Source organism: Artemia sp. Qi Xiang Cuo, chromosome 5 (genome assembly GCF_049724085.1).
Source record: "Artemia sp. Qi Xiang Cuo chromosome 5, ASM4972408v1, whole genome shotgun sequence".
NCBI classification, from domain to species: domain Eukaryota; kingdom Metazoa; phylum Arthropoda; class Branchiopoda; order Anostraca; family Artemiidae; genus Artemia; species Artemia sp. Qi Xiang Cuo.
The window spans coordinates 73,132,335-73,397,959 of record NC_142798.1 but is presented as its reverse complement, the minus strand read 5'-3'; the positions used below and the strand labels follow the sequence as shown (position 1 = coordinate 73,397,959).

Sequence of the window (265,625 nt, the reverse complement as noted above, 5' to 3'; positions counted from 1 at the left end):
ATATATATATATATATATATATATATATATATATATATATATATATATATATATATATATATATATATATATATATATATATATATATATATATATATATATATATATATATATATATATATATATATATATATATATATATATATATATATATATATATATATATATATCAGCAGTATATATATATATATATATATAAGCATATACGGTTATAAGCATATGAAAATTTACCTACTTAATAACAAAAATAAAAAAAAACAAAAAACGTATATAATGTATTCCAATGCGGTTTTTATAGAAAGTTTTGTCGTAACAACTTCTAAAAGGGCTCATTCGATTGGAAATTCAGAGAGCTATTGCCCTTTTTAATAGTCAAAAGTAATCGGAGGAAGAATCACCTCCCCCCACGCCCATCATTCCCCCAAACACTTCGATCAAAATTTTGATATGGCCATTTTGTTCAACGTAGTTGAAAGGTCTGGAAATTATGTCTTTGAGGATGACAACCCTCTCCCCATAGCCCTAGCGTAGGAGGAGGCTTAGTTGCCCTCCATTTTGTGGTCACTTAAAAAGGGCACTAGGGCACCATATATATATATATATATATATAGCTATATAGCTATATATATATATATATATATATATATATATATATATATATATATATATATATATATATATATATATATATATATAAATATATATATATATATATATATATATATATATATATATATATATATATATATATATATATATATATATATATATATATATATATATATATATATATATATATATATATATATATATATATATATATATATATATATATATATATATATATATATATATATATATATATACATATATATACATATATATATAAATTTATATCGGCGCGTACAAACAGCTCCTCTCATTTGATCTGCCATCAGCGGTTCAATTACCCTGGAACACGTATTTTGGCAGAAACTTTCACAAAATGCCTTTGAAACCAACTTGAGACTTCGAAACCTATTTTTAATTCCTAAAAACATCTAATAATAACATTACGCTACTAACTACCGATTTTCATGTATGTATTGGAATAAATTAATTTAAAATTAGTTTCTTCAAAATTAGTGTTCCAACGTTGAAGCCAAGTTTCGCGTCCAAGAGAAATCTGACTTTTCTACCCGTGAAAAGATCTGATGCCGCTTATGTTTATATCTGCAAAAACGTTCTCTGGAGCACTCGCACCCCGGTCCGGGTTTTTATAATGGGTGAGATAGGGAATGATCATACTGCTAATTCTATAAACTGTGGTTGTAAGTTATGCCCTTGGGGCATATAGGGTTTTTATAGAAAGTTTTGTCGTAACAACTTCTAAAAGGGCTCATTCGATTGGAAATTCAGAGAGCTATTGCCCTTTTTAATAGTCCAAAGTAATCGGAGGAAGAATCACCTCCCCCCCACGCCCATCATTACCCCAAACACTTCGATCAAAATTTTAATATGGCCATTTTGTTCAACGTAGTTGAAAGGTCTGGAAATTATGTCTTTGAGGATGACAACCCTCTCCCCATAGCCCTAGCGTAGGAGGAGGCTTAGTTGCCCTCCATTTTGTGGTCACTTAAAAAGGGCACTAGAGCTTATAATTTCCGTTCTAATGAGCCCTCTCAAGATGTTCTAGGACCACTGAATTGATACGATCACCCTTGAAAAAAAACGCAAAACAAATAAGCACGCATCCGTGATCTTTCTTCTGGCAAAAAAATACAAAATTCCACATTTTGCATATAGGAGCTTGAAACTTCTGCAATTGGGTTCTCAGATAAGCTGAAACTTATGGTGTGATTTTCATTAAAACTCTATGACTGTTAGGGTGGTTTCCCCTTTTCTAAAAATTAGTCAAATTTTTTCAGGCTCGTAACTTTTGATGGGTAACACTAAAGTTGATAAAAATTATGTATTTTGAAATCAGCATAGAAACACAATTCTTTTTATGTATTTATTGGTATCAAAATCCCCTTTTTAGAGTTTCGGTTCGTTCCTTACTTACAGTTCGTTACCACGAACTGTTTAATAGAATGTACAAAACTATGACTAAAAAAAAAAAAAAAAAAAAAAAAAAAAAAAAAAAAAAAAAAAAACACCCAATGCCGATACGCCCGATGCTGATACACTCAATTCTGATAGGCACGATACCGCATATAACACCATCTCCAGAGGCAATGGAGGGTCATATCATGACCAAAAGCAGGGCTATTGGGCTTTTTACTTATGCTGAGCAAAATGGCTATCACAAAATTTTGACAAAACGCCTTGGGGGGTGAAAAATTGGGGAGGGGGATAGCTGGCCTCCAGTCTTTTTTGGACATTTAAAAAGGACACTATAACTTTTAATTTCCGTTCTAATTCTAATGAGTCATCTGCTCATTTTTTAGCACCATTAGTTCGATATGATCAACCTTGGGCAAAAAAAAAAAAAAAAAAAAATGTGTATCCGTGATGTTTCTTCTGGGGAAAAAAATTACAAAATTCCATATTTCTGTAGATAGAAGCTTGAGACCTTTGCAGTAGGTTTCTCTGATACACTGAATCTTATGGTGTGATTTTCAGTAAGATATCGCGCGACTTTTAGGGAGGTCCCCCTTTTTTAAAAATCAGGTATATTTTGTCAGACTCGCATATTTTGATGGTTAAGACTAAACTTAATGAATTTTATATAATACCTTTAATCAGCATAGTAAGTCAATTCTTTTGACAACTATTGATATTATTAGGTTTTTTATAGTTCCGGTTACTATTAAACCGTATTGCTCCTTACTTACAAATCAAACTGCCTGTGGTAATGAACTGTGTGAGCAAAGAGATAGCGATACTAGTAGCAAACGAAACTCTAGAAAGAAAATTTTGATGACAATCTATGCACATGAAATGTACTTTTACTAGTAATTCCAAATAAATAAAATTAATTAATTTCTAAGTCGTACATAAAAATCAACATATTGGTTTCAATTAAAAATTATAAAAGTATTTATGAATCAGGAAATTTTAAAGCTTTAGAAAAAAGGCGTAAAGCGTGTTTTATTTGTTTTTAGTTTTTATTTTTAAATGGGTGACTGTCAAAGCAGTGGCCGTAATGCATCAGGAGAGGCCTCAACAAAACTGAAATTTGAAGATCTACTGCTCTCAATGTACACTAACAGAGCACCAGTCTATACCATTTTGGCACGAAACAAAGTTATTGGCCAAAATGTGCGAAGAGGCCAAATTGCGATCGAGCAAACACTTTCAGATTGCGAATCGGTTTAAAGTTATGAAAAGATAACATAAATATCCTCCCAGTTTCAAAAGCCATGGCATCCCGCACTGGCACATAATTGCCTCGAAATATATATACCGTTCACACAAAATACGTAAGTGGTTGTTACTAAACACATACACAGTATTACTAACAAAGTATTACTTGGCAAACGGGGGTGGTGGGTAAATCAGTATTTAAGGAAATGGTGTGTTTGAAGCCTCGAAAAGTTTATCTGAAGCGCCAAGCTTGTTCAACTCTTTGAAAGAGGTTCATTTAGATCAGTAGGTAAAGTTAAAGATCACATTTGCGTGGTTACTCTCACAAAGATAGAAGGGGCTAACGGCATTTCCCAGGAACTATATTTCTCTCGATTTTCAAAATTGGCCATCACAACCTTGAGATTACTCTTTGGAATTCTAAATCCGTCCCCCGTAAAAACATTAATTAAAGTGCAAACTTTCATGGGGTTGTTTCTATTTCAAACGACATGAAATATACAGAATAATCTATGTGTGTTATAAGTTCTAAAGTCATTCTTTGCTTTCAATACCTTATCAAAATCTTTAAAGAAAATTTTCAAATAAAAATAAAGACCTATATTAAAATCTCAAATGAACAGAAATAAATTTGTATAATAAGTTATAACGAACAGAAAATATTATAAATGAAGACACCTAAAATACCAAACCTAAAACAAACAGAAATTAGAATCAATAACCACATCTAACTTGAAAATAGCAGATATTGCTGTGGATGAACGTACAGAACCTGAAACGAACATACATTAAAATGAATGGTGAAGTCAAACTTAAAACGAACATAAATTACCACAAATAAAAGTAGGAGTACTGCCCCCCCCCCAAAAAAAAAACTGTAGAGGTCAGAGCATTATTTGCGCATTACTAGAAACAAAATATATTTTATACAGATTTTCTTTCATTATCAGGTTAAAAAATCAAAAATTGTCAAGACTTTCAGGAGTTAATATCATTGTATTTTTAGCATTCAGTCTGGTTTCATTGGTCTGATATTAAGTACAATTTGACTCCAAACTTCTTTCCTTATATTTCTTGACATTTTTATCAGTATTCCTTATCCTTTCTTGTATTTTTATCTTTGTCAATGTTCGTTTTAAAAGTTTTACTTAGACCTTAATTTTCTGTACAGTGGAATAAAATATAATCAAAAGAAAGAGTTTTCACAAAAAACATTGTTTGTTCTTCTTTATCCAGGTATGATCGAGTCTAATGGACATAGCTAATAGACCTTATAGATGTAGAATATCTTCAAAGTGCTCATTCGAACAAAAACTTAAAGTTTCGGCGCCCCTCTTAAGTAGCACACATATTTTCATTATATTTTGGTATATTTCAATAGGATTAACCTAACATCACTTCTCGGGTTTGTTCTGGATAATATATAAGTACCTCCGTTTTATTATTTTTTGGTCAGGTGCCAGCATTCCTGGTTAGGGTGCACTGGGGGGGGGAGGAGGGGCCATCCTTCCTGAGCTTTTGCATACCCTTCCTGCTTACCTTCCCCAGATTTCTCCGGGTGCCCATTTAGAGCTAGGTCGGCTCCGGCAGAGCTTACAGAGTCACGCCACTGATCCCCCTTTCAAACCAAATAACCAGTGACGTCAAAACTCGGACCCCTGTCTTCATGGACAAAGGGTTTAAAGTCTAGCATGCTAACCATTCGGCTCGGACGGCATTTCAGAGCAGAAGCAGAAACTTTTAGCAAATGAAAATTCGAAGAACTTTAGAAAAAAGGGTTAAATTCTCACAAAATGGGGTTCAATCTTAATCGAACTTATGCAATAAAATTTGGCATAAATACCGATCCTAAAACCTCAATCTACGAAATATTAAGTCTCTTGTTTTTACCAAGAATGATGGGCACTCATACTTTTTTCCTGGGGGTGATTTCATCGAACTAGTTGTAATGATTTTTTGGAAGATGGTTCATTTGAATGGAAATTTAAGAATCTGTTGCTTTTAAAGCAACAGAGCAGGCTACACCCCGAGAAAGTGCTAAATTATAGCAGTTTTATTCGTAAACAGTAATTTTGGCCCAGGCATGGCCCGAATTTTATCGAGCAAAGATTTTGATGGGAAGGGGTGCGTATGGCATTAAAACCGTTTTATCCCAAATTTTCCAATTTGGCCAGAAAGTTACCTGAAATATATTTAATGAATGTTCACACGATTGCAGGTTTAAACTCTGACCCCTCTTCATTAGGAACAAAAATATGAGTGGATGAATAAAGGATGAAACATGTGGTATGGGGACAAAAGTTTCCCTTTTACTGCAGAGACAATCTCGAAATTTTCTGCAAATGGTGAATTTTAATGTAAAGAGAGGGATTTAATAGTGTGATAGCCCTTTTTATACCGAGGTTAACTTTAGTTTGGTACTAAAAACAAACCGAATTTTAACAAAAATACTACTGTTCTTCAAATGAAAGCGAAGACTGACAAAAATTCTTACCTCGAACAAAAATAATTCCGTATGTGAACAGGGTTATCCCCTCCTCACCCACTCTCTTTACCCCGAAGTTTCATTTTCTCCTTCCCACTAATGATTTAAAGGAATACACAAACGCAAGGGCAATTACAATGGGATAAAAATTACTTTTCACAATGTCTCAAGAATGGAAGAATTCAATGACGGGCATTTGCTTTAACCACTAAATTTTGTGTATGAAAGTTTTGAACGGTAATTTGCAAAAAAATAATAGCAATTACCTAATAAACACAATTGTTGGACTCTTACATACTTTCAGTAAAGAAGCTTTCAAATTTTATAGCAGAGAGCAGGAATTGAGAAGGGGACAAACGCCTCGCATAAGGAGTAATTTATGCTTGTTTTAGGCTTTGCTGTCGGTCTTTACTTTCATTTGAAAAAAACTTGTTTTCTTTTTTGATGTAATATTCAAAGGAACCAGAAGCTTACATACTGTTTTAATTATTTAAAATAATTGGTTATCTTACAATTTTCAGACGATTATATTTTGGCTAAATTTCGGCCACCCTAATGTTTAAGACCTCTGGTATGTTAAGATTACATCAAAAACCCCTTCCATCCCGTAAAAAGACACGTATCTGTAGCTATCCTTCTCCAAGAAAATCATAATTCTGTATCTTCATATATGAATAGATAAAACCCACAATCTGGACGTCTCAAACATGTTGAAACTAGAAAAGAATTTTCCATAGATGGTAACCTATTTTATGATTGTTTTTTTTTATTTTTGTTATTAAGTAGGTAAATTTTCATATGCTTATAACTTTTGATAATTGACCCTAAACCTAACTAATGTTGAACATTTGGAATCCTCATAAAAATAGATAATGCTCATTATGCACGTATGATTTTATGTAGTTTTTTAACCACAATATTTATGGGTTTTACTTTTTGCACAAGAGGGTTACGTTTTACTTATCATTAATTATCATAAAAGATTTCATTAGTAATAGCATTGTAATGTAGATTAGCTAGTCGTTAGAAAACCTGCAAACATATTTGCTAATGTGATTGCAAACATTTTGTTAGTAATTTGTTTGGGTTTGTATTAAGTAATTCAAAACAATTAATGGTAATTTCAGAGCGGAGGAAAAACTGGATAGATAAAAGAAAATGCAACATATTGTCACCTCTCCATGTTTGAATTACCTGGCTTACAGCTAGATTACCTAATGTATATGGCAAAAATGCAAACAGATTTGCTGATGTGATCACACAAAGAGGACATAACGATTCCCTTACATTCTATGATAACTCGGCCAAAGGTCCCTGCTTAATCTGCTCAGGGTTTCTCCAAATATGTTTATAAGCTTGCTTGTTCTCGTTCTGAACTTGGAGTTATAATTTAAGTTTATTTGTTACGCTGTTAATATTATACTTTATCTCCTGAAACTATTGACAGTTCAAAATTACAAAAAAGTTAAGCTGCTTTGATTTCATTAAGACTGTATCTGCGAAAGTAGATACTGTTAGACGGTGTTGCCCATGGAAATAAAGTTTTGGTAATTGGGTACTGCAACAGTACCCAAAATGCCTTCAGAAGGCACGTTCTATCTACTCATCAAAATAGGTTTCCGAGTATTTTATTTCCCAATATGTAACGGCTTTGGTCACTTCCGTGGAGACAATTGAAATGCACGTGGGTGAAAGATTTACTATTTTGATTTGCCATGGGTTTTGATTTACTATTTTGATATATATATATATATATATATATATATATATATATATATATATATATATATATATATATATATATATATATATATATATATATATATATATATATATATATATATATATATATATATATATATATATATATATATATATATATATACCCTTGTCTTATAGCCGCAGACAATTTGAGACAAAGTATTTTTCATAATGTCTTAAGAATGGAAAAGATTCTTTTTTTTTGGTTTGTTTGATTATCCCTCCTCCATATTATGCTGTGGCATTTGGAGGAGATATGTTTATGTCAAGTTCTTTGTTTAAACTTCTTATGCAAACTTTTGAACGGCAAATAGTTAATAAGAAAAAAGAAACTAGTGATTACGCAATGAAAACATTTGTTGGACTCACACATGCTTTCAGTAAAACGCTATTTTGTAGCAGAGAGTAGGGGTTGGGGAGGGGACAAATACCTTATATAAAGAATAATTTTCACTTGTTTTAAGCTTTGCTGTCGGTCTTTACTTTTATTTGAAAAAACTTTTTTTTTCTCTCTCAATGCAATATTCACAGTGACCGGAAGCTTACATAGCTACTTTTATAATGGTTTAAAGTAATTAGTGATCCCTTAATTGTCATACAATATAATTTAGGCCCAATTTTTGGCCAGAAGTGTTTGAGAAGAGCTCTCACACTTAAAATTTTCCTTCAAAAGAGACTCTCCCAATGTTTGCAACCTGTGAAAAAATAAAATTAGATAAAAACCCATCCCGCCTCGTAAAAAGACTCGTATCTGCAGCTATCCTTCTCAGAGAAGAATCAAAAGCTCATGCTTTCATATATGAGTAGATAAAACCAACGCTCTAGGGCTCTCTGACATGATGGAACTAGGAAAGAGTTTTCCAATAGATCGTACCATATTTTGGGATTGTTCTTTTTTTTTAATATGTACATTTTCTCATGCTAATAACTTTTGACAATTAACTCTAGACCTTACTAAATTTAAATATTTGGAACCAGCATAAAATCTATTCATGTTTATTATGCACCTATGGTTACATATGGTTTTGGACTTCCATATTTTAGGGTTTCGCTTTTTACAGACGATCGTCGCTTTTTACTACTTAAATAAAAAACAAACAAGTTTTTTTTTAGCTGAAAGTAAGGAGGGACATTAAGACTTAAAACGAACGGAATTTTTCAGTATACGAAAGGGGCTGTCCCCTCCTCAATGCCTTGCTCTTTGTGCTAAAGTTTTTTATTGTTTTAAAAAATAAAGTTTTGAGACATAGTCAAACTTTAGCGTAAAGAGCGAGGCGTTGAGGAGGGGGTAGTCTCTTTCATATACGGAATAATTTCTGTTCGTTTTAATTTTTAATGTTGCTCCCTATTTACAGTTTAAAAAAACTTGTTTTTCTTATTCAATTTTTAAACGTTTTTGAATTTATGCAGCTTTGATCATGCCCTCCATTTTTTTGGTCATTTAAAAAAGGCACTAGAACTTTTAATCTCCGTTCGAATGAGCCCTCCCGCGATATTATAGAACCACTGGGTCGATACGATCACCCATGGAAAAACAAAACAAAAAAAAAGAAACAAATAAACACGCATCCGTGATCTTTCTTCTGACAAAAAATACAAAATTCCATATTTTTGCATATAGGAGCTTGAAACTTTTATAATAGGGTTCTCTGGTACGCTAAATCTGATGGTGTGATTTTCATTAAAGTTCTGTGACTTTTATGGGGCTTTCCCCCCTTTTTCGAAAATAAGGCAAATTTTCTCAGGCAGGTAACTTCTGATGGGTAAAATTAAACTTGATGCAATTTATATATTTAAAATCAGCATAAAAATATGATTCTTTTGATGTATCTATTGGTATCAAAATTCTTTTTTTTTAGAGTTTCGGTTACTATTGAGCCGGGTTGCTCCTTACTCATAGTTCGCTACCACAAACTGTTTGATCATTTAATTCTCAGGAAAGATTTTATTAATAATATCATTGTAAAGTGGATTAGGTTGTCGTCAGGCATATTAAAAATATATTTGCTAATGTGATTGCAGAAATTTTGCTAGTAGTTTATTTGAGCTTGTATTAAGTAATTCAAAACAATTAATCAAACAGTTTGTGGTAACGAACTGTAAGTAAGGAGCGACCCGGCTCAATAGTAACAGAAACTCTAAAAAATGGAACTTTGATACCAACAGATACATCAAAAGAATTATATTTTTATGCTGATTTCAAATATATAAGTTTAATCAAGTTTAATCTTACCCATCAAAAGTTACGAGTCTAAAAAATTTGCCTTATTTTCTAAAAAAGGGGGGAACACGCCTTAAAAATGACAGAGTATTAATGAAAATTACACCATCAGATTCAGCGTATCAGAAAACCCTATTGTAGAGGTTTCAAGCCGCTATCTGCAAAAATATGGAATTTTTGATTTTTGCCAGAAGAAAGATCACGGGCCCCCTCCCACGCTCATTTTTCCCCAAAATCGTGCGATCAAAATTTTGAGATAGCTATTTTGTTCAGTATAGTCGAAAATTTAATAACTATGTCTTTGAAGATGACTTAATCCCCCACAGCCCTGGGGGAGGGGCTGCAAGTTAGGAGGGATTTTTTCAGGCGTTTTCAGGAGGAGAGGTGTTTTCAGGAGGGATTTTTTCTAGTGGGGGGAGGGTAGGGGATTACTTGGAAGGATCTTTCCATGGCGGACGTTTTCATGGGGGATGGGATATTTCTATGAAGGGAGCGTCGGATTTCAAAGCATTGAAAACGATCAGAAAATAAATAAAAAAAATACGTTCTTTCAACTGAAAGTAAGGAGCAACATCAAAACTTAAAACGAAAAGAAATTATTTCGTATAAGGGAGCTTTCCCCCTAGTCAATGCCTCGCTCTTTACGCTAAACTTTTTTTAGTTCTTTCAAAAGACCAATCTTTTCTAATTAAACGGCTTTTGTGTTTCAAGGGTCATTCTTAAAGAATTGGAACAAAATTCGAACTTTAGCGTAAAGAGCGAGGTATTGACAAGGGGGCAAACCCCCTCATATACGTAATAATTTCTGTTCGTTTTATCTCTCCTTACTTTCAGTTGAAAAAACTTGTTTTTTTTTATTTACTAATAACTTAAGAGCGGAAGATAAAACGAATAGATAAAAAAGATCGCAACATAGTGGCACCTTTCCATGTTTGAATTAGCTGGCTTACAGGTGGATTACCTAATATATTTGGTAATAATGCAAATAGATTGGCTGACGTGATCAGTAAGAAGGGCATAGCGATTCCCTTATATTCAATGCTAACTCGGCCAGAGGTCCCTGCTTGATCCACTCAGGGTTTCTCCAAATGATTTTTTAAGCTTACTTATTCTAATTATGAACTTGGAATTATAATTTAAGTTTATTTATTAAGCTATTGATATTATATTCTGTCTCCTGACACTGTTGATAGTATGAAATTATACAAAGTTCTATTGCTTTGATTTTATTGTACTATTTCTGCAAATGTTTGACAGTGCTTCCCATGGAGAGAAATTTTGATTGGGTACTGTGATAGTACCCAAAATGCCTTAAGAAGGCAACTTATATGTACCCATCAAAAGAAGTTTCCAAAAGTTTTATCACCCAATATGTAACGACTGTGGCCTTTCCTGTGGAGACAATTGAAATGCAAGAGGGTGAAATATTCAATCAAACAGTTCGTGGTAACGAACTGTAGGTAAGGAACAACCCGGCTCAATAGTAACCGAAACTATTAGAAATGGATTTTTATACCCATAACTATATCAAAAGAATTGGATTTTTGTGCTGATTCAAAACATTTAAGTTTCATTAAGTTTTCTCTTACCCATCAAAGGTTACAAGCCTGAGAAAATTATCCTGATTTTCAAAAAAAGGAAATTCTCCTGATTTCGACACGCCCTTAATCAATCTTCATAGAATCTGAATGAAAATCACACCATCAGATTCAGTGTATCAGAGAACCCTACTGTAGAGGTTTCAAGCTCTTATCTGTAAAAATGTGGAATTTTGTATTTTATGCCAGAAGAAAGATCACGGATGCGTGTTTGTTTGTTTCTTCGTTTGTTGTTTTTTTTTTCCAGGGGTGATCATATCGACCCAGTGATCATATCGACATCGGGAGAAGGCTCATTCTTAAAATTTCTAGTGCCCTTTTTAAGTGACATAAAAAATGGAGGGCAACTAGGCCCCCTCCCACTCTACTTTTTTTTACCAACATCATCCGGCCAAAATTTTGAGATAGCCATTTTGTTCACCATAGCTCAAAGGTCCAAGAACTATGTCTTTGGAGATAACATGACCCCCCACAGCACCTGGGGAAACGTCTTTAAGTTATAAAATTTGCCTATTGTTTACGTATAGTATTTGTTTTTGGGAAGTATGCATGCTTTTTTCAGGTGGGGAGGAGAAGACCAAATTTCTGTTGGGGGGATTGTGCACGGGGAGAATTTACTAGGGGGTTGGATGTTTCCAGGGGGTGAACTTTTCAGGGGAAGTTTTATAGTGGGGTATTCGCCAGAATTCTTATGCGAAAATTTATACCGAATTTTAAATTTTTTTCAAATTCTTTAAAAACGACTCCTGAACGACAAGGGTCGTTCAATTAGAACAATAAGTAACTTTTTTTTTAATTTAGCATCAATAGCGAGGCGTTGAGGAATGGGACCCCCTCCCTCCTATACGTAATAATTGCTTTCTCTTTACCGACTTAAATTTACGCGTGGATATGTTAAGGGTAATTGTCCGGGGTAAATTTTTACCAGCATTGAAATGTTCAAATAATATTTTCCCCATCCCTCCTCAACGCCTTTCTCTTTACGCTGAAGTTTAATTTTTTCACAATTTCTACAAAAACGACTCCAGAACGACAAGGGTCGTTCAATTAGAACAATAAGTAACTTCTTTTTGAATTTAGCCTAAATAGCGAGGCGTTGAGGAATGGGACCCCCCTCCTATACGTAATAATTTCTATTCGTTTTAGAATTTAATATTGCTCCTTACTTTGAGCTGAAAAACTTTTTTTTTATTATTATTCAATTTCAACTTAAGCGAGCAAAAATTACTTCAAACAAGAGTCTGGATGCCGTTCACCCTCCATCTGTTAAAGCTCTGAAGTGTTTTGCGTCATATGCGCTTTACTGAAAAACAATATTTTATAAACATTTTTCTTTATAAATTTATAATAATGAAAATCTGGGATTGCTGAGATTTATGGAAAATAAAATCATTATGTAACGAACATTCAGTTTGTTTTTATTAGTGCTTTCCAGTCATCTTGATTAATATAGCTATTTATTTTTTTGTTTTCGTCGATTTTTTGTTTTGAAAAATTAAAGTACACTATTGAAAATACATATAGTTTTCAATAAAGAACAAAGGATACAATAGGCTTTAGAGTTTTCACGGTGGGAGAAGAGGGCAGTAGCCAAAATGATGTTTGTAGCAATTTTTGTTTGTTATAAGTTTGAATTTTTTTTTCTTGTATGACTCTCTTGTAACCAGCTACATTCGTCTATATTAGCACAACGAAAAAAGTCGTTATAAGTAGCAATCAGTAATAGGTTGTGAGGGTGGGTGAAACTTTGAAAAGAATAGGATGTAGTAAAAGTGCGGTCACTTGTGTTGAACTCCGGTGGATTGAGACTAATCGTTTTCTCCGGTTTACTCGGCTCTCTATGGCCCTGCTAGTAACTCTGTTGAATGGCCATCAGCCATCTCTGTGACACATACATGATAAGAATACCGATTGCCATTATCAGTTCCATGATAGGATGATGGGCTGCCAAAATCCATGCATTTGTGCGATCCACCTAGGACCAAATGTAGCACGTCCTAGAGTTGGGTAGAAAGAGGTGGTAAAAAGAGATTTAAATGGAGTAGAAATGTTACAGACTGAAGTGAAACTCTGAAAAGAATAGGATGTAGAAAAAGTGTGTTGAATTGTGTTGGGTTCCGGTGGATTGAGACTAAAATACACTGACGGGGGTACAAGGTTGCCACCTGTAGCACAGAAGTGCTAAATGTAGCACTATTTTATCATTTGTAATGGTGCACCATGTAGTACATTGAACGTCGCAATTTTTCTGTTACTTAAATGACGAAACTGTAGCTCTTTCTTGCTATGCACTGGTTGATCAAATTGAATCGTCACTGAGTTAAACAAGATTACGATTTTGATCTCTACCTTTTGAAAGATGTTAGGTAGTTAGAGCATTAAGTTGAAACTTTCAGGTCATAATGAAGAGGAAGTTGAACTAATCAAATCGCGCTTTCTACGTCCCACTTTCAAAAGCTCGGTATTTATGCCTCATGAAAACGGAGCTTCTGTTCGCTGCAAGCCCCATAAATGAGGGGAAAAAAAGTTAAGACACAAAAAGCAAGAGAAACTGCAGCTAATCCTTGCTATAGCATTTGGCTCTTACCTACTATTCACACAGAGCACGGATCTGCGGAAAACCGCTGTGGATTGTGTTTTGCGGAGGAACGCATGCATCTCTTGCCGCTTATCCTTCCGGTTTTCCACAAGACACATGCTTTAAAAAAATCCATAGCATGCGGTCAAAAAGCCAGCGGATTCTGGAAGAAAAGGTCTATTTAATTCAGAAGGCTTGGGAAGAAATATCGAGAGAAACGAATTTGCCTGATAGGATGTGGTGAACAGTATACTGAACTGTTTTAACAGCAGAATGTGATCAAAGCTCACAATACACAAATAGGAATGTCGGAGATATTTGTTTTGCTATTCTGTGTTCCCACCCTTTTTTGACAGATACAAAATTTGATTTAAGAATTTTGCTCTAATAGCTTAGCCTAGGCTATGTAGATCTAGACTGTGAATTGTGCCTGGGCCACAGTCTTGGGAAAGATGCAATATCCTATGTCAGGTATCATGCAGGGCAATGTTGTTTGAAAAATGGACTTTATTGACTCAGATACAGGAAAAAAAAAAGCAAACTGCAAACGTCCTAGTAAATTTGGAACATAGGGTCATAATGCGATAGCTAAGAAATGGAACTTTTGATGTGAACAGAGTCATTGGTTTCACCACTGCGGTGATGCGGTGCAGAAAACGCGCCGCATTGCGTTTTCCGCAATGCACCTGTCTGTGTGAAAAGTAGGTTACTCCAGAAACTATAAAACTGAGTTTTATATTATTGCACGTCCAGACTATCTGCTTTCTGGAAAAATGGGACAGAATACTGGGAACTGAGACCACTACTTCCATTTCATCTTTCTATTTTCTGGCCTGGAAAAGCAGTGGGTCAGAAAAAATGAAAAAAATAGAACATTAAATGGTAGTATGGACTGCTTTTTAGGAAAAATTGCTAGAAGGAGACGATGAGAGACGATAAGAGATAAAGAAAATATTTTTTAACGTTGTTTAGAACAGAAAAGGGGAAAGTGACTAGCTGAGGCTCTAAACAGATTTGACGGAATAGCTCAGGGGTATATCCTGGGGGGGGGGTGGTAGGGGGTTTGAGCTGCCATTGAAATTTTCACCCGACTCGTAAAAATGTAATAAAAGTGTATATGAACAAATGTTTCATGCGGTAAAAAAAAAATACGACGTTTGTATTTTTTGTCCAAGACCAACCTGCTTTTTCTATGGCAAAACAATTAAGACTTCCAAATAGAGATCTCTTATAGGGAACCCTGAAGTGATTTTTTTTAGTATAAATATAGTTTGTTTAAATTTTGATACGCTATTAACTCTACTGATGATGATGGCCGACTGTGTCATCGAAATATTTAGAGCCTTTTTATAAATTTTTGTTTCGCTGTCTAATAAAAGCACCTGCTTCTATTTGGAACCCTTATTTGTTTCGTTTGAAAACGAATTGTAGACCTCCCTCACTCCCGAAAATATCCTGGGTGCCACCCTAGGATGGCTGATGAACTTGTTCAGACATGAAAAAAAAAAAAAAACAAAAAAAAAAAAACAAACAAACATCAAGTCTAGACATCTTTTTCTGCTTCCAGTTTTCCGTCCCCTTTTATCCAGAAAACGAAAAGTTTGGATGTGCTATAGACATATAAAATGCAATCAGATGATCTGTCTCACATCAAAATACATGTTTCAATATTTGTTATGCATGACAATAATCTAAAAGCACTTAAATACTAGCTGTACACTTTCGCTGTCCCATTCAGTGCTCTCGTCAGCTCAGGATACATTTTTTATTCATTTATATTAAAAATGCTGAAAATTGACATAAAACAAATTTAAGTACACTTAAACGAACCGTGTGTGTGTCGTATCGAAAGCCGCGCTGCTTTTTTTTTTTACCAAATCACTGTTTAGCACGCAAATTTGGGCAATTGTAGCACTCAAGCAACTCTCCGTGTTGGCAAAATTGCGGGGGTATAATAGTAGTAATAGTTAACAACTCACTTCATTATTAAGCTGCCTGAAGCTGACCCATCTGCGAACCCCATCCTCCGCCTTGATCTATCGGCAGTTTAATTTTTTAACCCCTCCCAGGAAGTGCTAATTTCCTTTAAATCCTTCCGTATGAGCTCCTCCCATCCCGTTTGGGGATGACCTGTGTTTCGTGTGGCCCCACATAGATTGCCAAAAAGAATACTCTTAGGCAATATGTCGTCGCTCATCCGTAAAACTTGTCCTAGCCATGTCAACTTTTCTTTCATTAGAGGCTTAGAAAGTGCGATAAAACCACTGAAACAACGAACTGTACAAGCTGATCGTATTGCTTATTGTTTGACATACGATCAGTCGAACGGGTACCTAAAACTATCCATAGATAACTCCTCTGGAAAACATTCCAAATACCCATCTGCCTTCTGAAGGGCCCAAATTTCAGAGCTTTACCTAACTACTGTCATTGTCATAGCTTCTAATATTCTAATCTCTGTTCGCAGACTTATTTTCCAATTGTCCCTATTGTTTTAAAGAGTATAGAAAAACCCTGGGCCTTGGCTATTCTAGTTTTTAGATCCTCGCTGCATCCACCATCTTTACTAATCGTATTGGTAAAAATGGTAATTACTAATGGCCATGAAGGAGGAGAGGCAGCGAATAGGAGCAAATTTATTTTCTGGGCCAAGTTCAGACTCTCAAGTTTTGTAAGAGATTTTAGTGATCTTGACACCGTATCTGAGGAATTCTAAATACCGTACAATCATTATTCATTATATGGATTCAAAACAGTTTTACAACTCAGTTCTAACTGCCACAGTGACCATATCCCACGCTTAATGTTACTACTGCGCAAAGATTACCACTACCCAAATCTAAAGGTTACCACTACCCAAAAAGCTGGTCAAACAAAATCCAGTTTTTCAAATTATTGATTACCCAGAAAACAATCACATTGCGTTTAAAGTAAATCTTTGACCAGGCCTTGGGCTGTGTTGGATCTGCAATTCAATTCAAGGTACTACGAAATAAACGTAAATTAAGGTTTTTTTTTTACGATCCGTCTATTCGTCACTGTCCGTTGTAGGTTGTACATTTTTTTCTCTAAAAGGCTGCTTTGGAAGACCAAACAGACATGAAACTTTCCTCCTTTCATTTATAGGGCCCTCCTCCCTGGGCGTTCAAATAATGAGAATAAGGTACCTAATGTTTAGATTCATAGAGGCTGAAAACGATATTAAAATACTTTTCAATTGTTGATATGGATCAACAGAGCATTGGGTATTAAGAAAATTCTGAAAGTATTCAGTCTTGCATATTCTCGTGAATTAGAAATTGGCGTTCGCTTATATTTTATCCAAAACTTTTGGACTTTAAAATGTCCCTGGACAAAATATATTATCAGATTTCTAGTTTTTCATCTGAAAGCAAGGTGTAACATTAAAGCTGAAAACGAACAGAAATTGTTCCGTATGTGAGGGGGGGGGGCTACCCCCTCATCAAATCTTGCTCTTTACCCTAAAGCTTGACTTTTTGTCACAATTCTTTAAGAAAGACTGTTCAAACACAAGGGATGTTGAATTTTGATCAAAAGTATTTTAAAGAGCTTTAAGACTTCAACGTAAAGAGAGAGGGTTGAGGAAGAGACAGCCTCCTTCATATGCAGAAGAATTTCCGTTCGTTTTAAGTTTTGATGTTGCTAATTACTTTTAGTTGAAAAAACTAATTTTTTTTTACTTAATCAAACTTAAGACCAGTAGAAATAAAGCTCGCGTTCTCAGCTCGTAGTAGGTATCACTGAAAGGTAGAAGTCAAAAGAAAGAACGAAAGAAACCAAGACAAATTCACGGGCTCTTCAGCAATTATATCTTTTGGTTATACACTGAATCGCAGGGATATCTTAAGTTGTTATTGGCCGTAGATCTACAAATTTACCGAACAATTTAGTTTGAGGAAGCCTTATAAAAACATCAAAACATTTGCCATAAAAAAAAGTAACAGTGACCCATAGGTTTCTATAATGGGATCCACATTCTTAGTAATATTTGGTCAGAATAGCAAAGGCTAATAAGACTGTATGAAACGTGCGGGAAAAATTCCTGCCCGCCTAGTCGCAACCATGTGTTGCGATTTATGTGTTAGAATTGTGTTATATTTTACAAGTAAATAAAAAGAGTTTATAAGAAAACCTGGAATTAAAAAAAAAAATTGACAATAGAGTAAAGAAGAATAAAACTAAACTTGTAGCACAGACTTCCGCATAAAAAAAAATGTCTTCAAAGAGCCCTTTTTAAGTAAATCGAAACTCAGTTCTAGCCAAATAGAAATCCAATTTAAATCTAGTATCAGCATACCGAAAATCAGTGATGTACCAACTACTTGCAAAAACGCAATTTAAATCCAAAAAACTCAAAGACAGATGACTGGTAGGAGTATTAATATTAATAGATTCTAAAATATTCTTCAAATAAATATCCTAGCCAGAAACAAGATTCAATTTTTTTCCCTGGGGTCCTCAGCTCCGTTCACAGTAAATATGGTGATCGTTTTCAAAAATACAAATTATGAATGGAGGTATGCCATCAGGACTTGACAAAGCCCTTGACGTTTGTTATATTGACTTTCAGTTGCTCTGCAATTTTATTTTAGGTATATATTTCGTCTTGCTTTTCTTAGCAATAACAAAAGACATTCAAGTAATTTCTTTAAATTACATCAAAACCCATGCCTTACGTTTCTCGTTCTTTAAACTATAATATTTTCTCAGAGTTTAATTAAACTTCTTTGCTACATCATTTCTGAATTTAATTAAACTTTATATGGCAACAATGATAGGGGGACTCCTCTATGTTATTAGAATTCCAGAAGTTTCTTTATTGGATTTAATCTATCGGAATATATGAGCGTATTCATGTTGAAGATTTCGAAGGGGTGAAGGGAAGAAACGATGATACCTTGTGATAAATCCGGGCTGAACTCCTTGGGTTGGTCTTAGCAGTAGTAGTAGTAGCAGTGGTAGTAGTTGAAGTAGTGGTTGTAGTAGTAGTAGTAGTAGCAGTAATAGTAGTAGTAAAAGTAGTATTAGTAATAGTGATAGTAGTAGCAGTAGTAGTAGCAGTAATAGTAGTAGTAAAAGTAGTATTAGTAATAGTGATAGTAGTAGTAGTGCTAGTAGTAGTACTAGTAGTGGTAGTAGTAGTAGTAGCAGTAGTAGTAATAGTAGTAGTAGAAGTAGTAGTAGTAGTAGTAGTAGTAGTAGTAGTAGCAGCAGTAGTAGAAGTACTAGAAGTAGTAGTAATAGAAGTAGTAGTAATAGCAGTAGTAGTAGTAGTAGTAGTAGCAGTAGTAGCAGTAATAGTAGTAGTAGTAGTGGTAGTGGTAGTAGTAGTCGTAGAAGTAGTAGTAGTAGTAGAAGTAGTAGTAGTATTAGTAGTATTAGTAGTAGTAGTAGTAGTAGAAGCAGTAGTAGTAGTAGTAATAGAAGTAGTAGTAATAGCAGTAGTAGCAGTAGTAGTAGTAGTAGCAGCAGTAATAGTAGTAGTAGTAGTGGTAGTAGTAGTAGTAGTCGTAGAAGTAGTAGTAGTAGTAGCAGTAGTAGTAGTAGTAGCAACAGAAATAGTAGTAGTAGTAGTAGTAGTAATAGTAGTAGTAGTAGTAGTAGTAATAGTAGAAGCAGTACTAGTAGTAGTAGAAGAAGTAGCACGAGTAGTAGTAATAGTACTAGTAGTAGTAGTACCAGTAGTAGTAGTAGTAGTAGTAGTAGTAGTAGTAGTAGTAGTAGTAGTACCAGTAATAGTAGTAGTAGTAGTAGTAGTAATAGTAGTAGTAGTAGAAGTAGTAGTACTAGCAGTAGTAGTAATGGTAGCAGTAGTAGTAGAAGTAGTAGTAGTAGTAGTATTAGTAGTATTAGAGGTAGTAGTAGTAGTAATAGCAGTAGTAGTAGTAGTAGTAGTAGTAGCAACAATAGTAGTAGTAGTAGTAGTAGTAGTAGTAGTAGTAGTAGTAGTAGTAGTAGTAGTAGTACTAGTAGAAGTAGTAGTAGTAGTAGTAGTAGTAGAAGTAGTAGTAGTAGTAGTAGTAGTAGTAGTAGTAGTAGTAGTAGTAGTAGAAGTAGTAGTAGAAGTAGTAGTAGTAGTAGTAGCAGTAGTAGTAGTAGTAGTGGTAACAGTAGTAGTAAAACTAGCAGTAGCAGTTGTAGCAGCCGTCATAGTAGCAGTAAGTGTGGAATCAGATCAATTTATGAAAATTAGCTTGAAGAGGAATCTTTTAGTAGGAAATTTAAAAAAGAAAGTTGTCACTAAAATCCATTCTTTGGTACCCAGGCTGGTGCTCTTTGGGATCTAAAACTGGGGTAGTAGTTTGCTAATTTGTACACCCAGTTTTTGCGAGTAGAACTTCTGTCAGTACCCATCACAATTACTCTCTCACTACCTATTTTACTTTATTGACTTTCCTGGGCACCGAAATTAGAAATTGGCATACCCAATTCTAGACAGCTAATATCTTGGGTACTGAAATTAGCAAGCTATTACCATGACGTTAGATTTGTAGAGAGCCGACCGGGGTACCAAAGCCCTGACCTTAGTTTTGTTGACATTCAGAAGCTGATGGTTATTGTTGTTCTCTTCTTTTATGCTAAGCACTTTCTAGTCTGACAAAAAAAGGGAAAAAAAAGATCCTAGTTAATCCTTTTTTCTATCCAATCTTAATTTTCATTCTATTTTTTTTTTTTGTCTCTGGGTGCTGTTTTTTCCCTGTTGGTGTACTTAATACTTTATATGGATGAAAAGAGCAGGCAGAGTCAAGTCAAAAATATTTTCCCCGTCTTGACCCTATTTTGTACTAATTTTTATCTTTAAGGGCACAGAAGAACCAGGATAGACCCTGTCTTCGGGATGTTTGCATGATGTAACTTCTTCTTAAAAGGGTGTCTGTTTCACTTTTCAATTTCAGTTTTTTCCATCAACCAGCTTTATATAATTTTTAAGAATTCAAGAAATTTGGGGGGGGGGAATGTGGTGACTGATTGATATATCCTTTTCTATGTTTAAGATGTTTTAGAAACCTATTTGTATTCCCTATGTTTCCTTATAGGACCACGAATAAATTGTTCTGGCGTGGGGAAAATAAGTTTTCAAAAAAACTTTTTTTTTCCAAAAGGGGGAAATATTTTGTTTCAATGCAACACATTCCTTTTGAGTTGAGGGAGTCCCAGTCCAGCTCACTTATAGACACCCTTCCTTTTGTGTTGGAAGGTAGATGTGGTCAATTAAAAAAAAAAGTTTAAAGATAGATAGTAAATGGACATGCTTTGAAATTTAATATCCATATTTCGGAAATGAAGCGAAAATTTAATTTCCTTCAATCAAAACCCTTTTATATTACGAATTGATGAAAATGATACAAAATACAATTACACATTTCCCCCAGGCGTGTTGGACGTCCCTATTGTGGTGGGAAAATCAATTATTTGAATTCCTTGTGATTCACAGCCTTATCTTGGTCGAAAGAGAATGTTTATGGAAGACTGAAAGGGGTGTAATACTTCGACGGCGGGAAAAGCATTGATCTATTCATATAAATACATGCAACCAGGATTGCCACTATTGAAAATTAATTTATAAGGTTTTGGTGAGAAAACTACTAAATTGAATAATTGCTTCTTGGTGAATGTGCTTCCTAATAGAATATACATTTAAATCAGACACCTATTAAGAAGCTTTTTCTGGGGGCAGATACTTTTCAGTGGGTAACACTGGAAGAAAGAACACAAAAATGGGTGATCTACCACAGGGGCAGCCCAGCGTTAGCCTGAAAAATGACATTGATTGGGAGTCAGAAAAAAGTGAATAGAAGTGTTTTTAAGCAGAGACAGCGCATTTTGAGACTGGCCTTTCTATATATCAATAATAATCAATAGTGAAGAAACAAAACCAAAGTGTTCTTCGCGTAAAACACTTTTGCTTTCAAAACTGACGAAATATTGCTGTGCTGCAGCATTTGACGTTGTCCAGGAAACTTGAACCGAATTAGTGAACTTAATCTACAAATAAACTTAATCTACAATTGGTGGGGAAGGATATAGTTTTGTAACTTCTACCATTAAATGCAACTCTTGTAATTTAGTATGTGTCATGAGTGCCTTGTCCTTGTCGGGCAATCGTCTAGAGCCAAAGGAAAAGCAGAACACCCCCGAATGGGGTGGGAATATATCGTAAGGAAAGATTTAAGAGAAACGAGAACATCTTTTGAGGTTGTAAAGAGGGGGCTTTAGTATAGACTGGGATTGCTAAGGAGCGTGCGAAACTGTGTTGGCCTCAGGCGGCTTGGTGCTGCAGTGAGTTGTTATTAGTAGCAGTAGTAGTATTAGTAGCATTAGTAGTAGTAGTAATAGTAGTAGTAGTAGTAGTAGTATTAGTAGCAGTAGCTGTAATAGTGGTAGTAGCAGTAGCAATAGTAGCAATAATAGTATTAATTGTACAAGTAGTATTAGTAGTAGTAGTAGTAGTAGTAGTAAAAGTAGTAGTAGTAGTAGTAGTAGTAGTAGTAGTAGTAATAATAATGGGTGAGTTGAAAACCAGATGCAAGATTAAACAACTAAGCAAGGCTGATAGGGGATGACTCCCGGCATGGCCAAGCATTTTTTTGGAAAAACTTTTTGTTGGGGAGTAATATTTGGCAAGGCCTTTATCGATCAAGGACTGCGTCTCATGACATTTTTTTGGCAGAGAAATTTGAAGCCGAAATGTTATAATTATCAAGGAATATTTGCCTCGCGTAAGTATCTTGAAAGCTAAGTAATTTCCAAGAAAACTGACCATATAAAAGTGCGCTCGTCTAAGGAAGGTGGGCTGCAGATTTTAAATTGTCAGAGTACATAAGCTGACGTCGTTTCAATTATCATGGCCGAAAAAGCAATTAAGTAACGAAAAATGTTAGACTAAATTAACAAAATAACCAAAGAATGTCCAAACCAAGAAAGATAATAATCATATTTCAAATATAGGAAGAATGTACAAATGACAATAATGTAGTAATTGACAGCGTTGGTAACGTTATAGAAAACTCACCAGAACATTTTTATTTGTGTAACTTAAATCATCATGGTTATAAAAGCAAATATCGAGCACGGCTGCCTCATACAGCACATCAATGAACTTTTGATCTTGAGAAATGGATTTAACTTCGATATTAGGTTTCTTTTAGAAAATATTGGGCATTGGATAAAAGTTGGATATTGTGGAGGAAAAAAAAGGATTATTGTACAGTTAGTGAAATATTTACTTATATCATTCCTAAAAGCGTTTTGCTTTACTTTATCCTTCCCCCTCCCCATATATGCAAGCATATAGCCCAAATTATATATTTTCCCTGCATCTTTCTGCTTCTTGATTTCGTCGGCGTTAGTTCTTTGCCGTTAAATCGATTTCAAGAGAAGAGAGACGAAAGGCAAAGTCCATGGAATGTTTATTTGCATATTAGGGATGGGTGGGGGTAAAGTAAAGCAAAGCACTTAAAATAATGACATTAATAAGTATTTTAGGACTTTTAAAAAGTTATTTTCTGAATTTCATAGTGTTTCTTTTTGAGTAGGCCTAACTATAGCCTAATACCAAAGACGATAACCGACTGTCTAATGCTTGCTCATGGATAAAGAGTTTGGCTAAAATGGACGGGGGATGTATTTACTTTCTAAATAAGATTTTCTAGTTTCTTAGTTAGGGTAGGTTTAACCACGTTCGCCTCATACCTGGAGAATTAAGATGAAACTTTCAATGAAGGTTTTCCACGGCAGGAAAGGGGAGTTGGCGAAGTAACTTCAAATTTTGTGTGTGCGTCGGGGGGTGGGGAGTATAATAAAATGGTTCGATCCTCGTAAATGGCTATATGTTACGAATTGTTTTTATTTTTGATGCTGCAGTTTGTAAATACCAAATATTTAACAATCATAGAATTCTGTATATGGATTCTAGCAAATTCTCCGAGTGTGAAATTTCTCCCCGGAAACTTCCCTCCCCATAGAAAATTCTCCCTGATGAAAATACCCCTAGCAGAAAATTTACCCCTCCCCCATCCAAAAAAATTATGCATATTTCCTTATAACAGATACAATACGTAAAAAATGGGCAAATTTTATAACCTTTCCCAGGGGTATCATGTTATCTCCAAAGGCATAGTTATTGGGCATTTCAGCTATTTTGAACAAAATGGCTATCTAAAAATTTTGATCAGAAAAATCTAGGAAAAAGAGGTGTGGTAGGGGGCCTAGCTGCCCTCCAATCTTTTTGTTCACTTAAAAAGTGAACTAGAACTTTCAATTTACGCTTTAATCAGCTCTCTCCCAGTATTTTGGGACCATTGGCTCGATACTATCACCCCTGAAAAAAAAAACAAAAAACAAACAAACAAACACGCATCCATGATTTTTCTTTTGGTAAAAAATATAAATTCTACATTTTTCAGAAAAGAGCTTGAAACATCTACAGTAGGGCTCTCTGACGGTGTAATTTTCATTAAGATTCTTTGACTTTAAGGGGGTGTTTCCTCTCTTTTTCGAAAATCAGTCAAATTTTCTCAGGTTTTTGCCCTTTGATGGGTAGCACTAGATTGAATGAATTTGATATATTTAGAATCAGCATAATAAACTGGTTCGTTTGATATATCTTTTTGTATCCAAGTTCTGTTCTTTGGAGTTTCGGTTACTAGTAAGCCCCATCGCTCCTTACTTACAGTTCGTTACCACGAACTGTTTGATTAGTACAAACATAAAAAATGGACATATACATAATAATAGTACAAAACAAATCAAACATGACAAAATCAGGACAGAAATGCGTTTAAGTTCCTTCTTCTTTCTGGCGTTGTTTTCTTTGTCTCCAAAGCTTGGAATTGAACCAGATTGATGTCCTTCATTGTCCTATGGACAGATGTGGTAACTGTACTTGGTAAACAAATTAAGTCAATAAATCCTCCGGTTTTATTGCGCTATTATCCTGAACAATAATTAGGCTTATAAGTGTTTTTCTAGTTCATTAGGCCCACTTGTCAAATAGCCGTATTTAGTTATTGACAAATTAGAGACTAGAATAGGGGAAATACAGAACACTATCTATAAAATTGGGCGTTTGTGGTGAAAAAGCTTTTGATCTAAACTTTTAAGCTGTGGTTCTATTGTACGAACGTGAGACTTTATTGAAAGAAGATTTAATTTCGTGGGTTCTTTGCTCAGTTTCTTATGCTGAAAAGGAAAACTGAATTGATGAATTTACTGAATTTGTTACCTTTACTGAATTTATTAACTGATCATGTTCCCAACCCGGAAATGCAGTAAACATCGAGTTACTAATCATAATGCGTTCAGTTCCTTTTATTCTGTGACTTCAAGCTTTGTCAAGTGATTCAAAGCTCATTGTAAAATGTTTTTTTTTTTGTATTTTCACCGAAAAAATGGAAAAATAACAGAATTGTAGGATTAAAAAAATGCATTTTGCCCCTCCCCCTCTCCTAATAGAATCTGAGTTATGCATTATCCCCTCACCCCTATATTTCCGTGATTTAACGCTACTGTAAACAGGTAAACGGCCACTAGTCTTTTAATAATTAATGATGGCAATAAAGAAGCAGACTTAAAAGTGCCAAGGATAGTGAAAATGAGAAAATTAGACTGTTTAACTTGGTTCAATATATATATATATATATATACTGAACCAAGTCAAACAGTCTAATATATATATTATATATATATATATATATATATATATATATATATATATATATATATATATATATATATATATATATATATATATATATATATATATATATATATATATATATATATATATATATATATATATATATATATATATATACATAAATCTTAAGAAACTAGGAAAAATTAAAAATTCAATTTTTAGTAAAAAGAAAAAGACCTCTATGTAATGCTATGCACTTTTTGGTATCAGGGCAAGCCAACTAATTTTTTCTTAATCAGCAAAAAACAGGTTAAAATCATATGGCACTAAAATCTAAAGAAGGTGTTGCTTTCCTTGAAGACATAGTTGTCTTAGGAATCCGCAGCTTGTTAATGATTGAATTTTTATACACGAAAAGGGTTGCCAAATTACTTAAGTTTTCTTATCTACTTAACTGCTTAAGTTTGCTTATTTGTTTCGCACTGTTTAACATGGTAACACTGACAAAAATTTGGCACTACCCTAAATATTATTACTTTGAAACAAACCAAGCTGAATCCTAGAATACCGCCGTTTTGGAGGTTACAAGAAATGCTTTTATTTGATCTCCTAGGTATTTTGATTAACGATTTAGTCTTCTTCAGACACATTTGTGCTCGGTAATAAGCACAAATTTACTGATGGTATGAAAAAAAGTGTGAGTAGCTTACCAAAACACACCGTGTTTGTTGTCTAATATAAATCAAAACGTCAATGGTGGTTTCTCACTGGGCTTCCTGGTAAAAAATGTTTGTTAAAGTTAGCTATCAAACCCAGCAAATAGTTAGGCAGGTGCCTTTGCCTCCACTAGTTCTAGCTGATTTATTTCAGAACAAAAGAAATAGGAATATATATATATATATATATATATATATATATATATATATATATATATATATATATATATATATATATATATATATATATATATATATATATATATATATATATATATATATATATATATATATATATATATATATATATACATTGTAAAATAAAATGATAATTAAGAAATAAACAATAATGAGTTTTTATGGCTTTTAGATTTGTTACCCTGGTCAAAAAATGGTGCAGAAGAAACAAAGATGTTTTTGGATCAAGTAATGAATATTCTTTACGAATTTATGCACAGGTCAAATGATAGGTCGTCGAAAATCCTTGATTTTCACCATCCTGATCAGCTTATGGAGGTATTGGACCTTAGTATTCCGGACCAGCCTCAGAATTTGGATCAAATTTTGGTTGATTGTAAAGATACCCTCAAGTATCAGGTCAAAACAGGTAGGCCCATACCCTGTTTGTTCCTAATTTTTCAAATCTTCGGAGGGACAAGACCTATTCATGTCTAATTTAAGAAAGGCTAAAACCCCTAAAAATAGATATCACGACTTCTATAGAGCTATTCTAAACTCACTGGGGGGGGGGGGCTGTCAGCCTCGTAAGTAGTATTTTGAGGTTATCTTGTGTTCCTAAGCCCCCTTCAACTCAAAAGGTCTGTGCCCAAAATCTCTGATCCTTTATTGTAGTAACAAATTGAGTTATATCTATCTTAATTTTCACTCTTGTGTTCTGCTATTCCTATATTTAGATTTTTGCATTATACATTTGTTTTACAGTTCTTATCAATTCGAATTGATTTGTGACAAACTATCTTTTTATACTTCTCATAGAAGATAAACATTGCTTAGATTCTTATTTTTCTCTTTTCGGAAATTCTTCCAATATCTTAGTTTGTAGGAATCCATAAACATTTTCTTAGTCACAGCTTGAAGTGACAGATATGGAACTAATATGTAAACAAATGGCCCCTTAGCCGTCCCTTATTTCAACACCATCTGCTTGTTTAATTTTGAGACTCATGTCAGTACCAGATGGGGTTGTTGGCTGTGAAATGAATAATGCCTTTGTTGATGCTCCGTTGTTGGAATGAAGTGGAGGCGAAGAAGAAGACGAAAAATAAGAATAAGAGAAATTTCATTCAAAAGTGTTTACGTAGTAGCTTGGCTTTAAGAAATCAAAGATATTTGATATGAACAATGCGTATTAACAACATAGTAAGCTGAGAGGTTTGGTGGGGGGTAACGTATTTTGCGTAAATGTTGTATTTTAATATGTTAAAAAGTCGAAAATGAAATCACTAGGAATTTCATTGAGACACAAATAGGAAGAGACAAAAAATGGGGGAAGTCATTTATTTTTACATGGCTACTCCATGTTTACTGTACTTTTGATTTTCAAGGTTGCAAGTTTTGTATTTCACCATGGGATTACCATCGTGCTTTCATATAAAATATTATATGACAATGGAGTTCCGTGACTTTGCACAACTTCTGTGCTCTGGTTATTTGTCTTTTGAGCGCCCCTCTTTCAAATACAATGTGGTTTTTCATATTTACCACCGTCAGATTTGAAAAATACATTTTTAGAGGTATTTTCATTGAAAAATAGTATTTTACATACTCATTGAAAAAATCGAAAAACGAAAAGCTGTTTTTACCATAGTATTCAATCTCTCCATAGAATTTGAAAAACAGGTTCCACCCTCTCTCCTCCCCCTAAATTCCCATGAATTGATACCACTGCAAGTCGGTAAACACCCACCAAACATTTAAAAATCAATGATAGCAGTAGAGAGACAGGTTTAAAGCATCAAGACAATGAAAATGAGAACTGCTTGTTTCAACTGGTCAAGAGAAAACTTACATAGCAGAGCATATCAGACAAACAGAAACGTTTAGAAAAAAATTACCAACAAAATATGCGAAAATTATATTACAATTTGAATGTCGAATTCTTCGAACTGGGCTTATTAGGGGTTATAGAAACGCATATTCCAGGGGTAGGAAACATGAAATTAGGTGAAATAGAATTTATTTACTCAGGCAGGAAGGATGGGGTACATAGGCAGGGAGCAGAGCTCTTGATGAATGAGGAAGCTGCAAAGTCTTGTTTAGGTTGGGAATGTATTAGTAATAGAACGGTTGTCACCCTTAGTAACTAAAAAGTGCAGGTTATCAGTCATAGTAGTATATACCCCTGTGGAACCGACTTAGGGAGATAGTAGTGACTCAGGTAAATTTTACTTACAGCTACAGGAACAAATAGGCTTGGTCCAGGGAGAAATATGGCATTTTTTCTGTTTATTAGCAGTTTATTTTTATTAGCATTGAAGTATTAAAAGTAGAATAGCTATGGCCCAAGGTGTTTTTCCACAGTTGAAAAAAGATTAGAAGAAGAAGAAGATAAGTCTTCAAATCATAATTATAATATTGGAAGCTATAGTTATGACACTGGTATATATATATATGGTATATATATATATATATATATATATATATATATATATATATATATATATATATATATATATATATATATATATATATATATATATATATATATATATATATATATATATATATATATATATATATATATATATATATATAACGTTTATAAATATCTAAAAACCCTAATGAGCCTCTTAGTCTTAAAATCTTGTCTTTGCGGAATAATACCGGCAGCCGAATTCACATTAAAAACATTTTTATCCAAGGGTGTATCCAGGGGAGGGGGGGGGGGCTAGGGGGTTGGAGCCTTCCCCAAGAAATATTTGTCTGAATCGTAAAGACGTAACAAAATGAATATAAACAAATTTTGATGTGTTTTTCAAAGTTTTTTTGTAACTCCCGACCCCCAAGAAAAAAAAAACTTCCCAAACAAAGATCCTGAATACAGCCTGGTTTTCATTCAAGTCACTAAATGTACTTACGAATCCATTCATTTCTATTTATGCTAGGGCGTAGCTACAGTATTTTTATTGGGGGAGGGGGCAAGAGGGAGTGATATTAAAGTAGGCGCTATTCAAGCAGTAGCGAAGAAAAGTAATTATCGAATAAACACGCTACTTGGCGATATAAAAAAAAACCCTTACGCAATACATATCAACAATAAACACACATTAAACAATCATAAAAATAAGTGCTCGTAATGCTGCAGTACACATCCCCCTCCACTTCCCCCAACCCCCACGCCCAGCACAGGATGCTCAATCTCATAACTGAACCAAGCTCTATTTTAATAGCCCCGGTAATCGCGCCATTCATTTGCTCGTAATTTTGAATAGACTTTGACTCTATAATATTTAATTTGTTGTACTAAACTTCTAATATAGGTGATCTATTAAATGCCATTTATAATTTTTTATTAGTTTGGTTTGTTTGTGGTTTCGCCAATTTGTATCAATAAATAGCATTGATATTATCGGGACAAATAAAACCGAAACAAAAATCATAGGCAACGCAATAGCGCTGTCTAAGTAAAAATACAGGATAAGTCAAAGTTTTGCCACAGACTGTGTACCATTATGTTGTGACATATTCCCCGCATTTGAATAGTGACCGTATTCTAAATTTGAAAGTATTCGAAAAATAAAGCTAGAATTATTAACTTGTCCGTTGGGCATTGTTTGACAAAGAATATCCAGAAAATCTTATTCTTGGCATCAATATGGCAAAAACGTTAAATTAATTAAAAATTGCCAGGGATGCCAATTGGAAGGGAAAATTGATTCCTCGTTTGAAAACTTCCTTCCCCTTTGTATCTTTGTTAAAAAAAACGAATTCTATAAAAATTACACAAAAGTTTTTCTTGTTTGAATCAAGGTATGGGGGTATATACTTCTGGAGGGGGGGTACACTGAATATCGTTATTATGTCTATAATTACCTTCACAAGCAAAGCTCGGTCTCCTAGTGTCGCAGGATAAAACTGATAACAAAATAAAAAGAGAATGGGTTTATGCTGCTTATACGTGCACAAAAAAATGTTAAATTATGAGAAAAATATGCATATTTTGTTTAAATCCACTTTATTCTATTCTATTTCGTACAGCATGCTGATGCAGAGATAAATGTCCCGCAAATAGCACTGACTTTTTGTGAAATGTGACTAATTTCTGTCATAATTCTTAGCACATTTACGTCTTTTTGGACCTGGTTAAAAGAAATATCTAGAATATCGACAATAGCAAGAAGTCAGCATGGTATTGTACATAGAGGCAGTTCTAAAATTTACGGGCTACTATGTGAATCCGAAAAGTAATGCATAGGACGTTATCAGTGCTTATTAGGCATCATGGTTGCAGCGGCAGCTGCAACCTAGTAAAGAGCGAACCAAGGTCCATAGTAACCAAAAGTTAAAAAACAAGTTTAGAAAAAAACTGCATAGTTAAAAAAATTTCCATCTAACACTGATTCAGGAATAGTAATTATCGTTTCAGTTCGTAGTAGAAAGGCCTCATGAACTCGTGTCACGCACCCCTGCTGCCATCTACAATTTAGTCTAACTCTGTCAGTATATCAAATAAGGACATGAAGTCTCTAGGGAGAACACGTGGTTAATGGGGTCAATGATGGAACACCTGTGATGTCAGTCATTAATCAAATTGTTTCCGGGCAAAGTTTAATAATGTCTGACAGGTACTGCTCAAGGAATAGATCCAAGTCATTAATGTCTTTGCCTCGGAAACAATTCTACTGGTCGAACTCCAAAAGATATTCACAACCAAACGCCATTGAAACAATTCTCCAAGAAACTTCTTAGCGATGATTAGCTTTAGCGCGGGAATGAGGTTTCTTAGTAATTTGAAATGTGACAGTGCAGAGATGCCGAAAAACAAAAGGAAGACGCTGAAATTACGTTTAGGGGTTATTTGGGCCAAACCGTATTAGACATTTTATGGAATAATTTCGGCAAAACAGTTAGAGACATTTTAAAAGATGATTTAAAAGAGTATTTTAGAAGAAGATTTGAGGGTGAAACTCTGTGGTCGTTATAATACACAAGTTGTATTTGAACAGTGTCGTGAGGTCCCCTAACACAAACCCAAATGGCTCCGATCCCCCCCACCCCAACCCCGAACGAAGCCCCCGGTCCACAAAGGTCCCCCCGGCTCCCAAAGGGCCCCAGGCGCCCCAAAGGACCCAGAGCCCCCATTTTAATACTATTTTGAGGCTTTATTATATCTTTTCAGAACAAATTATTTTCTCAATATCCATCCTAAGCCCATTCTACAAGTTGAAGTACCCATCCTTTTCACCCACAACTTTACTATAAGGCTTTTTTGAATACTCCAACACCAAGCAATAATTTTCAATGACATTTCAGAACCAGTTCTTTTCTTAATGTCCATCCTAAACCCATTTTACAAATTGAAGTACCCATCCTTTACACCCACAACTCTACATTACAGCTTTTTGAATGCTCCAACACCAAGCAATACCTTTTAAAGGGCATTTCAGAGCAAGTTCCTTTCTTAATGTCCTTCCTAAACCCATTTTGCAAGATGCAGTACCAATCCTTTTCACACATAACTTTACTATACTATCTTTTTGAATACGCAACACCAGGAAAAACTTTTAAAAGGCATTTCAGAACCAGTTCTTTTCTTAATCTCCTTCCTAAACCCATTCTAAAAATTGAAGTACCCGTCCTTTTCACCCACAACTTTACTTTACAGCTTTTTGAATGCTCCAACACCAAGCAACAAATTTAAAAATGCATTTTAAAACAAGTTCTTTTCTTAATGGCCTTCCTAAACCCATTTTACAAGTTGAAGTATCCCATCCTTTACACCCACAACTTTACTTTACAGCTTTTGGATACCTCAACACCAAGCAATACTTTCAAAAGGCATTTCAGAACAAGTTCTTTTCTTAATGTCCTTCCTAAACCCATTTTATAACTTGAAATACCCATCCTTTTCACCCACAACTTTACTTTACAGCTTTTTGAATGCTCCAACACCAAGCAATACCTTTCAAAGGGCATTTCAGAGCAACTTATTTTCTTAATGTAACTTCTAAACCCATTTCACACTTTGAAGTATCCATCCTTTTCACCCACAACTTTACTTTACAGCTTTTTTGAATGCTCCAACACCAAGCAATACTTTTCAAAAGACATTTCAGAACAAGTTCCTTTCTTAATGTCCCTTCTAAACCCATTTTACAAGTTGAAGCATCCATCCTTTTCACTCAAAACTTTACAGCTTTTGGATACCTCAACACCAAGAAATACTTTTCAAAAGACATTTCAGAGCAACTTCTTTTCTTAATGTCACTTCTAAACCCATTTTCCAACTTGAAGTACTCATCCTTTTCACTCACAACTTTACTTTACAGCTTTTGGATACCTCAACACCAAGAAATACTTTTCAAAAGGCATTTCAGAATAAGTTTCTTTCTTAATGTCCCTCCTAAACCAATTTTACAAGTTGAAGCATCCATCCTTTTCACCCGCAACTTTACTTTACTGCTTTTTGGATACCTCAACACCAAGCAATGCCTTTCAAAAGGCATTTCAGTGCAACTTCTTTTCTTAATGTCCCTTCTAAACCCATTTTCCAACTTGAAGGACCCATCCTTTTCACCCACAACTTTACTTTACTGCTTTTTGAATGCCTCAACACCAAGCAATACTTTTCAAAAGGCATTTCAGAGCATTATCTTTTCTTAATGTCCTTCCTAAACCAATTTTACAAGTTGAAGCATCTATCCTTTTCACCCACATCTTTACTTTACAGCTTTTTGAATGCCCAACACCAAGCAATACTTTTCAAAAGGCATTTCAGAGCAACATCTTTTCTTAATGTCCCTCCTAAACCCATTTTACAAATTAAAGTACCCATCCTTTTCACACACAACTTTACTTTACAACTTTTTGAATGCTCAAACACCAAGGAATACTTTTCAAAGGCATTTGAGAACAATTTATTTTCTTTATGTCATTCCTAAACCCATTTTACAAGTTGAAGCATCCATCCTTTTCACTCACAACTTTACTTTACAGCTTTTTGGTTCTTTTGAATGCACCAATACCATGCAATACTTTTCAAAGACATTTCATAACAAGTTCTTTTCATAATGTCCATCCTAAACCCATTTTCCAACTTGAAGTACCCATCCTTTTCACCCACAACTTTACATTACAGCTTTTTGAATACCTCAACATCAAGCAATACTTTTCAAAGACATTTCAGAACATTTCAGAACATTTCAGAGCAAGTTCCTTTCTTAATGTCACTTCTAAACCCACTTTCCAACTTGAAGTACCAATCCTTTTCACCCACAACTTTACTTTACAGCTTTTTGGATACCTCAACACCAAGAAATACATTTCAAAAGTCATTTCAGAGGAAGTTCCTTTCTTATTGTCACTACTAAATCCATTTTACAAATTTAACGACCAATCTTATTCACCCATAACTTTACTTTACAGCTTTTTGATTACTTCAACACCCAGCAATGCCTTTCAAAGGGCATTTCAGAGCATTTTCTTTTCTGAAGGTCCCTTCTAAACCAATTTTACAAGTTGAAGCATCCTTCCTTTTCACCCACATCTTTACTTTACAGCTTTTTGAATCCCCAACACCAAGCAATACTTTCCAAAAGGCATTTCAGAGCAACTTCTTTTCTTAATGTCCCTTCTAAACCCATTTTCCAACTTGAAGTACCCATCCTTTTCACCCACAACTTTCATTTACAGCTTTTTGAATGCTCCAACACCAAGCAATACTTTTCAAAGGCATTTCAGAACCAGTTATTTTCTTAATGTCATTCCTAAACCCATTTTATAAGTTGAAGCATCCATCCTTTTCACTCAAAACTTTACATTACAGCTTTTTGAATACCTCAACATCAAATAATACTTTTCAAAGACATTTCAGAACATTTCAGAGCAAGTTCCTTTCTTAATGTCCCTTCTAAACCCACTTTCCAACTTGAAGTACCAATCCTTTTCACCCAAAACTTTACTTTACAGCTTTTTGGATACCTCAACACCAAGAAATACCTTTCAAAAGGCATTTCAGAGCAAGTTCCTTTCTTAATGTCCCTTCTAAACCCATTTTCCAACTTGAAGTACCAATCCTTTTCACCCACAACTTTACTTTACAGCTTTTTGAATGCTCCAACACCAAGCAATACCTTACAAAAGGCATTTCAGAGCAAGTTCCTTTCTTAATATCACTTCTAAACCCATTTTGCAACTTGAAGTACCCATCCTTTTCACCCACAACTTTACTTTACATCTTTTTGAATGCTCCAACACCAAGAAATACCTTTCAAAAGGCATTTCAGAGCAACATCCTTTCTTAATATCCATTCTAAACCCATTTTCCAACTTGAAGTACCCATCCTTTTCACTCACAACTTTACTTTACAGTTTTTACCTCAACACCAAGAAATACTTTTCAAAAGGCATTTCAGAGCAAGTTCCTTTCTTTATGTCCCTCCTAAACCCATTTTACAAGTTCCATAGTTTTCAAGCATCCATACTTTTCACTCACAACTTTACTTTACAGCTTTTTGGATATCTCAAAACCAAGAAATACCTTTCAAAAGGCATTACAGAGCAACTTCTTTTCATAATGTCACTTCTAAACCCATTTTCCAACTTGAAGTACTCATCCTTTTCACTCACAACTTTACTTTACAGCTTTTGGATACCTCAACACCAAGAAATACTTTTCAAAAGGCATTTCAGAGCAAGTTCCTTTCTTAATGTTCCTCCTAAACCAATTTTACAAGTTGAAGCATCCATCCTTTTCACCCACAACTTTTCTTTACAGCTTTTTCGATGACAAAATGACGTAAAATACATTTTAATAGAGAATTTGGAGCCACATACTGTATTTGTTTGCCTTCTCAAACCAATTTCCATCTTGAAGTCCTCATCTCTTTCACCCACAACTTTACATTAAAGCTTTGTTGATGTATCAACACAAAGCACTACTTCTCAAAAGGCTTTTCAGAACAAGTTCTTTTCTTAATGTTCATTCTAAACCCATTTTACAAATTGAAGTAGCCATCCTTTTCACCCACAACTTTACTTTACAACTTTTTGGTTACCTCAACACTAAGCAATTTTTTTCAAAGGCATTTCAGAGCAAGTTCCTTTCTTAAAGTCCATCCTAAACCCATTTTACAAGTTGAAGTACCCATCCTTTTCATCCACAACTTTACTTTACAGCTTTTTGAATGCTCCAACATCAAGCAATACTTTTCAAAGACATTTCAGAACAAGTTCCTTTCTTAGTGACCTTCTTAAACCCATTTTACAAATTGAAGTACCCATGCTTTGAGTCCACAACTTTACTTTACAGCTTTTTGAATGCTCCAACATCAAGCAATACTTTTCAAAGACATTTCAGAACAAGTTCTTTTCATAATGTCCATCCTAAACCCATTTTACAAATTGAAGTACCCATGCTTTGAGTCCACAACTTTACTTTACAGCTTTTTGAATGCTCCAACATCAAGCAATACTTTTCAATGACATTTCAGAACAAGTTCTTTTCTTAGTGACCGTCCTAAACCCATTTTAAAAATTGAAGTACACATCCTTTTCACCCACAACTTTACTTTACAGCTTTTTGAATGCTCCAACACCAAGCAATACTTTTCAAAGGGCATTTCAGAACAAGCTCTTTTCTTAATGTCCTTCCTAAACCCATTTTACAAGTTGAAGTACCCATCCTTTACAACCAACACCAAGCAATACTTTTCAAAAGGCATTTCACAACAGGTTCCTTTCTTAAAGTCCCTCCTAAACCCATTTTACAAGTTGAAGTACTCATCCTTTTCACCATAACTTTACTTTACAACTTTTTTTCTTAGAGTCCCTCCTAAACCCATTTTACAACTTGTAGTACCCATCCTTTACACCCACAACTTTACTTTACAGCTTTTTGAATGCTCCAACACCAAGCAATACTTTTCAATGGGCATTTGAAGTAGCTGATCAATAACTTATTTCATTTTCATTGAGAAAATTCAGAATCGAAGTTGAACTTTTCTTCTTCCTGGAAAATAGTTGGAACAGAACTTTAAATTTTTTCATCTCTTTGAGAAAAGTCGGAATTGAATTTAAGAAAATTTAGAATTAAAGTGAAACTTTTTATCTTCATAGAAAATAATCACAATCATAGTATAACTTTTCCTATCTTCTACGGAAAAATTTAGAAGTGAACTTTAAATTTTTTATGTCTTGGTGAACTTAATACTGAAGTGGAAGCTTTTTATTTTCTCTGGTGAAATTAGAATTGAATTGTGTTCTTTGGTAAAATTCAGAAGAGAACTTGAACTTTTCTATCTTCTAAGAAAAATTTGGAACAATATTTTAAATTTTTTCATCTCTTTGAGAAAAATCTGAATTGAAGTGGAAAATTTTATATTAGGGAGGGAAAATTGAAGGGAAAATAGAATTGATCAATAACTTATTTCATTTTCATTGAGAAAATTCAGAATTGAAGTTGAACTTTTCTTCTTCCGGGGAAATATTTGGAACAGAACTTAAAATTTTTTCATCTCTTTGAGAAAGGTCGGAACTGAATTTAAGAAAATTTAGACTTAAAGTGAAACTTTTTATCTTCATAGAAAATAATCACAATCATAGTATAAGTTATCTGTTTGAGAAAAATCTGAACTGAAGTGGGAAATTTTTATATTATTTCAGGAAAATAGAAATGATCAATAACTTATTTCATTTTCATTGAGAAAATTCAGAATCGAAGTTGAACTTTTCTTCTTCCGAGAAAATATTTGGAACAGAACTTTAAATTTGAGTCTTTGAGAAAGGTCGGAATTGAATTTAAGAAAATTTAGAATTAAAGTGAAACTTTTTATCTTCATAGAAAATAATCACAATCATAGAATAACATTTCATATTTCATATGGAAAAATTTAACTTTTCTTCCACTTTTATTTTCTCTGGTGAAATAAGAAATGAATTGTGTTCTTTGGTAAAATTCAGAAGAGATCTTGAACTTTTCTATCTTCTATGAAAAATTGAGCCTGCTTGTAGTATCTTTATCTCTAAAAATTCTTTTTCTTACATCTCTGACCTTTTTAATAGATATTCTGAACGTTTGACGTTCTAGCATACCCTAAAAATAATGATTACTTAACAAAATAATGCATAAGATATTTTTAATGAAATAACGACATGTAGAATATTAATATAAGAATACGTTAAATACATTATTATAAATTATTAGTAGACTTGCGCTTCACTTTCCGTCAATTCATCTTTATATTCATTGATGATATTGTCTGCTAATGTCCTTTTTATTCTGCTTGCGATTTCACTGTCTATTGCCACATTATTTTTACATAGATAGCAGTTTTGGCATATTGATAAGATATGATTAATGACTTTATTGCAGGAGTATGCTTGTCTTCTTCTTTTTCTCTTTAAAATGCTAATACCGGAAATATGATGATAGGATGTATCAACAGGTAATGTGTTACCAGCAACAGTAGCAAGGAGTTGTCCCCGATCATCGACAATTATTTTTAAGTTTGAATTCTCATTGAGCACTAATTTCTCTGGTAATGTTACCCTCGCATATCCACCGTTTACACGATTGAAATTCTTGGGTACTCCAAAGAAATCTAACTTCTCGCTGTCATGACAACCCATACATACATTTCCAATAGTGTTACCACTTGCACTCGTTTCATAGTTCAGATATTTCTCCTTGTCAGCATTCAACACGACAATGATTTTTTCATGTGCACATACTTTCGTCGAATAATACATCTTCACTTTTTTACAGATATGAATTATGTGTTTATCCTACCACTGCATAAAAATTACTGATTTAATGCACGCAATAAACTAGGTAGTGTCGATAACCTGCCATAGAGTACCAGTGGGAAAGCCGCGTCGTGTCTATGAACAAGCACAGAGTACGATCGGTAGAGCTCTAAGCATATTTCATGTCATTTTAAGATACGTAAAAAAGTTTAAAAAATACCATGTTAAAAAAATTCAAAACTATTTTTAAAATCGAGGGAAGGGGCCCCGGTGGTCTTTTGGGGCTCGAGGGGCATTAGGGGGACCAGGGGCCTTTGGTGTTGGGGTAGTGGGGACCTCACGACACTTTTCAAATGGAACTTGTGTGTGAATATTCTTCATGAAGATATGGAGCTCCACTTTAATTCTGAGTTTTCTCGAAGAAGTGCAAAATGTAAAAGTTCTCTTCTGAATTTTACCAAAGAACACAATTCAATTCTAATTTCACCAGAGAAAATAAAAAGCTTCCACTTCAGTTTTAAGTTCACCAAGATATAAAAAATTTAAAGTTCAGTTTTAAATTTTTCCGTAGAAGATAGAAAAAGTTATACTATGATTTTGATTATTTTCTATGAAGATAGAAAGTTTCACTTTAATTCTAAGTTTTCTTACATTCAATTCTAACTTTTCTCAAAGAGATGAAAAAATTTAAAGTTCTGCTCCAAATATTTTCCAGGAAGAAGAAAAGTTCAACTTCGATTCTGAATTTTCTCAATGAAAATGAAATAAGTTATTGATCAGCTACTTCAAATGCCCATTGAAAAGTATTGCTTGGTGTTGGAGCCTTCAAAAAGCTGCAAAGTAAAGTTGTGGGTGTAAAGAATGGGTACTACAACTTTTAAAATGGGTTTAGGAGGGACTCTAAGAAAAAAAGTTATTGCTTGGTGTTGGAGCATTCAAAAAGCTGTAAAGTAAAGTTTTGGGTGAAAAGGATGGGTACTTCAATTTGTAAAATGGGTTTAGGACGGTCACTAAGAAAAGAACTTGTTCTGAAATGTCTTTGAAAAGTATTGCTTGATGTTGGAGCATTCAAAAAGCTGTAAAGTAAAGTTGTGGATTCAAAGCATGGATACTTCAATTTGTAAAATGGGTTTAGGATGGACATTATGAAAAGAACTTGTTCTGAAATGTCTTTGAAAAGTATTGCTTGATGTTGGAGCATTCAAAAAGCTGTAAAGTAAAGTTGTGGGTGAAAAGGATGGGTACTTCAACTTGTAAAATGGGTCTAGGAGGGACTTTAAGAAAGGAACTTGCTCTGAAATGCCTTTGAAAAGTATTTCTTGGTGTTGAGGTAACCAAAAAGTTGTAAAGTAAAGTTGTGGGTGAAAAGGATGGCTACTTCAAGTTGTAAAATGGGTTTAGAATGAACATTAAGAAAAGAAGTTGCTCTGAAATGTCTTTTGAAAAGTATTGCTTGGTGTTGAGGCATCCAAAAAGTTGTAAAGTAAAGTTGTGGGTGAAAAGGATGGGTACTTCAAGTTGCAAAATGGGCTTAGAAGAGACATTAAGAAAAGAAGTTGCTCTGAAATTACTTTTGAATGCTATTTCTTGGTGTTGAGGCGTCCAAAAAGCTGTAAAGAAAAGTTGCGAGTGAAAAGGATGGATGCTTCAACATGTAAAATTAGTTTAGGAGGGACATTAAGAAAGGAACTTGCTCTGAAATGTCTTTTGAAAAGTATTTCTTGGTGTTGAGGTATCCAAAAGCTGTAAAGTAAAGTTGTGAGTGAAAAGGATGAGTACTTCAAGTTGGAAAATGGGTTTAGAAGTGACATTAAGAAAAGAAGTTGCTCTGTAAGGCCTTTTGAAAGGTATTTCTTGGTGTTGAGGTATCCAAAAGCTGTAAAGTAAAGTTGTGAGTGAAAAGGATGGATGCTTCAACTTGTAAAATTGGTTTAGGAGGAACATTAAGAAAGGAACTTGCTCTGAAATACCTTTTGAAAAGTATTTCTTGGTGTTGAGATATGCAAAAAGCTGTAAAGTAAAGTTGTGAGTGAAAAGGATGGGTACTTCAAGTTGGAAAATGGGTTTAGAAGTGACATTAAGAAAAGAAGTTGCTCTGAAATACCTTTTGAAAGGTATTGCTTGGTGTTGGAGCATTCAAAAAGCTGTAAAGTAAAGTTGTGGTGAAAAGGATTGGTACTTTAAGTAGGAAAATGGGTTTAGAAGGGACATTAAGAAAAGAAGTTGCTCTGAAATGCCTTTTGAAAGGTATTGCTTGGTGTTGGAGCATTCAAAAAGCTGTAAAGTAAAATTGTGGTGAAAAGGATTTTGGAAAATGGGTTTAGAAGGGACATTAAGAAAGGAACTTGCTCTGAAATGCCTTTTGAAAGGTATTTCTTGGTGTTGAGGTATCCAAAAAGCTGTAAAGTAAAGTTGTGGGTGAAAAGGATTGGTACTTCAAGTTGGAAAGTGGGTTTAGAAGGGACATTAAGAAAGGAACTTGCTCTGAAATGTTCTGAAATGTCTTTGAAAAGTATTGCTTGTTGTTGAGGTATTCAAAAAGCTGTAATGTAAAGTTGTGGGTGAAAAGGATGGGTACTTCAAGTTGGAAAATGGGTTTAGGATGGACATTATGAAAAGAACTTGTTATGAAATGTCTTTGAAAAGTATTGCATGGTATTGGTGCATTCAAAACAACCAAAAAGCTGTAAAGTAAAGTTGTGAGTAAAAAGGATGGATGCCTAAACTTGTAAAATGGGTTTAGGAATGACATTAAGAAAATAACTGGTTCTGAAATACCTTTTGAAAGGTATTGCTTGGTGTTGGAGCATTCAAAAAGCTGTAAAGTAAAGTTGTGGTGAAAAGGATTGGTACTTTAAGTAGGAAAATGGGTTTAGAAGGGACATTAAGAAAAGAAGTTGCTCTGAAATGCCTTTTGAAAGGTATTGCTTGGTGTTGGAGCATTCAAAAAGCTGTAAAGTAAAATTGTGGTGAAAAGGATTTTGGAAAATGGGTTTAGAAGGGACAATAAGAAAGGAACTTGCTCTGAAATGCCTTTTGAAAGGTATTTCTTGGTGTTGAGGTATCCAAAAAGCTGTAAAGTAAAGTTTTGGGTGAAAAGGATTGGTACTTCAAGTTGGAAAGTGGGTTTAGAAGTGACATTAAGAAAGGAACTTGCTCTGAAATGTTCTGAAATGTCTTTGAAAAGTATTGCTTGATGTTGAGGTATTCAAAAAGCTGTAATGTAAAGTTGTGGGTGAAAAGGATGGGTACTTCAAGTTGGAAAATGGGTTTAGGATGGACATTATGAAAAGAACTTGTTATGAAATGTCTTTGAAAAGTATTGCATGGTATTGGTGCATTCAAAACAACCAAAAAGCTGTAAAGTAAAGTTGTGAGTAAAAAGGATGGATGCCTAAACTTGTAAAATGGGTTTAGGAATGACATTAAGAAAATAACTGGTTCTGAAAGGCCTTTGAAAAGTATTGCTTGGTGTTGGAGCATTCAAAAAGCTGTAAAGGAAAGTTGTGGGTGAAAAGGATGGGTACTTCAAGTTGGAAAATGGGTTTAGAAGGGACATTAAGAAAAGATGTTGCTCTGAAATGCCTTTTGAAAAGTTTTGCTTGGTGTTGGAGCATTCAAAAAAAAGCTGTAAAGTAAAGTTGTGTGTGAAAAGGATAGATGCTTCAACTTGTAAAATGGGTTTAGGAAGGACATTAAGAAAAGATAATGTTCTGAAATGCCTTTTGAAAAGTATTTCTTGATGTTGAGGTATCCAAAAAGCTGTAAAGTAAAGTTATGGGATAAAAGGATGGGTACTTCAAGTTGGAAAATGGGTCTAGAAGGGACATAAAGAAAGGAACTTGCTCTGAAATGCCTTTTGAAAGGTATTTCTTGGTGTTGAGGTATCTAAAAAGCTGTAAAGTAAAGTTGTGGGTGAAATGGATTGGTACTTCAAGTTGGAAAGTGGGTTTAGATGGGACATTAAGAAAGGAACTTGCTCTGAAATGCTCTGAAATGTCTTTGAACTTGTTATGAAATGTCTTTGAAAAGTATTGCATGGTATTGGTGCATTCAAAAGAACCAAAAAGCTGTAAAGTAAAGTTGTGAGTGAAAAGGATGGATGCTTCAACTTGTAAAATGGGTTTAGGAATGAAATTAAGAAAATAACTGGTTCTCAAATGCCTTTGAAAAGTATTCCTTGGTGTTGGAGCATCCAAAAAGCTGTAAAGTAAAGTTGTGGGTGAAAAGGATGGGTACTTCAAGTTGGAAAATGGGTTTAGAATGAACTTTAAGAAAAGATGTTGCTCTGCAATGCCTTTTGAAAAGTATTGCTTGGTGTTGGAGCATTCAAAAAAAAGCTGTAAAGTAAAGTTGTGGGTGAAAAGGATGGATGCTTCAACTTGTAAAATTGGTTTAGGAAGAACATTAAGAAAGGAACTTGCTCTGAAATGCCTTTTGAAAAGTATTTCTTGGTGTTGAGGTATCCAAAAAGCTGTAAAGTAAAGTTGTGAGTGAAAAGGACGGGTACTTCAAGTTGGAAAATGGGTTTATAACGGACATTAAGAAAAGATCTTGTTATAAAATGCCTTTTGAAAGATATTGCTTGGTATTGGAGGCATCCAAAAAACTGTAAAGAAAAGTTGTGAGTGAAAAGTATGGGTACTTCAACTTGTAAAATAGGTTTAGAAGGAATATTAAGAAAGGAACTTACTCTGAAATGACATTTGAAAGGTATTTCTTTGTGTTGAGGTATCCAAAAAGCCGTAAAGTAAAGTTGTGAGTGAAAAGGATGAGTACTTCAAGTTGGAAAATTGGTTTAGTAGTGACATTAAGAAAAGAAGTTGCTCTGAAATGTCTTTTGAAAAGTATTTCTTGGTGTTGAGGTATCCAAAAGCTGTAAAGTAAAGTTGTGAGTGAAAAGGATGGATGCTTCAACTTGTAAAATGGGTTTAGAAGGGACATTAAGAAAGGAACTTGTTCTGAAATGTCTTTTGAAAAGTATTGCTTGGTGTTGGAGCATTCAAAAGCTGTAAAGTAAAGTTGTGGGTGAAAAGTATGGGTACTTCAACTTGTAATATTGGTTTAGAAGTGACATTAAGAAAAGAAGTTGCTCTGAAATGTCCTTTGAAAAGTTTTACTTAGTACTGGGGAATTCAAAATGATGTAAAGTAAAGTTGTGGATGAATATGATTGGTACTTAAACTTGTAAAATGGGTTAAGTAAGGACATTTAGAAAAGAAATTGTTCTGAAATGACTTTCGAAAAGTATTGCTTGGTGTTGGAGCATTCAAAAAAGCTGTAAAGTAAAGTTATGGGTGTAAAGGATGGGATACTTCAACTTGTAAAATGGGTTTAGGAAGGACATTAAGAAAAGAACTGGTTGTAAAATGCCTTTGAAACGTATTGTTTGGTGTTAGAGCATTCAAAAAGCTGTAAAGTAAAGTTGTGTGTGAAAAGGATGGGTACTTCAACTTTTAAAATGGGTTTAGGACTGAGATTAAGAAAACAACTTGTTTTGAAATGCCTTTGAAAAGTATTGCTTGGTGTTGGGCATTCAAAAAGCTAGTAAAGTAAAGTTATGTGTGAAAAGGATGGGTACTTCAACTTGTAAAATGGGTTTAGGAAGGACATTAAGAAAGGAACTTGCTCTGAAATGCCCTTTGAAAGGTATTGCTTGGTGTTGGAGCATTCAAAAAGCTGTAAAGTAAAGTTGTGGGTGTAAAGGATGGGTACTTCAATTTGTAAAATGGGTTTAGGAGGGACATTAAGAAAAGAACTGGTTCTGAAATGTCATTGAAAAGTATTGCTTGGTGTTGGAGCATTCAAAAAAGCCTTATAGTAAAGTTGTGGGTGAAAAGGATGGGTACTTCAACTTGTAAAATGGGTTTAGGATGGACATTAAGAAAATAATTTGTTCTGAAAAGATATAATAAAGCCTTAAAAAAGAATTAAAATGGGGGTTCAGGGGCCTTTGGGGCGCCGGGGGTCCTTTGGGAGCCCGGGGGACCTTTGAGGACCGGGGGCTTCCTTCGGGGTTGGGGTGGGGGGATCGAAGCCCTTTGGGGTTGGGGTAGGGAACCTCACGACACCGTTCAAATACAACTTGTGTATTATAACGACCACAGAGTTTCACCCTCAAATCCTCTTCTAAAATCATCTTTTAAAATCATCTTTTAAAATGTCTCTAACTGTTTCGCCGAAATAATTCCATAAAATGTCTAAAACGGTTTCGCCCAAATAACCCCTAAACGTAATTTCAGCGTGTTCCTTTTGTTTTTTGGCATCTCTGCGCTGTCACATTTCAAATTACTAAGAAACCTGATTCCCGCGCTAAATCTATTCATCGCTAAGATGTTTCTTGGAGAATTGTTTCCATGGCGTTTGGTTATTAATATCTTTTGGAGTTCGACCAGTAGAATTGTTTCCGAGGCAAAGACATTAATGACTTGGATCTATTCCTTGAGCAGTACCTGTCAGACATTATTAAACTTTGCCCGGAAACAATTTGATTAATGACTGACAGCACAGGTGTTCCAATTCCCCAATCGCTTTGATTAACCACGTGTTCTCCCTAGGGACTCCATGTCCTTATTTGGTGTACTGAAAGAGTTAGACTAAATTGTAGATGGCAGCAGGGGTGCGTGACACGAGTTCATGAGGCCTTTCTACTGTTCGTATTAAAAATAAAAGTTTATTGGGAAAAGAAATTTATGGTTATTTCGGAAAAAAGCCTGAAACCCCATGAAAATGGCGTCAGATCAAAATGAAAAATGTACCATTGAAATCATCATAGTCGAAAACCTAATTCAAGGAAATTACAGTCACCAACCTTGAAAAACAAGAAAAATCACTTTTTTGTATGGGTAGCACTGATCTGTCTCCCTTTTCTTTCCTTTTTTTCCAGGGCTAGCGGTTTACCAGAATATCATAGATAGATGTTTAATGGCTCATTAGAAAGCTGTTTCTCACATCTACGTGCTTTTTATAAATTCCGCCATCTGCAAGTACCAAATGGCATAAAAATGGCACATTATGGGCCATTTCTCAAGGGGTGGGGCTAGCGGGCTTCAAGAATATCTTAGACAGATGTTTAATAGTTCACATTAAAGCTATTTCTCATATCTACGTTTTATTTATAAAGTCAATCAACTTCAAGTGCCAAATGGCACTAAAAATGGCACTATTGATGCCATGTCCCAAGTGGAAAAGCTAGGGGCTAGTGGATTGCCAGAGCTTCTTAGAGAGATGTTTAATGGCTGATTTGAAAGCTATTGCTCATATATATGTGATTTAAATCAGTTTTGCCATTCATAACTTCCAAATAGCACAAAAAACGGCACCTTTTGTTCCACTTCTTAAGTTGACAAGCTTTGAAGTATAAAACGGTACCATTATAATATTAATGGTCCAAAACCCTTGAATGGAGATTTACAATAGACCCTTCCCGTATACTCTCCCTACCAGCCCCATTAGTAAGTCTCATTAGTCCGTTGGGGGAATCTACAATCAACTCTTTCACACGGTCAGAATCAAAAGTCATAAATAATTTTTAGGGAAAAAGTGCCTAGTTGAAACGAATTGCCATCTGACACTGATTGACGAATGGTGACAATTATTTTGGTTCGTCTTATAAGTAAAAGCTTGTGATGATTTAAAAAAAAGCCTGAAATCCCTCAAAAATGGCGTCAGATCAAAATGGAAAGTGTACCATTGGAATCACCATGGTCGAAATCCTTTCACCGAGCAATTACAGTCCCCCGCCTTGAACAACAAAGAAAATTACTTTTTCCTTGTTATAACACTGATACGTCTCCTGTTTTTTTTCCTTTTTTTTTCTTTTTTCTACCAGGGCTAGGGGGTGACCAGAACATGACAGAGAGATGTATAATTGCTCATTCGAACGGAAATTAAATTTTCTAGTGTCCTTTTCAAGTGACCAAAAATACTGGAGGGCAACTAGCCCGCCCCCTGAAGATCCCCTCCCCCCAAAGTCATCCAATCATAATTTTGAGATAGTCATTTTGTTTAAAATAGTTCAAAGGTCAAATATCTTTGGTTTTGGTGATGATACGACCTTCCATACTCCCTGGAAAAACGGCTGCACATTGTATGGGTATCGGGCGTATTTATATCACGCGTATTGTTATTGGGCTTATTGGTATCGCATGTGTCTAGACAGATGTTTAATTGCTCATATAACATATATTGCTCATATCTACGTGAGTGGCGTAATTTCGTCAAAAATCCTGAGGTGTGGGGGGGCAAAGTTGGATCCAATTTTTCCAAATCAAGTGAAAATGATAGTGAAAATGGAAAAATGTGGCATATATTACCGTAGAGGCAAAGATATAGTAAAGAAAACTGACCTGTCTCTCTGGATGCTTGAATTATGAAGGCTTATCTTAGCCTTTTCAGGAACGAAATTTCAGCCGGGGGGGATGAGGTCTGGGGGCAAACTTGGGTCTGAAGGGGGCAGTTGCCTCCCCCTGTCCCATATCAAATTACGCCCTTCCTATAAATTCCACCATCAGCGATTAACTTAAAAACACACCGAAAATTGGTAGCATTAGTCTATGCCCTCTTGAAAGAAAAATTACTGGTACTTATGTATTATACAAACACACTTAAGAAGGGCTGTTAGGTTAATCATAATGAACGATGCCATAACATGATGAAAATATAATACTATAGTTTATACAATAATATAATTTGGGTTAAATTATTGCACATTAAGGGGGGGGGGGTAGAATAAATCTCAGAAAGGGGTTAAAACCCTAATTCAACCTAACCTTACCCCCAACCCCCTAATGTGCAAATATATAGCCTAAACTATACAAGTCCAATGCATTCTGTCGCCCGTCATTTATCCTTGTGACTATGAAATCGGTTTGCTCGGATCGTACATTCAGCAAACTTCTCGACTCTTTGGTATAATTATTGCAACTGTATACACAACCTAGTATAGGGCGAATCAAAGCCCATAATGACTAAAAGCTAAAAAACCTTAAAACAGTCTTTTTTCTTCTTTTTTTTCCAGCCTTAGCGGATTACTAGAACATTATACGAGAGACGCTTAAGAGCTTCTTCAAAAGCTATTTGTCATATGTACGTGGTTTATATAAATTCTACGATCTGCAAGTGCCATATGGCACAAAAAAGGGCACCTTATGCCATTTCTCAAGAGGTGGGGCTAGCGGGCAACCAAAACATCGAATATAGATTTTTTATAGTTCATATAAAAAATATTGGTCCTATTTGCGTTCTTCCTACGAATTCCACCATCTACAAGTTTAAAATGACATTAAAAATGGTACTTTTTGTGCAGTGTCTCAAGTGGAAAAGCTGGAGCTAGTGGCTACCAGAACTTCTTAGAGTGATGTTCAGTGCCTCATTTGAAAATTGTTGCTCATACCTACGGGCTTTTATCAATTCTACAATTCGTAAGTGAGATATAGCACAGAAAACAACACTTTTGGTGCCTCTTCTTAAGTGGAAAATCTTGAAAGTATAAAACGGCATCATGGCAATAATTATGGTCCGGAATCCCAAGCTGGAGGTTTGCATGAGCACCTCCCACAGGATCCTCCTCTAGGCCCCCAGAACAAGATATACAGTTCGAGTCAAAAAAAGGTCAGAAAACTGAATTATATGATTAGGGATTCGGGTCTCTTAGTATAGCGCTGGACTTTAAATTAGATTATCATGCGTTTGATTCCTCCTTTGAATTGTTTTTCAATCATGGTTTGTCCCTTCTTACCATTACTTTTTAGGTAATCCACTATTTTTGCAAATGCGATGCACTCATTTTCTCAACCATATCCCGGAGAGACTCATATCAGAGCTATTACTCACATCCATGTACTTTTTATCAATTCTACCTTCTATAGGTGTCATATAGCACTAAAAAAGGCACTTTTGGTACCATTTCTTAAGTGGAAGAGTTTGAAAGTATAAGAAGGTACCATTGCAACAATTATGGTCCAAAGCCCTTAACTGGAGTTTTTTAAGAACCCCTCACAAACACTCTCCTTCCGAAGCTCCTGTGTAAGTTTCATAAATCTTCTACTCATCTTAAAAGTAAAAGATTATTGCGAAAACAAATTAACTAAAACTAAAAACTTTTCAACTAAAAATCTACCAAAAATTAAGCTTGAATGATCAACACTTTTGAACTAAACCTTCAAACTTCACTCTGCGATGAAGCCTGTGTGCTAGTTCTAAAGGTAGTAATCGAGGGGAAGGGACGTCCTTGCCCCCTTATTTTTTGCTCCTGCCTAGGTTTTGAAAAACAGCTTTTTTTGGTTATTCCATTCCATTTTAAACAGCTTCATAAGTTTTCAACTGAAACTAAGGAATAACATTAAAACTTAAAACGAACAGAAATCATTCCGTATAAATAAGAAATATCATGGCAGGGTTGTTTCTACATTAAATTTGAAACAAAACGAGCAAAGATTAATCTAAAAAAACAAAGTTTTTCCAAGGAAAGTAAAGAGCGAAGTTGAAACTTAAAACGGACAAAAACTATTACTTCACAGCCTATATAATATATATCAATAAAACTAGTACAAAAAAAACAATAATTATGTTTCCCTGTGTTTCTAGGATTTTAGAAAACTAGCGCTTTACTGAAAACACAAAATAATATAGAAGTTTTGGTACAGTAAAAACAAACCAATTAAGGACACTTTTTAAAGAATAAAACTATTATCAATCCCTTTTAGGATCAATCCCTTTTAAGATAAATAACAACTCATTTTAGGATTGTTGCTTTATTATTTTTTTTTCTCGTTTAATTCTGTATCACTTCTGCACGATGGCTCATTTCAATGCCTAGCTGTCGTATTGGTTTCAAACAGTTCGTGATAACGAACTGTAAGTAAGGAGCGACCCGGCTCAATGGTAACCGAAACTCTAGAATATATATATATATATATATATATATATATATATATATATATATATATATATATATATATATATATATATATATATATATATATATATATATATATATATATATATATATATATATATATATATATATATATATATATATATATATATATATATATATATATATATAAGATTACCAGAAGTCAAACTTAAGGTTACCAGAAATTACTACGAACCCCAAAACAAAGAAAATTAGCAAGAATACTTAGGTTTCAAGTATTCCATTGAAATTCCTAAAAGAAATTACTTACTGAAATTGCTAAAGTTTGACTCTGTGTCACAACTTTATTTTTTAAAACAATAAAAAATTTTAGCGTAAAGAGCGAGGCGTTGAGGAGGGGACAGTCCCTTTCATATACGGAATAATTTCTGTTCGTTTTAAGTTTTAATGTCGCTCCTTACTTTCAGTTTAAAAAACTTGTTTTTTTTAATTTAATTTGTATCACGAATCAGTTTGAAGCTTGGGCTTGGCTACTTTTCACATTGATTCAGGACAGGTGGGCAGCTGAAAAGAAAAGTAGCGTTTATATGCAGCCTGTGTATGTGTATGAATAACTTTCCGCAAAAAGTTTTAGAGAATATATGCTGTTGGATGACAGCTGGTTTATTTAAAGAGGATATTCACCTCTGAGGTTTCGTATTCTCCAGCGAGAAGACTTTGGAGGTTTTTCATTTTGGATATAAAGAGGGAATTTCACTTGGTCCATGGAGGTATTGATTTCATGCATCATCTCTAAACTGGAGATCCGTAAACGCTTGTTTTTGGCATTCAATTAGTCATAGCAAATGGGCGAAAAGAGAGAGGGGGTCAAGTCAAACCGACATAATCAAAGGCTAATATCTAAGGGCAGACACAAAGGAGTGTAATTTTGAGGTTCAATTTGGTGGAAAGATGGGATTTTAGGAGGGCATGTAAAGATGTTATCCTTGAGGGAACAATTTTGTCCTTCTAGATATATGAAACCAGCCAATAAAAATGCAATTCAGATAATATTTCCTTTACACCTTGCGGAAGTGCATACGGAACGATGGCTCAGAAAACGCTATGTTTTAATGCAAAGTTTTCAAATAAATGCATCAGCGTGTATGAAGACAAAGTTTTAAAAGAAGATTATTGGCTAATTGGACTCTCGCTTTAATGCTTATACTGCGACGGAGCCATGGAAGACAAAAACATAAAGCAATTCAGTCTGAAACAACAAAGATTTTGGTGTTCCATTGTCAAGTTTTATTCATTCAAAAACCTTGTCAAGAATCAGTCCTGATTTGACGAAATTGTTGCGGAAAGCTAGAGAGTTTTTTCAAGAAAGAAAACGGACGGAATCTCCGCACAGATTTCTAAATCCGGACGAATTTCCGCAATGTGTAAATGAACGATAAGTAAGTAAATACGAAAGCGTTTTAGATTGCTTGCTAAAAGTTTATTTTCCCTGTAAAAATTTTTGGTGTGTTATTTTTCTGCTCTGCTATGGTTTCAATATCAGAGGCAACGCTATAGCATTGTCTATAGTAAAGGCCATACGGCTCCAATGTTATTTTATTATTATTATTTAATTTTTTTACAGAGGCACTTCATATGGAAGGGGTCGTCGCATAAACTTCAGGGGGGCTCATTCAATGGGAAATCGGGAGTTCTAGTGCCCTTTTTAAGAGTCAAAAATGATCTGAAGGTAATTAGCCCCCCAAGCCCTTTTTTCCAAAATACATCTGATAAAAATTTCGAGATTGCCATTTTGTTAAAAATAGTTCAAACATTATATAACGAGAACTCCAGTGTCAACACAACCCCCCAGGGCCCGGGGGCAGGTGTTGTAAGTTATGCCCTGGGTTTATATTTGGTTCTTATGGAAGAAATGGTCGTATACACTTCAGAGAGGGCTCATTTGATTGGAAATTGAAAGTTCTAGTTCACATTTTAAGAGTCAAAAGAGATTGGGGGGTAACACCCTTTATTTCCCCCCCCCCTCCCACGCCCTTTTTTCCCAAATGTGTCCGATAAAAACTTTGAAATAGCCATTTTGTTAAAAATAGTTCAAAGATCATATAACAAAAACTTCGGTGTTTACACAACTCCCAAGGGCCCGGATGGCTGGGTGTTGTAAGTTATGCCCTGGGGGAATATATATGGCTCTAATGGAAGGGATGCTTGTATAAACTTTAAAGAGGGCTCATTTGATTGGAAATTGAAAGTTCCCGCCCCTCCACGCCCTTTTTTCCTCAAACCTATCCGACCAAAATTTTGAGATAGTCATTTTTTAAAAACATAGTTCAAAGATCATATAACGAAGACTTCAAGGTTGACACAACCCCCCCCCCCAGGGCCCGAGAGTAGGCGTTGTAAGTTATGCCCTGGGGGTACATATGGTTCTTATAGAAGGGATACTCGTAAAAACTTCGGAGAGGGCTCATTTGATTAGAAATTGAAAGTTCTACTTCAGGTTTTGAGAGTCGAAAGAGATTGGAGGGCGACTAGCTCCTCACGCCCCTTTTTCCCCAATTACATCCGATAAAAATTTTGAGACAGCCATTTTGTTAAAGATAGTTGAAAAGTCAGATAAGAAAAACTCAGGTGTCAACACAACCCCCCAGGGCCGTGGGGCAGGCGTTGTAAGTTATGTCCTGGGGCCATATATGATTCTTATGAAAGGGATGCTCGCGTAAACTTCAGAGAGGGCTCATTTGATTGGAAATTGAAAGTTCGAGTTCAGTTTTTATAGGAGGCAGCGCTATAGCGTTGCCTATAGTAAAGGCCATACGACTCCAATGTTTTATTATTTATTTACTTATTATTAATTTTTTTTCCCAGAGGCACTTCATATGGAAGGGGTCGTCGTATAAACTTCAAGGAGGAATCATTCGATTGGAGATCGAGAGTTCTAGTGCTCTTTTTAAGAGTCAAAAGTGATCAGAGGGTAACTAGTCCCCCATGCCATTTTCCCCCCAAATACATCCAATAAAAATTTTAAGGTAGCCATTTTATTAAAAATAGTTCAAAGATCATGCAACAAAAACTCTGGAGTCAACACAAGCCCCCAGGGTAAGTTATGCCCTGGGGGCAAATATGTTTCTTATAGAAGGCATACTCGTAAAAACTTCAGAGAGGGATAAATTGATTGGAAATTAAAACTTCAGAGTCAAAAGAGACTGGATGCCAGCTAGCCCCTCCCCCCTCACGCCCTTCCCCCCCCCCCAATTGCATCAGATAATAGTTTTGAGATAGCCATTTTATAAAAAATAGTTCAAAGGTCAGATAACAAAACTCTGATGTCAACACAACCCCCCAGGGCCCTGGGGCAGGCATTGTAAGTTATGCCCTGGGGGCATATAACGTTCTTATGAAAGGGATGCTCGTATAAACGTTCAAAGAGGGGTCATTTGATTGGAAATTGAAAGTTCTAGTTCACTTTTATAAGTTAAAAGTAATCGGAGGATAGCTAGCCCCCCCCCCGCCCTTTTCCTCCAATTGTATCGGATGAAAAATATTGAGATAGACATTTTGTTAAAAATAGTTGAAAGATCAGATAATAAACTCATGTGTTGACAAAGCCCCACAGGGCCCGGGGGCAGGCGTTTTAAGTTATGCCTTGGGGGTATAAGGTTTTTGTGTAAGGGATGCTCGTATAAACTTGATAGAGTGCTCATTTGATTGGAAACTGAAAGTTGTAGTTCACTTTTTAAGAGTTAAAAGTAATCGGAGGACAGCTAGTCCCCCCACGTCCTTTTCCCCCAAATGCATCAGATACAAATTTGACATAGTCATTTTGTTAATAATAGTTCAAGGGTTAGATAACAAAAATTTTTTGTGTCGACACAACTCTCCAGGGCCCGGGGACAGGCGTTGTAAGTTATGCCCTGGGGGTATATATGGTTCTTATGGAAGGGATGCTCGTATAAACTTCAGAGAGGGCTCATTTGTTTGGAAAGTGAAAGTTCTAGTTCACTTTTTAAGAGTCAAAAGAGATCGAAGGCCAACTAGTCCCCTCTTTCCTCCAAGTCCTTTTTTCTCCAAATGCACCAAATAAAAATCTTAAGATAGCCATTTTGTTAAAAACAGTTAAAAGGTTAGATAACATAAACTTATGGTGTCGACAAAACCCCCCAGGGCCCGTGGACAGGCGTTGTAAGGTATACCCTGGGGGCATATATGGTTTCTCTGGAAGGGATGTTTGTATATACCTCAGAGACGGATAATTTGTTTGAAAATTGATAGATCTTGTTCACTATTTAAGAGTCAAAAGAGAAGGGAGGGCAACTAGCCCCCCCCTTCATTCCTTTTTTCCAAAATGTATCATGTATAAATTTTGAGGTAGCTATTTTGTTAAAAATAGTTAAAAGGTCAGATCACAAGAACTCTGGTGTCGACACAACCCCCCAGGGCCCAGGGGCAGTCGTTGTAAGTTATGCCCTGGGGGTATATATGGCTCTTATGGAAGGAATGTTTGTATAAACTTCAGAGAGGGCTCATTTGATTGCAAATTGAAATTTCTAGTTCACTTTTTATAAATTAAAGAGATCCAAGGGTAAAAGCCCGCCCCCAATCCCTTTTCCCCCAAACTCATCGGATAAAAATTTTCAGATAGCTATTATTTTTAAAATAGGTTAAATATCAGATAACAAAAACTCCAGTGTCGACACAAACCCCAGGGCCCGGGACAGGCGTTGTAAGTTATGCCCTGGGGGCCTATATGGTTCTTATGAAACGGATGCTCGTATAAACTTCAGAGAGGCCTCATTTGATTTCAAATTTAAAGTTTTAGTTCACTTTCCAGTCAAAAGTGATCGGAGGGCAGATAGCCTCCCCCCACGTCTTTTCCCCCAAATGCATCAGATAAACATTTTGAGATAACCATTTTCTTGAAAATAGTTCAAGGGTCAAATGAAAAAATTCTGTGTCGACACATCCCCCCAGGGCCTAGGGACAGGCGTTGTAAGTCATGCCCTGGGGGTGTATATGGTTCTTATGGAAGGGATACTCGAATAAACTTCAGAGAGGGCTCATTTGATTGGTATGTGAAAATTCTAGTTAACTTTTTAAAAGTCAAAAGAGATTTGACGGAAGCTAGCCCCCCCTCCTCCACCCCTTTTCCCCAAATGCATCAAATAAATTTTTTTCGATGGCAATTTTGTTAAAAATAGTTCAAAGGTTAGATAACAAAAACTCGGGTGTCGACACAACCCCCCAGGGACTAGGGCAGGCGTTATAAGTTATGCCCTGGGGGTATATATGGTTCTTATTTAAGGGATGCCCGTACATACTTCAGACAAGCCCAATTTGTGTGAAAGTTCTTGCTCACTTTTTAAGAGTCAAAAGAGATCGGAGGGCAACCAGCCTCCCCCCCCCCCTTCACACTCTTTTTTTTCCCAAATGCATCAGGTAAAAATTTTGAGATTGCTATTTTGTTAAAAATAGTTAAAAGGTCAGATCACAAAAACTTTGGTGTCGACACAACCCCCCAGGGCCCGGGGGAAGTCGTTATAAGTTATGCCCTGGGGGTATATATGGCTCTTCTGGAATGGATGCTCGTATAAACTTCAGAGAGGGATCATTTAATTGGAAATTCAAAGTTCTAGTTCACTTTTTAAGAATCAAAAGAGATCCAAGGGCAACTTCACACCCTCCCCCCCCCCGTCCACTACGATTTTTTCCCCAAACCCATCCGATAAAACCTTGAGATAGCCATTTTTTTAAAATAGTTCAAACATCTGATAACGAAAACTCCGGTTTCGACACAAACCCCAAGGACTCGGGAGCAGACGTTGTAAGTTATGCGCTGGAGGCATATATGGTTCTTATGGAGGGGATACTCGTATAAACTTCAGAGAGTGCTCATTTGATCGGAAGTTGAAGTTCTAATTCACCTTTTAAGAGTCAAAGGTGATCGGAGGGCTGTTAGCCTTCTCCCCCACGCCCTTTTCCCCCAAATGCATCAGACTGTTACAGACCAGAAATTACTCTTAAAGAATAAACGAAACCCAAATGAACAGAAATCAAAATGAACTATCTTACAAACATAAAAATAACAGGTGCAAAGATAATTTAGCTTCAATACTTTTCATTATTCCCCCCCCCCCCAGAGGTGCTTTATATGCAAGGGGTGGTATTATAGACTTCGGAGGGGCTCATTAAACTGGAAATAATAATTTTTATTGCCCTTTTTAAGAGTCAAATTTAATCGGAGGGCACCAAGCCCCCCCCCCCTTTTCATGCCCTCTTTTCCCCAAATGCAGCCAATCAAAATCTTGAGATGGCCATTATGTCAAAAATAGTCAAAAGGTGAAGTAAATAAAATTATTATGCCTCGGGGTTTGACAAAACCTCCCACTTCCCCCAGGGCATGCCTATAAGTTATGCAAGCTGTCCATTGTTCATATATAAGGTTTTTATCAAAGAGGTAATCGTATAGACTTTGGAAAAGGCTCATTAGACTACAATCAAAAGCTCTAGCTTCGTTTTCAGAAATCAATAATAATCGGACAGTAATTACCCCCCCCCCCCACACCATTTGTTTTAAATGCTTCCGATCAAAATTTGGAGTTAGCCATTTTGTTCAAGATCGTCCAAATATCAAACAGCTACGGATCAGGGTTTGAATCCCCCCAGCCCTGGGGAAAAGGGCTGTAAGTTATACTAGCAGCCCATCGTTAACATATAACGCTTCTATGGAAAGCGTGGTCGTATATACTTTGGAAGAAGTTCATTCAACCGGAAATAAAAATTTATTATGCCCCTTTTCAGAATCGAAAGTGATAAGTAACAAGCCTCCCCCCCCCCTTGTGCCTTTTTCCCCAAATGCATCGTATCAAAATTTTAAAATAGCCGTTTTGTTCAAAATAGTCCAAAATTCCAATTACTATAACTTAGGGGTTGAGAGATCCTTCATAGCCCCTGGGGCAAGAATTGCAACATATGTAAGTTGCCTATTATTAGAATATAAGGTTTTTTTTGGAAGGGGTGGTCGTATTAACTTTGGAGGGGGCTAAGTTGATTGGACATTGATACTCATAGTTCTTTTCTAGGAGTCAAAAGCGATCAATAGAAAATTAGCCCACGCCCCACTTCTTCAAAGGGCATCCGGTCAAAATTTTGAGATTGCCATTTTTTTCAAAAAGGTTCAAAGGCCAAATAACTATGCTTCCGGGGTTGAACATCTTGAACTGATGGATCTTTCAACAATTAATATCATAGTATATCTAATATTCAATTTGATTTTGTTTATACTTTCCGAGACTGTTCAAGACACATAGTTTATAGTAAAGCGCCAATGACGTAGTAGGTTTTAGACTTTTGCAGTGAGAGAAGGAGGCATTGCCCAAACTCTTGTTTGTAGTTATTTTTGTTCGATTCAAACTTGATTTGCATATTCAAATTAATTTTCACTCGTTATTCTCGTTAAGATTTATTTATTCTGTTATATTAGTATCTCTTGTATGTTTGTTTGCATTGATTGTTTATTTAGTTTCTGTTCGTTTTGGGTTTCATTTATACTTCTGTAGCAATTTTCTTTATATTAAATATAGAATTGTGCACAATTCTCTGAAATCTGAGCCCCACAAAAAATCTTAGAAAAGAAATAAGGAATTATAAAATTTTTAATTGAAGCTCCTCCAAAAATGGAAACTTTGGGCCCATGATATGGCTGCTACTATTACTACTATTAGCTCACTGTAGCACCAAGCCACCTGAGGCCAACACAGTTATGCACGCTTACCTTTATCCCAATATATTCAAAGCCTCTCTCTTTACACCCTCTAAGGAATTTTTCATTTCCCTTGAATCCTTCCTTACAGCAACCTCCCAGCCTAGCCTGGAACGACCTGCTTTTTGTTTAGCCCTAGATGGTTAGCCGAAAAGGATTTATAGTCCCGTTTTGACTGTTAAAAAGGGTGTTAGAGATTGTATTTTTCAATCGAATGAGTCCCTTCTGAATTTTTTTACGAGCATTCCTTCTATATAAAGGGGCTTTGATGGAAAAAAGTAACACATTGAAGCCTTGTGGTTCTTTACTACAAGTAACGCTAGATAAAACAAAAAATCGCAAAGAAGAGAGAAATGAGGACAATATCAGCCAGTGAAAAACAGACGAAAAAAACTATGTAAATATTTCGGCTGAGATCTCCGCTCAACCGTTCTCAGTGCAGAATAATAATAATAAAAAAATACGGATAATAGTCTAAAGGACAATATAAAGAGCAAAGCTCAAATTAACGCAGAAACTAAAATAAACCTTGATTGTCATGATTAGCCAGTGTGGTCTCAGAAATTGGTAACACTAGAGCATTGTCTCAAACAGTTCGTGGTAACGAACTGTAAGTAAGGAGCGACCCGGCCCAATAGTAACCAAAGCCCTAAAAAACGGAATTTATATACCCATAGATATATCAAAAGAATCGGACTATTGTGCTGATTTCAAATATACAAATTCCGTTAAGTTCAATTTCAACCATCAAAGGCTACAAGCCTGAGAATGTTTTCCTAATTTTCGAAGAAAGAAGAAAACACCCTCTAAAAATCATAGAGTCCAAATAAAAATCACACCTTCACATTCAGCATATTAGAGAACCCTACTGTAGAGGTCTCAAGCTCCTATCTTCAAAAATACGCAATTTCATATTTTTTGCCAGAAGAAAGATCACGGCTGCGTGTTTATCCCCCCCCCCAGGGAAGTATGCATATACATTGAGAAGTATGCATACATTTTTTGGGGGTGGGGGGGCTTGGGGATGAATTTTTTGCTGTTTTTTTTCACTAGGGAAGTTTCTAGGGGCTGAGCTTGTCAAGAAAATTATAAACTGTGACAATTTACCAGAATTCCTATACAAAATTATTTTTATATGTCTTGCTTTCTCTTTTCCTTCTCAATCTACAAGTGGAGATGTTAAGGGTAATTATCGGATGTAGATTTTCACCAAGATTAAATTGCCTAGAGGATATTTCCGCGGGGAGGGGATTTCTCTGTGGAGGTGGGGTCATATTTCCTGGGATTATTTAAAAAATGATCAGAAATTAAATAAAACAAACAAGTTTGTCCAACTCAAAGTAAGAAGCAACATTAAAACTTAAAACGACCAGAAATTATTACGTATATGAAGGAGATTGCCCCCTCCTCAAAACCCCGCTCTTTACAATAAAGTTTGTATTTTGTTCCAATTTTTTCAGAATCAGTCCTGAAACACAAGGGTCGTTTAATTAGAACAATAAGAAGCTTTATTAAAAGTACTAAAACACTTTAGCGTAAAGAGCAGGTCTTTGAGGAGGGGGCAATCTCCTTTTAAGTTTTAATGTTGCTTCTTACTTTCAGTTGAAAAAAAACTTGTTTTTTTATTTAATTTCTCATGGTAAGAATAACAAACAAATGTATTTCTTCTATCAACCAGTTCGTGGCTACAAACTGTCTTAAAGACTTCGTTCTTATAGATGAGTGTAGCCCATGTAAAATGTTCATGTAAAATGTTCATGTAAAATATGTTCTTTTCTTTTCTATGAAAAGAACAAATATGAATCCAGAGGAGAAAAAATGTTTTATTCCACCCCCCCCCCCAGTAATTTGGAGAGACAATCATCGTTTAGCCCATACCCCTTGACTATCCGGATATGGACCCCTCTTATAAATGATTAAATCCTAACAGTTAAGCAACACAATTATTTTTGAGCTTCTTTCAACTGAATTTATTCATTTGAGACTTCGTTGAATTCAGGTGAAGTGACTTGTAGTTGGGCCTCATGCATTGGAGAGGAGAACTAAATGATCATTCAGTCCTTTTTTTTTGGGGGGGGGGGGTACCTGAAGCATCAAAAATATAGTTTTAGGCCAAAATCCTAACTTTCGGCGCGTCTTCAGACAAAAAAATGGAGGGGAAAGGGCGGGTAGTATCTCCCTTCATTCTTTTAATCGTTTTTGTGAAACCTTTTATAATTTTGTTCGCAACCAACATATAAGGTCTATTCTTGCGTAAAAATCCATTCTTGTAATCACGAGAATATATCTTGAAAATATTTAACATTAATAGACTCAACCTAAGTTTTTTTGCTATACCCTTTGTTTTTTTTTTTGTTTTTTTTTCTTTTTTTTTGCTGCGCCACAGTTTAAATACCCTTTTTCTTCCAAGGCATATACTGGTTGTGGTCTTGAAAAAGTTACGGATTAAAGAGAATTACGGACTTAATCACTAGCATTAATTCTCTTCCCCCTTTTGAAACAAGAAATTTTTTCATGCTAAATCCTAATAAAATACCTAGTTGGATAATAATATTGTGAGACGCTTAAATGATTATGATGATGACGCTCCTTATCAAAATTACAAGTCTCATTGAAGGGGGATTTTACACGGATAAGAGAATTTATTGCAAAGATATACTAATGATGATGAGAGTATGCTAATGCCGACAGTCAATATGTCTTTTATTATTTTTTTTTTCTTTTTATCTGAGCTTACCTAATTCTGCGTAAGGAGGGAGAGTCTCATTTTGTGTCTAATAAAAAAAAATATGAAGGATAGTTTTGATGTGATAAAACTGTCTAGGACATAAAATAAAAATTTTGTTTGCTTATATTGAAATTTCTACGTCGAAAAATCATACTGAAATTCATCTCTACTATTCCTCTATCCTTTTTGTCACCTCTATATTTGTGTCATCATTTTCTTCTATCCTTTTGTCGCCATTCTAAAACAGAAGACAAACCCGTATGCAAATGACTTTGTCTGACTTATTAAATCCATTTTTTCTCTATCCTTTTTTCCTCTATCCCTTTTGTCACCTCTATCCTTGTGTCGCGATTTTCCTCTATCCTTTTGTCGCCATTCTAAAACAGAAGACAATCCCGTAGGCAAATGACTTTGTCTGACTTATTAAATCCTTTTTTTTCCTCTATCCTTTTTGTCACCTTTATCCTTGTGTCACCATTTTCCTCTATCCTTTTGTCGCCATTCTAAAAAAGAAACAAGGCCCGTATGCAAATGACTTTGTCGGACTTATTAAACAAGGAAGTGCATAGGGAAAAAGATATAGGCAAATGCCTGAGCTGCTACCAATAGCAAGCGAAGCCAGTGGATGGAGCTGAAGAATAGCCAGTGAAGTCTATTTTCTGTTTGGCAAAATCTTTTCTGTTGCAGTGGAAGCCGCCAGGGTTCAATGTTAAATATGTGTTTAGTCAGGGTAATAGGTGCCCCCTTATGGCTTTTGTCGAACCAGGAAAAGATTTAGAGAAAACTTCAGCTTGCTCATTCCAAATTTTATTCAACTTCTTAAACCTCCAAAGTTTTGCGGAAACTTCTATATGTAATTCCTTCTAAGGAGTTTTATCTCCTTTTGTCACCTTTATTAAGCCATAAATATCAGCATCATGGCACAAAAATTACTTTGTTTTCCTAAAGGAGAAAACACATAGCATAGAGGGACATAAGCTACGGACGAGGGCACAAGGCCCGAGCTGTAAACGCTAGTAAGTGAAGCCGTCAAAGAAAAGCAAAGTGCCGGTAAAACCAACTTTGTTACTAGTAGATCGTCATATATTGTAGCGGAAGTCACAAATTGGCTCAATCTTGGTTTTCTCAGTGTTTCGTCAGGATTTTATGTAGCCTGCTTGGGATTTTCCCTAACTAGGGAGAGGTCTGGGGAAAATTTTCAGCTTAATGGTAATTAACTCTCTTTAATGTCTAATTAAACTGAAATTTCTACGGGCAATTCTGTCTCGAAGCTTTTTCTCTTTCTGCTCCCTTTTTTGTCGAGCAGACAAGCATGTAGGTACACAAATTGCTTGAATCCTCTGAAGGAGGAAATCTATTAAAAGGGGGGCTATTGGATGGAAACAAGGGCTATTTAGGATAGCCCAGGGCCATAGCACCAAATTCGAGCCGGTCGAGGTAACTTGCCAAGATTGACAAAGAGTCGGTAAAGCCAGGTGAACAGTAAATCTGACGTTAAAGTCTACTATTATCATATCTACGCAGTTTCTTCCAGCAGTTTTTTTTTCTTTTTTTTTTAATCCCACCTCCTATCCTTTCGGTGACCTGCAAAATTTCTTTAAAAATATTTCATAATTTATACAATGTCACCTACTATTTTCTTAATAAAAAAAAAATTCTTCAAAAAATTCAATTTATTAATATTATATAAAAATTGAGCATTCCAAAATATACCAGGGTATAAAAATAGAGGTATACTACACTCCAAATTTCTAATACCCGGAGTCATAAGTAGGAATTTCCATGATAGCTCAAGCATTGGGACATTTTCATTACAAAAGACAATTACTAAAGGGGATTCGCAAGACCCTCCCATCCAAAACTTTCTCCAATGAATGCTGCAATATTTGTACTTTTTTTTCCTTTAATCAAAATAGTAAGTGATTAGAACATGTATATTATTTGTTGGAAATCTAGAATAAATACCGATACGTAAATAAAATTAACGGTAGCCCTCAAGCACAAGAAGCAAAAAACGATTAAATTGTTTTAAAATTAGATACAAAGGTATGGTAAATTACGGGGTAAATACAAAGGTGGTAAAAACAAATAATAGGTATGGTAAATACAAAGGTATGGTAAAATTAAACGCAAAGGTATGATAATTACGTCTAAGTGAACGTCTATATTTCGCAGAACCCATAGAAAAGAGCAATATTCTTCTGTTAAGTTTCATAAAAAAAGAACATTATTCAGTCTTGGCGGAAGAACTACCCCCATAACCAAGTTAACAGGGAATCAAGGAGGGTCGTGACCATATAAAGGGGTTACTATCTTTAAAAGAGAACTATATACCTATCTGCTAAAGAAAAGCTTTTTTTATTAATCGATAAATTTATCAATTTTTGGAAAGTTGATAAATTATACAAGGATTCGTTGTAAAAAATTTTAGGGGAAAAATTTTCCCCTAAATTGATATGAACATTAAAAAGTCAATTCGGTAAATTTACTCGCTTTCTTTATAGATTTACTCAATTTGCTGTACATCTATTTTGCTTAGGTTGCATTATTATATATATTGTTAGTAAATTTACAAGAAATTAGAGTCCCTGGTGACAATAAATTCTTGTCATAAAACTGCAAAAAAAAGAAGTATATAATTCATATCATGTGCAACTTCAATAGAATTCTTTATATTCTATTCAACTTTTTAAATGGATATACTTTCTTTAAGCTTTTATTCAATGGATACAACTGGTAGTGCATACAGATACAATCACTGCATCCATTTCTTTGATTAACTTACCAGAACAAAAAAAAATAATAAAATAAAAAAAATAAAAAAATGGAAAACTGTAAACGATAAACACGCACTTTTCTACTATCTTTATTAAGACGTATACCGGTTATATATATATATATATATATATATATATATATATATATATATATATATATATATATATATATATATATATATATATATATATATATATATATATATATATATATATATATATATATATATATATATATATATATATGTATATATCTTTAGACCTTAGATCCTCCAGAGCCAGGAATGGCTCATAGGGCGTCTACGAAGCCTCACCAGACATCTCAGAACTGAGCTGCAGCCGTGACATCCTCCCACTGTGGTTGAAGAGACAGCTCCGCACTTCTCAGGTCCCGGTCGTAATTCCGTCGTAGGGTGTGTCTTTGTTGACCTCTTTTCCGCCTCCCCTTGAGGCGCCACTCATATATTGTTTTTGGGGGTCGATCCTCTGGCATACGAAGGACGTGACCAAGATATGTCCATCTCCTACGCATCAAGAGGTCAGTAACTAATGGCTGACCGGTTCACCGACGGACTTGTTTGTGACCAACGACGGACTATGTTGGTGACCTTTTCCTGCCACGATATGTTCAGGATCCTTCTAAGGCACTTGTTCTCAAAAGCTAGGACACGTTCCTACAGTTGGACGTTTAATTTCCAGCATTCGCTAGCACAGAGGAGGATGGACATCACATTGCTATTTAGGAGTCTGAGTTTTAAGCGCAGAGAGTATTTACTACTGTGCCAAACTGGTTTCAATTTATTAAAAGCCGATGTCGCCTGTCCAATTCTCCTCTTAATTTCATTAGCTATTTCACCATCATATTCAATCCAGCTCCCAAGATACTTAAATTCTTTGACCTGGTCAATTACTTTACCTTTACATTTTAGTACATGCTCTTTGTCTTACTGAAATTCACCGCAAGTCCCACTTTCTCAGCCTTTTCATCTATGGCGTCGAGTAGCAGCTGCAGTCGTTGTTTCGCTTCTTCGAGAAGAACAACGTGATCTGCGAAGTCCAAATCCGAGACCTGCCGGCATTACACTGACAAACAGGAGCGGGGATAGGACAGAACCTTGTTTGATTCCAGACATTATCTTGAAGAAACGCGTGTCCCCATTTTCTGTACAAACGCGGCATTCACTATCTTCATAAAGTGCCATTATCAGTTTGAGTATTTAATCAGGTACTCCATAATAATTTGGAATCTTCCATAAAGTATCTTGGTCGATAGAATCAAACGCCTTATCAAAATCAATTAAGAGCAGGGACATCTTTTTGTTCCATTCTCTTGACTCTTCCATCATCAGCCTTAGAATGAATATAAGGTCAGAGCAAGACCTACCAGGTCGGAACCCGTGTTGATCTTCTCTGAGGTGTGAATCTAGGGCTACTCTTAGGCGTTCTAGTATGACTGTGGCTAGTATTTTGCTAGGCACAGACGTTAGGTTAGTGCCCTTCCAGTTGTTAGGTTGGTGCCCCTCCAGACTAGCACATCGCCTTTCTTGAAGAGTTTTACTAGTAGACCTTTGGTCCAGTTTTTTGGAACTTTTTCCCTATTCCAGATGGCCACTAGGAGAGCAGTCCAAACAGTTATGCAGGCTTGAAGGGATGTCTTCAGCCTCTCTACCGTGATACCATCTACTCCAGGTGCCCGTCCATTTTTCAGCTTTTTCACAGCTGTCGTCACTTATTCAGTTCTTGGGGGGTCAGCACTTAAGTCAATTTGTAAAAACGGTTTGTCAGGTACTACTTCTGGATCGTCAGGTCTGGGTCTATTTAAGACTTTCTCGAAATGCGAGGCCCATCTCTCGTCGGCTTTCTGTGGATCCGAGATTACGTCCTCAATTTCATCTTTTACAAGGGATTTCGGTTTGTTTGTTTTCTTCCCGACTATCTTATTCGTTAGTCGATACTCCATTTTCGAGTCTTCTTTCTTAGCAGCTTCTTCTGCAAGTGCTGCTTTTTCCTCGATAACGTTTCTTTTGTCTTTCCTTGTACTTGTTCTAACCGCCTTATTCTCTTCTTTGTAACGGAGCTGTAACTGGGCTTTTTGTTCAGGGCTCAACGTGTTTAGAATAAGCGTCCGGGTCTCCTTGCGTTTACTGATACATTTCCAGGTGTCGTCCGATATCCATTTTTCTTTCTTTCTTTTCTTGAAACCAAGGCTGGCCTTCGCGACGTAATCGTATGCGCTTTTCACTGAGGTCCATGTGTTTTCAACACTAGAGTCTTCAGCTTCATCGAGCAGGTTTAACGCTTCAAATGTGTTATGCAGTGATATGCAGAACCTTCTGCGGATATCACGATCTTTCAGCTTATCAGTGATATATTCTCTGAGGCCAACCTGACTCTTGTACATGATAATGGTAATAAGCTTACCTAAGCTATGGATGTCAGGTATTGTGTTATCTTGGAACGATAATTTCGACAGGACCTGGACCTGGACCTGTGATATCTGAGATATGACTCTTATAACCACCCAATAATTAAAAATTCTGTAGTCTTTTCGCTGGTTGATAGAGTGTTTGTAGTGTGTTCCTCTGATTTTGAGCTGAAGGCTGAATTTGATCATATAAAAGATCGTCTTATAGGCAATGGCTAGCCCCAACAAGTCATTGAAAAGGTTATCTCCAGGAGAAAGATTAGCACAAAAACCAAGAGCTCCCCTAAGAGTGAAGAAGATAAACCGTTTTTGTCATTACATTATATTAAGGGGATTACTGACGTTTTAAGCTCCAAACTCACTAAGCTAGGCTTTAAGGTGTTTTTTCCTTCTAGAATGACCGTCTCCTCCTTCTTAAACAAAGGTAAAGATAAGATCACTTCAGATCCACCAGGAGTATATGAGATTCCTTGCAGTTGTGGTGATACCAATATAGGTCGTACCATGAGATCTCTACATCACCGATTAAAAGAACATGCTGATTCCATTGATGCCTGCCTTAAAAAGACAAAGCTTAAGGAGGAAGATACTTTTTCTGCACTGGCCCATCATATTTTTGAAAACCCTTCTCACTCTGTTGATTTTGACCAGGCTCAACTTATTGCTATTGTTCCACAACTCTTAAAGCAGAAAATCAGAGAAGCTCTGGAAATGGCTAAAACCAATCCAGCCATCAATAAAGACAATGGAGAGTTCCGCATCAGTGAAATTTGGGAACCCATTACACATAGGCTAAGAACTCGCAAAAAACTCCACCATCCTTCTAAAGACCCAACCTTTTTGAGATCTACTAGGATAGCGGCCATCAATGCCTCTACCAAAATCCGAGCCATATTACAACAATAATTCCAGGTTCGACTTATTATTAGTGTTGTTCAGTGATTTTAGTTTTATTTTATTTAGTGATTTTATATTCTGGCAAGAGTTTTGAATTTGAACCTGATGATGACTGGCACAGGTCCTGTCGAAATTATCGTTCCAAGATAACACAATACCTGACATCCATAGCTTAGGTAAGCTTATTACCATTATCATGTCAAGCTTATCAGTGTCGAGCTGTTTGTGTGTTGTGGCGTTGATTTTCGGTTTCTGAGCTTTCAGTTTAATTCTTACTCCGGCTATCATCAAGATGTGATCTGAAGTCTCGTCCGCTCCTCGAAAACCCCTCACGTCGAGCAGGCTACTTCTCCAGCGTCTTGATATGAGGAAATGATCGATGTGGTTTTTTGTCCGGCTGTCGGGGGACACCCACGTGTACTTGTGAATCGTTTTATGTTCGAACATACTGCCACCTATCACCAAGTCGTTGCTTAGGTCATAGTCAATTAGGAATGTGCACCGTTTCGCCAACAACACAGATTATATCGTGCCTGGGAACGTCTTTGGTGACCGATTGTAGCATGTTGTAGAAACCATCTTTTTCCTCATCATCCGCTTCGTTGGTCGGAGTATAGCAGGCGATGTTGGTCACTTTTGTATGATTCGATACGAAACGAGCTGTCAATATACGTTCGCTAACTGGTGTCCAGTTCGCCATTACTTTGAATGCAAGTGGTGACATCATAATTCCTAAACCATCGCGGTGGACGGAAGAGTGACCGCTAAACGCCATAGCATACCCATCATCAAATTTCTCTAATTCATTTCCAGTCCACCTTATTTCAGTAAGAACGAGTATATCGATGAGGTATTGTCTCATCTCTTTAATAACTTGTTCTGTTTTGGATATCTGTTTCATCGTTCTCACATTCCAAAAACCCATCTTTAGGTGTTGTTTCACAGTCAAAAATTGGTTCCGGGGGCATGTGGGGGTCGTTATCTGGGAAGGGATGATGCATCCGAGGCTGTTGTAGGCGTTTCACTTGCAGGTGGTTTTCCCCTGAGGGTTGCCCCTCAGGGTCTCGGGCGTGGGTTGCAAACCCACAGCCCAACCCTTCATATATATATATATATATATATATATATATATATATATATATATATATATATATATATATATATAAACAGTAATTTTTGACAATACAATAAAGACAATATATATATATATATATATATATATATATATATATATATATATATATATATATATATATATATATATATATATATATATATATATATATATATATATGTATTGTTTCTATATTTAGAAGATATCTTTGAGCACATAAATATGTTCTCTTTATATACAGCTGTAATTAATAATAACAGTTGTTGTTTGTTGCAGTAGTCGCAGTGTTGGCTCTGGCCTCTTTTGCGCTAGAGGTAAAATCTTGCTTAGCACCCCCTTCTGTCTCCCAAAATTTTCCGGTCAAATTTTAATCAAATTTTCATTTATTAAATAGGTTTTTCATTTATTTAAATCTTACTTTTCTTATGGGAAAAACTTCGATAAAATGGAAATTTTGGATTCAATTTGCTTATACTTACTGCAAACTGTGTCCTCTACTTTATTTTAAGATAAATTTCAAAAATTACAAAAAGATCATAAATAATAAATTTGCCCCCGGTGCAAGTGCCCCTTCTGCCCCTCCCCCCCCCCCCCGCCTAAAACCACCTCAGAGTAATCAACAAAAGGGTTCGGCAACTTTACTTGCAGTGCATATGCATAGCGGTTCTCTGGGCGCCACTACCTTTCAGAAAATAAGTTGAGTCATATGATGTAATTTTGTCTCTAAGGAATGGGCTAACCATCCATGCCCCTGGTAATATCTAATTACCGAGAACAGTAACTTATGATTAAGTTTCCGACGATGCTATGAATCTTACTATAAAAAAGTGACAAAAGCTACAATGTTCGTACTTTTGCCATTGGATGGCTTTTTGGCACTGGTAGTTTGGTACATGAAAATGGCACAGAAACAGCACTCAATAATTAAGCATTTTGATTGATTATGGACTTCTACTGATCTGATTCCTTTTTAGGAGACTAATTGACAGGCTAATTTAATTAGCTTAAACCGTTTCTGACGTAACGTAATTGTACTTAAGTTTTTTTTTTACAAAAAGACGTGAAACCTTACACAATGAAACTGATCGGAATATTTGAAGAGAGTCAGTTTGAACAAAGTAAAAAAAATACAAGCATATTTTGATACAAAGAAGAAAAGAGTGAATGAGGGAGAGAGTGAGTAAATCCAGATTAGAAAGTCTTGTTTTCCTAAAGGCGTCCAAATGGTTGCTTTCTCATGACCGGCCCCAATATGACAACTTCTAATGGAAAATTAGAGAGCTTTCCAATGAGAAAATCAGTCACCCTTACAAAGGGATTACCAAAGGACAAGCAGAACAAGATGCGAGTTTTGAAAGCTTTTTCAACTACTCAGAGAGGATTAAGCGAATATTCTTTTATTTTCGGCTTTTTGCACAATTTTATAACTGTGGCTTTAAAAAGAAGACAACTTTTATTTTTTAATAAAGAAAGACAAGCAACTCAATCAAGAAAGGTCCTTTGCCTCTATTGCCTTCGTTTGCTCAATTTTTTATTATTACTACCAAGTGACACTGCCAGATTGCAGTGATCATTAGGAATGACGGTGGCAGAATGTCGAGGAACCACACCGGGTCAAAATCTTGGGAGAAGAGAGAGGTCTCAGGGGTAAGCATTCGTCATTTGTATTATGTATTATTGATCATTGATCATAGCTTAAGCCAGCGTTAGTATTTTCAATTGTATTATCTTTGTTCGGTAGCCTTTTAAAAGTGTCATCATCTAATATTACAATGTTTCAATAATCATTGTATTTGAAGTTGATAGCCCGATGGAAAAGTAAATGGGCAGGGAACTTAGGAATGAGGAAGGGATAAGGCTATGAAAAGACCGTATATAAATAACCGTGTATGTATACTTCAGTATTTTTGGTCTCTTGCTTTTTATAATGCTATCATCTGACAGCGCTAGGTACCTGATCGTCGAAACCCAAGAGTCGAAGAAAAAAAATTATTTGGAAAAAAAAAACAAAGACGAAAAAGTATAGCATACTAAAAAAAAAACAACCGTGAATCTAGTATCCGAAGATGAGGTGAAACTGATAAGAGAAAAACTTTAAATTCTTCAACGAGAAAGAAAACAATACCATGTAGTCCTACGCAGCAAAATAGTAAAGCTAATTAGAAAAAGCTATTGGATAATAAATTAGCAAACAAATATTATATTTGGTAATTTTTTTTAAATTAAACATGAAAAGACTAAATATTCACTATAAATTATGGCAATACAACGGAAAAAGGAACGCTTTTATTTTATACAGAGTGTATGGAAAACTTAAAAGAGAGGAAATTCATGTGTTTCTATGAAAATGTCATTTAGTGTTCTCCAATAGAATCCACAAGTTAATTATAAAAACTGTAATTATAGTATTTTGTTAACTTTGCCTTTACTTTTATTTATGTATTTTTTGTACTTTACACATGAGTATGGGAAACCCTGTGATAGCACAATGGACTGGTGATCTGCTTGGCAGCAAAGGGTACCAGGGTTTGACACCGGCTCCTGCAGTGTTGGGTGACTGGCTTGTTAGCTGTCCCTGTAGAAAAAAGATCCAGCAACTAAAATGCCAGTTCGAGGCCGTACGCAACATTAACGGCTTAGGTGAATCGTTGCCCTTTTTCAAACTCTTCTCTCTGACAGAACAACACTTGTCATCGAATGTTGCCAAGCAAAATCATAAAGCAAAGCACAGAGGCTGTAATTACTAGAAATGGCAGTCGTTTTTCCACTGGCAGAAGATCAAAGAATCAATAAAGAAGATAGCACATTTTAGCAATCACTACAAATGGCAGAAGCTGCAGAGAATGAGTTGATTTTAGTAGAAGGGGGGGTCCGACTCCCACGATTCACCCCTGCTGCCACCTACAACTTTTTTTAACACCATATATGGGCATAGAACCACGTGGTTTATGGTTTTGTCAATGAGAATGAAAAAACAGTATTTATCTCACTTGGAAAACCATGAACTTTCTCACATTTATGTCTGTTTTCATGGACGGTTATGTGTGTTGATCGATTTATTTGATGTTTTTATGGTCTTTGTCAGTGAGAATGAAAAAACAGAAACTTTCTCACTTTCATGGATTATTGAGTCTAATGGGGGCAGGTCAATGACACTTCCTTCTTGTAAGTGCACGCTCTCAGCGAATGTTATGAGTTTCCAGAAATAGAAAACAGCATTTGTTGTTGTTTTGGACATGTACATGCTCGAGGCGAATGTCACGGTGTCCAGAAATAGGAAACAGCATTTGTTGTTGTTGTTGTTTTGGGCAAATGTTATGAGTTATGCCGTCCAGGAATTTGGAACACCTGTGCTGTCGACCTCAATTCACCTATCGTGAATCAATAATTCCCCTTAGAAACAACAAATTAATACCCCATTCTTGACAGATCAATCAACCAATGACATCATCTGTCAGACTTTAAAAATTTTCGCCTAGAAACGATTCTCTAGGAATAGATCCAAGTCATTAATGTCTTTGCCTTGGAAACAACTCTTTTGGTCGAACTCCAAAAGATATTAATAACCAAACGCCATGGAAACAATTCTCCAAGAAACATCTTAGCGATGAATTGTTTTAGCGCGGGACTCAGGTTTCTCATTAATTTGAAATGCATTAGCGCAGAGATGCCCAAAACAAAAGGAACACGCTGAATTACATTTAGGGACTATTTGGGTGAAACCGTTTTAGACAGGTTATGGAATTATTTCGGCGAAACAGATAGAGACATTTTAAGAGAAGATTTTAGGAAAGGTTTTAGAAGAGAATTTGAGGGTCAAACTCTGTGGTCGTTATAATACACAAGTTTCATTTGAACAGTGTTGTGAGGTCCACTACCCCAACCCCGAAGGAAGCCACCGGTCCTCAAAGGTCCACTGGGCTCCCAAAGGACCCCCCGGCCCTTAAGGTTCCCCCAGACCCCCCCGGGGCCTAAAGGGCCCCTCCCCCCTTTGGCCCCCCAAAGGGGCCCCTCTCCCTCCATCTCCTCCCTCCTCCTCCCCTTCCCCTCCACTTATTCCCCTCCCCTCCCCTCCTCCCCCTCCCCTCCCCTCCTCCCCTCCTCCTCCTCCTCCTCCTCCTCCTCACCTCCCCTTCCCTCCCCCATTTTTTATACTTTTTTTTGTGCATTGAGACACAGAACGACCCCCTCCGCCGGTCCCCCCCCTCCCAAGGTCGGATTTTTCAAAGTTCAGTTTGAATTTACTTAGTTGAAATGCAAGAGGTGGAAGTTTTCAGTATTGTTTGGTTGTGGTTTACCTTGTCACACTTACATTTTCTTGATTTTTAAAATTTCATTTTGTATTTCGTTCGTTGAAATGCAAGAGTTGGAATATTTCAGTAGTGTTTGGTTGTGGTTTACCTTGTCACAGTTACATTTTCTTGATTTTTCAAAGTTCATTTTGAATTTCTTTCGTTGAAATGCAAGAGTTGGAATATTTCAGTAGTGTGTGGTTTACCTTGTCACAGTTACATTTTCTTGATTTTTCAAAGTTCACTTTGAATTTCTTTCGTTGAAATGCAAGAGTTGGAATATTTCAGTAGTGTTTGGTTGTGGTTTACCTTGTCACTGTTACATTTTCTTGATTTTTCAAAGTTTATTTTGAATTTATTTTGTTGAAAAGAAAGAGTTGGAATATTTTAGTTGTTTGTGGTTGTAGTTTACATTGTCACAGTTACATTTTCTTTCTTTTTCAAATTTCATTTTGAATTTCTTTTTTTGAAATTCAAGAGTTGGAATATTTCAGTAGTGTTTGGTTGTGGTTTACCTTATCACAGTTACATTTTTTTAATTTTTCAAAGTTCATTTTGAATTTCGTTCGTTGAAATGCAAGAGTTGGAGTATTTCAGTAGTGTTTCGTTGTGGTTTACCTAGTCACAGTTACATTTTCTTGATTTTTCAAAGTTCATTTCAAATTTCTTTCGTCTAAATGCAAGAGTATGAATATTTCAGTAGTGTGATGTTGTAGTTTACCTTGTCACAGTTACATTTTCTTGATTTTTCAAAGTTCATTTTGAATTTCTTTCGTTGAAATGCACGAGTTGGAATATTTCAGTAGTGTTTGGTTGTGGTTTACCTTGTCACAGTTACATTTTCTTGATATTTTAAGCTTCACTTTGAATTTCTTTCGTTGAAATGCAAGAGTTGGAATATTTCAGTAATGTTTGTTTGTGGTTTACCTTGTCACAGTTACATTTTCTTGATTTTTTAAGGTTCATTTTGAATTTCCTTCGTTGAAATGAAAGAGTTGGAATATTTCAGTAGTGTTTGGTTGTGGTTTACCTTGTCACAGTTACATTTTCTTGATTTTTCAAAGTTCATTTTGAATTTCTTTCGATGAAAAGCAAGAGTTGGAATATATAAGTAGTGTTTGGTTGTGGTTTACCTTGTCACAGATACATTTTATTGATTTTTAAAACCTAATTTTGAATTTATTTAGTTGAAATGCAAGAGTTGGAATATTTCAGTAGTGTTTGGTTGTGGTTTACCTTGTCACAGTTACATTTTTCTTGATTTTTCAAAGTTCATTTTGAATTTCTTTCGTTGAAATGCAAGAGTTAGAATATTTCAGTAGTGTTTGGTTGTGGTTTAACTTGTCACAATTAAATTTTCTTGATTTTTCAAAGTTCATTTTGAATTTTTTTCGTTGAAATTCAAGAGTTTTACTATTTCATGAGATTTGTCCTTTGTTTTCAATTTTAAATTTTTATTTATACATATTTTTAAATTAAAAGTTTGAATTTCCTTATTATTAAATAAGTTTTTTGACTATAAAAGTATTGGGTTGTTTTTTTGTTAAGAGTCAAAGATAAATTATATTGATTTTTAAATGTTAATTTTGAATTTCTCTTGTTGAAATGCAAGAGTTGGAATATTTCAGTAGTGTTTGGTTGTGGTTTACCTTGTCACAGTTACATTTTTTTGATTTTTCAAAGTTCATTTTGAATTTCTTTCGTTGAAAAGCAACAGTTGGAATATTTCAGTAGTGTTTGGTTGTGGTTTACCTTGTCACAGTTACATTTTCTTGATTTTTCAAAGTTCATTTTGAATTTCTTTCGTTGAAATGCAAGAGTTGGAATTTCAGTAGTGTTTGATTGTGGTTTACCTTGTCACAGTTACATTTTCTTGATTTTTCAAATTCATTTTGAATTTCTTTCGTTGAAATGCAAGAGTTGGAGTATTTCAGTAGTGTTTGGTTGTGGTTTACCTTGTCACAGTTATATTTTCTTGATTTTTCAAAGTTCATTTTGAATTTCTTTCGTTGAAATGCAAGAGTTGGAATATTTCAGTAGTGTTTGGTGTGTATTACCATTTCACTTTAAATTGTTCCTGTTTTATCAATGTTCATTTTGAATTTCTTTCGCTGAACTGCAAGAGTTGGAATATTTCAGTAGTGTTTGTTTGTGGTTTACCTTGTCACAGTTACATTCTCTTGATTTTTCAATGTTCATTTTGAATTTCTTTCGTTGAAATGCAAGAGTTGGAATATTTCAGTAGTGTTTGGTTGTGGTTTACCTTGTCACAGTTACATTTTCTTGATTTTTCAAAGTTCATTTTGAATTTCTTTCGTTGAAATGCAAGAGTTGGAATATTTCAGTAGTGTTTGGTTGTGGTTTACCTTGTCACAGTTACATTTTCTTGATTTTTCAAAGTTCATTTTGAATTTCTTTCGTTGAAATGCAAGAGTTGGAATATTTCACTAGTATTTCTTTGTGGGTTACCATGTCAGAGTTACATTTTCATGATTTTTCAAAGTTTATATTGAATTTCTTTCGTTGAATGCACGAGTTAGAATATTTCAGTAGTGTTTGGTTATGTTTTACCATGCCACAGTTACATTTTCTTGATTTTTCAAAGTTCATTTTGAATTTTTTTCATTGAAATGCAAGATTTGGAATATTTCAGTAGTGTTTGCTTATGGTTTACCTTGTCACAGTTACATTTTCTTGATTTTTCTAAGTTCATTTTGAATTTCTTTCGTTGAAATGCAAGAGTTGGAATATTTCAGTAGTGTTTGGTTGTGGTTTACCTTGTCACAGACACATTTTCATGATTTTTCAAAGTTCATTTTGAATTTCTTTCGTTGAAATGAAAGAGTTGGAATATTTCAGTAGTGTTTGGTTGTGGTTTATCTTGTCACAGTTACATTTTCTTGATTTTTCAAAGTTCATTTTGAATTTTTTTCATTGAAATGCAAGATTTGGAATATTTCAGTGGTGTTTGCTTATGGTTTACCTTGTCACAGTTACATTTTCTTGATTTTTCAAAGTTCATTTTGAATTTATTTCGTTGAAATGCAAGAGTTGGAATATTTCAGTAGTGTTTGGTTGTGGTTTACCTTTTCACAGATACATTTTCTTGATTTTTCAAAGTTCATTTTGAATTTCTTTCGTTGAAATGAAAGAGTTGGAATATTTCAGTAGTGTTTGATTGTGGTTTACCTTGTCACAGTTACATTTTATTGATTTTTTAGAGTTCATATTGATTTTCTTTCGTTGAAATGCAAGAGTTGGAATATTTCAGTAGTGTTTGGTTGTGGTTTAACTTGACACAGTTACATTTTCTTGATTTTTCAAAGTTCATTTGGAATTTCTTTCATTGAAATATGTTTGGTCGTGCTTTACATTGACACAGTTAAATTTCTTGATTTTTCTTAGGTTAGGTTAGGTTAGGCTAGATCAAGTTAGATTAGGTTAAGTTAGGTTAGACTAGGTTAGCCTACGTAGGCGCGCGTTCGTAGGCTAACCTAACCGAACCTAACTTAACCTAATCTAACTTGATCTAGCCTAACCTAACCTAACAAAAATCAAGAAATTTAACTGTGTCAAGGTAAGGCACGACCAAACATATTTCTACAAAAGAAATTCAAAATGAACATTGAAAAATCAAGAAAATGTAACTGTGCCAAGTTAAACCACAACCAAACACTACTGAAATATTCCAACTCTTGCATTTCAACGAACAAAATTCAAAATGAACTTTGAAGAATCAAGAAAATGTAACTTTGACAATGTAAACCACAACCAGACACTTGTGAAATATTCCAACTCTTGAATTTCAAATAAATAAAATAAAAAATTAACTTTGAAAAATCAAGAAAATGTAACTGTGATAAGTTAAACCACAACCAAACACTACTGAAATATTCCAACTCTTGCATTTCAACGAAAAAAATTCAAAATGAACTTTGAAAAATCAAGAAAATGCAACTGTGACAAGGTAAACCACAACCAAACACTACTGAAATATTCCAACTCTTGCATTTCAATGTCAGAAATTCGAAATGAACTTTGAAAAATCAAGAAATGTAACTTTGGTAAGGTAAACCCCAAGCAAACACTACTGAAATATTGAAACTCTTGCTTTTCAAAGACAGAAAATCAAAATGAACTTTGTGAAATAAAGAAAATGTAACTTTAACAAGGTAAATCACAACCAAACACTACAGAAATATTCCAACTCTTGCATTTCAACGAATGAAATTCAAAATGAACTTTGAACAATCAAGAAAATGTAACTGTGACAAGGTAAACCACAACCAAACATTACCGAAATATTCCAACTCTTGCATTTCAACGAAAGAAATTCAAATGAACTTTGAAAAATCAAGAAAATGTAACTGTGACAAGGTAAACCACGACCACACACTAGTGACATAGTACAACTCTTGCATTTCAACGAGAGAAATTCAGAATGAACTTTGAATAATGAAGAAAATGTAACTTTGACAATTTAAAAACCAAAAAAACACTACTGAAATATTCCAACTCTAGCATTTCAATGAAAGAAATTCAAAATGGACTTTGAAAAATCAAGAAATTGTAACTGTGACAAGGTAAAACACAACCAAACACTACTAAAATTTTCCAACTCCTGAATTTCAACGAATTAAATTCAAAATTAACTTTGAAAAATTAAGAAAATGTAACTTTGACAAGGTAAACCACAACCAAACACTACTGAAATTTTCCAACTCCTGCATTTCAACGAAAGAAATTCAAAATTAACTTTGAAAAATCAAGAAAATGTAACTGTGACAAGGTAAACCACAACCAAACACTACTGAAATATTCCAACTCTTGCATTTCAAAGAAAGAAATTCAAAATGAACTTTGAACAATCAAGAAAATGTAACTGTGACATGGTAAACCACAACCAGCCACAACTGAAATATTACAACTCTTGCATTACAACGAAAGAAATACAAAAGAACATTGAAAAAACAAAAAAATGTAACTGTGACAAGGTAAAACACAACCAAACACAAATGAAATATTCCAACTCTTGCATTTCAAAGAAAGAAATTCACAATGAACTTTGAAAAATCAAGAAAATGAAACTGTGACAAGGTAAACCACAACCAAACACTAGTGAAATATTCTAACTCTTACATTTCAAGGACAGAAATACAAAATGAACATAGAAAAATCAAGAAATTTTAACTGAGACAATTTAAACCACAACCAAACAATACTGAAATATTCCAACTCGTACATTTCAACTAACGAAATTCACGGTTAACATATAAAAAACAATAAAAATAACAAGATACAATTTAAACCACAAACAAACACAACTGAAATATACAAACTCTTTCATTTCAACGAAATAAATTCAGAATGAACTTTGAAAAATCAATAAAATGTAAATGTGACAAGTTGAACCACAACCAAACAATACTGAAATATTCCAAATCTTGGATTTCAACGAAAGAAATTCAAAATGAACTGTGAAAAATCAAGAAACTTTAACTGTGACAAGGTAAACCACAAACAAACGCTACTGAAATATTCCAACTCTTGCATTTCAACGAAAGAAATTCAAAATAAACTTTGAAAAATCAAGAAAATGTAACTGTGACAAGGTAAACCACAACCAAACACTACTGAAATATTCCAACTCTTGCATTTCAGCTATATAAATTCAATATAAACTTTTAAAAATCAAGAAAATGTAACTGTGACAAGGTAAACCACAACCAAACACTACTGAAATATTACAACTCTTGCATTTCAACTAAAGAAATTCAAAATGAACTTTGAAAAATCAAGAAAATGTAACTGTGACAAGGTAAACCACAACCAAACACTACTGAAATATTCCAACTCTTGCATTTCAACGAAAGAAATTCAAAATGAACTTTGAAAAATCAAGAAAATGTAACTGTGACAAGGTAAACCACAACCAAACACTACTGAAATATTCCAACTCTTGCATTTCAACGAAATAAATTAAAAATGAACTTTGAAAAATCAAGAAAATGTAACTGTGACTAGGTAAACCACACCCAAACACTACTGAAATATTTCAACTCTTACATTTCAATGAAACAAACTCAAAATGAACTTTGAAAAATCAAGAAAATGAAACTGTTACAAGATAAACCAAAATAAAACACTACTGAAAGATTACAACTCTTTAATTTCAACGACTGACATACTAAATTAACTTTGAAAACTCAAGAAAATGTAACTGTGATGAGGTAAACCACAACCAAACACTACTTAAATATTACATCTATTTATTTTCAAGGTGAGAATTTAAAAATTAAATTTTAAAAATCAATAAAATGTAACTGTGACAAGGTAAACCACATTCTAACACGTATTAAATATTCCAACTATTTCATTTCAACGAAAAAAATTAAAGCTAAACTTTGAAAAGTCAAAAAAATGTAACTGTGACAAGGTAGACCACAACCAAACACTACTGAAATATTCCAACTCTTGCATTTCAACGATAAAAATTCAAATGAATCTTGAAAAATCAATAAAATGTAACTGTGACAAGGTAAACCACAACCAAACACTACTGAAATATTCCTACTATTGCATTTCAACGAAAGAAATTCAAAATGAACTTTGAAAAATCAAGAAAATGTATCTGTGACAAGGTAAACCACAACCAAACACTACTGAAATATTCCAACTCTTGCATTTCAACGAAAAAAATTCAAAATGAACTTCGAAAAATCAAGAAAATGTAACTGTGACAAGGTAAACCATAAGCAAACACCACTGAAATATTCCAACTCTTGCATTTCAATGAAAGAAATTCAAAATGAACTTTGAAAAATCAAGAAAATGTAACTGTGGCATGGTAAAACATAACCAAAGACTACTGAAATATTCTAACTCTTGCATTCAAAGAAAGAAATTCAATATGAACTTTTAAAAATCAAGAAAATGTAACTTTGACAAGTTAAAACATAACGAAATACTACTGAAATATTCCAAATCTTTCATCTCAACGATAGAAATTCAAAATGAACTTTGAAAAATCATGAAAATGTAACTGTGACAAGGTAAACCACAAGCAAACACTACTTAAATATTACAACTCTTTCATGACAACTAAAGAAATAATTAAGGACCATAGAAAAATAAAAAACATTTCCCTTAGAAACTGAAAACAATACAAAACCCAGCGTGAAATCGTCCAACTAGGGAAGTTCAACTAACGACGAACAAAAAGTACAGTTATATTACTAGTGATTGTACCTGTGACAAGGTAAACCATAACCAAACACTAATGAAATATTCCAACTCTTGCATTTCAGCGAAATAAATTCAAAATGAACTTTGAAAAATCAAGATAATTTAACTGTGACAAGGTAAACAACACCAAACACTACTGAAATATTCCAACTCTTGCATTTCAACGAAAGAAATTCAAAATGAACTTTGAAAAATCAAGAAAATTTAACTGTGACAAGGTAAACCACAACAAAACACTACTTAAATATTCCAACTCTTGCATTTCAACTAAATAAATTAAAAATGAATTTGAAAAATCAAGAAAATGTAACTGTGACAAGGTAAACCACAATCAAACACTACTGAAATTCCAACTCTTGCATTTCAACGAAAGAAATTCAAAATGAATTTGAAAAATCAAGAAAATGTAACTGTGACAAGGTAAACCAAAACCAAACAATACTGAAATATTCCAACTCTTGCATTTCAACGAGAGAAATTCAAAATGAACTTTGAAAAATCAAGAAAATGTAACTGTGACAAGGTAAACCACAACCAAACACTACTGAAATATTCCAACTCTTGCATTTCAACGATAGAAATTCAAAATGAACTTTGAAAAATCAAGAAAATGTAACTGTTACAAGGTAAACCACAACCAAACAGTACTGAAATATTCCAACTCTTGCATTTCAACGAAAGAAATTCAAAATGAACTTTGAAAAATCAAGAAAATGTAACTGTGACAAGGTAAACCACAACCAAACACTACTGAAATATTCCAACTCTTGCATTTCAACGAAAGAAATTCAAAATGAACTTTGAAAAATCAAGAAAATTTAACTGTGATAAGGTAAACCATAGAAAAACACTACTGAAATATTCCAAATCTTGAATTTCAACGAAAGAAATTCAATATGAACAATGTAAAAAAAAAAAAAAGTACAATTGACAAGGTAAACCACAAAAAACCAATAATTAAAGATTCCAAATATTGGATTTCAACGAAAGAAATTCAAAATGAACAATGAAAAATCAATAGAATGTAACCGTGACAAGGTAAACCACAACAAAACACTACTGAAATAGTCCAACTCTTGCATTTCAACGAAAGAAATTCAAAATGAACTTTGAAAAATCTAGAAAATGTAAATGTGACAAGTAAAACCACAACAAATCTCTACTGAACTTGTCCTAATCGTGGTTTTCATCGATAGAAATTCTCTATGTACTTTGATATATCAAGAAAATGTAACTGTGACAAGGTAAACCATAACCAAACACTGCTGAAATATTCCAACTCTTGCATTTCAACGAAAGAAATTCAAAATGAACTTTGAAAAATCAAGAAAATGTAACTGTGACAAGGTAAACCACAACCAAACACTACTGAAATATTCCAACTCTTACATTTCAACGGAAGAAATTCAAAATGAACTTTGAAAAATCAAGAAAATGTAACTGTGACAAGGTAAACCACAACCAAACACTACTGAAATATTCCAACTCTTGCATTTCAACGAAAGAAATTCAAAATGAACTTTGAAAAATCAAGAAAATGTAACTGTGACAAGGTAAACCACAACCAAACACTACTTAAATATTTCAACTCTTACATTTCAATGAAACAAACTAAAAATGAACTTTGAAAAATTAAGAAAATGTAACTTTTACAAGATAAACCACAATTAAACACTACTAACCAAACACTACAGAAATATTCCAACTCTTTCATTTCAATGACTGAAATTCTAAATGAACTTTGAAAAATCAAGAAAGTGTAACTGTGATGAGGCAAAACAAAACCAAACACTACTGAAATATTCCAACTCTTGCTTTTCAAGGAAAGAAATTCTAAATAAACTTTGAAAAATCCAGAAAATGTAACTGTGACAAGGTAAAACACAACCGAACACTACTGAAATATTCCTACTCTTGCATTTCAACGAAAGAAATTCAAAATGAACTTTGAAAAATCAAGAAAATGTAACTGTGAGAAGGTAAACCACAACCAAACACTACTGAAATATTCCAACTCTTGCATTTCAATGATATAAATTCAAAATTAACATTGAAAAATCAAGAAAAATTAACTGTGACAATGTAAACCACTATCAAAAACTAATGTAATATTACAACTCTTGAATTTCAACTAAATAAATTCAAAATTAACTTTTAAAAATCAAGAAAATGTAGCTGTGACAAGGTAAACCACAAGCAAACACTACTGAAATATTCCAACTCTTGCATTTCAACGAAAAAAATTCAAAATCAACTTTGAAAAATCAAGAAAATGTAACTGTGACAAGGTAAACCATAAGCAAACACCACTGAAATATTCCAACTCTTGCATTTCAACGAAAGAAATTCAAAATGAACTTTGAAAAATCAAGAAAATGTAACTGTGTCATGGTAAAACATAACCAAAGACTACTGAAATATTCTAACTCTTGCATTCAACGAAATAAATTCAATATGAACTTTGAAAAATCAAGAAAATGTAACTGTGACATGGTAACCCACAACCAAACACTACTGAAATAGTCCAACTCGAGCATCTCAGAGAAAGAAAAACAAACTGAACATTTAAAAATCAAGAAAATGTAACTGTGACAAGGTAAACCACAACCAAACACTACTGAAATATTCCAACTCTTTCATTTCAACGAAAGAAATTAAAAATGAAGTTTGAAAAATCAAGAGAATGTAAATGTGACAAGGTAAACCACAACCAAACACTACTGAAATATTCCAACTCTTGCATTTCAACGAAAGAAATTCAAAATGAACTTTGAAAAATCAAGAAAATATAACTGTGACAAGGTAAACCACAACCAAACACTACTGAAATATTCCAACTCTTGCATTTCAGCGAAATAAATTCAAAATGAAATTTGAAAAATCAAGAAAATGTAACTGTGACAAGGTAAACCACACCAAACACTACTGAAATATTCCAACTCTTGCATTTCAACGAAAGAAATTAAAAATTAACTTTGAAAAATCAAGAAAATGTAACTGTGACAAGGTAAACCACAACCAAACACTACTGAAATATTCCAACTCTTGCATTTCAACGAAAGAAATTCAAAATGAATTTGAAAAATCAAGAAAATGTAACTGTGACAAGGTAAACCACAATCAAACACTACTGAAATTCCAACTCTTGCATTTCAACGAAAGAAATTCAAAATGAATTTGAAAAATCAAGAAAATGTAACTGCGACAAGGTAAACCACAACAAAACAATACTGAAATATTCCAACTCTTGCATTTCAACGAGAGAAATTCAAAATGAACTTTGAAAAATTAAGAGAATGTAACTGCGACATGGTAAACCGCGACCAAACGCTACTGAAATATTCCAACTCTTGCATTTCAACGAGAGAAATTCAAAATGAACTTTGAAAAATCAAGAAAATGTAACTGTTACAAGGTAAACCACAACCAAACAGTACTGAAATATTCCAACTCTTGCATTTCAACGAAAGAAATTCAAAATGAACTTTGAAAAATCAAGAAAATGTAACTGTGACAAGGTAAACCACAACCAAACACTACTGAAATATTCCAACTCTTGCATTTCAACGAAAGAAATTCAAAATGAACTTTGAAAAATCAAGAAAATGTAACTGTGACAAGGTAAACCACAACCAAACACTACTGAAATATTCCAACTCTTGCATTTCAACGAAAGAAATTCAAAATGAACTTTGAAAAATCAAGAAAAAAGTAACTGTGACAAGGTAAACCACAACCAAACACTACTGAAATATTCCAACTCTTGCAATTCAACGAAAGAAATTCAAAATGAGCTTTGAAAAATCAAGAAAATGTAACTGTGACAAGGTAAACTACAACAACACACTACTGAAATATTCCAACTCTTTAATTTCGACGAAAGAAATTCAAAAAGAACTTTGAAAAATCAAGAAAATGTATTTGTGACAAGGTAAACTACAACAACACACTACTGATATATTCCAACTCTTGCATTTCAACGAAAGAAATTCAAAATGAACTTTGAAAAATCATGAAATGTAACTGTGACAAGGTAAACCACAGCCAAAAACTACTGAAATATTCCAACTCTTGCATTTCAACGAAAGAAATTCAAAATGAACTTTGAAAAATCAAGAAAATGTAACTGTGACAAGGTAAACCACAAACACTCCTAAAATAATCCAACTCTTGCATTTCAACGACAGAAATTCAAAATGAACTTTGGAAAATCAAGAAAATGTAACTGTGATAAGGTAAACTACAATCAAACACTACTGAAATATTCCAACTCTTGCATTTCAACGAAAGAAATTCAAAATGAACTTTGAAAAATCAAGAAAATGTAACTGTGACAAGGTAAACCACAACGAAACACTACTGAAATATTCCAACTCTTTCATTTCAACAAAAGAAATTGAAAATGAACTTTGAAAAAATTAAGAAAATGTAACAGTGACAAGCTAAACCACAACCAAAAACTACTGAAATATTCCAACTCTTACATTTCAACAAAACAAATTCAAAATGAACTTTAAAAAATCAAGAAAATTTAACAGTGACAAGGTAAACTACAACAACACACTACTGAAATATTCCAACTCTTGCCTTTCAACAAAAGAAATTCAAAATGAACTTTGAAAAATCAAGAAAATGTAACAGCGACAAGGTAAACCACAACCAAACACTACTGAAATATTCCAACTCTTGCATTTCAATGAAAGAAATTCAAAATGAACTTTGAAAAATCAAGAAAATGTAACTGTGAAAACGTAAACCAAACACTACTAAAATATTCCAACTCTTGCATTTCAATGAAAGAAATTCAAAATGAACTTTGAAAAATCAAGAAAATGTAACTATGACAAGGTAAACCACAACCAAACACTACTGAAATATTCCAACTCTTGCATTTCAACGAAAGAAATTCAAAATGAACTTTGTAAAATCAAGAAAATGTAACTGTGACAAGGTAAACCAAAACCAAACACTACTGAAACATTCCAACTCTTGCATTTCAACGAAGGAAATTCAAAATGAACTTTGAAAAATCAGACCTTTGGAGGGGGGGGGACCAGGGGAGGGGGTCGTTCTGTGTCTCAATGCACAAAAAAAAAGTATAAAAAATGGGGGAGGGAAGGGGAGGGGAGGGGGGAGGAGGAGGGAGGAGGAGGGAGGAGGAGGAGGAGGAGGGGAGGGGAGGGGGAGGAGGGGAGGGGAGGGGGAGGAGGGGAGGGGAAGGGGAGGAGGAGGGAGGAGATGGAGGGAGAGGGGCCCCTTTGGGGGGCCAAAGGGGGAGGGGCCCTTTGGGCCCCGGGGGGTCTGGGGGAACCTTGAGGGCCGGGGGGTCCTTTGGGAGCCCAGTGGACCTTTGAGGACCGGTGGCTTCCTTCGGGGTTGGGGTAGAGGACCTCACAACACTGTTCAAATGAAACTTGTGTATTATAACGACCACAGAGTTTGACCCTCAAATTCTCTTCTAAAACCTTTCCTAAAATCTTCTTTTAAAATGTCTCTATCTGTTTCGCCGAAATAATCCCATAACCTGTCTAAAACAGTTTCGCCCAAATAATTCCTAAACATAATTCAGCGTGTTCCTTTTGTTTTTGGCATCTCTGCGCTAATGCATTTCAAATTAATTAGAAACCTGATTCCCGCGCTAAAACAATTCATCGCTAAGATGTTTCTTGGAGAATTGTTTCCATGGCGTTTGGTTATTAATATCCTTTGGAGTTTGACCAAAAGAGTTGTTTCCGAGGCAAAGACATTAATGACTTGGATCTATTCCTGGAGAATCGTTTCTAGGCGAAAATTTTTAAAGTCTGACAGATGATGTCATTGGTTGATTGATCTGTCAAGAATGGGGAATTAATTTGTTGTTTCTAAGGGGAATTATTGATTCACGATAGGTGAATTGAGGTCGACAGCACAGGTGTTCCAAATTCCTGGACGGCATAACTCATAACATTTGCCCAAAACAACAACAACAACAAATGCTGTTTCCTATTTCTGGACACCATGACATTCGCCTCGAGCATGTACATGTCCAAAACAACAACAAATGCTGTTTTCTATTTCTGGAAACTCATAAGATTCGCTGAGAGCGTGCACTTACAAGAAGGAAGTGTCATTGACCTGCCCCCATTAGACTCAATAATCCATGAAAGTGAGAAAGTTTCTGTTTTTCCATTCTCACTGACAAAGACCATAAAAACATCAAATAAATCGATCAACACACATAACCGACCATGAAAACAGACATAAATGTGAGAAAATTCATGTTTTTCCAAGTGAGAAAATTCCTGTTTTTTCATTCTCAGTGAGAAAACCATAAACCACGTGGTTCTATGCCCATATATGGTGTTAAAAAAAGTTGTAGGTGGCAGCAGGGGTGAATCGTGGGAGTCGGACCCCCCTTCTACTGATTTTGTGCTTTCGAGGGGAGTAGCTCATTGACTGGATAGCTATCAATGGAGCCGATTCATCTAAATGTAAAAGGGAATGGGAGTAATTTGTATTTTCAAGATCAATGAGGGGTCAATATTGTTTTTTTATTGTTATGTAATAGCACATTTTTATTTTTTTAATGAAAATACAAAAAGAAAGGTTTTTTCAGCTTTAGGCTTGCTGCCAAACCATATGTTTCACACTAGTCCAGTAAAAGTACGGAGAAAAGTGGGTCGACCCCGACAAAATTGCAACAAAAGGTTTTTTTTACACCAAAATGTTCAGATTGTTCAAAATGTTACGGATGAGGCAACATATCAAGTCTATCAAGTCTACTTACTCATAATAATGTGTCTGCCAAACTAGCTGATACAACAGTCAGGTACTTTTGAAGATAGATGGCGATCCTGTTGTGTGCGCTGTGCAGCCTGTGTTTTCGAAACCTAGCTGTACCTAGTCTTTAATGAGCCGTATAGACTAGAATATTCAAGTTTCTATGCGTCTATGCTTATACCAGGTTCCCGACGTTAACCAGGTTCCCGACGACTAGCGAAGCAAAAAAGAGTGAGGTACTTCTCTGCTCCTTTAAGTTCTATATTTTCCTCTATTGCTTTTCGCAGGCTGTTTGAAGTATTTCAGGCGTCCATTGATCTGATCTTTCTGTAAAAATTCGGAAGAAAAGCTACTTCCTTTATTTTGGCAATGGAATTATTAAAATCTTATTTTTTGTAGTTTATTATAAGTTAGAGAAGTGTTACAATAAAAGTGACATCATTTTCGGTTTCAGCGAGTTGATTTATGCCAGAATCGAGTCTCCGAACGTACCGAAGTAATAAAATCGAAAAAAGGATTTTTCCCCCCTTTCACCCCCTTTAAGCAGCCCCAGAAGGTTTTCCCGGTGGGCAATTTTAGCAGATTTTGGATATGTTGTTCAGCAATTTTTTCTGAACATTTTAGTGTAAAAAAGCGTCCTAAATGTCAAAAATGTAAATACCTAATTTTTCGCCCCCTTCCACCCCCTTTAAGCAGCCCCAGAAGGTTTTTCCGGCGTTTGATTTTTGCAGATTTTAGATATATTGTTCAGAAATTTTTTATGAACATTTTAGTGTAAAAAACGCTTCCTAAATGTCAAAAATGGAAAAACCTAATTTTTTGCCCCCTCCAACTCTTTTTAAGCAGCCCCAGAGGGTTTATCCGGGAGGCGATTTTAGCAGATTTTGGATATGTTGTTCAGCGATTTTTTTTGAACATTTTGGTGTAAAAAAACCTTTTGTTGCAATTTTGTCCGGGTCAAACCGTACTTTTACTGGCCTACACAGAACATAAGCCTTAAGGTGTCAATAACAGTGAAAAGTAAGACAAATTGGGAACTCAGTTTTTAATAATAAGAAGATGTCCAAGTGCATTTTTGTAGTTTTTAGTAGTAGAGGGGCGAACATTAAAAAAAATGTAGCTGAGAAATCGGCGAAAAGTAAGCTAAGACATGTGGCACCGAACAACTTAAGGAGATATAGCATTTCCTTGGAGGTATAGTTGTCTTTGGGAATCAGCACATCGTTGATTTTGAATTTTTATGAACAAAAAGCGTTGTCAAAGTCAAATAACTAGCTCTTGTTTATTATCACGATTTGACGTGGCAACACTGACAAAAATCTGTTACCGCCCTAAAACTTCCTAATTTTGAAAGAACCGAATGAATATTTTAAGAGACTTGCAGTTTCAGGTATAAAAAGACACAAGTGGGCCCAGGGGGCAATAATATACTTAAAGTAATCAAGTTCTTAACCAAGTTCTCAAGAATCATATCTTTCGGAGATTAAACATATTTTGGAATTTTAAAATTAATACCCAAGGAAAGAGGTGTACAAAAGAGGTGTGGGGGGCTCATGGTCCACCCTGAAAACTAAATCCTGAAAAAAAAGAATTGATGTTTTCATTATTATTTGAAACACATAAAAAAATCCTGCTTATGTACTTTGCTAACGACCAAATCTGCATTTAATTTATCAATGGATCAGTAATGTCTGAATATTGATTTCTTTTATTTTTCTTTGTTAATTTTTCTCTTTCGTCAATTCTACTATCCAGGCCTGTTATAGATACTTTTAGATTGCAATACATCTTAGTAGCTGTCACCTTTTGATCCCTGGATTTGGAATGAAATACTATTATAAGGGATTTGAGGAGACATTCCATTTGCTAAGGGATTTTTGCTAATTATTTACGGATTTCTATTTAAAAGAAGCTGATGTAGTGGAATTGATCCTTTCAGGGGTTACGTAAAATTGGGGATCAAGGAAAAGAGAAACGTAATGTGTGAGGGATCGATGATACGGTATAAAACAAGAATAGAAAAGGCGTTAGAGAATGGAAACACTTATCAAACATGATAAAAGAACAGTGAAAAAAATAAGTACATCAAGGAGGCACACTTGTGCCTCTATAAAGAGGCGAACCACCACAATGTTCAGCGATTTCCGGTCCTAACGGTCGCAGAGAGACAGCGGTAATCGCATTTTGTAGCCCAAGCTCAAACTAAGAAACGTGCAAAATTTCACCCCCTCCGACTTTATCTTCATGGGTAAAAGTGGGCCGGAAGTTTCGACCGTCCGACCACAGCCCCCGTTTAATGTTGTCCGATTGGGTTGAAATTTAGAGGTTAAGCTTTCCTAGGGCCCGGGAGCTTATCCTCGAAATTTCAGCTCAATCCTTCCCTGTTTTCCAAAAACCAAATATAGCCACTTAAAGTTAAAAAAATTTTTTTTCTTCTTAGCCACGCCTAAAGGCCACAGTTGGCAACTGATCCGGGTGAATGAGGACTCATTCGAAGCAGAATTCGACCTTTTAGGGCCTTTTGATATTTTCAGACCGAAAAAATTATCCCCCGAATTTACATTTACGAAAAACCTCGTTTTCCTATAAGAACCCGCTATAAGCGGGCTCTTATCGTTTTCCTATAAGAGCCCGCAATCCCGCAAGCTGTCACATCAGCTAACAGTTAGTCAAGCAATAATAAGTAATAAACTGTACAAAAACGTGCAGAAATTATTTGAAAAAAACTACGTTTTCTAAAGAGTTAAAGAGGCTGAGTTACAAGGTCGAACCTTAAAACGTACAGGGATTAGGAGGCACAGTTGGGGGGCTACCGCCCCCAAACCCCCGCTTTCACAGCCTTTAAATAAAAAAAAGGGTTTTAAACTGAAAGTAAGGAGCGACATTAAATCTTAAAACGAACAGAAATTATTCCGTATATGAAAGGGGCTGTGCCCTCCTCAACGGCTCGCTCTTTACGCTAAAGTTTGACTTTCTCACAACTCTTTTTTTAAACAATAAAAACTTTAGCGTAAAGAGCGAGGCGTTGAGGAGGGCACAGCCCCTTTCATATACAGAATAATTTCTGTTCGTTTTAAGATTTAATGTCGCTCCTTACTTTCAGTTTAAAACACTTTTTTTATTTAAAGGCTGCGAAAGCGGGAGGTTGGGGGGCGGCAGCCCCCATCTGTGCCTCCTAATCCCTGTACGTTTTAAGGTTCGACCTTGTAACTCAGCCTCTTTAACTCTTTAGAAAACGTAGTTTTTTAAAATAATTTTTAAGTACATTCATTCAGTTTTATTGTTAGAAATGATGCAATTAAATAGATAACAATGTTTTTATCACTACATCGAAACAGAAAAGTTACGTCGTAATGTCGACATTGTTATAGACTGCACGATCTTAATACTAAAAATTTTCTTTTCCATTTTTCAAAAGAAATTTTCTAAGCCTTTCAATGTAGTAAACACCGTCTGATTATCAAAAAAGCTCCTTGAAAGCACTGAATTTTAGAATTTAAACACTAATGACACCAATCAATCTTTTCACAACACTGCCTTTTATATACAGTTTATATACAGTTCATACAAATATATATATATATATATATATATATATATATATATATATATATATATATATATATATATATATATATATATATATATATATATATATATATATATATATATATATATATATATATATATATATATATATATATATATATATATATATATATATATATATATATATATATATATATATATATATATATATATATATATATATATATATATATATATATATATATATATATATATATATATATATATATATATATATATATATATATATATATATATATATATATATATATATATATATATATATATATATATATATATATATATATATGTATATGTATATGTATATATATATATATATATATATATATATATATATATATATATATATATATATATATATATATATATATATATATATATATATATATATATATATATATATATATATATATATATATATATATATATATATAACGGTCAAATTCTTAAAAAGACAGAGAAAAATTAAAAAAGCTGTTCAGCACAAAATTAATAATAAATTTCTGAAAATTCCAGCTTCGCATCTGGAAGCCTTTATCAGTGGAAAAAAAGAAAATTAAAAAAAAAAACTAAAAAAAAATATAAGGAAAAACAACAATAAAACGCCATACAAAAACGGAACAAGAAAACAAAAGGAAGAAACACATTTAAACAAAATCCAAAATTGATTTTTGTTTAAATTATTAATGACCCCTTAATCTCATGGCCCTGGGTGCTCAGTAAAGACAAAATAAAAATAACTTTAGAAGCGGAAATGAAAGAAACAGATTCTGCTAATAAAAATCTTCATTAGGTGTCAACTTTGGCAAGGGCGTATCTACGATGCCAAAACAAAGACTGAAAACTAGAACTTTTGTGCATGGAAGGTGAAAAATTCTTCAAATACTATTTTTTAAAATTCTGCATTTTTGAAACATGGCAAAAACACTTAGCCAACATTTTGATACATTTTTCAAACCCTTGACAAAGGCTCCTCTGTATCTTGTAGTACTTAAAAGGGAACAGAAGCAAAAAACGTCTAGCACTCAGATATTATTGACGATAGCGACATCGTAGTTGCATAGTGACTGACATTCAGAAATTTGAACGGTAGTGACATCCTTAGCCAATAGCCCTAGACCTAAAGTAAAGAAAACACAAAGAAGTATTTTCCAAGCAACAATAAAAGGAGTCATGATTGTCAGCAAAAAAAAATCTTCATTTGGTCCAATTGAAGCCTTAAATGAAATTCTGCATGCTTCAAGTTTTAGTTCTGCTGTTTTTTACCAGGGAAATACATATATGTTCACGTGTCGGTATTTGCTGCAAGTTAATATTCGATCATGTTGTAACAGTCTTGTCAATAGGGTACACATGTTGGAAACAGCCTTGTTACTGTTTTAAGGTTTGGATCACTTGATACAAAATCTTGGAAGCAGACTCTAATTAACTGATATTGATCTAAATAAAGAATCTAAGTAAAGAATAGAACTTCTGAATATATAAAACGAAATTCGCATATTAATTTTCCTTCTTTTGGCTAAATGGCTTTCTCGAAATTTTGTTCTGACGTAATTTACAAATTAACTTATGTAACGAATTTCTATATTCGTATGTTTTATTGCTATATTAGAGAGTTCGCCCCCTAGTCAATACCTCGCTCTTTACACTAAAGTTCGAATTTTGTTCGAATCACAAACCTCTGAATAACAAAGACCGGTTAATTAGAATAGATAGCTCTTTTTAAATTAATAAAAAAAACTTTAGCGCAAAGAGCGAGGTATTGACTAGGGGGTGAACCCCCTCATATAAGTAATAGTTTCTGTTCGTTTAAACTTGCCTGTCATAAGGCACTCGAGGAGTGACGACTACCCTCAAGGTAAATATAGTCAAGAAACTAGCATAGCTTTGTGCTGCTATGTTGGTATCAGCCACTTTGCGCTTTGATCAGCTGTTAGTGCTTCCACTTTTAAAATATTTTACGGAGGACTACTTTACTCTGGACATTTTTTCTCCCGAATTTTTAGACTTTATTCAATACTTTATTTCTAGTTTAAATTTGGAGTCTCTATTCTTTTTTTTTTCAGAGGTTAGGGATTTTTGGTAAGGAAATAGGGATTATCGATGCAACGGCGGGAATCCATGCGAAATTTGAAACAAAATAGCCAACATGGAACGACATGCCAACGTGGAAGAAATGCACAAGTTATCGGATTTGTGTTTTTCATTTACTTTGAAAAGCAATCCAAACCGAGCAATAACTTCTCTGAACCAGTTATTAGAACTTGTCTTAGTAGAGAGCGCCAAGTTAAATTCCACGGTATCTATACCCACAAAGAGAGATCTTGTTCTTGCCATTGACATTCTGGCCTTTCTTGGTTGGACTTTTGATGGCCTGTTCCATAATCTTGACAAATACTTAAAATTACTAAGAGGCATCAGTGTCAATTTTAGAAGCTGCTTAGGTGCCAATGGACTATATACAATGATGGGAATAAACAGTATGGCGATGCAAATACAATTCAAATATGATTTGGACATAGCTATCAAATGCTCATGCCATTTGAGTCATCTCTGTTTTCAATATGCTTCAAATATGCTATCGAAAAGTTTGGAAGAGCTTAGTAATATCGTGAAGAATCACTTTCAAACCATCCCAAAAAGAATGGACAAGCTCCATAAGCTTGGAAGGGTTGCTGAAGAACAAGAGATGATATTTATAGTCCCAGCTCAAACTGACAAATTTTCTCCCAACAAACTGTTGTAAAGCACACTTAAAAATATCAAATACCCTAGATATTTGTTTAAAAAAATAATAATAAATAAAAAGAAAAAAAATGGCTGACCAAGACCCAGCTGATGCAAGTGACCAGCCGCTACTGACCAATATGACAATGAAGAATCCATGCAAAAGGGTTTCTTTTAAACTCGTCAAAAATACTTTAGGCATATTCAGTTACCTCAATATAGCGTGGCAAACAGAGGCGTAATCATTTTAGTTGTTGAAAAAGAAATGCTAGAAGTATGAAGAATCTCTGCCCCCGTTTCATAGTAAATTACTATTTGAAACAAGATGAAGCTTAAAAGAAAAAAATTCTTCCTACTGACCTCTAAAGTTTAATTGGGACAAAAAGCGACCACCCGTCCATTTTCTTCCATTTTCTTCCTACAGTTCACTGATGCTTGCAAGAACATCTAAGATGTCATTCGGAAAGCATTTCCAACTGGTTGAAAAAGATTTGTGAGCATTGATGTTGCTTAATCTGTATGATAGTTTGAGGGAGTAACTTTATGCTTCGACGATTTCCGTCAAGCATGAGACCAATAGTAAAAGTCGCCAACCCTCTGTGATGTCCGTGAAATCTAATGTAACTGGGTATAAATGCATTGCTGTATTAAGAATAAGGAAAACGTTAGGATAACTAATTCTTTGACACAAAAAGAATGGTTCCAAAGCCTTTAAAAAAGTACTAGTGCCCTAAAGTAATTTTAGTCACAGATGACTATGAGTCATAGATATAAATGTTATAGTCGTAAAAATAAATAGTCATAAATGACTATTTGTACCATCTTGTTTTCTGTTTTTTTAAACACATACCCGAAGCTCAAGTTATTGCCACCTCCCACTTCTTGATAGTCTTCAAGCCTTGGGTAGACATTTAGTTAGTTATCGTCCCTAGAACTTTTACTTTATTTATACTATTTCCGAATTGTATCCTACCATTATTCAACTGTTTTTCGGCATACTTTAATCCCACATTAGTAGAGAGGAATCCATGTTATTTACTGTTACATTATAATTTAATCTGACATAGACGGACAAATTAGTAGGGCAACTTAAGTACTATACAAGGCCTCGTCTGGTTTTAATATGCTAGTGTCATTTTTATGCTTCTTTGGCTAAATGTTCGAGCTTTGCTCTCCTTTTGTTAATTTGCATTGCTCGATATTGAAATGCACACCATAAAACATTCTATTATATGTCTAATTATAGTAACTGGATAAATTTTTTTCTCCCTAGGCTATAATAAATGCAAATCAGTGTCAGGTGGTAACCAGAAGGCTGTGTAAAAATGAAGTTAGTATACGTAATAAAAAATTCAGGCTATTTAACTTCAGGGAAATTTCCGATGGAGGTCACATAGGAAATTCGAAATGGATACGCAGGGATAAGAATAAGGGAGAGAAGAAGTAGAAAAAACATAAGTTTTATGATATTAATATTATCTAAGGAATTAAGTTGGAAAATAAGAACAGTATTAGCAAAAATGGGGCAATGTTAGGATGAAATTTTAATAATTTAATAATAATTTTTTCGCCCGAAATTTTGCAAGTGGCCCATACAATAAACAATTTATAATATGATAAGAGGCAACTACCAGGTTAACCACTCCCGTTACCAATCCCGTTATACCAAGGGTGGTAGTCTGTTTTACATTGAACTAGTTTGATACACAAAGCAAATACATGTGAAATATAACCATTTTAGAGGGCATTTAACAGTCTCTTCGGAGCTAGACTTCTTTCTTTAAGGAATGAAGAATCAATTCAATTCAACTATCTTTTGTTATATTACAAGCAAAACGTCGGTAAGCCTTAAAACCAGTGAGGTAATTTCGTCAGAGTCCTCGGGGAGCGGAGGAGGGGGGGGGGGTGTAAGCGAAGCCAATTTTCCCAAGTCAAGTGGAAATAGCAGTAAAAAATTAAAAATAAACTATATAGAAATATAAAAGCAAATGTGTACTAAAGAAAACTGCACTATTTCTGTGGATGCTTGAATTATGTATGCATATCTTAGTTTTGACAAGATTTCTGAAGATGCTAAATTTCGGCCTGGGGGGGGGGCTTGTGTCTGGGGGGAGAGCAACAAGGGTCTGGTGAGCTTTTGCTCTCCTGCCCTATAGCAAATTACGGCCCTGCTTATAACCTCGCGGAAAGTACTTTGGGCGTTTATGTAATGGGAAATTACCAGGAGTATAAGATGTTTTACGAAACATATTTGAATTGCTTCTCAACAATTCTTCGAAAATTAGCTGTGGAACATTTTCTATGGGGTCATTGGTGGCTCATTTTTGAATGCTATGGTATTTTGTATTATGCACTTTATGCTAGCACTTACAAACAATGAAATTGCTGGAGTGTGTTATCTTTGGAGTAAAACTGTACTAAGAACTTAGAATATTAATATACGTTTGCTTATTATGTTTTCTTACATTATATTTTATCACATAAAGCTATTTATGCTTTAAAACTATGCGCATTTTGAAGTTTTGATACTATTACATTATATGAATGTTGACACTTTCAAAATGATACACTCCATGCGGAAAAGATTTCGCTCAAAATCTTGAAAAAAAGAAAAAATAAATAACGTGTGAACTCACAAGGTTTGGCATGTGTGATAGAATTTATTGTTAATTTTAGGGCCTAAACGACACCCCTTGCGTCCACAGGACCAAGAGGCTTGATTAGCATCAGGTTCATGAAGTTCTTCCCTTAGCTGATCTTTCAGGGAGACATAAAATCGTTTGGATCTGATTCACACATGCGAGAAAACCGAGATGTTTTATTTTTCTCAAAAACTCTGAAACCTTAAGTTTCAGAACAAATCTATTCTGAAAAGTTTAGCTGACCCCTGATTTGCATGTGTTTTAAAGTTTTAAAGCTATTTATGCTTTAAAACTATGCGCATTTTGAAGTTTTGATACTATTATATTATATGAATGTTGACACTTTCAAAATGATACACTCCATGCGGAAAAGTTTTCGCTCAAAATCTTGAAAAAAAAAAATAAATAACGTGTGAACTCACAAGGTTTGGCATGTGTGATAGAATTTATTGTTAATTTTAGGGCCTAAACGACACCCCTTGCGTCCACAGGACCAAGAGGCTTGATTAGCATCAGGTTCATGAAGTTCTTCCCTTAGCTGATCTTTCAGGGAGACATAAAATCGTTTGGATCTGATTCTCACATGCGAGAAAACCGAGATGTTTTATTTTTCTCAAAAACTCTGAAACCTTAAGTTTCAGAACAAATCTATTCTGAAAAGTTTAGCTGACCCCTGATTTCGAAATTATGAATTTTCAGTAAAAAAAAAGTTCTTATCATAAGAATTAAATAGCTTGTTTTATAATTAACATAATTTATTATCTTATTAAAAGTTATTATAAAATCGATTATTCTGAAACTTTGTTTCAGAAAACCTATACTGAAAAGTTTAGCTGACCCCTGAGCTAGAGATTGTGAATTTTCTGTAGTAAATTATTATTTTCAATTCAGTTGTACTTTGATTCCATTTTATCTTCCATGGTACGATATTGCTGGAGCCCCTGAAAGGTTTTCTGAATTTTATCGACAAAATTATCAAAAACATATGACAGCGTTTTCCCTTTTGAGAATTCTTTCTGCACAATGATCTTTTGATGGGGCTATTTAACTACTGTCATCTTTTTGAGATCGAAATATTGACTCCACCGTTTCTTCCCAATTTCTATTCCAATCTTTATGAACAAAAGGATATACTCTCCCTATGTAGAAAATAATAATGGAAACGGCTTTGTTTCAGCTTCCCTTTGTTCCTCCCCTTCTTTCTATCTTTTGCTTCCTTACTACTAAAAATAAAGAACAACAATTATCTTCTTAAGGTCACTGATAGCTATGTAACTGGAAAAACAAAATTAAATACCAATAATTCTGTTTAAATCCTATATGCCACCCAATGCCTTGAACGCTATTAATACATAAAATAACTAGAAATTATAATTAAATAATGGTCTTTCTTATATGGTAAACAAATAATTATCAATAAAATTTGTCAATATTTAATTATTATTTCAGGTTATTTGATTTGTTAGGAGTGTAATGTCTGCAAAAAAACAAAAAATAACTGAAAAGATCGCCAGTTGTGCCTGTTGGTCCAGGGTTAGAAGTACCGACTAGTAACTAGGGAATTTTGGGTTGAAGTCCCAAGCCAGTGGAAGTTTTTCACAGTGGCCAGTGGCAATAATTTTCCAAAATTTTTAAAGCAATGTAATGGGCCTACTTGGTCTATGAGAAACCACCGCTTAAAGGAAGTGAAAACCTAGTCGTTGACTAAGAACTTTGGCACATTTAGAAGTTTTTTCTTATATTTTAGATAAAAAGTTTAACCTAAACTATTTTCTAGATCACTCCGCGTTTTTCATTTATAAGTAAAATGAAAATTAAGAAACACTTGGTTGAATTTTTAATTAAGACATTAAATAAATTGAAAGTTTAATCTGAACGATTTTGGCTTTTTTTGCATTCTTTAAAAACCCTTGTTGATATATTATATTAGTGTGTTATTCCCCGAACTCCAAAATAAAAAAATAGATTGTCTTTCCCATGAGGTGGCTCTACGAAAATTATTTCTTGCCCTTGTAAATAAATAAATTTCTTGTCTTTTCTTGTCCTTTCAAGGACAATTTTTTGCCGTTGCATTTGTAAACAAAATGAATTTCTATTTATGATAAAATTACCTTCACTGTGTAAATTAAGTTTTAATTAGGAAAATGAAAATGCTACTCTCATTACAATTTGATCAATTATTTATATATTTTTGTTTAATTTTTTATTTATAAGGGCTAAACAGGAGAGTTGGAAAACCGAATTACCTAGGCATACTCATACTTAGAAAGGAACAAAACCAAATGTTTGGACGAAAACATGTAAATTTCTCGGTAAACGATTTTTTCATTGGTTAAGTTTTCTTTTTTTCAGAATGTTTTTCTCAATTTTTCTTTCTCAGGTTTCTCAAATAACATAAGCTTTAAGTGTACGTTTGTGTCAGCGCTTTGAAAAATTCTAACAAAAGGGTAACGAACGTTAATAAGTCACTGGTAATTTACAGAAGTAGCAATAAAGACGAAGGGTGGAAATAAGACTTACATATCAGATTGATAAACATTTTTTGACTAAAATATTCAAGAAATATTATCTCTTTTGAGAAATAAAGTATAGGACACGACGTTGTTGTACGCAAATTTTTTTTTTTCCTTCTAATAGCGTGGTTTCAATCCTCAAAAAATCTCCACCTAACAGATAAAAAATCAATGAAATTACCACCAATTTATATACAACTTGGTAAATCTTCTATGTATTCCTATTTATCATCTCTGGAAGGAAGTGATAAATTTTCCACTGGGGATTCCCTTAGAAAAAGATGTTTTCCATCGAGAATTTCTATTGTTTTCTTGACGCGTGAAAGTAAAAGATAGAGGGAAAGTCAGAAAACTGAACAGTATAGCTATGAAGTATGAATAAAATAATCTTTAATTGAATTGAATATCTACGGGCACCTCAAAGATTATTTACTTATCATTTACCTTTTTACGAAAGGGTGAATGAAAGGTTTTTAAGCTTTTCGTGGGACCAGTTTTTGTTTGGGAGACACACAAGAGAAAAAAAAGTCTAATTTTTACGGATTAATGTATCTTTGGCTTTAGATGCCCTCCTACGAAATTACATGTGAATATAGGCCCTTCTAGTGGGAAAGGATTGATAGGCACCTCTCTAAGCCTATCCGTTCTTTCCTTTCTGCCCAAAATTATTCTTCAAGTTTATCGGAGGTCAGAAGAAGGTAATAGACCTTATAAAAGCTTCATTCTCAAGTCCTACCTGTCTAGTAGGCTTGTTGCATATATTTCAAGCCGATCGGTAAAAAAAAAGCTATCCGATGAAACGTCAGTGACGGAAGATGAGTTTGGAGGGGCGAAGGGCCCACTTCGGACCTCAGATGATATAGATTAAAATTTTTGTTTTTTTTGTATACAAGACACAAAATGCCGACATTTTGTGCATTACTCACTTTTTTGCGCATTTGTGTGATTCAAATTTGTGTCTTACTCCTCTTCAAACAAGGCACAAAATGCCAGCTTTTTTGCTGAAAATGTGGTGGTGATAAATTTTCAGGGGGCCAAGGCCCGACTTAGTATCTTTAATCACTCATTGAAAATCATTGCACGTTTTTATTTACACAAGATACAGCTTGGCTGTACTGTCCTTTTAAAGTATAGGTAATGGAAAAACAATCTTGTATGTAGTTTCAATGAGTAATCATTTATTTGAGAATTGGTTATTTATTTGAATAAAGGCACTTTGATAACACAATTTCTTGTGGTCTTTTATGGTATCTAAATTTTCGTTTGTAAAAACAACTGACATGCATAGGTTTCTTTTATATGAAATAACCAACAAATCAGATTCAGGGGGGTGGTAAGAAATGTAGGGGGCAATCAAAATAAAAAACTTCTACTGGGTTCTACCTACCTTGCTAAGAAGGAAATAATGCACTACCTAAACTCGATCTGGTTTGACCTGCCACCTGATTGCTTTTAAAAATTATAATTGTTAAGACTAAAAATGAGAAAAACGTATCCTTTAAATACTTTACGAAATGCCTACGTTTTCATTTAAAAACAAATAAAAAAATTATAAAGTTAAAAAAAATTTCAATTTTACCTGGTAGCAACAATAAAACCATTTTTTGAACATTTTTGTTTATTTTCTTTACATTCCTTTGTTCTAGCTCATCCTCGGTTCTTCAATCAGCTGTCAAATGGATGTGACACAATATCCCTCGCTGGTGAGTTTTTGACAAGTGTAGCTAACGCTAATATGTTCACTTATGAAATCGCCCCTGTTTTCATACTTTTGGAACATGTTACACTTAAGAAAATGAGGGACATCATTGGCTATGAAAATGGTGATAGCATACTCTGTCCAGGTAAGCATATTCCTGCCATCCTTCGTGCGTTCCTGTCATACCCGTAATCCTGTCGTGTTTAGCACTATTTATTTTTTATTTTTTTTTTTATGAAAAAAAAACAAAGTTTTTATGGTGAAAGTAAAGAGTGAAGCTGAAACTTAAAACGAACACAAAATACTGCTTCGTAGTTTATACAGCATATTATTGAGAAACTGTTCCAAGCAAACCGGCTCGTAATTATCCCCTATATTTGCGGAATTCTGAAAAACTCGCGCTTTACTGAAAAAATTACATGAGAAAAAGAAGTTTTCTTCAACTGAAAGTAAGGAGCGACATTTAAACTTAAAACAAACAGAAATTATCCCGTATATAAATGGGGCCCTTCTTACTGCTTCACTCCTTACGCTAAAGTTAGACTCTGTCACAACTCTACTTTTGGAAACAGCAAAAATTTTAGCGTAAAGAGTAAGGGGTCGAGGAGGGGACATCCACTTTTATATACGGAATAGCTTCTGTTCATTTTAATTTTTAATGTCGCTCATTACCTTCAGTTAAAAAAAAATACTTGTTTTTTATTTAATTTCTGAAAGTTTTTCAACTAATACGGGTTCGAATTTGGAAAAATTAAAACAAAATTTGCATTTTAATTTCGGCAGATTTATTCCGGATATGAAGGGTCGCCTCCTCCTCAATACCTTGCACTTTACGCTAAAGCTATTAACACTTTTAAAAAAAGCTTCCTATTCTCATTAAACGGCCCCTGTGTTTCAGTAGACGGTCTTAAAAAATTGGGACAAACATTCAAACTTTAGCGTAAAGAGCAAGGTATTAAAAGGGGGCAATGCTTCATATATGGAATATTTTCTGTTCGTTTTTCAAATAATGCCGGTAAATTTGGCTCACACTCTATGAAATATACCCCTCCCTTACGGAAAACTCCTCCGTGGACATTTCATCCAACGTAAACGGCAACTCCCCGTCAAATTCCCTTTAGATAGTTCCATTCTCGCTGAGAATCCCCTCCCTGTAAAATTGCTTACGGAAGATTCAACCTGAAAAATTCTCATTAGCAGTCTTTCATTTCATTAAGACTTTAATCCCTAATCAGTTTCTCGATCACTCCAGAAATGCCCCCGTCCATGGAAATTACTTCCCGGAAATCAAAACACGGAGAAAAAAGCCCCTGTATAATTCCCCCGGAAAATCTTCACATGAAAAATTTGACAAAGAGAATGTAAGACAATGAAGAAGAATTTCGTATAGTAATTCTGTCTAATCCCCCCGTGTAACATTTCCCCTGGATATTCACCCCCAAGAAATTTACCTCCCTAAGGAAGATTCTCCCTATACATATCCATCCAAAGTACAACCTCCCCCCCCCCTCCAAAAAAATGTCTGTATTCTTCTCAATAACAAATACTATATGTAAACAATGGGTGAACTTCACAACTTACAGTCATCTCCCTACGGACTGTGGAGGGGGGGGGGGTTCATTTTACAATAGTTATTCGATCTTTCAACTATACTGAAAAAAACACTTAAAACTTAAACTTAAAACTTTTTCGCATGTTGACCAAAGGTCTGCGTTGCGCAGGTACCGATCTCCTGTTTCAGTGCCTGCGGCAGGGTGTGTAATGCGTGGTTGGGGGCAAATCATCCGAAGCTCCCCGTTCCCCCCCCCCATATTTCTCTAGGTACCCATTTAGAAATGGGTCGACTCTGGTTGATCTTACAGGTTCACACCATTGACCCCCTTCCAAACCAAATAACCAGCGACACCAGGACTCGAACCCCTGGCCTCAGGATTTCAAGGATTAAGGATTTCCGGGTTTCATACCTATATCAAAATTTTGATTAGATAATTTGTGGAGAAAACGGGCGTGGGATGGGGTCCAGTTGGTCTCCATTCTTTTTAGTCACTTAAAGAGGGCACTAGATCTTTTAATTTCCGTTTTAATGCACCCTCTTTCGATCTTCCAGGACCGTTATTTTGATACAATCACCCCTGGAAAAAAACAACAACAAATAAACAGGCATCCGTGATCTTTCTTCAGGCAACAATAGCAAAATTCCATATTTCTGCCCATAGGAGCTTGAAACCTCTACAGTAGGTTTCTCTGGTACGCTGACTGTGATGGTGTGACTTTCGTTAAGATTCCTTTAATTTTAGGGGGTTTTATCCCTCTATTTAAAAAAATAGGCAAATTTTCTCAGGCTCGTAATTTATGATGAGTAGCACTAAACTCGATGAATCTTATTTATTTGGATTTAGCATATTAAGCTGATTCCTTTGATATATCTATTGATATTAACATTCCTTTTTTTAGAGTTTCAGTTACTATTGAGCCGAGTCGCTCCTTGCTTACACTTCATTACCCCGAACTGTTTGACTAAGCTGGCTTGAGTTTTTTTAGATAACTAAAATTATATGGTAAAATTTAATGGTTTAATGATCATCAAAAGACAATTGAGAGCTTTATAGATTAGTCTTCTGATCCTAATCATGTTGTTTATATTGGTTTTGTGTGTTAGAAAACAAATGATGAAGTTATTGCTTCAGACTAATCACTAAAAATGTATTTGAAGACTTTATTCTTCAAAATCTAGGGGGATAGATTTTTCTTTTTTTTCCATTAAAAGTACCATAAAAAACATTTTTCAATTAGAGAGTACTTAGAGAGTAAATTGAGAATTACTTAGAGAGAGCAAGTGCTTGTCATCCTTTCATCTTTAATGGTAATGAAATAAGTAGATTAAAAGAGAAATTGAGATAATTCTATCTTACTCTTCCGTATTAAAAAGTGCGCTTGAATTCCATTTGCTTATTTTTGAGTCGAATTTTGTGAGCCAATCAAATCATTCTTTATTTATAGAGATACAAATAGCCTTACATTCTCAAGACTTGGTCGATTTTATAACCATTTTAAGCTGGAAACTTGTATCAAATGAATATGAAACCTGAAACTGAAACCTTGGTGAACATAAAAGCTGAATTGAAATTTGATTGGTTCTTTTCTATAAAATTGTAAGCCAGTACAATGAACTAAATTTTTTCGTAAATCCCAAAGTGTTTTACAAGTAAATCCCCTTTTTCTCTTTTTTTTTTTTTTTTAAGTATCAAAGGCAACAGTATTTCAGGAAAAATTTTCATTGAAGCGTTAGCTGTGCTTTCTAACGTAAAACAAAAACGCACTGCAACCTCATGGTATAAAGAAGACTGTTTACAGCAATTTTATTTTACACACCGTGTGTCAACAACTCAATGTTTCTTGTTCTTTTTTTCTTCCTTTTTTACAGCATGGTCCAGTGTTTCTAGACTAGACTAGCAACACCCCTTTGTAGTATCTCTTACATATGCGAAAAACAAGAAAAGATAATCATAAGAATTAACTAATAATTGCAAGGAAAAGACAAAAAGGCTCAAACGGGTTAAGAGAGAAGTTTTTAAAAAGTAAAAACACGTGACTCCACCCTACAATTCTGGGAATGGTAGGCTACGTCAACAGGTCACTGTTCATTTGAGAAAACATATACGTTTAAATTTTGTTCAACACGAGTATACGCATCACAGGTTTCGATTTGGAAGCGCTTTTTTATTTGACTGATTTTTAGGCCCATTGGCTGTAATATTGATGACATTTTTAAAATGCATTTGCGCTAACACAGGTCAACAAGAAAACTTCGCAAAATTAAAACACAGCCATGCCACTCTTTCTCCAAGATTACCTCCCTTCCTGTTACGTGTACGTAAAGTATTCGGGGTGGACATACACACCGCTTAAGGTTAAGATTTATATACCAATAAAACACGACGAAAAAAAGAAGAAGAAAAGAATATAACCCACATGATTAAAATTAAAAGTTATTAAATAATTTATAATTAATAAAATAGAAAAGAAAATAAAAAAAAGAAAAAAAAAATAAGAAAAGAATATAACCCAAACGATTAACATTAAAAGTTATTACACAATTTATAATTTGCAGGTGGAACAATTTCAAATATGTATGCTTTGCTAGCAGCCAGATACAAAATGTTCCCAAAAATTAAATCAGAGGGCATTAGAGCAATCCCAGAACAACTCGTCCTATTTACATCTGAACACGTAAGTAAATTTACCTGTCACCTCATTCGGCTATTGGAGATGTCTCCAAAATAAAGCATAGAGTTTAAAAAGATGTCATTAACGTAATCTTAGAATAATGCTGTAAAAATTTTGTTTTCCCTACAATAGACATAATTGCCGATAAAGTAAAAATTAAGCACGACTTTATGATTGGTTACTCAGATTGAAAAGGAATAAAGTTTTGAAATTAGTAAAAATGGAAGTTTGGACGACATAATATTAGTGGTGAGGGTTACCAATTGGGGAGGTGAAGGAGTTGCTTAATTAGCCCCGCTGGAGTTATTGCCCATTCCTCAGATTTTGGAAACTACGATTTTTTGTATCATCATTATTAAAAATAAAACATTTAAAAAAAGTTGCCTGACCTCCCTACGTTTTCGTGGATTGGCAGCTCTGATTAGTAGATAATACTTGGGAATAAGATAGTGTTAGCATAAGTGTTTAAAGCCAATTTCTGACCATTTCATTTCTCTACTTCGGAAGAACACTTCTGAGGTTTAATTAACATGAATGCCATTTGCATGGATGCCGTTTTATTAGCACGAATTCAAAACGCGAATCATTCATAAATCTTGGCTTTTTTATGAGCAGTGTAGCTTGGGCATAATGGACTTTTGAGGTTAGATGAGCTTGCCTGACTTTAAAAACTTTTACTTCAGCAAAATTAGCCATATCTACTTCTTTCAAACAGTTCATGAGTAGGGAAAGAGGTACCATTTTGCTCGGTGCCATAGCAATTCCCATGTTATTTGCTTGGCTTATGTTCCTTCCATGCTATTCTATGTCCCTTCCATTGTTATTCTATGGGGACCTCTTCACGTGATTAAAACACGTCATGAAGCTACGTTCTATTTGCTCATGCCCCGTTGGTACCATTCCAAACGAGCGGGGATTCCCCTCCTGTTCCTAAACATTGCAAAAAAGATAGCAGTATGAACGGGGGATTCCCCACACAATTTTGTTTCAACTCCAAGTTTTTCAACCAGACTGGTTTTTTGAAAGCATAGTGTGTACATGTGTGTAGGCTTTGTTATTAAAAACTTCGACACTACAATCAGAATTGTTTGATTGACATTTAAAAAGGGGTAATGGGATTTGCGAATTGGAGTGTAGGATTCGCGAATTTGATCCTATTAAGGATTTACTTGAAATAAAATTTTTTCACTAGAAATGGCTGAAAAGTGTTTTGGGGGAGATGAGGTGATTGTGTACTGTATAATACACATGTGATGTTTGGAGAGTGTTGTCAATTTAAAATAGTTTAACGTTCCCTTCGTTCCCCCATTTCTGTGGGCCGGGGAGGGGGAGTCAATTTTGGAGAGAAAATAAAAAATACTCAGAATTGAAAATAAATGGGGTCGGCGTCCAGAGCAAGGCTCAGAGGCCCGTCGTTCCCCCATTTCTGAGGGCAGGGGCGGGGGGAGTCAATTTTGGAGGGACAACCAAAAATACTCAGAATCGAAGATAAATGGGATTTGCCTCATGGGGAAGGCTCAGAGGCCCGTCGTTCCCCCATTTCTGCGGGCCGGGGTGGGGGGGGTAAATTTTAGAGGGGAAACCAAAAATACTCAGAATCGAAAATAAATGTGATCTGTCTCAAGGGGAAGGCTCAGAGGCCCTTCGTTCCCCCATTTCTGAGGGCAGGGAGGGGGGCAATTTTGGAGGGAAAACCAAAAATACTCAGAATCGAAAATAAATGGGATCTGCCTCAAGGGCAAGGCTCAGAGGCCCCTCCTTCCGCCATTTCTGAGGGCAGGGGCGGGGGGGGGTCAATTTTGGAGGGAAAACCAAAAATACTCAGAATCGAAAATATAGCGTGATCTGCCTCAAGGGGAAGGCTCAGAGGCCCTTCGTTCCCCCATTTCTGAGGGCAGGGGGGGGTCAATTTTGGAGGGAAAACCGAAAATTCTCAGAATCGAAAATAAATGGGATCTGCCTCAAGGGCAAAGCTCAGAGGCCCCTCCTTCCTCCATTTCTGAGGGCAGGGGTCAATGTTGGAGGGAAAACCAAAAATATTCAGAATCGAAAATAAACAGGATCTGCCTCAAGGGCAAGTAGTTCATTTTGAATTTCTTTCATTGAAATGAAAGAGTTGGAATATTTCAGTAGTATTTTGTTGTGCTTTACCTTGTCACAGTTACATTCTCTTAATTTTTCAAAGTTCATTTTGAATTTCTTTCGCGAAATGCAAGAATTGGAATATTTCAGTAGTGTCTTGTCGTGGTTTACCTTGTCACAGCTACATTCTCATGATTTTTCAAAGATCAATTTGGATTTCTTTCGTTGAAATGCAAGAGTTGCAATATTTCAGTAGTGACTTGTTGTGCTTTACCTTGTCACAGTTACATTCTCTTGATTTTTCGAATTTATTTTGTATTTTCTTTCTTGAAATGCAAGAGTTGGAATATTTCAGTAGTGTTTTGTTGTGCTTTACCTTGTCACAGTTACATTCTGTTGATTTTCATAGTTCATTTTGAATTTCTTTCATTGAAATGCAAGAGTTGGAATATTTCAGTAGTGTTTTGTTGTGCTTTACCTTGTCACAGTTACATTCTCTTAATTTTTCAAAGTTCATTTTGAATTTCTTTCGTGAAATGCAAGAATTGGAATATTTCAGTAGTGTCTTGAAGTGGTTTACCTTGTCACAGCTACATTCTCATGATTTTTCAAAAGTTCATTTTGAATTTCTGTCGTGAAATGCAAGAGTTGCAATATTTCAGTAGTGACTTGTTGTGCTTTACCTTGTCACAGTTACATTCTCTTGATTTTTCGAAGTTCATTTTGAATTTCTGTCGTGAAATGCAAGAATTGGAATATTTCAGTAGTGTCTTGTCGTGGTTTACCTTGTCAAGGCTACATTCTCATGATTTTTCAAAGTTCATTTTGGATTTCTTTCGTTGAAATGCAAGAGTTGGAATATTTCAGTAGTGACTTGTTGTGCTTTACCTTGTCACAGTTACATTCTCTTGATTTTTCGAAGTTCATTTTGAATTTCTTTCGTGAAATGCAAGAATTGGAATATTTCAGTAGTGTATTGACGTGGTTTACCTTGTCACAGCTACATTCTCATGATTTTTCAAAAGTTCATTTTGAATTTCTTTCGTGAAATGCAAGAGTTGGAATATTTCAGTAGTGACTTGTTGTGCTTTACCTTGTCACAGTTACATTCTGTTGATTTTCATAGTTCATTTTGAATTTCTGTCATAGAAATGCAAGAGTTGGAATATTTCGGTAGTGTTTTGTTGTGCTCTACCTTGTCACAGTTACATTCTCTTAATTTTTCAAAGTTCATTTTGAATTTCTTTCGTGAAATGCAAGAATTGGAATATCGTTTCTTCAACTGAAAGTAAGGAGCAACATCAAAACTTAAAAACGGACAGAAAATAGAGGCTGTTAAAAGCATATTGAGCCTGTTTATGAGACACCAGTAAAAATTGTGTATGATTCAAAATGGAATAATGATTATTCTACTGATTACGAACTAAGAGAAGACAATAACTCCTTTATCAAGAGAGAACATGGTGAACTATTTTATGGAACAGATTCAAAATGTCCAAAGTTAATCATTGATATTAATAATGTATCATAATATATTTTTGTATTAATATCCTACATAGCATTATTTCATTAAAAATATTACATTGTTATGTGTTCATTATTTGTTAGAGTAAGCTACTATATCAAGCGTTTAGAATGTCCATTAAAATATCGGACACGTACGAAAAGGAATTTGCGTACATCTATTGTCAGATCCAGATGTCTAGTAGAATCTCCGCTATTAAGAGTTTTCTACAGAAAACTGCATTTTCCTGTTATAGAACTACAGAAAATAAATTTTTCTGATTAAAATATTAGATTCGAGTCTATTTTTGGATCGAAAAAATAAATTATTACCGTAAAATCTGAGCTAATAAGGGTTTTTTGACAGTAAACTCTAGTTTCTTGTAAGAAAATTATGGAAAATACAATTCTCTAGTTCAAATGTGAAACTTAAGTCCAGTTTTGGATACTAATAATGATGAGGACTGATGGTTATAATTCAATAATTTTTTTTTCATAAAACAAACTATTTTTTTTTTAAACTTCGAAATTATTCAACTATATTTATTTTTTATCTTTTTCTTTTGTACATATCTTAAAATGACAAAATATCTTTCTTGAATTCACCTCTTGGATACAGAATATAGAAATTATAAAAAAAATTTAATTTCCAGACTTCACCTTAATTAACCTTAAAAAATGAAATAAAGCTATGTCAACTTTGCTTTATTTCATTTTTTATTGTTATTTTAGACGAGGTTTAGTGCGCGCACGTAACCTCGTCTAAATTAACCTTAAAAAATGAAATAAAGCTATGTCAACTTTGCATATTTTATTCAACATATCCGACAATTGATGCAGAAAAAGCATAGAGTTTGTTACTTACTTACTTACATTTTCCCCCCATAATTTCTTGAATTAAATTTCTGTAGTGTGCATCCAAATGGGAAATTCAAGAAAGAGTTTGTTACTTACTTGCGATTTTTTCATAATTTCTTGAATAAAGTACCTGTATTGTGTATCCAAGGGGTGACTTCAAGAAAGAGTGTGTTACTTACTTACAAATATTTTCATATTTTCTTGAATGAAATGTCTTCTTTGTGTATCCAAGAGGTGAATTCAAGAAAGAGTTTGTTACTTACTTACTTACCTACTTACAATTTTTTCATAATGACATAATGACATATCCAACAACGGATGTTGATAAAGAATTTATTCATTCTGATACCTACATTTTGTCAATGTTACCTCATGTGTCTGACAATAGATCTATGCAAATTCCTTTTCTCAAATCTCCGATGTTTTAATATACATTCTAAACTGTTGATATGCTAGCTTACTCTAAAAATAATGAAAATATAACAATGTAATGCATAATATATTTTTAATGAAATAATGCTATGTAGAATATTAATACAAAATTATATTATGACACATAGTCATACACACGTTCACTCTTAAATATCCAGAAACGATGGTCCCATGATATGGAATAGTTTTTAACATGTCTAATGCATTTATCACGATCAGGTATGACCTTAGGTATCCAGTGCGCGAAGAACCTGATCTCATCTTCAGGACAATGATAAACCCCTTCAAATTTAGGACACTTAAAATCTTCTAGATTGAAAAGTAGAATCCTAGGGTCACACTTTTGAATTGAAACTTTATCTGTAGGTAAATTACCCTTTACGTAGAGTGCTTCAACCCCGAAAGAGCTGCAAATTTCACTGACTTTCTCCTGGACATTTATCAGTTCCTGACCACTATTATTAAGTGGTGTAATCACTCTATCGTAGAATCCCAGTCTGTTTATACGATGTAATGTAGTACTCCACAAGGTTTTATCATACTCATTCATGTTCTAGTTCACTATCCAATGATAACAGTCAATTTCTTCAAGTTCCATTGACAATAATAAAAATGCACATTCAAATATAACACCACAAGATGATTTTTTCAAACCGATACATTCTGTGTCATAGAGTCCTATCATCTTGGAAGGTATTAATGTACTTGTTAAGAAGAGAAATACATCATCAAACTTTTATACCTTCGCTCAAGGTCGAATGGAGTTATGGCTAAGGGGGCTCCTAAAAGCATCTGAATTCATTTTGGGGAGGAGTCACAAAACCCTTAGAATTCATTGCAGGGAGGAGTCATAGAACTCTCGGTATCTCTTGCATGCAAATGAAGTTTGAAAATTCAATTTTTTTTATTTCTATATTGTGTATCCAAGAGGTGAATTCAAGAAAGACATTTTGTCATTTTAAGATATGTACAAAAGAAAAAGATAAAAAATAAATAAAGTTGAATAATTTCGAAGTTTAAAAAAAATAGTTTGTTTTATAAAAAAAAAATTATTGAATTAGAACCATCAGCCCTCATAATTATGAGTATCCAAAACTGGACTTAAGTTACACATTTGAACTAGAGAATTGTATTTTCCATAATTTTCTTACAAGAAACTAGAGTTTACGGTCAAAAAACCCTTATTAGCTCAGATTTTAAGGAAATAGTTTTATTTTTTGATCCAAAAATAAACTTAAGTTTCACATTTGAACCAGAGAATTGTATTTTCCATAATTTTCTTACAAAAAACTAGAGTTTACGGTCAAAAACCCTTAATAGCTCAGATTTTACGGAAATAGGGTGTCTGACAATAGATGTACGCAAATTCCTTTTCTTACATCTCTGATGTTTTAATGGACATTCTAAACGCTTGATAAGCTAGATTACTCTAAAAAATAATGAACACATAACAATGTAATATTTTTAATGAAATAATGCTATGTAGAATATTAATACAAAAATATATTATGATACATTATTAATATCAATGATTAACTTTGGACATTTTGAATCTGTTCCATAAACTAATTCACCATGTTCTCTCTTGATAATGGAGTTATTGTCTTCTCTTAGTTCGTAATCAGTAGAATAATCATTATTCCATTTTGAATCATACACAATTTTTACTGGTGTCTCATGAACAGGCTCAATATGCTTTTAACAGCCTCTATTTTCTGTCCATTTTTAAGTTTTGATGTTGCTCCTTACTTTCAGTTGAAGAAACGATATTCCAATTCTTGCATTTCACGAAAGAAATTTAAAATGAACCTCGAAAAATCAAGAGAATGTAACTGTGACAAGGTAAAGCACAACAAGTCATTACTGAAATATTCCAACTCTTGCATTTCAAGACACAAATTCAAAATGAACTTTGAAAAATCATGAGAATGTAGCTGTGAAAAGGTAAACCACGACAAGACACTACTGAAATATTCCAATTCTTGCATTTCACGAAAGAAATTCAAAATGAACTATGAAAAATTAAGAGAATGTAACTGTAACAAGGTAAAGCACAACAAAACACTACTGAAATATTCCAACTCTTGCATTTCAATGAAAGAAATTCAAAATGAACTATGAAAATCAACAGAATGTAACTGTGACTAGGTAAAGCACAACAAAACACTACTGAAATATTCCAACTCTTGCATTTCACGACAAAATTTCAAAATGAACTTCGAACAATCAAGAGAATGTAACTATGACAAGGTAAAGCACAACAAGTCACTACTGAAATATTCCAACTCTTGCATTTAAACGAAAGAAATCCAAAATGAACTTTGAAAAATCATGAGAATGTAGCAGTGACAAGGTAAACCACTACAAGACACTACTGAAATATTCCAATTCTTGCATTTCACGACAGAAATTCAAAATGAACTTCGAAAAATCAAGAGAATGTAACTGTGACAAGGTAAAGCACAACAAGTCACTACTGAAATATTCCAACTCTTGCATTTCACGAAAGAAATTAAAAATGAAATTTTGAAAAATCATGAGAATGTAGCTGTGACAATGTAAACCACTACAATACACTACTTAAATATTCCAATTATTGCATTTAAAGAAAGAAATTAAAAATGAACTTTGAAAAATTAAGAGAATGTAACTGTGACAAGGTATAGCACTACAAAACACTACTAAAATATTCCAACTCTTGCTTTTCAATGAAAGAAATTCAAAATGAACTATGAAAATCAAGAGAATGTAACTGTGACAAGAGAAAGCACAACAAATAAATAAGAAAATATTCCAACTCTTGCATTTCACGACAGAAATTCAAAATAAACTTCAAAAAATCAACAGAATGTAACTGTGACAAGGTAAAGCACAACAAGTCACTACTGAAATATTCCAACTCTTGCATTTCAACGAAAGAAATCCAAAATGAACTTTGAAAAATCATGAGAACGTAGCTGTGACAAGGTAGACCACGACAAAACACAACTGAAATATTCCAACTCTTGAATTTCGCAAAATAAATTCAAAATAAACTTTGAAAAATTAAGAGAATGTAACTTTGACAAGGTAAAGCACAACAAAACACTAGTGAAATATTCCAACTCTTGCATTTCAACGAAAGAAATCCAAAACGAACTACTTGCCCTTGAGGCAGATCCCGTTTATTTTCGATTCTGAGTATTTTTGGTTTTCCCTCCAAAATTGGCCCCTGCCCTCATAAATGGAGGAAGGAGGGGCCTCTGAGCCTTGCCCTTGTGGTAGATCACAGTTATTTTCGTGTCTGATCATTTTTGGTTTTCTCTCCAAAATTGACCCCCTCCTCCCCGACTCTCATACATGGGGGAAGGAAGGGCCTCTGAGTTGTCCCTTTGATGCATATCATGCTTTTTTTTCAATTTTGATTATTTTCTGTTGTACCTCAAAAATTGACCCCCCCTCCCCTGCCCTCAGAAAGGGGGGAACGAAGGGCCTCTGAGCCTTCCTCTTGAGGCAGATCCCATTTATTTTCGATTCTGAGTATTTTTGGTTTTCCCTCCAAAATTGACCCCCCCCACCCCAGCCCTCAGAAATGGAGGAAGGAGGGGCCACTGAGCCTTGCCCTTGAGGCAGATCCCATTTATTTTCGATTCTGAGTATTTTTGGTTTCCCTCCAAAATTGACCCCCCCACCCCGGCCCACAGAAATGGGGGAACGAAGGGCCTCTGAGCCTTCCCATTGAGGCAGATCCCATTTTTTTTTCGATTCTGAGCATTTTTAATTTTCCCTCCAAAATTGACCCCCCCCCCCCCCTGCCCGCAGAAATGGGGGAAGGAGGGGCCACTGAGCCGTGACCTTGAGGCAGATCCCATTTATTTTCGATTCTAAGTATTTTTTGTTTCCCTCCAAAATTTACCCCCCTCCCCTCCCCTGCCCTCAGAAATGGGGGAACGAAGGGCCTCTGAGCCTTCCCCTTGAGGCAGATCCCCTTTATTTTCGATTCTGATTTTTTTTTGTTTTCCCTCCAAAATTGAGCCCCTATTCCCCTGCCCTCGAAAATGGGGGAACGAAGGGCCTCTGAGTCTTGCCCTTGAGGCAGATCCCATTTATTTTCAATTCTGAGTATTTTTGGTTTTCCCTCCAAAATTGACCCTCCCCCCCCTGCTCTCAGAAATGGGGGAACGAAGGGCGTCTGAGCCTTCCCCTTGAGACAGATCCTGTTTATTTTCGATTGTGGGTATTTTTGGTTTTCCCCCCATAATTGACCCCCTCCACCCATGCCCACAGAACGGGGGGCACGACGGCCATTAGAGCCGTCACCGTGAGGCCGATCCCATTTATTATTGATTCTGAGTATTTTTGGTTTTCCCTCCAAAATTGACCCCCTCCCCTGCCCTCAGAAATGGGAGAACGAAGGGAACGTTAAACTATTTTAAATTGACAACACTGTTCAAACATCACATGTTTATTATAAAGTACACAATCACCTCATCTCCTCCAAAATACTTTTCAGCCATTTCTAGATAAAAATTTTTATTTCAAGTAAATCCTTAATATGATCAAATTCGCGAATACTACACTCCAAGTCGCAAATCTCATTACCCCTTTTTAAATGTCAATCAAACAATTCTGATTGTAGCGTCCAAGTTTTTAATAACAAAGCCTACACACATGTACACACTATGCTTTCAAAAAACCAGTCTGGTTGAAAAACTTGGAGTTGAAACAAACTTGTGTGGGGAATACTGCTATCTTTTTAGCAATGTTTAGGAACAGGAGGGGAATCCCCGCTCGTTTGGAATGGTACCAACGGGGCATGAGCAAATAGAACGTAGCTTCATGACGTGTTTTAATCACGTGTAGAGGTCCCCATAGAATAACAATGGAAGGGACATAGAATAGCATGGAAGGAACATAAGCCAAGCAAATAACATGGGAATTGCTATGGCACCGAGCAAAATGGTACCTCTTTCCTTACTTTCATGGCACCATAGGGCGAGTGAGGAGCGACAAAGGTGAGCCAAAAGGGGACTTATGAAATTCAGTATTTTTCACTGAGTTTTAAACTTAATTCAGTTAGTTCAGTTTCCGAATTTAATGCTAATTAAAAAAGAAACCAAGTTTTTCAGCTGAAACTTAGGAACTAAACCAAAAACAGACCAAAACTGTTTGTATATGAGGGGGCTGCCCCCTTGTCAATACCTCTTTCTTCACGCTAAAGTTTTTTAGTACTTTAAGAAAGCTTCTTATTCAAATTAAACGGCCCTTGTGCTTCAGGAGTCGTTCTGAAAGAATCGGGACAAAAAGTTAAACTTTACCGTAAAGAGCGAGGTACTGACAAGGGAGCAGCCCCCCTCATATACGAAATAGTTTCTGCTCGTTTTAAGTTTTAATGCTGCTCCTTACTTTCAGTAATTGTTTTTATTTTATATCTGATCCTTTGTTAAATACTACCGGGAAATCCACCCCCTCCTCTGTGGAAAACTCCCCAAAGAAAAATTCCTCTTTGGAAAGTTCCTCCCGCGCAAAATCCCAACGGAAAATTTCCCCAGACAAATCCATCCTCACTACCCCCCCCCCCCCCGAAATATTTGCTGCCAATAATTAGGCCAAGGAAATTCACCTTGGCCTACTTTAACTTGAAAAAAACCTGTTTTTAGATAATTTCTGATCGTTTATCAAATCATGCCGGAAATTTCACCTCCTTAGAAAGCGTTTCCCAGTCCCCCCCCCCTCCCCGCCAATGGAAATTTTCTTTTAACCCCGCTGAAAATTTCCCCTAGACCATTGTCTTGGATAATTCCCCTGGAATAACTTCACATGTAAAATTGAGTCGCAAACGAGAAAGCAAGACAAACTTAAAGGATTCTGAATAAGAGTTCTAGCATACTCCCCCCCCCCCTGTGAAATTCTGCCTTGAAAGTTCACTCCCGGAAACTTCCCTCTTCACGGAAAAATCCTCCCCCACATAAAATTTGTTGCCTTCCCGTATACCTCCCAATAACAAATACTATGTGTAAAGAACTGTCAAATTTTACAGCTTGCAGATCTTCCCCCAGGGACTGTGGGGGGATCATGTCATGCCCAGAGGCATAGTTGTTGGAACTTTCAACTAGGCTACACTGAACAAACTACCTATCTAAAAATTCTGATTGGATAACTTTGGGGAAAAGGGGCGTGGGAAGGGGACTGGTTGTCCCCTAATCTTTTTGGTCACTTTAAAAGGGCACTAAAACTTCTAATTTCTGTGGAAATGAGGCCTCTCCCGATCCTTTAGGGTCATTAGTTCGGTACAATCACCCCAGAAAAAAAAAAAACACGCATCCATGATCTTTCATCTGGCAACAAAAAAAATTACAAAATTCCACATTTTTGCAGATAGTAGCTTAAAACCTCGGCCTATATTGTTCTCTAATACACTCAACCTGGTGGTTAGATTTTCATAAAGATTCCTTGACTTTTTGGGGTGTTTCCACCCTTTTTGAAAATCAAACAAATCTTCTCAGGCTCGTAAGTTTTGATGGGTAACATTAAACTCAATGATGTTATACATTTTGAATCAGCATAAAAAGCCAATTCTTTTAATGTCTCTACTGTTATGAAAATTCTGTTTTCTTAGAGTTACTATTGGACCGAGTTGCTCGTTACTTACAGTTCGTTACCACAAACTGCTTGATATCACGAGACCTATTTTAGAAAAAATTGAGCCCAGCGTTTAATTACAGAGAAATAAAAGTAAAATAGATTGGTGATTATATTTTCTATTTGCTCATCTCAATCGTGGTAGAACAAAAATTTATTTCCCTTATGCTTTTCAATAATAGGAACTTGAAAGCCTTTTTTTTATAATAAAAAAGAAACTTGGTACTACAGCAAAAGAGGTAGCTTATTTTTTATTTTTTTTAATGGAAGATTAAACAATTTTAGGATTGTTGCAGGTTATTTAGAAGCAACCATATTTAAAACCTTTTAAATGCGAAATTTTACGAAAGAAACACAAAGTCCTAAGAAAAGCTTAAAGTATAACTACAGGCCCATATGCAAGATCTATTTTTCAGGTATGCCTACAAAAAAAATGATAATTTAATAAAAAGAGCTTATAAAACCTTAAAAGCGGATTTCTTTAGGGTTTTTTTTATTGCGGGAGAAGGGTGCTCCGGCACCAAGACCCCCTTCCCTTCTCAACGTCCGTCCTTGTATTGAAATATCATGTAGTAAAGCGTAAATAGCTGTTTTTATTTCTTTTTTTTTGTGGTTCAGACTAGTTTATTAAACCGGTAAAGAAGAAAATTGATAGATTTTTGGCCCATAATTCACGAAAAGGATTTAATTTTCATATACGGGTGTAGCCTTAATTTTAAACTTTCTGGAAGGAAAAATAGGAAGGAAAAGAAAGTGTATTTTTTTTTCTGTTGTTTCTAATAAAAGTTTCGGAGCTTCTTTTGAAACACTTAGAGCACTTGCGGCCCTCTTTGGACGGATTGCAGCAAGATTTCCGGCTGGTGATGGGCGAGAAAGGAATTAAAAGATGCAGGGAGGGGGTGTGAGAAAAGTGCTTCCTTCAAGAATACAATTAAATACTTCCTTTCGTTCTCTTTAGGCAGTCTTAGAACAAAGAATTCTACAATATACAAAACAATTTGCCTAATTAAATAATAATTCTGACCTAAAATGCTCAACTTACAAAAAACGGTACTTTTCAAGATGCCGGTAGTCACGCTATAAGTGAAGTTTCGTTAATGCTAATGAAATAAAACAAAATATGATGAAAATAAAATAGTTCAGAAACAAATTTGGGCTATATATTTGCATATTAGGCGGGGGGGGGGTAAAGTATAGCATATATTAAATGCGTAGCCTAACCTAACCCAACCTAGGTACCTTTTATTGCCCCTAAACCCCAAAAAACTAAAGTTTGAAAATAGTTCCCGGAGAGAGGAACCCTTTGTTTTACAGTGTCTCACCGGGTAATGCTATCTGATCTTCAATACAATTCTTGCGTGACTACTGGGTATCTTAAAAAGTACCAAAAAAACAATTCTTTATCTAGCGAAATTCCTGCCAGTGTTATTCTATTTCCTTCTATTACTTTGTTTATTACTATTATGTCCTGTTCTCTCCTGTATTCTATTTTATTGCTTCTTTTTAGTCCCACTACTCAATCATGAGTGCAGCAAATGTTACAGGAATTGGGATTGATAATTGTGTTGAAGTACCGTGCGATAATGCGTAAGTGGCTCTTCTTGGTTTTCCTTTTATTAAACAAGCTCTCAAACGTTTAGACGACCTCACCCCTAGTCTTTTTTAGCTTTTGAGACGTAATTTTTCAACTACTTTAATATTTTATATTCAAATTTTCTAAATTAGCAATAAAATAAGTATATTGACGTATCTGTTTTCTTCTAAAGGTCGTCTAATACATTAAGGATCACTATCACCCATGGAAAGTTCTCCAAGGCAAAGTTCTCCCGGTGTTGGTGTGAGCACAGATGTCTGAAGTCAAAACCCCGCTAGTATCAAATAGTTTTAACCAAATAGAAAAGGAGATGTCATTGTCTTATAATTCCGTGTTGAAAAGTGTGATGTAATTGCATGGGTCTTTATTTGTAACGTATATTTGAAAAATATTCCCTATATCTGGAAAGACCAGTCAGATAACTTTATATATAGATTTTTTTGTTACACGGTATATTCACATAATATTTACATACGGTAACAAATTTAAAGCAGGCAAAGATAATTTATTATCCGATTGATTCTTTTGTATAAAATCCTAGCTACTTCCACTACTATCAACAACCCACTGCAGCACGAAACCCCCTTTTAGCCCAATACATGCTCCTCCTGCACCCCAGTCTTTTAAAGATTCAGTCTTTATCTCCTCCCATGAAGTTTTAATTATTAAATACTTCCTAATGAACTATTCCCACCCAACAGGGGACGACCTGATCTTTGTTCTGTGCCAGTTGGGTGGCCAACAAATACAATTATTGGTTAGCTATCATCCTTGACTCATTAGACATGTCCTAGAAAGCTCAGCCTTTCTTTCACTATTGCTCTAGGAAGTGGGATCCTAAGCAATAAAATGAAACGAGAAGCATTTAATCACAATCTTTTAAAAAGTGATTTTTTTTTTCCTCCGTAGTTTAATTTCCCCATATTTTGTATTTAATACCACTAACTATAAAATTAAGGCTACAACTGCCAAAAAAAGTATATTAAAGTAAAGAGTTGTATATAGTCCATAATTTTCGGAAATGCGGTGTTCTTTCTTTCACAATTTTAATTCCAGTGTTTTCAACCTTGCTGATTTTAAGTATAATATTGCAATACGATGTCTAAAATAAAAAAATGAGCCAGAAGGTAAACATTTCATAGGGGGTGTCTAGAAACCCAAGCCTCAGAACTTGAATCTGCTGAAATTCCTACGGCTTGTGTGTAGACGAAAAGAAGGAAAAGATAGGCAGACCTACAAAAAATCAAAAGCCCTCCCCTGTTTATGTTATAATAAGTGAGAAGTTCAATCGGTAACAAAATTCGTGTACCGAAGGAGCATAATATCATCAAGAAACAACTGCTCCAGCAATTTAAAACTAAGTCTTTCCCTGAGAAGTGGGAGAAGCTACTCCCACTTTTTAGGAAGAAGTGCATGTCGATGCAACTGACAATGCTATAAAATTTCAGCCTACGAGACTAAAAAACTTCGTCACTTAGCTAGAACAACCCATCGAGACAGAATCTCAAAGACTCTCGAACACGAATGAAGTGGGAATCAACAACTCTTCAGAAAGTGCGACTACAGAAACTAAGTTGGTTGGGTCACACACATCGAACAGAAAAATTACCACTACCAAATTTGTCTTGAAAGGAAGGGTCCACGGAAGGCACAATCCTGGGGAACCAAAGGAGAGACGGTGTTAAAACTTCAGGATCGATCCCTTATGCCTTCTAAAGCAAGCACACAACTGGACATCATATAGACTGACGCATGAACGTGGTAAGGAGATGCTCTCAACACGTCCTAAAGGGACATCTGGAAAGTAATGCAAATAATTTATAGAGGGGCTTGAAATGTTGGAGAGAGTGGTAAAAACAAATCTTAGAAATGTTGCAAAAGGTCCCTTCTTCACTGTCATTAGTTTCACATAAAGCTTAGAAATAAATTATTAGAAACCCAATGCCATGTATAGTCTTTATGGAACACAATTGTGAAGGCACGTATGTAAGAAACTACTTGGGGCTTGAAATTTGGGTGTGGGTAAATTCTCCTATTTTTTCATCTTCTTAGAATATATTTTTCAAGTTTTTGCAAATAAATAGCCTGTTAATCTTCTATGTATGATTATAATTCTCAATGTATTTCAACTTGCGCTATAGACTAAATTGATAGTATAATTACAGTGGCCATATGCTACCTGAAGAATTGGAGAGACTCGTCAAAGAAGCTTTGAAGTGTGGCAAAAAACCCTTCTTCGTTAATGCTACTGCTGGTACCACAGTGTTTGGAGCTTTTGATCCATTGAATGCTATAGCTGACATATGCGAGAAATATGGTCTATGGATGCACGTTGACGTAAGTTATATTTCTGTAGTACTATTCAAAACAAATAAGAAGAGTTAACATAAAATGGGGTTCACAATTATGTAACCCCTTAATGATTTAGTAGCCAACTAAACTTTACGGCTACCTATTTTAATTCCAAGAGTACTAACAAAATACAAAAAAAATAATCGATGCTATCCTGTCCCTCAGTATTTTTGGGCCGTGACAAAGACCACAAAGTATATTTTATTCATCATCATCATCATCATCTTATTTATAACCCGTCACAAAAGAACTGGGCAAACCCCAGAAAAGGTCAGAAAGGTTCAAGAAAAAGAAAAAAAGAAACAACAAAGATAAAAACACACTTTGACAACTACGAGTAAGGGACAAACAGTAGTTATCAAGGATGGGAAGACTTCTGGCATTCAGTATATAAATCGTGAATACGCCTCTAAATAAACTCAGCTCGATTTACCAATTGATGCTTTCTCTGCGGAAAATAGTCCATGTTGTCCATGTTGTCCATTACTTGTCCATGTTGGCAGTTCCATTAAATACTTTGCAAATCAAACAGTTCGTGCTAACGAGCTATAAGTACGAAGCGACCCGGTTCAATAGCAACCAAAACTCTAAAAACAGAATTTTGATACCAATAGATACATCAAAAGAATCAAATTTTTATGTTGATTTCAAACATGTAAGTTTCACCAAGTTTAGTCTAAGGCCTACCCATCAAAAGTTACGAGCTAGGGAAAATTTGCGTTATTTTCCAAAAAAGAAGCTAACACTCCTTAAAGGTCATAGAGTCTTAATGAAAATCACACCATCAGATTCAGCGTATCAGAGAAGAGAGATTTTAAGCTCATATCTGGAAAAATGTGGAATTTTATATTAGTTGCAAGAAGAAAGATTACGGATGTGTGTGTGTTTTTTTAAGGGGTTTTTGCATTGACCCAGTGGTCCTAGCATATTGTAAGAGGGCTCATTCAAACGGAAATTAAAAGTTATAGTGCCTTGTTTAAGTGACCAAAAAACTAGAGGGCAACTAGACCCCTCCCACGCTCATTTTTTCCCAAAGTTGCCCGATCAATATTTTGAGATAGCCGTTTTGTTCAGCATAGTGGAAAAATATAATAACTCTGTCTATGAGGATGACTTGATCTCCCCGCAGTCTCCAGCGAAAGGGCTGAATAGTATGAAAATTGCCCAACTTTTACATATAGTACCGGTTTTTGGGAAGTATACAGACGTTTTCAGGGGAGATTTTTTCTGAAGGAGGGTCGGGGGAAGGGATTTAAGTGGGAGGATCTTTACATGGAGGAATTTTTCATAGGGAAATAGAATTTTTCATTAAGGGGGTGCCAAATATCTCAGAATTATTTAAAAAACTATCAGAAATGAAATAGAAAAAGAAGTCTTTAACTGAAAGTAAGGAGCAACATTAAAACTTAAAATAAACAAAAGTTATAGCGCTAATGAGGGGGTCCACCCCCTCTTCAATACCTCTCTCTTTACGCTAAAGTTTTTTTTAGTACTTTCAAAAAAGCTATTTATATTAATCAAATGGTCTTTGTGATTCAGGGGTCATTCTTGAAGAATTGGAGCAAAATAGAATTCCAGCGTAAAGAGCACTATATTGACGCGGGAGCGAACCTCCTCATATACTAATCCGTTTTAATTTCTAATGTTGCTCCTTACTTTCAACTAAATAAACTTTTTTTTTGTTCAATTTCAAATAAAGGCGACGAACTTGCTTTCTGTTAAAAAAAAAAGCCCAAACAGGAGCAAGGGCAAGTAGGTGAGAAACTGTTAGGCTATTGCATATCTGCGACCGTTGAATTCTACTCAGATATGAAATGTTTGAAGCCAGGGATGCATACGAAGTACAGATCTAGCTAGCATAATTTTTCAATGCCAGGTTTGCGGTTTCTTTTTGATTTGCTCTAATAGGCATACCCAGGTAAGTAAGACTGCTAGAAAAACGAAGTTACGAGCCATATAGGCTTATTGAATTTCTATTTCTTTTATAGCTAAACTTAGTTTCAGTTTTCGAATTCGAATTCAGTTATTGAATTTCTATTTCTTTTATAGCTAAACTTAGTTTCAGTTTCGTTTATTTATATTTAAAAACAAAATACATAACACACATAACGTTCCCGCCAGGAAAGCACAAAAAAAAGGTAGAATAGCTGTTTTATCAGTTTTAAAACTCAAACCAATGTACTCATACTCTTCTTGGAGAAGTTCAAAAGTCAAAGACCATCCATGGAAAGTACGTGAAAGGTCCTATAAATCATCTGCAAACGTAGCTACGGAGAAATCAACACCTTTGAATATAAATTTACAGTTCAACTTATCCTGAGCACCAGTAACAAAATTATTAAAAAGAAACTGAATAGGTCAAAGGTCTTTGGCGTGCACCTTTTTGGATCGGAAATAGCAGACTACCATCTTTAATTCCAGCTCTCAGACTACTATACAAATATCTTAACCAAATAATAACCATAGTATCAATACCTTTCAAATGAGAATCAATCAAAACCTACGAAAATAAACACGAGTCAAAAGCTCATAAAAAAACGAGTGCACACAAGACCAAGATATCACCTCTGTCTTCAATATCCTTCAGCTTACTTATAAGTAGAAAGAGAGTCTGCTCGCTAACTAAGCCAATTTTTGGTCTTCCAAGAAAGGAAAAAATAAATCTGGCTTGCCTCTAGGTCTTTGTCATGGCGGAGCGGCATGTGCATAACACTAGATTAATCGTCATTAATTTAATCAATTATCATTAATTAGATTAATGTAAATTTTTTCATATTATCTGAGTGCGTAAAGTAACCCTGTTTTAATTACTTTTAGGCTGCTTGGGGCGGCGGATTGCTCCTCTCCAAGAAGTATAAGAATCTACGATTCAAGGGAGTAGAGAGGTAAATGACAACTGTTACCATTATTTTTATTATCAAAAATCATAATTGACTGGTTAAGGCGATTAGACACCTTAAAAACTATTTTACGAGTCTCAGTGTTGAATGGCCATCTCAAAACCGAAGGGCTCATTTGCCAATTTTTCAAGCACCCCCGGAAACTCCCAAAGCTGAAAAACAAGCCAAATGATATTTGCTTTAAATTTTGGTAAAAATTGAAAGGGGATCTAAAATGTGTCAACAGTTCGAAAGATAACGAGAGGCTAGTTTGAAATAAAGGGAAGTTGTAATCTTTTACTCATTGTAAAGCAAAGCACGTCTGTTCAACCTACGACATAAATAATGTTCCCAGTGTCTGCAAAGTTTTCAAGAAAAGTGGATAGCAGCACAGAGAACTCCTAAAGCTGGCGAATTGCTCTTGTGATACTTCCTTCGATATTTTCCCAACAGGTATGCTAGAATATTTTTAAGGACTACCCCTTCATGAACTTTAAGCAGAAAATTCTGATCTGTTTAATCAAAAAACAAACTTCATGCTTTCTAATGATGTAAGTTTCATAAAATCTCAATATCTCGATCTCCACTACAAAACCGGATAAGATAAATGGTTTTTCCAAGATTTCTGGAGAAGTAGGTACCTTTTTTAGTTTTCTGTTGTTTATTCGGATCTCTTATCTAAGCTTTACGAGTTAAGGCATGACCGCTCAGTCAATTCTAAGTAGTTTGGCCCCACAAATAAAAAAAAGTTTATAATGGACGAGATACGGCGATTCTTTAAGTTACCGCATCCTCTTAAAGAGGCTAGAAAACTGACATAATAGGAAGCTTAACCACACATCTTGAGAAAATCAACTTCAATTTCACCAATCAACTTCACCTAACATTATCTAACTCAGACTGTCCGTCCTGGCTTTTTCTCCAATTAGCCATGGCTCTTAACGTTTTCATCACAGTCCACTAACGCTGTTTGATTCAAAAATCAATTTTCCACCCAATCAATTCTAAGTAGTTTGGCACCATAAACTAAAAAAGATATTAATGAAAGAGATACGGTGATTCTTTAAGTGACCGCGTCCTCTTAAGGAGTCTGTAAAACTGACATAATAGGAAGCTTAACCGCGTATCTTAAGAAAATCAACTTCAACTTTACCAATCAACTTCACATAACATTATGTAACTCAGACTGTCCGTCCTGGCTTTTTCTCCAATTAGGCATGGCTCTTTACGTTTTCATCACAGTCCACTAGCGCTGTTTAATTCAAAAATCAATTTTCCACTCAATCAATTCTAAGCAGTTTGGCACCATAAACTAATAAAGATATTAATGAAAGAGATACGGTGATTCTTTAAGTGACCGCATCCTCTTAAGGAGTCTGGAGAATTGACATAATAGGAAGCTTAACCGCATATCTTAAGAAAATCAACTTCAACTTCACCAATCAACTTCAAATAACATCATGTAACTCAGACTGTCCGTCCTGACTTTTTCTGCAATTAGCCATGGCTCTTAACGTTTTCATCACAGTCCACTAACGCTGTTTAATTCAAAAATCAATTTTCCACCCAATCAATTCTAAGTAGTTTGGCACCATAAACTAATAAATATATCAATGAAAGAGATACGGTGATTCTTTAAGTGACTGCGTCCTCTTAAGGAGTCTGGAAAACTGAAATAATAGGAAGCTTAACTGCATATCTTAAGAAAATCAACTTCAACTTCACCAATAAACTTCACATAACATTATGTACCTCAGACTGTCCGTCCTGGCCTTTTCTCCAATTAGCCATGGCTCTTAACGTTTTCATCACAGTCCACTAACGCTGTTTAATTCAAAAATCAATTTTCCACCCAATCAATTCTAAGTAGTTTGGCACAATAAACTAATAAAGATATTAATGAAAGAGATACGGTGATTCTTTAAGTGACAGCATCCTCTTAAGGAGTCTGGAGAATTGACATAATAGGAAGCTTAACCGCATATCTTAAGAAAATCAACTTCAACTTCACCAATCAACTTCACATAACATTATGTAACTCAGACTGTCCGTCCTGACTTTTTCTCCAATTAGCCATGGCTCTAAACTTTTTCATCACAGTCCACTAACGTTGATTTTAATTCAAAAAACAATTTTCCACCCAAACAGTTCTAAGTAGTTTGGCACGACAAACTAAAAAAAAGCTATTAACGAAAGCGATACGGTGATTATTTAAGTTACTGCATCCTCTAAAAGTGGCTAGAAAAGTGACATAATAGAAAACTTAACCTCATATCTTAAGAAAATCAACTTCAACTTCACCAATAAACTTCACCTAACATCATCTAACTCAGACTGTCCCTCCTGGCTTTTTCTTCAATAAGCCATGGTTCTTAACTTTTTCATCACAGTCCACTAACGTTGATTTTAATTCAAAAATCAATTTTCCACACAATCAATTCTAAGTCCTCTTAACGAGTCTTGAAAACTGACATAATAGGAAGCTTAACCGCATTTCTTAAGAAAATCAACTTCAATTTCTCCATTCAACTTCACCTAACATTATCTAACACAGACTGTCCGTCCTGGCTTTTTCTCCAATTAGCCATGGCTCTTAAATTTAACATCAGATAAAACCCCAAATATTTCTCCAATTAGCCATGGCTCTTAGCTTTAACATCAGATAAAACCGCAAATATTTTACACTAAAAGATTGTTTTAAGAATACCCCATTCAGACATATTTTATTATTTAAAATAATGGGAGTACCAATTCTACAAAAAGTCACGAAATTCACCTTAAAAACATTAACAGATAGACAGCTGCATCTCTTAAAACTTGCCAGTTCATTTAGGGCCTTATTTGCCTTTTCAGTCAAAATATTTTCGCAAGATGATGTTACTTTGAACACAGTTTCATCAGCAAAGGACGTGATTAGTGTCCCAGGAATATAAAATCGCATGGTATCTTCATAAATTAGGTAAAGTAGGGGCCCAAGCACCAAACCTTGTGGAACTCCGCAATGGACTCTACAGCTTCTCGATTTGCCGCCATGAACATTCACTCTAAGTGTTTTCTCTCCAAGATAAGACTCAAACCAATTCAAAGATAGGCCTACATCCTGAATACCTAAACAACGTAGTCTGCTCAATAAGATCTTAAGAACAACAGTATCAAAAGCTTTGCTAAAATCTATGAAAACTTAAAGCACCAGCTCCCCAGAGTTAACAAAATCGGTGAGATGGTGGACTGTATGTATCGTAGAATGGTCTTTCCTGAATCAAAACTGTGTTTCTGCGATAAATCCATATAGATTCAGATGGTAATACAGTCTTCTATGCATGATCTTTTTATATAGATTTGAAAACAAAGACGACATCGAATCGGTCTCTAATTTGAACAATCTGTCTTCAGACTTCCTTTATACAAAGGAATAACCGTGGCCTCTTGTAATCGTTAAGGAAACTCACCCCTTTTTAGTGACAAGTTAATCAAATATACAAAGCAGGGCAACAAATATACCATTACTAATTTAAATGTTTACAGATTGAGACCATCACTCCCAGATGAAATTCACTTCATCAATCCTATTATTTGATTCATCTCCTCTTCATTAGTTTCAGCAATATTCATATTTGCCCCCAAACCTCTCTAATCTTTAAAAGATTCAGCAATTTTACTGCTATTGTTATATAAAATTTAACATAGTAATTTACTTATTTTTGGATCACACTCATCCAGAACTTAAGAACTTCTCTTCCTTCCATCTACTGTTCGATCGTGAATACTTAAGCTAGCTAAATTTTCATTCTTCTTGCAACGATTTATTAATTCAGTAATAATTTTCAATCTACCTTTCGTGTCCCCTTTATTATTTTCAAATTTCATACCATAATATTTTTGAACACAACATCCGTGAAGCTGATTAGTTTAAATAAGAAATTTTTTGAAGTGATTGAACACCTCCTGTGACTCTGAATTCAAATAAAGTACGTACAAATCATTTCTTTTCTGGATTAATCGAAGAAGCTCCTGGGTTACCCATGGTTTTCTAAGAGTAGATTTCTTCAGCTTGACAGTTCTCATTTTACATGTTAAATCAAATATCGGTTGAACAATACCTACAAACTTATCAAATGCAGCGGGTGGACTTTCATATTTATCATATACCTCTTGCCACGAAAGAACACTCAGTTCTTGCCTAAATTTATCAATATTCTGTTTTTTCAGTTACCTTTTCCTTATTCTCTTTATTTTTGGCTTTTGTGTAAATAGGAAGGAACTCATTAACACCACAGGAAAATGATCAGAAGACTCACTAATTATTACATCAGCATAAAAAGTAGCAAGTAGGCAAGATCGAATAGATAAGTTATCGATTAATGTTTCTGAATGTTGAGTAACGCGCGTTTGAATTCCTACTAAAGGATATAGATCATGACTAACCATAAGGGTAAAAAAAACTCAAAATTATCATTATTCAAACACAAAAAGAACTAAATTAAAGTCGCCCATGCAAATAAACTCGGAAGTACTCAACTGGATCTCATCCAAAACTCGACCAAAACCAAGTGCAGACTCTTCTGATTCGGTGGCTTATATACCTAACTTATGAAAATCTGATTCCCGCCAATTTCCAGCTTAAGAGTAAGAGTTTCAACCTAACCTTCTATCCAAATTGAATAACCCTCCCTCACATTAGCCACAAGATGCTCCTTAACTAGAAATGCTAAACCTCTACGTGCCATCGTTTTTCTATTTTTTACAATAAGCTGGTATCCTGGAAAACTAAAAAGGGACACAAAATGTTCTGACGTTAAAAAAGTCTCACATAGGCCTATAATATCAAATCTGTAATTTGTACTATCAAGCATCTGCAGAATTGCACGATACGATGACGTAACGTGACAATTCCAGGGACCAAGACAAAACCAATTTTTCTCTGTACAGATACTGAAGAATGCAGATTTACATAACAGTTATCTTTATTCGGTCAAAATGTGATAGAAGAACTTTCCTATGCAATACCAGCATGAAGAATATTTTCAGATCGGAACGCATTATTTTCAAAGGTCTTTCGGCTTTCACCACAACTTGAAGATAACTTGGCGCAATACAACTTCTATATAAGAAAAAAAAAAAAAAACAACAACAACAACTAGTGAAAATATGACGACTTTTAACTATTAGCACACACTATTGAATAATATCGTCGATAGACCATAAACGACTCGGAAACGAATCACTAGCGAGACGTAAATAAATCCGACATTGATCAGACCACACTTGCTTACTCCCATATTTATCCCGTGCTAAGTTCAGAACATCAGGTCTTCGTTTTGTCAGATTTTCCGACACAAAAATACCAGTGCGAGCTAATTTTGACTTTTCTTTAAAAAATTTAGAAACAAGGTCCTTAGACTTGAATGTTACAACTACAGGAGCAATTGCATCCTGTTTACTATTACCTTTGCTTAGATTTAATCTTTTAACCTCGATCACATCTTGATTTGATATTTCTAGCTCCATTTTGTTTGTCACTATATCAAGAACTACCGACTTCAAGTCACTATTGGAAGGTTGTTTAACCCTATTGAACATGAGACTATTTAATCTCTTTTCTTGTTTTATACTCATCAAGCTTTTGCTCTGCAACCTTAATCTGCTTCTCAATAAATGAGCACTGATTTTCTAAATGTTCTAAATCATAGGATAAAACAACAAATTTCGGCTCAAATTCAAAAAGTAATGCTCTGTAAATTTCACTTGAAATCGACGATCTTTGCGCTTTGATTGCACTAACTATGTCCTTAGAAAATGACTGTTTGCCTCCAACAGCTGCCAATTTTTCATCTAATCTCTAATCTATTTTCTGAGTATGATTTTCCATGACAGGCAATTCTTGTTCCGTCGCTAACAGTTTCTTGCTCCGTCGCTATTATCTTGGTAATAAGAGCGGTTGATCCTGAAAAGTTATGTAAATTGGTATTTTCAGACCCTTGTCCTTTAAGGTTGTCTTTGCAAATTTCTTTGTAAACGTCTGGTTTCAGCGCAAGTTCTTCAAACACTCCCTTTACACCTTTTCTAGAGTTTTTCATAGCCTCAGCTTTATTACATTCAAAATTTAAATTTGGGACTCATTAACGGACTGGGTATCATGTGTACCGTAGCAGAAAACTAGATACTTGTAATTTCTAGTTTTGTCACTAGACCCAATAGATTGTCACAAATATCGCCAATTGAGGTTTTTGAAAGTCTGTTTATTGACTAATGTTAACTGGACAGGGGAAACATGCAAATTTGGGGTAAAAACCCAAATTTATTTTTATGTTTAATTCAATTTTTGCGTTTATTTTTGAATTTCTCTTATTTGAAGAGTACTTCTGTTCAAATGGTTTGATCACAAATAACTATAACTCGGTTTAAATTCTGCTAGTTGATGGAGCAGATTTATATAATATATAAACTTGACACATTCCTCCAAGTTTCAAAAATATAATATAAAAAAATGTGTCAGTTTTCTTTCAGGTTTTTCCCAACCTGAGAAAATTTTCTAAGACCCGGTACTAGTATACAACCCAGACTTTGGGAAATGCTGACCTAAGCCCTTGAGTCAACTGATCACTTTAATTTATAGGGCCGACTCTGTTACTTGGAACCCCCACAAATTGATGGGAGTCTTACTTCAATGCTCGACTGTTCATTTCAAGGAGAATGTAAGTGTTTTAGTGCTCGGTTTTGTGTTTCGTGCTCGATTGTAAGTGTTTAGTGCTCGATTTTGTGATTTTGTGTTTTAGTGCTCGATTTTGAAGTTTCAAGTAGTTTAAGTGTTAATCTAGGGCAAAAATGAACGAGTTACTTTTTTAAGCAAGTATTTTTTGATTAGTCATGTCAATATTGCTGAATTTCCGCAGCTACCCCCCATATTCTCATATGAGGATAATACATCAAGGCCCTCTCTCCGTATGTTCCCGATTGGCATTGCTTCTTTCACATAAAATGTCTTTGAGAACTCGGACTCTAACAATAACGAATAATACGGATACAAATTTGGTAATGTTTTGCGCCAATGTACTAAAGTTGAAAAATTAATGCTTTACAAAAATTAATTAATTTACAATTTGTAAAATTTATATTTAAAGTTTTTAAAACCAAAAAATCAGAAGTACGCTACAAAATTTTTTGATACGTTATGAAAAGGTTCGACATACTTGCAGCAAAATTGAATTTCTAGATGAACATTTGATAAATTGGATAATCAAAATGATAGACTTTACTTAGAAAGCCCTATACGCTTGATCAGAACTTGAATCGCCATTTCAATTCCACGTTTTAAAGGTTTGAACAATTTTTTTATGTTGATTGTGATGACTAAAAACGATGAATATGATGGTTTTGCGGGTTATCGCGTCAGCCTAGTGTGAAAGGGTTTATTTAAGTGAGAAAGGTTATACGTAGCTTGACGCAACTTTACCACTTAGCATTGTAAATTACGTGCAAATTGTGAAAGCAGCTTAATTTAATGTTTTTGAATTCGCGTAGCCAACCACAACAAAATGTTCCATACACAGTTTGTCTTAACGCTTGTTTTACGTGGATATTCCAAATTTAAGCTGATCTTCCGTTTTTACTCCCAAAATGTGATGTGAGATAGACGGAGACGAGCAAGAACGCATAATAGGAGTTTCCAGTCTGATATTATTGCTCAGCTAATCAGACAGTGTCCTGTACAAAGAATATGTGAAATATTATGAAAATAAAAATTCTTACTAATGATGAAAAGAAAATTCACTAGCGCCATCTAAAGTTTACCAAGATTGTTTTACCCAAACCCTCTGTACACTTGTTATTTGAGGCACTTTAAAATGTCAGAGAGAGAGTAGACAGAATTTCGTTCTCAGTACGTTTATTAACTTGAAATTAACTATCCAGCTTAGCCTACCTTGTGCTGACTAGATTTTGACTTAAAATGAATGATAAAAATAAATTGTGATTAATTGTCACTTACAGATGGGTTTCAGCCTTAATTCTATCGTACTGTAGATTAATCCTATTAAGTATCCAATTTTCTTAGGAATTTTGTATTTTTTAACGAAACCACCCGACGCTAAAATATCAGTGGCGCTAATAATATTTAATTCCTATCTTTTGATGAATCGTCGAAGGTTTAACTTTTATGTATCCCATTTTCTTTTTCTAGTATGTAAAATAAGTAGGGATATTTCTGCTGTGGTAGCTGTCGAAAAGAACAAGCAGGACGTACAGCGCAGCGTTGCTGGACGAAATGATATCTGAAATTTTCCAAAATGGAAAAAGTTGGGTAGGCATAAATTGAATTCAGACGCAATAATATTTATTTTCAAACTCTAACTAAATCTCGCCAAAGCTTGGATACATGTCTGGTGGCTTTCCATCTAGCCAGGTCTAATAATAACTGTCTGGTAATTTTTGGCCAGAATATTTTTGCTAAATGCCGCTAAATTTGGTATGGTCTGTATATTTTTAAAGCTTTCTAAAGCGGACAAAGTTCAGATCTCATTCACTTCACCTTGAAGATGCCATATGATTCCATAAATTTTACTCCTATCAGTTAATTGGTTTTCCTGCAAGGGTTATTCCCTTAAAGAAATGAATAATGGGGGAAAATATTTCGTCCTCATCGTAGAATTTTAAATGCGGATGAGCTGATTAATGGCATATACCTTATACGCGTGTATGGATTTGTATATATTTAATTTATCCCCCCCCCTCCCTCTCCAATATTGTGTAAATCAAGTCTTGTTGTATTTCAGGGTTTGTTATATCAATGCAATCGTCTTGGTGCGGACTACTTATTCCAGAAAGATAAACACTATGACATATCCTATGATACTGGTGACAAGGTTATTCAATGTGGACGTCATAATGACATTTTCAAGCTATGGTTAGCTTGGAGGGCTAAGGTAACATTTTCTAAGAGCTCTATTTGAAGGAGTGGCAAAGGGCCCCACACCTTTGAAACTGCTGTCTTAGTACGAGACTGGAGAAGTTTACTTCATAGTATATACGCCCAAGTCTTTGTAATGTGCTTTCTTAGTAGTATCAGGAAAAAAATCACGTTAGAGAAAAATTGCCTTCAATCTGGAATTCACAGGCAAACAATAGCTTAAGGAGTTTTATTCCTCGTGATGCGAGCTTACCCTGTAGAATTAAAGAACATACTTATCATGCAGCTAATCCCATTATATCAAGAACTTTCAAAGACCAAATAACAAAAACCATTTGAAAATTTGATAAAAAGGATTTAAGGAATTATTGGAGAACAATTGGTAAAAGTAAACCCCGCAATCCATACAGCTTATTCTAATCGATTGCAATTTATAGTCGTCAGTCACAGCCAATGATAAGCATTTTCTTTCACAGAGAATGATTTTCATTGGCTATCAGTGATGAAATCAATTGCAGTAAATTATAATAAGCCATACTGAACGAGGAGGAAATCGATGCTTTGGTACCCGGTTCGAATCTCTTCAAATCTAAAGTCAGGGCCGTAGCTTGTTAATTTCGATATGACAGAAATTTGAAGCTATCCAACAGTTCGTGGCAACAAAGTGTAAGTACGGAGCGACCCGGCTCAATAGTAACCGAAACTCTAAAACACGGAATGTTAATACCAATAGATACATCAAAAGAATCGGATTTTTATGCTCATGTTATATATACAAGTTTTAACAGGAACAGGAACTATTACGTATATGAGATGGGTTGCCTCTCCTCAATAGCTTGCTCTTACGCTGAATTTTCTTTTGTAACTTTTAAAAAAGGTTATTATTCTAATTAAACAGCCTTTGTAATTCAGGAGTCACTGTTAAATAACTGGAACAAAACTAAAACTTAGGTTATTGTAAGCTTATTGTTAGTTTAAAAAAAGTAAAACGAATACGCAAATTTCGTTTTAATTATTCATGTACGGTGAGCCAAATACAAAACGTGTATTAATTCAAAAACATTCAGGAATTAAGAAAAAATAAGTTTTTTTAACTGAAAGTAAGGAGCGACATTAAAACTTAAAACGAACAGAAATTATTCCGTATATGAAAAGGGCTGTCCCTTCCTCAAAACCCCGCTCTTTACGCTACAGTTTGTTATTGTTTTACAAAGTAAAGCTGTGAAAAAGAGTCAAACTTTAGCGTAAAGAGCGGGGCGTTGAAGAAGGGACAGCCCCTTTCATACACAGAATAATTTCTTTTCGTTTTAATTTTGTTACTTTCAGTTAAAAAAACTTTTTTTTTATTTAATCTAAAATCAGAGAGGATGGTTGCCATTGGGTTTTCGGTACACAGTTCGATGCTTCTTTGAATCTGAAATTAGGGCAGTAGTTTTTTAGTTTTGAGACTCAAAGTTATTTAAAGTCGGGGTTCCAGCTTTCAAATTCCGATGCCTCAGGATTTCAGTTCGGATAATTTTGTATTCTCTTCCCAAGCGATAGTTCCAATTCAGAAGAATATGGGGGAGGCAAGGTATTTTTTATTCTATCGATTTCTAATGAAGGCACAAAAAGTTTGATACATAAAATGAAGGCACAAAGAATTTGATACAATGTAACTACAAAACATGCAACAGTTTTTCAGCAGTTAGAACTACTGGGATATGATTATTTAGACACCCCTCAATCTTTAATCTATTCATGAAGCATTTGCCAAAACATTCTCTTCCTTTCCTAAAAGCACACTATTCTTCTCTTAAATTTGTTTACTCAGTATGTTTTAGACTAATAGGCATCATTGTACTTACTAATTCATTCCCTACATAAACCAAGCTTATCCATATACAAGCAGCTCGTAACTACTCACAAGGGATTTTAATTTAAGTTTTTTTAAAAAGCTAGGAACTTTCCCTTTATCAAAAATCATATATTTTATTCTTTATATCTTACCTTTGACTTCGTAAAGACCAATCTCAAAACTCATTACCATAGCACTGTGAATTCTCTTAACACCTTCTTTAAATCATCTTTAGTAAAAGTAATCTGTCCCTCCTAACTATTCAAACCTTATCTCTGAATTATCCATACCATTCCGTGTAATCTAATCACTATTTCCATACCCTAGAAATTTTGGCTCATCCCTCCTTAACACTCTATCACTAATTTAGGTCTGATTCATATCTCTCACTGGGACTAATCTGCAATTACGAACCATCAATTGCTTAGTAATATTTGCCATTAAGCAACATATTCCTGGTTCTGATTACTTTTACCCATGAAAGCATATTAGTATCGTAGGTTAATTTGTTGATTGAGGTGGTTGGGATCCACAGTGACAATATCAAATCTCAACAAGAAGAAGTTGAATGTCCCTAGTAATTCTTTAACACAACTACAAGCATATGTGCCAAAAGACATTACTTACGGGAGGGAATGAAGCCTACTAAATGTTTTGTTCTCAGAAGAGCTTGGCGAAAATGCATTTTAAGACCAGTAACAATAAGTAGAATATTCCTATAAATTGTTATACAAAGCTACAAGCATAAGAACCCACTCACATTTTCTGGGGAGAAGGGGGCAAGCCCGCGAAATATTTTTGTTTTCAGAAAGGTTTGATAAATACAGTTTAGCTTTTTTTTTACCAAATCAGATAGGTAACTAATAAGTTGAAATATCCTTAGTAATTACTTAGCACACTTACAACCGTGAATACACAAATGCTATGTTTTCTGTGGGAAGGGGGGTGCCTGGAAAACATTTTGTTTTCACAAGAGAAAACACATTTCGTTTTCTAAAAAACGTTCGGGAAAAAAATTCCTAACCAGATCTTATGTTCTAATCCGTAGAGGTCTTCCCATCCCATTGCAGGTGCCAATGACTTTGAACAGCATAAAAATGAATACTTGAGAACTCGAAAAGTTCTTTGGTGATCTTGTTGAAGTTTGAAAATTGAGTAATAGACTTTCGAGCCTTAATCAACGCATAAGTGCTCAAATCTCACCTGCTAGTCATCATCTATTACCCTACTATTAAAAACCCCATAACAAAATGAAAAACAAATTTTATAAAAAAAAACGTTTTTTAACCTTTAGTTTCTTCTCATCTTTTGTCACTGTATTTATCATTTTCAATTTGATTTTCAGGGAACAGAAGGCTATGGAAAACAAATGGACCGTTTCATGGAACTTACAGAATATATGATCCAGAAACTGAATGCACAGCCGGATAAGTTCTGGATTATCGTCCCTAAGCCAGAATGTACCAATGTTTGTTTCTGGTATGTTCCAGAAAGACTTCGTAAGATGCCTCACAGTCCAGAAAAAGAAAGACTCTTGGGACAGGTATGCTCTTATACTAATTCTGGAAGACAGAGGAAAGTTGGATATAAGTGATATGCATACGTTTTGGAGTGAAGAGAGTCAATAAGTTTAAAAATAAGTTTTTCAAGAAAAATAAGTTTTTCAAAGAAAAGTAAAGGCCATTTTAAACTTAAACTCAGCAGATACAAATACCTAAGAAAATTCAAACTCAAAACGACCAGAAATTACTATTAAAGAATAAATGAAACCCAAAACGAACAGAAATTAAATAAACAATCATAGGCAAAAACATACAACAAGTAATAATATAAACGAATAAATAGATCTTAAAGCGAGTAATGCTTAGATTGAATATGAAAATCAAGCTTAAAACGAAAAAAAATATTTTGCTATATAAACAATCAATGCAAACAAACATACAATGGATATTAATGTAAACGAATAAATAAATCTTAAAACGAGTGAAACTTAAATTGAATATGCAAATTAAGCTTGAAACTAACAAAAATCACTACAAACAAGAGTTAGAGTATCACCTCCTTTTCTCACTGTAAAAGTCTAATACCTACTGCGTCATTGGCCTTTCACTAAAAACCAGTTTTATTACAAATATTCTCTTTTGTACTTAATACTGAAAATAAACATTAAAATTAAAGTAAAATTTTGAACTGATGAGCTTTCAGGAATTAATATCATTATACATTAAATATTCAGTTTATTTTTGTTATTTCTTTCTGAAGTTGTTCCAGACGAATATAGTTTCACTACAAACAAGAGTTTGGATACTGCCCCCTTCCTTAACTGTAAATAAAAACCAAAAGCCTATTGCGTCATTGATGATTAACTGAAAACGAATTTCATTAGAAATATTTTCTTTTCCAGTTCTTACAGCATTGAAAACAAAAATAAAATTACAGTGACATAAATTCTTGAACTGATGGATTTTTCAACAGTTAATATCATTATGCATCAAATATTCAATTTGATGTTGTTTATACTTTTCAAGACTGTTCAAGACGCATATGGTTTTCAGTAATGCGCCAATGACGCGGTAGAGTTTTAGACTTTTACAGTGAGAGAACGAGGCGACGTCCAGCCTCTTGTTTGTAGTGATATTTGTTCGTTTCAAGCTTGATTTACATATTCAATTTAAGTTTAACTCGTTTTAAGATTAATGTATTCGTTTATATTGATATCTATTGTATGTTTGTTTGCACTGATTGTTTATTTAATTTCAGTTCGTTTTAAGTTTCATTTATACTTCAATAGCAATATATTTGTTTTCGTTAAGTTTCACTCGCTTTAAGATCTATTTATTCATTTATATTATTACTTGTTCTATATTTTCTGCTATGATTGTTCATTTAATTTCTGTTCGATTTGGGTTTCCTTTATTCTTTAATAGTAATTTCTGGTCGTTTTGAGTTTGAATTTTAACAGGTATTTTTATCTGCTGAGATTAAGTTTAAAATTGCCTTTAATTTTCTTTTAAAAAATCATTTTTAGGAAAGTTTTTTTTTAATTAATTTTTGTTCGTTTTTGATTGCAAAAATTTTCAAGTTTTTAAAAATTCCTCACTTAAAAATCGAACTTTTTTAAAGAAAATCAAATTTTCATCAAAGTATTAAAACTGGTATCAAAGTAACAATATCAAAGTGAAAAAATGGGTTTGTGCCAACCTCGGAGTTTTATGATCTGATGTTTCAACTATTTTTAACAAAATGACTATCTCAAATTTTTTATCGGATGGGGTTGGGGAAAAGGGCGTGGGGGGACTAATTGCTCTTCGGTCTCTTATGACTCTTTAAAAGTGAACTAGAACTTTCTGTTTTCAATAAAATGAGCACTCTCTGAAGTTTATACAAGCATCCCTTCTATAAGAACAATATATATCCCCAGAGTATAACTTACAACGCCTGTCCCTGGTCCCTGGGGGGTTAAGTCAACCCCGGTGTTTTAATATCTGATGTTTGAACTATTTTCAACTAAATGGTCACCTCAAATTTTTATCAGATGGGTTTATCCATCAAATAAACCCAAAGGTGTGGAGCGTGGGAGGGGCTAGTCGCCATCCGATCTTTTTTTACTCTGATAAAATGAACTATAGCTTTTAATCTCCATTCAAATGAGCCCTTTCTGAAGTTTATACGAGCACCCCTTTCATAAGAACCATATACAGCCCCAGGACAGAGCTTACAATGCCTGTCCCCCCGGCTTTGGGTGGTTGTGTCGACACCAGATTTTTTGTTATCTGACCTTTGAACTATTTTTACAAAAACGACCATTTCAAAGATTGTATTAAATGCGTGTGAGAGGAAAGGGGCGTGGGGGAATTGTTGCCCTCTGGTCACTTCCTACTCCTAAAACTAAGATAGAACTTGCAATGTCTATTCAATGATCACTCTCTGCTGTTTATACGAACATTTCTTCCACAAAAGCTAGAGAAGCCCTCCAAACATAGCTTACAATACCTACTCCAGACTCCGAAAATGTGTGTCGACCCCAGATTTGTTATTATCTGATCTTTGAACTGTCTTGAAAAAAATGGTTCCCAAAAAAATCTTATTGGATGGGTTTGAGGAAAATAGGACGTGGAGAGGGGGGGGGGGCTAGTCGCCATCCGATCTTTTTTTACTCTGAAAAATTGAACTAGAACTTTTAATTTCAAATTAAATGAGCCCTTTCTGAAGTTTATACGAGCACCCCTTTCATAAGAACCATAGACGGCCCCAGGGCATAACTTACAACGCCCCCCGGGCTTTTGGGGGTTGTGTCGACACCGGAGTTTTTGTTATCTGACCTTTGAACTATTTCTAAAAAAATGGCTATCTCAAAATTTTTATCGGATGCATTTGGGGGAAAAGGGGCGTGGGGGGATAGTTGCCCTCTGATCTCTTTCGACTCTTAAAAACTGAACTAGAACTTTAAATTTCCAACCAAATGAGCCCTCTCTGAAGTTTTTACGAGCATCCCTTCCGCAACAGCTGTATAGGCCCCCAGACATAACTTAAAACGCCTACCCCGGGCCCTGATAGATTTTGTTGACCCCGGAGTTTTCGTTATATAATCTTTGAACCATTTTGAAAAAAATGGTTCCCAAAAAAATCTTATTGGATGGGTTTGAGGAAAATAGGACGTGGAGCGGGGGGGGGGTGCCCTCGATCTCTTTTGACTCTTAAAAACTGAACGAGAACTTTCAATTTCCCGTCATATGAGCCCTCTCTGAAGTTTCTTCGAGCATCCCTTCTATAAGAACTTTATATGCCCCCAGAGCATTCCTTACAACGCTTGCCTCCGGGCCCTGGGGGGTTGTGTCGCCTCGGAGTTTTCATTGTATGACCTTTGAACTATTTTTAAAAAATGGCTATCTCAAAATTATTATCGGATGAGTTTTAGGAATAAGGGTGTGGAGGGGGGGGGGCTAGTTGTCCTCCGATATCTTTTGACTCTTTAAATGTGAACTAGAACTGTCAATTTCCGATCAAATGAGCCCTCTCCGAAGTTTATACGAACATACCTTCCATAATAACCATATATGCCCCCAGAGCAATACTTACAACGCCTACCCCGGGGGGGGGGGGGTGCGTTGACACAGGAGATTTCCTTATCTGACCTTTGAACTACATTTAACGAAATGACCATGCGTAAAGGAGTTTTTGTTATATGAACTTTGAACTATTTTTAACAAAATGGCTACCTCAAATTTTTTATCAGATGTATTTTGGGAAAAAGGGTTTGGGGGGGGGGTAGTTACCCTCCGATCACTTTTGACTCTTAAAGAGAGCACTAGAACTCTTGATTTCCAATCGAATGGCCCCCTTTGAAGTTTATACGACGACCCCTTCTATATAAAGTGCCTCTGAGAAAAAAATTATGGTGGGGGGAGGCTAGCTGTCCTCCGATCACTTTTGATTCTTAAAAAATGAATTACAACTTTCAATTTCCAATCAAATAAGCCCTCTATGAATTCTATACGAGCATTCCTTCCATAACAACCATATATGCCCCCAGGGCATAACTTACAACGCCTACCCCCGGGCCCTGGGGGGCTGTGTCGACACGGGAGTTTTTTGTTATCTGAACTTTGAACTATTTTTAACAAAATGTCTATCTCAAAATTTTTATCTGATGCATTTAGGGCGTGAAGGAGGGGGTGGGGCTAGCTGCCCTCTGATCTCTTTTGACTCTTAAAAAGTGAACGAGAACTTTAAATTTCCAATAAAATGAGACCTCTCCGAAGTTTATACGAGCATCCCTTCCGTAAGAACTATATACGCCCCCAGAGTATCACTTACAACGCCTGCCTCCGGGTCCTGTAGGGTTGTGTCGACACGGGAGTTTTTCTTACCTGACCTACAAACTATTTTTAATGAAATGGCTATTTTAAAATTTTTATCAGATGGTCTTGGAGAAAAAAGTGTGTGGGGGGGCTAGGTGCCCTCGAATTTCTTTTAACTCTTAAAAAGTAACCTTTAACTGTCAATGTCATATATAACGGGCTTCCTATGAAGTTTATACGAGCATCTCTTACATTAAAACCTTACACGCCCCCAGGACAACACTTACATTGGCTACCCCCTGGGCCCTGGGGGGTTGTGTTGATACTGGAGTTTTTGCTATCTAATTTTTGAACAATTTTCAAAAAAATGACTATTTCAAAATTTGTAGAGGAAGTGTTTGGGGAAAAACGGGCGTTGGGGGGGGGGGGGTAGTTACCTTTAAATCTCTTGACTCTTAAAAAGTAAACTAGAACTTTCAATTTCCAATCAAATGAGCCCTCTATGAAGTTTATACGAGCATCCCTTTCATAAGAACAATACATGCCTTTAGGGCCTAACATAGAACGCCTTCGGATGCATTTGGTAAAAAAAAGGAGTGAGGGGGTGGGGGTTACCCTCCGATATCTTTTGATATTTAAAAAGTGAAAGAGATTTTTTTATTTCGAATCAAATGAGCCCTCTCTGAAGTTTATACGAGCATTCCTTCCATAAGAACCATATGTGCCCCCAGGGCGTAACTTATAACCAAAATGGCTATATAAAAATTTCGATTTGATGGGTTTGGGGAAAAGGTGGGCGTGAGAGGGGACCTAGCTGCCTTCCAATCACTTTTGACAATTAAAAAGGGCACTAACCCTTTGAATTTCCAATCGAAAGAGTCCTTTTTGAAATTTCTACGACAAAGCTTTCTATAAAAAGCTTTTTTGCCCCAAGGCCATAGCTTACAACCCTCGCCCTGAGGGCTGTGGGGGGAGTGTCCTCTTCAAAAAAATAATTTCTATCTGGAAATCAACTACGTAGAACAAAATGGCTATCTCAAAATTTTTATTTTGATTTTAACAGCCACATTCTTGTGCTTCGGTATTTTGGAGAGGTTGGTTTAACCACTAAATTTTCGTCTCCCACGAAGCTTCACTGAATGTTTATCAATAACATTGACAATAGACAACAGTTTAAACATTTGACTAAATTAAATACAGATATGATAGTCGGACATCAGTTTAAAATTTGAATGAAATTTTTAAAGAAGATACATTCGATTCAATAGTCTAATTTTAAAATATTTTTGAATCTGCTTACCTCCTTATTAGTTCGAGTCTATCTACCCTACAGCAAACCTTAACTATTCGATTACGTTGGAAACGGGACCACCGACCCTCCGAGTTATAGTAAGTTATTCAGTTGGTTAGGTTTGGTTGCAACTACCCTCCTTTTCTTTTTTATATATATATATATATTTATAAAAAATGGTAATTGTTCGTAATGATCGTTTGGATTGGCTTGAGAATAATCCATTGAGTGTTTCGGATTTAGGATTAGGGGTACTTCACAGGGATTTTGATATGGGGGTAGATGATGTTTTTCCGAAGGTTAATTATAAGTGCCCAGTTGATTTACATACTAGACTGGCACCGGATAAACTTGGCATTTTTCTTTTGAATTGTCAGGGGTTAAATAGTACATTGGATTATTTGTCGGAGCTGTGTATGCTATCTGATTTTCATATTCTTGCACTTACTGAAACATGGTTAATGAATAATAATTCTGGACTATTGGATATTTTAAATTATAATATGTATGTTAAGAACCGTACTCACCATCAGCATGGAGGACTTGCCCTGTATATTAGAACTGATTTGAATGTGAAGGTTAGGGACGATTTGTCTGTTAATAAAGAGATGGTTTTTGAGTGTTTTGTTACGGAGGTTGATAAGAATGGTGACCCATTTTTTATTGCTGTTTGTTACCGCCCCCCTTCAGCTAGTGTAGATTGTTTTTTAGAATTATTAGAGCAACAAATGGACCTTCTAACTCGTAAGAACATGCCGTGTGTTGTGTGTGGAGATTTTAACATTGATTTGAAAGTGTTAGCATCTAATTCAAAAGCCCGGAATTTTTTGAATTTAATGTTAGGTTATGGGATGCATCCTGCTGTAAATATTTGTACTAGAGTGACGGATTCATCTTCATCTCTAATTGATAATGTATTTTTGAATGTTCCCCATGATTCGTCGAGTGTTGTGTTAAATGATGTTTCGGATCACTTTGGTTTGGCTATATTAGTTCCGGGTATATTTAAGAATATTAATATTAATTGTGATGCTCGCCCTAAGCCTAAGAAATTAATAGTTGATTCAAATACTATTTCAAGATTTAAGCTTAGGATAGAACAGTTAGACTTTAAATTTTTACAAGAAGAATTAGATTTAAATTTGAAGTTTGAGCTTTGGTATGGGAAGATTAAGGATACGTTTTTGGAATGTTGTGAAGTGTCAGGAATACAGAAGAGAAGGGTGTCTCCGAATAAACCTTGGATTACAAAGAGTTTGTTACAGTCAGTTAATAGAAGACGTTTTTTATATAAGTTGTCAACAAGGAGCAATGATCCTCATGATAAAGTAATATATAGAGTTTATAATAGTAGGTTAAAAGCTGCACTCCGACTGGCTAAGGTAGAATATTATAAGGTTAAATTTAAAAAAGTTGAGGGTAACCCGAGTAAGACTTGGAAATTGATTAAGTCGGTGACTTGCCCTGGTAGCGTCTTGATCCGTCCAGATAATATAGGAATGAATAATAATGTTGCAGATGAGATGTGTAATCACTTCGCTACTATTGGACAGCGTGTGTCATCATCGGTGCCAGTATTTGATCAAGATGGAGATTTTCGTCAGTTCCTACCTGAAGATTGTGATGTGTCTGCGTACCTTAAATCTGTAACTATTAATGAATTATTTGATGTTATAAATAATATAAAAAATTGGTGCATCAGGAGGCGATTTTATTTCGTTGAAGGTTTTGAAGTCGATATTACCTGTTATATCTAGTCATTTTTTAGGACTGATAAATAATTGTTTCAAAGCTGGAATATTTCCTGATTGTCTAAAGTGCGCGAATGTTATCCCGATATTTAAAGGAGGGGATAAGAATTGTTTTAGTGATTATAGACCGATTTCTTTACTGCCATTTATTTCAAGAGTGTTTGAAAAGTTGATTCATAGTAGGATGGTAAGTTTTTTCGAAAAAAGACAATTTTTTAGTTCTAGTCAGTTTGGGTTTAGGAGTCATCATTCTACAGAGCATGCAGTTTTGTTTTTAACAACTTTTATTAATGATGCTTTAGACAAGGGTCTGAAGAAAGCTTCGATATTTTTGGATATTACTAAAGCATTTGACTCTGTTGATCATGATATACTAGTTCAAAAGCTATATAGTAGTGGTATACGTGGTGATTTTTTAAATGTGATAGTTAGTTTTCTTAGTGGAAGGACTCAGTGTGTCGTGATGGATGGAGTTACATCTAAAATTGAATATATTTCGATTGGAGTACCCCAGGGTTCCGTTTTGGGCCCTTTGTTGTTTTTGGTTTATATTAATGACCTTTGTAGAGCTTCAAGTAATGTGTCTTGTTCTTTAGACCTTGATACTTACGGTACAAAAGGAATTCTACCATGTTTTGCTGATGATGCCCATTTCACCGTAGCTGCTAGAACTGAAAATGAGTTGATGACTATATTGAAACAAGGTATTTCTTCGATTGAAAAGTGGATGCGAGTAAATAAATTGAAACTGAATCATAATAAGTCGAATTTTTTGATTTATGGTAGAATTACTGGACATTATCCATGGATTAATAATATAGAAGTAGGGCACCATACTATTGTAAGATCTACTAGTACTAGATACCTTGGTGTTATAATTGATGAAAGCCTTAGTTTTAAAGACCATATTGCATCTGTTAACAGCAAATTGTCTCGTAATATTGGTATTATGGGTAAATAGGTATCTTTTTCCGTGTGAAATTCTGAGAATGTTGTATTTTTCTATGGTTCACCCATATCTCATTTACTGTTGTATGGTTTGGTCGAAAACATTCGTAACTCACCTCCATCCGCTCTGCGTAACACAGAATATGGCAATTAGAGTTCTTTATGGTTATCAAATTGACATATCTGTATCGGTGAGGCATCTTTACCGCGAGTATAAAATTCTACTGTTAGCAGGAATATGCGTATTCTATAATGCTATGTTTATGTTTAAATATTTAGCTTCCGAGTTACCATCATGTTTTTCAGGAATGTTTAGTCTTGCGTCTACTATTCACGATCATTTGACACGATCTTCTCAGTTGGTACGAAGACCAGCTATGGTCACGTCTAGGTCTAGGTTTTCAATTCGACATGTTGTTCCGTTAGTTTGGGAGAGTTTGCCAGAGGATTTGAGGAATGTTGGGGGTTTGCAGGATTTTCGTAAGTCGCTAAAGAACCATTGTTTTGATGTGTATATTTTGAATGGATTATTCCACGCCACTTAAGTTTTGTTTTTGAGGAGGGTTTTGTTGCAGCTTAATTTGTTTATATTTTTTTTATTTTTTTTGGGTGTTTTTTGGTTGTTCGTTGTTTTTGGGGTCCGTTATTTTTTGCTATAATTATTTTTTTTTTTTTTTTTTTTTTTTTTTTTTTTTTCTATTTCTTTTTTTTTTTTTTTCTTTTCTTTTTTTTCTTTTTTGGTTTCTTGGTTTTTTGATTTATTAGGTGGGTTTTCTCCCGCACAAGCATTGCTTCAGGGAATCGATGATGTATATATATTTTTTTTTTTTTAAATAAACCCATTTTTACTTACTTATTAACCTCTGTTTATCTACTTCTAGGATATGTGGTTAATGCTACAAAGTCTGGGCTCGTTGCTTATAATGGCTGCGGTAAAGCCACACCTTGTTTAGCTGTTGTAGCCGCAACTACAGCAAATACAGAATATACCTTGTTAAAGTATCTAGGCCTTGCTTATTATCTTGATAAGTGTAACATTCGTATACATATGTCAGAACTTGCCATAACTGATTATTTTTGGAAAGTATTTTGATCCTGACCATTTAGATGGCGTTGCTTAGGTAGAATAAGACGTGTTAAATACAAACCTAAATACTTTGTTTCATTTTCTGTCATTTAGATTTATTTACGAGTATTTTTTTATTTAATTCTGTATTTTATATTTTTTAAGAAGTTGTTTTTTCAATTATGATTTCCATTTCGTTTCTTTTTTCTTACTCCACCTCTTTTTTGCACCATTATAAGTGGGAAAAAATAAGTTTACCTTTTCTTAAACTCTTTGATTAGTTACAGTGTGGATTAAACTACTACTACTACTACTGCAACATGAGGCCAACACAGCTACACATCCTCCTCCTCCATCCCAATCTATTCAAAGCCTCCCTTTTTACACCCTCCCAGGAAGGACCTATTTCCTTTAAATCTTTCTTTATGACGTTTTCCCACCCCAAACGAGGATGACCTGCTTTCCGTTTAGCCCTAGACGGTTGGCCGAAAAGGACAATCTTCGGCAGTGTATCATCCTTCATTCGCACAACGTGCCCTAGCCATCTCAACCTTTCTTTCATTATATACCCAATTATTTGCTAGTTTACCAATGCTTCAAGTAAAATTGCTATTTTCTGTAAGAAACTTTGTAATGCATAGTGCTAGCGGATAGCTTAGCTGTCTTCTATGCCCTGACGCAACGTATCCAAAACTAGTGCAGAGCATAGAAAGAACTTATGCAAAGCAAGAAATATTCGGAGTGCTTTCTGTCTTCTATGTTCTAATGCAAACTTGACGTAAAGGACTAGCAGAGCTAATGTAGAACTCTATCTATCACAATAAAAGTTGCAATGCACCGTGGTAGTGGATAGTTACCAGTCTTTTATATCCTAATGTTGAACTTTACATGCAGAATTAATGTATGCACTGTTTGTTTACTGAAAGAAATATCGTACTGCACAGTGATAATGAACAGCCAGCTCCTTTTCTTTTTCTAGTGCAGAACTAGTGCAGAGCATTATTACCTGCAAGAAACATTGTAATGCGCTGTGATTGTGGTGGCTCGCTGTCTTCTCAGTTCTAATAGAGAACTTTATATACAGATATAACACAGAACATATGCAAGGCTCGTGCAGAAAGTCCTTTCTGGCAGTAAACATCGTGTTGAATCGCGATAGCGGATAGCTAGCTGTCTTCTCAGTTCTAATAGAGAACTTTATATACAGATATAACACAGAACCTAAGCAAGGCTCGTGCAGAAAGTCCTTTCTGGCAGTAAATATCGTGTTGAATCGCGATAGCGGATAGCTAGCTGTCTTCTATGTTTTAGTGGAAAGCTTTACATGCAGAACTAATGCGAGCACCATTTTCTGGAAGAAGCATTGTACAGTACAGTGACTGTAGACAGATACTCTTCTATTTCCTAAATCGGATATTAAGGAGAAATAGTTCAGAGCACTATTTACAGCAAGAAACACTATATTGCCAATGTGATTGTGGTTGCCAGCTGTCTTCTTTGTTCTTATACAGAGCTTTATATTCAAAAATCGTTAGAGATAATAAATAGCAAGTTCAGAATACTTTTTCTTGCGTAAATATAGTAAAGCCCCTTGATAGCGGATAGCTAGCTGTCTCCAGGATGAGAAGTTGAGAGAAAATTTCCAGGAACAGTTGAATACTAAATTTGAGAGTTTAAAATTTGATAATGTGGAAGATGGTTGGAATAATTTTAGAAAAATAATTTGTGAAGCTGCTGAAGGGGGTCGTAGGGAAGAAAGCTAGAGCTGCAGCTAATACTATTAGTGAAATAGCTTTATGTCTATTAGAAAGGGAAAAGTAATTGTACAAGAATTATCTGATTGATACATCATATGAAAATAAATGGTCTGTAAAGGAAGGCCAGAAAGTATAGGTATATAAATTAAGGAGGTGTGAAGTGGAGGCCATGGATAAAATTGCTGAGGATCTGGAAGATGCAGCTAGACGGCATAACAGTAATATATTGTACTGGCATGTCAATAAATTGAGAGGGAGTAGTCAACCCGGACTTGTCCCAGTTAAAGATAGGAACGGGGCCACAATTACCGATAAGGAAAGAATTAAAAGCGAGATGGGCAGAACATTTTGAGAATTTGCTAAACCGGGATAGAGTTGCAGGAAAAGATACAGAGGAAAATGAAGAAGTTTGTGATACCTTGGATGTGAAGAAAGATTTGTTTTGCGAGGAAGAATTAACGACGGTACAAACGGATTAAAAAATAATAAGGCTCCAGGTGCTAATAGGGTAGTAAATGAGTTTCTTAAATATGGTGGCTCGGAGGTTAGAAATAAGTTACTGAAGATTATGAATATGATTTTTGAAAAAAAGGAAGTACCAAATGATTTTAGGAAAACATTAACTAAGCCACTTTATAAGAAAGGTGATAAAAGTGAGTGTGGTAATTATCGAGGCATTAGTCTGGTCTCTGTAGGAAGCAAATTACTTAGTAATATGATACTTTTTAGACTGAGAGATACCGTAGACAAAGTTTTAAAAGAAGGACAATGTGGTTTTAGAAAAGGTAGAGGATGCGTCGACCAAATTTTCACTCTTAGGTTATTAATTGAGAAGTGCCTGAGTTGTCAAACACCTTTGGTCCTTAGTTTTATAGATTATGAACAAGCGTTTGATTCTGTTAATAGAAGGCTTTAGCAAAGGTTTTATCCTTGTATGGTATAACAGTCAAATACATTAAAGTGATTAGTGCTATGTACGAGAGTAACCCTAGTAATGAGGTTAGCAGCGGGTTTTGTATTAAATCAGGAGTAAAGCAGGGTCGTGTTCTATCCCCCTTTATACGGATTATTTTGATGGACTTTGAAGGAGCACTGGAAAGGCAATGGGAGACCATGGAATTAAATGGGGAGGAACAAGTTTCCTGGACTTGGATTATGCTGATGATTTAAGCATCCTAAAGGAAAGTGTGAGCAAAGTGAATGAACTTTGAGAGGTTTTGCGAGTTCAGGGTGCTGGAATAGGTTTGAAAATTAATGTTAAGAAGATTAAGTCACTAAGGCCAGGAATAAGTGAAGATGAAAATGTGATGTTGGGTAAGGAAAAGATTGATCAAGTGGGCAGATTCACTTACCTTGGTAGTATTATTAGTAAAGATGGTGGGAGCATTGAAGATGTTAAAAGTAGAATAGCCAAGGCTCAGGGTGTTTTTTCATAATTAAAAAAAGTTTGGAAGAATAGGAAGATAAGTCTGCAAACCAAGACTAGAATATTAGAAGCTACAGTAATGACAGTAGTCAAATATTGCTCTGAAGCATGGGCGCTTCGAAAAGCATATGAAGATTTGCTAGATGTTTTCGAGAGAAATCGCTTAAGGATTGTTCTGGGTACCCGGCTGACTAACCGTATTTCAAACAATAGGCTGTACAAAAAAATTTGGTTCAATACCACTCTCTAGGGCTATAATGAAAAAAAGGTTGAGATGGCTAGGGCACTTTGCGGATGAAGGATGACAGATTGACGAAGATTGTTCTTTTCAACCAACCGTCTAGGGCTAAACGGAAAGCAGGTCATCATTGTCTGGGGTGGGAGGAAGTCATAAAGAAAGATTTAAAGGAAATGAGAACTACGTGGGAGGGTGTAAAAAGGGAGGTTTTGAATAGATTGGAATGGAGGAGGAGCGTGCGTAGCTGTTTTGGCCTCAGGTGGCTTGATGCTGCGGTGAGTTGTTAGTAGTAGTAGTGGTTCTACGTTTTAATACAGAGTCTAATGCACAGAACTGATGCAGAACACTTTTTCTTGCAATAAATATTGCCTTGCAACGTCATAGTGGATAACCAGCTTCTTCTATGTTCTGATGCAGAGCTTATACAGAACTTTGCAAACAAAAATCGTTTTCTTAGTTTTCATCCGATTTCTATATTTTTTTTTTATTTTCAGATCACCCCAATATTGAAGGGTAAAATGATGAATTCTGGAACACTCATGATAGGCTACCAGCCACAAGGAAAACTGCCAAATTTCTTCCGAAACATCATTTCAAATCAAGCTGTCAGAGAAGAAGATATTGATTTCCTTGTTGATGAGTTAGATAGACTTGGGCATGACCTCTAAGCAGTACCTTAAACGGAAATTTTTTGTTTGTTATTGTCTAAGAAATTTTATTAGGAGGCGTGGTGTCAGGAGTTTGGTGCTCGCTCGTTTATTAGGGAGCTTTTTATGTGGCTACTGAAGAATGAGCCAAATCACAACTATGCTTAAAAGCGACAACATCTACCTAAACCCTTAAAAGAAGAAGATATAATTTTAATTCAAAATCAAGGATAAGATAAATATAATGGGGAAATTTAACATACTTCTCAAAAAAGGTGCAAGGTGATCTTTATAACTTGTAATTTGGCTCATTTTCGATCATTTTCGGCATACCTCTGTCTAGATAGGAGCTAACTCCTTAACAATTTTTTTTTTTCTTTTTTTTTTTGTCAATTCAATTTTTTTGCCACAGATAATTCAAACTGGCAAGATTAGCAACTTTAGTAGATTCATGCAACAAAAGACTTTCCTGCCATCGAGATTTGCTACTAATTTAATAAAAATAAACTTTAAAGAAGAATGGTACTATTTAAAATATTTGTTATGACATGGTAGAATCTAATATGATGGAATTACAAAAAAAATCTAAGTGTTTAATTACATAGCAAAGTTTAGGACTGGTAGATAAAAGCATATTCACTTAATATCACTTGAATGAATGGAAGTTGGTGACCTCATTTATTATCTGTGTTAAGCAGGGGGCACCACAACTTTAGAGACATTTCTGATGAGAAAAAAGTAAATATTCCTATTATTGAGGACTTAAATCAGTAGTTACTAGCCTTCTTGGAAATATCTAAAATTTACTGTTTTGCGGTTAGTGCTAATTTCTTCCGCTCAGCCTTAATATGTCTACAATCTTCAAGCCTGTTCACTTTTATTTACATCCAACGAAGTACCCACACCGGTAGAAGTCACCCGCCCCCCTAGAAAACAAGGGTGTATTAAAGTCTCATAAATACTATGTAAAAAAAGTATTTTCCTAATCGCAGTTGTCTATATAGGTTTTTGTTATAATGAATCCTTATAAATTGGAAATTTACTTCTTTGAAGTTGCTTATCTGTGTAATTGTTGTGACGGTATTTTTTCTGTTTTGCCCGATTCATTCATATGAATGTATGTAATAGCTATACAAATGTAAGAACCCCTCCCCCAGGAATAGAATTTTGATTCTCACCAATCCCGATCAATTTAAAGTACAAAAAAGGATTTATTGGCAAAGTGACAGTTTTTTAGTTAAATGCACTAAAAGAATCGCCTCCACGAAAGTTTATCATAGCATAGAAAAAAAAACAATAAAAAGAAAAGGCAAAAATTGATAAAGAATGTAGCAGAAAATTTTGGAGCATATCATTAAACAAATGTAAAAAAAAAGATATGGCGCACAAACAAAAAAAAGGTTTTGTATAGCTCGGGTACGGTTTAAATTCTACAAGTTTTATTTCACCGCCTTCACTTTTATATATGTGCATTTTCATTGGCCATGTTTTCTGCTCGCTGTCAAGACAATTGAGCCATAAAATTCATCGATTTGCAAACCACCAGTTGAAGAAAAAAAACTGAAATTCTCCTTAATTTAATTAATTTTATATTTTTGAACGTAAAACTTTTTTGTTTATTTTTGAAAGCTCTGCTACTTAATTTGATTTGTAAAGACCCTGACAGGAGCCGAATTTTGTTTCGACGACGGTGTCGGTTGACCTCCAGGTCCTTCGTTTGGTCCCGACCTGATTTTTCTACCATGTCTTCAAAGTTTTACTGACTGATGTTTCAGTTTATTACTTCTTTCGTTGTTTTTTTCTCGAAGCTTCACCCCCTCCCCAAAGAATTCCGACGTATTTGTAGATTTGCTTTCAATCTCTTTACTGACGTGGCTTAAAGCGTGTGATATGACCTGAAATCCTTCATTTCCTGCTGAAGCAACCTTTTTCAAAAAGTTTAACTGCCAACTCTGAGAATAGCACGGCCATTTTCCCGCCATACTCGCACGGCCATACTCAGGACACGGCCATTTTCCTGCACCTCTGAAGTAACTTCCCTACATGCCAAATCTGTTTTATATGATTGTTCTTATTCTTATTGCACCTTTACAAAATTCTAACAGACTCGCATTAAATTGGCGCTTTGTTGGAGATACTGCACAATGCATGTATATATGCTTACAGTTTCTATCTTTCAAATTGTTTTCTACAATTTCACTGCACTGATACATGTGCTCATCACATTGTATTTGTTTTAAAAGCACTTTGTTGGAGATACTGCACAATGCATGTATATATGCTTACAGTTTCTATCTTTCAAATTGTTTTCTACAATTTCACTGCACTGATACGTGTGCTCATCACATTGTATTTGTTTTAAAAGCACTTTTATCAATTAAATCTGCCATTGAAGATGAAGATATCAAAACATATTGCTCTTCCCATGCCAAATTACTGTCTGAGTTTTAAAAAACACTGCCGATCAGCGTTGCCACCATTTTTCTTCTGGGAATGTCCCAAAGGTGATTCCAAATTGCCATAAAAGTTGTCTGTTAGCACAAAGAAGTTTTCCACAAAGTCTAAAATAAATAAATGTGTATTTATCTGTCTCATTAATACTATTTCGATTAATATTTTGTATTAGATTAACTTTTATTCTGTCTTCTTTTTATTGACTCTAAAACGAAATTAAAAAATAAGTATAATATCTTATTGCCAAAAATAATGCTTATATGGCAATGCTGCTATAACTCAGTATTGAGAACCATAAGTAGCCTAACAGAAATGATAGCCTAAACTATTTAGAATAAAAGAGATTTTAGAAATTTAAACTGTAAGTCCGATAAATTTGTTCAAGAAAATTGCTCAAGGGGGAGGGAGGAGGTAATGATGTTTCCTACGATGAGTAAGGCTATAAGTAAAAAAAAATATTTCGTTTTCATTGCATAAAATTGAATAGGTATATAGATTTTCTAAACCAACTCTGTAAAGTTTTTCTGACTACTTTCTTTGCTCCGAAATTGTTACTTGCGTATTCTTTAAAGGAATTCTTCTTTCACGTGTTGTAAAATTCAATAATAAAATTTAATAATTAACTAATGAAATCTAATTTCTAAAATATTTAATTCGCGGCCGAGATTAGTACAACTCGAAAAGGCTGACGTTTGGCAATGAAAAAAAAAATACAATTTGCTTTTGAATATTTAGCATTTAATTTTGAGAAATCAGATTCTTTTTTATAAAACCTCTTCCTACAAGGTCAGATAAGAAAGAAAGGGACTTGAAAGATTTTCTATATCAATTTGTGTATATGAAAATAATAATAGTAATAAAAACATTGATCATCAAAACAGACCTGATGGACCGAAATGAAGTACGGAAGGGCTCCTTTGTCTATTTCAGATTGTTTAACCCACAGACAACAGGTAGAGGTATATGATACAGATCTCCAACTTGGCAACATTTTTGTAGCCGATAAATTTGGTACTAGGGCTCGTCTGTCGTCATTTTCTTCCAAATTTTTTTTCCGGCCAGTTAGACATCTGTATTATATTCTTTATGTTTGTGGCGTAACCAGTTATTTTAATAGTTGTATTGTCTCCGGAAAATGAAATTATCGGACTTTCAAGTTAGAGTAAAAAATTAGTCCAAACCTCCGTGTTACTTTGTTTTATCGTGTTTTTTGTGGAGTTTGCTAAACGTTATAAAGACTGTATTTCTTTTACGAAGTAAAAAACGCTCAAGCTGCATGGTCTGTATTTCGAAGTTTGTTTCTTTTAAAGCAGCGCAAAACACTTTTTCTCTTTTACAAAATTGTTTGTAGATCGGTCTTCTAATTGTTCGGTCTTCTAAAAAATAACTTATGTTTCTTACTTTTTAACATTTATTTAATTTTTTAGATATATTAATCTTTATTTTTCTAGATAATTCAAATATGCTTTGCAAATAAAAATTTGTCCTGTCTTTTACTAAATGAGATTTGTATAATTGTCGTTTCTGCTCCAAGTGAAGTGCTTACCTGTTTTTTATTGCCAATTGGCTTTAATAGACATATCCAAAAAAGCCAAGAATAAAAGAACGAAACATATCAAATGTCTTCCTTTTTCACGTAGCAATAATATATATATATATATATATATATATATATATATATATATATATATATATATATATATATATATATATATATATATATATATATATATATATATATATATATATATATATATATATATATATACATTAGCTAGAAGTCATATATTAAAGTTATGTTATTTATTTTCATTTTAATGCTAGAGTATAAATTATGCAACAGAATCCCAAGTCTTCCATTAATGTATTTCCACCATGGGCGAGTGTGTGTTTATGCATATCATTAGTTGTTAGCAATGTATTATTGATGTATGTTAATTTATTACATTGGCACCGATTGGGGATAGGCTCATTGACTCCTAGATTGTTTTGCCTCTTCCTAGATGTTGAAAAAGTAACTTCTTTTGTATCTTGAGTTTTGAAACAAATTCCTTGTTCCCCTCCTACATTTTTGTGAATTGGTGCCCCTGAATGATCACTAGTTAGATACTGATGTATGGGAAGCATAAATACTGATACTAATGTATGAGAAAATCAAGATCGTCTGTGAGAAAAATAGAAAATGCGTTATTTGGCATTTCCCCCCAAAATTATGAAGTTAATCTTAGGAGCCCAAATAAAAAAAACTTTTCATTTTTATAAATCTTAGCTTTTACTTTTGCTTTATATTGGCCTAAAATAGCCAAAAATATTCTTTTTGTTTTGTTACACTATTTTGTGATAAATTCTTTTTGTTTTAAGCTTGACAACTTTATTTAGTGTAATTTTTATTCGTTTGCGTTTTCTTTAATAGCGGTAGTCAGTCAATGCTATCTGTCATTTTGCTTACATTGACCCTACGTAAAAGAATTATTTTTTATCAAAATGTTCTGTAGAGATATTTGGATAAATATTTTTTACTAGCCAATCTTGTGCATAAATGTAATGTCCAGCAACTAACTTAACCTCAAGTAATTAAAAAGAAAAATAACGACAAAAAAATCTGCCTACTCTCAGAGAAATTCAGGTTGAACCAAAACAAATTGAGATCTTAATTTAAATCCAGATTTTATTGAATTAAAAGTAAGCTTCTTTTGAATCTTTCTAGCTTTTCTGAATAACACTGTGCTGTCAACGGTAGTAGTATTTGATATTGTTTCATTTAATTTTGTTTCATTTCCTAGTTCATTTCAGTTAATTCATTTCCAAACATTCATTTCATTTCAGTGAATTTCCTGTTTTATTTCATACTTCATCCATTTCAATTCTACTTCTAGAAACGATTGAGTTTCCTCGCGTATTATGTTTCCAAACCAAGCCTTTCAAGGAGATGACTAAGCGCATTAGAAATGCTAGGAAGGGTTCTAGTAATGTTTTGCTTTCGCTCACGTATAGGATATTAAAAAATTTTTCCCGTACTTATTTTTTCTCGTCATAAGAACTACTGGTGAAACTGAATATTTCTGAAATTTGCAGAAAAATTCCCGACAATAGTTTCTTTTTCAATCTCAATTTTTGATGAAATTTCAAAAATTGTCTCTGATAATGTTGTAGAAATTGCTTTTAAGAAGAAATAGAAGGAGCTATAATTTTAGAGAAGAAAGAAATCATTTTCACTCGTTTTAATATACAATCTTTTTTTCGTCAGTCTCAATTTCTTATGAAATATTATCTAGATTGTTTCTGATAATATTGAAATATTACTTTTTTAAGAAGAACTGTAAGAGAAGCATTGAGCTATAATTTTAAGGCAGAATTTAATTATATGTTGCATACACACAAATCTAAACCTAAACATTATACACCAAACCTAAACATTATATAACATTATTATAACACCAAATTTGGTGTTATTACTATAATATTTTTAATATTAATTATTATTATTTGCATATTATTATTTTACAATTATTAATATATTATTTATATGTTATTATCTATGTATTATTATTTACGTAATAATACATATTATTATTAATGTTATTGTTATTATTATAAACATTATTATAAAATCAAATTTGGAATTATTTAAAATCGTTGATCTTGAATACAGACTGATCAACTGCTCAAGTTAGTCATACAAAACATTTGAAAATGAAAGGCAACCACTATTTCAAAACTAAACGAAATCCTTCGAACTATAATCCAATCAAGACACCCATAGAAGAGAGACTTTATAATTCCTCTCCCCTCTCCTTCTTCTCCTAAAAGATTGAAAACCCACTGAATTATAAATTTTTGTGACCTTCGGGAAAATACCTTTTCTTGGGTAAAACAACGTCTACTTTTAAACTCAGGCATTCCCTGGAAATTCTTTACAGACTTACCTCCCCTCCACAGGACAATACTATTGGTAAATTTCAACTCATCAGCAACTGACTAGTGATTAAGTTATTAGTTGTAAAAACATGTTATCTTTGTTGTTATATGTTTTGTTGTTATGAAATAAATTCATTTATTCAGTCGTTGAAAAATGGACTTCCTGGATATTCCACCAAACAGCAGACATTTTGCGTTTATATTTTTTGTGAACAGTAGAAGCCACAATGAGGATGAATTCAAATTCTTTTCCAACTAAAAAACTTTGACTAACAGCCTTCGGCACAGGAATAGACTACAATGACTTTGGTAGTAGGAAATTGGTTTATTTGATGTTGAACTGTTGACTCCAAGGGGCATGCTGGCACTACAGGGTTAGTGGTGACCAGGTGACTTTGGATGAATGCTTTAAAAACAAATGACCCTGTCAGTTTATATAAAAACCCCCTGGCCTCAGCTCAGGCGAGACGACCCGCTTGACTTAAGCAGATTCGTCCGCGGAGGACAAGAAACTATCAAGGAGTCCACTAGTCGAGGCGAGCGCCGAGGGATAAGCCCAGCACTAAGGGTCAATTGAATCCTTCGGGAGGCACTTTCGACCGATGCAGTGTTTGGGAGCCTCGTGTAAGTTCAATAATTCGCAAAAGGCTTTGGTTAGTACATAATAGTCACTTCCACATCAAAACTAATTTGGGTTTTCTAGGGTACAGTTCGTTCAATAGGTATCTTGCAACAAAACACAAAAGCAAATGGTTCCCTTTGTTTTTTGACCAAAGTGATCTTAAGCTGCTTAAAAATATGCAAAAAAGTTATTACATATTTATAAGTCAAATGGCGCTATGCTACAAGAAATAAACTGTAGATGAGGGATGATACTAGATACTAGTATGTTTTTGGTTTTTGACTTTTATTTAACAATGATTTGTTAGAGAGAAAAAAAGATTTTGTTTTAGACGTTAAAGAACAGCAAAAAGGTGGTAAAAAATGTCAATTTTCGAACTATTACTATAAGTGAGAAAATGGGATAAAGTGACTTAAGGAAAAAAGGAAGAAAAACTAGGCTTCTAGAGTATCGAATAAGATCTCAGAAAATGGATTAAACTTATCGATTGAACGTTTTTATGAACAGTCATTATTAACAGTAATCGTGGAGGCACTAGCACTAATATATACATAGTGTCTTTTGGTTAGTTCAAAGTCAACCTCAACATACCCTGAGAGTTACAACTTGATGCTTTAAGTTGTTCCTGAGATATTGCTGATGCACTCTTTTGACAATCAACTTGCATAATTTATGTGTTTTGGTTTAGTTCAATATCCCCCTAAGCACTCCCTGAAAGCTACACCTTAATATCCTTAGCTTCAGCTGTATGAATAGTTGCAGAAATAGTTGTGAAGCATTAGAAGCATAGCACCTTTTGTTCGATTGAACGGATTGGATTTAAGCTTAGAATGAATCTCAGTTTGACAAAAAATGTCACAAAACCCTGTTTGAATTATTGAATGTTGAATTACCAACTGCCGAGTTGCTGTTGACAAGTCAACAAAACCCAGAAGGAGGATTTGACCGACTTTCTTCTAATTCTTCTTTCACTTACTGACAGGTACTATGCGTCTGAACCTTGACGCCAACTGAACCTTTGAACTTGCTAAGACGATTAGGTTCACAAACAACCAACAAAGAATGTAAGTTGTTGATTTTTACTATCTTTTACTGTTCACTTGGCACAGAGAGGGTGAGGGTGTAGAGAGGATGAGGGTGAGGGGAGGGTGTAGATATTATTTACTTATTTTTTGGCATAGAAAAGTGCTTAAATACATTTGAGATAGACTAATATTTTCCTTTAAAAATTATTGATCGTTCATTGACGAGAAGTGTGCTTCTTCAGCCTGAGAATAGTTCTAACTATTATAAAACTTCTGTGAACAAAATAGGAGCTTATTGTATTAGGCACTTCAATACAAAACTATCCGAAAGTTTAGTTAAGGAATCTGATTTTCAAGAAATTTCTTGATTCCTAACCAAGATTAAGGCTCAAAACTGGACGTTCATTCTCCTTAGGGGATGCCAGAAAGGATTTTCTTGGATGATTTATAACATAATTTAAAAAAAAAAAAAATTTCTGATTTTCGAAACCTGTCAAATTATGAAAGAATATTCTGGAATCCATTTCATGATAGAACAGCTAAAGTTGCCAAACTGATATTGAATCAAAAGAAAAAAAATACGGCAAAAAGCACACAAATCAGCATAATGTGCCTAGCCTGCATGAGAAAATAAAAAAAAATATATTTGAAGCCTGAATGTGACAAAGAATGTCTGGGGATAATTTTAGACTTAAAAAAAAATATAAAATGCATCAAGTAGTATTTCAGCAAAAGACTGGGACCTTATTTTTCAACTATTAAAAAGGGCACTAGCCCTTTGAATTTCCAATCCAAAGAGCTTCTACGACAAACATTTTAATAAAAACCTTATATGCCCCCAGGGCATAACTTATAACCCTTGCCCTGAAAACTGTGGGGAGATTGTCCTGCTCTAAGGTATAATTCCCTGAACTTTATCTGCGTGGAACAAAATGGTTTTTTCAAAATTTTGATTGGATATATTTGGGGAAATGATGGGCGAAGAAGGGGTGTTAGGTGACTTCCAATCACTTTGGAATATTATAAAAGGCACTAACCCTTTAAATTTCCAATTAAATTAGCCGATTTTGAAGTTTCTACGACGACGCGTTCAGAAAAAAACCCTATATGCCCCCAGGACATAACTTACAACCCTTGCCATGAGGGATGTGGGGGAGTGTCCTCCTTAAAAACATAATTTCTATATGGAAATCCACAACACTAAAAAAATGGCTATCTAAAAATTTGAAGTTTCTTTTTGAAGTTTCTACGACAACACTTTCTATAAAAACTGTATATGCCCCCAGGACATAACTTACAATCCATGTCCTGAGGGCTGTGAGGGGGCTGTCATCCTCAAAAACCTAATTTCCAGAACTTTAAACTACGTTGAACCAAATGGCTATCTAAAAATTTGGATCGTATGGGTTTTGGGAAAAGGTGGGCGTGAGAGGGGGGTTAGTTACCGTCCAATCACTTTCAACTATCAAAAAGGGCACTAGCCCTTTGAATTTCCAATCGAATGAGCCTTTTTTGAAGTTTCTATGACAACACCTTCTATAAAAATCTTATATGCCCCCAGGGCTAGCTTACAACTCTTGCCCCGAGGGTTGTGGGGGAGTATACTCCTCAAAAACATATTTTCTATCCGGAAATCAACTACGCTGAACAAAATGGCTATCTCAAAATTTTGATTGGGTGTGTTTGGGGGAAGGATGGGCGTGGGGGGGGGGGGCTAGTTTCCCTCCAATCGCTTTCGACTATTAAAACGGGCACTGGTCGTTTGAATTTCCAATCGAATTAGCTTTTTTTGAAGTTTATACGACAACGCCTTCTATAAAAACCTTATATGCCCCCAGGGCATAACTTAAAACCCTTGCACCGATGGTTTTGGTGGAGTTTCCTCCTCAAAAACATATGTTATATCCGAAAATAAACTGAGCTGAAAAAAATTGGAATCTCAAACTTGTGATTAGACGTGTGTGGGGGAATCATGGGTGTGGGGGGCTAGTTCCCTTCCCAATCACTTTCGACTATTAAAACCAGCACTAGTCGTTTGAATTTCCAATCGAATGAGCATTTTTTGAAGTTTCTACGACAACGCCGTCTATAAAAACCTTATAGGCCTCCCGGGCATAACATAACACCCGTGTCCCGCGGGTTGGGGGGGAGTTTCCACCTCAAAAACATAGTTTATATCTTAAAATTAACTATGCTGAACAAAATAGCTATCGCAAAATTTTGATGGTAGGGGGTTGATGGACTTATGGGCGTGGGGGGGCTAGTGGCCCTCCAATCAGTTTTAACTATTAAAAAGGGGACTAGACCTTTGAATTTCCAGTCAAATGAGCCTGTTTTGAAGTTTCTATGACAACTCCTTGTATAAAAACCTTATATACTCTCAAGCCATAACTTGAAGCCCTTGGCCCGACAGTTGTGGGGGAGTGTCCTCCTCAAAAACATGCTTTCTATCAGGAAATCAACTACGCTGAACAAAATAGTTATCTGAAAATTTTGATTCGATGTGTTTGGGGGAATTATAGGCGGGGGGGGGGGGGCTAGTGGCCCTCCAATAATTTTCGAATATTAAAAAGGGCACTAGCCACTCCAATTTCCAATCGAATGAGCCCTTTTCGAACTTTTTACGACAACTCCCTCGATACGAAGTGCCCGGGTATGAACAAAAAAGAAAACAACACTTTGTGCCCACATCGTTCTTTACTTAGGCAGCGCTAGCGTGCTGCCTATGAAAATGCAAATTATGTCCTGGCCTTGGGAAGGCACAGGGGTTTTGAGCCAAACTCATGTTAATATCTGTTCGTTTTGAGCTTAACTCAATTATTTATTATAACTTCTGTTCGTTTTGGGTTTCATTTTTGCTCATTTTTGGTTTAATGGAGTTTTTTACTTTTCTTTAAAAAACTTATTTTGTGGAAAAAGTTTTTTTAATTAATTTCTGTTCGTTTTTGTAGTGATATAGTCTTTTCAGGGAAAAAGAAAATAATCTTTAAATATTTTTGTTTTTTTAAGACTTTATAGTTTGGCCTTCTATGTGTATGCTGGAGAAAAATTTTCAGCAATTTTTAACAGCATGCACCCTTTTAAAAATTTGGACACAAATAGTAGTGTTTAATTTAGTTTCATAGCTCCTCTAGTTGACCTGGCATGGAAAACTTGATACCTTTCGCAAAAAAAATATGTTTACTTTCAAAATCTACAATGTAAATCTACAATCTACAATGTACCCACATCGATCTTACTATAAAAATGTCAAGGCTTCGAATCAATTTATACTATTAAAAAGGGCACTAGGCCTTTCGATTACCAATCAAATGAGCCCTTTTTGAGTTTCTACGACAACACTTTCTATAAATACCTTATATGCCCCCAGGACATAAATTACAACCCTTAACCTAAGGACTATGAAGGGGGTTATCATCCTCAAAGATCTAATTTCCAGAACTTTCAACTACGTTAAACAAAATGGCTATCTCAAAATTCTGATTGGATGTCTTTGGGGAAATGGTGGGCGTGAGAGGGGCGTTAGATGCTCTCCAATCACTTTCGAATATTAAATAAGGCACTAGCCCTTTCAATTTCTAATCAAATGAGCCCTTTTGAAGCTTCTACGACAATACTTTCAATAAAAACCTTATATTTCCCCAGGGTATAACTTGCAACCCTTACCCTGTGGGCTGGGGGGGGGAGGGGTTGTCATGCTCAAAGATCTAATTTTCGGAACTTTCTATTATTTTGAACAAAAAGGCCATCTGAAAATTTTGATTGGATTTGTCTGGGGGAATGGAGGGCCTGAGAGGGGGGTTAGTTACCCTCCAATCACTTTCGACTATTAAAAAGGTCACTAGCCCTCTAAATTTCCAATTGAATGACCCCCTTCTGAAGTTTTTACGACAACGCTATCTATAAAAACCTTATAAGAAAAGGCACTAGCTCTTTCAATTTCCAATCAAATGAGCCCTTTTGACGTTTCTACGAAAACGCTTTCAATAAAAACCATATATTCTCCCAGGGCATAACTTACAACCTTTGCCCTGGGGGCTCTTGGGGACTTTTCTTTCTCAAATACATAATTTCTAGAACTTTCAACTACGTTGAACAAAATGGCTATCTCTAAACTTTGATTCAATGCATTTGGGGAAATGGTGGGCGTGAGAGGGGGGTTAATTACTCTCCACTTTCTTTCGACTATTAAAAAGGGCACTAGCCCTTTCAATTTCCAATCAAATTAGCCCTTTTCTAAATTTCTACAACAACTTTCTATGTAAACCTTTACGCCCCAGGGCATAACTTACAACCCTTGCACTGAGGGCTTTGAGGGGGTTATCATCCTAAAAGACCTAATTTCCAGAACTTTCAAATACGTTGAACAAAATAGATATTTCAAAATTTTGATTGGATATTTTTGGGGAAATGGTGGGCGTTAGAGGGGTTAGTTGCCCTTCAATCACTTTCGACTATTAAAGAGGATACTAGCCCTTTCAATTTCCAATTTAATTAGCCCTTTTTGAAGAGTCTACAACATCGTTTTCTATAAAAACCTTATACGCCCCCAGGGCATAACTTACAACCATTGCCCTGAGGGCTGTAGGAGGGGTAGGGGTTGTCTTCCTTAAAGACCTAATTTCCAAGACTTTCAACTACGTTGAATAGAATGGCTATCTAAAAAAATTTATTGGATGTGTTTGGGGAAAAGGTGGGGGTGAGAGGGGGTTTAGTTCCCCTCAAATCACTTTCGACTATTAAAAAGAGCACTGGACCTTTGAATTTCCAATCGAATGAGCCCTTTTTCAAGTTTCTATGACATAGATTTCAATAAAAACTTATATGCCCCCAGGGCATAACTTATAACCCTTGCCCTGAAGACTCAAAATTTTTATTGGGTGTGTTTGGGGAAATGGTGGGCGTGGAAGGGGTGTTAGTTACTTTCGAATCACTTTCGACTATCAATAAGGGCACTAGCCATTTCAATTTCAAATCGAATGAGCCCTTTTTAAAGTTTCTACGACAACGCGTTCTATAAAAACCTTATATGCCCCCATGGCATAACTTACAACCCATGCCCCGAGGGTTGTGGAGGAGTGTCCTCCTCAAAAACATATTTTCTATCTGGAAATCAACTATCTAAAAATTTTTATTGGATGTGTTTGGGGTTTGATGGGCGTGGGGGGGGGGCTAGTTACCCTCCAATCACTTTCGACTATCGAAAAGGGCACTAGCCCTTTGAATTTCCGATCGAATGAGCCTTTTTTGAAGTTTCTACGACAACGCTTTCTATAAAAACCTTATATACCTCCAGGGCATAACTTACAACCCTTGCCCTGAAGGCTGTGGGGGAGTTTCCTCCTCAGAAACATAATTTCTATCTGGAAATCAACTACGCTGAACAAAATGGCTATATCAAAATTTTGATTGGATGTGTTTCGGGAAATGTGTTGTGGGCGTGGAAGGGGTGTTAGTTGCCTTCCAATCACTTTCGACTATTAAAAAGGGCACAAGCCACTCCAATTTAAAATTGAATCAGCCCTTTTCAAAGTTTCTACGACAACGTCTTCTATACGAAGAGCCCTGCTCTAAACGAAAAAAATAATAAACATTGCATTGTGCCAACATCGTTCTTATATGCCCTGAGGGCATAACTTGAAATCCTTGCCCCGAGGGTTGTGGGGGAGTGTCCTCCTCAAAAACATATTTTCTATCGGGAAATTAACTACGTGGAACAAAATGGCTATCTCAAAATTTTGATTGGATTTGTTTGGGGGAATGAGGGGCGTGGGGGGGTGGGGGGGCAAGTTGCCCTCCAATCACTTTCGACTATTAAAAAGGGCACTAGCCACTCCAATTTCCAATTGAATGAGCCCTTTTCGAAGTTTCTACAACTCCTTCGATACGAAGGGCCCGGGTATGGAGAAAAAAAAAAATAATACATTGTGCCCACATCGTTCTTTACTTAGGCAGCGCTATCGCACTGCCTATGATTTCTGTTCTTTTGGGTTTCATTTATTTATTGATATAGACAACGTGTTTATAGGGCGCCAGGCACCTTCCACTTTCCTTTTCACTGCCCCTTCTCCTAAAGGCATCCGATCAAAATTTCAAGATAGCCAATTTCTTCAACATAGCTGGAAAGTCCAACAAGTATTCTACTGGGGATGACAAGATCCCCCACAACCCTTGGATAAAGGTTGCAGGCTTTGCCAACCCCCCCCCCCCATCCCCGTTCCATCCCCCAAGTAAAAATTTAGTTTCTTCAAAAATATAAAAAAAAAAACTAAGCTAAACCTGCATAATTCAAACATGCAGAGAAACGGGTCAGTTTTTTTTTAGCATATATCTTTGCCTTTTTGGTGCTATGCGGCTCATTTTTTCACTGTCATTTTCACTTGGTTTGGGACAATTGGCTCCAAATTTGCCCCCCCCCCCAGAATTTGTACAAAATTACGCCACTGCCCCCCCTTCCAAATTATAAATCCTTATCCAAGCACTTGGTAATACATAGTAGTAGCACATACTACTGATGAATATTACTACTGACGACGGTCACTTTATATGAGACACAAAATATCTAGTATTTTTTTGGGAAATTTATCACTGTCTATTAAAAGGATTTTATCCCTATTTGAACTTTTATTTCAAATTAAGCCCAAAATCCTTTTCGTCTGCTTATCGAAAAACAGCAAGTGCATATAAGTGAAGTCTGTTTTTCAAAAAGTATGAATAACTGAGCCCAGTGCAACTGAACCCCTGTGCAATTAAGCCCCGTACTCAGTTTTTCAGTATTCTACAAATAAGAGGCAGTGTTACTGGGTAAAAGACGAGTTAGAATCTTTACATGTTCAGCCTTGTTGGAATTGCTTGCTTTTTAAATTTTGATATAAATGCCAGTCAAGATGATTTATAAGAAAATCTCTATGATATGACTCTAATGATAAGAAAAACTCTGTTTTTGTTGTTACAAAAACAAAGAAAATCGAACGGCACAAACCATTAAAGCCAAATTTATTCCTTCTTTTTTATGTCTGTTAATGGGGGCTCCCTTCGCCCTGTCAAAGTCTACGGGTCTGGTCATTTGTACCCTCTCATGGAAAATACCTCCCATATGAAAAAATCCCCCTAGAAAATACACCCATGGAAAATCCCCCCCCCCTGCAGCTGGTTGGTTCTCAATTACTTTTGACTTATAAAAAAAGGACTACACATTTCAATTTTGGATTGAATGAGCATCCTTCGAAGTATTTACGATCATGAGGCGGAAGTTGGGATAAGGAAGGGGCAGTCTCCCACCTATACGGAATAAATTATGCTAATTTTAGGGTTTAATGTTACTCTTTACTTTCATAATAACAGCATAGACCAAAAATACTCCCAGAAATCAAGAGAGATTAAAAAGCGATTTAACTTTTTTTTTAGTTTTTTTTGTCCCTCTTCTCCAAAACAAAGACACCCCCCCCCCCAAAAAAAAAAAGTCTTGGAACCAGCTCTGTGGATTATATATCAATTTTTACCTCCACCCTTCCCTCATCTCTCTCTTAGAACCAATTCTGTATTTATCTGAAAGCTCAATGAGAGTCGGGATGTTGTGGTATTAAAATGCACTCTTTGAGACATCTCCCTCTCTCTCTAACCATAAAACAATCATAGAACCCAAATGTAGAGGTTTAAAGCCCTTAGATGCACATTTTTAGAATTGTAAAACAACAGGGAATTTACCAAAGACAGTAAAATTTGTATAGACCTTAGAAATATTTTGAATAGTTAGGGAAGAAGGCATGTGCCTCGTAGGGTGCATTTTAATACCAAAACCTCCCAACTCTTATTAAGCCTTTAGATAAATACAGAATTTTCATAGGCACCGCAATAGCGTTGCCTAAGTAAAGAACGATGTTGGCAAAATGTATTATTTTTTTTTTTTTAGACCAGGGCACTTCGCATCGAAAGAGTGGTCGTAGAAACTTCGAAAAGGGCTCATTCTATTGGGAATTGGAAGGGCTTGTGCCCTTTTTGGTTGTCAAAAATGATTGGAGGAAAACTAAGACCCCTCTCACACCCACCATTTCCAAATACATCCAATCCAAATTTTGAAATAGACATTTTGTTTGACGTAGTTGAAAGATCCGGAAATTATGTCTTTGAGGGTGACACTCCCCCAAAGCCCTCAGGGCAAGGGTTTTAAGTTATTCCCTGGGGGCATATAAGGTTTTTATAGATAACATTGTCGTAGAAATTTTAAAAAGGGCTCATTCAATTGGAAGTTGAAAGGGCTAGTGCCCTTTTCAATGGTCGAAAGTGATAGGAGGGCAACTAACCCCCTCTATCGTCCACCATTTCCCCAAACACATCCGATCAAAATTTCTGAGATAACCATTTTGTTCAAAGTAGTTGAAAGTTCTGGGAATTAGGTCTTTGAGAATGACACCCCCCTCACAACCCACAGCGCATGGGTTGTAAGTTATGCCCTGGGGGCATATAAGGTTTTTATAGAAAGCGTTGTCGTAGAAACTTCAAAAAGGGCTCATTCGACTGGAAATTGAAAGAGCTAGTGCCCTTTTTAATAGTCAAAAGTGATTGGAGAGCAACTTACCCCCTCCCACGCCCACCATTTCCCCAAACACATCAAATCAAAATTTTTAGTTAGTCATTTTGTTCAACGTAATTGAAAGGTCCGGAAATTATGTCTTTGATGATGACAAACCCCCACAGCTCCCAGGGAAAAAGTTGTAGGTTATGCCTTGGGGGCATATAAGGTTTATATAGAATGTGTTGTCTTCGAAACTTCAAAATGGGCTCATTCAATTGGAAATTGAGAGGACTATTGCCCTTTTTAATAGTCGAAAGTAATTGGATGGAAAACCACCCCTTCCCCACCCCCCCAAGCCCATTATTTCCCCAAACATTTCCGATCAACATTTTGATAATGCCACTTTGTTCAACGTAGTTAAAAGGTCTGGAAATTATGTCTTTGAGGATGACGATCCCCCTCCCATAGCCTTCAGGACAAGGGTCGTAAGTTATGCCCTTGGGGCATATAAGGCTTTTATACAAAGTTTTGTCGTAGAAGCTTCAAAAAGGGCTAGTTCGTTTGGAAATTGGGAGGATAGTGCCTTTTTTTATTAGTCGAGTGCTCAGAAGGCAAATGCTCCCACGCCCATCATTTCCCCAAACACTTTCAGTCAACATTTTGAGATTGAGCCATTTTGTTCAGCGTATTTAAAAGATCTGGAAATTGTGTCTTTGAGGATAAAAAATCCCCCCAGCCCTCAGGGCAAGGGTTCTAAGTTTTGCCGTGGGGGCACATAAGGTTTTTTATAGAAAGCATGGTCATCTAAACTTTGAAGGGAAATCATTGGATTGGTAATCAGACGCTCTAGTGCTCTTTTTAAGTCAAAGTGATTGCGGGGACAGCTACCCCCCCCCCCCAACACACACACACACACACAAACACGTTGTGTTTTCCTGAGATGTATCCAATAGATATTTTGAGACAGTCCTTTTATTTCAAATAGTCCAAATATCGTATGAAAAGGCTTATGAAGCTAATGAAAACCACCTGAGCCCGAAGGCAAGGTTTATAAGATATGCCCCTGGGGCATTTACAGTTCTTATGGAAGGGATGGTTGTATAAGCTTTAGAGGTGGCTCATTTGGTTGAAATTAGAAGTTCTCGTTCCCTTTTAAGAGCCAATAGTGATGGAGGTCAAGTAGCACCCCCCACCCAACTACCCCTCTTTTCACCAAATGCATCTGATTGAAATTGTGCGATGGCAATTTTGTTTAAATAGTCCAAAGAATATATAAAAATGCTTCCAGGGTTGGTACAACCCCCCATTGGCCATGGGGCAAGGGCTTTAAGTTATGGGGCAAGGGCATATAAGGTTTTTATGGAATGGGTGGTTGAATTTAATTCAGATGGGTCTCATTTGATTTTAAATTGGAAGTTATAGTGCCCTATTTAAGAGCCAAAGTGATTTGATACCCCCCCCCCACCCATCATTTCCCATAACAAATATCTCAGCAAAGTTTTGAGACATCAATTTTCCAGCGTTGTTGAAAGGTTCAGTAATTATGCGTAGTTTTGAGACATCAATTTTCCAGCGTTGTTGAAAGGTTCAGTAATTATGCCATAGTTGTAGTAGCAGTAGTAGCATTAGTAGCATTATGCAAATAGCACTCATTTTTTCCACATCCCCTTCAACAAACGATGAAATTTTTAACTGAATACCCTCAACCGTTCCTGAAGCATTGCTGATACGTCCTCTTGACAACCTATATGGGCATAGCGTCTTTCGATTTATTTCAATATAGTTACGATATTGCCCAAAATTTTCGCCTTAATACCCTTAGGTATATTAGTTGTAGTAGTAGCATCAGTAAATATAGTAGTAGCAGTAGGAGTACAGTTAATAGTAGTAGTCTTAGCTTTTAGGAAACATTTAAGAAGGGTTTCAATTAAACGAAAAACCTATATGCATGCAGATATTAAAAGGGCATATAAACACTATAGGGCATATAAGGACATAAACAGTGATGCTCCATCATAGCTGTAATATCATTGATATTTTAAAGGAGCTAATTTGACTGAAAATTGAAAGTTCTAGTTGCTATCTTAAGAGTCAAAAATGATTGGAGGGCAATCAGCCCTCCTCTTTAGCTCATAATTTTCCAGACACTTCCAATCAAAATTTTAAGACAGCCATTTCTTTCAGCATAGCTGAATGGTCGGTCTAGTAACTATATCTCTAGGGTTATTGGGTAGTTCAACCCCCCACAGTTATGTAATTTGCCCATTATGCTTAAAAACTAAATGTTGCTTTTAACACACTGTTTGTATGCTGGTTGCCAATAAGACATCTCAGTAATATACCAAGAACAACTGAGGGTATTAACTTCAAATTTTCGGGTCTACTTTTATTACTAATTCTACTGTGAAAAGTTTACTAAATCAAAAGAGTGTAACGGTATCCAGGCTGCGAAAGAGCATAGATATAATTTTTGGGAATAGCATTAGCTTTTATTTCTCAGGTCAACTAGAGGATACATATGACTAAATTAAACACTACTATTTGTGTCATGATTTTCACTAGGGTTTATGTTGTTCAAAATTGCTGAAAAAATTTCTCCAGCATATAAACAGCAGGACAAACTGTAAATTCTTGAAGGAAAACCGGAAAGATTCAAACTATAGTTTTCTTTTTCCCTGAAAAAAAACTATGTCAATATAAAACGAACAGAAATTAATTTAAAAAAAAAAATTTTCTACAAAACAAGTTTTTCAAAAAAAAAGTAAAGAACTCCATTATAAATAACAGAGTCAAACTCAAAACGAGCAGAAATTAATATGAGTAGGGTTCAAAACCCCTATGCTTTCTAAAAGCAAGAATATAATTTGTACTTTACTGAAAAAAATTCTTTTATAACTTTAAGAAATCAAAAATTAATCAAGATTTTAAGGATTAAACATCAGCATTGGTATATTAAACTGACAATGCACTTTCATTTGAATTGTTTTCGGTAAAGTTAAAATTACATTCTTAGTATTAGAAAGCATAGGGATTTTGAACCCTACTCATATTAATTTCTGCTCGTTTCGAGTTTGCCTCTGTTATTTATTTTAATTTCTGTTCGTTTTGGGTTGCATATTCTGTTATGGGTCGCATGATCAGCAACTCCTTGTATATGACCAACTCGTAGATTACGAGAGTAACCAAAAGGAGGCATCCAAGAGCATAACGGAAGGAGTAAAAAAAGCGTTCGAAGAACTTCGTTCTTTTTCGGAAATTTATCTTGATGTATTGATAAAAGCTAAAAATCAAAGTGGCACAAATAAGGACGGATCTGCCAGCAGCACTTCTGCTGATGTGAGTGGACTTCGAGCTCAATTGGTAGCGTCTGAGCAGGAAATCGATCAAATGAAAGAAAACATTAGGAAGGATATTCAGCGCAAGGTACAGGAAAAATCAAATGAACGAGGGGTTGGTAACTTTCCGACGGAAATTATTGTCTCTGAAATCTGTGATGCAATCACTGTGGAATACACCCTCAAATGTTGCTTCTGGAAAAATCCCTTAAGGTAATCAATCATCAGATTGATTTACTTGAAGAAAAAGTTCGTAGTTTAGAAAATGAACTGGACGGTTTTGAACAAGAGGGGAAACTGGACTCGCGTCTATTTCATGGTGTCAAGCAGCCCGCTACGTTCGACATAAACAGTACCATGCGGAGTGTGATCCGCGAAAAAATGGGCCTTGTAAATATTGCCGAGTCCGATATTATTAGTGTACATAGACTGAGCCTGAAAAACAACCCGAAAAGTAGACTTAACAGAGTAGCGCCAGTTATAGTGAAGCTCCGTAACAGATACTGCAAAGTCTATCTTCAAAGCTAAGCCTAAACTTGCAAAAAGCCGAATCTTTTTGTGCGACAACCTTACGCACAAGAAGCGTGACATTTTAAATAGAGTTTGAGATAAATTTGGGAACAAGTGTGTCTGGTCCAACCAAGGTCGAATTTTCGTTCGTGAAACTAGCAATTATTCACCACAGAGGCTCTGGTCACCAGAAGAAATCTTCTGGTGCGTGTGTCATTTTTTGCATATATTATTAGTTAGCATATCTTCATAAGTTTATTCCTGCTTGTAGTAATTTTAGTTACGTATCATTGGTTTTTCATTTATTTCTGCAGTTTAGCATTAGTTTTCCATTCATAGGTTTTGTCCTCCGTCAACCAGGGACGTATAATCATTTGTTGTCAGTGAACTTAAATAATGTTAATCGCTTCGTGTATTAACCCTTCGCATTTGAAGTCGCTTGAAAATAATCCATTTCGTATTGATGACGTATTGCTATATCGCGTGGCAAATGAACCAGCTGAAATTACTGTTAGGCCGATGAGGCATAGTAGATATGTTGATATTATGAATAGTAATGTAATTAATGTGACAATTAAGGATTTATGTATTGGTCGGTGGAACTGTCACATCACGTCGAATTTTTCTGAAGTGTAGAACCTTCTTACTTCATGTTGTGGTAAAATTGTTATGTTGGGTATATGCGAATCTTTTCTTACACAAGATAGCTTCTCCCATCATATACTTTTCCAGGGTACCAGCTGGTTTCAAAATCAAGAAATTCTATGATGCGGGGTGGACTTGCCTTTATAACTAAGGATCAAATAAGATACACAGTAAAGAAGGATTTAAATTGTTGAATTGAAGGTAAGATCGAAACTTTTTCTATTGAGATTGAAGTTTTGGAGAAGAAAAAGTTATTAGTTTGTTTAGTACACCGACCACCTAGTGCTAATTCGGAGGATTTTCTTTGCGATTTTGATAAGTTTATTTCCGATACAGCGGCGACGAAATTCGATCGGGCTTTTATTGGTGATTTAAATTTTAATCTTCTTAATTTAAGTAGATCTAAACTTGATTTTTTTTAATCTTATGTTGTAGCACAATTTTTTTCCGGGAGCGGGAATTCCGACACGGATTACTAGTCAGTCGGCTACCCTATTGATAATATTTATTTATCGGCAAATCTTATACCGAAAAGTTATTGCGACGTGATCATATGTCCAGGTTCTCACCATCTTCCTTTGGCGTGCGTAATTCGTGACACTGAAAAAAAGGTTTTTAAGATGGAGAAAACGACAGTTAGGGATCTTAAGCCGGAAAATCTTAAACAGTTGAAGAAGAGATAAGTATAGTTTCTTGGGAGGAAATTATGAATGAAATAGAAAACGCATCGGCGGCGTTTGACACTTTTTTAAAAATATTGTCACCTATTTTTGATTAGTGTTTCTCTGTGAAGGTTGTTCGTAAGAAGAAAAATGTCCCAAGGAAACCGTAGGTGACAAATAAAATTTTGTAAAAAATTAGTGAACGGAACAGACTTTATCGGTTGTACCTTAATTCTCCAACGCAACAAAACCTTGAAGAATTTAGGAAAATTGGGAACAATGTGAATTCCCTCAGAAGGTCATCAATGAAACATTATTATTCACAGAAGTTGCGTGATAAAAACGGTGATGTTAAGGGAACTTGGCAAGTGATAAATGAGGCACTACGTGTTAATAACAATATAGACCCAGTGGATGAACTTGTAGTTGGTGAAAAACAAGTTAAAGGTAAGAAAGGTGCTAGTGATGAGTTTTGCAAATATTTTTCAAATGTTGGAATTGATGTTTAAAATGATGTTGCTGACCATGGGTATAAAAATGAGCTGTTTATTGATGACCGTGGGGAAGGTCGTTCCATGAAATTTGTAAAGTGCACTCAGTCTGATCTCGAGGACGCACTGGAAACAACAAAATCGAATTCAGCAGGAATTGACGGTCTTGGCCTTAATGCATTCAAGGCTGTCGCCAATTACATTTTGCCTTGTCTTCTATACTTGGTGAACCTATCTATGGAAAAAGGTCAGTTCCCAGATGCTTTAAAACAAGCAAAAATTATACCTTTACATAAAGGTGGTGACAAAAGAGAAATGTCAAACTGGAGACCTATATCGATTCTGCCACTGTTCTCAAAAATATTTGAAAAGGTTGTTCATAAGAAACTGTATTACTACCTTAAATCTCTTGGATTTTTATGTGACACACAATTTGGATTCCGAAAATCTCATTCTACTAGTCATGCAGTGCACCATCTTCTTGATGTTTTAAACAATGTATTCGAGAGCGGCTCTACTCCTTTAACTATTTTTATTGATTTTAAGAAAGCTTTTGATACTGTTGATTTTGAGCTGTTGTTAGCTAGGATGTCACATTTAGGCATGAAAGGAAATTGGAGTGATTGGTTTCGTTTGTATTTGTATGGTAGATCAATGCGTGTAGTAGAGGGGGATATTGTCAGTTCACCTCGTCCTGTACTATGTGGAGTACCGCAAGGTTCTGTGTTAGGTCCGCTTTTATATTTAATCACAGTTCTACATTCCTGATGCCGCCATAACATCCTTTGCGGATGACACAGCTATACCGATTGCTGGAAAGGCTTTGAGTGAGCTTGTTTCAAAAGCAAATAAAGTGCTACTTGGCCTGCATATTTTTACAAGTCTTAGTTGCTTAGCAGTGAATGCGAGTAAAACTAATTACATGATTTTTAGTCGTACTGGAGTTAGTGATAATGTTTTCGGTTTGGTTAATTTTAATGGTACAGAGATTAAGCAGATATTTGATACAAGGTATCTTGGTTTTCAGATTGATTGTAATTTAAATTGGAAAAGTCATAGTGAAATTGTATCGGTGAAAGTTGCGCGGGGCTTAGGGCTGATTCTTAGATTTAAACATGTTTTTCCTGTTTCAGTTTTGAAAATTTTATATAATTCACTTATTCATCCTTACATTGTACATGGTTGTTCTGTGTGGGCTAGTAATTCTGTTGTAAACTTTAAATGGATACAAATTGTGCAGAATAAAGCACTGCGCCTGCTCGGTGATTTTGAAAATTGTGAAAGTACAATGGATTGTTATCACCATTTTAGTATTTTAAATGTTGTGCAGTTGAGGGAATATCAGACCGGTATTTTGTGTATCAGTGTTTAAATAAATTAGCACCTAATTATTTTTGTGATGTTTTATCATCAGATTCTGCGTACCATTCTTATGATACAAGGAATTCCGCGGACCTAGTACAAGAGACACTGCTAGGTCTAGTTTTGTATTTAGGCATGTGGGTGTTTCGGTATGGAATAGTCTTCCGGAAAGCACTAGGATGGCTGAGAGTGTGTCCTCTTTTAAAAATAGGTTAAAGAATTTCTTAATGAATAGGGATGGGTGAGGGGGGGGGCGGTATTCTGTCTTGTGTGAGGATTGGTTCGCGGTTCCCATGAGGTTTATTTCTTATTTATTTATATGATTGCATTTTTTTTTTCAATATATATGTAAGTTTTTTTTCAATATATAGATGAGTGAGTAAAATAGTGAGTCCTGCCACAAACAAATCTGTATAGATTTTCACGTGGTAGTTCTGTTTGATATGTTTTTTTTGTGAATATTGATACTTAATAAAAATGAATTTTCTCTCAAAAATTTATTTATTGATGCTGATTTGTGGTAGTTGTAAGTTTGGTAGATTATTTGATTATATTTTTGTTCATTTTTGGTTTAATGGAGTTATTTACTTTTGTTTGAAAAACTTATTTTGTAGTTTTTTTTACTTAATTTTAACACAGAGACAATGGAAGGATGGAGGTAGTAATTGATGCAGAATCCCTAGGAATTTTTGTCTGGGATTTATTTTAGGAATTTCAGTATTCAGGAATTTTGTCTGGGAGGCTAAAAAAATTTAAAAACAAATCGAAAATGTGAAATTGAGAATTAATTCCTCTTGATTTTTGGGAATATTTCTGGTCTTCGCTGTTATATGAAAGTAGACTAACATTAGACCCCAAAACGAGCAGAATTTATTCCGTATAGGAGGGGGATTACCCCTTTCTCCTCCCCATCTCTGCTTCGTAGTCGTAAAAACTTCGGAGGGGGCTAATTCGATCAGAAATTGAGAGTTCTAGTTCTTTTTTATAAGTCAAAAGTGATTGGAAACTGACAAGCAGGGGGCGGGGGATTCTTCCTGGGGAGTATTTTTCTTGGGGGGGGGGGGGTAAACGTCTAGACCTGTAGACGGTGACAGGGCGAAGGGACCCCCATTAACAAACATAAAAAAGGGAGAAATAAATATGGCTTTAATGGTTTGTGACGTCCCATTTTGTTTGTTTTTGCGACAACAAAACGAGCTTTTTATGAATCCTCTTGACAGGCGTCAAGGCGTCATATATCCTGACTTTGAAAAACAAACAATTCCAACAAGGTTGAACATGTCAAGATACTAAATTGTGTTTTACCCAATGATATTGCCTCATATTTGTAGAATACTGAGAAATTTAGTACGGTGAGTCAGCTGCACGAGGGTTCAGTTTCTTGGGGGTGAAGTTAAATGGGGTTGAGTTGCACGAAGGTTAAGTTAAATGGAATTCAGTTACATGAGGGTTCAGTTAAACGAGGCTTTAGTTGCACGGGGGTTCAGTTACACATGGGTCCAGTGACACGGGGGTTTAATTACAGGGGTTCAGTTGCAATGGAACCGGTGTAGTTGCCTTTGAAAATCAACAGATTGTTTGTATAGGAATTCTCACGGACGGAAATGTTGTTTTAAAACAAGATGTCATAGATAGAAAATTCTGAGATAGCCAATCTATTTATAAATATAGAGACACTACAATACTGTATCAACGCAACCTTTGTTATCAAACACCTCTTTCCGTACATGTTATATATGAAATGTAAATTTCCCTTTAATAATCAAAATCTTGCGTACACAAAACAACTATATACAAACTGCTTACTCTTATTAATAATTTACTTAGAGAAAGATAGTTACATTCAATTAGGCCAGTATTTTTGTTGCTTCGGCTTCAAGAGGGTGGATAGCCAGCGAGGATTCACGTATTTTTTTCATGTTGCACGTTTTCCCACTAAATGAATTGAGGACATGTGTCCTTTTAATTGACGATATCAATGTAAAATTTTCATTTTCATTGAGATTGATAATTTCATTGAAATTGATAACATCAATTGATAACAGATTTTCGCTTGCAATCCTATAATCAGATTCAGGCGAACTTGTGCCCATTTATTTCTGGGATTCTTCTTTCTTCCCAAGGAGGACCCTCTTAATAAGGGTCACCTGATTCTGGTGAATAGTCTCTATTTTTAGTCTTCTGTTTCTTATAACTTACAATCAAATTAACTCTTGGTAAGATCAGCGCTTTCAAGGGATTAATTCAGTAATTACTCATTAACTTAAAAAAGGACTTTTTAAAACGTATGAAAAAATTTTATATACGTATTCTTGTTACGTTTTTACGAGTCGAACGATTTTTTGATTCATTTAGTGAAAGGTGGAAGTGAGCCCCACTTCCAATTTCGGATTAAAAACTCAAAATCCTAAAATAAAACCCCCACAGTATATTGAAGGAGCATCATTACATAGGTCCCAATACTACAGTAAACGTTAATAAGCCTCAAGTGATCCCATAAAAGAAATTTTGGCGGGAATTTCTAAGGAACTATTTAGCAATTTATTTTTTCGATCCCTCTTTACCTTTTGTACATTTTTTCTAAATTGAGATATTCTTGATAATAAATATTGCGTAAATACAAATCTACTTTTAATAGAGGATGTCCGGGGCAGCCTATTCCCTCTTAAGGTTGTAGGAGTGCGAGACCAGACAAACTACCCGGTAGTTAAATTAAAGCACTTTCTTTTTTACCACTAAGGTACCACTTCTTCGTTTTGATTATATTTTTAAAATTAAAGAAGAATTTAAAATCCATTCTTTTACTGGAACTCGACAATTGCCTGCTTATGTAAAAAAAAGAGAGCCTATATAATCTTAAGGAATATAGGACATTATTTAAAAGATTTCAGCATTGTTTTTTTTCAAAGACAATCTTGAACTTCCTTTCTTATCAGTTATTAATAGTCTTTTTGAAAAAACCTGTAAGGCACATAAAATTTTGGTTTTATAAAGAATTGACAAGAAAAAATGTTAAACTTAGAACTATAACTTTTCTTTGTCTCCTGGTGGTCACAGCAATTGATTTTCAGAACATGGTACTAATACCCATTTATTTAGCATTTTATTTCAATCACTTAAATGGAACAATTCATTTCAGGATATACTATTTTCTATTATAGAAAAGCAGTCATTCAGCCCCCTTAGTACTATCTTACTTCTAAGAATAAATATCCGGCTTACAAGTTCAATATATACATACGATATATATATATACAACAATATATATGCAACAATATTTTTTTTTAATTATATTTTTAGAATATTTTATAATTATAATAATTATATATAAATTATAATAATTTTAATAATAATTTTAATTATAAATTTATCACATATTCCAGTGTCAATCAAGTTTCCCGGGAGAAAAAATAAGTTTTTCACTGTATTTATTGGCACATGGGCGGTGTTATATAATTGAAAATCAACCATTATGGAGGAGGGCAATTGGATTTTTGTGTAGGCAGAGGGAATGTGCCCATAGCCTAAAAAGTATGCTTTCAGTAAGCCTTCTCTCTGAATTTCCTCATTTTCAGTAAGCCTTCCGGTAAATATAGAATGAGTTAAATGTTTTGTTGTTGTGAAATAAAATCAGTTATTCAGTCGTTAAAGAGTTGACTGTCTGGATGTTCCACCAAACAGCGGATATTTTGCGTGTACCTTTTTTGTTCGTTTTTGTAACTAATTAACGACTGAATAACTTTTCGAAAATTCGAAATTTTCTACGAATTAAAAAATTCATAGAACCCTTCGTTTCCATGACATTCGTTCCCACATTCAACTTATTTTTGTTTTTCTAAGGTCCAGTTCGTCGAATAGGTATCTCGCAACAAAACATAAAAGCAAAATGATATTAAAGAATGTCAAAAATTACAAACGTCACATAAAAATATCAAATTTCTCGGGGATTAGACATAACAAACCAGAGAGATTTTCGTGTTTTTTCAAGATTATTTTGTAGATGTCCCCCCCCCCCCGTAAAATCAAGACTTGTGTGCAACAAGATCAAGAAAGAATAAAATGGTGTCAGTTACTTCTACAGTTTTTGTTCCCTTTGTTTGTTTTTTTTCCAAAGGGGTCTTAAGGTGCGTACATATAACAAAATACATTTTAAATGTCTTCACTTTTTTTTTACTTTAATAAATATAAAATAATTGAGACTTTAAGGATTAAATATCAGTAAATGTATACTAAACTGACAATCCTCGTTCTTTTTTTTTTTTTTTTTTTTTTTCATTAAAGCACAAATTATGTTCTGGTCTCGAAAAGGCATGAGGAAGGTCAGCCCTACTCATATTAATTTCTGCTCGTTTTAGAATCGGATATTTTTTGTAATTTCTGTTCTTTGGGTTTCATTTATCTATTGACGGTTTTACGCTTGGAATATTATTTGACTTTATTTCTGCTCATTCTTGGTTGAAACAAAATAGCTTTTTTGAAACACATATTTTGTGGAAAAGGGTTTTTTAAATTAATAACAGAATAGGTCAGGTTACCGAATTTATATTGAATCCATGAAAATAAAAAAAAAATAACAATATTCGAGATAAAAAGCCTACAAGTCAACATCGGTAAATTTTGATAAAAAAATATTTCAAAGCTGAATGTAAAACTGAAATTCCGGGGATAATTTTAGACCTAAGGCGGCTTTGGTTATTATAAACAAAGCGAGTTTTTACATTAAAAACCAAATGCTCATGCATATTAATCCATAAATAATTTTACAAGGCACGGTCCTAGGACCCTTTTAGGATTATTCTTCCTTATTCCTCCAGTTTAATCTCCAGTTTATACCTCCTTATTCCAGGAGGAACAAGTTAAGCCTTATTCCTCCAGTTGCAATTATGTTCCTCTACAACATCTGAAAGTTATTATAGGTAGCCTACGTAGAAAGTAATACTAATTGGCTAAAAACTCTACAGCAAATATAGATTCATTTTCTGTGTATACTTCGTTTTATATTATTGTTTTACGAGACAACTCAGGTAAAATATAAAACTCTAGGATTAGAACTATTAAAGAACAAAAATTGATTATTCACAATCAGGCACTAGAATTTTCAAACTCAAAAAAGATAATAAACAGCAACAATGATCTAAAATGTAGACAGACTCTTCTTCATTTTCATCAATTTAAATGTTTGTATTTTGTGAACAGGTTGTACAATACTCGCAATGTTGACTTCAAATCAAGGTTGACAATATCTGAAGAAAAGAAGGTTAGAATTACGGAGAATCCAAGTCCGGAGAACGGAGTACATGCAATGGATCAGTAGGAGTATACAGATATTCCGGTACGTAGTTAAGGTAGTTACTCTGGCTATAAGCATAAAGAGACAACTCTTAAGCGGCTTTCACACTGCGTACGTAATTTCCTATGCTAAGTGGATAGGTTATGTTACGTTAATAATTTTTCACACTAGGCTAACATAAAATTCCCAAAAAAATATCACAATGATCGTCACAATCATCATAAGCAAAGTATTTAAAAATTAAAAATGCGGAATAGACATCCAGATTCAATCTCTGATCAAGCGTAAAAGGCTTTCTACGAAATGATTCTTAATCTCTCAAAATTTTCAAAATTTAGGTTCGAAACTATGTTCAAAATAGTAAAAATTTATTAGTTGTTCATCAAGATATCTCATTTTGTTGCTGCAATACTGTTCTTTTCCATAATGCAACACAAAAACAAAATATAAAACAATTAAGTAGAGCTCGAAGAAATAATTATGTATTTCTATAGGATAATATTAATTTAGAATTAAATACCCAGGAATTATTGATGACATTCAAGCTTATTGAAATCTTATTCAGTATATGATTTAGTACGTTGAATACTTTGAAATGTTAATATTATCTTTTAAAGGATGTTAACCGTTCTATTCCACTTGCTTGCAATACTTGTATTATATATAGTGTCTCTATTATTAAACGGCTTGGTTGTGAATCCGTTGGCAGCATCCGGCGCAAATTTATTTGTGATACCAAGGATAAAGCTGGTTACGGAAAAATTGCTGCAAACCGACGTCGTTTTAATAGGTGCGGCCTCGCCAAACTGCACTGTGGTTTTAGCGACCATGCTATTACTTTAATTTAAGTTGTCTCCTTTTTTAATAGATTTTTTCTTTTCTTTTTTCAGTATTTCTATTTTTGTATAATGTAATGTAGTTAGTAATTTGTGATTCCTTTTATTCAGCCTGATACTTCACTATCTGCCTTGTTGCCCACATAAATGTATATGAGCAGCTTTATGATTCTTCTGTTGAGATTGTTTTCTACTAAAAACAGTTTGTTAGGGAATGATTGTTTCTACACGCTCAATATATTTTTAATTCCTATACTATTTTAGAGTTTGGTCTAGAAGTTATATTATGCTGTAGATTTAAGCCAAAAAGCACGCTTCTAGGAATTAGCTTATAAATAAATAAGAAAAAACGTAAATTTGAAATACTTCTAAGAAAATACCAATATCACCCCCAGCCCATCCCTAAATTTGCCTCATCGCTGTGCATTTTCTATACAGTAAATTACAATGTTTTCTGTTGGCTAGCCATAACCCCCACCCCCTTGTGATAGGTAAAATAAAGTATTAGCTTATATTTTAGAGTTGTAGCTTATATAAAGATTAACTGTTGAGAATATTTTCCAACTAGACAACAAAGCACCAAGGACAACAAAATAAATATCATTTTTTATACCCCCTGGATTCATCTTAGCGCTATTCACACCTGAAAACAACAGCTTTCTGGCCATTTTTTTACGGCAGAACCGCATAACCGTCAGTGTCGCAAGATAAAACCGTAGAAATAACCAAACAAGATTGATTAGTTAATTTTGACAACACTTATCGTCCGAAGAAACTCAAACATTGACGATTGGCTGATTCCCAAATATTTGGCTGATTCACCTGTACTTGCAAAGGGAAGCGCCACCTTCCGAAATTGTTTGTTATCATATGATTTTAGCTTTTTTTCAGCTGATTTTTCCACACATTTTTTTTTCTTCTTAATTTGTCACCCGATACTACCGAAACCTGAATAACTGCCTACTAGGACCAAAAACCAACATACAAAAAAAAACTGCATACCAAAACCTGCATAACTGCAGACGACGGGTTCTATTTTCATTTCAAGACATGTCTGGTACTGCAAGTTTCCACTTAACCCTTTAAAATAATCCGATTTTGCGTTCACTGTCCTTGGTACTTTTATAACTTTTTAAAGCATTTTCTTCCTTTTCTTTGATGTTTACAATCAAAATCCAAAATTTAATTTTAAAAAATCACTGAGGTTAGCTTATCAATCAGTTTTGTAAAAAAATACTCGAAAAAAAGTAGTTAGTAATTAGAATCTTACTTACATGTTCTTAAAGACAGGTCCAGAAGGTTTTCCGACTAACCTGGTAACTGAAACTCAGTTGTTTCTTGTAACTTCATTTAGTCATAAGCTCCCCAGACTCACGGCAATAATATTTAATTTATATAACTTAAAACATTCAACTCTCGATAATTTGACACTCGATAATTTGAATCTCTCGACAGTTAGAAATTTTTTCGCAGTCCCTTGAAAAACACTTGTGAAAAAGAAACACCTTTTGCAATACTCTATAAAAACATATAAATTCTGCTGGATAGCACTGATAAAAGTGAAAATTTGAGAATGAGAATGTAAGTTAAATGACTGCTAAACTGCTTCACAACCCTAAATAACTGGTTCAAAAAAGTGGGTTTGCTCATTAAACAGAAAACCCACAAGGTTATCATTAACGAGATGCGACAGAATCCATCTCTCTAAACATCCTGTTTACTTCTACCAAACTGTAATGAGTTTACCTTTAGGGATTTTGTTCACATTGACGTTGAAATTGCTGTCCATAGTGCTTCAACCGATGCAGAATTGTTGACTTTTCAAGGTGAAGAGGAGGAGGACAAAAAATGAAAACCACTTATGGTTAAGAGGATGTTAATGGTGAAGAGGAAAAAGGTGAAGAGGAGGAGGACAAAAAAGGAAAACCACTAATGGTGAAGAGGAGGTGAATGGTGAAGAGGAAAAAGGTGAAGAGGAGGAGGACAAAAAAGGAAAACCACTAATGGTGAAGAGGAGGTGAATGGTGAAGAGGAAAAAGGTGAAGAGGAGGAGGACAAAAAAGGAAAACCACTAATGGTGAAGAGGAGGTGAATGGTGAAGAGGAAAAAGGTGAAGAGGAGGAGGACAAAAAAGGAAAACCACTAATTCCAGTCACATTAAGCAAGGAAAGATAATAAAGATAATCCATCAACACCTTACATTCCTACGCTCTCAGAACAGAAACCAGTGATAATTTCTTTACAACTTTCATTATAATTGAAATTGAATTGGCCAATGTAAGATGGAAATCGCTTCAAAAAAAAAGAAAAAAAGAAAAAAAGAAAAAAAAAAGATTACTTTGCAGAATCATTTTTCGCTCGCATGGTTTTTAACATATTCCATGCACACAAGTGATTAAGAAGTTAAATATAAGAGTTTATATGTATGTATGAGCATATATGAGGTATGTATTTTCAATAAAGCACTTGTTTATATGAAAGTCTTCCTTGTTCCTTCTTGATTATTTGAACTCCTATTATTTCAAATATTTCAGTAATTTGAACTTATCCTCTGGTTCCTTGACTTTTAAATTACCGACAGTCGACTGTATCTAGAATGTTGTTTTATCATCCTTCTGGTGGGGGAGGGGTGTGGTCCTACGACAACTATAGGGTCCATATTAGTTTAGTGTAAACAAAAGACCAAATCGAAATAAATACATACCTTCGGGTCTGGCCTTTGGTTTAGGGAGTCCTGCTTCATTCATGAGCTCGAAAGCAAAAGCAACGTTGTGAATCTTTTGGTCGTTTGTCCGTGGAGTCAAATGAAATTCGTGAAGAGGTACAAAATAACCTTCAAGGAGCCCCATCAGCAACACCAAGTTTACACCGTCGCAGAATTGTTCGTCCAAATTTATTACTTCCAAATTGATTTTCATGAGATGCTTATTCACGAATGTTTCCAGAGACTGAAACAAATTTAGAATATTTTTAGGTATAAATTAGGGCCTATCCAATAAAGTGCCATAATGACAATCGTTTCAAAGAGTATCAGTAATTTGATACTAATAAAACCCGGAGAACAGGGCTTCTTTTATGCTTCGAAGGGTCATTGGTCCGGGCAGTACACTGAGTCAAAATAGAGGAACTTCAAATGACTTAAAAATGTTGAAATTGCCTTCACCTTAATGGCGTGATAGTACCCACTTGGCTCTTACGTTAAAACCAACCTTAATAATTTCTTAGATATTCCACACAGTAAACTTACAAGGGACTGCCATAATATATGCTATACAGGGCAACCAAAAATAGCCAAAAAAAATACAGTAATAATCATATTCTCTTATGATTTAGTATTAAAATTTTGCAGACAATAATCAAAGAAATACAAACATTTGCCTTACTTCCCAGATGGAAAAAAAATACACAAATGTAAACAGGCTTACTTTTGCACCCACTTTCTATAACATTAGTTGAAAATGGGGTTTGTGGACATAAACAAAATTTCACAATTTTTTTCATATTACTTTTCGAAACATTTTATGAGTTATGTCTAATACAACTACTACTACTACTAACAAGAACTCACTGCAGCACCAAGCCGTCTGAGGTCAACACACCTGGGCAAGCTCCCCCTTCGCTCCAATCTACTCCAAACTTTACTCATTAAACCCTCCTATGAAGTTTCAGTTTCCTTTAAATTCTTTCTTATGAATCTTTCCACCCCATTCGGAGACAACACACATTTTGTCTAGCCCAAAAAAGCACAATCTTTGGTATTATGTCGATCTTTATCAATTCAACATGGCCTAACAGCCTTAACCTTTCTTTAATTACAGCCGTAGAAAGTGGGATCGAACCAGATTTTTTGAACAGCTTGCTGTTCGATATACGATCAGTCACACTAGTACCTAGAACTAGACAATTTCTCTGGAAAAAATCCAACAAATCTTCTTCAATCTTTCAAAGCATCTAGGCTTCAGAGCCATGCTTGACCAGTCATTACTGTGGATTCTAGTATTTTAATCTTAGTTTACAGAATTCTCTACCTATTCTTCTGAACTTTTTGTACTATTAAAAAGAACACTGTAACTATGCTATTCTATTTCTTATATTTATACTGCATCCACTACTTTTACTAAAAATACTACCCAGGTAACTGAAACCACCCAGTTGACTGATTTTCTCGTCACCTAACATCACATCTTCATCCTCAATTATTCCTAGTCTAAGCGGCTTCGTCTTCTTAACATAAATTTTCGAACCTCTTCTTGCAATTTGAACGCTCAAAACTTCCCAACAATCATTCATTTCACTAACACTTGTTCGTAGGACACTCAAATGTGTCCCTAGGCCCACACCACAATGTTATCCGTGTGTATTTGTCTGAAATAAAGGCTTATGCTGTCTATGTGTCTCTGTATTTGCTTTTTTTCTTTTCAGTGTAATTCACTTCGCTTGTTTTGTTTAAAAGTGGGTTATAAATCAATTATTATTATTTATTAAATCTTTTGCATAATCTAAGTCTAAGAAAGTATTGCCTCTCCATATTATAACATATTCACCCCTGAATATTGTTGTGTTTCATAGGGCGAATTCTATCAAGATAATCCGTATAAACGACAATAGGCCACAGTCCTGATAAGCTCTTGACTCCCCAACGAACAAATTACTAACCTCCCTTCCTAGCTTGACTGTTATAGCAATCTCATTCTCGTGCAAATAACTTAAATCTACTTATGGGCATACTACACAAAGATGGGATTTTCACTAACGTTTTTCCATCAGCTGATACAACGCCTGTTCATAATCAATAAGACTAAGGACTAAAAAGGATTTACTGACTCAGGCACTTCTCAATTATTAATCTAAGAGTAAAAGTTTGTTCGACAAATCCTCTATCCTTCCTAAAACTACGCTGTTCTTCTCTTAAAACTTTATCTAAAGCATCTTTTAATCTAAGAAGTATCATCATGCTAAGGAATTTGCTTTCAACAGAAATCAAGCCAGTGCCCTTGTAATTATCATACTCATTCTTCAGGCCTGTTTTTTATAAAGAGGTTGTTCAAGTTCCATTTATTTCCATAAAATAACAATAACAAAAACAAAGTCCCAAAGGGCTCAATGGCTCGTTATTTGGGAAATTACATAGAATAAATGAATAATGTTATAACTTGGCATATACATACTAAACAACGGCTAAGTATAAATCCATAAGGAAAAGAAATCAACTCACCGACAGTCCACACGAAACAGCGACCCTCCTATCACCCGACACAAAAAATAATTTAAAATTCTCTACATCATCGAGGATCCAACGCCAACAAAACAACCACCCCTTTTTGAATTAAAATTTTCCAAACCTGACTAATGTTTTTCCCCTTTTCAAAAATCATATCCATGACCTTGAGTGATCTTTATCTTTGCAGCCACCATGTTCAAAAAACTTAGTTGTCACGTAATCACCACTTGAGGCCTTTTTGTCTTTTTGCCTTTTTGATGTTAGTTTGTTTTGTTCTCTTTTCTAACTCCGCGCCGAAAATTAAATCTTCCTTTACTTCCGAATTTATACCAATTCGTACAGCTTCATCCCAGTTTCAAACATTCTTGAAATGGACATATTTCCCTATAAAACTTTCATCACCGGGCCCCGTTCCTATTTTTAACTGGGACTGACTACAGGTCCAAACTGACTTCCGTCTCGCAGTTTCTTAACTTGCCTATACAGTATCTTACTATTACGCCGTCTGGCTGCATCTTCCAAAGCTTCGGCCATTTTATTCATGATCTCCATATTACATCTCTTTAATTCACACTTCAATGTCTTCTCCACTTCCATTACTTCTGTCGTGCTCTCCACTACCACTCAAAACTTCTTGTACAAACCCTTTCTCTCTCCTGCCTCCTAAAAGACTAAGCAGTGAAAAAGCTTAAAGCGTTTTCACAAATATTTGAAGCTGCGTTTCAAACTTGACTCTTTAAGAAACCTTCAACTACTTCACAAACTATTTTCCTATGACTATTCCATCCCTCTTCTACATTGTCAAAGTCTACACTGTCAAAATCTACGTTGTCAAATATTTGACAATTCAACATTGTCAAAATCTACATTGTCAAAACTCTACAGTTTCATATCCAACTGTTTTTAGAAACTCCCTCGCAAACTTTCATTCTGCAGTCAATCAATAGGATGAATACCTAGCAGATATTTCAGCATTAAAACAACTCTAGACACTACTAGATGTGTTGATGTCCATGAAATCAAAAGTATAAACCCTAGTTTCGAGTGTCGATTCTGCCACTTTTCAACTTCCAATAACATAATCAGTACAGTTAGCCCTCTTGCCGTCATACGAGTGCCATGTCAAGTTATGGACTATTTTATGACCAGATACCGTTTTCGTTACAACTAGATTACTGTACCTTCAAAATTACAGCACTCTATTACCATTTCTATTTTTATTGCCTACGTCAGGTATAGCTAGAACATCATTTACCCCTATTTGTCCCGACCTGGGTATTAAAGTCGCTTGAAAAAATACCATATTTCTAGATCGATAGGCCACCTTTCACAGATGAAGAATAATAGCTTGATAAATATCAGGGTTTATATTGATCTTGGGCCAAAAAAAAAGTTTATGGCCAAATGGCCATTTGTTTGGCCCAAGGCCATTGATCTTGGGCCAAAAAAAAGCAGGTCATCCCCGAATGAGGGAAGAAGGGGCTATTAGAAAGGACTCAAAGGAAATTGAAACTTCATGAGAAGGAGAATAGAGGGAAATTTTGAACAGAATTGGGAGAATGAGCGTGCGTAACTGCGTTGACCTCAGATGGCTTGGTAATACAATTAGTTGTTAGTGGTAGTATTTATTATGGAGACTATAATGTGGTGTTTAAATTAATTTTGAGATTCTAAAATTCAAATGCTGTCTTTAACATAAGTAAAAAGAGATTAAATAAACTTTTTAAATCTTTTTCAAATGAGCATGGCTCGTGCTTTAAATATTTATGTTTACATTGCACTTTTTAAAGTCAAGGACCAGGTCCCTTGCTTGACAGGGACTTTGTGAAGCATATTCGCACAAGTAGTGCATTAACCTACCAAGTTAGTGATAAGCTAACTTACCAATTAGCCTTTGCATTAACAAACAAGGATACCCTGAGCTCTATGATCGAAGATTAATTTGAAACTTCTTCCTGAATGCTTGCTGAACAACTTTAAAGATACAAGTTATTGCGTATTTACCTTTTAAATGAAAGTATATTTCCCCCTTCTTTTTACAATGTCAGTTTCGAAATAAAGGAAAAGAACCATTTTTCCCCAATAAGAAGCAAAAAGGTTTAAAAGGGTAGTACCAAACTATCACGCTACCAGTAGGTGAAACTGCCCAAGCCGACACTATTACTATTCTTAGTAAGTTCACCAGTACTTGTAAAAAAGGGACTAGAACTCTCAATTTCTGACGTAATGAGAACCCTAAGAAGTTTCTGCGACCGTGACGTGGAGGTGGGGATGAGGAAGGAGCAGGCTCTTCCTATACGGAATAAATTCTGCTCATTTTGGGGTTTACTGTTACCCTATATCATAATGAGGTTTTCTAACGTTTCTACATTTAGCGTTTAACATCAAGGAAATTTTTCACTTTTTTTCGTAAAATCAACTAATTTTCGATCCAGTACTGTTTGAAGTGTCTTCACAGTAGATTCCAAGTAAGTTCTTCAACAGGCTTCTAGATATTTCACCCTAGAATCATAACGAGATTCTCTAACGCTTTTACATAAAGCATTTTTCGATTTTCATAAAATCACCAAATTTTCGATCCACTACTGAGTAGATGGAACAGCAGTCGACAGTAGTGGAAAACTGTGGAAGACAGATCCACAGTGGCAAATACTGTTTGAAGTGTTGTCACAATAGATAAAAACATGGGACACTATACAATGTTCTAGGATTCACTATTTCCTTTATTTTTTATTAATTAGCTGAAATCTCTCTGGAGATTAATATCTCTAACTTTTACACCTTTATTGTCAGTTGGATCAACGTGAAATAACTGGTGGAAATTGTTCGGCTGGGAGAATTTATAGGAAAGAATTTCAAAGTTGGGACTAACCTTTTTGACAATTTTCAACTTATCCGGTGCATGATCAAATAATGTGTCAAAGGCGTCTCGTTCTCCTCTCTGACCATAGTCACTGTAAGTCTGAGTAATTTCTTCAGTGACTCTTCGCGGATTCAGCATGCCTTCACGTTTCTGAAAAACACAATAGCAATAACAACCCATCCAGAACCAATGAAAATAATAACTTTTGTAGCTTTAACTGTGGGGAGTGGGAGGTGGCTACCCCTATAAAATTTGCAATATTGATTAAATAATGGGCTCTTTTGGAAAAAAAAAAGAATAATAAAAGAGATCTTTGTCCATCTTAGAAGGTTTTCAAAGAATTGTACCTGCAATACGGAAAAATGGATTTGGATAGAGTATTTTCAGTTTAAAGGGTAAGTTACAAATCTCAGGTTGACAGAAGAGCTTCTTCTTTTATTTTTTCCACAGTTTCAAATTATCAGGATTCCATTTTTGCCACAAATGACGAGTGTAGCCGCAACACTGCCATCTTTGTTTTTATATCAAAAATGCTTAGTCTGCATATTCCACTTTTTCCAGAAGTATATCTCTCTTTGGTAGGTCATAACTGAGCAACCAGTTCAGCTCAGCATATTCAGAATTCAGACCTTCCGAATTCAGAAACATATTCAGACCTTCGTGGGCCAAATTCCATCCTTGGCCAAATTCCAATTGAAGACAGCTCTTACATGTTCTTAAGCAAGAAAAATATTGGGATTGCATCTTCAAACAGGAATAATTTTAATTTTGAAAGGAAAGGTATATGGTGAATCTGAAAAAAAAAAAAAATGGTTTGATAAAAGAACTATTAACGAAAAAAAATTAATTGGGAGATTTTACGACGACTTATGGGTTTGATTTCATTATTTTTCAAACTGCTAACCAGCCTCCTTTTTTATTTTGCATCTTGTGTGACTTTGTATGTTCAGTATGCCATTTTTTAGTAAATTTAATGTTTTTACTTTTATAACTTTAATAAATCAAATAATATTAACATTTTGATTACTAAAGATCAGTATATGTATACTAAATTGACAATGCACATTCATTTGTATTTTTTTCAGTAAAGTGCAAATTATGCCCTAGGGCTCAAAACCCCTATGCCTTCCCAAGGCAAGAACATAATTTGCACTTTACTGAAAAAATACAAATGAATGTGCATTGTCAGTTTAATATACATATACTGATATTTAGTAATCAAATGTTAATATTATTTGATTTATTAAAGTTATAAAAGTAAAAACATTTAATTTACTAAGAATGGCATACTGTACATACAAAGTCACCCAAGATGCAAAATAAAAAAGGAGGCTGGTTAGCAGTTTGAAAAATAATGAAATAAAACCCATAAGTCGTCGTAAATTAAAAATCGTGTCCTGTATTATAAAGTAAATTAAAATAACAGATTTGTGTGTTGTTGTATTTTTTACTACAAGAGAAAGGAAAAGATTTTGAGAACTGACAAGAATAAACGGGTAATACTGAACGGAGTAATAATAATCCTTGAACAATTTCTAAGGACGGTACCCTCAAAGTATAATATTGATATTAAAAAACAGTTCATTGAATTATTCTTAATATCAAAGTGACGAGTCATGATACAAAAGAATCATCAATTACTTACCCTATTGCTCTCGTTGCAATTTCATTTGTACGCGGATTTAACATAAATATGTATAACTTTGTTGATGAATTGTAAGTTTTATTCTTCTTACGGTATCATATTTTTTATTCCTCGCGTATATATAATTTTTTCTCTTGGCACTCAGACATGGAAATGTGGCCTAAATCGAGAATACTAATAATAAAAATAAAGACATCAGTTACATTTCAAACAAAATACTAAACTACAAAGTTTTAACTTCTGCTATTTACGGATCACCTATGCTATATTCATTTATCAAACTTGAGCTGGGTGTCCATAATTGTACAGGGAGTCAAATATTCAGCAAAACGGTAGAAGTTGAATTTATTTTTCTTGATCAGTTTTAGTGAATATTTCCCAAAAGCATTAGCACAGAAGGTATATGGCAGTGCAACAGCGTTGTAGAATGGCGAGGTAAAAACGGTTAAAAAAAGGATCTCGGAAACAATTGACGCATAGGAGCATTATATTCGGCGGAATATGTGAGCACTCACAAAACTGCCGAGTGTAAATTGCCTTTGAGGATAGAGGTGTCAATAGCAAGGCACGGGGTATGAGACACGACCATATGCCACAATGACAGAGGTGCCAAAGGATATAGCCTATGGCGAGTAATTGCAGCGGCAGTTAAAAACAGCGATTTTTGATACTTTTAAATAAATTCGATTCTTGAGTGTGGCGAATAGAGGCACCAATATGGAGCCCCAAATTTGAAATACGGTCATCTGTCACAATAACAGAGTTACGGAGGAATATAGGCTGTGATGAGTGATCGTCATGGCGGTAAAAAGTAACAGTTTCAGCTGAATTCCCAGTTGAAATTACTCTACCCAGTATGTGTTAGTTGCCTTCCAATTACTTTCGACTACTAAAAGAAAGGATGGAAAAAATCAATGAAATAGACTCAGTATGTACAAAATGAGTATACAGACTCAGTAAGTCTGAGTGTACTGAGTACAATCAGGTTGAGGATATTATCAGCAAACGATATAAGTTTTTAGGTTTATGCCATAAGGAATGTAGGATGCGGGGAATTTCACCAATGCCCCCAAAGGATAAATTTAAAAAAGGGCGGGACATAAATTTTATTTTTTATGGGCAACATAAGAACTATTACTGGTTAGGGAATTTTATGTGAACAGGCTAGAATTCATATTTCTAGGTAATCTAATGATTGAAGGATTGATATTCCCTTTTTGCAGCTTAGAGGAACATAGTCACGTACTTTTATTGATCAGTCAGGGGACTGTTTCTGGTTCTTGCTATTTTCAATTCCTTTTTGAGTTTCCTTTTTTTTACTGATTACGGCAGCATTGCGGAATTAAAACAAATTTAATTTTAGTATTGTGAAAACAAAGCTATTTTTGTTTTTAAAAGCTATTCGAAAGTGACCAATAATAGTTTTTTTGTAATAAACTGTAGTTGTATTTTATTCAAAAATTATATATGCAAAACAAAATTCATTCAATACAGGTAAACATAGCTCCAAATTCAAGAATAACATTTTTTCCCTCCTTCTATTACCTACTTTTTGATTACGAGTGATATTACTTCACAAGAACCAAGAGGAGGGCACTGTATCATAGAATAACCCAGTTCGTATTAAAATAATACACAAGGGAAAGTTTGCAGTTTTTGAGAATTAAGGGGGGACTTTGGTTTACATACCTGAACAAAAATGGACTTTTCAGGTATGCTTACCTAAGTATGTATGGCATTTGTATGACACGACACATGTGTGACGTCTATGACTGAACTCGTATGACCTTTCCAGGTAGACTTCAGGGTGTTTAAGAAGCTTCATGAAACACGAAGTTTCAATATAGCTACGATGTTTTGTTAATTCTATCCCATAATGGATCTTCCCCACTTTCAACGGCTACAATGAGAGAACACGTTTTGCGGAACGTTTTGCTACGACACGTTTTGCGGAAGGAGGACAGATTGTCGAAAATCGTCCTTTTCCGACATCCATCTAAGGCCAAACAAAAAGCAGGTCGTCGCCGAATGATGGGAAGAGGTTGTAAAGAAGGACTTAAATGAAATTAAAACTCCTTGAGGGGGCTATAAATGGGATGGTTGAGGGGCGTGCGCTGCTGTTTTGGCCCTAGGCACTTCGCTGCTGCAGATAGTTGTTAGTAGTTGTAGTCGGGTTGTCTATTGGAATAATACACTGTTGTTTTTGTTTTCCTTTTTTTCGTTTATATTTAGTTTGTTTTCCTTAATTGATTAATGAAGAATTTTAGAATAATAGCAACTTAATTGTAGAAGTGCGAAAGCAGAGCTACTTTTAAATAAGACTCTTTAAAAGTGACCAATAAAAGAAGTAGTTTTTTTGTAAAATAACAATTGAATTTTATTCAAAGTTATCAAATTTTTCAAACTTAATAAGACACACATGTTTAAAGAAATAGTAACATGCTCAAAATGCATTCTATAAACCTAAATATAACTACAAATCAAAGAATAGCATCAATTTTTCTCATTTTATTAGTTATTCATGTTATTTCATGACAAAGAGAGGGGTAAATGCTTTTATACCTTTGATTGACCCATTTCTTATAAAATTAACATATTAAAAAGAATATCTACTGGTTTTTTAGTGATGGCTGCGTGGGTACGTACCTGAACAACGACCACCTCTAGTATGACATTTTCAGGTAGTCTTATAGGTGCTCTGTAGTGGCGAACAAGTGCCACAAGAAGCTTCAATATTGGGACGATATTTTTACTGTGAATACTTTCAACACTCCACCGAGGAGTTATGTTTCTACTAATGCCAAGAACCTAAAAAAACAAATAATTTTGTATATAATATACAATATACAAATTTACAAACATACAAATATACAAAATTACAAATATACAAAATTTATAATATAATATACAAAATATATAATATACAAAATTGTATATAACCAATAATTCCACAAGCAATAAGATACAAACAAGATTGAAGTATTATATCAGCTAGTAATCATGGGCACAATTTCAAGGATTCTTGCATTTTGTTTTGGAGGTGGGGGGGGGGCAAGGATTTTTCAGATTTTTTATGAATATAAAAAAATGTTATTTTTTGAAAATCCAGGAGGGGCATATTTTTGTTGTTGTGTTTCAATTTTTTTAATGAAAATCCAAAACAAAGGCATTTTCCGAAATCGAGGGGGCAATACCACTCACTCCTATTGGCACCCTTGCTCGTACCTATAATTACTATTGGTTCAATCAGTACTTACTCGTTGTAACCTATCTGCTATGAAGAAGAATAGGAATCAGCCACTTTCCCATTACTGATTTATGTTTAACTTATTAAAAGTGAAAGGTAAACTTACTCAGTATTAACAAATATATTTAGAAGGTGGGAGGTTTGCAGAAATTTCCCGCAAGAAAGACAAAATACTAGACTTCTAAAAAGAATTCAGCACCAGCGTTGCGAACACGGTACAACTGTACCGTTTTTGGTACAATTTAGAGGGCCTGGCACAGTGCAGTACATTTGGAAATTTTTTGGTACAATCAGATTCCCCGACACATTTAGGTCTTATTTGCTCATTTTTGACTCAAATATCTGTTCCAAGCTTTAGTTTATTGAAAAGTTTCTTATTGTTATGGCAAACTTTTAACCTGCTGTTCCGATGATACAAATTACTTTCTTGCAGTACAATTTTAATCGGAAAACTGGTACAGTTTATTACAAAGCGTTAGCAACACTGTTCAACACCCTTGTTTGGTCATCGGGTCCACTGAATAATCTTATCGGGCACACACCTGTTCTCGACCATCACTCCAAAATTCATGCAAAGTTTGGCTCCCCAGAAACGACTCTTACATAGCTCAAGCCAAGGCCTGTGAAGTTCCTCTTTCTTCTGACAAAAAATAAAATAAAAAATTCCGAGGTCTAGGTTAATCTAAAAATCAATCTGCTTAAAATACTTAGTACCTATCCTAAAGTTAAGCTCTTACACGAGTCGAATTTTCGCTTCTGCAGCAGGATTTCACATCGACTGATGATGAAACGTCTTGCTGTGGGCCAATATTCGGTTCCTTTCTGTTCTAGGTTAGAATTGAAAATACCATTTCTCCAGATGCCACAATTATTGTTAAAATACATAAAAAGTTTCCTATTTATTCTCTTTTAAAAGTGCAAAATTTATACTCATTTTTGAAACGGGTATTAAAAAGCTTTTTTTTAATTCCTAAGAAAACCAAAGCATTTGGCTTTTAGTGAGGCTTATCAGGCGGAATTTACCTAGCAAAGTCGCTTGATTTTTTTTTTTTTTTTTTTACTGACGAAATTCACCCGTCTACTCTCAGAACTTAACACAGCCCTATCACAGGCCAATTCTTTCTTGAGTTGATTTGAACCACACCCCTCAGATATTTAAGGTACATCGCTTCACATATATGGAGTCCGTGCCATATGAGTTATTATTTCCTTTATATGCAGCTAGAACTTTTCATTTTTATTTACCAATACGAGATACGAGAAACGTCAAAAATATAATTTTTTTTTTGAATTTTTTTTGAATATTTTTGAATATTTTTTTTAAATTTTGAATTATATATTTCAAAAAAATATATAATTCCTCGTTTCCATGGGCAGACATTCACCTAAAATTCGTTGTAAATCGGAGTTCACGACCAAAGGTGCAAATTGGAGGGGAAGAATCTTTAAAAATGTGACTTTCGGCACCAATTTTATTAAAAAAAAAAATACAAATAAAATCCCCTCCTTGAACTTTGAAAAACGACTGTTTTGTATCTCCGTTTCAAAAGAAACAGCAAAAAATTACCCCCCCCCCCCTGCATTTTCGTGAATTGGCACCCATGATCACCTCAGGGCTTAGATACAATAAAACTCCTTTTTCTTTAAGCTTTTGTTAGGCAAGAACAGACAAATCAAGCAATGATTCCTGCAAGCCTTGCATTGATGATTCCTACAACTTACATTGAAAATAGTAAGAAGCTACACATTTTTTCCTTTTTTTTTCTGGTTTGAAATAAAGCCTTTATTGGTAATGCTTCCATGACTGTAATCTATTAATACAAATTTGAACAAATAAATCAAAGCCATCAAAGAAATCGGATAACTTCTCGTCGTGCTTTCTTAATCCCGACTTACCTGAGCAAAATATTAACAATAACGACTATGCCACTGTACACCCCATATCTTATTAAATGACGACCATATTCCCCAACCCCAATGTTTGTGTCATTAGACGAGGATATTTGAGTGTAGTTGACCTTTTAACACTCCATATCCCTACACATGCAATTTAGTGAGTGTGTACGTTATTTTTGCCTGATTAAAATTTTTATTTTTTAGCATTGATTGCACAGGAAACTATTTCGTAGTAGAGGCACGATCATAATTGACTTGGAGCGATATCTTTTCTGATATGATCACGTACTCTGACATCATGAAAGGTCTCACATGAGGGAGGGGGAGGGGGGGGGGCAGGCTTGTCAGAAATTGTCATCGCATGTGGATAAACATGGTATTGAAGCTAGTTCTGTCTCTAAATGTTGCTTTGGCACCCAAATTTCACGTCGTCAAATGAAAACAATTGCCTTAAAGTGGGGGAACATTTGGTTCACTTCTTATTTGGATCAGTGTTAAAAAAAATTGCTTCTCCGACCAGATGTTTTTTTAAATAGCCAAAAAGCTTACACTTTAAATAGGTATTCAACGAAGCTTTTTTTCGACCAATTTCATGAGAATTTAATTTCCGTTGAAATCTTGAATTTTCTCAGCAGCATCGTTTGGTTATTTTCGCTTTAAAAGATGTAGCGTCTTATATCAGAAAATCACTTCAGCCCCAAAATAAGGCATCAGTCATGCACTGAAAGGCTTCGGCTGTCCCAAAAATTATTTAAATTTGGATTAGCAAGTCAAAACTGAAGGCAATGCTGGTGGCAGCAACATGCTCAACAATACCATACTAAGCAACAATATGGCGATTTTCAACGAAAGTTAAAACAACTTTTAGCCGATACCGTGCATACTCAAAAATACTATCCTAACATCCTTCTTATTACGGACACTCGAAATCGTTCAAAAGGAGAACAAAAACAATAGGTGAGGCAGGGCAACTACATTATAAAGACCAGCCAGATACTTGCGGCTCGAGATTCTCCGGCTAGTAAGAACTCCAGCATATGCAACACGTACTTTTTTCGAAACATGTTGAAGAAATAAACTCTGAGTCTCTGGAAGAGTGCGACCAATTGGTAGGTCAAGGTACATGATATGATTGGATAGTGTTCCAATAACTTGACCTAGCCTCACTGTAGAAACCTCCCCTTTGCAATTAAAAAACAAAACAGCTGACTTATCCGCATTAAATTGCAGACCAATAGTCGGATAACTTCTTTCAAGCCGACAAAAATTACTTTTAAAAGACGTCAGCAATCGAGACAAATTTAGCAGGTCTCCGCAAAAGATAGAAGTGACGCATCTGTATATTTGAAAATTTAACTCAATGACACAACCTTCTGTGCATCATTGATACTATTATTATACAAAGTCGGAGAAGTTGCTTAATTCCCTTTTGTACAAAAACCTCCACGCTTGGATCATCCTCTTGCAAACAAACGCGAAGCTTAAGATTCTTATACATATCGCGCAGTGATTGCACGATGGAAGAACTCACATCTCGCTTACACATTTAAACCATTATCTGGGCATGAATGCCAGAATCAAAGGCTCTTCTAATTTCCTACTGTCCCAAAATCAAAGGTTCCCACGAATGATGAGCCTCAAGTAATATATTCGCAAGAAGGTGAAGTACATGGGTACACCCCAAGCCCTTATGGAGACCAAACAGGTGCGGAGACATTTTACACTAATCATAAACCTCCCCAAACACAACGATATCAAGTAACTTACAAAACACAGAAGAAAGGGTTACTGGCCTATAGTTAGAAGACTGCTCTGCTAGTTTTCCTTTTTTTTAATCGCAATGACCAGACCCACATTAAAACAACCCAGGGCGATGTGTCAAAGACATCTGGAAAAAGGGCAATAAGATAGTAAAGGGCGTCATCTCCCAACGAAAAACGTAAAGCACAAATGCTACCACGACCTTTACACCTTTTTTAACTTTTTAACAGCTTGACAAATAAGAAAGGGTGAAACTGAAAAATCGTCAAAATTATCAAACAGCATTGAATCTAACGCTTTTTCATAACGCACACCCAACGAAAGATGTCACAACCTTTAGAATATAATTTGTTTAACTTTATAATAGCTTGACAAATTAAAGAGACGGTGAAACTGAAAAATCATCAAAATTATCAGACGGTAGTGAATTCAACTCTTCTTCATAGCGTGACTCTAAGACTGAGTCAGGTGCTTTGAACTCAAATAAATCAAAATAAGCACTCCACTCACTAGCCGAAATATTAAAGGCAGGCTTAGCTTCTGCTGGCTTAGGCAGAAGTGACCAAATGAGGTTTGGAATTTTTACTAAGTTTTTGGATAAAATGTTCTTTGAGTGTTGCACGAATGCTGCACTAATACTTTATTAAACCTCTGTTTAGCATGGATTCTTACTTGGGTCACTATTCAACTTCGCTTGTTCCCAATTTGGAGCCAGACTTTCAGCCACAACTTCACCGAAGCACAAACAGCCACCAGATCTGGATTGCTAGACTCTCCTTTAATCTGCGACCTATTTCACGTGCTCCTCATCGGGACTGCTACGCTATTATTATTATTATTATTTATTTATAACCCGTCGTTACAAAAACACAAGACAGAGTACAATAAAGATAAAGAAAAAAAAAAGAAAAAAAAAAAAGGGACAAATAATACTACAACGGATAAAAACGACAAAAAAATAAAACTGACAATAAATAATAAAAAATTATAAACTTGACTACTGCTTGAGTAAACTATGCCAGGGGTTGTTACCAATTTTACTGTTAAAACGGGATATCTGATTTTCAATTATAAGAGTGGGATCTGCCAGTTTATACCTATTAATGAGGTATGTGTTACGTGTCCAGGGGGGGGGGAGTCTTAAAAGGTACTTAGCATATTTTAAAAATATTGCTCGAAGTTTCTGTTTAGCGGTGCATGGAAATGTTCGCCAAAAAGGGCTCAGGTATAAAAAATGGGGCAATGCTAGTGCAGTATACAGCCGAGCAAGGATAAACCGGTTGAAGCTGAACTTCGTTGCAACCAATCTGCTGTATGCAAAACCGGTACGCTTTTCGAGATATTGAATTAATAGCTGTCGTGTGTGTCTCAGCGTTTTACCAATCGGTAGTCCAAGATAAATGATGTGATCTGCTGGCTTAATACTTGTCTGTCCAAGGTCTATGGTAGGCGGGACTTGGTTTTCGGGCCAATTAAACAGTAATACCTCTGATTTTGCAGCGTTAAATTCTAGGCCTATCGCAGCATATTGCTTTTGAAAAATAGCAAAATTGCATTCGATTCGCCACCAATATTCCGGCTCATATTTAAAATATCGTCAGCATAACAAAGAAGAGAAAGGTCAATACCATCCAGAACACACGTTATTTGGTAATTTTCCTGTGCTGGAAGAACACTGTTATTAAAAGCCGGGGCAGAAGTAGGAGCACCTTGCCAGGCGCCTTTTCGTACTGGGACGGTTGGGTAAATTTCACTTATATTCTTCTCGGGTGAAACAACTTTTATTTGTGCCTGGAGGTTTTCATACATGTCCTTTAATGGCATTATGACATCTCGTTGGACGCCTCTCTTTCCCATTTCTAGAATAATTTGGTCGTGGATAAGGGAATCAAACGCACGCTTGACATCATGAATACCGATCGCGACCGACTCGCCTGAGCTTTCAGCGTCAATAAGGACAGAAGCCACGACGCTTCGCGCATGGCCACAACCAAGACCAGGTTGAAAGCCAAATTGAGAGGGTGGTGCATAACATTTCTCATTTATTTCTTTAATTATAAGTAGCTCAAAAATTTGGCAAAAAGTTGTTGATATAGTAATGGGTCGAAAAGACGTACATTCTTCCAGGGGTTTCCCCTTTTTTGGCACAGGGGTAAGGGACCCTATGCAAAAATTACTGGGAACGACACCTTGCACAAAAATCATCTGAAAAAGCAGGGCAAGGTGCTGAATGAGCATTGCAGATGGGTTTTTTAAATGAAGAGCAGAAATTCCATCAGCACCACGTGACTTTTTCTTTTTAATGCGACGGAGCACGTTCTGAACCTCGGATACCGACACAGTAACGTCAGAACGGTCGGTGCTTGATAGGAAATTATGCAGATCTGCCTTGTATTTTGCGCTAAGAGTCGGACAGGGGGATTTAAATTCTTGTTCGTAATAAGTTCTCCAAGATTCAAGGGAAATTGAAGATGCAGCAAAATTCGGCTTTCTTTCGGAAAGAGTCTTCCATATAAGGTCAGGATTTCGTAGAACATCTTCAGAAGACTTAGCAATTACATTAGACCGGTGGAGAGCCAATTCTTTTCCAAACTTTCTTTTTGTAAGGAGTCTAACGGCATTTACAACCCCAATTCTCGGCCGTCCACACTCCTTCCAAACAGAAAGCCAAAATTTTGCCTGGTTGCATGCATTAACTAGGCCAGTATTTTACGACCAACCTGAAACTTGCGTACCGGTCTTAATTTTCTTTATGAGAACAGCAGCTTCCTCAGCTGAGCGAAGAGCGTGTGTAATTTGGGCGGCATATATATCAAGTTCAAGTCGGGCCTCTTTCGGTTCAATTCGTCGTGACTGGATCAGAAGGTTAAATGGGATTTTAATTTTAGCTAAAATTTCATCCGAAACTTGCATGTAAACTGATGTATTAACATTATTCCAATCCCGTATTTGTGTCCATTTTTTTGTAGTTTTTGCTGCGTTATTTTGGTGTGGATGCTCAGATTGTGTAGCGGGAGGTGTGATTTGCAGTTCTATTGAAAAATGGTCAGAAGTAAAAGTAGTGCCAGACACCCGTATTGAAGTAGGGAGTAGGTCTTTAGAGCAAATAACATGGTCTAGATTAGAAGTACTTCCTGTGTTGTGTATGTATGTAAAATTTTGGTTTTTTTCTAAAATGGTAAATGTATCATCTAGGAGACCATGTACCATACTTTCACGATCACCGGTAAAAAGCGCGTTAGTTTCAGTAAATTCAGCACTCATAGGACAGTTAAAATCACCTAATATTACACAAGGCAATCTTTCTAATCGGATTTTGCTAAGACATTCAGCTAATTTACGTAAACTTTGCGCAAATTCGGAATGAGATGCGTCATCACGATAGTCGGTTGGCATGTATACGTCCACAACAACAAAATTACACACTTGAACTGCTAGAATGTTTTGCGTTGAAAAAAACAACTTTGATTCAACATCGTTACTAATATACGTCACGAGTCCCCCGGAGGGGCTTCCTTGGTCCTTTTTTCTGACAGCAGGAACAACATACATGTTATTAGCACGGAAAATGTCCAGTTGACCTACAGAAATAGGAAGAGCAAAGTGCTCTTGGATACACACAATTTGATTGCTTTTTAGCATTTCACAAACTATTGGGTGCCTTTTTGCGAAATTCCCATTCATATTCCAAGATAAAATGTTCATTGAGTAGCACGGGCAAGCCTATTAGCTTTTGAGTCTGCGTTTGCAGGTTTATTTGCCGAGCAACGGACGCTGTAGCAAGAATGTCCACTAGTGTTGCAGCTTATGCAAAAAAGCGTCACGCTCACGGCATGAGATATTTAAGGACAATACATATTTATTTGGAGCCGTATTTCACTACATCTGCAACAAAACGCATCCCTCAGCAACAAATGAAAGGGGTCTTTTACTTTCCTCACTAAATCGTCACAAGTTCTCCTAAAAAGATCATTAGAAACATGTTTCCAGTTACTGCGTACTTTCTGTCGGGGTTAGTTTGGACCACCAACTCTGGAGAATCAAGTGGTATTGACGAGGACAAGGGTAAGTGATTTGAGTAGGAACAATCAGCTACTATTCTTACTCCTTCACTAACAGTAAAATTCGTTAAAAAATGATCAACGTTTGACAAAGTACTGATAAATGAGTAGAATTTGTCTTTATCAACAACTCGTAACTCGATCACAAAGAGAACCCAGCACGATTGGAATCTGTTCAGATTCCGTGCAAAGCAGGTCGCAATTGAAGTCCCCTAAAATAAGAAGTTTCACTTTCCCCAAATTGTGAGTCTTCACAAAAAGACTCAACTGTATAAACACAGCTATGAATTTACTATCCGAAAGACTAGATATATATGAATAAATATATTGAACGGACAAATGTAGAGTAGGTTCCCAAGGGAGATAAGCTCTAGTTTTGTTTTAAATTCAGTTCTAGTTTCAAGATCTAAAGCATAGCATAGTTCAAAACTGCATAAATCACACCCCCCCCCCCCCAAAAAAAAAAAAAAATTATCATATCTTATTAATAAGGAGGAACTTCAGTGTTTTTGGAATAAAAATTAGATACCTGATTCACTCTATCTAAAACCACACGCAGCTTTTTCCGTTGTCCTTCTGCCGACTGGGTCACTTCAGGGGCATCTAATTTCTTACCCGATAGCTTTTCTGAAAAGAGAATGTTAAGACCTTATAATATTATAGCACAAATGATAAGTTTCTATATATACACTATCTTTATAAACAAGCGATAATTGTATATTGTATATTTGTTTATTTTTTCTCTATACGGCTACATATTTTTTCGGGAAAATTCCTGGTATTCTTGATATCCTGGGATATTCTCGCCTAAAAAACGATTTAGATAGGTCAGAAGTTTGAGAAAATACGTTAATTTTGGAGCCTTAATTTTGGAAAAAAAGATTCATGACAGTGACGTCATTTTCTACACATCATTGCAGTACAGCAACGATGTCACACTTAAGTGGAAAAATTGAAGAATTTCATGCATGGAAAGGTTTACAAAAACTGGTAATTGCAAAAATATTTGTATATATATCGACAAGGGATTACAACAATTCAAAAACCTTAAAAAGAAAACCAAAAGTTTGAGGCATAGTAGATATCGTTGCTAGAAATTGGACTTCTTTGAATAATCAAATATCTTTGAGAATTAAAATGATGGTTCTTTAGAACCACCTGAACTATCAAACGTGATTAGACCAAGATAACACCCCGAACAAATTAAATTCATAATGGGCGAGAATCAGAAACTTGGACTATCAAATGAGAAGACACAAAAAACAAAATTTACAAGTGTTATAAATGATAATTCGTTGGAAGTAAAAGAAGTTTTTGTCCCACCACCCGAACAATTAACAATACTACAACCAGGACCGTCATGTAAAACTAGACCAATAAGGGCAGCTAAAGTAAAGGGCATTGGCAAACTGTCTAAAGGAATGAAAATTCAAAATAAAGAAGAAAGAAAAATGGGATTAGAGGATAAGCGACAGCAGAGTCAAAACAGCAGCGACAAAAGACAAACCGGAGCAAAAGTTGACGTTCAACATTTTATAAAAAGCTCCAAGCAATGAAATATCTATAAATTACAACATCAGAGTTTACAAGACCGTTAGCCAAGAATGTGATACTGCAGCAGTCTCAGTTGAAAAGACAAAGGTTCGGCGTTATTATATTTCATAATGAAAAAAGACAAGCCAAGGCAAAAGTTAAAGACCCAATAACAAATAAAAACGTTAGTTTACAAAAGCGCTAATTCTAATTTAAGGTCATTTAAAACGTTTAAGGGGTTGATTCATTAAAAAGAAACACGGGTAAATGTAATTAGAAAAAGTGAAAGTGAGAATCACAACAGCTAAAGAAAATGACATGGAAAAAATGACAGTGAGAATCACTTTGAATTGTAAACGCAATTTTGAACTGTGATCTGTGGTTGGAAACTGGAAAAGACGTATTCGTTATTTGTAACGCATTAAGAAATTAAATGAGATGATGTATGAATCTAAACTGCTGAAGCAAAAAGCATGGAAAAAACTTTCTGATGTAAAGATGAACAAAAATGGACAATGAAATTTACGGTTGGAAAACAAAGAACAGTGATGACTGGCCACAAAAACGATCTAAATAGGCCAGGACTTTAAGAAGGAATTTGTACTTTTCATAGGGTGGCTGTATCGAACTTTTGGTGACGTCATGGCCAAGATAAGGCTCAAATTGTCTGCGGTTAGAAGACAAGCAACAGAATTCATATATATCAGCCTGCGGCGTGCCGAGTGCCAGGGCCCGGGCGGGATCACGGGGCTATATATATATATATATATATATATATATATATATATATATATATATATATATATATATATATATATATATATATATATATATATATATATATATATATATATATCTTTGTGTGTGTAAACTACATGTACTATGTACTCCTAAAATATAGGCCAAAAATCATGAATTTCTTAAAATATGCTACAGTTGACAAAAAAAGGCTGACTTTTTTTTTTTTTTTTTTTTTTTTTTTTTGACAAAGCAGAAAGAAACAATTAGTAAAATTCCATCAAAATGATAAAATTCACTTGTGATATATGACAAGTTCCGTTCACGAGGGCTAAAAGCCCGAGCTATAGCCTATTTTCGAAATTATCCAGCTCTATCAGGGATGTTTCCCCTGGAAACAATTTTTTGAGGATAGATACTCAAAATTTGTGATTTTTCTACTAGTTATCTTATCTTATTATTTCTTACATTTTTCTTATAAGTACAATATAGAAGGGGTAGACATTGAACAAATTGCAACAAAAATGATCTTTAGATCATTAGACAGAGAAGAATGTTCTAACATGTCCAAAATAGGCATAGCCACCTCTACCTGAAATGGGTCAAATTCAACCTTAAAGATCGAAGGAGGGAGCAAAAAGCTGAAAGTCTATTCTGCGATAACGCGTAGAAAAAGATGTCTTCTACGGGGTTATTGCGGTCTTAAATCCGAAAAAAAAACCAGGTATAAACGGCCCATCACCAGTAAAAGAGGGATATTTTTGAAATTTCTCTTTTGTGTTTAAAGTATTCCTCTTTTGTTATCTCCAAAAAAAAAAAACTACATATCCTATTTTTCGAGGATTTGCAGGGTTTCTTTGTCGTAGATAATGAAAAAGAGAAAGAAAGCACTTGGCTACAAGGAAAGTAAAGGTTCATGTTCCAACTTTAAACCAACTGTTCATGTTATAAAATCAAAATATTTAAAAAATATTCATACCAAACAGTTTGTGCAAAACTTGTCCGTCATAAAGGTCTTCCACAATATCTTTGACAATTATTCTATGAGACGCAAGTTCATCATTTATCCACTCAATTAGAACAGTTACAAGCTGTTTAAACTTGGGGCTATCTAGTGACTTTGTTTCAACCATGGACCTCTCTTCATTTTCCTCTGAAACATTAATATTTCATTAATAATGGAATAAAACTATTTTTTTAAGTAAAATAACTCAAAATAGTTTTTCCAATGGAGAAAAAATTGCATTTGTCGCTACAGTCAAGGGCGCGTCTTGGGGCCGGGGTGGTTACCGGGTTTGACCCCTCCCCCAGAAATTTCTGTCCGATTCATAGGAACGTAACAAAAATGCATAAAACAAATTTTTGATGCGTCTTTTAGTTTTTTAAGCCCCCCTCCCAAACCAAAATCCTGGAGATGCCCATGACTATAGTATAAAAATAATTACGGAAACCAAATTGGACTGCCATAACAAAGAATAAAAACTAAAGAAATGAAGATCAAGAATGGGGTTTTATGGACCCTTCTCTAGTGCATAAGTAGCACTGATAACAATGTGACGTAGTTTTCTCCCTAAGTAGATGATTACGTTCGTTAGAAAGAATCTCCACCTTCTCAGTCACCTGTCTAGTATTTAAAGAGAGCATCATTTTTGGTTAGTCGTGGATATTGGGGAGTGGCTCACTTTTGGACTTAAGTTTTTAATCCTGATTTTATCTGTTGTTGGTTTTTTTTCACGTTGTTAGGTTTTTTAATTTTTCCAATTTTGTTCTTTTTCTTTTTGCTTTCCGCGTTGTTTGATTTTTTCATTTCATTTTTATCGGTTTTCTTTTTTCGTTGTTTTTTTTTGTTCAGAAGATGTTAACATGTTTCCTTGAAATTTTCACCTATAGCTTTGTAGAAGGGAAGCAGTTGTCCTCCCGAAATATTCGTCTTGAATTGTCCAGTATTTTTGTTGGCCTTATAGAACCCCATTCTCGATCTTCATTTCCTTAGTTTTTATTCTAAGCTGTTATATTTCCTCATCCAAACAGATACAACTTGGATAGTACACTGTTCTGATTCTATCTTAAAAACTGAATTTATCATAACGCTAATAGTAACCTCCTTAGTTGAAACGTTAAAATTGTAAATTTACATTTGTTCATTAAAAATGTCGCGAACTATAGTTTTTAGGAAGTATTTTGCTTTTTCCTGAAAGGATAAGCCATAATTCCCCGATTATTTGGCATTAGTAGCTCAAAAGTAATTTTATTTTCTCACGTCAGAGAGTAAAATTTTATTTAGCAACAACTTTGATAAAACAGAAATTAATTAGGTTGCACACTTTAGTGAACATAAAGTATGTTCATATTAACATATTTCATGTTTATCCATTAACATATTTTATGTTTATCCATAGAGTCATCACCAGTAGCCTGCTTGATTTTCACAAGAAATGAGGTAAGCCTCTTTTAGGGGCAGAAGGGTTGAAGATATAAATAATATATAGCAGTTAATCCATCATGTCAGAGAACATTATATTTCACTTGTCAGCACTCAATTCAAATAGAGTAAATTTACTGTTAAACAATCACTCGTGGCTTTTTGGGGTTTTTAACCCCCCCCCCCCCCACTGCTCTCCAAAATAGTTAGAATTTTTCTCCCCAATACTTCAAAAACGAATGCTCTAACACAAGGGCAATGGGAACGATACACAAATTACTTTTCACAATACCACAGGAACCTAAGAATTTATTGACGCGCATTTGTTTTAAGCAATAAGATTATCTGTTCAAATGTTTTGAAAGGCAATCGGCGAAACTTGCACTTTTACTATATCTGTTGCAAAAAAAATGCTTTCAGTGAAGTACTAGTAAAACTTCAGTGTGAAAAGTGGGATTTGAGGGGGTCATCGCACCTCATAAATAGGTTCTTTGCAAGTTTCAATGTTACTCTTCGCTTTCATCTGAATGAAACTTGTTTTTATTATTCTGAGGAACATTTTTTTTTTTTGCTCAGGATCTAAAATATTTGATTGTCATTGGATTTTTACAGCTAAATTTGAAGATAAAACCAACTTTTGTGCAACGGTTCTGTAAAGTTTTTTTTTGCCTGAAAAAACAGAAATCCAACAATGAATGAAACTCATTTCATTCAGAAACTCAAGTTTCTGAATGAAACTTGTTTTTATTATTCTGATGAACAATTTTTTTTTGCTCAGGAACTAAAATATATGACTGTCATTGGATTTTTACCGCTAAATTTGAAGATGAAACCAACTTTTGTGCAACGGTTTTGTAAAGTTTTTTTTTGCCTGAAAAAACAGAAATCCAACAATGAATGAAACTCATTGAATGAAACTCATTTCATTCAGAACTTCAAGTTTCTGAATGAAACTTGTTTTTATTATTCTGATGAACATTTTTTTTTTTTGCTCAGGAATTAAAATATATCATTGTCATTGGAGTTTTACAGCTAAATTTTAAGATAAAACCAACTTTTGTGCAACGGTTCTGTAAAGTTTTTTTTTTTGCCTGAAAAAACAGAAATCCAACAATGAATGAAACTCATTGAATGAAACTCATTTCATTCAGAAACTCAAGTTTCTGAATGAAACTTGTTTTTATTATTCTGATGAACAATTTTTTTTTTGCTCAGGAACTAAAATATATGACTGTCATTAGATTTTTACAGCTAAATTTGAAGATGAAACCAACTTTTGTGCAACGGTTTTGTAAAGTTTTTTTTTTGCCTGAAAAAACAGAAATCCAACAATGAATGAAACTCATTGAATAAACTCATTTCATTCAGAACTTCAAGTTTCTGAATGAAACTTGTTTTTATTATTCTGATGAACATTTTTTTTTTTTTGCTCAGGAACTAAAATATATGACTGTCATTGGATTTTTACAGCTAAATTTGAAGATTAAACCAACTTTTTTGTAACGGTTTTGTAAAGTTTATTTTTTGCCTGAAAAAACAGAAATCCAACAATGAATGAAACTCATTGAAGCTGAACATTTTTTTTTTTTTGCTCAGGAACTAAAATATATCATTGTCATTGGATTTTTACAGCTAAATGTGAAGCTAAAACCAACTTTTGTGCAACGGTTCTGTAAAGTTTTTTTTTTGCCTGAAAAAACAGAAATCCAACAATGAATGAAACTCATTGAATGAAACTCATTTCATTAAGAAACTCAAGTTTCTGAATGAAACTTGTTTTTATTATTCTGATGAACAATTTTTTTTTTGCTCAGTAACTAAAATATATGACTGTCATTAGATTTTTACAGCTAAATTTGAAGATGAAACCAACTTTTGTGCAACGGTTTTGTAAAGTTTTTTTTTGCCTGAAAAAACAGAAATCCAACAATGAATGAAACTCATTGAATGAAACTCATTTCATTCAGAACTTCAAGTTTCTTAATGAAACTTGTTTTTATTATTCTGATGAACATTTTTTTTTTTTTTTGCTCAGGAACTAAAATATATGAATTTCATTGGATTTTTACAGCTAAATTTGAAGATAAAACCAAATTTTGTGCAACGGTTTTGTGAAGTTTTTTTTTTGCCTGAAAAAACAGAAAACCAACAAAAAAAAGTTTCAGAAAATCCATACGCAATCTTAACATTCATAATCAATAGAAAAAGAACAATTTTTCCCTACTCATTTATTTTTTTAAAAGACAGAGTTTGAAAATAAAAGTTAGTTTTTTTTAATAAATGAGAGATCAGAATTAATTACCGCGATCATCAATGAAAGATTGTATTACCCATCAGACCAACAACAGATCCAGTACAAAAAAAAAGAAATGCAAAAGCCAAAAATTAACTCAATACCCTTCTAATATTCATTCAGAACTTCAAGTTTCTGAATGAAACTTGTTTTTATTATTCTGATGAACATTTTTTTTTTTTTTTGATCAGGAACTAAAATATATTACTTTCATTTGATTTTTACAGCTAAATTTGAATATAAAACAAAATTTTGTGCAACGGTTTTGTGAATTTTTTTTTTTGCCTGAAAAAAAAGAAAACCAAAAAAAAAAAGTTTCAGAAAATCCATACGCAATCTTAACATTCATAATCAATAGAAAAAGAACAATTTTTCCCTACTCATTTATTTTTTTAAAAGACAGAGTTTGAAAATAAAAGTTAGTTTTTTTTAATAAATGAGAGATCAGAATTAATTACCGCTATCATCAATGAAAGATTGTATTACCCATCAGACCAACAACAGATCCAGTACAAAAAAAAAGAAATACAAAAGCCAAAAATTAACTCAATACCCTTCTAATATTCAAATAAATATGAAGATAAAGCAAATTACTTCAAACGATGATGAAACCTAACTTAAAACAAACAGTATTATTGTTATAAGACAACAGCCCAGGGATGAGTTCTAACCAGGAATAGTTACCAAAGATCGCTTCCTCCGGGTTAATAACCGAGTATTGACACGTTATATACATATTGCTTGTCCATGGAGGTAGACGAAGGAGGAATATGCAACATTTGTTATATGCCAAATCAGGGCCGTAGCCAAGATTTTTTTTTTCGGGCGAGTGTTTTTTTTTTTGGGGGGGGGTACACAAAACTTTAAAAAACGTATCAAAATATGTTAATGTGCATTTTTGTCATGTTTTTACGAGTCGGACATTTTCAAAATTCTCCAAAAAGGACTAAGAGATGAGAAATGTGGGGAAAATATCATGTTTAATAATCAATCTAAACCGTTGACGATCAAACTTTCTTTTATCATAGCAGTTCCGCTATACGCGAAATTTTCTGTTTTTGTTTCGAAATTTTCTGTTTTCGCCATTAAAAAAACCGTCATCGTCACATCTCTTGTACTAATAGTTAATTGGAAGGCTAATATAACTAATATAGTTCTTAAGCTGCACAGTAGCTTTACCCAAACAAACAAAAATGTTGTTTTACTACTGAATAAATCAGATTCAAATATAATCGGAGATCAATGTGCGATTGCTCCTTTTGCAGCAGAGTAAAACTTTCTTCTAAGCTGCGAACGAAGGTTTCAAATATTACTAGCAGGGATAGGTCCTAACTTTCAATAATAAAAGTATGTAAAAAGCACAATAATAAATAACAATAAAACAATAACAATAATAAACTTTCAAAAATAAAAGTATGGGAAAACACAGCATTTTGGTCAAGAAAACCAAGTTCCAGACTCAAGAAACACGCAGAGAAACTCGGTTTTTGGAAACTAATAAATTTTTTTAAGCTGAATTCAAATATGCAGTGAGAAATTGTCTACAAGTAGGCTAGTAGTTTCACAGAAAGTTTTTAAGTTAACTTTTTTTGGCAAAATTTAGGCGTTTTGGATCTTATGATAAATGCGTTTTAAGTTCTTAGGAACGTCTATCTTAAGTGGGCACAAAAAAGGGCTTCGGCATGTTCATCACTTAAAGTCTCAAGAAACACATAGGGGGTTAAGTTTTTAGCTAAAAAAAAACACAGAGAGAAACACAATTTTTGGCTCAGCGGGTTTTTTTGCTTTTACTACAAGTTTATAAGCCAAATTCGAATATTCGGTCAGAATGGTCACCCATTGTTTCACGCAATATTTTAAACTTTTTTTTTTTTTTTTTTTGGCGAAATTTAGATTTTTTTATCTTTTAATAAATATATCTTAATGTTTTATAAATTAAATCTCAGAGGGCCTCATTAGATGGCCATCACATGGAACATCAGATGGCCATCATATGGAACATTAGATGGCCATAAGATGGAACATTAGATGGCCTCAACATGTTCATCGCCCAAAGTCTAGGTTTTTTGTGTTATTTTTTTTTACACATAGCAGGATATAAACAATTTTGGGTAGTTAAACTTACCAAGATTGTACTCCTCAGGTGGGCAAATTGGAACAACAGGGGCACCAGGGGTGTCAATTGCATGTTTTCCTTCTTCTTCTACTTCTTGAACTAGAAAAAAAATAATATACTTAAAAAAAAGTTTCACAAGTACACTTCTTGAAGTAATAGGAAGCCATCAATTTTCAAGATTATTCAGAAAGTAAATAAGCTTCAAATTTTCTAGTAGTATTCCTAGTAAAAAAAAATAAAGGAATACGCTAATATTTAATTTTAACTTAAAGGAAAAATCACCAATATTTTTGAGTCAATTCCAACTTTCAAGCTTAAGTGACAAATTTTGTGTCTTTCAGTAGCTACAAGAAAACCATCATCTGGAACAAACAAACGCCACTATCTTGACCCTCCAAATAGGCGATTCGAAAAGCCTTTCCAGCTCTTTTCGAAACTTTTCTCTTTTTATTGTGTTTGCTTACCTATAAAGGAAAGAACAAACTACAACTGAAAATCAATCAACAGTTGGTAAGGCATTTCTGCACCATCTGCATTTTGTTGCTTTGAATCTCTCACTTCCTCAAGCTGTGTTCTCATATACAAAATTAGAGTAAACTACCACTACTACTAACAACTCACTGTAGCATCAAGCCGCCTGAGGCCAACAGAGCTACGCACGTTCCTCCTCCATCCCAATCTATTCGAAATCTCCCTCTTTACACTCCCCCAAGAAGTTCCAATTTCTCTAAACTCTTTCCATACAACATCCTCCCATCCCATTCGGGGCCGACACATTTTTCATTTGGCCCTAGACAGTTACCCTACAAGGACAATCTTGGGCAATCTATCATCCTTCATCTGCAGAACGTGTCCTAGCCATCTCAAACTTTATCTCATTATATGCCTTGAAAGTAGGATTGACCCACATTTTTGTACAGCTTACTGTTTGAGATAGCCAGTCAATTTCTCTGGAAAACATCTAGCAAATCCTCCTTTTTTTGGACCGCCCACGCTTCTAGACGATACCTGATCACTGTCATTACTGTAGCTTCCAATATTCTATTCTTGATGCGCAGACGTATCCTACCCTATATTTCCTTCTTGGGGAAAACCCACGAGAACCTTAAAAAAGATTTTCCAATGAAAATACCAAAAGAATGTAGTTTCGAAATATAGGGGCAAGACGAGAGATGGAAGGGATGTGAGGGCAGGGTTGCCAATTCTACTGGGCTTATTTCTACTTTTCGGTAGGGCTTATTTTGACTCAGCTAACTGCAAAAATAAACTAATAAACAGTTCAAAAATTCATCTTTACGGAAATCCAGAACCTACACTAGCAATCCTACTATGAAAATTGAAGAGCATAGCAGATTCCAACCGGATAATGTGTCGGTTATTAGAAGGCCTATTTGCCATGAATTTTGTATTCTGATTAAGATAATGAACATATTTCAGGTAATATCCCAGATGTCAAAAAAAGAAATTCCCAGACAATTTTTGGCCAGACTTGAGGAATTGACTTCCTTACTCTAATCAGAGCCCTTAATTTTCCATGATTAATTAACTTGCAGGCCTATAGTAAATACATCTACTGAACAGAACTTCTAAGGTGCCTAAGCGTTACACAGGAAAGGCAATGGGAGGCCAAGAAATCAAATGGGTAGGAACAAGTCTCCTGGACTTAGATTATGCTGATGATTTAAACATCCTAGATGAAAGTTTGAGCAAAATGAAGGGACTTTTAGAGGTTTTGTGAGGTCAGGGTGCTAGAATAGGTTTGAAAATCAATGTTAAGAAGACAAAGTCACTAAGGCTAGGAATAAGTGAAGATGAAAAGGTGACGTTGGATAAAGAAAAGATTGATCAAGTGGACAGCTTCACTTACCTTGGTAGTACTATTAGTAATGATGGTGGGAGCAGTGAAGACGTCAAAAGTAGAACAGCCAAGGCTCTGGGTGTTTTTTCACAATTAAAATTTTTTTGGAAGAATAGGAAGATGTGTACAAGCCAAGATTAGAGTGTTAGTAGCTACAGTGATGACGATAGTCAAATATGGCTCTGAAGCATGGGCGCTCCGAAAAGCGGATGAAGATGTGCTACATGTTTTCCAGAGAAATTGCTTACAGATTGTTCTGGGTACCCAGCTGACTGACCATATTTCAAACAATAGGCTGTACAAAAAATGTGGTTCAATACCGCTCTCTAGGGCTATAATAAAAGAAAGGTTGAGGTGGATAGTACACGTTGTACGGATGAAGGATGACAGACTGCCGAAGATTGTCCTTTTTGGACAACCGTCAAGGGCTAAACGAAAATCAGGTCGTCCTCGTCTGGGGTGGGAGGACATCATAAAGAAAGACTATAAGGAAATGGGAACTTCCTGGTTGGGTGTAAAAAGGGAGGCTTTGAATAGATTGTGATGGAGGAGGAGCGTGCGTAGCTGTGTTGGCCTCAGGCGGCTTGGTGCTGCGGTGAGTTGTTAGTAGTAGTAGTAAGCGTTACCAGTTTTTGACAGAATACTGAGAACTGATGAGCTCTCATTCTACCCCAAAGATAGACACATGCATCAAGGATTAACAATTTTATAGCATTTCTTCACTAAACATCAGATCTCTTAGCCTGTCTCTACCCATTATTGACCTAAGATAGGTTCTAACCCAGCTCAGATTTAAGAATAAACTGACTGAATTGCAACAGTTTTCGCACTTTTTGCACTTCTAAATATGACATTCCTTTCAGAAAATATGATACTCCTTTCAGATTTGACATTGCATTAAAAAGATTTTTTTAAGTTTGTTTAACAAGGGGTTAAAACAATGGCACTTTCGTTTAAAAGAAGATTATGCTGATACTGGCTTCTTTTTAATCCTTTGCAACACTAGTTATAGTTGTATAGCTCCAACTAACCCCACCCCCATATGACACCCCCTAAATCATAGGGATTCAAAGTAATAAGCATAACAAATTGTTGGGACAGAACCTAATTAAACAAGTTAGTGAGGTTGTTTAATACTAAAGTGTAAATATGTGTTATCAAAAAAAATTAAGTTATAAATTTAATTATTAGTAAAATATTGTACTGGCATGTTAGCAAATTGAGAGGGAGTAGTCAATGCGGACTTGACCCAGTTAAAGACAGGAATGGGGCCGCAATTAGCGATAAGAAAAAAACTAAAGAGAGATGGGCCGAACATTTTGAGAATTTACTTAACCAAGATAGAGTCGAAGGAAGAGATATAGAGGAAAATGAAAAAGTTTGTGATACATTGGATGTGAAGGAAGATTTGTTTTGTGAGGAGGAATTAGCAACAGTACTAAAGGACTAAAAAATAATAAGGCTCCAGGTGTTGATAGGGTGGTAAATGAGTTTCTTAAATACGGTGGCTCTGAGGTTAGAAATAAGTTACTGAAGATTATGAATATGATTTTTGAAAAAAAGGAAGTACCTAATGATTTTAGGAAAACCTTAATTAAGCCACTTTATAAGAAAGGTGATAAAAGTGAGTGTGGTAATTATCGAGGGATTAGTCTAGTCTCTGTAGGTAGTAAATTACTTAGTAATATGACACTTTTTAGACTGAGAGATGCCGTAGACAAAGCTTTAAGAGAAGAACAGTGTGGTTTTAGAAAAGGTAGAGGATGTGTCGACCAAGTTTTCACTCTTAGGTTAATAATTGAGACGTGCCTGAGTTTCAAACACCTTTGGTCCTCAGTTTTATAGATTATGAGCAAGCGTTCGATTCTGTTGATAGAAGAGCTTTAGTAAAGGTTTTATCCTTGTATGGTATACCATGCATTAAAGTGATTAGTGCCATGTACGAGAATAACACTGCTGCGGTTAAGGTAGGAAATGAGGTTAGCAGCTGGTTTTCTATTAAATCAGGAGTTAAGCAGGGTTGTGTTCTATCCCCCTTTATATGGATTATTTTGATGGACTTTGTTTTAAGGAGCACAGGAAAGGCAATAAGAGACAACGGAATCATATGGGGAGGAAAAAGTCTCTTGGGCTTAGATTATGCTGATGATTTAAGCATCCTAGATGAAAGTGTGAGCAAAATGAATGAAGTTTTAGAGGTTTTGCGAGTTCAGGTTGCAAAAATAGTTAGGAATTTAATGTTAAGAGGAGTAAGTCACTATAGCTAGGAATAAGTGAAGATGAAAAGGTGAAGTTGGGTAATGAAAAGATTGATCAGGTGGACAGCTTCACTTACCTTGGTAGTATTATTAGTAAAGATGGTGGGAGCAGTGAAGATGTCAAAAGTAGAATAGCCAAGGCTCAGGGTGTTTTTTCACAGTTAAAAAAAGTTTGGAAGAATAGGAAGATAAGTCTGCTAATCAAGATTAGAACATTAGAAGCTACAGTGATGACAGTGGTCAAATATGGCTCTGAAGCATAGGCGCTCCGAAAAGCGGATGAAGATTTGCTAGATGTTTTCCAGATAAATTGCTTAAGGATTGTTCTGGGTACCCGGCAGACTGACCGTATTTCAAACAATATGCTATACCAAAAATGTGGTTCAATACCACTCTCTAGAGCTATAATGAAAGCAAGGTTGAGATGGCCAGGGTAAGTTGTGCGGATGAAGGATGACAGGTAGCGGAAGATTATCCTTTTCGGCCAACCGTCTAGGGCTAAACAGAAAACAGATCATCCTCGTCTGGGGAAGACGTCATAAAGAAAGATTTAAAAGAAATGGGAACTTCATGGGCGGATGTAAAAAGGGAGGCTTTGAATATATTGGGATGGAGGAGGAGCGTGCGTAGCTGTGTTGGCCTCAGGCGGCTTGGTGCAGCGGTGAGTTGTTGGTAGTAGTAGTATAAATTTAATTGTTTTTTATTTTCATTTTTCTATTAAACTGACTCATGGTTTCTTGCCTGAAACAAACTGGAATTTTGTTGTTTCTGTAAAAGTGTTGGCTTTCACTTTTGAGATACTTCTTGACAAGTTGTGTTCCAATTATCATAGATGGATAGATGGAAACCTTCAAGAAGAGATATATGGGGCAAATTGGAAACTGGAGGGTGCTACCTCATCCTTTCCCTTCTTACAAGGCTCCAGGGATTCTATGAAGACAGGTTGCTTAAACGGAAAGAAGTCTAGAAGAAAAAGAATACCAAGTTATGGTTAGGTTCTCCTTCTCCCACACTGTAATCCTTACTTTCCAGGACTTGAGCGGGATTTAAAGTCAAACTTCAAGTTGTCTGAAAATTGATACAGCTTAAAAAGTTTGGAATACTACTTTACAGGGCTACAGCAAGATAATTATTAGGATGGCTAGGATACGTTCTGCGGATGAATGATGACAGATTACTAGAGATCGTCCTTGCTAGGCAATCATCTAGGGTCAAATGTAAATCAATGGGAGGAAGTAAAAAAGATTTAAGGGAAATTGGAACTTCCTGGGAGGGTGTAAAGAGAGAGGCACTAAATGGATTGGGATGAAAAACATGCGTAGCTCCTGGCCTCAGGCGGCTTGGTGCTCCAGTGAGTTGTTAGTAGTGGTATCAGTAGCTTAGACCTATCTCAAAGAAGTCTTTCAAGCCTAACAAGTAAAGAAGTGGTAGAAGTGGGAGCATGATACAACCTTCTTAGGTCCTATTTAGGGCTTTAAGTTTATTCCTGATGGTTTCAACCCTATAGTATAAGAGCTTTCCAAGATAATGACTAGCCATTCATTCAATGAGAGAAGACGTTTCGATAGGATGTTGAAAATATTCTCCAGGACCTAATTTGGAATGTACAAGGTAGATCCATTCCTGAAAGTTAACTAACTTAGGGCAACTTGAATGCAACTGTTCAAGAAGCTTCTTCACCTTACTATTACCCAGGCTTCCTGAGTATCAGCTAGTATCAGCTACCTGATACTTGTATGATATAGCCCCAACCACTCAAGTTGTTCATCCATTGACACATTGCAGAACCGGTTTTTGTCGTTAGTTTCTTTCAGCTTAGCGTGAAACAAGATAAAGAGAAGTGACAGAATAGATGGAAAATATATAATTTGGGTTATATATTTGTATATTGGGGGAGGGTGAAGTATCTAGACATTGTGAAGTTGGAAAACAGTTTTTACTTCATAATATGCAGAATAATTATACCTAACACATCAGGCATATAGACCTGCTCTACTTTACTCCCTCCCCCCTCCCCAATCTACATACATATAACCCAAATTAGTTTCTAAAGTATTATATGTTTATCATACTTAGGTACATTTTATTAGGATTGAGCGTCAGAGAAACGGATTCTACTTAGATGAAGAATATTAGGCCAGGGCTATATCAAACAAGTACCGTTTACCTCATACATTAGATATTAATTTGTCCCTGGATCTAAACTCATGAAATATATATCAGAAGGAGCACATGCAAGTTAGTTTTAGTATGCAACAAGAAACGTTCACTATGAAGAAAGAGGAATTAGTATTGGATTTTCTTTAAGTTTCAATTCAGTTCTTGGAGTTTGATTATAGTTAAAGTTAGAGTCACTATAAAAGAAGACGAATTAGTATTAGATTTTATTAAAGTTTAATGCTTGGATTTTTAATTTGTGACAAGTACCTTCTTTAATTTTCTTCTTTCTTCCTAGTGTGCTGAATTTGTCCCAAATTGATTCCTCTTCACGCCTTGGTGTTGGGGGTTTTGGTGATTTTGGACGAGCGAGTGACATTCTTGAATAATTATTCTACAACTGAAATTAATAACATATTTTGAACTGTCAAAAGCCGTATTGATTAACACTACTTTTTAGATTTTTGTTTAAACTTAAGCATTGAAGCTGTTTTAGCTTTAATTTTTGCAAATCTCGAATTTTTCAGTTTTAGGATAAACGCACCTGATTAGCTCTCAAACTGTCACTTTTAGGAACCCTTTCACCTAATTCTAAACTAAAATGTGCCATGAAATATTTTCAATATGTAAACACATGAACATATAACTGTCAAAAAGGCTACATTGATTTATTTTTGAAATGTTTACATTAAAGTTATTTTTTCATATTTAATACTTGCAAGCAGATATGAAAAAGTTCCAAAGCTGCAATTAACACAATTCGACAGAATTTCAAAAGCTGCCGACACTTTAGCAGCACAACTTGTGTTTTGACAGCTTTTCTTTGACCAAAAAGCATTTTCATATGTAAAAACAGTATTTTCAGACAAAATCTGCCAATAGATTTGAAAACTGCTAAGTAGCATTGCTACTATGCTACCCCACTTTTTGCACGGCGACTTGCAAGTTGTAATCTATTTTAGCTTTAAGGTTAAAAAACTTGATTGACTCCTAAGCTACAGATAAATGTAGAAGCCAATTTAAAGGTTAAAATACTTGATTGACTCCTAAGCTACAGATAAATGTAGAAGCAAACTTAAAGCTTAAAAAACTTGATTGACTCCTAAGCTACAGATAAATGTAGAAGCTAATTTAGTGGTTAAAAAACTTGATTGCCTCCTGAGCTACAGATAAATGTAGAAGCCAATTTAAAGGTTAAAAAACTTGGTATACTCCTAAGCTATAGATAAATGTAGAAGCCAATTTAAAGGTTAAAGAACTTGATTGACTCCTAAGCTACAGATAAATGTAGAAGCCAATTTAAAGGTTAAAAAACATGATTGACTCCTAATCTACAGATAAATGTAGAAGCCAATTTAAAGGTTAAACAACTTGATTGACTCCTAAGCTACAGATAAATGCAGAAGCCAATTTAAAGGTTAAAAAACTTTATGGACTCCTAAGCTACAGATAAATGTAGAAACCAATTTAAAGGTTAGAAAACTTGATTGACTCCTAGGCTACAGATAAATGCAGAAGCCAATTTAAAGGTTAAAAAACTTGATTGACTCCTAAGCTAAAGATAAATGTAGAAGCCAATTTAAAGGTTAAAAAAACTCAATTGACTCCTAAGCTACAGATAAAAGTAGAAGACAATTTAAAGGTTAAAAAACTTCATTGACTCCTGAGCTACAGATAAATGTAGAAGTCAATTTAAAGGTTAAAAAACTTGATTGACTCCTAAGCTACAGATAAATGTAGAACCCAATTTAAAGGTTAAAACTTGATTGACTCCGAAGCTACAGATAAACGTAGAAGCTAGTTTAAAGGTTAAAAAACTTCATTGACTTCTAAGCTACAGATAAATGTAGAAGCCAATTTAAAGGTTAAAAACTTTATTGACTCCTAAGCTACAGATAAATGTAGAAGCCAATTTAAAGGTTAAAAAAACTTGATTGATTCCTAAGCTACAGCTGAATGTAGGAGCCAATTTTTAGGTTAAAAAAAAAACTTCATTGACTGCTAAGCTACAGATAAATGTAGAAGCCAATTTAAAGGTTAAAAAACTTGTGGCTCCTAAGCTACAGATAAATGTAGAAGCTTTAGAAGTCAATTTATCTTATCTTAACTAAATGTACTTTGAAATCTTTTCCAATCATAAATACACAAAAAAATATCTTGAAATCTTTCCTCATCATTAGTGCAACACCTTCACAATAAAATCAACAATGTACCTTCTTTATCAACTCTACCAGCTGGTTACTTACTCTATGACGTTGATAAATTCTGCTTGTGAATAAGACCTTTATTAATAGAATACAAATAGAGAAAAGCAACTTTTTAGAAAGGGGACTACAAAAATTAGCAAAACAGTTTCAAACTCGATCATTTGATAGTTATTATAATATCTTCATTGCCAGAAATTTTAAGCAGACTAACATATAAAAGAAGATAATTCACAATAAGAATAGATAAAAATACATTTTCCCTCAAACATTTATTGTCCTTGTTAAGCTCCCCTTGTCCTCAAAAGTTCAAATTTAAAATCGAATTTATCTCCCATCCAATACTCCCTGAAACATTTGGCTGGATCCATTAAACCATTAACTTATGTCTTTAGCTGCACCTGAAATACCGCATACATGCCCATTTGACAACATGGGTGGACTTAGTGCTTTGATTTAGTTAACTATCTCCTTCAACATTCCCTGAAATTATCCACTTCATACTCTGAACCACAGTTTATATAATTATCCAGTATGATCTTTCCCTATCTCACCCATTATAAAAACCCGGACCAAGGTGCGAGTACTCCAGAGAACGTTTTTGCAGATAGAAACATAGGCGGCATCAGATCTTTTCATGGGTAGACAAGTCAGACTGTGATCTAATCGGAAACAAATGGAAACCCGCTATTACGAATAATGCACTTTGTTGGAAACAATCGGAAACAGACTAACCCGCTAATGCAGAAAGAAGTGGGAGGAGCTTTTTGTTCGTACCGAGAATGAAGACCAGAAATGATCTGCGATAAGCTTACTGGATAATTATATGAACTGTGCTCTGAACTGTTCCTGAAATACTACAGATACACACACATACCCTTCGACAGCATGAATGCACACAATGTCTTTGAATCTAGTTCAACAGCTCCCTCAACATTCCCTGAAAGCTAACTTAGCAACCTTAGCTGATCTTGAGATACTGCAGATATGTCATTTTGAGAGCTTTGGTGCAGATAGCTTCTTTTGATTTAGTTCAACATAACCTGAAAGTCTAAACTTAATACCCATAGTCATTCCTGAAATATTGCAGATATACTCTTTTGACAACCTGGATGCAATTAAGAGTCTTTTTTATTGAATTCAACACTCCCCTCAATGTGTCCAAAAATTTTCAATTGAATGCCCTTAGCTGCTTGAAAAATATTGCGGATACGCCCTTTTGACAAGATGGATGCGAATAATGCCTTTGGATATTTTTCAACAGCCCCTCAGCATTCCCTGAAAGTTTCAACTTAGTACCCTTAGTAATTCCTGAGATATTACAGATATACCATTTTGATGACTTTGATGCAGACAGTCGATTTAGTTCAATGCCCTTCTTAACATTCCCTGAAAGTATCAACCTAATTCTTTTAGCTGTTCCTGAGATATTGCAGATAAACCTTTTGGACAAATAGGATGCATATAGTGTCTTTCGGTTAAGCTCAACACCCCCCTCAACATTCCGTGAAAGTTTCAATTTAATGCCTTTTGCTGTTCCTGAGATATTACAGATACACCCTTTTGATATTATGGGGCACATAACGTCTTTTGAATTACTCCAACTTGCATTGAATGTCTCTACATAATACCCTTAACTCCTGAAATATTGCAGACAACCCTTTTTGACAATATGGATGCACCTAGTAACTGTTGATTGAGTTCAAAGTACCCACCAACATATACTGAAAGTTTCCATTTAATACAATTAGCTGTTCCTGATATATTGTAGATACGCCTTTTTGACCACTTGATTGTATACGGGATCGTTTGATTTATTTCAGCATCTCCCTCAACATTCAATTAAAGTCTGAACTTAGTTCTGTTAGTTGTTCCCTGAGATATTGTAGGCACCCATTTCACAACCTGGATAAAGATAATGTCTTTTGATTTAGTTCAAAATACTCTCCTGCATTCCTTGATAGCTCAAAAATATTACCCTTAATTGTTTCAGAGATATTGTAGAAGCACTATTTTGACACCCTAGATGCAAATAGTGTCGTTTGATTTAGTTTAATATCCCCCTCAACATGCCCTGAAAGTTTCCACTTAAAACCCTTTGCCATTCCTGAAACATTGCAAATACGGCCTTTTGACGACCTGTATGTCTTTTGATTTAGTTCAAAATTTTCTTCAACATACCTTGAAAGTTCCACTTTAATACCCTCAGCCTATGCAGACTCCTGGGATAAAACATACCCCCTTTTCCAATAATTAATTAAAAAAAAACTTTCCGAAATATAAGTTTTTCAAAGAAAAGTAAAGGCCATTTTAAACTTAACCTCAGGAGATACAAATACCTGTTAAAATTCAAACTCAAAACGACCATAAATTAATATTAAAGAATAAATGAAACCCAAAACGAACAGAAATTAAACGAGCAATCATAGCAAAAAAAATACAAGTAATAATATAAATGAATAAATAGATCTTAAAGCAAGTAATGCTTAGATTGAATATGAAAATCTAGCTTAAAACGAAAACAAATATTTTGCTATTAAAGTATAAATTAAACTTAAAACGAACAGAAATTAAATAAAAAATCAATGCAAAAAAAAAATACAATATATATTAATGTAAATGAATAAATAAATCTTAAAACGAGTGAAACTTAAATTGAATATGCAAATCAAGTTTGATTCGAATAAAAATAACTAAAAACAAGGGTTTGAGCATTGTCTCACTGCAGAAGCCTAAAACCTACTGCGTCATTGGTACTTTACTGAAAACAATTCTTTGAAATATTTTCAATTTTGTAACTTTAAGAAATCAAAAATTAATTAAGATTTTAGGGAATAAATATCAGCATATGTATATTAAATTGACAATGCATATTTTTTTTCAGCAAACTCATTTGAATTTTTTTTCAGTAAAGTACAAATTATATTCTGGTTTTTAGAAAGCATAATTTACGCTCGTTTTGAGTTTGACCTTAATATTTATTTTAGTTTTTGTTCGTTTTGGGCTTCATTTACTGAATTGGGGTAGTTGTATGTTTGGTATATTATATGATCGTCCGGACACCAGGTGTTGAAAATGTGAACCATACCACGACGGAATGGGACTGCTGCGAGAATTAGCCTACCCTCCACCCCCTAAATTGACCATGCAGATTCAAAAATACCAATGGCACTTGCTTGCGAGTGGTGAAACACTCCGAAACTTGACATTTTATTATATTTTCGTGTTTCATGCAAGAAAATACATGCTCCACAAAGTTTGAGGTGCAGTTTTCCGCTCAAATAGAAATGCCTAGAAGCCATAGAATGTTTTCATAACAAACTAACATGATTAGTTAAAAAAAAGGCACAGTAAAAAAAAAATGGCAAAACTTTATGAGTCTTGAACAGTCTTGGAAAGTATAAACAAAATCAAATTGAATATTATATATATAATGATATTAATTGTTGAAAGATCAATCAGTTAAAGTTTTTTTTTCACTGTAATTTCTATTTTAATTTTCAATGCTCTAAGAACCTGAAAATAATAAATTTGTAATATACGAGTAATTTGTTTTCAGTGAAGCACCAATGACGCAGAAGGCTTTAGTTTTTTACAGTTAATGAAGGGGGCAGTATCCAAATTTTGCTTTTAGTGAAACTATATTTATCTTGACCAATCTTGAATAAAACTAATACATTAAACTGAATATTTGATGCATAATGATATTAATTGCTAAAAGCTCGTCAGTTAAAGATTTTACTGTAATTTTAGTGTTTATTTTCAATATTAAGTACAAAAGAAAGCATTTGTAATATAATTCGTTTTCAGTAAAGTGCCAATGGCGCTGTAGGTTTTAGGCTTCTGCAGTGAGACAATACCCAAACTCTTGTTTGTAGTTATTTTTATTCGATTCAAACTTGATTTGCATATTCAATTTAAGTTTCACTCGTTTTAAGATTTATTTATTCATTTACATTAATATATATTGTATGTTTGTTCGCATTGATTTTTATTTAATTTCTGTTCGTTTTAAGTTTCATTTATACTTTAATAGCAAAATATTTGTTTTCGTTTTAAGCTAGATTTTCATATTCAATCTAAGCATTACTCGCTTTAAGATCTATTTATTCATTTATATTATCACTTGTTGTATGTTATTTGCTATGATTGTTTATTTAATTTTTGTTCGTTTTGGGTTTCATTTATTCTTTAATAGTAATTTCTGGTCGTTTTAAGTTTTTAATTTAAAAAGATATTTTTATATCCTGAGGTTAAGTTTAAAATGGCCTTTACTTTTCTATGAAAAACCTATTTTTAAGAATTTTTTTAAATTAATTTTTGTTCGTTTTTGATTGTAAAAAGTTTCAAGTTTTTTTTGGCATGGGAGGGGGGTGCATACTGTCCGATTATTCTTGACTTTAAAAAACGGATCTAGAACTTTCAATTTAAATCGAATGAGGCTTTTATCAAAGTCTATACGATTACCTCTTTGATAAAAACCTTATATATGAACAATAGACAGCTTGCCTAACTTGTGGACAGCGATTGACAACAATGAATAGATTGAAAAAATAGCTCCAATAAGGGGGTTTAGACCATTTCACTTGGTGACACAAAGGAATCACAGCTGTTTGGAATTGACCTTAATAGGAATTTGTGTGCCAAAGCAATTTTGCATCTATCACAGAGTATGTATTTTAACCTTATAATTGGATAATTATAATAGATTTCCTATGTGTTCTTCCCATACAAAACTCTTCCCATAAGTTATAAACCTCCCTTAATAAGTTATGCCCCAGGGCATAACTTACAACGCCTACCCCTGGGCCCGGGTGGGCTGCGTCGACACCGGAGTTTTTTGTTATCAGAACTTTGAACTATTTTAACAAAATGTCTATCTCAAAATTTATATCTGATGCATTTAGGGCGTGGAGGAGGGAGAGGGGCTAGTTGCCCTTCAATCTCTTTTGACTCTTAAAAAGTGAACAAGAACTTTCAATTTCCAATTAAACAAGCCCTCTCTAACGTTTATACAAGCATTCTTCCATAAGAAATAATATGAAGGATTCGGAGTATCCTTAAATTACAACCCTTGCCCTGAGGGCTTTGGGGGAGTTGTAATCCTCAAAGACCTAATTTCCAGAACTTAAAACTACGTTTAATAAAATGGCTGTCTTAAAATTTTGATTGGATCTGTTTGGGGAAAAGGTGGGCGTGAGAGGGGGGTTAGTTGCCCTCAAATCCCTTTCGACTATTACAAAGGGCACTAGCCCTCGGAATTTCCAATCGAATGAGCCTTTTTTGAAGTTTCTACGACACCGCCTTCTTTAAAAACCTTATATGCCCCCTCGCATAACTTAAAACCCTTGCCCTGAGGGTTATGGGGGATTGTCCTCCTCAAAAAAATATTTTCTATCAGGAAATCAACTACGCTGAACAAAATGGCTATCTCAAAATTTTGATGGGATGTGTTTGGGGGAAGGCGGGGCGTGGGGGGGGGCTAGCTGCCCTCAAATCACTTTCTACTATTAAAAAGGACACTAGCCCTTTGAATTTCCAATTGAATGTGTCTTTTTTTAAGTTTCTACGACATCTCCTTCTATAAAAACCCTAGAGACCCCCAGGTACTCGCTTAAAACTCGAACCGAGGAGTTTGGGGGAGTGTCCTCCTCAAAAACATATATTCTCTCTGGGAATCAGCTACTCCGAACTAAAAGGCTATCTCAAAAGTTTGTTTGGATGTGTTTGGGGAAATGATGGTATGCCCCCAGGGCATATCTTAAAACCCTTGCCCTGAAGGTTCTGGGGGAATGTCCTCCTCAAAAACACATTTTCTATCTGGAAATCAGTTACACTGAACAAAATAGATATCTCAAAAGTTTGATTGGATGTGTTTGGGGAAATGAGGGGCCTAGGTGGGGCTAGCTGCCCTCCAATCACTTTCGACTATTAAAAAGGGCATTAGCCCTTTAATTTCCAATCGAATGAGCCTGTTTTGAAGTTTCTATGACAACGCCTTTTATAAAAATTCCCCCAGGGCATAACTTAAAACCTTTGCCCTGAGGGTTGTGGGGGAGTGTCCTCCTCAAAAATATATTTTCAATCTGGAAATCAACTCTGCTGAACAAAAATGGCTATCTAAAAATTTTGACTAGATGTGTCTAGGGGAATGATGGGCAGGGAGGGGGGGGGGGGCTAGTTGCCCTCCAATCACTTTTGACTATTAAAAAGGGCACTATCCCTTTGAATTTCCAATCGAATGAACATTTTTTGAAGTTTCTACAACAATGCCCTCTATAAAACCTTATATGCCCCCAGGTTATATCTTAAAACCCTTGCCAAGAAGAATGTGGGGGAGTTTACAACTCAAAAACATATTTTATATCTGTCAATCAAATATAAGGACCAAAATAGCTTCCTCAAAAGACTGTTTGTTTGGGGTTGGGGACATAAAGAACATGGGGGGGGGGCTAGTGGCACACCAAGAACTTTCGACTATTCAAAAGGGCACTAGCCAGTTAATTTCCAATCGAATGAGACTGTTTTGAAGTTTCTATGACAACGCCTTCTATAAAAACCTTATATGCCCCCAGGGCATATCTTAAAACCCTTGCCCTGAGGGCTGTGGGGGAGTATCCTCCTCAAAAATATATTTTCTATCTGGAAGTCAACTACGTTGAACAAAATAGCTATCTCAAAATTTTGATTGGATGCGTTTCGGAGATTGCTGGGCATGGGGGGGGCTAGTTGCCCTCCAATCACTTTGGACTATTGAAAAGGGCAATAGCCCTTTAATTTCCAATCGAATGAGCCTGTTTTGAAGTTTATACGACAACGCCTTCTATAAAACCTTATATGCCCCCAGGGCATAACTTAAAAACCTTGCCCTGAGGGTTGTGGGGGGGGGAATCCTCCTTAAAAATATATTTTCTATTTGGAAATCAACTTTGCTGAACAAAATAGCTATCTCAAAATTTTGATTGGATGTGTTTGGGGAAATGATGGGCGTGGGGGGGGGGGGAGGGGGGATAGTTACACTCCAATCAATTTCGACTATTAAAAAGGACACTGGCTCTTTAATTTCCAATTGAATGAGCCTGTTTTGAAGTTTCTACGGCAACGCCTTCTATAAAAACCTTATATGCCCCCAGGGCAAAACTTAAAACCCTCGCCCTGAGGGTTGTGGGGGGGGGTATCCTCCTCAAAAATATATTTTATACCTGGAAATCAACTATGCTGAACAAAATGGCTATCTCAAAATTTTGATTGGATGTGTTTGGGGAAATTATGGGCGTGGGGGGGGGAGGGGGGCTAGTTACAATCCAATCACTTTCGAATAATAAAAAAGGCACTAGCTCTTTAATTTCCAATTGAATGAGCCTGTTTTGAAGTTTCTACGACAACGCCTTCTATAAAAACCTTATATGCCCCCAGGGCATAACTTAAAACCCTTGCCCTGAGTGTTGTGGGGGGGGGGGGTATCCTCCTCAAAAATATATTTTCTATATGGATCCACCCTTGGGGCAAGCAGTCCCCTTCTTATAGCCTTTTTTTACCCCTGAATGCTCGCAGGACCTTCCAATTTATTATGACAATTTTCATGATTCTAAGTCACCAAAGTCTTAGTGTACAAAATGCCATTAGTCAACCATTTACCTAGGTTTTTCCCATTAGATTTGTATCTGTTGAAATTTATCCACGGCAGCAAATCTGGCAGCAAAACCATGTAAGAAATCAGAACATATTTGGAGCCACAAAAAGGGCCTGTGGCCCCTCCACTACCCCCCCCCCTCCCCCATCTGCTTAACTACCAGCTTAATAAGAGAAAAGTGGGTATTTTACACATTATTTGCACAAAAAATTTCACCAGCAATTTTCATAAGAACTTTCTTTTAGCTTGTGAAAATGTAATTGTTTCCAGCTATTTTTATTCGGACAGTTGAGACCAGCCATTAAATTGGTTGATCCAGGATGTTGGGAGGGTTGGGGTCTACCAATAATTTCAAAGATTTGTTTTCCTTCATTTGCAAATTTGTGGGCTAGAATTTATAATGCTAATACCAATTTTACAAACAAAAGTGAAAATTGTCCCAAACAAGGGGTGTTGAGCCTCTTTAGAGCTGTCATTGAGAAACAGTAATATTTTGGAAGCAGGTCAGAGTAAAAGTGTAACCTAGTGCCTTTTGATTAGCCTTGAAAAATGTTCTATAACCTGGATACAGTCTTAGAAGGTGTATGAGGCTAATATCTTCACCCTAATGTTACTTGTGATGCTTCAAAGAAGCTTTAAAGACATATCTTCAATCTTAGAAAAAGTCAAGCTTGGCTTCTCTTGGACTGTAGACAATTTCAAAGCAGATCACAAGATTTAAGCGATTAAAGACCAAATTTTGATTTGGTTCAAAGTTCACTTATTTTCCAAACCTTAAAAGCATGGAAGGGGCAGGTGTATAAAACTATCCATAAAGCTGCCTAAGATTCTTGTTGGGATCGTAGATCTTTTCCTGATAATTTGAATTGCCTTGTACAAATTTGCTTCAAGTTCATGTATATTCACTACCCTTGGAGGAGGAGATGTAAATTTAATAAAGCCTTGTGAGGGCTGAGATCCATTTCTAGAAACAGAATTCACTTGATTAAATAGCTTTTAAAATCTGCAAGAGGCAGCTAAACTACAATTTACTTTGATCAGTAATCCATGTAAAGTTAAGATAATAATGGAAATTGTGTCTTGCTCTGTATCAAACACTATAAATAAAAAAAAAATTTACTTCCCTATATAAAAAGGAAATCTAAAAAATTGGTACAGTACCAATTTCACAGTACCAGAAAATGTTGCTGCAATTAAGAATGATTTATAAATTTCTCTAAGAAATTAAAAATTTTTAAACTTTATATAAATTTATTGAAAATCATGTAAACTATGATAGCAAAGATTGACATATAGAAAAACTTTCAGTCTAAGAACACCTTTTCAAGCCAACAAATATTTAGATACATAAAAAGTATCTTCACATTAAATAATTTAATATGCAACATATTTACTACACTCAATAAAATTAAATTAGCAAGGCTTTGGTTTAATATTTCAAGTATCAGAAAAATCTACTGAAGTAATGTAAAAATCACTGTGGAAACAGCAACTTTCTTATTGAAATTTAAATTTTTTTACAACATTATTTTACGACTTTACATTTTTTACAACTCCATCAGTTCCAATCCAAGAACATCTTTCCAAGATAACAAATAGTGTTTAACAAATTCTTAGAGTATGCCTTCAAACCATATATGGATTAAAAATTACTTTTCTAATGAAAATGGGGAAGTTTTTAACCTTAGTGAAAAGGAAGCTCAGAATTTATTCTAAATATCATGCAATGCTAATCTGAAAAGAGCATGAAACCACACCACTAATTCACTTTGGTTGAACTGTCAAATACAAGTTTAATGTCAAATGAAATGTTTAATGTAACAAGCTTTGTAAAGCTTACTGCATTTGGCATTAATAAAAAACCATAAAGTGAAAAAAAAATTCTAATGCCTTTTGCCACCATTCATACGTGAAGCTGTGTTCTCAGCTTTGGTGTAATTACATAACAAAACAGATTGGGTGTCAAATCTGGTTAAAGAACAAAATTGGCATCATTACCTCCTAACCTGAAATTTTATGTGATGACAAACAAATCATCCTTTGCACCATAGAAGAAATATGCAGAAACAAAGTTTACTTATTTCCTATGATTTTAAATAACTATAATTGTTAGTTTATTAATTACTTGCCATGTTCTTATATAATTATTCTGAAATTGTTGTGTATAAAATAAAAAAACAAATAAGTGGATTTTCATTAAAGAATAAATTTTTTCTATAGCCTAAATAAGTTTGTTTTCTTTTCATAACATGGGTTACAAAACATTATAAAACCTTGTACTGGATTCAAGATGGAGTTTGACCTCCCTCTTCCCTAATTAGCTGACAGCCAAAGGTTACAGAAAACTTCAAAAAAAATATTATGGTCCCAATATTACACTTCTGGTAAACATGCAGTTTTCAATATAATTTAGCTAGGATGAAAGTGAACATATCACTTGATGCCTTTTTATGCTCTTTTATAATTCAATAATTGCTTTTGAACAAAATCCAAAAAATTATGAACTGCCATCAACAGATACTAACAAACAACTGAGAAGTTGAAAGAAAACAATTCATTCACTCATAAACAAAACAAACCAGTAATTAAATAAGTTGGAGAACTATGACATCTGATTCATGGGCACCCATATGGGGGGGCAGGGGGGGGGCTCTTGCCCCCCCTGGCTGAATGATGCTGCCTTATTTTTATATTTTTGTTCTGAGATTTTTATTATATAGAATTAAAAGTAGCAATTAGACGAAGTTTGCCCCCCCCCTGGAATTCAGCTTATGGGCGCCCATGATCTGATTTCTTATTTTAATTATTGCATTTCTTGCAGACAACCTTTGAGATATAAGGTCTTAGCTAGTCTGTTCAATGCAGTAGCCCTCCCCCATATATTGTACATTGCCCCATTTTGGAAAATATTTACAAAATCTGAAAAGTCAAAAATCCGTTTGCTGTTTTTCTGTTTTGTAAAATATTTACTATGTCTACCACCTTGGCACAGAAATTCATCTATAGTGAAAATATACAAAATTGCAGACCCAGAAATAGCTATCTCTCGAGTTATTGGAAAAAACATAATAGAAAAGTAGCTGGTCATGAGCTAGGCCCACTTCTAGTGCAATAACTTCATCTGTTGTTGATTTTTTTTGTTTATATATATATATAATTATATATGAATAAGTTGAGGTTGTATGTGTGAATTTGCTTTTGCTTTGTTTGATTTTGTTCCTATTTTATCCTTGATTCATTTATAATTGACGTTCTTTTATAATCTTATTGGTTTTGTTGATATTTGTCTTGTACTATTGTTTTCTTTTCTTTTTTTTCCTTTTATTTTTCTCATTCCTTTTCAAGTTTTTGCAGATGGCTTTCAGTTAATAAATAAAAATAAATAAATTGGCTTCTCTTTTTTTCTTCTTTTTTGAGAAAACCCCTTAGATCTCAAAGGTTGCCTCCAAGAAATTCAATAACTAAAAGAAGAAATCAGATGTCATAGTTCTCCAACTTATTTAATTGCTGGTTTGTTTTGTTTTTTGAGTGAATTAATTGCTTTCTTTAAACTTCTCAGTTGTTTGCTAGTATCCATTGATGGCAGTTCATATTTTTTTGGATTTTATGCAATTCGCGGATATTGGCAAATGACTCGCTTTTATGGTTGCTAGGTATTTGGTTTTAATTCTTGTAATTTTTGGCTTTTATTGAATTTTATTCAACTTTTAATTATTTGGTTTTTTGGTTTCTTTTCACATTGACTGTCCGCATTTGTTTTTGTTGGTTTTTTTTCTTCAGCACTTTTCTTGAATACATTATTTCGTTTTGTACTGAAGAAGATATTATTAAAGCAAGTCAAATTTCTAACAATGATTTTGACTAAGCTTCAAACTTTTGGTTTTATTTTTTATTGTTGTAATCCCTTGTTGAAATATATACAAATATTTTTGCAATTACCCATTTTTTGCTCTTTCTGCAATTTAATGTCTTTTCATACTGCATCTGTTCAAAGATATTTGATTATTAGAGCTAGTCTGATTTCCAATAATGATATGTACTAAGCTTCAAATTTTTGGTTTTCTTTTTTTAAGGCTTTTGAATTGTTGTAATCCCTTGTCAAAATAGAGAATCATCATTTGTAATAATTGCAAATTTTCATTTTTGGGCCTTCCTTCTGACATTATGAAACTGGTTGCATTCACAAAGGTTTTCTTTTTTAAGGTTTTTGAATTGTTGTAATCCCTTGTTAAAACATACACAAATATTTTTGCAATTACCACGTTTTTGCTCTTTCAACAATTTAATGTCTGTTCATACTAAATCTTTTTAATGATATTTTATTATTGAAGCTAGTCCAATTTCTAACAACAACATGAACTAGAATTGAAACTTTTGGTTTTCATTTTCAAGGTTTTTGAATTGTTGTAATTCCTTGTCAAAATAGAGAATAATCATTTGTAATAGTAACAAATTTTTGGTTTTTGGGCCTTCACTGACATTATATAACTGGTTATGTTCAAACCTGTAAGCTTAAGCACATAGCAAGTTGATTTTATAAAACAAACAAAAAAATATAATTTTTAAATTGTCAGGATTATATTCTAGTTTGAATTAAATACAGTAAAATTATTGCTCAGGGACTGTAAACATTTTTGCAGTTTACATAATAACTTTTGTGATTCTGAAGTGAACTAAAAAAAAATTCTACTTTTTTTCATGTCTTAAAAAGACATTGCTTATACTTATAAGAACAGAAAATTGGTAATGATATTTTTCTAATGGCAATTTCTACTAAGCTTCATACTTTTGGTTTTCTTTTTTAATATTTTTGAATTCTTTTAATCCCTTGTTAAAACATAAACAAATATTTTTGCAATTACCAGTTTTTTTGTTGTTTATGTAATTAAATGTCTTTTCATACTGCAGTCTATTCAAAGACATTTAATTATTATTACAGCAATTCCAATTTCTAACAATAATTTCAACTGAGCTTCAAACTTTTGGTTTTCCTTTTTAAGGTTTTGGAATTGCTTTAATCCCTTGTCAATATACATGAAAATATTTTTGGAATAACCATTTTTTTGCTCTACATTTAATTTAACATAAACTTCTATGTTAATTGTTTGTCAATATACATGCAAATATTTTTGCAATTACCATTTTTTTGCTCTACAAACAATTTAACATAAACTTCTCAATACATGAAAATCTTCAATTTTTTCACATTGTGACAATGTAACAATTTACTGTATTTCCACATTGTTACAAGTGTGATGTCATTGCTGAACCTTTGTTTCTTTTAATTGTTCAGGTGGCAGGACAATCTTTTTTTTTTGCCTTGGCTTCTCTTTTGTCATTATGAAAGACATATTGCCAAACCTTTGTTTCTTTTAATTGTTCAGGTGGTGGGACAATAGCTTCTTTTTCTTCCAACAATTTATTTAGTCCAACAGATTTTTGATTTTCAAAGGTATGGTAGGCATTGATGACCTTATCCATGTCAAAATCCAAAACCTAATCATCATTTCTTTCATTTTCAATTTCTTTGGTTTGTTTTACCTTGGCTGGTCTTTTTTCATTATGAAATACATATTGCTGAACCTTTGTTTTTTGTTTAAGAAAGGTATGGTAGTATTGATGACCTTATCCATGTCAAAATCCCAAACCCAATCATCAATGCTATCATTTTCAATTTTGACACATTTTGATTCTTGCTGTCCAGGTTGATTTTCAGTGAAGCTCACTTACATGTCTTAGCTTTTCATTTTTAACTTGCTAACATGCTCAGTGTTGTATGTCTTATAACCAGTGTGTGCCTTTGCTCTTCATTTTCATTTTTGACATGCTGCCACTGTTGTTCTAACCAAATGTGTATTTACTCTTCATTTTCATTTTTGACTTGCTCACATGCTCAGTATTGCATGTCTTCTAACTGTGTGTGTCTTTGCTCTTCAATTTCATTTTTGACATGATGCTGCTTTTCATCTAACTGCATGTGTCTCTGCTCTTCATTTCATTTTTGACATGCTCTAATTGTCGTTTTCGCATATCTTCTAACTGCCCATATCTTTGCTCTTCATTTTCATTTTTGACAAATATTTGGATTTGGGTTACTTCAGACAATTTAGCAATGGCCATTGCTTGAGCTACCCGTATTGGTGTTGTTGTAATTGATGGTTCAGGTTGTCAATTTTCACATCTTATCATGTTTGATAGTTCAAGTGTTGGTTCCATAGAATCTTCATTTATAGTAACTGCAACTGTAAATTTTTGTTTCTTGGCCTTCCAACAGACATTGCATTACATAAATAATTGATGTTCTGGAAAATCAACAATCTTATCTATGCTATGCATGACATCACATAAGAAAATGCTAATATGACATCATAAGAAATGCTTACATGATGTACTAACATAGTACATGATGTCATTTGCCTAAAACCAAAACTAAGGCTCTTGATAAATTTTCTCAGACTTCTGAACCTATCTAGATGGGTTTTTTTTTATGCAAGAATATCCCAAGATACCAATTTTCCCAAAAAAATATGGAGCCATTTTGGGGAAGATACATACATTTATACACAACTTTTGCTTACTTATAAAGATAGTATGCATACACATATACACAATTAGGCTATTGCTCACTTATAAAGATAGTATACACAACTATTATTTTGTAAAGAAGTAACATTACTTTGTGAAGATGGAATGCCATTGAATACATTAAAAATAAAATGTTTATTAACAAAGATATAACCTACAAGGATTCAATCAGTGATAGCTAATGGATAAATATATTACACTTGTGGCTTTTTCTGGTACCATTAGCAGGGAAGACATGGGGTAAAATTATCACAGTAGGAGCTAGCTTATTACATTTAGAAAGTGTAAGTTTGGAAATGTAAAGGTACATGTTTGGAAATGTAAAGGTAGCCTATTCATGTTCCTATATTGATTCCATCAGAAGACCCCACAGACAAGAATAACACTAAAAGCAGTCATCTACAAATTTAAGAAAACCACTTTGTTGTTCAATTCAAGTGGTTAATAATAGAATCTCCATTAACAAAATTATGAATATCCTAAAAATTCCAGACCGAGCCTCTTTTTTGTTCAAGTTCTTCAACAGTCTACGTATAGCAGTGCCAAAGTATAATATTTGGCTGTTATTCTTTTAGCTGAAAACAATTCCGTATTACCTTCCAACATTTCTTACAAAATTCAGCCTATATTTGAAACTAACAGTAATCTTTAACAGGCAGAAAAGGATTCGAATATGGAAAGTTGTTTCAGAAATAAAGCCTTTATATAAGAAAGCTTTCAAATAAAGAGAAGTCTTAGGAATAAAGACATTTAGGGGAAATAAGTGTGTATGGGAGAAAGGGGGCATATGGCTTTCTCCAGACTTAATTTTGTCCCCAGATGTTCGTTTGCCCTTCCCAGCCGTTTCAACCATACGCAATTCATTATTTTATTTCTGATTAATATTTCACACAACCATGCACATGCATTATGTCATGTATTCTTCTATCCATTTAATAAATATTGTCTAGACCTTATCCTGGCTTAATAGCAGTTTCATACTACCATTCCGCGTTCCACGTCCCCTTACAAAAATTTGTATTCTTTTCATTCCAAAACGTAATCTACTCGATTTAAAAGTATGAAATGGTCCATGGCTGATCGCCTTAAAATAATCTGCGAACCGGAATCAAACTTACAATCTTTTGGACTTTATGTGAACTAACCAATGTAATGTTAGCTAACGCTTGAGACTCAAAACGAGCAGAAATTAACATGAGTAGGGCTCAAAACCCCTATGCCTTCCCTAGGCCAGAACATAATTTGCACTTTACTGAAAAAATATAAATTTTTTTAATTTTATAACTTTAATAAATAAAATAATATTAACATTTTGAATACTAAATATCAGTAAATGTATATTAAATTAACAATGCACGTTCATTTGTATTTTTTCAGTAAAGTGCAAATTATGTTTGGGCCTTGGGAAGGCATAGGGGTTTTGAGCCCAACTTAGGGTAATTTCTGCTCGTTTTGAATTTGACTCGGTTATTTATTGTAATTTCTGTTCGTTTTGGGTTTCATTTATTTATCGATGCTGATTTGTGGTAGTTTCACGCTTGGTAGATTATTTTATTTTATTTTTGCTCATTTTTGTTTAATGGAGTTCTTACTTTTCTTTGAAAAACTTATTTTGTCGAAAAAGTTTTTTATTTAATAGTTAAATTATCTGTTCGTTTTATATTGACATAGTCTTTTCAGGGAAAAAGAAAATAATATTTCAAATCTTTCCGTTTTTTTTAAGACTTTATAGTTTGGCCTACTATTTGTATGCTGGAGAAAAATTTTCAGCAATTTTTAACAACATACACCCTTTTCAAATCTGAACACAAATAGTAGTCTTTAATTTAGTTTCATACCTGCTCTAGCTGACCTGAAATGGAAAACCTGATACCATTCGCAAAATATCTGTTTACTTACTTTGTCAGCTTGGATACATTTTCGCTATTTTGATTTGGTTAAATTTTAAGAGCAGAAGTAGTCGCGAAAGTTTGAACATAATACCCTCAGTCGTTCTTGGGATACTGCTGTGATGCCTTATTGGGAATTAGCATTAACACAGTGCATTTTGATTTAATCTTAAGGCAATTTTTAGTTTTTAACTTAATGGGCTAAAGGGAGGGTGGGCGTGGAAGGGGGATTAGTTACCCTCCAATAATAATAATAATTTATTTGTGCCCGCTCATACAAAAAAAGGAAAGCGGAGTAAGGAAAAGGAGAAAAGAAAAGCAAAAACATTTCAACATCAAAGAATAAACTCAAACAACAGCTTCATCACTTTCGACTATTAAAAAGGGCATCAGCCCTTTCTATTTTCAATCGAATGAGCCCTTTTCGAATTTCCTACGACAGCTCATTCGATACGAAGTGCCCTTGTCTAAACAAAAACAACAACAATAAAAATAATACATTATACCCACATCGATCTTTACTATAAAAATGTCAAGCCTTCGAATAGCTTTCGACTATTAAAAAGGGCATTAGCCCTTTCCATTTCCAATCGAATGAGCCCTTTTTGATTTTCTACGACAACGCTTTCTATAAACACCTTATATGCCTCCAGGGCATAAATTACAACCCTTACCCTAAGGGCTGTTAGTGTGGTTGTCAACCTCTAAGACCTAATTTGCAGAACTTTCAACTACATTAAACGAAATGGCTATCTCAAAATTTGGATTGGATGTGTTTAGGGAAATGGTGGGCGTGGGAGGGGGGGGGGCAAGTTGCCCTCCAATCACTTTCGACTATTAAAAAAGGCACTAGCCACTCCAATTTCCAATTGAATGAATCCTTTTCGAAGTTTCTACGACAACTCCTTCGATACGAAGTGCCCTGGTAAGAAAAAAAAAAAAAAAATTCTGCCAACATCGTTCTTTAGTTAGGCAGCGCGATTGCGCTGCCTATGATTAGAGTGCTTTTGGCTATTATTTCTATTTATTAATGTAACTATAAACTACCGTATGTTGATTTTAACTGGGAAATATTTTTGTTTTGCATTTGAAAGCAATAAAATAATGAATTTATTTGCTGCAAGAAAAAAAATCACTGAGAAATATTTTAGTAGAAGTTACTATTAAAGCCGATTCTACGGGGGAAATTTATGTCAATTAATCAAAAGACTGAAATTACTTATCTGTGGCTTTCAAGAATATCAAATTATTATTATTTTTCGTCCTAAAAGAAAAACATATATATTTGTTTTGCTTAAAAAAATCGAAAAATATATTAGTAGAATTGACTATTAAACCCAATTCTGCGGGGAAATTTACGTTAATTAATTTAAAGACAGAAACTATTTCATCTGTGGCCTTCAAAAATATCAAATTATTATTATTTTCGTCCTACAAGAAAAATAAAACGTAGAGTTTGAAATTAAAGCAAATGTTGCAGCTCCACCGGCAACAGTTTTTTTCTGGACTTCCACTCTTTTGTTTAACAAATAGTCGTAAATGAGTTTTGACTTAATAAATATATATATGGAAAAATATCACATTGATATTTCAGCGTAACAATAAAAAAGATTAATCTATTAATGATGGTGCGTTGTTTTAAATCTTTCAAACTTGTTCATTAGTTGTCTCATCTCATATGAATTTTAAAAAACAGAAATTAAACCTAACATAAAAGAAATCGCTAAAAGAAAGATAAAAGATAACCCCACTCGCTACCCCACTATTATAATTAGTATTCACATAATCTTGGCTTTTGGCTTACATTATTTAATAAGAAATGAAGCCTCTTAGTAAAATATCTACACTGGCCGTTTGTACGCTGACCTTTGCTTCACAGAGGGATAAAAACGACTGATTTTATTGAATTAACTCAGCACTTCTCTATATTGGTAATTAAATTCTGTGTTACTTCAATTAAGAGCCCGCAATTGCAAGGAAATTTAGAAAAAAGTATCAAAATTACATTACCGTCACTGACTTTATTAAATTCGTTATTTCCATTTTTCTTATTTTGTCTCATCCACTCCGAAATGCTCGTAATGCATTCTTCTGCGTCCTCCTCGCCACTTCCTAAAATAGAACAAGAAAAGAACCTGGGTACCAATGAAAAACAGGTCGAGAAAGAACCAAATTAAACAGAAAATTGTCCATCAAAACTAACCTACTTCATAAAAGGAAGAGGATAAATATACCCGAAATCTCAATTCGTGTGCTTTCTTTATATAGATCTTCACATGAGATTCTTCAGATTCCCTTTTAAAGTTTTACTATTTTTGCTGATACCAAATGGCTGCAATATATTCATAAAATATCAAAATTTTCCTGTCCGGTTACATTCGTGAGGCCATAGAGCTTATTGACTGAAAATCTAACGCTACATTAATCTATTTAGATATTCTCTTAAGAAATTTGCATTTTGCTAAGTAGCCTGGAATTCAAAAATAGAGGTGTTGTGGAGTTTCAACTGCAGTGTAATATAGCTGACATCTAAAAAAAGTGCCAAACTCAATTTGAAATGAGTCATTTTGAAAAGAGTTGATGCTTCATGTGAAAACTGCATGACATTTCGGTCTATGGCATGTGGATAAATTTTGTCTTTTATGGAATTAATTAAAAAAAATTCCCCAAAATAAGTTTTTCAAAGAAAAGTAAAGAACTCTATTAAACAAAAAATGAGCAAAAATAAAATAAAATAATCTGCTAAGCTCGAAACTACCGCAAATCAGCATCGATAAATAAATGAAACCCAAAACGAACACAAAATTAAAATAAATAACCGAGTCAAACTCAAAACGAGCAGAAATTAACATAAGTTGGGCGCAAAACCCCTATGCCTTCCCAAGACCAGAATAAAATTTGTACTTTACTGAAAAAAATACAAATGAATGTGCATTGTCAGTTTAATATACATATACTGATATTTAGTAATCAAAATGTTAAAATTATTTGATTTATTAAAGTTATAAAAGTAAAAACATTTATATTTTTTTCAGTAAAGCGCAAATTTTCTTCTGGCCTTGGGAAGGCAAAGGGGTTTTGCGCCCAATTTATGTTAATTTCTTCTCGTTTTGAGTTTGACTCGGTTATTAATTGTAATTTCTGTTCGTTTTGGGTTTCATTTATTTATCGATGCTGATTTGTGGTAGTTTCGAGCTTGGTAGATTATTTTATTTTATTTTTGCTCATTTTTTGTTTAATAGAGTTCTTTAATTTTCTTTGAAAAACTTATTTTGAGGAAAAATTTTTTTTTAATTAATTTCTGTTCGTTTTATATTGACATAGTCTTTTCAGAGAAAAAGAAAATAACACTTTAAAACCTTTTGTTTTTTAAGACTTTATAGTTTTGCCTGCTATTTGTATGCTAGAGAGAAATTATCAGGAATGTTCAACAACATTCACCATTTTAAAAATCTGGACGCATATAGTACTGTTTAACTGAGGTTCATTCTTCCTCTAGTCGACCTGAAGTGGAAAACTTGATACCATTCGCAAAAAAATCTGTTTACTTTCTTTGATAGCTTTGATACACTTACACTATTTTGATTTGGTTAACTTTTAAGAGCAGAATTAGCCTCGAAAGTTTGAACATAATACCCTCAGTCGTTCTTGGGATACTGCTGAGATGCCTTATTGGGAATTAGCATTATCACAGTGCATTCTGACTTAATCTTGAGGCAACATTTAGTTTTTAAACAAAATGGGCGAATGTGAGGGTGGGGGTGAAAGGGGAATTAGTTACCTTCTAATCGCTATTAACTAATAAAAAGGACCTCAACCCTATCTCTATTCAGTTAAATTAGAACTATCCAAAATCCATTCGTCTGCTCCTTCAATACAACATGTATGGGTAAAAACAACAACAACAACAAAAAATACCGCCTATTACTTTTAACTGTTAAAAAGGGCACTAACCCTTTGAATTTCAAATCGAATGAGCCCTCTTCTGAAGTTTCTACGACAACTTCTTCTATAAAAACCTTATATGCACCCACGGCATAGCTTAAAACCCTTGCCCTGAGGTCTGTGGCAGAGTATCCTCCTCAAAAACATATTTCCTATCTGTAAGTCAACTACGCTGAACAAAATGGCTACCTCGAAATTTTTAATTTGGATGTGTTTGGGGGAACGGTGGGCGTGGGGGGGGGGGGCTAGTTGCCCTCCAATCACTTTCGACTATTAAAAAGCGCACTAACCCGTTGAGTTTCCAATCAAATGAGCTTTTTTTGAAGTTTCTACGACAACGCCTTCTATAAAAACATTATATGCCCCCTGGGCATAACTTAAAACCCTTGCCCTGAAGGTTGTGGGGGAGTGTCCTCCTCAAAAACATATTTTCTATTTGGAAATCAACCGCGCTGAACGACATGGCTATCTCAAAATTTTGATTGGATGTGTTTGGGTGAATGATGGACGGGGGGGGGGGGGGCTAGTTGCCCTCCGATCACTGTCAACTATTAAAAAGGGCACTAGGCCTTTGAATTTCCAATCAAATGAGCCCCCTTTGAAGTTTCTATGACAACGCCTTCTATAAAAACCTTATCTACCCCAGGATATAACTTAAAACCCTTGCCCTGAGGGTTGTTGAGGAGTGTCCTCCTCAAAAACATATTTTCTATCTGGAAATCAACTACGCTGAACAAAATGGCTATCTCGAAATTTTAATTGGATGTGTTCGGGAGAATAGTGGGCATGGGGGAGGGGCTAGTGCCCCTCCAATCACTTGCGACTATCAAGAATGGAACTAGCCCTTTGAATTTCCAATCGAATGAGCCTGTTTTGAAATTTCTACGACAAAGCATACTATAAAAACATTATATACCCCCAGGGCATAACTTAAAACCCTTGCCATGAGGGTTGTGGGGGAGTGTCCTCCTCAAAACATATTTTCTATCTGGAAATCAACTACGCTGAACAAAATGGCTATCTCAAAATTTTGATTGGATGTGTTTGGGGGAATGAGGGGCGTGGGGGGGGCTAGTTGCCCTCCAACCACTTTCGACTATTAAAAATGGGACTAGCCCGTTGAATTTCCAATCGAATGAGCTTTTTTCAAGTTTTTACGACAACGCCTTCTATAAAAACATTAAATGCCAGTAGAGGAGGGGGTACCAGCCGTGTCACGCACCCCTGCTGCCACCTACAACTTTTTTAACACCATATATTGACACGAGAACCACGCGGTTTATGGTTTTTGTCAGTGAGAATTTGAAAAACAGGAATTTTGTCACATTTATGTATGTTTTCTGATGTTCTTGGTTTTAAGCTCAATATAATCAATGGTAAAAGTGTCGGAAACACTAATTTCATTTTTGCTGACAATCCGCCTGCCTTCTCCACGGGCACCTGTATATTTCTCTATGCGTCATGTGTGGAAACATCTCGGGTTGGTAACTCAAATGTTCTCCTCCTACGAGTTCTTGAACGAAAAACCAATCAAGAACATATTCATCACTACAATATAAAGCATCTTTAGTATATTCCCGTAAACACTTGCTATTTGGAACTCTTTCAGTTAACACTAAGAACCGAATTGGGCGATCCAATAGCAATTTCAAAAGGTTTGGCTGTGATTACATGCCATTTTCGACCCAATGTTCAAAAGCAAGATGTCTAATAAAAAAGTGGTATTCACTTGTCTTGATATTGACTGCTATGTTAATACTCTTGGCCCAAGACAACAGGGCAATGGAATGGACTATTACAAAGGACGCTCGTCAATGTCTGGCTACGGTCTTGGCAGTTGGTTTGCTAAGCTGTTTCGCTCTTCACTACCACTGGCTAGAAAATATCTTGTACCGGCTGCGACAGATTTTGCATCCTCTACACTATACGATTGGGGCTCTGGCAAGGATTTTAAAAAAAGTGCTTCGGAAAATCTTCGGTCCAGTGCGCGAACCCTTGGCGAGAAATTAAAACAGAATGGTAAAGGCTTAAAAAGGTCAAGAAACATTGCATCACTCATCAGTCTCCACTCAGGTCGGAAACGAAAGATAACACCCCTCTTGTCGAAGAAAAGAAGGAAAATCCGACACGTTGCGTAACCGGAAGTCACAGAAGGAGAATTGTCAGATAAAAACTTGATTTCTTCTCATAAGATGTCCTACCTACCACATAAGGATTCTCAACCTTCAATCACCGCCTCATTGAATCTATTGAATACCGAAAATGTTGATGTGAGTGTCAAGCATGGATAATATGAACAATTTTATCCACAACAACCCCTCTCCGATAATATCCACTTTCAAATTTAGTCCAATGAAGACTACATTATGGACATGTCTTTAACATTTATAGATTTACAAATGAAAGTCCGAAAATCCGATAATACAATGCCGATTCGGGCCGATGGAATATCCTATGAAAATTGTATATTACATAATTTATTTCGTCAAATCAGTGTCTACATCAATGGTACGCTGGTTAGCACAAGCAACAATCTCTCAAATTATACGAGCTATATGCAATTCATGCTGATGACACCCAAGTCATACAAGGAATTAAGAGGCACCTCCAATGGATATGAATATATTACTAATACTGATAGTACAGATGCACTTAAAAATTCTACAACTAGTGAATTACATCTAGTTGGAAAAATATATCATGAAATATTTAATATACCCCAATGGCTGCTGCCCAATGTTAAAGTGGATATAAAATTAACGCTTGCACCCTCCAATTTCATATTGAGAAAGGAACTTGCTGCCAATCCTGATGTAAGTCTCTCCCTCACCTCGGCAATACTTCATGTACGCAAACAACAGGTTATGAATTCTGTTGCTTTGGCCGTGGAAAAACTGAGAGTCAATGGCAACAATATTAAACTACTTGTTCCTCATACAATCACCAATCAACGTCACATTGCTATGGGGTCACGCACCTTCACCGATTCATCCTTTATCAATGGTGAAATCCCGTCAAAACTAGCGTTGGCATTTGTAAAAAGCGCCAGTGCAATAGGATCATGGACTGAATGCCCACATAAATTCGAGATGTTTGGACTTTCATCTCTTGTGTGCAAAGTAAACGGCATCCCACTCTACAATCTATCTTTTGATAAATCCTATAGAACATTGTACGAGTTGACCATGCAAACCCTAGATCATGACTCTCAACTATTTGAAAATGGTATAACCGAAGATATGTTTGCTAAAACACATGGTATCATTGTACTGGATTTGTCGGGTACACAGGATATGAGTATAGTAAGTACGGGGAGTGTGCGTTTAGAGTGTACATTTACCGACCCATTGGCTGAGAGTATTGCACTAATCTCACTAAATCAGTATGAAACCTATTGGGAAATCACTCCCGAAGGCAGTGTTCTACTAGACTTGGCGCCATGAACACCAGTCAAATAATCAATGTATTTAATATGGACCCCTACATGTCCCAGTACAAATGCTATTGTCTGCCCTCGGACTTTCTTGGAAAAATTCAAAGTGTCAACAATACCTTGATTATTGTTAATAGCAGTCCGTCGACTGTGCTGACGGGTCATTGGCTGTGCATCTTTCAAACAATGAAGGTGATTGAATTTTTTGATCCTCTTGGTCTACCATATACATTCTACACGCCCCACATCAGCTACTATATCGAGAGCAGTGGGAAAACAATTATTCAAAATCGGAAGAGGGTGCAGGATCTAACGAGTAAAAGTTGTGGCTTCCATGCACTACTATATTTTGTGTTCCGATGTCGTGGCTATACTTACAAGCAGTTTCTCCACGTTTATGTTGACAATCCACGTCTGAATGACTTTCTAGTGGAAAATATCCTCCCAGACCTATATTGATTTCAGTGCCCTAAGAGTAAAGTGCTTAAAAAATGTTTGTGAATTTGTTTATTAATAAAATGCATATATATATACAACAATGTCTTTAAATCTTCACTTTAGATTTCTTCATCTTCGATGTATAGGCAACTGTCGTGAACCACTAATGCTGGTAAATAATTTGGTTTCACTGTATATAGATCTTAATTGACTGCAAAGTCAGGGTCACATTTTCTACAGTACAATGTAACTTCACTCTTGTCATATCTCTTTGTATAGTCAATAATACTATTTGCATTCATATTATGAAATTCATGAGTTTCAATCTGTCTATTTGAAACAATATCACATACAATGTTTTCAAATGGTGAATCACATTCGGTAACTGCCAAATAAAAATCACTTGGTTTATAGTCATAGTAGGTGGTGTCATCACAACGATGACGTAGAAACCAGATTGTCTTGTTACCCCAACAGTTGAATCGTAGACCAGATTCCTCCTCTCAGTATAATTTAAATCCGCAACGATACCAATCTCGTAGAGATAAACTAAAATCACGTTTGGGATTCTTTCCAATCATAGCGGGGTATGTATTCTCCCACTGATCACATTTATCATAGTGACAAATGGAGCACAGGTGTCCACTAGGATGTGAGTCACAAATCTCCTCAAGACATGAATTACGCCCTTTAATTTGTATTGCCTAGCCTCTATGTAATTTACAAGGATTACATAATTTACACTTTTCACTATAGTCATCAATAATTGTACAATTCTCACATTGATTCCAACTGCCAAGAATGTACATGCACAATGGACATACATAGAACATTTTTCGGTTTCCGATGTCAACTCACTCACAGCTAAAACGAAACTGATCCTCTTCGTTCGATAAATTCAACGAGAGGGAAATGGGGGAGGAGTACCTCTGTGACGTTACCTCTTTCAAATGATGGGGGGAGCCATCTACATTGAATCCATTGGCAATATTTTCAAAAGTATATCCACAATATGATTCTGCTTTGTTCCAATTAATATATCAATAAATTGACTATAAGCATTTGAGTCACATTTTAAACTTTTCATACAATAGTCCAATGGGGGGGAATCACTCCTCCTTATATTGTCAAGTGTTCCCCGACACGAGACTATCCTGCGATGAAGAGATAACTCGAGAAAATCATCATCCAAAATCAAATGTTTTTCCATAAACACTAGATTTGATCTAAGTCTCTTTTTCTCAAATTTATTCATTTTTAAATCCTTTCACTCCGACTGCTGACTCTAGACTGACCATGATTCGTTAGCCCTAACCATAAAAGAAAGAGAACATTTTCGATTTCGAAACAATTTTATTGAATAAATACAACAACAACAATAATACAGAGCATGTACAATTAACGATACTGTTTATTGTCTTCAATATGTTTCACCAATGCACTTAAAGCACATTGAAGTCTATTCACATGTGCTATATCAACTTTAGCGGCAAAACATAATTGATCCTCCATTTTAAATTTGCTCAAGGATATCATATATCTTGCATATACTGCATCCCATTCCAGACAAAGCCGCGATCCTTTCGTAATTTCCACCGCAATATTTGGTGCTCTTGTACTATTATCATCAACTCCACAATCAACTTCTAATAGGGTAAACATTCCACTCATCGCCATCACAAATATATATCCAAATGAGTAAAGTCAAACTGTTCTTCTCACTCCTTGAATTCTATTCAGACTAATAAAACTATAGCAAAAATCCTTTCCTTATATTCACTCCGCCGCTACTATGTAAACAAAGCCCTCTGATTGGCTGAGAAGGAAACATGTGATCTAACTGTTTCCGGGAAACTCATAACATTTGGCTTGAACAACAACATCAAATAAATCGACCTTGACATTCGCTGAGAGCGTGCACTTACAACAACAACAACAAATAAATCGACCTTGGAAAAAGAGGTCATTGACCCCATTAACAACGTGTTCCGCCTAATGACTCTATGCCCATATATGGTGTTCTCGTGGGAGTTATAGGGTCATTTCTACTTCCCCGTTTTAATCATGTAAAGTACATGCATCAACCCTTTTGCTAATTTATATTATTGAACACAAAAAAAAAAAAAAATGCTCTATATACTGCTCATAATAAGTAGCAAAATCCATTGCATTATAAATTGCTGTATTAACGAATGGTTCACATTTCCTCTACAATAAAAAAAAAAAACTTTATATCGGAATGATTTGTGTATCATGAGAGGAGATGGCTATCCTTTTCAAATCATGTTTTTGTTGTTTTTTTTTTTCCCAGCGCAGATAAAGAGTATTAATATTAAATTTTATTTGGAGGGATTGTTTTAACATTAAAAAAATGCAATCTTCTATTTCATGCAATGTTTAGACTGTAAATACCTTATACTAATATAAGATATGCTGCGGGCCCGAGAAGCGCCGCAGGAAGCGCTATGGGTCCGAGAAGCGCCACAGGGATGCGCCACGGTTCAGGGAAGCGCTGCAGGATGCGCTGTGGTCCCAAAAAGCGCCGCAAAAAAAAAAATTTGAACACTTTGAAAATAAACGAACAAATTGCCGCCTTCTATGTCATATTATAGATTATGTGAAGTTGGAACTTTCAGTTGAATTAACCAAATGATAATAAGCAATGATCCAAATTGTAACAGAAGGGCTGATTTGATCACATTGAAAATAAGCTATTTTTCATTTATAGGTTGGTGCATTGGTCCCTTACTCACCATCGAGTGAAGACGAAGAAGAAGAGGCAACGGAGTTTCAAAACAATTCAGCCATCAGTGACTGGCACGGTATTATTAATTCCATTGATGTACCATCTAATATTGATGAGTATTTAAGTGATTTTTTAAATGTAGAAGCTAGCACAGTTGAGCAGGCGGACTTGAGTCCAAATACACTACAGCTTTTAAATGATTTCACAACCGTATTAACTGGGAACCCTTCTCCTACTCCAACCTCCTATAACCTAACGAGTCCACTTCGAACAACTGAAGTGGAAAATACACCCAATATTGTTGAACACCATGGGGGAGGGGGTAATATCCACGAGGGGGAGGGGGTACAGCTTTCCCCGATTTTCAATTGACCAATACAATTTTAAATGCAATAGTTGTTTACACTGCGACGTTTGGAGACCCTTTTAATTCACTTATGGGGGGGAAATTTGTTTTTGACCCCATAGAAATTGTGAATGCCTATGTAGATAAAATTCGTGCACTTCTTGAGAATCAAATTCAGTTGTGGGGGAGGGAATCAATTATTGGTTCTATTGTTTTAAAAGTGTTCTATTGAAACGAGGGAAAAGTTAAGTTTACTATCATTTTATACAGTCCGAGATGCGGTTGGTTTATTCTAATTTAGAAAATTTTGAGGGTGCTTTCATGGATTGGGTGGATCAAATTATAACGCTTCTTGAGAACTTTAACGAAAATGGGAGTGGGTCTCTAGTTCTTTTTGTTGAAAATTTAAGTGTTAATATTTGTAAATTTAAGAAAGATTTCATTTTAAGAGGGGGGGGGCAGGTGGGCCAAGAGCAGTAGTTTTAAATTATAATCCAGATCTGGTAGGTTGTCGCGGTGTCCAGCGGATCTGTTTTGAAACAGGTCAAATGTGTTTCAGATATGCTTTCCTCATATCAGCATTTCAGCCTCTAGCAGATGACGCTACCAAGACGAATTTAGACAATTGGGCTGTACATGGGAAGGACGGGTCCGATTTCCCCATTGTAGATTTTTCTTGTTTAGAGGGGAAATACCCAGTAACGCTTCGATCTATTGATATTTTTGAAAGGGGATACAGATTCTCTGCTGTTAAAGGTAAATGGGACTGAAGATTTATTGGGTGATTTAGAAAAGGGGGAACACATCAGCTCGCGGATGGATTTCACCAACTGGAATCCAACCCTCTACCCCGAGTTGGTGAAACGTCAAGCCCCCAACCAACTATTAAAATTAAAATCAGAGACGGGGAGTGATTTGATATCCAGGGGGGTGTTCCCGGGCCCCAAAGTCTATTGCGTTGAAACTCATAGTGGGGATGAAAAGAAGGCGTGTAAAGGGGTGCCTACACATTTTTTAAAGAGCAATTTCAACATGAGCGTGTACAGAGACTGTGTAGAAAGTAGCCTAGTGCCGAGAGCACAAGTGCTTGCAATTCGCTCTCTACAGTATAGAAATTATACTGTGAGAGTGGAAAAGAATGCAATGTCGTGTATATCCGACAAAGTCTATGTGCTCGAGAATGGTGTGAGTGTCCTACCTCATGGCCACTACCGTATTTCAGACCGAGTTGAATGCATAGACTATCGTAATCAACTTGGTCTGGATAAATTAACCTAACCAACTAACCAACTAACCACCACCACCACCACCACTGACCCAACTAACCCAACCACTAACCTAACCTGTAGCAGCAGTGACCGGACAACTATTGTACGGTTTTTTTCACCTCCGCTGCTCCCGGGAGGGGGGGGTCCTTCCCGCGGCCACCCAGGGGGGGGGGTCCCGCCCGTGGCCGGCCGGCCTTCGGCCCTGCGGTCCCCAGGGGGGAGGGGGTCCCACACCTTTAAATTCACTGTAATGTTCAACTGTGCTAGTTCATGTTCCAAGTGTTTTCTGTTTTTTTTTTTTTGTTTTTTTTTGTCGTTGTTGTATAGAAAAGTGTTTTTTTTTTTTTTTTTGTACAGAAATGTGTTTAAAGACAAAAAGTGTTGTTGTTGTTGATGGACAGAAAATTGTTGTACAGAAAAGTGTTTTTTTAAAGACAATAAGTGCTGATGATGGACAAAAGTGTTTTTTTTTATTGTACATAGTGTTATCATTGCAGTTCATGTTGAACAAATAGAGTTTCCATGTTGACTATGAAATTTTGTCAACTGTTCTTGTTGAACAAGTGTTATTTTTATAATTGCAGTTCATGTTGAACAAATATTTGTTTTCATGCAGTACCGAAATAAATACTGCCGTGAAATATTGTTTTTGTTGTTCTTGAATAGATAGATCTATGGGGAAAATTATTGCTACTACTTATTCATTGGACACGTATGATTTACAGTTAGTTGTAGTCCGACTGTTGTCAACAGCATGTATCAATTTAAAACACCCTTCAGATCGTTTCTGTGTGGTCCCTCAATGTCGGGGAAAACAACACTTTTAGCTAAAATAATTCAAAATTGTGATAAAATGTTTTTGAAGAAGGCGAAAAAAATCTACTATTGCTATATTATTTGGCAAGAGTCCTACGATCAAATAAAAGATATTGTCACGACCATACCAATACATTTCATACGGGGACTTGATGTTTTAAACAGTATTGACCTAAACTCTTGGCTGAGAATTGATGATTTGGCTGAATCTATTGAACCGTTCTCGCAGGAAATGCTACAACTGTTCACTGTTCGCTCCCACCATGAACACATTTCCGTTACTCTGGTTCTACACAATCTGTTTCATCAGAGCAAATGTATGCGAACCCTTGCTTTGAATTGCACCGTCTATATTATCTATCGAGTTGTTCGTGATTCTAGCTCACTCATAACTCTCAATAAGCAGATATACCCCGGCGCCCCTAACTTTCTATTGTCAGCGTACACTCAGGCGACCAGCAAGCCCTATGGTTACATTTTGCTGGATCTTAATCAAAGCACGCCCGAGGATCTACGTGTAGTCACCGACATTTTCGACAATGAAATTACAGTAGATCTTCCGGTGAACAGTAGAAAAGGCTATTAGTTGCCATTATGACACTGAAGAAACTACACGAACAACGGCATTTATTTTCCGTTTTAAGCACTTCAAAACCATTGCTTGGGAAGGATATACTCAAACATGGGGTTGACAATGATTTCATTAATCTAATATCTGAACTTTGTTTAAATTTAACTGAGGGCAATGTTCAACTGCCAGATGGTGCTGGACAACATACAAAGAAACATCGTTCCACTGTACGCGCTTTGGCTTTTAAAAACAAGGGAAACAAAATAAAAAGAACACGGCTCCTTTAAGCAAGCGGTAGCTTTTTCACACTATTACTCCCAATAATTGCAGGATATATAAACAGTTTTCTCTAGAGAATGACTAAACCCTATAAATCGACACCATTTGAAATTGTCCTCTCGCCCGTCGAACATTTTGAAGACAATCTAAGCAAATTCATTAACGATGAGAATATTGCCGATGATGGAAAACTGATTTTACTTCAAGATGCATTGCGACGTGTGGACAAGCATAAACCTTATCGTGAGAGACCAACCGTCGGCGGCACCGCCGCCACCGCCACTGATCCCTCTAAACTGGAAACATCTCCTCAAGATTCAGCAGTGCAATCAAAGGAGAAGGAATTGAATTCAATTGTGTCGAAAATTAGGAACCTATTGCCGCTCACCTATCCAAGAAAGAGTATAAGACTATTATCTTATCTCATGCTGGAAACTGCTGATGAACAGCAAGTCCAAGTCGAAAGCACAGAGAAATAAATTATAATTCAGAGAAAAGGTTATAATCTAGTTGATTTAATTTGTGAAATGGTGACGAATCGTAAAGGACTTATATCCTTTGACAATAATCTATACACCTTTCTGTGTGTATCAAACTTTCCCAAAAATCTTATTGGCAATAAGCAAATTCTAAAGAAACTAAGAGAATATAGTCCTCCTCCAACACCAACACCAACACCAACATCATTTAAAAAAGAAGAAGATTCAATATTTGAAAATACTATCAGTGTCACTGATTTTACAGCACCTGTGGCTTCTAGTCAAAAGTGAAGACGAATTAATTCACCCTCCAGTGTGCAAAAGGGGAGTGATCATTACACTACGTGTTTACGTTCAAAATGGATGAAGTTCTGAAAGGTGTCTATGAAAATGTTGGTGAAGCGGGAAGTTTAAGTTCTCCCAAAACACTTTCTAAAGCTGTCTCCGGCACCACCACCACCACCACATTGAGAAAAGCAAAAGAATATCTAGAGAATGAACCGAGTTACACACTGCATCGGAATCACAGGCTTCGCAGCAAACAATATCGACAAACTAAAGCCTTTTTCCCTCTGCATATAATGCAAACGGATCTTTTAACTTGTAGACGCAATTCAACAGCGTCACAATGCGCCCTACAAATATATTCTGGTGGCAATCAGTGTCTTTAGTCGCTATGCCTATGCAATTCCACTGCGATCAAAGAGAGGTGTTGAAGTTGCTCGGGCCATTGAAAGGATTCTAGAACAGGATTCATATAGAAAAATTCAATCGGAACGTGGCAGCGAATTTGTTAATCCCCATGTGCAAAAGGTTCTTTTGAAATATAATACAATACTTTATCATAGTCACAGCCCGATAAAGGCTGCATTGGCTGAACGATTAATAAGAACGATTCGTCTATTAATTTCAAGACATTGTACCCTGAAAAATACATCGGCTTTTATTCATGATTTAGATAAAATCATGCCGATATACAACCATCGACCCCATCGATCTCTGTCCAACTCAAGCCCTCGGGATGTTCACTACAATGAAAATACATTTGATTCTTTTCTAAAGCAATACTCCAATGTTGAAAAAGAAAAAAAAATGTGAAGAAGAAATTCAATGTTGGCGATACTGTTCCAATTAATAGAACCACCAATATTTTTGAAAAGGGGAATTATTTATGGAGCACAGAACTTTTTAAAGTGTCCAAAATCATGGACACCGAACCCACGACATATCGACTGCGAGACACCAAAGACGATGAGATTCTCGGTGGTTTTTATGAATATGAACTGCAAACAGTTAGAAACACTAGCGAAATGTATCAAATTGAAAAGATATTAAAGAGTCGTACACGTCGTGGCAAGAGACAGTTGCTTGTTCGCTGGCTAGGATACAACTCAGATTTTGATTCTTGGGTTAGTGCTGAACACAATGACAATGCCCAATGATTTCTATGTGACGTTCATGTCCAATGTTTCCGATCCTCTCTACAATGACTTGAATAGAACAAGTGATTTTTGGACGAAACTCTCCCCCACCATCAAATTCGACGACAACGGAAAGTATGAAGTGGCTCTTGTCGACTGTATTCTCAAAAATACCTACGACATCCTGAGAAAGGATCGTAAATATGAAATAAAAATTAGACCCTATGATTGGCCGCCGCCACCAACAGGTGATCAAGAACAAATTCAAAAAATCAATTAAATGGATTATTCATACATTGAATTACCATACGAGGAACTCACCTGTATGAATGATTTATGTCGTTCCATTAATAAAAGAATTTCCGCTCGTAAAAAGGGAGCTTTTCATTTCAACTATTCAAAGGAGGAGGGCAAGATCTACATTAGTTCGCCTATTGCCAGTGAAAAGGTTATTCTCAACGATAATCAAAAGGATGATCTTGGCTTTAAGCTCAATATAGTCAATGACAAAAGTCCCGGAAACACTAACTTCCTTTTTGCTTACCATCCGCCTGCATTTTCCGTAGACACCTGTATATTTCTCTATGCTTTATCTGTGAAAACATCATGGGTTGGTATTTCAAATGTCCCCCTCCTACGAGTTCTTGAGAACGAAAAACTAATCAAGAACAAATTCACCACTACAATATAAAGCATCTTCAGTATATTCCCTTAAACACTTCCTATTTGGAACTCTGTCAGTTAAAACTAAGAACCGAATTGGGTGATCCAATTGCAATTTCAAAAGGTTTGGCTGTGATTACATGCCATTTTCGACCCATCATTCAACAACAAGATGTCTAATAAAAAAGTGGTATTCACTTGTCCCGATATTGACTGCTATGTTAATACTCTTGGCCCAAGACAACAGGGCAATGGAATGGACTACTACAAAGGACGCTCGTCAATGTCTGGCTACGGTCTTGGCAGTTGGTTTGCTAAGCTGTTTCGCTCTTCACTACCACTGGCTAGAAAATATCTTGTACCGGCTGCGACAGATTTTGTATTCTCTACACTATACGATTGGGGCTCTGGCAATGATTTTAAAAAAAGTGGTACGGAAAATCTTAGGTCCAGTGCGCGAACCCCTGGCGAGAGATTAAAACGAAATGGTAAAGGCTTAGAAAGGTCAAGAAACACTTCATCCCTCATCAGTCTCCACTCAGGTCGGAAACGAAAGACATCATCCCTGTTTTCAAAGAAAATAAGGAAAAAGCCGGCATGTGTTGTAAACAGAAGAAGAAGTCCCAGGAAGAATAAAATTGTTAGATCGAAACTAGATTTCTTCTCCTAAAATGTCCTACCTACCGCATAATGATTCTCAACCTTCAATCACTGCCTCATTGAATCTTTTCAATGTTGAAAATATCGATGTGAGTGTCAAACATGGATACTATGAACAATTTTATAATCTACAACCCCTCTCTGATAATAACCACTTTCAAATTTATTCCAATGAAGACTACTTTATGGACAAGACTTCAACACTTATAGATTTGCAAATGAATGTCTCAAAATCCAATAATACACTGCCGATTGGGGCCGAGGGGATATCCTATGAAAATTGTATACTACATAATTTATTTCGTCAAATTAGTGTCTACATCAATGGCAAGCCGGTGAGCACAAGCAACAATCTCTCAAATTATACAAGCCATACGCAATTCATGTTGATGACACCCAAGTCATATAAGGAATTGAGAGGCACCTCCAATGGATATGAATATATTGCTAATACTGATAGTACAGATGCACTTAAAAATGCTACAACTAGTGAATTACATCTAGTTGGAAAAATATATCATGACATATTTAATATACCCCAATTGCTGCCGCCCAATGTTAAAGTGGATATAAAATTGACGCTTGCACCCTCCAATTTTATATTGAGATAGGAACTTGCTGCCAATCCTGATTTGAGTCTCTCCCTCACCTCAGCAATACTTCATGTACGCAAAGAACAGGTTATGAGCTCTGTTGCTTTGGCCTTTGAAAAACTGAAAGCCAATGGAAAAAATATTAAACTACTTGTTCCTTACACAATCACCAATCAGCATCATATCGCAATGGGCTCACGCACCTTCATAGACTCATCCTTTATCAATGTTGAAATTCTATAAAAACTTGCTTTTGCATATGTAAATAGTACCAGTGCAATAGGATTATGGACTGAATGCCCACATAAATTCGAGATGTTTGGAGTTTCATCTCTTGTGTGCAAAGTAAACGGCATCCCACTCTACAATCTATCTTTTGATAAATCATATAGAACATTGTACGAGTTGACCATGCAAACCCTAGATCATGACTCTCAACTATTTGAAAATGGCATAACCGAAGACGTGTTTGCTAAAACACATGGTATCATTTTCTTGGATTTGTCAGGTACACAGGATATGAGTATAGTACGTACGGGGACTGTGGGTTTAGAGTGTACATTTGCCGACCCATTGGCTGAGAGTCTTGCACAAATCTCGCTAAATCAACATGAAACCTATTGGGAAATCACTCCCGAAGGCAGTGTTCTACTAGACTTAGCACCATGAACACCGGTCAAATAATCAATGTATTTAATATGGACCCCTACATGTCCCAGTACAAATCCTATTGTCTGCCTTCGGACTTTCTTAAAAAAATTCAAAGTGTCAACAATACCTTGATTATTGTTAATAGCAGTCCGTCGACTGTGCTGACGGGTCATTGGCTGTGCATCTTTCAAACAATGAAGACGATTGAATTTTTTGATCCTCTTGGTCTACCCTATACATTCTACACACCTCACATCAGCAACTATATTGAGAGCAGTGGGAAAACTATTATTCAAAATCGGAAGAGGATTCAGGATCTGACGACTAAAATCTGCGGCTTCCATGCACTACTATATTTTGTTTTCCGATGTCGCGGCTAAACTTACTAGCATTTTCTCCACATCTATGTTGACAATCCACGTCTGAATGACTTTCTAGTGGAAAATATCCTCTCAGACCTATAGAGTATTGATTTCAGTGCCCTAAGAGTAAAGTGCTTAAAAAATGTTTGTGAATTTGTTTATTAATAAAATGCATATATATACAACAATGTCTTTAAATCTTCACTTTAGATTTCTTCATCTTCGATGTATAGGGCAAGCGAACATATTGCCCCGACGGGCTGACGTGATTTTTTTCTTTATAATTTCTGATTGTTTTATGCTTGACTTGACCTGAGGCAAGAGCAAACCAAATCCATATTCTGTTTGCTCACTGATTTTAACTCTAAGTCATCATGTGGTTGGGATTGTCTCCTACTCATACCTGTTTTAGCCATAACTAAGATGATTCAATTTTATCACTCAAAATTAGGAGCCAATATTTCGGAAAGCTACTTTTTCGGGACGTGATCTTCTTTTCTCCAGTTACTTTGCGGTTATTCTTTTGCATTTCTTAGTTTTGCCTTCAGTCTGACGAGCTTGATACAGAATATGTTGATATCAACTTTTTCCCTGTTGTTTTCCAGTGATGTATGGTTCGAAAATGTTACTAAGTATCATTTTAAATACACAGCACTTGCTGAAAAGCTCCTTCATAAAGAGAAGTAAACCTTTCTATCTCCTGTATTCCTTACTTTGGAATCAGTAAAGAAACCTTCAGTGCAAATGGCCTGATTTGAATTAGGTCAATTAGTTGTGAGAAGCAAGTGGAGGTTCCATTGAGTTTTTGAAGCATTGACTTGTCTGTTTTAGAACTTAATATGGATGGATGCTTTTTCAAGTTGCATCATTTTAATTTGCGTTTTGAATTCATATTTGAATACATATTTTCAATAGTAACTCTTGTTGAAAGAGTATTCTGAATTGTCTTCTATTAATCCATTTCATTATTTTGTTTCGGGAAGAAAGAGGAACATAGCATAAAAACATAAGAATAGAAAATTCATGGGGAATACAAAAAAATGTAGGAAATATCCCGAAATTCACTGCATATTGGTGGGGAAAGAATCGCATACCCAAAGACGTGTGTTTTTCGTGAAAGTATTTGTAAAGTAGTTTGTTCAAAGTAAAACATTAAACTAAGCTTCAGATAATCAAGTGAAATAGTTTCATTCAATATTTTTAATAATAATAAGCTTTGTTTTTAAATTATAAAAAAAGTTGTGTAAAGAGCGATGTCTTGAGTAGAGGGGTCTATTACAAATATTTCTTTTCCAGTTCTTACAGTATTGAAATAAAACTACAATTACAGTGGAATGAATTCTGGAACCGACAGATCTTTCAATAATTAATATCATTATTCACACAATATTCAATTTGATGTTATTCATACTTCCCAAGCCTGTTCAAGACAAGTACAGTTTTCAGCAAAGTGGCAATTATGATGTATGTTTTAAAATTTTATAGTGAGAGAAGGAAGTCATACCCAAACTCTTGTTTGTGGTTATTTTTGTTCGTTTCAAGCTTGATTTGCATATTCAATTTAAGTTTCACTCGTTTTAAGATTTATTTATTAATTTACATTAATATCTATAGTATGTTTGTTTGCAGTTATTTTTTATTTTATTTCTGTTCGTTTTAAGTTTCATTTATAGTTCAATAGGAAAATATTTTTTTCATTTTAAGCTTGATATTCATATTCAATCTAAGCATTACTCGCTTTGAGATATATTTATTCATTTATATTATTATTTGTTGTTTGTTTTTGCTATGATTGCATTTTTAGTTTCTGTTCGTTTTTGGTTTCATTTATTCTTTAATAGTAATTTCTGGTCGTTTTGAATTTGAATTTTAAAAGGTATTTGTATCTGCCGAGCTTAAGTTTAAAATGGCCTTTACTTTTCTTTGAAAAACATATTTTTCGGAAAGTTTTTTTAATTAATTTTTGTTCGTTTTTAATTGCAAAAAATTTCAAATTTTTAAAAATTTTCTTATTTCAAAATCAAACCGAAAATTTCCAAGAACCATTCTCCCACAACATTGTTTAAATTTTTATTTATATTTGCACCATAGTGTTCTCAATCTTTTTTTAGGATGTGTGACATGTGTGGGGGCTTACGATGGAGGACGAGGAAGAGCTTCTAGCTGCTTGTAATGGGAAAGATGACATCGAGATTACACCTGAGGAGGAGGAAGAGCTCCTCCTATGTACATGTAGATCAGAGGATCTATTGCGACATGGGTCCTCGGATCGACTACCGAACCCTAGACTTCGAGTGCGAGCTGATTTATATGCGGAGGTGTCTCAATCTGAGGAAACACCCTCCCTCATAAATATCATACCTATGGAGGAGGATGTTCAAATAATTGCACCTCCTGAGATAGAATACATAAAAACAGTGGTAAATATCACAATAGAATAAATATCTGAATATTGTTTTTTGTTAATTTGTTTATTGATAAAATGCATATATATACAATAACGTCTTTAAATCTTCACTTTAGATTTCTTCTTCTTCGGTGTATAGGCATCTGACGTAAGCCACTAATGCTGTTAAAATCTTTGGATTCACTCTAGACTGATACTGATGCGTTAGCCTAATCAAACCAGAAAAGAAATGGAACATTTTCAATTTTGAACCAATTTTATTGAATAATTATAACAACAATAATACTAAGCGTGTACAATTAGCGATACTGTTTATTGTCTTCAATATGTTTCGCTTGCCCCGAATCGGCAATATGTTTCCCTTGCCCTAAATCGAAGAGATCCTGGACTCCATTTCAAACAAAAATAAAATTTTTACCTCCCTTGACCTCACAAAGGGGTATCATCAAGTCAAGATAACAGATAATAACGTTTATAAAACGGCATTTTCTACAACTGAATCTCTTATGAATATTTAAGAGTACCCTTTGGACTTAAAACAAGTTTAAGTGCACTACGTAGACCGTTGTTACATTTATTACGAGGCGTAGAGAACATTATTCATTTTGTGGATGATGTAATTTGTGTAGGATAAAACCCAGAAGATCATTTAGCTACATTAGCCAAAGTTTTTGAAAAATTAAGGGAAGGCAACCTGAAATGTAGACCTGAAAAAGTAAATTTACTTCAACCTAAAATAAAATTTTTGGGAATGATAGTGACTCAAGGTCAAATATCACCAGACCCTGAAGAGATAAAAAGCGTAGAAAATCTCAAACCCCCAAAAACTATAAAACAAATGCGAGCAATTCTTTGTTTGACTATTTATTTTATAAAATTCATACGTCACTACGCTTAAATTGCGAAACCGCTAACGGATCTAACTAAAACGACACCCCAGAATATTATTTGGTACCAGGAATCTGAATGCTCTTTTGACAATCTCACAATAGCGCTTACCTCTGAACCAGTATTGTCGCTACCTGATTTTGAAAAAGAACAACTTGTGGTCACTACTGACTCCTCGGCTCTGGGTATCGGTGCAATTCATTCCCAGTTAGTCCCCGTAGAAGACTACCCCGATCCCCTACAGAAACCCCCACGGTATATAGAGAGAGTCATATGCTATTCAAGTAGAACTTTATCGAAAGGCGAAAGCAGTTATTCTGCAACCCAATTAGAGCTACTATCTATAATTTACAACTTAAACAAATTTAGGCACTATCTAGGTGGTCAAAAGTTTATCCTCCGTTCAGACCAAAAGAACTTACAGTACATGTGCAAATTCAAAAAGCCAATATGAATTTCAGTCAAATAGATAATGACAATCCAAAATTTAGATTATAAACTTAAGAATTTGACGTGCAAACAAAATGTCCATTTGGATTACATGAGAAGGTACCTCGAAAATAACTCCTCAGACAAGGAAAACAAAAAAAATAAATGCCATCAATCCTAGTAAACAAAAACACAAGAAGAATAAACCTAAATTTCAAATAGAAGAAAACGAGTATAATCATTGCCCCTCATCGCTGGCGAACATTAAAAGAAACCAAATTAAGGATGAAATGTGTTTACTACTTCTCTTTTTATTTTGCCGTGAAAATTTATAAATAGAAAACAATTATGGATAGTCCATGGAGAATAAAAAGCCTCAGCACGGCTGTGAAAATTGCTGGTTTAGTATCTGCCATTTCAACATGTATTGTATCTTTATTAATGATCCAGGAATATTTAATAAGACCGAAGGATGATCCTCCGAAGGATCAGATCCAGGTTAAAAACCTAATCATTAATCAAGTTAAGACCGAAGACACCAAGGCATGCTAACCCCACTCAGCCAAGACGCCACGCCTGTCGGCGAGTGACAAATGAGTGATATTCTCTACTTTTTTATTATGTGCCTTCATATGTTTTTTGTGTAACAAAATTGAGTGTAACATTTAATTTTGTACTTATCAACAGACAAAGCCGAAGAAGAAGAGCGTTAAGTAGTGGATGGTCCCATAAGTTAACGTACCACGATAAAATCCACCACAAGCTCTTCCATGACTACTTCCAGGAAAAACAAACTATGATGGGAATTACGCCATGTTGAAAGAATTACCAAGTGTATGGACATACGTTAAGCAACTATGGCAAGATCATACAGCGATCAACGTTACTAAGAAAATATCACCAAAAGGAAAACATCGACAAGCCACTAAGAAGGAAAGATACCAGGACAACCAAACCCATACCTAGGGCACGAGCCGAAGAAATTCAATCCTCACTATCGACAATCACATCAAATACGGTGACAGGACTAATCAAACTCGATGGTGATTTACAAACAAAATTAATCGCTCTGACTTATCTGAAACCAACGGTATTCACAAAATGGACATGGTAGACCGGAGAAAAAGCTACACACACCCATTCCTTCGGCAAAATTTTTATACAAGCAAGAGCAAGAATCCCAATGATGCATACCGAGACGCAAACTATAGTAGTTCAAGGGTACGATACTAATAGCAAAAAGAAAAGCTCAGAGAATAAGAAAAAGGAAAAATACGTACCCGAGAAATGTAGGACAATTGACGGCAAATATACGTGTGCCAGACTGATAAAATCTCTACGAGATTTTATATATGACATGTAAAATCTCTACGTTTCCAGCCAATATAGGCAAAACCAATTCATTTATGACTATCTATCACACCCGAAGCAAAGTACTTGCTAGTCGATCAAGATAGAAGGAAATATGCCTTAACTAACCCACAGGACCTTAAGGAATTATTAGCATTTAAATATGTAGCATGCCAGCTAGCCCTTTCTATATATAACGTGAAACCCTGATCCTGTATGTTAGATATATTTTTAAAAGAAACCCAACAGGAAGAAATTTCTAATTCGTACGCGTTAATATGACGTACAAAATGAGAGACATTTATTCATCTTAGAAATGATCTATGGATATTTTCTGTTCCAAAGGAGACAATTGAAACCATCTCATGTTATAATAACTCAAAAAGAATAGATACAAGCTACATAACCGAATTACTATTACAGGACGTGGCAACAGTAACCATAAAACACGGTTGTCGATTAGTAGCCAGATAAGCCACAGCAAAAAGACCATTGATAACCACGACCACGAGTATAATCAGCCCTAAGGTGATCAATTTCAAACCAGTCAACTTATCGCACACCATTCCAAATATTAACAATGAGTAAGTAAAAGCCACAATAAGGTCAAAAATTGAGAAAGTCAGGGAAACTTTACCGCTTGCAAAAATTAGAGAAGTATTAGGGTCACATACTCCGCTATTCAATAACGAAGACCAAAGATTGCCGTTTGTAGAAAGTAATTACGGACTATTTTCTACAAATTTTTGGTGGAAGATGCTCCTGACAATAAGCTTAATGTTCATGATTTCTCTGACTATAAGAATTTAATTGACCCTGAATTATGGAAGAATTATTAGAACACGTCGAAAAGTGGCAAAAACAGATCACATCAAGTCAAGTGTGATGCAAAACCTAAATCCAGACCTCCCTGATAACCGTTCAGCCAAAAAAATAAGGGAGAACATGATCGAGTGACTAGAAGAACCTCTTTCGTGCCATGTCCAGTCCCACCTTTCGGATTATTGTTTGCCTGAACCCATTCAGCTGTAAAGATAAAAGATACTTTTCATAGGTAACACGGACGTACGTAAACAGTAAAGGCTTGAAAATTTATGGTAAAACAAGACCTCTCATAAAACCATGTAACCTACCTCATGAGTAATTAGATAGTCGAAAAGTAAATGCAAAAGTAGTTGAATGTTGAGGAACATTTAAAATAAATTAAAAGGTGAAACATGTGCTAAATATATGTATATAGGTATTATTCGTGAAATTTTCGTATTGTGTTATTTTTCTGAAGAGATGATCAGAAGAGAGGCATACCTCTGTTATAAATGACCCAATCCCGTTTATTTATTTCCCACCGATTTTTTTATATTTAAAAATTAACCACGATTCTATAGCACCAACCCCTCTTATATGATTTCAATAGCCACACACGGACAATTTTGTGCAAGAAGTCATACTTATGAACATTTTAAAATGCTTATCCCAAGCAATAAGTGCCAAAAAGGGAAACGTCATGAAGACAAACCATAAACAATTAGCCGACTCAGTAATTAATTCATTGGAAGCCCAAAATAAAGTGACAACGTATGGGAGTATTATAGACACGTAGAATGATGAAGTAAGTGTGAAATCTTATGTACGAGGCATGTTTTTTAAGTAAGTACCGTTTTGCGATTCCGCCGCCGCAGCGCTACGGTTGGCGTTCTGTGCATGCGCTCTGGTTATCTACATCTCTTGTCTACGCACTGACGCCATTACAATCTGATTCTTCATTGTATACGTTGTTTACTGAGTGTTTAAGATGCCTCCAACAATCGTGAGTCCCGCCGAATCTGAAGTACGGGCTGTTATTCGATTTCTTAGTGCTAAAGGCGTAAAACCGACCGATATTCGTCGTGAGATCTGTCAAGTTTACGGACAAAACATTAGGAGTGTTGGAATGGTAAGGAAATGGGTGAGAGCATTTAAGGATTGCCGCACAAATGTGCATGATCAAGAATGGAGTGGACGTCCTTCGGTCTTTAATGAAGTCTCTTTAATGAAAATTTGGTGCAGAAAATGGAAGAGAAGTTGAGAGAAAACAGACGCTTTACAATATCATCAATATGCGGCTGGTTTCCTAAATATTCTCGTAGTGTCTTGCATTGCATTGTGACTGAGAACTTGGATTACCGGAAATGATGTTCACGTTGGATTCCAAAAATGTTGACTGATTTGCAAAAAACCCAACGTTTAGGCAGTGCATTGACTTTTCTTGAGCGGTAACATAATGAAGGTGAAGATTTTTTAGACCAAATTGTTACTGGTGACGAAACATGGTTGGCTGTCACGCCAGAATCAAAACAACAATCCATGGAATAGCGACATTCATCATCACCCAAAAAATTGAAGTTTAAGCAAACATTTTCTGCCCGTAAAGTCATGTGCACAGTTTTTTGGGACAAAAAAGGAGTATTGCTAGTGTAGTTTCTGCCTCGTAATGAGACAATCAATGCAGTGTCTTATTGTGAGACATTGAACAATCTGCATCGTGCAATCCAGAACAAAAGACGTGGCAAGTTTAGTAAGAGTATCGTTTTGCTGCATGACAATGCCCGTCCACATGCGGCTAATCGGACCAAAGATCTCATCAAATCTTTTAAATGGAAAACTAGATCATCCTCCATACAGCCCTGATCTGGCGCCCAGCGACTACCATGTGTTCCTGCACTTGAAGAAACACCTGGGTAACCAGCGTCTTCAAGACGATAACGAAGTCAAAACAGTTGTGATGCAGTGGTTAACAAGTCCAGCGGCAGAATTTTATGAGGAGGGTATTCAAAAACCGGTGCCACGTTATGACAAGTGCCTCAATATTCACGGAAATTATGTAGAAAAGTAGATTAAGGTACAAGCTTTCATGTAAAAATTAAATTATTGCGATATCTTCGCCCGTCTTTTTTTCATTCCAAAACGGTACTTACTTATAAAACATGCCTCGTATCTAACATGTAACTTTAATGAATATTGAGAAACTTCATGGAACAGATGAAACAAGTGTAGTTTACAGTATTCTAGTACTGTAATCAGACATAAAGTAAAAATATATCAATGTGTCACGTTTGTGTCTTAGAAAATTGTTTACATCCATATATATCAGTGTGTTAACATTTAGATGTATTAAAATAATCTGATAAATCAGTTGCTAACAGTATCCATAAAGAATCACGTTGAATAAATATGCATATTTAGAAATAAGGAACGCATAATATCATTATATATACTAGATCATGTAGTAGAATAATTAAATGGCATGTAAAAGCAATATATAGGATTATAAATTATGAACTCATAGTCTCATTATAGGCATTATATCAAGTAGAAAATTTGAACGAGTCAGTTGGAAATACTGTATAGAATTAGAAATCGTAAACGTGTAATGTCATTTTTTTTATATCATATCAGGTATTACAGTAATTGTATCTTCAAAACCAAGACAATTTAATAATACATAAGTATTTTAATATTAAGTGGTGGTATTTTCAGTATTAGGTGGAGGAAAGTCCTATTTAAATACTTAATCATATAATCAACTGAATTAGTCAGTAGAAACTTTTTGGCACTTTCGCCAAATAAAGAGAATAGGTGATGGATCTTTAATTAATGTTTTCTTATATTTAGTAAAATAAAGAAATCATGAATATGAAAAAAATATACGTCTCAATAAATATGAATTTTAAATTAATAAGTTACGAATATTAAAAATTAGAAATGATAAAACTTTAGCAAAATCCAAAAAATAAAAAGAGAAGTAGTAAAAACAATGATGAGGAAATCGTTAACCAAGGGAAGGGTAATAAGTAACTGGATCAAAATTCAAAAACCTCAAACCGTCCAAATTAAAGTTAACCATGTAAAATAGAACAACTTAAAACATAAAGCCAAAATAAGATAACCCATGGACATCAAATAAGGTTTGGTTGTGCTATTTAAAAAGTAGAAACCAAATGTATCTTGATCGAATAAACTTTGTACAATCTTTCCCACAGCGAATGTAATAGCAACAAATAAATCTATCTCGAAGCAGTAGGACAAAGTGTCAAAAAATTGTGTAATAAATATAATTGTGACAAAATCTTACACGACAGGAAACAGACAATGTAGATTAATTTCAGGGGATTCAATCTCCGAATCGTCAACCGAAGGTAGAATTTACTATACAAAAAATAACCACAAGATACACATATTATTGTTCTGAAGCTAAGTTTTGAGTTCGGTATTCAAATTTACCTATGTTGTTTTGTCCGACAACAAGTATCACCATGAAAAATTATAATAAATCTGGAAACTAAGTGACAAGTCGTTGGCAATAAATTTACAAAAGAATTTACAATACTTTGTTTGTCAAGAAAAATTCCGAAGGCAGAATCTCATAGCTATAAATCGCGTGAAAGTTGAAGGAGCCAATTGGTGTATTCCCTGTCCAATAAGAATAGAGGACTCATCATTTGAACAATGGGCCCAACATAGCATACTTTTCAGCAACAACTAAATAGAACATTCGGCAAAATTCTATCTTAGAGTTGTTCATAACTTAGTTATTTCACTCCAGTAACGAGGTTAGTTTTTTGAAAGTTCTTGAGTAACATCATCTAAGTTTAAAGAGAATTTAATTATAAGCTCACTGCCAATTTTAAAACTATTTTGTGACCTCTTTACCGAATTCAAACCAATTTCAGAACATTTATTTTAAATAGGACCTACTTTGGAATATATATAGTATAATTTCATCAGTAATATCAGTGTATAATTTCATCAAAGTGCCTATGACAGACGTCAATTTCATGAATTTTTTAATGTTCAGGTTCCTAATCATTTTCAAAGTTACTGGTTTTTTTTATGTATATTCCATTTTACTTGTGCTGTTTGTTTCCGTAGAAACTTTTCTAATGGAATTGACCAAAGAAGATGTGAACAATTGGGCACCAGCCAACGGGACATACAGAGAACAAGAAAGAGAACAAGACGGACAAAGAACAAGAAAGATCTTCGTTGATGCTTTTAGTTTAATATAAACTTTCAAGTACCACTTCATTGAAGCGCAGATTATCCGATATTCCTGATCCAGTTTTTGTATCGCAAATCTGAGTAAAAATAAATACATTACTTTTTTATTTTTGATTATTCGTGTTAGTAGTTGTCAAGATAATTAGTCTTTGTTTCTCCAACCGCTCTCTAGCGAACCTGAATCCTAGTAATCAGATTTCGACTTAGTATGGCCATTAAAATACGCTTCCCGATTGACCCGCTGTTTAATACCCCGCCACATGAAGGTCCCCCTCAAACTATGGTATAAAATTTACATAATCTAACTACAAAGAAGTAAAAAACCCCCATTTGAAAACGCAAAATACAATCCCCCTATGGGAATTGGCTTATCAAAACCCCCCCGTAGAGGTCTTAAATGACAACAATTCTCAACATGGCTCTTTTTGAACCATATGTCGGAGCCAACAACGCTAAACATGAGTCTGTGAAATTAATCATATGATACTGTTTTATACTATTTCAACTGATCCTCCGCTCTCTTCTAAAATAAATACCGGTATATGAAAAGCCATTTGAAGTGAGATATTTATAAGCTAAAGTAGACAATAACTGAAATACGTTTATCTGTACAAATGGGTACATGGGCTCTAAAAATGGAGGGGAAAAGGCACAGTAGTTGAACACTAGTTTTATTTCCAGAATAATTAATACTTCTTATAATCTCTTCGAGATATGTATGTACATAGAAGTACTACAAGCTATCAAAATAAATGCTTGGTTAGTAATTTAGTGAAAAAATGCGTATTTTACATTTTTACATTACAAGTCTAGTTAAATATACAATTTTGCTTTAAACGTAACTAATTTTATATTATCAGGTCGTGTATTTTAAAACAAGTTAAAACTGTATAGCAAATTCTTATTTTCTCTCATTCAAATTAAAATAAGGAACAATGCCAAATAATTAAAAGTAATAAATAGAAATTGAAAAGCCCACTTGACTAAATTATCGAATTTAAATAAAGGAATATTTAAGTTTATAAAATATTTTATAAGAAAAATAATAAAAGAATATGGAATATTCCTTGGTGTAAAGAATTTACTACAATTAATTGTTGTTAAAAATATATCTTTGGGGTGCATGTTATGTTGTCAAGAAATTTCTTATAACTACATATATGTTATAATGTCAACAAGATTTTTGATTGGGGTTTAAATATAATTTCATTTTGTGTTTAAAAATCCGACAGGTGTTCGGAAAAAAAAGTCAAATACAGATCTAGAAAATAAATCACTTTTACTTCCGATCTCCACTCCAACAATCTATCTCTTATCAGCTCTCAAAAAGAACTTCAACTAACCTTAAAATTATATATCGACACAAAACGAAAAGTTGCCTCTGACGTGGTCTAGTGTAGACGCGGACCATTGGAACATATCAAGCCCCAACATTGAATTTGCCGTGTCTATAAATTCTGAATAAATGGCCTCCGACTTAGTATGCCCATGTGGACATTCATACAGAATTTAACTAGGAAGCCAACTTGTATTCCTTTGCGAAAATGTTGGCTAGACAAAAAAATTTTATCTTATATATAAAACTTGTGCTGTGTGTAAATCTAAGCAAAAAGGAGAAAGGATATTTATCAAATAAAAAAGGGGGGCATGGGTCTCAATAATTATTTTACATCAAATAATACAATCAACAAGGTGTAATTTGATAGTAATATAACTTAGTACAGCAAAACTCATAACAACCTGAATTACTAAAATAATTATAAACACAAATAAACCGGACCTCCAAAAGAAACGAAACGCTCAGAAACATTTTTAACAAAATAAAAGAAAAAGTAATACCATTCAGATTATTTAAAAAAAAACCCCGGGTACAAAAAAAATAATTTTTTAAATTTTTTTAAAAAAAAAAAAACTTCGATAAAAAAAAAATCCCAACAACATAAAAAGAGCAGACATCATAAACTAGCTCTAAATGAGTCATCTGTCAGGCACTTAGAAAAGTTATCGAGATAGGACGTTATCCCACTGAACTTGCCGTACCGAGATTCCTCGAAGTCTTCATCACTAAGTATGCCAACTGAAGTTCCAATGAATAAACTTCCCATGGTGAAGCCTTGCTTCTATTTCGTATTCTACATCATCAAATGCATCCAACTCCTGTGGTTTAGAACCTACGTATAAGTGAAAGTTGTTAATTCTATACATAATCATTGGTTTTGTCTATACTCTACTCCTCTTATATTTTAAAATATACTTTTGGATCCATAACAAATGGATACCTCAAGACACATGAATAAAAGCATCAGTGTTTTGCTAATTTAACGAATTCTAAGATCTGTCTCGGTCTTGAAAAGTGAATCCTAAAAATTTAATTTTTAGAAATATTTTGGTAAAACTGAATTACTTAGCCATTTTTTAAAACTTGAACCTCATCAGAATTTCTGAGGAAAAACTTCAAATATTTTGGAAGGAGAACTTCTCCAAATATTTAGGAAGATAAAGTCCCTCTCCCTTGTGCGTGAACAGCACGGTAATGATTAGGGGTAACGACCCTCATAAATAAATTGAGTCATGTTGTTCGAAACTTTCAAATTTCCTGAGTAATGTTGAATTACTTAGCCATTTTTTAGAACTTGAACCTCGTCAGAATTTTGGAGGAAAAACTTCAAATATTTTGGAAGGAGAACTTCTCCAAATATTTCGGAAGAAAAACTCCCTCTCCCTTTTGCGTGAACAACGGTATCGATGAGGGGGTAACTACCCTCATAAACAAAATGATTCCTGTTCGTAGAAACTTTCAATGTTCCTGCTTAATTTCAGTTGAAAAAAAATCTTTTTTTTTTAAATTTAATCAGGATATAAGGAAGGGATGTTGAAACAGACCAGAAAGGTACAACGTTAATAATACAACCACTACTATTGCTAATACTACTCCTGCTACAATGAATATTACTGTTACTACTAGTAGTACTAACAACTCATTACATCACCAAGCCACTTGAGGCCAACAGAGCAACGCATGCTCCCGCTCCGTCCCAATCTATTCAAAGTCTCCCTATTTACATCCTCCCAGAAAGTTTCCGAACCCCTTACATAGTTCTTTACTTTCTCCAGTCCCGACCACAGACGACCTACTTTCCGTCTAGCTCTAGATGGTTGGCCAAAAGAGAATCTTTGACAATATGTCATAAAACATCCGCAGAATGTGCCCTAGCCATCTCAGCCTTTCTCTCATTATAGCCCTAAAAGCGGGATAGAACCGCAAATTTTATATTTTCCAGACTACTTTCTGAAATACAGGTAGTCAGCTGTGCACCCAAAACGATCCGTAGGCAATTTCTCTTTTAAACATCTAGCAAATCTTTTTCGCTATCCTGCATCACTTTCATCTTCACTTAATTCTAGCCTTAGCGGCTCAATCTTCTTAACATTAATTGTCAAACCTATTCTAGCACACTGAACAGGCACAACCTCGAAGAGTTTATCCATCTTGCTCAAACTTTCATCTAGGATGCTTAAATCATCAACATAACGCCAGTTAGGTATCAAAAGACAATATTTCAATAATTAATTGTTTATTTTTTAGAAGAACAAAAATAATTTACAACTTTTTTCCTTCTGATAACCGTAAAACAAACACAGATCGATATGTAAAATCAATGCATATCAATCCATTTTTGTTTTACATTTATCAAAAGAGACACATAGTTGAGGTTTTTTGTTGCTTTTCTGAAAATTTGCAATTATGGAGATACGACCTTTTGATACCCGACTGACGATAATCTAAGTCCAGGAAAGTTGCTCTTCCCCATTTGATTCCATGTTCTCCTATTACCTTTCCTGTTCTCCTTGAGACAAAGTCCGTCACAGCGATCACTATAAATGGGGATAGAGAACAACCATCTTTAACTCCTGATTTAATACACAACCATCTACTAGCCTCATTTACTACCTTAACTGCAGCACTGTTATTCTCGTGATTAGCACTAATAACTTTGATATACTTGTCCTGCATACTATAGAAAGATTAGGCATTCGCTAAAGCTATTCTATCAGCTGAATCGAACGCTTTCTTCTAATCTATAAAACTGAGAACTAAAAGTGTTTAATGACTCAACAACTTAAGAGTGAAAGTTTGGTCGATACATCCTCTAGCCTTCCTAAAATCGCACTGCTCTTCTCTAAATCTTTGTCTTCAGCACATCAGTCTAAAAAGTATCATCATAATAATTAATTTTATACTAACAATGACCAGGCTAATGCCTCTATAATTACCACACTCAGTCTTGTCCCCTTTTGATGCAAGGTTTAATTGGAGTTTTACTAAAATCGCTAGATACTTCCCCTTTTTTTAAATCAAATTCGTGATCTTCAGTAACTTATTTCTAACCTCCACGCTACCATGTTTAAGAAACTCATTTATCATACTAACAGCATATGGGACCTTATTAATCTTTAATCCTTTTAGTACTGCTGCTAATTCTTCGTCTCAAAATAAATCTTATTTAACATCCAAGGTGTCACAGATTTTTTTATTATATCCAACATATGTCCAGTAAATCCTCAATCCGTTAGAAATTTCTCAAAATGTTGAGCCCGACTCTATTTATATATTTTTTCATCACTACTTGTGGTCACGTTCCTCAATTTAACCGAGACTAATCCAAAGTCACCACTCCATATCAATATTTTAATATACCGATACAATATTTTACTATTATGCCGTTTAGCTACACCTTCCAGTCTCAGCAGTTTTATCCATGGTCTTAACTTCACACCTCATTAATTCACATTTTAATGTTTTCTCCACTTTCTTCACATTCCTTTTATTTCCAAATGATCTGTCACTCAGATAATTCTTGTACAAGCCGCTTCTCCTTTCTATTAAACATAAAGCTTTTTCACTAATATTCCTCGCTGCGTTCTTAAGTTTCGTCCCTAAGAAACCATCAGCAACTTTACATATTATTGTCCTAGAATTATTCCATCCATCTTATACCTAGTCGAATTTTAAAATTTTCAGTCTAGCATTCATCCAATCCTGAGTTGATTCTCTCGAAGGCCCATTTAGGAATCTACCAACGTCATAGCTTCCTGGAAGGTAGTTACCCTTTCGAAGTTTCGGCTTTAAGTTAACCCTTAAAATTACAATAGAACATAATCTCTACTTTTACTATCAATAACAACACTTCAGTACAGCCTAACATCTTGCCAGTGCTTGGTTTACAATAACATAATCAGTAAGGCTAGCTGTCTTAACATCATGTGGATACCAGGTTAACTTATGGGCCATTTTATGACCAAATGCTACATTGGTTATAGCTAGATTGTTGTTCCAACAAAAGTGCACAAACTGCATCCGTTTGCTTTTCCTAGAAAATATTTATCTAGGCTAGATTTTAACCTATCCCCATTTCAACCAACAAATGTCTTAAAATCTACCGATAAAACTCAAAATTTCTACCTGGAACCCGTCTATTTGTTCATGAAACTAAATAGAATTCATCTGTATCACTACCAACTCCGTCAGTCGGTCCTAAAGACATAAACTACTGTGACTAATACCCTGCACTTTTTTATCATAAAATGAGCGATTAGGATTCACTTATTATTATAACACACCCAGCCCGAACAAAAAAGCAGCATTCTTACTCACCATGAGCCTTACTCCCTGTTTTATGTACCCCATCCTTCCTACCAGAAAAAAAAATTCTATATCACCTAATTTTAAGTTTCCTACTCCTATCATATGAGAATCTGAAAATCCTAACGTCCAGTTCGAAGTGTCTGAATTCAGGGGAGAATGTCCGAAACACAAAATACTTATGCAAAAAGCAGTGGGTACTGCTTACTAGACTTTCATTTTACAACCGCTTTTGCTACTATTTCTAATGCTACTACTGCTATAATTACGTATGCTTTTGAGTCAAATAAAAATAGCTTCAATGAATCCAAGTTGACAAGACATACAGATGGTTTATCTTAGAACTAGAATAAAATGTAAAGTCGAAGAAATCAAAGAAAACATATATTTCTTTAAAATCAAATCAAAAGACATTCTATGCATTCGCTCAGACATCTCAGCAATATCTTCAGAGTAACTAAGGATATTAAGTTTAGACTTCCAGGGCTACTACTATTACTACTTCAACTCTTATTACTGCAGTAGATCACAAGGTTATAAGGGGCATAAATACAATGTCAACTGAAGAGAATGGGGTTTGAAGTTTTATTTTCATGGAAAGTTGAGGTGTGAAACTAAATACAAATATACTGTGCATCCAAATTTT

The 265,625-nt window shown here is 34.9% G+C and overlaps 2 protein-coding genes across 7 annotated transcripts in view; one reads left to right on the top strand and one right to left on the bottom strand.

The window, feature by feature from the left end:
* Window positions 1–26,681: 26,681 nt before the first annotated feature.
* Window positions 26,682–150,582, top strand: Gad1 (glutamate decarboxylase). Its single transcript, XM_089089933.1, has 10 exons — window positions 26,682–26,913; window positions 98,241–98,438; window positions 102,405–102,523; window positions 115,524–115,603; window positions 117,776–117,947; window positions 120,780–120,847; window positions 127,458–127,536; window positions 129,613–129,762; window positions 132,929–133,126; window positions 146,356–150,582. Exons 1-10 carry the CDS (start codon window positions 26,718–26,720, stop codon window positions 146,527–146,529), a joined length of 1,434 nt encoding a protein of 477 aa, XP_088946059.1. The 5' UTR covers window positions 26,682–26,717; the 3' UTR covers window positions 146,530–150,582.
* A 24,418-nt stretch (window positions 150,583–175,000) lies between these two features.
* parvin (beta-parvin) overlaps window positions 175,001–265,625 on the bottom strand; it is a 110,247-nt gene continuing 19,622 nt past the window's right edge. The window contains exons 1-9 of one of the 6 annotated variants that reach the window (XM_089089927.1): window positions 229,159–229,179; window positions 212,513–212,642; window positions 205,979–206,068; window positions 200,118–200,291; window positions 197,397–197,494; window positions 188,549–188,710; window positions 184,267–184,407; window positions 178,878–179,121; window positions 175,002–175,290 (exon numbers count right to left, since the gene is read on the bottom strand). In XM_089089927.1, the coding sequence (XP_088946053.1) occupies window positions 175,214–175,290; window positions 178,878–179,121; window positions 184,267–184,407; window positions 188,549–188,710; window positions 197,397–197,494; window positions 200,118–200,291; window positions 205,979–206,068; window positions 212,513–212,621 (1,095 nt within the window). In that variant the 5' untranslated portion in view covers window positions 212,622–212,642; window positions 229,159–229,179 and the 3' untranslated portion in view covers window positions 175,002–175,213. The other 5 variants (XM_089089930.1, XM_089089928.1, XM_089089929.1 and 2 more) reach the window with 5 other exon arrangements.

Bases quoted from the DNA above. Each gene is read 5' to 3' on its own strand.
- Gad1 (XM_089089933.1), top strand. From the start codon at position 26,718: ATGTTTTTGGATCAAGTAATGAATATTCTTTACGAATTTATGCACAGG. The intron at 102,524-115,523 runs GTAAGTAAATTT...GCTTCTTTTTAG, and splicing joins TCCTATTTACATCTGAACAC to TCCCACTACTCAATCATGAG. The intron at 133,127-146,355 runs GTATGCTCTTAT...TTTTATTTTCAG, and splicing joins AAGAAAGACTCTTGGGACAG to ATCACCCCAATATTGAAGGG.